Genomic DNA, 238,137 nt, shown 5'->3' on the forward strand with positions numbered 1-238,137 from the left:
TCTCAAATGTCCATTGATGGATGAACAGAAAAATAAGTTGTACATGTACAACATAAGTTGTACTAGGCTTCAAGTCTGCACAGTATGTTACTGTACTGTATGTTACTGAATACCGAGGGCAGTTGTAACACAATGGTAAGTATTTTTTATCTAAATATTAAAAAAAAGGTAAGAATAAAAGGTGTGACAGGAATGTTTCAAGAATAGAAACTTTTTCAGCTCCTTTATAATCTTGTGGGGCCATTGTCATATATGTGGTCCACTGTTGACTGAAATGCACAGGCTGCCCCTTACATCTGTTTATGTTAGCCAAAACATTGAATGATTGTGGTTTAAAATCAGGTACAACTGCCAGGTGTGGTAGCGCACACTGTAATCCCAGTGGCTCAGGACGTTGAGGCAAGAGGATCTTGAGTTCAAAGCCAGGCTCAGAAACTTAGTGAGGTCCTAAGCAATTTAGCAAGAGGCTGTCTCAAAATAAAAAATAAAAAGGGCTGGGGGTGTGGTTCAGTGGTAGCACCCCTGGGTTCTGTTTAATTGTTTGTAATTTTTTTTTTAAGAGAGTGAGAGAGAGAGAGAGAGAGAGAGAGAGAGAGAGAGAGAGAGAGAGAGAGAGAGAGAGAGAGAATTTTTAATATTTATTTTTTAGTTCTCGGCGGACACAACATCTTTGTTGGTATATGGTGCTGAGGATCGAACCCGGGCTGCACGCATGCCAGGCGAGCGCGCTACCACTTGAACCACATCCCCAGCCCTCTGTTCAATTGTTGACTCCAAAAAAAAAAAAAAAAAAAAAAGGTATGACTTTCTGGGAGTAGCAAAAGAGGAGTAACAGCTAAGGTCAAGCCTGCTCCAAAGAAAGAGGACACGCTTGCTTGAGTGGGTGAGGGCTTCAGGGTAGGAGTTTGTAAGGAAATTCTGCTAGGGAGATGAATAATTCTGCCCACACAGCAACAGGGTGCTGCAGGAGATAATCCTACTGTCCTAACCCAAAATCCTAGTGTTTGAAATATACATCAAGAAGAACACAGTCGAGAGGTGCCGAACAGGAATTCCAATCTCAGTTTCATCACTAACTTGCTCTGGACACTTAAGACATTCACTTGCTCAAAGCCTCAGTTTACTCATCTGAAAATCGGAGCAAAGTTTAATTTACCAAAAAGAAATGTTATGAGAATAAAATGAAGTAGAAGTGAAAATGCTTTGGCAATGTTCAAAATTCTGTGCAAGTGGAAGATATTAAGATACTCCCACTCTCCTAGTTTAAGTCTGAGAAAATCCCACTAAGCCATTAGAAACTGTATTATTCAATTTAGTAGCCCCTGACCACATTGGCTAATGAGTACTTAATATGTGATTGGTGCAACTGAAGTACTGAATTTTAAATTTTACTAAATTTTGATTAATTTTGAATTGAAAAACTATTACTCCTTTCAGTTGTTGGGAAAATTTTCGAATTTATTTGAAACAACCCAAATATGTAAATCCACTTTTTAAACTGTAAATTTTATGAAATCTAAATACATATCAAGTATTTCCAATAGGATTTGAATTGAAATTTACTGCAAGTGTAAAATACACTCTAGAGACTCAGGAGGCGCAGGCAGGAATCGCAAGTTCAAAGCTACCCTCATCAATTTAGCAAAGCCTTAATCAACCTAGCAAGACCCTGTCTTAAAATAAAAATTAAGGGCTGGGGTTGTAGCTCAGTGGCAGAGCGCTTACCTAATACATGTGAGGCACTGGGTTCCATCCTCGGCATCACATATAAATAAATAAAAAATAAAGATACATCAACAACTAAAAAATATTTTTTTAAAAAATAGAAAATTAAAATTGAGCTGGGGATATAGTTCAGTTGGTAGAGTGCTCACCTCACATGCACAAGGCCCTGGGTTCAATCCCCAGCACCACAAAAAAATAAATAAATAGAGAGACAGAGAAAAAAAATTAAAATAAAACACATGCCAGATTTCAAAGACACAGTTAAAAAAAGTGAAATGTCTTGTTAATAATATTTTATATTGTGTGATGAAATGATATTTTATCTTGTGTAAAATAAAATATATCATTTAAATCAATTTTATTTCTTTGCACTTCTCTTAAGGCATCTGCTAGAACATTTAAAATTCCAGTGTGGCTTTGCATCCTGTTTCTATAGGAGGGTACCACTCCTGAAGGCGACAGAGTGGGCAACCTTAGTTCCTTGTAGAAACTAGAGAGAGGAGAGGGATCACTGCAGAATCAGTTCTATGATTCCAGACAAAGTGTGCTGGTGCCATTTCCAGGATTCTTGAGAATCATGACAGAAATACAGAACAACATAGATGTCCTTGATGCCAACCCCCTGAGTGATTCTTCTCTGGGTTCAGGCAGGATACACTCCATCTTGAAACTTCGGACATTATCATGCCTTGGTAGACTGAGACCATAGTTGCTGTCTGGGTTTTGATTTGCAGACGACAGCATTTCAATGAGCAGAGATTTCAGGAGCAGCTAGAGGCTGCAAAGACTCTCAAAACCAGCATGAATTTATTTTTACCTTCTCTTTCAGAGTTTATGTTAGATCTAACGTGTGGTTGAAATTCACCCTCGGAGCATTTGCTCTTCTCTGGGTTTGATTCTTTTCCTCTAGAACAGCCGTGTTTTAGATACGATTTGCAAGCGGACTGCAGGACGATGCTATGAGAGGAAGTCTGGCCCATCCGAGCTGGCCCGCCCTGCCCAGCACATCTGGAAGTGTTTCAGTGGCTGCCTGACTCTGCCAGCAACGCCTGGGCTCCCAGCTGCTCGGCGCAGGAGAGGAAGAAACCCGAGCCACCCAAAGTCAACGCAAGCAAAGGGGGGGTGCGGGTAGGGGAGGGATGTTCTTTTGGAAACTTAATAGAGGCCTTGGGGCTCTCTAGCCCTTTGAGATTTCCAATGAGATCTTAGAAGCAACGGAAGCAGCGTGAAGGGCTGCAGCCCTGAGCCAGCCACGATTTGAATGCTCTGCCCCTCAGCACTAGAGACTGGACCAAGGAGCACAAAGTCCCACCTACCCTCACCATTAACCAGGTAAGTAGAGAGATTTAGGAGCAGCATTCTGTCTTTCCATTCTAACCTGGCCTGTCGGCAGTAGTCCTTTATTTTGCTACAGATTCAAAGAAGTAATTCAGAGGTGTCAGTCAGTCTGTCCACACAAACTTTGCCTTCAGGAGTCCCCCAGCTTGTCTTTGTAGCATTCCAATGGAAACTTTCTTTCTTCCTTTCTTCTTTCCTTCCTTCCTTCCTTTTATTCTCCTTTTTGCCATTGCTACAAATCCAAGATACTCCATGTGCAAGGTTTTCATATCCTGGACTGTGTTTGCAGACCTGATTTTGTTTCCCTTCTCTTCCCAAAAACTATTTGTCAGTAGAGATTAGCAGTTGAATAAGACACGGATAAATGCTGGCATTTAATGCAGGTATGTTTCTGAGCCACAAATGACTTAATTGAGTTGTGATTCATGTTTTTGGAATCTGTTCTAGAAAACTGTTCTGAGGGCTCCCATATTCAGTAAGAGAACTGGCAGCTGTGGAAATCTCTGTGAGTTTGTAGTGGGTGGAGTAGTCAGAGTATTCAGGTCGAAAGTGCTTAATATCCAGATAATGTCCTATATTCGCTTTATCAACAAGTATAGGGCTGGGGATGTGGCTCAAGCGGTAGTGCGCTCGCCTGGCATGCGTGCGGCCAGGATTCGATCCTCAGCACCACATACAAACAAAGATGTTGTGTCTGCCGATAACTAAAATAAATATTAAAAAAAAATTATCTCTCTAGCGACAAGTGTAATACATTAGATAAGCCCAGGAGAGCCTGATACATAGTTCATGACATAAGTTAAGAAGGGATAGTAAACAGTAAGATGAGAGGAAGAGAACACAACAATATATAACAGCTGGATGTGCTGTGGAGAAGATGGGTGGTCCTGTAGCTGTTTGGCTCTGGGCAGCCAAATGTCCAATGGCTTTGGTTGGTCGGTTGGTTTTGCCTTTTCCTTTGCCTGTGTTTTGGTGTTGCCTCTTGTACCATGCCCCTTTTGTATTATGTAATGAAATTCCAGTTCCGCCTCAAACACAGCTAGCAGTAGAGCTGTGTAGTCGTGAGGACACAGCTCTGGGTCAGGCACAGGACTGAGTCCATGGGCTGCCCCTTGTAAACTTTATAAGCCTGACTCTGGACAAATTAACTTGCTGTATTTATCTGTAAAATGGGAATTAAAAAAACCTCATCATATCGATAAAAGACATACTACAGGGTCTGCAAAGCAGTGAGCCCGCAGGACTGGTCAGCTTCTCTGCTGATGGCGATGACAGCAGTGATGACAGAAGTGACCACACTTCCTGCATTTGGTGACACTCTGGCAGGCTGGTCACCCAGGTGGCCTCTATCTTCACATGCCTCCCCGAGACTCTGCTTTCCTCCTTCCTGCCTTCGAGCTCCTCTTTCTCCTTGCCCACTCTGTCTTTGCCTCGTCTTGGTTTCTCCTCTTTCCTTGCTGAGAGAAAGACATGTTCATTAAACCTGGTCGTTTTCATTTCCAGCTCCCAAGGCACGTGCTTCTCTAAATGCTGCCTTCATTTCAGCATTTTCCAAAGAATGTTCTGGAGACCTGGTCCCATGGCCTATGTAGCCCTGCAAACTCTGTCACCTTCTGAGAAACCTCAGAGCATATAATCTCTTTAGAGGTCCTGAGAATTCCCACAGTGGACAACTCCGCTTGAGGACTTTCAGCACAGTGGCGCCTAGTGAGCCATTTTGTCACATAATGTCAGCGAACACTTCTCGGAGCACACTCTGGGATATCCTGTTCTGGCCATCCTTGTGTTCATTTTGGTCCCTTTTGGACTTCCTCCTTTACCACTCAAGAACACCCAAGGGGACACCTCACTCTGTTCCCTAGTGCTGTGGTGTGGCTGTAGTTTGTCCTTGAGAAGTTCATGTGCTGGAGGCCTGGTCCTTGATGTGTCAGGGCTGGGAGATGTGGCGCCCCTGAGAGGCAGGGAAGGAAGTAAGCACCAAGGAGGGGGACTGTAGATGCCCTGTCCCAGGAACACAAGCTCCAGATAGGGAGCCTGGAACTTGCACCTCTGTGAGCTCTTACCTCTAGCGGGAGGTGGTCATGGCATGGAGGGTGTGTCCTTGTCAGATGACCACCGAACGTAGGTATATTTAAGGCACTCAACACTACCTCTTAGCCTCCCCACCCCATGTCTTCCCTCCTCCTTTTTGATTCCCAGGTCCTTACCCATTCCTCCCTACCTGCAATGATCGATGTGATTAATCATCGTCTGTGGCCCTGTTAAATAAAATCTGGTGGTGGCCTAGGTTTCTCCTTCGTTTCCCAATCCTGAAAGCCTCTACCAGCTAATCAGAGTTGGCATGTAAAATAAGACTAACAGGTTCAGATTTTTTAAGTGTTTTTCTGAAGCATCCTTCCCATTTCGCCTCTTCTTCCAAGGCAGAGCTAATTTCCTAGCCACTGCCAGGTCTCAGACATTCTTTCCAGGTTTGGCCATGGGCCCAAACTCTCTGGCAACTCTCTGGCATCTGGTGAAACAGCTCCCTACACAAGGTCTTCAGGGACCCATATTTAACCGTACCAGCCTCTAAGTTCTCTAAGCTCTTCTCCTTTCCTCAGGGGCAGGCCCTCAGGCCTCCCTCTGCCTCTTTCCTCCCCTCTTTGAAGTCCAGGGCCTTGCCTCAGGAATGCCTCTCCATGGCTGTCAGGAGCTGACTTCCTGCTCCTCCTCTCCGGCTGTCCTGAAGATAGGCCTGTGCATGCACAGGGTTGATCATTTATTATCCAGGGAAACCGGCACGTGGCAGTCCCCCCACCGGGAGAGCTCACAGAGGTGCAAGTTCCAGGCTCCCTCTCTGGAGCCTCTGTTCCTGGGACAGGGCATCTACAGTCCCCCTCCTTGGTGCTTACTTCCTTAGTGAAGGAAGCGCTGACCCCTCTCTCCCTGGGGTTGAAGAGCAGAGCAACAAGAGCTTCTTCCTTTTTCTTTCTCCCTCCTATTTCTCATTCATTCAACAAGTAGTCACTGAGTTCCCGCCTCAGGACAGGATGAGTGGGTAAGCCACAGTCCCTGTCCTCAACCGTCTCATGGTCTGGTAGAGGAGACAGGCATGCCACAAGATTACAAAATGTGGTGCAGCTTGCAAGGGTAGAGTGGACATCAGCAGAGGGCCACCACCACCCGGGGGGCCACTGCGGGAAGCTTCCCTGAGGAGGAGGAGGAGCCTGAACGGAGTCTTTAAGGCACCACCAACAGTTTACTGGGGAAGTAGGCAGGAAAGGACATTCCAGGCAGAGTGTCTGCATGAAAACCACAGTCCAGAGGCAAGATGGGCGCAGTGTTGCGTTGGGGATAGAGGAGGGTAGAGAGTAATCCTGAAGCAGCTCAGCGTGACAGAGACATGGCATGGGGACCCACAGGTGTCACTGGAAGCTTGGACCTTAACCTTTTGTTAGTGGGTTCTAGCAAGTGGCTTTAAGCAGAAAAGACACTCAGAGTTGCGGAAGGGTCTTTTTAAGGCTAATTTTTAAATTTTATTTTTATATTTTAGTTGTAGATGGACACAATGCCTTTATTTTTATGTATTTATTTTTACATGGTGCTGAGGATCGAACCCAGTGCCTCACCCATGCTAGGCAAGGGCTCTACCACTGAGCCACAACCCCGGCCCTAAGGCTAAATTTAAGAATTGTCACATAATGGTATATATTAGTGGGGTACGGTATGATATTTCAGTACATGTGTACTATGTATAATGAACAGATCATGCTAATTAGTATATTCATCACCTCAAAGATTTACTATTTCTTGATGTTGAGAAGATTCAAAATCCTATTTCCCATTCTGAAATAAACAATTACCTGTTGTCAACCACAGTCACCCTCCTGTGCTGTAGAACATTAGAAGTTATCTCTTATACAACTGCACGCCTGTACCTGCTGGCCTTCCTCTCTCCCACTCCCCACAGCTGCGGTGTAAATCATTCAGTCCAATTCTATAAACAAGTGGCTTGCATTCTCCAAACCCATAATGTAGTGACAAATAAAAAGGCAGTGGGGTGGGGCTGACCAATAATGAACAACAGGGGCTAGGGCTGGGGCTCAATGGCAGGGCACTTACCTGGCACATATGAGGTGCTGGGTTCGATTCTCAGCACCACATAAAAATAAATCAACAAAATAAAGGTATTTGTCCATCTACAACTTAAAAAAATAATGAACAACAATATTGGGATAATGAGGGAAGTTGAATGGACAACTTATTGGTTGATGTTATCAATGTTACTTTTCTTAGGTGAGATCATGGCATTGTGATGATATAGGAAGATGTGTGTGTGTGTGTGTATGGTTTTTGTTGTTGTTGTTGTTTTAGGATGTCCTTCTTTATTTTTAATTAATGAATGTATTTATTTTTGGTACCAGGGACTGAACCCAGAGATGCTTTACCACTGAGCCACATCCCCAGCCCTTTTTATTTTTATTTAGAGACAGGGTCTCACTAATTTGCTTAGGGCCTTGCTAAATTGCTGAGTTGGCCTTGAACTTGAGATCCTCCTGCCTCAGCCTCCCAAGAAGCTGGGATTACAGGTGGGTGCCACTGTGCCCAACAGGATATTTTACTCTAAGGGGAGATCTGCTGAAGTATTTAGGGGTGAAGTGTTGTGATGTCTGCAACTGCAAGTACATAGCGAGAGCCGTGGAGTGAATACGACAGATTAGCAGATGATGAATGGGCTGCAGAGTACGTGGTGGGTGCTTATCTCAACTTTTCAATAGATTCAAAATGTTTCAAATGAAACTAAGAAAAGGAAAATCAAGCCAGAAGTCAAGCTGAATGTGTGTTTGAAATAAAAATAATAAAAAGGTGATCATTATTTTTTGATATAATTATCAAGCAACAACAACAAAAAAAGCTACTGAGACAGTTACGCCACTGATGACTCGGGGAAGAGGAGGGTGGGGGGACCTCTGGGCGGGAAGGCCAGGCGGGAGGTTCCTGCAGAGTCAGTGTTGTTCCTGCACCTGAGTGGCTTCTGTGTGGAGGGTTTTCATTTCCCTGGTGAACATACACGGTTCTCAGCAGCATCCTAAAGGAGTCGGCTGTACCTTCCTCTCTCTAGTCCATAAATATTTTTGAGGACCGATACTGCCAGGCACCTGTCTAGATGTTAGCAATTTGTCAATAAAAACAAAAACAAACTTTCCTGCCTCGGGGAGCTTATAATGTATCCTTTGGAGGGCGAACCATAAACCATAACAAAGAGGCAGAATGGCAGATGGCAGTAATTGCCAAGGAGCTGATACATGTGTGTGTGTGGATATATATCAAGCCACTTGAATATCCCAGGAGAACATTCTAGATGTAGGGAATGGCTAGTAGAAAGGCTGAGGTGAAGTCTGTCTGCCAAGGAAGCCAGTGATCATGGAGATCTTGTGGGAGGACATTGAGGGACTCAGCTCTGACCCCGAGACAGACAGGCAGGCCTCAGAGGGTTTGGCGCAGAGGCTCTGGCTCGTAGTTTCACAGGCTGACTGTTTTTTGGTTATGAAATCAACGGGAGGGAAACAGCCATGGAATAAGACAGTCAAAGAGTCCAAGGATGGTGGTCAGCCAGGGTCAGGACCTGAAGGTGGTGAAAATGGTGGATGTATTCTGCAGGAAGAACAGACAGCATTTATTACCAGTCCACACGTGGGGTAGGGAAGCAAGTGGGGCCAAGGATAGCACCAACTTTAGTTTTCGCTGGAACAATTAGTTCCATTAACTGGTTTGGGAGAGCTGGTTAGGGTGCCTGGTTGGGGGAGGCCTCATGAGCTCAGATTGGGACACATGGACGCCTTCAAGTGGATATGCCAAGTGACCCGTTGGACTTAGGAGTCTGGAATCCACATGGGGACAGAAACGTGGGAGTTGTTGGCATAGAAATGGTATTTAAAGCTGTGAAACAGGAGGAGATTTCCTCCGAAGAGAGTTCTCAGTAAAGGGCTGTATGCTGTATGCTCAGGAGGTAGGAGCAAAGGAGACAGTTGGCAAAAGAGACTGAGAGTGAGCTTCAGGAAGGCAGAGGAAACACCGGGTGTGGTGGCACTTACCTGTGATCCCAGCGGCTCGGGAGGCTGAGGCAAAAGGATCACAAGTTCAAGGCCAACCTCAGCAACTTCCCAAGACCTTATCAAAGCAAAACTTATAAAAAGGGCTAGGGATTTGGCTTAGGGTAAAGTTCCTGGTCCCCAAAACAAAAAGCCTCCTCCATCATTCCCTCTAGCTGTCCATGCCTGACTCCCTGTCAGTGTTCTGTCTGTTCTGAACTTGGCTCCTCTGTCACTGATACCACTGGTTATCGGTGACAAGTTCTACTTCTTCACATGTTTAAGTCTGAACATTAGAGAAGCATGCCAAGGCAAGGATATAAAGCAGGGTTTATTTAAAAAGGGGTAACAGACTTCTCCTGGGAGGGAGAAGGGGCCATAGCTGGCATCCTGGTATCTCGAGAAGCGGGGTGTTCTGCCCTTTTTGTAAGTCCTAGGCTTCCTTTGTTCTCCTGGCCTCTTCCCCTTATCATCACTCTCCTTCCAGCCTATGTGATAGGCTTAGAAATGCTGCATAGTGGGGTGGCCAACAGGTGGGAAACAGGTGGGCTGAAGGGGGAAGGGCAGGATGGAGCAGACCTGGACACATTAATTGACAACCTAATAGCTCCATGTAGGGAAGGCAATTCCTGGGACAAGGTACCTTAGCCACAGGTTGGAGCAGGGGCAGGTTCTTGATAAGGGTGGAGGAAGGGCTCTGAAAGAATTAACAGTTCAGTCCTTCAGGGGACAGTCTCCAACTTGCTGGACTCACTCAAAATTGGCCTCCTTGATCCAACCTGACTCAATTTACCTATCTATATTGACAGCCTAATTCTGACTTCACAAGTACCAAAAAAAAAAAAAAAAGACAAATTCACAGCAGCTTAAAAATGCATGGGTTTATTCTTCTCATATATCTGGAGGATGTGAGTATGGAAGGCATTGATTCTCCATTTGATGTCAGGGCTGGCTGTTCTCTGCAGCTCTTGCCCTCTCCCTCATAGTTACAAGATGGCTGCCTAGCTCCAGCATTTGTGGGCCCAGGCAAGGCAGGAAGAAGGAGGAATTGCCCCTTCATCCAGAAAGCAAAAGCATACCCAGTGTCCCTGCAGATTTTTACTTTAGTTCATCTGCAGATCTACATAATGTGGCTACTCCTAGCTGCAAAGGAGGTGAGTGAAGTCTGTATTTAGGTTTTTCTGCCTCTTGTGGAAATGGGCAAGGGAAAGAGGATGGGCACCTGCCAAGAATGAGAAATGCTGAAATGACTCAGATGCAGTCCCTGCTCTCAAGGGGCCAGCCTTCTCACGAGGAAGCACAGGCCTGAATGGAGTGGTTTGGATCAGTTCAGGAGAGATGGGAAGCCTTCCGGACCCCCCACCCCCACCCTCTCCTCAGCACTGGAATGAATGCCCTGGTCTCACTCTGCCAGGTCACCTCAGCATCCTGCTGTCATCCTGGGTCCTTCACCCAAGTGTGGACTCCCTAGGGACTGGCCTCTGAATCTGTGGTCCTGGTGTATTACTAGAGTCTCAATAAATACCTGTTGACTGAATGTATGAATAAATAGGTGAAAGGAATCACCCTAATTTCCTTCCTGTCCTGTGCTGGGCACTTAATCCCTCTCGGCATTTTCATCAATTAACTTCATATTTACATTCTCTCAGCAAAATCTCTAACTCTTCCCAGAAAATAGCCCTGGTTCCGCACCTCCTCCAGCCACACCCTACGTGCCTGCAGGGGATAAATGCACTGCTTAGGTTGAGGCTTTCTTAACCCAACCATTACCCAATCATTTCACAATCTATTCCTTCTTTCTTCCTTCCTTCCCTCCTTTCTTTTTGTACCAGGGATCGAATCCAGGGCACTTAACCACTGAGCCACATCCTAAGCCCTTTTTATTTTTTTGAGACAGGGCCTCACTAGGAGGCTGAGGCAGGCTCTGAACTTGCAATCCTCCTGCGTCAGCCTCCTGAGCTGCTGGAAATACCTTTACACTTCCTTGCATTTTTTCACACACTGAGCTTTTGGGGGACAACTCATATCTAAACATAAGAAAGTAGAATTGCTATGTAACATGTGGTAGCTCTATTTTTTGAGAAACTTCCATACTGTTTTCTAAAATCATTATACCAAGTGTTCCCTTTTCTCTACATGCTCCCTTTTTAACTTTTTGACTTTTTTCCCCCCTTCTTTGTGATGCTGGAGATTGAACCCAGGGCCTTGCATATAACAGGCAAGTGCTCTACCACTGAGCTACACTCCCAGCCTTTGGTTTTTGATAACAGTCATTCTATCAGGTGTGAAGTGGTATCTCGTGGTTTTGATTTGTGTGTCTCTGGTGATTCGTGATGTTGGGCATCTTTTCATATATACCTATTGGTCATTTGTATGTCTTCTTTTGAGAAGTTTCAGGACTTTTGCCCATTATTAAAATCAGGTTATTTATCAGGGGCAGTAGCACACACTTGTAATCTCAGCTCTGGAGGCTGAGGCAGGAGGATCACAAGTTTAAGGCCAGACTCAGCAATTTAGTGAGATTGCAAGCAACCTATGAGACCCTGTCTCAAAATAAAGAATAAAAATGGCTGTGGATGTGGCTCAGTGTTTAAGCGCCCTTGGGTTCAATCCCTGGTACAAAGAAAAAAAAAATCCGGTTATTTGGCTCTTTTTGCTATGGAGTTACATGAGATCCTTGTATATTTTGCAATCTTAATTTCTTATTGGACATATGGTTTGCAAACATCTTCTCCCATTAAATTTTATATCTTATATTTAAATGCTTGATCCATTTTGTATCTACTGTAAGAAAAAGATCTAGTCTTACCTTTTTTTGCCATCAGACATCCAGTTTTCCCAACCTCATTTATTGAAGAAACTATTTTCTCCCCATGGTGTTTTTTGGTACCTTTGTGGAAAATTAGTTGGCCATGTATGCCTGGGTTTATTTGTAGGATCTCTGTTCTGCTCCACTGATCTCCATGTCTGTTTTTATGCCGGTATCCTACTGCGTTGATTATATAGCTTTGTAATATTATTGGAAATCAGTAATATTTCTATTACTGTGAAAAATGGTGTTGAATTTTTTTTATTGTTGGTTGTTCAAAACATTACATAGTTCTTGATATATCATATTTCACACTTTGATTCAAGTGGGTTATGAACTCCCATTTTTACCCCGTATACAGATTGCAGAATCACATCAGGTACACTTCCATTGATTTACATATTGCCATACTAGTGTCTGTTGTATTCTGCTGCCTTTCCTATCCTCTACTATCCCCCCTCCCCTCCCCTCCCCTCCCCGCTTCTCTCTCTACCCCCTCTACTGTAATTCATTTCTCCCCCTTGTATTATTTTTCCCTTTCCCCTCACTTCCTCTTGTATGTAATTTTGTATAACCCTGAGGGTCTCCTTCCATTTCCATGCATTTTCCCTTCTCTCTCCCTTTCCCTCCCACCTCTCATCCCTGTTTAATGTTAATCTTCTTCTCATGCTCTTCGTCCCTACTCTGTTCTTAGTTACTCTCCTTATATCAAAGAAGACATTTGGCATTTGTGTTTTAGGGATTGGCTAGCTTCACTTAGCATAATCTGCTCTCATGCCATCCATTTCCCTCCAAATTCTATAATTTTGTCATTTTTTAATGCAGAGTAATACTCCATTGTGTATAAATGCCACATTTTTTTTTATCCATTTGTCTATTGAAGGGCATCTAGGTTGGTTCCACAGTCTTGCTATTGTGAATTGTGCTGCTATGAACATCGATGTAGCAATGTCCCTGTAGCATGCTCTTTTTAGGTCTTTAGGGAATAGATCGAGAAGGGGAATAGCTGGGTCAAATGGTGGTTCCACTCCCAGCTTTCCAAGAAATCTCCATACTGCTTTCCAAATTGGCTGCACCAATTTGCAGTCCCACCAACAATGAACAAGAGTACCCTTTTCCCCACATCCTCGCCAGCACTTGTTGTTGTTTGACTTCATAGTGGCTGCCAATCTTACTGGAGTGAGATGATATCTTAGGGTGGTTTTGATTTGCATTTCTCTGACTGCTAGAGATGGTGAGCATTTTTTCATGTATTTGTTGATTGATTGTATGTCCTCCTCTGAGAAGTGTCTGTTCAGGTCCTTGGCCCATTTGTTGATTGGGTTGTTTGTAATCTTATTGTCTAATTTTTTGAGTTCTTTGTATACTCTGGATATTAGGGCTCTGTCTGAAGTGTGAGGAGTAAAGATTTGTTCCCAGGATGTAGGCTCCCTATTTACCTCTCTTATTGTTTCTTTTGCTGAGAAAACACTTTTTAGTTTGAGTAAGTCCCATTTGTTGATTCTAGTTATTAACTCTTGTGCTATGGGTGTCCTATTGAGGAATTTGGAGCCCGACCCTACAGTATGTAGATCATAGCTAACTTTTTATTCTATCAGATGCCGTGTCTCTGATTTGATATCAAGCTCCTTGATCCATTTTGAGTTAACTTTTGTGCATGGTGAGAGAAAGGGATTCAGTTTCATTTTGTTGCATATGGATTTCCAGTTTTCCCAGCACCATTTGTTGAAGATGCTATCCTTCCTCCATTGCATGATTTTAGCTCCTTTATCAAATATAAGATAGTTGTAGTCTTGTGGATTGGTTTCTGTGTCCTCTACTCTGTACCATTGGTCCACCCGCCTGTTTTGGTACCAGTACCATGCTGTTTTTGTTACTATTGCTCTATAGTATAGTTTGAAGTCTGGTATCGCTATACTGCCTGATTCACACTTCCTGCTTAGCATTGTTTTTGCTATTCTGGGTCTTTTATTTTTCCATATGAATTTCATGATTGCTTTCTCTATTTCTACAAGAAATGCCATTGGGATTTTGATTGGCATTGCATTAAACCTATAGAGAACTTTTGGTAATATCGCCATTTTGATGATGTTACTTCTGCCTATCCATGAACAGCGTATATTTTTCCATCTTCGAAGATATTCTTCTATTTCTCTCTTTAGGGTTCTGTAGTTTTCATTGTATAAGTCTTTCACCTCTTTTGTTAGTTGATTCCCAAGTATTTTATTTTTTTGGAGGATATTGTGAATGGAGTGGTTGTCCTCATTTCCATTTCAGAGGATTTGTTGCTGATATACAGGAATGCCTTCGATTTATGCGTGTTGATTTTATATCCTGCCACTTTGCTGAATTCATTTATTAGCTCTAATAGTTTCTTTGCAGACCTATTTGGGTCTGCTAGGTATAGAATCATGTCATCTGCAAATAGTGATAATTTAAGTTCTTCTTTTTCTATTTTTATGCCTTTAATTTCTTTCGTCTGTCTAATTGCTCTGGCCAGTGTTTCCAGAACTATGTTGAACAGAAGTGGTGATAGAGGGCATCCCTGTCTTGTTCCAGATTTTAGAGGGAATGCCTTCAATTTTTCTCCATTCAGAATGATGCTAGCCTGAGGCTTAGCATAGAGAGCTTTTACAATGTTGAGGTATGTTCCTGTTATCCCTAGTTTTTCTAGAGTTTTGAACATGAAGCGATGCTGTACTTTGTCGAATGCTTTTTCTGTGTCTATCGAGATGATCATATGGTTCTTATCTTTAAGTCTATTGATGTGGTGAATAACATTTATTGATTTCCGTATATTGAACCAGCCTTGCATCCCAGGGATGAATCCTACTTGATCATGGTGCACAATTTTTTTTGATATGTTTTTGAATCCGATTCGCCAGAATTTTATTGAGGATTTTTGCATCTAGGTTCATTAGAGATATTGGTCTGTAGTTTTCTTTCTTTGAAGTGTCTTTGTCTGGTTTAGGAATCAGGGTGATGTTGGCCTCGTAGAATGAATTTGGAAGTTCTCCCTCTTTTTCTATTTCCTGAAATAGCTTGAAAAGTATTGGTATTAGTTCCTCTTTAAAGGTTTTGTAAAACTCTGCTGTATACCCAGTCGGTCCTGGGATTTTCTTACTTGGTAGTCTTTTGATGGTTTCTTCTATTTCCTCAATTGATATTGGTCTGTTTAGATTGTCTATATCCTCCTGACTCAATCTGGGCAGATCATATGACTTAAGAAATTTATCGATGCCTTCACTATCTTCTATTTTATTGGAGTATAAGGATTCAAAATAATTTCTGATTATCTTCTGTATTTCTGAAGTGTCTGTTATGATATTGCCTTTTTCATCCTGTATGCTAGTAATTTGAGTTCTCTCTCTTCTTCTCTTCGTTAGCATGGCTAAGGGTCTGTCGATTTTATTTATTTTTTCAAAGAACCAACTTTTAGTTTTGTCAATTTTTTCAATTGTTTCTTTTATTTCAATTTCATTAATTTCAGCTCTGATTTTAATTATTTCTTGCCTTCTACTTCTTTTGCTGTTGTTTTGCTCTTCTTTTTCTAGGATTTTGAGATGAAGTATGAGATCATTTATTTGTTGTTTTTTTCTTTTTTTTTAAGGAATGAACTCCAAGCAATGAATTTTCCTCTTAGAACTGCTTTCAATGTGTCCCATAGATTCCAATATGTTGTGTCTGTGTTTTCATTTATCTCTAAGAATTTTTTAATTTCCTCCTTGATGTCTTCTATAACCCATTGATCATTCAGTAACCTATTGTTCATTCTCCAAGTGATGCATAATTTTTCCTTCCTTCTTTTATCATTGATTTTCAGTTTCATTCCATTATGATCAGATAAGATGCATGGTATTATCTCTACTCCTTTATATTGTCTAAGAGTTGCCCTGTGACATAATATATGATCTATTTTTGAGAAGGATCCATGTGCTGCTGAGAAATAAGTGTAACTGCTTGATGTTGGGTGGTATATTCTATATATGTCAATTAAGTCTAGGTTATTAATTGTGTTATTGAGTTCTATAGTTTCCTTATTCAACTTTTGTTTGGAAGATCTGTCCAGTGGTGAGAGAGGTGTGTTGAAGTCTCCCATGATTATTGTATGGTGGTATATTAGACTCTTGAACTTGAGAAGAGTTTGTTTGATGAACATAGCTGCATCATTGTTTGGGGCATATATATTTATGATTGTTATGTCTTGTTGGTGTATGGTTCCCTTGAGCAGTATGTAGTGTCCCTCTTTATCCCTTTTGATTAACTTTGGCTTGAAATCTATTTTATTTGATATGAGTATGGACACTCCTGCTTGTTTCCGAAGTCCATATGAGTGATATGATTTTTCCCAACCTTTCACCTTCAGTCTATCTATGTCTTTTTCTATCAAATGCGTCTCCTGTAGGCAGCATATTGTTGGGTCTTGTTTCGTGATCCATTCTACTAGCCTGTGTCTCTTAATTGGTGAGTTTAAGCCATTAACATTTAGGGTTATTATTGAGATATGGGTTGTTCTTCCAGCCATATTTGTTTATTTATGTTACTAAACATGGTTTGTTTTCCTCTTTGATTATTTCCCCCCCTTTACTGTCCTACCTCCCCTGTTGGTTTTCATTGTTATTTTCCATTTCCTCTTCCTGTCATGTTTTGCCTAGGATGTTTTGAAGAGATAGTTTTCTAGCTGCAGATTCTTTTAACTTTTGTTTATCGTGGAAGGTTTTAATTTCATCTTCTATCCTGAAGCTTAATTTCGCTGGATACATGATTCTTGGTTGGAACCCATTTTCTTTCAGTGTTTGAAATATGTTATTCCAGGATCTTCTAGCTTTCAGAGTCTGTGTTGAGAGATCAGCTGTTATCCTGATTGGTTTACCCCTAAATGTAATCTGCTTCCTTTCTCTTGAAGCTTTTAAAATTCTCTCCTTATTCTGTATGTTGGGCATCTTCATTATAATGTGTCTAGGTGTAGATCTCTTATGATTTTGCACATTCAGCGTCCTGTAGGCTTCTAGGATTTGGGATTCTGTCTCATTCTTCAAGTCTGGGAAGTTTTCTCGTATTATTTCATTGAATAGATTGCTCATTCCTTTGGTTTGGACCTCTATACCTTCCTGTATCCCAATGACTCTTAAGTTTGGTCTCTTTATGTTATTTCTTGGATGTTCTGCTCATGGTTTCTTAACAGTCTTGCTGAGCTGTCTATGTTCTTTTCAAGTTGAAATACTTTGTCTTCATTGTCTGATGTTCTCTCTTCTATGTGTTCTACTCTGTCAGTAGTATTCTCAATTGAGTTTTTAAGTTGGTTTATTGCTTCCTGCATTTCTAGGATTACTGTTTGTTTTTTATTACCTCTATCTCCCTGTATAGTTGATCTTTTGCTTCTTGGATTTGTTTATGTAATTCATTGTCAAAGTGATCTTTCATTGTCTGATTTTGCTGTCTAATGTCTTCCTTGAGACTCCAGATCATCTGAAGCATGTATATTCTGAATTCTTTATCTGACATTCCGTCTGCTGCAGCTATTACCTCTTCTAAAGTTGAGTTGACCTGCATTGCTTGTGGTCCTTTCTTTCCTTGTCTTTTCATACTGCTCGTGTTTCTTTCTGCTTGGTGAAACTGTTGTGTTTTTGAAATTTTCCCCCTATATATTTATATTGCTCTTGTATAGTTGAAAAGTCTCCCTTGCAGGGGCGGGCGGCGGCTGTGCTCCTCCTCCAATTGGGGTGATCTGTCTACCACGCTGGCGGGCCGCTGGGTCTGTTCTGCCAGTCAGTCGCAGGTCTGCCTACCTTGCAGGCGCGAGCAGCGGCTCTGCTCTGCCCTTACTCCAATTGGAGTGACGTGTCTACCACGCCGGTGGGTTTCTGGGCCTGTTCCGGGCGCAGGAGGCAGCTCTGCTCTGCCCCTCTTCCAATTGGAGTGACGTGACTGCCACACTGGTGGGCCGCTGGGCCTGTCCCGGGCACAGGTGAAGGCTCTGCTCTGCCCCTACTCCAATTGGGGTGACGTGTCTACCACGCTGGCAGGCCACTGGGCCTGTTCCACTGGTCGGTCGCAGGTCTGCCTACCTTGCGGGCTCGGGCAGCGGCTCTGCTCTGCCCCTAGTCCAATTGGGGTGATGTGACTACCACGCCAGCAGGTTGTTGGGCCTATTCCGGATGTGAGCGGCAGCTCTGCTCGGCCCCTACTCCAAATGGGGTGACATGACTGCCACGCTGGTGGGTTCCTGGGCCTGTTCCGGGCGCGGGCGGCGGCTCTGCTCAGCCCCTACTCCAGTTGGGGTGACATGACTACCACGCCTGCAGGTCGCTGGGCCTTTTCTGGGCGCGGGCGACGGCTCTGCTCTGCCCCTCTGGCCAGATGACAAAGTGAGAGAGACTCGGGTGTATGTGACTCACTGTCTTTACCAGGAGACCAACTGTTTCTGTCGCCACTGGTATCGATGAAGTTATCTCCTCCACCACTTTCTGATGACCTCAGATCTCTGCCATGTTGGTATCCCATGCAAATGGCAGCATTTCGTTCCCTTTGCCGGGTGACCAAAGCAACGTGTGAGTCCTGACCGGCCCTCACAAGCCCCGTCTCAATCCTGTTGCCACTGTGTATGAAGGCTCGGTTGGTATTTACCTCCACAGTATTCAGCAGGACCCGGACCAAGAAGCAGTTTCTGCGGGTTCTTTAGCCCTGGGACCAAGCAGTTCCAGGAGCCACGGAATTCAGATGCTCCGGGCCTGGTGTATGTTCTGATAGGAGCAGGCTCCCAGAAGCAGTTTCCGCGGGTTCTTTAGCGCTGAGCCTGAGTAATTTGTCTTCGAGACGCAGGCGATTGGCAGCCTGAAATTACCTGTTCTATAGCTGAATGAGCTGCGATCAGTCGAAAACAGGGATGGTGACGTCAGCTCTCCAAAATGGTGGCCGCTGGTTTCGTCTGTGGTCTGACCGGTGTGGAGAACCGAATTGGACCGCTTCCTTCCCCTGTCTCAAACCCAGAATTCAGCACTGAGTACAGTGATTGCACAGCTGGCAGGAGCCCACAGAATCCGCAGCGCTGTATCTTTGCGTTGCTATCTCGTCGTTTCCCAGCGCGAGCCGCAGACTCTGGCTGCGGGGCGGTTTGCTGAATAAGCAGCGTGACTCTCCGTGTGGACAAATCGCTCGCGTTTGAGCCCCCGTAGCTGATCCTCGTGCAATGAAAATCCTTCCTCTAGGTTTTGGAGCACCCCAATTTTGGTGGAAATTCCTAACAAGATAGCTTTTAGCCGTTCTAACTCATCATTCTCCCGCACAGTGACGCGGTACACGGGGGTGATGCACTCCCTTCGCCGCCATCTTCCGGATCCATGGTGTTGAGTTTTGAGAGAGGTTGCATTGACGTTGTAGGGTGCTTTGCGTGGTACTGTACAGATGTTTCACCAACACCGAGAATCCTCATCCCAACCACTTTTTTGAAGACAAGAGTCCTATAATGGTGGTAGTCTGGCAGAACAGTCTGTTTCAGTCATAATGAGATAGAGATTCAGAGAAATGGAGAGCTTCCCTAAGGTCCCACGGTCATAATGAGGCTCCTGCTGTTTGCCAAGTACTGTTACCAGAACTTTCCACTCCCCATCACCCTTAGTCTTCAAAAAATATTATGATGATGCTCATTTTCTCCTACCTTTCATTTGGGAAAAAAATGTTTTAACTTATAGATAAATTGCAGAAAGTGATAACGAATGCTTATTTACCAGCTCGATCAATTATTAACATTTTATCACATTGACTTTCATCTTAATCTCTCTTTCTCCATCTATACATACAGGCCCCCACACTCCTGGGCCTCTTGATCCTTCACCCCTGAATACATATGTGTCACCTACTGTCAAGAATGAGTTCCTTCATGAGCACACCACAATTATCCTGTTATGCTCGAATTCGGGACCCCCAAAAGACCACCAGAGACCAAGATCGATGTAAACGGCAAAGAGGTGTTTATTGTGAGCTAGCTCGGTCCTCCACGCGCACACAGCAACTGGTGATGCTGAGGGGCCCTGAGCCCAGGGTTTGCAGCAGTTTTATACATTATTTGGAGAAGGCAGGGACCCCCACATACATCATAGCATCTCTTAGCAAATCATCACACACCACGGGAAAATCAAATAACAACTCTAGAACATGATTAGCACATTCACTGGTGGGAACAAGTTGGGTAGGGGTGATTGGTCAGTACAAAAGGAGTATTCATTTGAACTGATTGGTTTAAGCCAAGAGGGGTGTTCGTGCTGAACTACATGGTTTCCCAACATGTTATAAACCACCATAAACTACTGGGAGGGTCATCTGGCATCCCAGGTATTTCCCTGTCTCATGCTGATTGATGGCTGCTAGGGGGTTGCTATGGGTCCCCACCTAGCCTGACTGAGTCAGGGACACCTGGCGCAGCAGATCTCTCCTGTTATTTGTAGATAAACAACTTAGCAGGGTGGGAATGTGCCTAGGAGTGTTCTGTGGGTCTTTCCAAGGACAAAAGTGATGTCCCTTCCTTGGACAGGCTTTGCTCTGAGGTAGAGGCTGGTTTTTCAATCCACCAAGGAAATTCAACATCAACACTATCATCTTTTCCCTGATTTCCCTAATAATAGTCTATATAACTGATTTTAAATATTTGGTCCAGGATGCAGTCAGGGCTAAAGCATTTCATTTCATTGTCAAGTCTCTACAGAATTTTAGCTTTTTTTTTTTTCATGATATTGACATGTTCCAAGAGGCTGGGGCAGTTCTTCAGAATGAAGCACAATTAGAATTTACCTGTGATCTTATCCATGATAGAATCCAGTGGAATATCATTGGCAGGAACATACCAGTGCTCATCACATCTCAAGAGTCCTTTTGTCATGAGTAACTAATCTGTGGGGTGAGACTGGGAGACCACGTGTGTCCTGTTCCCCTGTCTCCTTTCACTCAATCACATTAGCATTCATTGAAGGTTGGCTTTTTAAATTTTCTTTCCCTGAATTAGCTATTAATATGGTGGTTGGAGAATGATATTATAGCCATTTAATAGGTGATGAATCTTAAGTTTCCAGGGGGAGGGGTCTTACGTATGGCAGAGTTAGAATTTGAAGCCAGGTGTGTCTGATTCCAAGGCCGCCCTCTAACCAAGCAGCACCCAGCCAGGTTGGAAAAGGAGATCTACTTGGCTCCAAAGCCCTCAGTAATTTTCTCTGACTTCCCAATCCAGGAGTTCTTAAGGAATTCAGAGAGTGTCACTCTCAGGGAGAAGATGCAATTGTAAATTGGAGGAGGGGGTGCAGTTCAGGTGTGCCTTTTTTTTTTTTTTTTTGTACCAGGGATTAAACTCAGGGGCATTCGATCACTGAGCCGCATTCCCAGCCCTATTTTGGATTTTATTTAGAAACAGGGTCTCACTGAGTTGCTTAGCACCTGGCTTTTGCTGAGGCTGGCTTTGAACTCTCCTGTCTCAGCCTCCTGAGCTGCTGGGATTTCAGGCCTACACCACTGAGCCCGGCCCAGGTGTGCCTTTTTTAAAGCAGGCTTCCGGTTGGAACTGCTTCTCCAGGGCTCCACTCCTTGCATCCCTAGCTTAGGATTTCCCACCAGTTGCTTCAGGAACTTCCCTCCTTGGCTGGTCACTGCTGTAATTAGCTATGCCATTACCAATTTCCTGAAGCCTTTTGTTTCACCTTGGAGAGAATTTCAGTGCTGATGACACGCTGATTAGGGAAAGATAAGCCCCTTACTTCACAATTCTCAGCCACTGGCCCCAACTGGGCAGGGGTGGGGGGCAGACCAGTCTTACCTGTGAAACGCCATGCTCCTGTGAGATCTGCTACCTGGAGCACAACTCACCTGCCTCCGGTTTGGCCAAATGGCCTTTCTACGGTTCTGAAACTCTCAGTGGTTTATGGATTTTGAAGTCAGGGGACCCTAATCGCTAGTCTTTGCTTTACCATTGACTAGCTGTGTGATTTTGAAAAAGTTGCCAAATCTCTCTGCACCACATTTCCTCATCTGAAAAACAAACATGATAATATATTCATCTGAAAGATGTTATAATAATTAAAGGAAGTAATATACCTAAATGGTCAGCCTAAGCCAGGTGCAAATTAGGTTTTTAGTAAATGGGAGCTATTTTTTAAATTTTATTTATTATTTTTGGTTCTACATGACAGTAAAGTGTATTTTAACTTATTATATGAAGTATAACTTCCCATTCTTGTAGTTGTGCATGATGAGGAGTTACACTGGTCATGAGTTCTTATATGAACGTGGAAAGTTATCTCTGACTCGTTCCACTCTCTTTCCTGTTACCTTCCCTCTCCCTTCCCTCCATTCCCTTTTGTCTAATCCAATGAACCTCTATTCCTGCCCCCACTCCCCATTGTGTGTTAGCATCTGCATATCAGAGAGAACATCTGGCCTTTGGTTTTGGGGATTGGCTTATTTCACTTAGCACAATATCCATTTACTGGCAAAGGAAATAGGAGCTTTTAATACTGAATTATCTGGCCCCCGTAAATATACATATATATACACATATACATATATGAATACCAGCTTGACCACAGCAAAAATGCTTGTAAGGGCTCCTGCTGGCAAGAAACCAAAACTCTATTCAAAGAAGTTTAAGGAAAAATGGGGAATTGATTGGCTTGGGTCGGTGGGATGCCCAGGGAGGGGCTCACCTCTGGGACTCAGAGTTTGCCATCCCCTAACTCTGTCTTCTTTCTACCCCGTGGTCCAGATGGTTACCTCCAGGGAGCTGGAGGGGGAGCCACGTGGCCAAAGGCCATTGGAAGCTTATATCTTCCCCCAAAGTTGGACAAACACATTTCACTGAAATCATAAAAGTACCTGAAACCTGATCTCAGAAAAACCTTAAGTAATGTGCTGTGTTGATCTGATTCTTTCCCAGGGTCTAGAAGGGAATGAAAAGGGCCACTCTCAAGGCACCTGGAGTTTCTGGGTGTGCAGGATGCACCCAGGGAAAATAAAAGCGAAACTGTAGCTGGTTGTTTAAAATACTTATCTAATGATTGAATTTCATTTTTTTCATTGAAAGTGCCCTGCTCCCCTGTGCTTGTCTAAATACCCATTGCTTCTCCAAATGAACATCTAAGATATTGTAATAACTGCATAGATAGAGAAATCATAAACTGGGAAAACCAGGAAGCAGAGTAATAAGTGACTCTGAGAACAGAGAGTTTGTTAACTTTCTCGACTTCGGAGCACAAATGAAATATTCCAAAATATAGCGAAAATTTATGACTATATTGCAAAGTGATGAAAGCAGAAGACTGGCACGGGGTTGGTACGTTAGATCAAAAAGATCCCTCGCAAGATATTCCCACCTAGCTCCTCTGCTTTGCTGGCCCAGAAGGCTAATGAAGCTTCTTGGAGAAAGTTAAAAAGCCATAAAGACAAAAGACCTCTTCCGGGCCCTTTGCAAGGCTTATTCCACCAGATGAACCATTTTTGAAGAGGTAGGCTGGACATTTAAGAAATATCGATTTTCTTTCCCTAATTCTAGATTCAGAACAGTAAAGGATGATGCCACACTTCACTCCATGTCTGGCTTTTAGAGAAGACATTGTCTGTAACCCTTGCTGCTGACTTTTGAGTTGCTTCCCTTTTAAACATAACTTTATTCTTCAATCCACAGGTTACAGTCTCATCCACGTGGATACCCATGGCTCTGTTACGAAAAAGTAAGATGATCGCTTTAAAAAAATTTATTGTTGTTGTTGTCGTTGTAGATGGACAGAATGCTTTTATTTTATTTATTTTTTTAAATTTTTATGTGGTGCTAAGGATCCAATCCAGTGCCTCACGCATGCTAGGCAAGCGCTCTGCCATTGAGCTACAGCCCCAGCCCAGATGATCGCTTTTGATACTAATGATTGGAGGAAGATATTCAGCTGGAGTGTTTTGATGTTGAGACTTGGCTAGCTTTTGTTCTCTACTCTCTTTTGAATCTGCTTTGATTCCTGTGGAAGGTTGTTAAGTGTTTTGGTCAGAAGTGGACCTATAACGAGCAGGGTCATGTATTTTTATAAAACCTGCTAATACAACTTCTCTTCTCATTCTAAATAAATATTCAATTGGGCATGCATCTCAAAGTCCCAGCTTCTCAAGAGGTTGAGGCAGGAGGATACCTTGAATCCATGAGTTTGAGACCAGCCTCAACATAGTGAGACCCTGTCTCAAAAATAATACCAATAAAAATAAATAAATACTCATGTTCATGTATAATTTAGCATGTGTAATTTTGTATTTTTGTTCTTAAAGAGTCACCTCAAATCTTCAAATGTATTAAAACCTGGATAAACCCCCGAGTTTAGACAAGTTGATGTGTGAATTTTGGGGGGGGGGACACACTAACCTAATCTTGTTACTCTCAAGGTAGAGTTGCCTGTTAGTATATGAAAACACAGGTCATCCAGTTAAACTTCAGATAAAAAAGGAATAACTTTTTAGTGTATGTATATCCCAAATGTTGCATGGGACACTCTTTACAAAAAAAAAAAATTCCCTTTTTTTTTTTTTTTTTTTGTAATCTGGCAAATGTCCTCATTGATAACAGCCATAGTTAGAAGGAATAGATGGTTGAAGATACTGGGCCACCTCTCCAAACCTGTGCAAATGAATATGGTCAGACTGAGAAACAGTAGAACTTTGCCCCTTCTGCTTTCCTATGGTTGTTTTAAACTGAGCCTCCTGTCTGGTTGTCCCTGGCTGAATCTGATGACCCAGAGAGAAGTGGGATCATTGAGCCTCAGAGTGTGGTTTTTCAAGGTATTGGGAAAGACTGTCCAACCTCCTTTTGTTAACAAATATGAAGACAAATGTCTTGGAGCCAGAAAATAAATCAATACGAGGCCAATAAATTAAGTATCTTGATGCAAAATAATGATAATACATAATAATTATGAAATCTTTATTGTGCCTGCATTGCCTCTGTTAGCTCTCAAAACCAGATTGTGAGATAATGCTTATTATTATAATCCCTACTTAGCAGACAAGTACATAGAGGCTCAGAAAGTTTAAGTAATATGTCTGAGGTCACACAGCCAGGAGGTGGGAAAAAAGGTTTGAGTCTGGCTTCAAATCCCCTCCCTTTCCTTTCTACCAACTTTCCCCATACTTCAGGGGTTTGTGTACCACAATGTCAATGCACTATCTTCTTAATTTTTTTCAATATCTGTGTTCTTTCTGTACTATGCATTACTTAGTATTTTCTTTAAGTTGACTCACATTTAAAATTTAAAAGTGTACTTTATAATAGAAAGCTTTTATTCTTATAGTAAGTTGAAAAAAGTTTTATACTATTATAAAATAAGGAAGGTGATTGTAGAAAATATATTTAATTAGAAGAATGACATTTAACTCTGGGAGTAGTTTTAGTTGTCCTCCTGTACATGGAATCAAACCGACTTTTCACACCGTGATTTAATGTTGCTCAATGCTATGGACATGAATCTTCTCGATCATTTCATGCATAATCAGTGGTATGTGTTCTATACTCAAGAAAATGCTGGAGCTGGGCCAGGTGGCATGTGCCACTGATTCCAGTAAATTGGGAGGGCAAGGCTGGAGGATCACAGGTTCCAGGCCAGCCTTAGCAACTTAGCAAGACCCTAAGCAATTTAGTGAGGGCCTGTCTCAAAATAAAAAATAAAAAGAGGGGCTGGGGTTGTGGCTCAGGGGCAAGTGCTTGCCTAGCATGTGTTAGGCACTGGGTTCAATTCTCAGCACCACATATAAATAAATAAATGTCCATCAATAGCTAATAAAATATTTTTAAAAATAAAGTAAAAAGGGTGGCAAATGTAGCTTCGTGGTAAAGCACCCCTGGGTTCAATCCCCAGTACACCCCTCCCTGCAAAAACAAAAAACAAAAAACAAAAACCCAAACCATGGTCCTAACTGCTCCACTTAGTAGGTCCCAAGAGCAAACATTGCAAATGGTGTGGAATCTGTCCTGGGGACTTAGACCTGGAAGAAGTACGGAAGTCTTCTAACGTTTTACCCAGGGTAAGAATTTTCTGCACAACATCCTTGACCTAGTGGAATTAATTGAAAAGCTGCTGTGTTAGAAGAGCTAAACGCAAGTACTTACAATCAGTCCTGGCACACAATAAGCATTATATAAATGTTGGCTACTATTTGAAACAAAATATTTGTGCAGGGAAAGTGGCTCCAGAGGCAGCACCCTGCAATGATTAAGTCCCCGACCTCTGCCAACAGACTGTCTGCCCTAGTGCTGGGTCTTCCTTACCTGGCTTCTGTGTGTCCCTGACAACTGTGTGCCAGGCCAGCTCTTTACCTCTGTGCCAGTTGTTCCAAGAAAGGTCCCAGGCCCCCTGAGTCTGTCCTGGAGGGCTTCTGCTCACGCTGCCATTCTGAGCCTCTCCACCTGATTTCAGCTGGCTGGGTTGGACTCTGACGTGGTGTCATTGTCATTTCAGTTAATCAAGTGCTGCTGTTCCTCCTGATTGTGACCCTATGTGGGATTCTGTACAAGAAAGTTCATAAGGGGACCGTGGTCAAGGCTGAAGCAGGTAAGCAGGCGTGCAATCCACCCAGATGGCTGCGGTTTGAGATGTTCCTTTAGGTCCTTTCCGTAGTTGGGTTTAGGGACATGTGATAACTTGGCCAGCTTCTAAGGACTTGAGTGTGGAGTAGCCACCCAAGGCCAACTACTCTCTGTGTCTTAGAATGATCAGTGCTGTTCAGATGGTGGCACATGTAAGATTCACATGGAGGGCTTGTTAAAACACACCACTGGGCCCCACCAAGAGGCTTAGAATGGCAGCTCTGAAGGGGCCCGAGAATTTGTGTTTCTGATAGAGTTTCTCCCGGTTGCTGCTGCTGCTGCTGCTCTTGATTCTTGGACCACTCTTGGAGTGGGCTGCTCTGCATCCCATCCCTTTGCAGTCTCTCACCATTTTGCCTGTGGAAGTTGCCCTTCCTTTCCTCTCTCTGCTGATCCATTTCCATTAGTGCCCAAACAGCCTCATGACTCTCAGGTCCCACTCCAGCTGCGATGAGAGCCCCGTATTCCTGCTCTGGGGTGGACTGCGTGAGATGGTACTTTCGCAACCCCAAACACCCACAGAATCAGCACCAAGAAGCATTGTTTGTGTTTACTGTATTTCCAATTAATTTACATTTTATATTAGGCAAATAAACACACTCATTTATGGAAAGCACAAAAGAGAAAAAAAATTACCTGCAACTCCATCAGTCAAAAGTAAATGCAGTTAGTGTTCCAGTGTGTGACATTCATGCCATTTTTTTTTTTTTTTTTAAGCCAGACATTTAGGGACTAGAGACACACCAGTGAACAAAACAGTGTTTCTGTTCCCAGTGAGTGGCCATCTCTTTCTGGTTATTTTTAAATTAAAAATTACTTTAAAATAATTTAAAACATGCAAAATCTGGTCCAAGTGAGCATCTGGAAAGAGAATGGCTTCCACACCAAGATGTCCATGTGGCTGTTCATGGGGTATTTTTCATAGTGGCCTCAAATTGGAAATGGTCTACAGGTGGCCCCTCTGGAGAGTGGATGAAGGGGACGTGGTCTCCACATAGCACAGAGCATTTTCGAAGCTAGAAAGGACCAAATTACGGATACATGCTAAAATGTGGATGAGCCTTAAAAACATTGTGAAAGAAGACAGACCCAGAAGCCCACACTTTGCATGATCCCACGTTTATGAAATTTCTAGAAAAGGCAGTTGAACAGCAAATTTCTAGAAAGCAGATGGATGTTGCCTAGAGCGGGTCTTGGGAGTGGGTGGGCGGCACACAGGCTCAGAACCTCTCCTAGGGCTGGAGGTGTTCCACAACTGGATGATGGTGATCATTGCACAGATTCACAGTTTTGCTAACAATCCTTGAACTGCACACTATTTACCATGGGTAAATTTTAAGGTCTCTGTATTGATTCGCTCAGACTGCCACAACAAAACACCACGGGGTGGGGGCGGGGAGATGGCCAAAAGAATACACATTTATTTTCCCACAGTTCTGGAGGATGGGAATCCAAGGTCAAGGTGCCAGCAGGTGAGTTTCTCCTGAGACCTCTCTCCCAGGCTTGCAGAGAGTCACATTCAAGAAGCCTAGGTCTAAATACAGTCACATCTCAAGTTACTGGGGGTCAGGACATTAACGTAAGAGCTTTGTAGGGACATGATTAGCCCATCACAGCGTCTAAAGTATACCTCCAAAAACTGTTTTAGAAGAGAGAAAAGAAGTCACACAAGGTCAGATGCCCTCCGAGCTTCTGGTTCTTTCTGTGTTCTTTCTTCCTTACACTTCACTCCCTGCTGGAACCAGGGCATACACTCAGCTCATCCTCTGGGTACGTCTTAGAACAGCTGTTCAAACAACTGTACGGAAATGCGTGTCCTGTTTGATTAATCAGTTGCGTACAATAAACAAAGTGTTGGGACCACAAGAGTGGATCTAATATCACATTTGATTCCATTCACTGTTAAAAAAGAATCTATCATTAAAACACAGTTCAAAAGAATGTAGTGTTAACATGGCAAGATGGCCATGGTATGTTACATGGGAAAAGCCAGTTGCAGAGGGTATAAAAAGTAGGATTCCATTGTGGTTTTAAAATAGTACATGTCTATAGTAATGAATTCTTTTTTTTTTTTTTTAAAGAGAGAGTGTGTGTGTGTGAGAGAGAGAGAGAGAGAGAGAGAGAGAGAGAATTTTTTTTTTAATATTTATTTTTTAGTTCTCGGTGAACACAACATCTTTGTTGGTATGTGGTGCTAAGGATTGAACCCAGACCCCACGCATGCCAGGCGAGCGCGCTACCGCTTGAGCCACATCCCCAGCCCCCTATAGTAATGAATTCTTGAGAATTTACACAAAGGAGGGCTTTGGGCACACACCACACTGGTGGCTAAGATCTACCTCTCCGATGGGAGTAGAGAGATCTGCAAAATCATCACAATTTACCAGATCCTCTTCCATTTGGACTGGAAGTTTTTAAAGAAGTATAATTTTGTAATTCAAAGAATGTTAATTCAAAGAACCAGTGTTATAAGTCAACATCTGGAGTCCCTGTGACGTCACATGCTGAAGGAAAGCAAGACACCCACATTCCGCATTCTGTCCAGGTAATTTCCTTGTGATTTAGCATGCTGATTACCTGAGCCTCACTCCCATCTTATTTGAGCCAGACAAGTTGATCTTTTTGGCAAAAAACCAATACTTTCTGATTGTGAGTTTTAGCATTGGGACAGCTGACGTTTCACTTCTAGAAATAAGCATGGTTTCCTAAGAGAGGTTTGTGGGAATGGACTAATTTCCAGGCCCTTCTATCATGGTTATGTTTTCTAGTTGCTCTGGGCACCCCATGGCTTCACAGTGCCAACTCTGAATGGGTTGGCTGAAGCACCAGTTTGTGGATACCATGGATCTAAATAGTGTAGCAGGCAATTCCCAAAGAAGCCACAAAGAAGGACACAAGCACCGAAGAACTTAAGAGTAGAGAAGCCTTCCCCACAGGTCTCCTATGTGCCTTCAACTTTTGTTCTGAAGGAGAAACTTTTTGGCAGCTAACAGGTTTGGGGGCTTAAATTGGCCCAGCTTCTCTGGCAGTAGCAGTGTGATGCCCTCTCTTTCTTCCTCCTACCTCCTACTGCCTGCTGCCTGCTGAAGGCCTCTGCCAGAGCCTGGCAGCCAGGCTCTGCCCCCGCTTTTCAACCCTTCCCTCTCTCTGCCCTAGGAATAGCCTGCAAACCATTCCTTAAGAGCCCTGTTCTCTAGGGTCAATCCATCCATTCAGTTCAGTTCAGCAAACTTTCCTTAAGCATTTCCAAGGTATGAGACTCGGTGGGGATAGTATGATGAGTTTACAGTCTAGTGGAGGAAACAGACACAAAGACTCATCAAGTGCAATGGGGTAGGTGCAGAAATAGAGATGCCTAATAAACTCATCCATCTGTCTATCCATCCAAAGTTTACTGAGGCTCTACCATGTGCTAGTCATTGGGATAGATGCAGAGGACCCAGAGATAAACAAGACAAGATCTCACTGCGTCAGTGTACTGAGCGCAGGCTATGAGTCGGATTGAGAAAAGTTATCAGAAGTAAAATAAACAGGGCTGGGGCTGGGGCTCAGTGGTAGAGCGCTTGCCTAGCATGTGTGAGGCACTGGGTTGGATCCCCTGCACCATATAAAAATTTTAAAAAATTTAAAAAAAGAAAGAAAATAAATAAATAAAAACAAAGTACACAAAAATAGGTAAAAAGTGGGGCCTGGTGGCTTGGTCAGCTAGATGGGTCTGACCTCTAACAGAGCAAGACTCACGCATTTATTTTATATGCATCAAAGGGATTTACTGTGAGAAAAACTTCTTCAAGGTAAACAAAAGTGAGGTCAAGGAAGAACTGGCTAATTGGGGCTTATCTACTTGCCCACATCTTTTCTCTCTCTGAGCCTCTGGTGCCTCAAAGCTATTGAGCATGTCCATCTTTCTTCCACCCCAAGGCAGCAAGCATCTGAATTCAAAGATATCATAAATTGCATGCCAGGCCTGGAATCTGCCCCATTAACAGCAAATGGGCATTTCTCTCAGCACCATCACACCAAAAGATTCCCAGAAGCCGTGTCTCCAATGTCCACGGCTATGGAGTTCAAAGCAATGATTTATTTGCCACTCCTGACAAGACACCTCCTCTGCCCTCAGAGAGCTCCTATATAATAGAAGAGAAAGGAAGGGTGTGCAACCAATTGTTAGATCCAATTATAAGCAAGGGCACATCAGGGACCTATCGAAGGGTGTACTGTCTGTAGGGCACTGTTACATGCTCCCAGAGTATCTGATGTCTATCCTGCTTCTGAAATTAATCTGCAGGAGCTAGCCATGCAGGAAAGAATGGGAAAAGCATCCTAGACAGGAAACGCGGCCCTTTGAAAGGCAGACCTGGGAGTTGCACATGGTTACTAGAATTAACTTAAATGAACATTATCAGCACTTGATCACATCGAGCTGCAAGGGAGTCTGGGAAAACACTCTCAGTGGTTGGCTTTGTGGCAACTACAGCTGAAACCACCTCTCCTAAGTGAAAGAGAGACTAGATCTTGGAGAACAGGGAGCTGTCTCTCCCACATTGTGCTGTCTTCCCCCAGGATGGTGGAACACTAAACTGCTCTACCATGAAATTCCTTCATGTTCCAAGGGCTGGTTTTGATGTTTCCAGATGATGACGCTGAGACTGCGGAGGACGTGGAAGAGGAGATCCCCGTGGTGATCTGTGCGGCAGCCGGGAGGATGGGCGCCACCATGGCTGCCATCAACAGCATCTACAGCAACACCGACGCCAACATCGTGTTCTACGTGGTCGGACTCCGCAACACTCTGACTCGAATACGGTGATCTGTGCAGTGTCTTTGGAGCATTTGTTCTACTTTCGTTTATTCTTTGTTTTCTTTCCTTAAATGGATTTCATTTCCTTTTTGGATTGACATGTATCCTTAGAATTAATGAGGGGATGCCCTAAGGTTTACCTGGTGAGCTGACAGGTGTGTTGTCTCCATGAGGAAAGGTCAGCAAAGCCTTGTGGATCTGGGAGGCAACCCAGTCTGCACCAGCGGGCTGTCTGGGGACTAAAGAACCCAGTCCTTCCATCGCTTGGGTGAAAATCTTTCTTTCACCGTGGTTTCTCTTTCCTTTGCTTTCTTTCTTTTATTTTTGGTGCTGGGGATTTAGCCCAGAGGTGCTTAACCACTGAGCCACATCCCCAGACCTTTTATATTTTGAGATGGGGTCTTGCTGTTGCTTAGGGCCTCGCTAAGTTGCTGTGGCTGGCTTTGAACTTGCCATCCTCCTGCCTCAGACTCCTGAGTCACTGGGATTACAGGTGTGTGTGCTTTCTTAACCTGAGAGAATATTAACATAACTGCTTCAATATAGTTCTGAGTCATCACTAATTATTTATGGGAGTGTGTGTATATGTGTGTGTATGTGTGTGTGTATATATACACACACACACATACACATACACATGTGCGCGCACGTGTATGTATGCATGTGTATATGTGGGTATGGTGTATTTTATGTGTGAGTGTATATATATATTTTGAGGGGCTGAGGATTGAACCCTCATGCATGCTAAACATACCTCTACCACTAATTCACATCTCCAGCCTTATAATTTTTAAACTACAAACTTATATACTTTTTATAATTTTACATAATTTTGAACTGATTTTTTTTCTTATCCTTTACCCTACTAAAAATAAATTGGAGTTAGAACTGGTGGAATTCGGGCTGGGGATATAGCTCAGTTGGTACAGTGCTTGCCTCACATGCATAAGACCCTGGGTTCAATCCCCAATACCACACACACACACACACACACACACACACAAAAGAACTGGTGGAATCCACCTTAACTCTGCTACTTGGTCATCAAGTGGCATCTCACTATGGTTTAATCTGATGTCCCCTTATACCTGGTTGAGAAATAAGGAAAGTGGTTAAGTAGTTTCCTCACACATTTCTCAGCCATTTGGAAGTTCATTCCAACTATCTTGCCTATTTTTCTGTTGTGTTGTTTATCTTTTTCTTGTGGACAGGACTGATTTTTATGGTTCACATTTTGCATATCTAAATTTTGTTCAAGTTTAATTTGCTGATCAATTTTTATTTAAAAAATATTTATTTTTCTGTTTACTTATTTTTGCAGTACTGGGGATTGAACTGAGGGGCACGCTACCACTCAGCTACCTCCCTAGCACTTCTTAGTTTTTATTTCAAGCCAGGGTCTCACCAAGTTGCTGAGGGTCTTGCTTAATTGCTGAGGCTGGTCTCAAACTTGTGATCCTCTTGCCTTAGCCTCCTGAGTAGCCAAAATTACAGGTGTGTACCATCATGCCTGGCTCTTTTTTTTTTTTTTTTTTTTAGAGAGAGAGAGAGAGAGAATTTTTTAATATTTATTTTTTTTTAGTTTTCGGCGGGCACAACATCTTTGTTTGTATGTGGTGCTGAGGATCGAATCCGGGCCGCACGCATGCCAGGCGAGTTCGCTACCACTTGAGCCACATCCCCAGCCCCATGCCTGGCTCTTGTCAATTTTAAACCAAGAACAAATGCTGTCCTATGTGACTTTCATTCCGAAAAGTTTTCTATGGAGATTATTTCTAAAAAGAACCTCACCATGAATTGAATAAAAGACAGAAATTCTATAAGATTGAGAAAATGCAAGGGGATAGAGTGAGGAGAGGAGGGGGACAAGAAGGGGGGCAGATGGAGAAGACTGAGAGTCATTGATAAAGGTAAATTCATATCATCCTTGGAGTCAAACCGTAGGATAAAAATGATGGGCCAGGTGCAGCGATGCACATTTGTATTACCAGTGGCTCTGGAGGCTGAAGCAGGAGGATCTCAAGTTCAAAACCAGCCTCAGCAATTTAAAGAGGACCTGAGCAACTCAGTGAGACCCTGTCTTTAAATAAAATACAAAAAAGGACTGGGGTTGTAGCTCACTAGTTAAGCACCCCTAGATTCAACCCCTGGTGCCAAATAAACCCCACAAAAACCTGAGGCAAGCCAGATGCAGTAGTGCATGCCTGTGATCCCAGGGATTCCAGAGATTGAGGTAGGAGGATCACAAGTTTGAGACTAGTCTCAGCAATTTTGTGAGACCCTGTCATGAAATAAAATGGGCTGTAGCTCAGTGGCAAAGTGCCCTTGGTTCAATCCCTGGTATTGCAAAACAAAAACAAAACCCAAAAATTACTTGATCACCCTGGACATGGTGGTGTACACCTGTGCACCTGTGGCCCAAGCTGCTCAGGAGACTGAGGCAGGAGCATCACTTGAGTCCAGGGGTTCAAGACAAGCCTGGGCAACACAGCAAGACCCTGGGTCGTTGGCTTCAGTCAAAGCTGAAGGTTCAGATTGTCCTACTTCATACCATCTTGGAACAGTTAACACTTTGGGTAAAGATAGTTCTGGCAACTGCAGATGACACTTCATGAGGAAGAATGAATATTTCTATTCTTTCAGGTTCCTGAAAATTTGCCTCAGGGGAGATATTGGTTATTACTATTTTGCTTCATTTCCTTTGCAGAAAGTTATGTAATTGAAAAAAAAAAAAAAGAAAGGAAAGAAAAGATGTGAAGCCAGACCAGATGGGGAAAAAAATCCAAAGGCTTTCTAAACTAAACTTCATTCAGTTTATACACAGTTTAAACTTTCTTAGGAGGCAATAGGCATATTGAGGAAAGATTTGAAATGTGTGCTAGAGGGTTTTTGTTGTTTCTTTAGAAAATGGATCGAAAATTCTAAACTGAGAGAAATAAACTTTAAAATTGTGGAATTCAACCCTGTGGTCCTCAAGGGGAAGATCAGACCAGACTCATCGAGGCCTGAGTTGCTCCAGCCTGTGAGTAGGAGTCGCGCATACTGGGGACAGTCCTGGGTGAGACCTTTGTTCAATCCAGAGCTGTAGTCACTGAGATGCACACGGGATAGTTTCAGGGCCTCCCTGTGTTAGAGCTCCACTAAATGCTGCCTATTTATAGTTCATAAATCACCTGCTCCAGGAAGGATTTAAGACTTACTACATAAACATAATGAAGCTAATGAAGAGAAATGAGGCATTAAAACAATGTCAGCTGCATTTTTGTGTGTGAGTATGTCTGTGGGGTAAGAGCTGCAGGTGGGGGGAGGCGGGGAGCAATAAGGCCAGGAAAATTCTCCCCAGCCATCGGCTGTATAGGAACTGTGCTTCTGCATTACATTTAGATCCGGGTATCCCACAGTTAAGGATCAGCTAAGATCATATTTTCAGGAGACACCAGCATTTTCCATAGTGCTGGAAATTAATAAAGTTAATAAATAATAATAATAAATTTTCGTTCAAGAGTGCTTATAAAAGGCTCTCTCCTGCATGAAGTGGGGGGTTTTGATGGCAGTTGTACAGACACTGCCACCACCTTCTACATGTGATTGTTACTTAAGTTCATCCCTGCAAATTTACTAAGTTCTGCTACTAGGTTCTGGGTCCACAGTAGGATCTGTCCCCAGTTCCACATCGTTACTGTTGGAGTGTGAGCTGAGTTGGGATGATTACTGGTGCTGTCACTAGTGAAGCTTTTAAACTCCCACCAACCCAGCCTTCTTTAACATTTTTTTCCTGGACCAAAGTCTAAAAGGTTGGGCTGGGGCTGTAGCTCAGAGTTAGAGCGCTTGCCTAGCATGCGTGAGGCACTGGGTTGGATCCTTAGCACCACATAAAAATCAAAAATAAAATAAAGGCATTCTGTCCATCTACAACTATAAAAATAAAAAATATTAAAAAATAGACTAAAGGGTTGAGCTTGCTGATGGAATGATACCTGTGCATGTGTGTCTGTAAGGCCAATTTAGTTGAGAGTTATCAACATGACTGAATGTAGAAGAAGGCAGGCAATTTGTGTCCTGGAAGATTGACTAGGGATCCTTAGTGACTTCCATTACAGCAGTTCAGAGAAAGTGGCAACGGCCTTGGCAACAGGGGTTTGGATCTAGGAGAGTCTGGTCTGCTGGCTCTGGCTTCAACCCTGGAGCCCAAATCAGAGAGTGGGACGACCCAGTGAGGCGTCCTAGTTGCCTGTTTCTTTTTCTGCTCCAGATGTAGAGCTAACCAAGGCCACGGTCGAAGCCAACTCTCCAGTGCCCCAGAAGACACGAGCCGCGAGCCTCTTCCTCACTATTGTTTCTCTTGTTTCAACAGCTGAACTTTGTGCGATTTTATCTCCCTCTGCTCATCCACCAACACGAGAAGGTCATCTACTTAGACGATGATGTGATTGTACAAGGTGTGCTCACTGGCTGCCCAGAACACTTGAGAGGAGCCGCCGATAAGTAGAACGACTCTCTTCCTTCTCCATGTAGCTAGTTACCCTCTTGATTTGGCATGTGCATTAAAGTTGTGAGGACAGCAGTGTTGACATCTTGCCATTCTGATTATTAAGTCTGTGGTAAATACCTTGTTGGCCTTTCCTGTCTCTGCTTCCCTAAAATGCACAGAAAAAAAGTCTCACTGATGACGTTCTTAGGAAGTAACTAAGTGGGGGTTGAATGTTGTGCTCTGTCCCTTAAACATACAAACAGGATAAGATAAATATATAATAAGAGTTATGTAGATCTATATCTCTTATCCTGTTTGTGTGTGTGTATACACACACACACACACACACACTTTTTTTGGGGGGAGGGTAACTGGTGATTGAATCCAGGGGTATTTATTCCCCGCCTTTTTATTTTGAGATGGGGTCTTCCAAAGTTAAGGGCCTTGCTAAGTTCTTGAGGTTGGCTTTGAACTTGTGATCCTCCTGCCTCAACCTTCCCAAACATTGGGATTACAAGCGTATGCCCTCAGTCAGGTAGGATAAGCATTGGGGTGGTAACTGTATACAGAAAGAGACTTGACCAATGCCAATCCAAACTTATCAAGTAGCTTTCTAAATAAGCATTATTCTTATTAAGCAAATAGTGAAGACACTTGGAATCTGGGATCCTGCACTGTTCCCCATGGCATATTCAGGAACTGTTTAGTTCTCTTTGCAGCCCTTAGACACGTGCTATAATGCTTTACTTGCTGGCATTTCCACATCCAGGTGACATCCAAGAATTGTATGATACCACCTTGGCCCTGGGCCACGCGGCAGCTTTCTCAGATGACTGCGATCTGCCCTCTGCTCAGGACATCGACAGACTTGTGGGGCTGCAGGTGAGCACCCTGTCTTGGAAGTCCTGCCTTTCCCCTTCTGCTCTGGCCCTCTCTCCTCCCCTCTGACTGGAACCTTCATGAAAGACCTGACAGCCAGTTAGGACTCCAGGAGGCAAGTTCTGTCCCAGGGATCCAAGTTCCAGGTCCACCTTCACCAACTCCAAACGAGTTACTTGAACTCGGCCAAGTCCCGCTTTCCTACATGCCACTGATCAACTATTTTGTTGTGTTTTTGTGAGTTGTGATGAAATAATGTGATGTCCACTGTCCAGCATGCAGTACGTGCACAGCAAGGACAGCTGTGGAGATGCTCATCACCACGCTCTGTGAGAGGCGGCGTCTCTGGTGAAGGAGCCTTGCTTGCTGCAACTTTGGTTCTGTTTTGGGAGTTTGCCTTTTGCTTCCTTCCTTCCAGTAGAGGAGACTATTGACTTTGTTGAGGGTAATGGCTTCCTTACGGGTTGAAATCAAGAAGTCTGAACCTGTAGATAATGCTAAAGCAACAACAGGGTTTTGAAATGCGAGGTGTTGTGGAGAGTTGAATGCTGTTTTTCAAAAAGAATTCTAGCAAATAATTTTGTGTGTGACCTTTAAGCCCCAGCTTTGTCAGAATCTTGATTCTGTCACTTGGCAGCTTCTGACTGGGGCACCGCACATGGCTCATTGCTCCTCCCATTGGTTAAGGAGAGGAAACAGTAGTACTTCCTGTGTAGAGCTGTTGTGAGGAAAAAATGAGTGAATAATGTAAAATCATTCTGTGCGGTTGGGGTAATGTGAACAAAGTTCTCAGAGCAGTGCCTGCCTGTAGAAGTGCTCAGGTATCTCCACATCTCCTGTGAAAGAGCACCTTGGGCTAGATTATGGGAGTCCCTGGGTAAAAGAATGGTTGCTGTCTCCTACTCCATTCACTCAGCAACTTATTGGGTGCTTGTGAACTGTCTTGACACTGTTTTAGGTCTTGGTGACACAATAAACAAACTAGCCTGCCTTTGTGTAGCTTTCACTCACGTGGGAGGAGACCGACAAGTGAAATGTTTCACAAAGGATCAGGGTAGAGGTGGGGTGGTTTTAAATTGTGTGATCAGGGGCTGGGGATGTGGCTCAAGCAGTAGCGCACTCGACTGGCATGCGTGCAGCCCGGGTTCAATCCTCAGCACCACATACAAAGATGTTGTGTCCGCCAATAACTAAAAAATAAATATTAAAATTCTCTCTCTCTTCCCTCTCTCTTTAAAAAAAAAAGAAATGGCATTAGGACTGGGTCATAGCTCAGTTAGTAGAGTGCTTGCCTCATGGGCACAAGGCCATGGTTTCAATCTCCAGCACCACAAATAATAAAGAAAGAAATGACATCAGCATAAAAAATAAATAAATAAATAAATAAATAAATAGTGTGATCAGGTAAGGCTCCACTGAGATGGTGTCGTTTGAACTTACATCTGACTTGAGAGAGGTATCTATGTGGTTATTTGGGGGGAAAAACCTTCCAGGAACAGCGGCACATGCAAATGTCCTGAGGCAAAGGTGTATCTGCTCTATTAAAGGTGGTCAGTGTGACAGAAGGCTCAAGAGGGAAAGTCACAAGTTGGAGAGGTAACCAAGGCCAGATGGTGTAGGATGTAGCAGGCCACATGAGAAACTGATTCTGTGTGTGTGGGAAGGTACTGGGGATCAAACTCGGGGCCTCACACATGCTAGGCAAGTGCTCTATCTCTGAGCTACACACACCCCCAGCTCTGACTGTTCCTCTGAGACAGGAAGCCACTGCAGAGGCTTTGAGATGAGTGAGAAGGCTTAACAGGGTGAAAGTAGGGATACTGATTAGGAGGAACTTAGAGAAATCCAGTGAAGAATAATCATGGCCAGGAATGGGAAGGTAGCAACATGAGAAGGGGGCAGCTTCTGGATATATTTTGATGGGACCAATAGTTTGCTGATAGATTTGGATGAGAAGATAATCAGGAGTCAGGGGTGATCTAAGTAGAAGTATGTGCTCCAGTGACTGGAAGGATAAAGATGCCACTGAGAGGCAGGTTTGGGGGTATTCAGGGACACACTGGATGGGGCTTGTCTATGGAGTCTGGAGGGAACGGTATAGGTGCTGGGACTGTGGCTTGGGGCAATCAGCAATCAGAGGTTAGAAAATGAAGGGAAACCAGCCAGGGAAAGTCAGACGTGGTCAGTAACACTGGAGGACACCAGGAGACAGCGTATAATGGCTTTGCTTTCTAGAAACAAGATTACTTGGTCAAAAGCATGCGTGTTCTGTTCCTCTGTAGAATACATACATGGGCTACCTGGACTACCGGAAGAAGACCATCAAGGACCTTGGCATCAGCCCTAGCACCTGCTCTTTCAATCCTGGCGTGATCGTTGCCAACATGACAGAGTGGAAGCACCAGCGAATCACCAAACAGCTGGAGAAGTGGATGCAAAAAAATGTGGAGTATGTGCCACTCTGCCCACCACCCTTCCTATGCCCGTGGAGAATGAGTCAAGTTAATTTTCTATGCATGCTCAGGGGTTAGAAGTATTTCATGGGCATCGTAAGGCAGATTTCTTACAGAGGCACTGTTGACAAAGAAAAGGGCAGAGATAAAACTCTTTCCTCAAATGATATAAATTAGAAGAATCCAATCCTGTGGAGAAAGGAGTCCCTCATACATTTTCCTAATAAGTTTAGGAACATGACTTGAATCTCATCCACTGACAAATCTTATTTTGGTTTCTCCTCCTTACAGGACTTGTTTTTAGGATTATTTTATAAAGCTAACATTGCTTTCTAAGGTTGACTTTTATAATTTACAACTTTTTATTATTAAGTTTTAAAACAGAGAAGGAGCCAAATGTTCCCTTGTATCCCATTTTTTAGGGAAAACCTCTACAGCAGCTCCCTGGGAGGAGGAGTGGCTACCTCACCAATGTTGATTGTGTTTCACGGGAAATACTCCACAATCAACCCTTTGTGGCACATAAGACATCTGGGTGAGTATTTTAGAAAAACATTGTAAAACCAGGTGCAGTCGTCCACACCTGTAATCCCAGCTTCTTTGGAGGCTAAGGATCACCAGCCTCAGCAACTTAGCAAGACCCTGTCTCAAAATAAAAAGACCCTGTAGCTCAGAGTGCTCACTGAGCTTGCAGCAGGCCCTGGTTCAATCCCCAGTGCCACAAAAAAAAAAAAAAAAAAAAAAAAGACTGTGGTGACTGTGGAAGCTGAGTGCCAGTCTCCTCTCAAGGATTCCATGCAGACTGCATATATGTCATTATTAGAATCCTCCCTGACTTTCCTGAGCATATGCAGATACATGAGAGCAATGCAGGGGAGTTAAGGGAACCAGCGACCCATCTGATGTCATTTATAATAATGCTGGGTTCACAGGTCAAACATGCATATTTCCATGTGCAGAAAAATGTCCTCAAATAGATCTATCAGCTATGCAGAGCTTCAATACATAAAGTTGTGATTTGTGAACAGAGACTATGAATTACATTTTGCAGAAGATGCAACTTATTCATAAGTAGGCAGAGACTTAATCTTCTCAAGGAAAAGAAGTCTCTTTTCTTGGTAAGATTCTGGAATCAGGCAGGGTTGGCAAAGTCAATCTACACAGTGATCATCTGAAAAAGGATCTGGTTTTTGGGGGCTGTGGGTGCAGAAGGCAATGATAACAGTATGGATAATAATAAGTTTGGATCTAAACCAAGTCTTAAGACTTGTAAAATTAATAAAACTTGTGGGAGGTCCTAGATTCAATGCCTGGCACCACAAAAATATGTAAATAATTTATATAACATATTTAGCTGGAAGCACTTTATCACCTAAACTGCATGCCCCTCAGCCCTTCAGTCATGGTGCAGAGAAGATGCTTTACTTAGTAGATACTTCACCTGTATGTGCCTCTTCCTGGATGAGCAGCTCCTGTGTGTGGACTCCAGAAGCTGGTCATTATTCCAGCTGTGCTACAATACACTGAAATAACTAGCTCGTCTCCTGCAGCTGCCATCACACCTAAGTTTACAAATAATATAAGCCAGGCTTTATTGTTAACATCATAAACCAGAATCACTGGCTACTCTCTCTACTCAATGGATTTTCATTTTATTAAAAAACAAATTGAATTTCTTTCATGGGAAAGAAATTTTAACATCACAGAGAAATTTTTATTTTGTTTTGTTACTAGAGATTGAACCTGGGATGCTTTACCACTGAGCTACATCTCTAGCCCTTTTTATTTTTTATTTTGAGAAGGCCTCAAACTTGCACTCTTCCTGCCCCAGCCTCCCAACTTGTTGGGATTACAGGTGTGCACCACTGCATCCAGCCCCACATAGGATATTTTAAAACATTATATTCGAATGATCTTAATATGCTTCAAGAGGAAGTATTCAAAAAATATTCTGAGCAATGGCAATATTAAGTTATCTTCATTGCATAATATCATGAACTTGTAATCAATTTTTAATATTATTCTCTAACAAGCCTATCATTTTCCTCTAAAAACAATAAAGGCTGGAATCCAGATGCCAGATATTCAGAGCATTTTCTGCAGGAAGCTAAATTACTCCATTGGAATGGAAGACATAAACCCTGGGACTTCCCCAGTGTTCACAATGACTTATGGGAAAGCTGGTTTGTTCCTGACCCTGCAGGGATATTTAAACTCAATCATAATAGCTGATGTAACCTAATATTCAAAATACTCCCCGTGTAACAATGTGGATATCCCTGGTAGCCTACTATAACTCTGTTGTTCTTTATGAACATATGTTTGATATGTAGAATCCACAACATAAGAAACAAAAACTACTGTGTGAAAATTGTATCTTAGACTACAGTGGCACTGACTGTCTTCTCTAAGTGGGAATTATAGAAGGCCAAATTATGCTGGAAAGAAACCCATGTAAGTACCAGCAATTTGCTTAACACTAAATGATAATTATATCAACAAATTAAAATAATTTCTAAATGTATTTTTCACATGCAGGTATTTTTTTAATAGAGTGCTAATCTTATCTTTTATAAAACAATTACATTTAAAATGGCTGTTAAATAAAATATTCACAGATTTTTATGATGTTCCTCACATATATTATTCTATGTGTTAATTATAATAGAAGATAAACTGATCTCAGGTTTAAAGGGGGGAAAGAATACCATTAAATCTTGCTTCAGAAAAGGCTTGTAACAAGAATAACCATTCTTAGTATTATTTATTGTAAAAACCATCACTTTCAAATGAATTTAAAAATCTTTCAATCTTATTTAATGAAAATGTCTCATACTGTCAGGTACAGGATATATCAACATTTACTACTCATCAGTCAAGTTTAATGAAAAACATGATTGTTTACTTGGAAAATCCTCAAACCCATTCTCTACTAGTCTGTCATAATTTAAAGGGTATTTTCTCCACTCAAATAAGGAACTCTATTGTAAAGCTACAATAGTTATGACCTGGTTACATGCTATAGACAGCCCCATGAAAAAATAATTCAGTTGCTCCTAATCCCTGATGCAAGGCACTTCAAAGCACCCGCACAAAATGTCCATGTAAACAGCAGTACAGTACATCATTTAAATAACATGAATGACTTCCACACAGCTTGACCTAGACTTAAGAAAAAATAAAATACATCATTGCCACAGCTAAAAAGCATGTTAAGACTCACAACAAGAATCTGTTTCTCTTATTATAAATAGAAGAACAGGCTATATAACATCCTGGGGGTAACAAAAAACCCTCAAAGATATTTAAAATATTGCAAAAACAGCATGCTCCCTGGGTACGTATAAAATCTGAATATTCAAGAGTGATTAGGAGTGAATACCCAGCCTTAACACTCACCAGACCCAAGAGTCTGGACTACTTGTAGCACCATGAAAAATGCATTGGAAAATCACAAAGGGACTTAATTCAAACCATTCTTTCAGGAGGTTCACTTAGTCCTGGTAATAAACAATGATGCACAGATTTTTTTTTTAATTATTGGCTTATTAGAGTTACCTAGCAAGAAAAATTTTATATGTTATTTATTTTAGTACATCTCATGTACACAAAGCACCAGTTTAAACAGGGTTATCCAATACCTCTAGCATCCTGTTGCTCAGCCTGAAACTTCATTTCTTATAACATTTCTGTTATACCCTTAAAACCAAGGAGGATAAAATTAGAAAGGTCATAAATACTGACAGAAAAATTTAGTTCCTGCCCTATCAAATTTCTGCCTCTCAAGTAAAATGTAGATGAATGACAAAATATAAAAGGCCTACTGCATTCTCTGGAACCTCCCAGCTCAGCAGAACAGGTCTGCCCACCAGGAGATAAACACAGGAGTTGTGGGGGCCAAAGGCAGGGCTCAATGCCTGTCAGGTCAGGCCAGGTCAGCCCTGCTACTGTGTGGTCATGCTGTTCTCCCACAAAGCAACTTTCCCACACACTCACCATTGGCGAGGGAACGAGGTCTGAGTGTGCACACAACTTGGGGAGCCCCAAGTCCAGCCTTTGTTACACCAAACTCCAGCAAATAAGGCTCCCCTGAGCACTAGCTTCCTGTGTGAAAAGCAATGCAGCTGCCTCTGTACCAGTGGTAACTCATTATTAGGATGCCCTTCTTAGGCATCAAGGGAGAATGGCATGCTAAGGTCTTGCACAGTTAAGAATCAAATACACATATTTGACAGTTGTATTTTAAAATTGCAGATCAAAAGCAACTTCTAGAAGAAAACTGATTTCTTCATAAATGAAATAAAGTATATAAAAAGCTGGAATGATGGTTAATTCACATACAAAAACTCATACAAAACCCCTACTTTTTTCCAAACTACTTAGGTTCATACAGTTGATTCTACCACACAACTGTTCTGTACTATAATTACACACTAAAGTAAAGTACTGAGAAAATACCTCAGCTAGCAAACCAAGGCTTGACTTCTTGACAACTGCATTAAACTGCAGCACGTAGGCAGAGCCCAGAATCACCACTCTTAAGCAGGGTTCCCTTCCCCCTGCTCCAGCGTTCCACAGTGATTATTAAAGGAAGGAATCTGGTCTGTAAACGTCTGGGTCATCCACTGCCCATTTGGAATGTCACTGAAAGCTGATTCTCCTCTTAACTCCGCACTGTCAGCTGCTAGAAGAAGGAGAGAATGTTAGTTTATTTCATATATAAGTTTTAAGTGAACAAGTGAAAAAACCTTAATAGTATAATGTAGATTTATTATTAAAACATTAATCAAGCTTCCTGAATATAATTTTAAGTTTCTTGTTTTACTGCAAAGTACAGGGCTAATAAATCCTCATTTCCCCCCTCATTTGTTAAAGAAGGAAAATGTAACTAGGTTGGCTTAGAGTTCATAACTTAAGAAAATGAGCTATAAAAATGTTTGCGTAGTTAAATATCAGATAATAATAAACTTGAATTATTGGTCACTATTTAATAAAATTTTATAGCCCCATTCCTAATCTTCAATAATTTACTCTCCACTCTATTAACTCCATCTATCCTGGATCCTGATAAAACCAAGTCTTTGAAAGGAGCACATAGTGGGTGGGGGGGACATACTTAGCCTGTCCTCAGAGAAGCTGCATGGCTCACTGTTGCCCAGATGCTCAGCGTAAGCACCTCCATACGCTGCTTCATAGCCTGGGTCATATTTTTCTTCCTTAACTGCCATCTTCTTTGCATCCTCTGTGAGGAAGGTAAAACAGGATTTAGAACTGCTTCAGTACAATTCTGAAAACACTTTTATTCTGAAATCATGAACAATTCTTTTTCTTGAGTGTTCACGTAAGCTGAGATATATCATTTGCTATAATCTTTACACTCTTTATAGCATATACTAAATGAACTTGTTAAGAACTGCAAAAACCTATAACACTTAATTTTGGGTACAGTGTTCCTTAGACCCTCAGTGTCTGGGAGTATTCAGAGTAGATGGAAAACCTTGGTAAAAGGAGATTTTAAGAGAGACTAGTGTCCATTATCAGGGCACTCTCACTGTGATAAACTATCTGTTTCGTCTGCTTTTAAATCCACAATACACCTTCTGTAATGTGCATACACATGAAATGAATGAAAGGAGTGAAAACAGTACTATACCTTGGGCAAGCTGTAGGTCAAACGTGTACTGCACCTCCTGAACGTCTGTGTTCCGTTCAATGCCTTTCAACTGGTCTCTTAAGTCCTTCAGCTTAATATAGTAATGGACTTTGTCCTGGGCTCGAGGAAACTGAGCACACCTTGCACTGGACGATGGCATAACATAGCAGAGCTAGAATCATAGAATTTTAGGTTTCAGAAATCCTACAATTCTGTTGAATCTACTCATACTGAGATTTAAAAATTTATCTTTATTGGGTTATAATAACTTGATTCTGGGGCTGGGGATGTGGCTCAAGCGGTAGCGCGCTCGCCTGGCATGCGTGCGGCCCGGGTTCGATCCTCAGCACCACATACAAACAAAGATGTTGTGTCCGCCAAATACTAAAAAATAAATGTTAAAATTCTCTCTCTCTCTCTCTCTCTCCCCCCCCTCTAGAAAAAAAAAAATAACTTGATTCTTAGCTACACAAAAATACATGTAAGATCAATAATAGTTGACAATAGACAAAATATAATGAGGCTCCCCCTCCATGCTCACCTATCAACTAACAATCTTTTACTTTTATTAGCAAACATATGGTTCACAATTCTAAAGGGACAAAAAGGCACAGCAGTACATGAAGTCTTCCTTCCCAAATCAAGTTGCTATCTACCTAATTCCCTCTGATAAAGGCAATCAGTATTGCCAGTTCCACAGGTGTCCACAAATCTACAATCAAAGGTGTCTACATACTTGTCTCCCTCATCCTTTTTAATAAACATACAAATGATAACACACTCTTGCCTCCCCTCCTGCACCTTGCTCTTCTCACTCAACGGCAGATCGCAGATTCCATATGTGATAACACATATGGAATATCCCTTTGTTTCTCATAGCCACCAGTAGTACTTTCATAACTGATTTAACCAGGGCCCAACTGTGGACGCGTGGCTCTTTCTACTCTTTTACTATTATGGTGGAAAACCTTGTACTAATTTAATTTGAAATATGTATAGGAATGTACCTGTTGGATAAATTTCTAGAAGTGGAATGGCTAGAGAAAGACATTTGTATTTATCATTTTTGTTGGTGGTGACAAGCCATCCTTTAAAGAGCATAATTCTTTCCCTTTCTCATATGTACATATATAGAGAGAAGGGCTGATGAATTATGAATATTTGTTGCACTTTTTTTTTTTTTTTGTACCAGGGATTGAGCTCAGGGGGACTTGACCACTGAGCCCCATTCCCAGTCCTATTTTGTATTTTATTTAGAGACAAGGTCTCACTGAGTTGCTTAGAGCCTTGCTTTTGATGAGGCTGGCTTTGAACTTGTGATCTTAGCCTTCCAAGCTGCTGGGATTACAGGCATGCGCCACCACACCCAGCTTGTTGCATGTTTTAAATTGGCCTCCATATCATGTACTACATAAAAAAAAAAAAAAAAAAAAAAGAGAGAGAATCACTACCAACATCAATAACTTAGTATTTAATAATAAGGAATTAATTTTAAAAGCTAAATGATCTCACAGCTTAATAAAAGAGCTAAAACTACTAATGAATATACAAATCAAGTTGCACTTCTGTGATTACATATATCCAAGACATGTACCTGAGGCTCATCTGGCATTTAACGAACACTATGTGGTACCATACATGTGCATACCACAGTGTACTTGCTTTTACAAGTAGATAAATGGGGGCCTCCATTTAAATAAAAACCAATGCTACAAACCTAACTCATCAATCATACTTAAAAAATTGAAAACAGAAGAAATTTAAAAAGAAGTTCAAATATGTAGGTGGCAGAAACTTTATTCAAAGTTCTCCACCAAAACCTGGCAGTACACCAGCTTCTCCACTATTTAAAATATTATATATACAATGTGTAGGTCTATGTCTTGGGTTGTTTTTTGAAAATTGTAAAAAAAACTACATTTAAGAAACAAATTTGGAACCAAAGGTCTGGAACAGCATGAGCTGGGCATGATGGCACATGCCTGTAATCCCAGTGGCTCAGGAGACTGAGGTAGAAGGATCGAGAGTTCAAAGCCAGCCTCAGCCACAGTGAGGCACTAAGCAACTCAGTGACATGCTGTTTCTAAATAAAATACAAAATAGGGCTGGGGATGTGGCTCAGTGGTCAAGTGCCCTGAGTTCAATCCCTGGTACCTCCACAAAGTGTTAAATTGCCTAGATGTTGTCTGGACTATACTATTTTTAAAAGTTTCTAAAATGAAGCTGGGATAAGATATATAAATGGAGTAATTACTTTCACTAATCAGGATGGTGTTTTATTTACACGTTTATTTCAAATCCAGTATAAGAGCTAAACCATTTGAATTTGATAAATAAATGCCATTAAATATGTTCTGAATGTAGTATGTAAGCCAATACCTCTCACTATTTTAGCCAAATAACAATCATTGAGATGTTTAGCTGATGAATGTTTCTCTTTCTAATGTAACTCCAAGGTAATGGAATTACTTTGTAACTATTAAATTGATATGTAGTTATTACTCAACAAAATACAGGGTGGCTTTTTCTTATAACATAAATTACAATGCAAAAGACAAATAAAAAGGGAAACTAGTTAGAAAAAAATTCACCTTTAGCTGATCTACAAATGCAAATTTTAAGGACTTACAGTTTCTGTATCTGGGATCTTATGGGGTTGAAGCCCAAATTCCAAGTTCTTAACCTTTACTCCAAAAACTTCTTTACTAAAAATTTCATAAATACCTAAAATAAAATACAAACATATTTACATTGTCCACAATGTTAGCACAGAAAAAAGATAAAATTTAAAAGTAAATCTTACATTTTCCATTAAACACCGCTATTCGTGGCTGATATTTCTGTAATTTCTGTACTAGAATACGTCCTCCTTCACGAAATTCTTTACTAAAATTGAATTAAAAAGTAGTAAAAGACATAAATATAACAATATTTAAAAGATGCCAACTTTAGTCAGCTTTCAACAAAAGATCACATCACATACTTGTTGGACTCAGCTTGAACTAGATCCATATGATGTCCCTGGATTATGTGAGGTCAAGGTTCCCACCCATAAAATAAATGTTATGTAATTACCTGGAAAGATCCTTGCTGCCTGGCGTCGTCCGTTCTACCATGTTGGTAAATCCAATACCATACTTCCCTGGTAAAGTGTGATCATCCATGTGATTGAGCTGCACCTCACTCAGCCCTGACATAAACAGACACTTCCCTGTGAAAAGAGGCTTTGCTTTATTTCTGTGAGCTAAAAGCTTTTGTCCAAAGAATTGATGTACTAGTTTACATTCTAGAAATCAAGAAAGAAAGAAAGATTTAGGATATTTTTAAAAGCATTGAGAAATTACTACAAGTTGGACACTATCCTAATTCCTTTACATGAGTTCAGTCTTCCTAATTCTTATAAGATGCCATTATCTCCTTCTCACAGGGGCTGAGGTAAGTAAATGCCAGTCCAAGAGTACATAGCTACATAACATAGGAAACTTTCTTTTTTCTATTTTCTTTTCCAATAACTGTTGATATCACTACCTGCCTCTGCAATAACTCATGGATAAGACATTCACAAAGAGACTAAAAGCACTCAAATACCTTGACAGTGGAGAGAGTCAAACTTTCTTAGAAAGACTTTTTGGGGGGGCAGTACTAGGAATTGAACCCAGAACTTTGCACATTCTAGGCAACTGCTCTCTCACTGAACTACATCTCCAGCCCCAGAATTTTTTTTAATGGAAATAATGTTTATCATTTCCATGAAGACATTATTATCATTTGCCATAATGTTTTTAATATTACTCAAATAATCAACTGGTATTTTCTGAGCACCCACTGTATTTATTATTCTAAAAAGGAGATTATTTACATATAAAGCCAATTTAGAGCAATACAGGAGTTAATTTGGTTTTAGGGCTGGGGATACAGCTCAGCTGATAGAGTACTGCTTGCCTCGTATGCAAAAAGCCCTGGGTTCAGTCCCTGGCATGTCACACACATACACAAAACAAACAAACAAAAAACCTTGGTTTTAAAGCTCTGTAAGTATGAGTGTCTTTATGACTATTTTGTAATACATGCAAAGTATCTGGAGAATGTCTCCAAGCGTAGCATTTCATAACAACTTGATTTCCAACAATCAATGGATTTTCTCTCTCCAAGGAAATAACATCAACAAAAATCTGGGAAAGTCCATGTTTTGTCTGCCACAAAGATGGCCTATTGTTACTGTAGATAATACTTAAAAAAAAAAAATTACCTTATAAAGAATAGGAAAAGGAGCTGGGGTTGTCGCTCAGTGTGGAGCACTTGCCTAGCATGGGCGAGGCACTGGGTTCGATCCTCAGCACCACATAAAAATAAATAAGTAAAATAAAGGTATTACAACTAAAAATACAGAATAGGAAGGGCCAGGTGCCCTGTAACCCCAGCAGCTTGGGCAGCTGAGAAAGGAGGATCGAAAGTTCAAAGTCATCCTCAGCAAAAGCAAGGCACTAAACAACTCAATGAGACCCTATCTCTAAATAAAATATAAAAAAGGGCTGGGGATGTGGCTCAGTGGATAAGTGCCCCGGGTCAATCCCCAGTACCAAAAAAAAAAAAAAAAAAAAAAAAAAAGAATAGGAAGGGGCTGAGGTTGTAGCTCAGTGGTGAAGCATTTGCCTCACATGCGTGGGTATTGGGTTTAATCCTCAGCACCATATAAATAAATAAAATAAAGGTATGTGTCCATCCATAACAACAACAACAAAAAATAGGAAAACTCACTATTTAAAAAAAGAGAAAGTATTAGCTAGGAATGCAGCTCGGTGGTAGGGCACAGATGCTGGGTTCAACCCCTACCACTGTATACACACACACACACACACACACACACACACACACACACACACACACACACTCTTTTTCATGCCCTCCCACTCTCCATTAACATCAAAGTGTTAACAGTGACAGCATTTCAGACCTTTGATTTTCAAATACACACACAGAGAAAACATTAAATATGAATGAATATTTACTCATATTCTTTCTTTTTAAGCACATTTTTTAAAAAAGAAAAAAACTCCTATTGATAAAGATACCTAATTTTAAAGTAAATTAATAAAAAAAGTAGCTACTTACAAAAATGGTTCCCAGGTCCAGGATAATGATGCCCTTTGTAAGCAGCCATTAGTCCTGGGTTGATGCCAATCTATAAAACAAAATAACTATACATTTTAGTCTTTTTAAAAATTTATGTTCTTTTTTAAATTAGTCCTGGGTTGATGCCAATCCATAAAACAAAATAACTATACATTTTAGTCTTTTTTAAAATTTATGTTCTTTTTTTAATTAATTAATTTATTTTTGCATTACAATTCTTAACACACTATTATACCATTTTAGTCTTAAAATAGTTCTGCTTAAGTATTGGTTTTTCTATGAAGCAGTTGTAGATAAAACTGAAATGATTAAAAATATAAATTTAATCCAGCATCATAAACAATACTTATGAATTTCTATTCTTAATCCAAAGACATTTCAAAGCAAAGAAAAATTTCCTTGTTGAGTTTTGCTGTTGTTTTTAAAGACCAACTTCATTCCCTCATGATCCTAGGCTACTCTGCTCCCTACGGCTGGGCTGACTTCAGTATTGGAAGAGAGAAGTCCTGGAGCAATCAATTAATCTAAGCCCATTTCAGCCACATCTCCCAATGACTTAACTTACTCCATGTCACCTACAGTTGTCCAAGCACTGAAGTTTCTTTCTTTCTTTTTATTAATTTTAAAAACTCTCGGGGCTAGGATTGTAGCTCAGTGGTAGAGTGCTCACCTAGAATGTGTGAGGTCCTGGGTTTGATCTCAGCACCACATAAAAATAAATAAATAAAATGAAGGGGGCTGGGGTTGTGGCTCAAGCGGTAGCGCGCTCGCCTGGCATGCGCGGGACGCTGGGTTTGATCCTCAGCACCTCATAAACATAAAATAAAGATATTGTGTCCACCGAAAACTAAAAAATAAATATTAAAAAATTTTCTCTCTCTCTAAATAAAATAAAATGAAGGTATTGTGCCCAACTACAACTAAAAAAAATATTAATTTTTTTAAAAAAAAACCTCTTTTCTTATTTTTTTAGCTGTAGATGGACACAATACCTTTATTTTACTTTGATGTGGTGCTGAGGATTGAATGCAGTGCCTTTCACATGGGAGGTGAGTACTCTTACCACTGAGCCATAACTCCAGCTCAAGCACTGAAGTTTTTATGGTCACCGACAAAAATACCAGTCAAAAGCAGTACTGTCATTGATGGAGGCTCGCAGGTATCACAGAACCAAACTGATTCACACGGGTCATGCCATTGGATTGTGACCCTCTGAGGGAGGTATTTTCACCTTTTTATCACCTGATGTTTTGGAAGGTTAAGGCTTTTTTAATCCAGACAGCCCCAAACTAGAGTCCACCCTCTTGAACAATCCCATGTAACACCACCTGGTTAAGGTGACACCATTTACCTCCAGAAGGATTCTTAAGAAATGGATCTTTTCAGCAAAACTCCATTTGTATGGATACGTGTTCGGTAAAGATAATCCACCAATTTGTTTATAAAATCAAATAAGGACAAAAATTCTTACAATCACAATGTCCAGATTGAAGGTCAAAATATCAGGGAGAGTCTTGGTCAAAAGTTCAGCTTCGGAAACACCATTAAAACGGTCCACTTTTCTTTTTACTTTAAATGCATCTGTAATCTTTTCTTGCTTTTCTTTTGATTTTGGGGACTTGCCAGACTTCTTGGACTCAGCAGGTTTTTTGGGTTCCTCCGGTTTTTTTGGTTCAGTTGTTCTGGCTTTTCTTTTCCTTCCTTTTGGAGCCTCTAAAAAACAATGATTTCCAAAATGTAGATGCAAAAAACTTTAACTTAGAAACTCTAGCAGTGTTCCCAGAAAAGCTACCCTATGAACACCCTTTTTATCTCCCCAAAACTATACCTATGCCTTTTATTTCCTTTGAACAATCTTCCCCCTCTTTCACCCTAGAAGTGGGATGGACATGCTCCCTCCACCGTGGCAATCATAGACAGACTTCCCATACCATCTTGCTTGGCATCTTGGCCTTCCCAGGGGCACAGAGTACCTGTGTACCATTCTAACAGAAATTATAAGAAGAAATTCATAAATAATGAAGTAAACAAGTACAAGAATAAGTTAACAAAAACAGGAATGTAGGCAAATGTTTTAACTCAGTTTCCCGATAGTAGAAAACCACAAATGGCTTGTTTTGGACTTTCTGGGGCCTATTCTGTTCCATACACAGGTGAAATTTGAGGTCTGAAGATAAACTCTCTGGGCTGCAGTATTTTCCAAAAGGAAAGATGAGGGTTTTTCTCAAGAGCTCTGAACTACTTTTTGGGCTGAATAACTTTTTGTTGTGGGGCTGCCCTAGACATTACAGAGTGTGTAATAGCACCCATGATGTCAGTAGCCCACTAGATATCAGTAGCAGCACCCTGCCAGACTTACAATCCAAAGTGTCTCCCAGCAATGCCAAATGTTCCAGGGACAAAATTACCATTAGCTGACCACTGATCTACAGTTACCAATAGGAAGCCCTAGTTCTCTTACCCTTAATTCTTGAACATTTTCCCAGTTTCTCAGGCTTCTTGTCCCCTTTTACTCCTAGCTGGCATTTCCCCAACCTGGCAAGGTGGTCTGTCTTCTGTCTTACACTGCTTCAGCCACTCCCTATTCCAAGGGATCCAAGGGTTAGGGATAGAGTTAGGGTTAGGGTTGTCACTGGCTTGTGGCAAGTCCTAATGTTGCCTGCCCAGAAGCACAGTAGGAAGTAGGAAGCAGCTCCAGCGCAGTGGAGTAGGTGTGGTCCTGGAACCAATAATCAAAACCATGGGCACACGTCCCACAAATACTGTTACACTAGAGAAAATCACCACCTCTTTCTACCCGACCTTCTCCAAAATCTTCTTGGTTCCTCTTCAAATAAAAAAGGAGATTGAACCCAGAGGCTGCTGCGCACTAGCAAGCACCCTTCCACTGAGCTACATCCCTACCCTTCTTTATTTTGAGACAGGGTCTCCCTAAGCTGCCAAGAGTAACCTCTGCCTTCCAAGTCGCTGGGATTATAGGTATGCACCACCCAGCCAAGCTCCTCTCCTAATGCTTTATCTTGGTGAATGGCATTTTCTTCAACCACCTGCCTACGTTGGAAGTTTGAGTGGTTGCTATGGTTTAAATAGAGGTTGATTTTATCCCCCAAAATTCATATACCGAAAGCTTGGTCCGGATAGCACTGTTGGGAAGTGATACAGATCCTTTATGAGGCAGGGCCTAGAAAGGTCCTTAGGTCAACTGGGGGAAGCCAGTGGAAGGGACTGTGGAACCCCGTCTCTAAGGCTTCCTGGTGCTTCATCCCACATGCACTCCTGCCACCGGGATAACTTCTGTGATGAGGCCTTCACAAGAGCTGAGCCGACACTGGTACCTGTCCTTGAACCTCCGGTGCTGTAAGCTAAATAAACCTTTCTTTATAAAGTACTCAGCTTCAAGTATATTGTTATAATACAAAATGGACTAAGTGTTACTCCAGACTCCTTACACACCCTCCCTCCCTACATGAAACCCATTAACCACGGCCAGGTAATTCTACTTTCTGAGGATTTTAATTCTCTTTCTTCACCCCTTCCAGTCTTCTTCTTTTCTCCCCCTGATTATTCAAACAGTTTCTAATCCTCTCCATGCCTCCAAGTCCTGCTTTATTCCATACCACCCAATCTTTTATATTCCAGACTGATTTTTAAAATACCAATCACTATAAGTCACTCCTTGCTCTACAGCTCCCTATCACCTTCAGGACAGAATAGACACTTCTTGTATAAAACACAAGCTTCAACTGCCCCCATCAGCCTTCTCTCACCAATTCCCTACTACACCCCAGACTCCAATGACAGAGAATCACAGTTTTTTTGCCTGTCATGCTTCTGCAGATCTGTGCCTTGGCACACACTCTCCCTTAGCCAGTTCTCTCCCCAACACTGTTGTACATGGGGATGAAGACCCTGCATCCTTGAAGATTCAGTGCTTCAAGGTAATTTCTCTGCTTTGAGCACTCTGAGCACTCCATCCCAGTTAGGTGCCAACCCTATCTGGTCTCAGAGCACCCACCCTGTGCCCTCCTTACCACCTTCTGTACTGAGGTGCAAAATCTATTTTTTTTTTTTTTTAGTTGTAGATGAACATACTGTATCTTTATGTGGTGTTGAAGATTGAACCCAGTAGATCACACATGCAAGGCAAGTGTTTTACCACTGAGCTATAGCCCCAGCCCACAAAACCTATTTTTATTACTTTCCTTTACAAGCCTGAGAAGCTAGAGAGCAGGATCCTTCTTCTTTATTCCCCAGAATCCATCATAGTACTTAATACTATTTATAATGTGGATTACATTTTCTAACACTAAAATAGAGCTAAAATTCATCATTAAGCCCTTTTTAAGTAAGTTGGCTGATCCAATATCAATTTTCTAAACTATTATGGTGAAAGCTACCTTGTACTGGTTCTTGAGCAGGTTCTGGGGCTGGAACTTCGCCTGGCATCTGCTGTTCCTTCATGACTGCCACATCAGGAGCTTCAGTCATCATTTGTTGGAATGGAAATGAATAAAATGCTTGAGCTTGCTCAAGGGAATAGCTGAAAGAACAATTAAGCAGAAATTAAGATAATGATAAAAGTACCTGAATGTAACTTTAAATACTCAGCTGTAAAAAAAAAAAAAAAAATCCTCAAAATCCAGATATTTTATAGTTAGACTGTAGTATTTAGAGCAGAGAATAGGGCAAGAGTGAGGGCTATTTCCCTAGGCACACATTCATCCAAACTTTACTGAATACTTAGTAACCAAATACATTAAAGGCTGTTTAGTGACAGATGTATCACCAATAAACTTACAAGCCTGTCAAGTCAGCCTGTTATTTTCTCTGAAATGAGATCATGAGAATTTTCTAGAATACAGAACTAAAAGGCCCTTCAACCCAGTTAGAAATGTGCATAAATACAACCACCTTTAGTATTTAATCATCTTGGCACAGAGATGCTCTCCAACCTAACTTAGGCTTTCTTTTGGTTTATTTGCCTGCTTTGTATTTCCTCATTAGATTTTTGTTGGTGTTGTTATTGTTGTTTGCCACTACTCAGGGACAAGGAATAGATTATTTTTTAAATATCTGTTTAATTTATAAAGTAAAAAATCTTTAAACTCTCTTCTGAAATTGACTTAAATTTAGTTCCAAGTAAAAGAACATAGGCCTTCAAAGAAAACAATTTCCAAACCTTTCTGTTGACCAAAAAACACCACTCCAAGCTGTTGCTATCAGCACAGAAAACACTGATGTATGAAACTCAAGCTAAGACCAATGCTGAATAATGCCATTAAATGTACAGGAAAATGAAAACCATTAGGAAATAAAATAGAAAAGTTATCATTTACTACATGGAGAGTCAAAGACATATTTTCTGTGGCAAAATGCTCTACTTGGCTTTTGTTTCTTTGTGTCATATGGAGAAGGAGAACAGAGCTCAGAAAGCAAAGGTTAAATAGGCTAACTCTATAGTATATAAATCCTATTGTAATAAAGTGGTTAAAAAAAAAAAAAGCAAACTAAAGCATTCTCTGGATAAGCTTAAATGACCTAGGGGGACCCAGGGTAACAGTCCATCAGTAGTGGTTCTGGCTAGAATGTACCAACAGGGGCCCAATTTCAATGGACAAAGCACTGGAAAGATGTTTTAACTTCAAGCCATCTTTGAGGGTAAATTGCTGGTGAAAAAGTTAAGAACTAATGGGAAAAATGCTAAGCTATATTTTTAAAATTTTTTTTGTTGTTGTGGATGAACATAATACTTTTACTTCTATTTATTTATTTTAAAATTTTTTATTAGTTATTGATGAATTTTTTAAAAATTTATTTGTATGTGATGCTGAGAATTGAACCCGGTATGTCACACATGCTAGGCAAGCACTCTACCACTAAGCCACAACCACAGCCCCTAAACTGTATTTTAAGGGTTTTATTTCTTTAAAAACACTGTTCTCAAACCATACAAAAAATGAAAACAACACAATGATTCAATAAACTATAGTATAGGGGGTGGGGTTATAGCTCAGCGCTCGAGTAGCATGTGTAAGGCCCTGGGTTCGATCCTCAGCACCACATAAAAATAAATAAATAAAGATATTGTACCAACTACAAAAACGAAAAAATTTAAAAATAAAATAAACTATAGTATAATAATTTCAGGAAATACTCTGCAGCTGGGCTAGGGGTGCAATTCAGTGGCAAAACTTGCCTAGAAGGCAAAAGGCCCTGGCTTTAATCTCTAGCAAACAAACAAAAACCTGTGCAGCTACTAAAAATTAAACTTACTGATATTATCTAAAGCTCAGAAAAAGTTTAGCAACTATTTTAAAGTAGAAAATAATACAAAATAATTCTGTAAACTAAAGTTGCACTTAGGGAAAACTTTGGAGACAGGGACTAGAATTTAAAATGTTAAAATGAACAGAAGTGAAGTACTTAGACCATGCTTAGCACAAAGTGTCTTCTTTTCCACATTTTTAATACTACTAGTAGGGCTTCCAATAAATTGTTAAAACATTAATTTAGTGCTTATTATTTAAATATTCTAATGCGTTGGACGTGGCTAGGTTAGACTGAGGTATATCGAGTAAGAGAAAGTTCTAATACAATGAACTTCAATTGTTTTATTTATTTATTTATTTATTTTTGAGATAGTCTTACTAAATTGCAGAGGCTGTCTTTGAACTTTAGATCCTCCTGCCTCAGCCTCCCCAGTAGCTTAGATTATGGGCATGTGTCGAGTCCTCAGCTAGATCTTCAACTTTTGATTGTGACCTCCGTAGTTTTAAGAAATGCTAATATACTTTAAGCTGAATGTATACAAAAAAAGACATGTGGCCATGAGATACATTGTGTGTGTGTATATATGTGTGTGTGTGTGTATATATATATAAAATATTGTATAATTTATGTATTCATTTATTTATTTACTTTTTGTAGTGCTGGGGATTGAACCTAGGGCCTTAGGCATACTAGGAAAGCACTCTACCATTGAGCTACAATGAGTTACAATCCCAGCCCCACATGGTCACAATAAACATGTGAACAAAAGAATGTACAATGCTGGGCACAGGGCTGTAATTGCAGCTACCTGGGAGGCTGAGGCAAGAGGACAGCAAATTCAAGGCCACAATAGGCAATTTAACAAGACTCTCTAAGACAAAGTAAAAAATGTTCAGGGGTAAAGCACTTGCATAGCATATGCAAGGCCCTGGATTTAATCCCCAGTAGCTCATTAAAAAAAAAAAAAAAAATCAGTGCAAGAGATCTGTTAGTCTGCTATATGGTTAAGAGGTAACTTACCTATCACTCTGGCCCTGTTTCTTGCTACCACTCTGAGAGGCTCAGAGACAGATTCCATTTTGCGCTTTTGACAAAAAATACTAACTTTAAGTACATGAATTAAGAAGACATCCTTCATATTATAAAAGGATTCTTTTTTAAAAAAAATATTTATTTTTTAGTTTTAGATGGACACAATATCTTCATTTTACTTTTATGCGGTGTTGAGGACGGAATCCAGTGCCTCACGTGTGCTAGGCGAGCACTCCATCACTTGAGCCACAACCCCAGCCCTAAAAGGATTCTTTATTTAAAAAAAAAAAAAAAGTTTAAAATGTGATTCCCTTAGTATAGTTAGTGTACATTAAATATCAGGTATTTTGGGGCTCAGAAACTGAAAATTAAATTCTAGAAATCATTGTTGGCAATAAAAAAGTAAAAAAGCAGAAAGAAAAATAACCCATACTTTCTCATTAGAGACATGCACAGTTTTTTAAAGTAACCCAGCAATTTATCTATAATAAAGAAGCATTCCTTGACCTTTTAAAAAATGATCAGTGACACATTACAATAAGTTAAATTAGAACAGAAAAACAACGAAGTTATGGAAAATAGGATGTGTCCTTTCTGAGCTAATATATTATCTTTGAGCATTAAATTTGGCCTGCTCATTTCAGATGGCCACAACAGAAGAAAGGGGATAACAGCAGTCTTTACCACTTGGCAGCAGAAGGCATGACATCTACATAAGAACTTCCATGAATCTGAATGCCAGTAATGCAAAAGCATTCTGGATAACTTAATTTCCTATTATCTAATAACAGCTAAATCAGTTTCAACGCTATGTGAAAATATTTCCTAAACATATTTATTATATTTACATATGATAATAGCCACTTCATAATTCAGAATACTGCAGTGTTGCTAAACAATCTCTCCAGGAGAGGGACCTCAACACAGAGTGCGTAGTCACCTCTCCATGTCTTCAGCTTCCCTTCCCTACCATGAAGACAAGGGGCTGGATTTAGAGATTTCTCTAATATGGGGAACATGGAGGAAATAGGCCTGAATCTGTCTAGATCAGAAGACTCCCAAGACCTTTGATTTCTATGACCCTGACACCCAGGAGTGTGATCAATGTTTTCACTTCCCTTTGTTCACTTTTCTCCTTCATCATCTGCTTGTCCCTACAACTGTTCTGCATTACCTGCTCCCCACCTCCCATTCCTGCAGCTTACCCCTTCTTCTCTCCCAGCCTCCATCTACAATACCCTCTTTTGTTGAATTACAGTGCTGGCAAGGCGGGTTTTCACAGCCATCTGATACTGATGAACTGTGTACTTTCTGTTAGTCTTTCTTAACACCATGTTTACACATACTCACACACACACGCACATGTGCATGCACACACACATCCTTTCGGGAATTGATTAATAATTGCCTGGTTTATTCAAATTTACTGTATTTCAAAAAACTAAATCTTTAAAGTTTTCTCCAACTTAATCTTATTATTCAGTTACTTTACACTATTTTAAGGATCTGTTTTCTATATACATTATATCATCTTTTTTTTTAATTTATTTTTTATTTGTAGTTGGACAAAATACCCTCATTTTATTTATTTATTTTTCTGTGGTACTGAGGATGGAACCCAGTGCTACCCACATGCTAGGCAAGTGCTCTACCATTAAGCTACAACCCCACCCACATTCTATCATCTTTATTTATTTAATATCTTTTTTTTTTAAAATGCGGTGCTGAGGACCAAACCCAGGGCCTCATATGTACAAGGCAGACACATGTAAGCCACAACCCCAGCCCCTTATCATCTTTATTTAAGTAAGTATATATAATACTCTATACTCACCAAAGAGTTATCAGTGCTAAATAACTCAAATGGTCAACTACAGGGGACTACCTGAGAACTATGATGGAATACCACCGTAACTACTCCAAGAGTGCACCTCACAGTACTAGGTGGAAGAATGTGTATTCACTATGTGCACAGTCTACTAAAAACTGTGAGTACAAAGATTTAGGATAAGTCAGATACTGGTTCATTTAACCATTCCTTGTATAGGATGGTTTCAAGTTTCTTCATAATGTAGTTAAGTTATTCTTTGGTGCTCAGGATCAAACCAAATAACTCAGATACAGCCTCACTGTGCAAGGCGACCAACTTCCTCACTCTGAAGACAGACTACAAAACCCCTTACATTGGTTTTACTGGTGCTCATTTTAAATCCACAAAGAATTTACTATTGATGAAAATGGCCCTTACAGCGTTTCTCCTTCACTGCATACTTTTCTGCACCAGAATACAAGCTGTGCCTCCTTTTGTAAATGATGAGTCACTCTTCCAGGCAGTCAGGATTTACCTGAACTCTGATTCAACCTATCAATTCTATAAACCCCTCCCAGAGTTGGGTTGCTCATAATCGGGATGTCATCAGCACCACAAAGTTGTTAAGATGTGAAAGAACAGAGCTGGCAGTAGTTATCAGTACGAATCTCTGCTTAGTCTGCTCTTAATTCTTTCAGCAGTAAACCAGTTTTTCATTTTACTGAACTATCATCAGTCGATCTTCATCTTAAGAAGTGTTACAGCACAAGCGCTAGCTAGGGAGGCAGACTCTGAAGTTAGACCACCCAGATTTAAACTGTGACTCTGCCAGTTACTAGCTTGCAGACAGTTTTCTTACTCTCTAACCCCAGTGTCCACACCTGTAAAATGACAATAGTACCTAACTCATTGATTATGGGGGTTAAATTAGTTAGCATTTATAAAACACAACAGTGCTTGGTGTGTAGATTTGCTGTAATAAATATTGTTTTCTAGTATAGGTCTTATTTCTTTTTGAATTTATACTGTAGCCTGATGGCCACTAGTTCCTTCTAAAAATGTTCAGTAACCACTGATAATACAAAAACTTTGTTCAGGATCAATGTCAATGAAAGGCCCACTCCACCCCTGGAAGAAACAGGGACTCATGTATTTTTCCCCCCATGCTTCAGATTTCCTATTGGCTACAGTTCTCAATGACGGCTGTAATCTGGTCTTTCTCCTGAAATACCGTTCATCTAGGCAAGGACACAAGATTTCTACTGGCAGTTAAAAGTTCTCTTAATGGCTCTCATTGATTCTGAGCTTTAAAATTTCATAGACATTTATTTGCCATTTCCAGCCTGACAATCACTTCCTTAACATAGGAGATGAAAAATCAAAAACAGAATGATGTATTTATATCTTCCGCCATTTACTAACACTATGCCAGTGGGCTGGTGTTAACAGTTTGGATCTGAAATGTTCTCCCAAAAAGTTCATGTGTTGAATGAAGGCTTAATTCCCAAAGTAGCAGTGTTTAGTGGGGCTTTGGAATATAACCAGATCATGAAGGCTCTGATCTCATCAGTGGATTAAGCCATTGTTGGATTAATTTTAAAGAGTGGTGGAAACATTAGGCGGCTGAGTAGTAAACCTTCAGGGGTGTGCCCTTAAGAGCTATACCTTATCCCTGGCTCCTTCCTTCTCCCTTGCTTTCTCACTCTCTGCTTCCCAGCCATGAGCTGGGCAGCTCTGCTCCACCATGTGTTCCCCAACATATTCAACCTCAGCACAGGCCTAGAAGTAATAGAGCCAGACAACCCTGGACTGAAAATAAATTTTTCCTCTTATGTCGTTTGTCCCAGGTATTCTCTCATGGTGATGGAACACTTACTAACACAGCTGGGCAGAAAGCCCAAAACTTTTTTGTCCTTCTGGTTGTCCACATCTAACTAAAATAGTCCTTCCTAGTCTCATTATTGATTCTAGAAAATATGATTTCATTCTTGGATTAATCTTACCTATCTATATTTTTAGAAGTCCAAGTCATTCTTTTCCAGTTCTGATTTTTCATCTTTGGTAAATGTCCTTTTCATGCTTAAGGTCACTGGACACATACTAGTCCTCTTATATAATTCCTCCTCTTTCCTTTTAATTAACTAGAATGTGCTTTTTTTTTTTTTTTTAAAAGACACCTGAGTTATTCACTTTCCCTTTTGAAAACAGTCTGTATCCATGGGATTTTTTTTTTTTTTTTTTTTTTTACTGTTTTGAAATGAATCTTCCAAAATAAAAAGTAAACTTATTATAACCTTAATCAGCTTACCTGGAATTTGAATCATTACAGAATCCCTAAAGACAAATACTTTATAGCATTATAGTTTTCCATATTTCCTGAAGGTGAAAGCTTTCCAAGTCAAAGTAAAAAATGGCTGACAGCCCCATGAAGCTAAGATAATGTAAACTAGAATTTTGAGCTAAACTATATACTGAGTTCAATTATTTTGCTGTATACTGAATAAGGTTTTATAACAAGAAATTCACTGGATGGTGGGCTTTGCCCAGGCTTCAGTTTTGTTCTGAAGTAAGATCACAAAGGTGAGAGATTTCCACAAGGTCTGGTGAATTCTCCTATGTTTAAAGCAGTCTAGGAGAGCAGCTGAGTGCTTTATTATAGGATTTTATTATGCACAAAGTAAAAATGAAGTCCACAATTTTATCTACGTTTATCTATTTTCCTAAACTTTAAAACAACGTATTTTGGTCACTCAGGTATGCCCCTTCCACATAACCTCAATTTTCAGCTTGCCAGAACAAGATTCCAGAGATGTCCTTACAAGGCCTACAGAAGTGTCATGTCTTGCTTAAGTCCAGTCCCCATTAACCACTGAGAGTCAAAATAATTCTTCATCAGGTCCAATAGTATTTTACTGCACTGCAAATCACTGCTCTTGATCATTTTAAAATACTCTTGACACCTTATTTATTAGTTTTCTGTCAAACCTTCAAATCTCTAGATCTATACTTTTGCAAAACTAAGATCGTCCCAAGATCACTGGAAAACTCAAAGACAATTTTTAAACTGAGTTCCTGGTAGTTCTGTAAGTATCCCCCTAGCAGCATTATCTATCCTCTGACCCTCAACGTGGCTTTTAGCAGACTCTGGGGAGGAAGTTAATAAATCAACCAACTTTTAACAAGAAATCTAGACCTGGACCATCCACACTCTGTCTTTACAACGCTCGCCTTGGCCTCAGGGGATGAAAGGAAACGTCCCGATGAACCGCGAGGAACCCACAGTTACCAGAGACCAGAGAGGTGCTAATGCATTTTAGAGTCTACTGCGAGGGGGGCCGGCGGGCGCGCACCGCGCACGCGCGGCCCCGGCCTTTGTGCTGGGCCGCGGCCGGCACATACCCCTGCGTGCGCGCTCCCGCCGACCGAGGGGCGCCGGGATGGGGGGTGGCGTTCGCCGGCTTTACCTGCCCGTGTTTTCCGCTTCCATGCTCCGCGGCCGCTCGCGCGAGCGGCGTCTCCTGCCGGGCCAAGGGACAGCTGGTCTCTGGGAATGGCGGCACGCGCACGACGACACCAGCGCCTGGAACCCGATTACTGGCGGGACCGGACAGCGGCTGGCCTCGTCGCCTCCCCGAGCTTCCACATCACCCCCCCCTCCAGGAGCCCCCCTCCAGGCCGCACTTCCTCGAAGCGGGGACCTGCGCTCGGTGGCCGTCACGTGACTGGAGCTGGCCCAATCCTATGCCCTCTCCCTGGGCTTCCCGGCGCCCCCGCGTGGCCTGTCGGGAAGAGTGGGGGACCGTAGGAAGGCGGGGCACCGCAGGACGGCGGGCGTCTTCGCCGTGACGTCAGCTTTTGTCCGCCCTGGATGTCCTGGGGTGGGCGCAGGCGTGGAGAGGGGATGACGTCCTCCAGGCGCTGTGTGGGCAGGACGACTGTACGTGCGGGCGTTGTCCAGCTAACACCCCGAGTTTGATGGCGGCAGAAAACTTGCGGACGTGGCTCAGCGGTAGAGCGCTCGCCCAGCTGCCCGGGGCTGGGTTCCATCGCCAGCACCGGCAGCAACGCCAGCACCGCTGCAAAACAACACGAAACGGTCATCCGGAAAACGTGGGAGTGGAGGCCACTCTAGGACTTGAGCCTCAGTTTCCTAATGTGTAAAAGGAGCGTCATCCTATAGCTGCTTTGTAAAGTGTAAAGCTCTACATAAACCATTCTCTGCTTCACTTCGGAAGATGTGAAAATAACGTCATTAGAGACTAACCCCACTTTTATTGCTCAGTGGTTCTGACAGTTGGTTTTGTCTCATTCATTCTCAACTTCACTGCAGAGACTTCACTAGGTTACTACTCTTAATAGAGATGTTTTCCTGTCCCTTGCTAGAGCATAGTGGATACACGACTATTTTCTTTACTCAGTCTGTGCCACGGTAACTTCAAAACCTGAGTGGCTTGCAGCGGCAAAAGTTTATTTCTCACTTGCGTGACATGTGACCTGGGACATGTTATTTCAAATGACACACACATGACGGGAGACAGGAAGCACTCAGATCAGCAAACTTTTCTTTATTCAGTATTCAGTGGAGGAGTCAATTGGTGTAAGCCTGGCATGGCTCATTTTCGGGGCCAAAAATGTCACCTGGCTAAAGCTAGGGTCTGGGTTATATAGGCTTCATTTAGGGTGGGAAAGGAGGGTAGTTCCTGGGTTGTGTTGGGGTCCCACTGATACATTAGGGTGGGACAGGAATGTGAATAAGGAATTTCCTGGGGCTTATTTGTATTGGAGTTTGGTGCCAGTCAGGTGCTAGTTCTTTTTGGGTTCCTTCTCTGGCTGAGGCCCGGGATTACTGTCTTTTATTTATTTTTATGTGGTGCAGAGCCTCAAACCTAGAGCGCTGTGGCTGTGTAGTGGTCTACTGCGGAGTCACAACCCCAGCCCCTCCAGGGCCTGGGATTTTAAATGACAAAAGCTTAGGGAGAATGACCTTGGACTTATTTTCCATATCCTTCACATTGGGCTTGGCAGTAGCTTCTAGGAGCCAAGAAAAGCTGGGTCATGCCAGATCCATTCTTTTTTTTTTTTTTTAGTTGTAGGGACTGGGGTTGTGGCTCAGTGGTAGAACCCTTGCCTCAGATGTGTAGATGTGTGAGGCCCTGGTTGGATCCTCAGCACCACATATGAATAAACAAAGTGAAAAATCCATTGGTAACTAAAAAATATTAAAAAAAGACTTTGGATTTTAAAAATATCTTTTTTAGTTATATATGGACACAATACCTTTATTTTATTTATTTTTATGTGGTGCTGAGGATTGAACCCAGTGCCTCACACATGCTAGGCAAGTGCTCTACCACTAAGCTACAATCCCAGCCCTCTGCCAGGTCCATTTAAGACAAGGGGCCTTTGCTCAGTCCTGTATGCAAAATGATTTTTATGGGAGGAACTTCTGGGAAGCAAGACATTGATCCTGAAAAGAGTGAAGGGATTGCAGCCTAGTGGCTTCTGTCCCATCAGTGCCTCTCTCTTACCCACCTGAATCAGAGCATGGAGGACAAGCTTCCTCTGCTTATGAGCCTGGTCCATCAAGGCTTCAGAAAGCCCGAGAGATGGTACTGTCCTCTCTACCCAAAAAGCCTGGACTTCAGAAACTTGCAACAAACTGCAGGCCAGCTCAGCTTGCTTTGTCTGCCTTTCTCTTCTTGGAATGCCTGCTCTCCCTTTCAGAAATCTACTGGGCTTTTTTCTCCTTGGCTAATGTTACACCTGTCAGTTACATCTTATTGACAAGATTTGCTACTGGATGGGATTTTCAAACTGCAGGTTTTTCATCCACAGGTGGGTTCCAGTGTTGGGTTCCAGTGTCCCTACTGAATATAGGGGCCTTGGAGACCAGTCACTCACAACAACAAGCAGAATGGGTATTAAAAACAGCAGTTATCGTTGCTGGAGTTGTAGCTCAGTGGCAGAGCACTTGCCTAGCACATGTGAGGCACTGGGTTCCATCCCCAGAACCATATAAAAAAAAATAACAAATTAAATAAAGGCATTAAAAAAAACCCAGCAGTTATGGGGCAGAGGTTGTGGCTCAGTGGTACAACGCATGCATAGCATGTGCAGGGCCACATAAAAGCACCACATAAAAATAAAATAAAGGTATTGTGCCCAACAAAAATAAAATATTTAAATTTAAAAAACCCCAGCAGTTAAAACAGTTATGTCAGAATAATAATGGTGATGATTTCAACAGGTAATGTTTACTGTCTGTTTAATATGTACAGTACATGGACTGCTCTAAGTGTTTTGCTTGTATTAATTGCCTTAAACCTCAGGAGAACCCTATGAGCCAAATGTTGTTATATTAATCCATTTGGGCTACCATAACAAAACACCATAAACCGAGTGGCTTATAAACAACAGAAATTTATTTCTTGGGCTGGGGCTGTAGCTCAGAGGCAGAGTGCCTGCCTCTCACGTGTGGGTTCCATCCTCAGCACCACATAGAAATAAATAAATAAAGATATTGTGTCCATCTACAACTAAGAAGAAAGAAATTTATTTCTCATCATTTCAGAGGTTGAGAAATCCAAGATCCAGGCTCCAGTAGATAGATTCAGATTATGGTAAGGGCCCACTTTCTGGTTCAGAGATGGTAAATTTTGGCTTTGTCCTTATATTGATGAATAGAAGAAGCAGCTCTCTGGGCTTTTAAATTTTTAGTTTAATTTAATTTTATTTCATTTTTACAAGGGCTCTGCCTTCTCGATCTATTCACCTCCCAAAGACCTCATCTAATACTGATATTGGTGATTAGGTTTTAACATTTGATTTTTTTGGGGAAGAAGATGTGAATATTCTATCCATTATGCAGTTCCAATCCATAGGTTTCTTACTGAAGATTTCCCTCCTGCTCCAGGGAGTTCAGTGTTTTGTTCTGTTCATGCCTTCAACTGATTGGATAAAGCCAACCCACATTATGGAGGGAGGGCAATTTGCTTTATTCAAAGTGTACCCTTTTAAATGTTAAACTCATCTAAAAGAAACCTCACAGAATACCCCATGTTTGGGTGTCATGGTCCAACCAAACTGACACACAAAATTAACCATCACAGTTAGCTATTGTTATAATGTGTACTTTACAAAAGGGTTCTATCCTCAGCACCACATATGAATAAATAAAGGTGTGTATATATATATGGATGGATACAAACATACATACATATATACTACAGCTACTAAGTATTGAGTCAAGATTATTGCCAGGGCTTTCTGGCTCCAGAGTGTAGCCTTTAGGGTATTCCTGTGAGCTTCAGCAGAGAGTTTGAGGAAGCAGAAGGACACCTAGCCAAAGGATTTTCAAAGCAAAAGAGCTGGTCTGTAAATAGTGAGTATGCCTTTAGAACAATAAATGCTAGTATTAGAATAAAAGAAAGTCCTTAAATCATCAACAACTTCAGCTTTTTCCTTAATAAATGAAAGAACAAAGATAAAATTAAACCCAAAATGAGCAAAATAAAGGAAATAATAAATATTGAGTGTAAACCAGTGAAATGGAAATAACAATAGAGGAAAAAAATCAGTGCCACCAAAGCTTGAACTTTAAGAAAATCAATAAAATTGATAAACCTCTACACAGGCTTAACAACAACAACAACAACAACAACAAAACACAAAAAAGATGCTATAAAGATGAAGTGATAAAATTACAGACTTAATTAAGCAAGGGAGAGCTGGGCACAGTGGCACATGCCTGTAATCCCAGCAGCCTAGGAGGCTGAGGCAAGAGGATCTCAAGTTCAAAATCAGCCTCAGCAACTTAGTGAGTCCCTGAGCAACTTAGCAAGACTGTCTTAAAATAAAAAATGCAAAGGGCTGGGGATGTGGCTTAGCGATTAAGCACCCATGGGTTAAGTTCTCATGGGTTTAATCCTTGGTGCTCCAAAACCAAACCAAAATAAAACAGAAAAATCTTCCCCCAAAGAAAACTCCAGGCTCATCTGGACTCACTAGTGAAGTACATCAGACATTCAGGGAAGAAATAAACCAGTCCAGTCAAGTTCTTGCAGAATACTGAAGAGGAAGGAATATTTTCCAATTCATGTGAGGAGGCCAACGTTACTCTGTTACCAAAAGTAGAAAAAAAATACTACAAAACAACAACAACAATAAAACTACAGGCCTGGTGTGGTGGTGCACACTTGTAATCCCACCAGCAGCAGCTTGGTAGGCTGAGAAAGGAGAACCTTGAGTTCAAAGCCAGCTGCAGGGACTTAGCAAGGCCCTAATCAAGGCCTCAAGAGCCTGTCTCTAGAAATATAAAAAAGGTCTAGGGGGATGTAGCTCTGGGGATGTAGCTCAGTTGGTAGAGTTCTTGCCTTGCATGCACCAGGCCCTGGGTTCAATCCCCAGCACCACAAAAAAAAAAAAAAAAAAGATAGAGACGTCGCTCAGTGGTTAAGTACTTCTAGTTTCAATCCTCAGTACCAAAAAGAAAAGAGGAAAAAGAAAAATCTAAGACCAATATCTGTCATGAAAATAAATGTAAAATTCTGAACAAAATTTAGAAAACTGAATCAATGTATAAAAAAGATCATAACCAAGTAGAATTTATATGAATAATACAAGATTGATTTAACATTTGAAAATCAATCTGTATAATTCATCATTAATAAACTATAAAAAGGGTAATAATCTGCATAGATGCAGATTCAGCATTTGAATTCATTTCTAATAAAAACAAACATTCATTTCTAATAAAAACAAATTTCATCAGGCTAGAAAAAGAGGAAACTTGCTGGGGAACTTCCTCAAGATTGATAAATTACATCTATAAAAAATACTATAATCAGGGTTGGGGTTGTGGTTCAGTGGTGGAGTGCTTGCCTAGCATGTGTGAGGTACTGGATTCAATTCTCAGCTCTGCACATAAATAAAGGTCCATTGAGAACTAAAAAATATTTTTAAAATACTGTATTCATAGTTCTCATAATGGTTTACATAGAAAATACTAAGGATTCCAGGATTCTACAAAAAAAGTAATATAATTAATAAGTACAATTAGCAAGACTGCAAGATAAAGCATTAACATAAGAAAAATCAATTGTATTCTATATATTAATAACAATTAGAAAATATACCATTCATATTACATCCAAGAAAGATGCACAAGGATATATATATTATGCCAGTCATTCTTTTCTTTTTTTTTTTTTTTAAAGAATGAATTAAGAAATGCACGGAATTTTTTTTTTAAGAGAGAGTGAGAGAGAATTTTTTTAATATTTATTTTTTAGTTCTCGGCGGACACAACATCTTTGCTTGTATGTGGTGCTGAGGATCGAACCCAGGCCGTACGCATGCCAGGCGAGCGCACTACTACTTGAGCCACATCCCCAGCCCAGTCATTCTTTTCTTAGGTAAGTATCTAAAAGAAATGGAAGCAAAGGTTTACAAGTCTTCTTCCTCATATACTTTACTGTTCATAGCAGCTTTATTTCTGAGACCAGTCTTGAAAATCAGGCTCAGGTACCTGTTCCCCTAGTGTTGAGGATTAAACACCTGAGAAACACTGAGGCAAACATAGAAAGCAAATCTTATTTAAAATACAGAACAAAGAAGGGTGGGGGATGGCAGGAGGGAGTAGACCCCAAGGGAGAGAACTAGGGACTCAGAGCTGATGCCTATGGGAGGGAGTGTGTCTTGCCCCTTTATAGATTTTAGGTTTCTGTTTTTCAAGCCCTCTTCTCTTACCTTGCCTGCTGTGACCAAAAGCAGGAAAACAGCTGCCCAGAGGGTAATCACTTTTTTGGAAAGTGGATCCTTCCCCGTCTGCTGGAGGTGTTAGCAACGGATGGATGAGGAAGGCTATCTATCCATGTCCTTTTTTTGATAATCAGCTACCTGTCATTTGCCCTGGCTCCATTTCTATTAACTGAATAACTGGAAACCAAAAGGTCCTATATTGCTGAGTATATTTACACCAATTGTATAAATATTCTCAGCAATAAAAAGGAAGGAACTACTGACACATACAACAACGTGGAAGAGTCTCAACCCTGCTGACTGAAATAAGGTAGATAAAAAAATAGTGTATGATGTTTGACTCCATTTATATACTATTCTAGAAGGTGCAAACCAATCTGGTGACAGAAAGCTGATCAGAGAATGAAGCAGTGTGGCACAGGTGAAGCCAGAATCAGGCAGTCAGTACTGATAGGCAAAAAAAAAAAAAAAAAAAAAACTGAGTCAGGTTGAATCATGGAGGCCAATTTTGAGTGAGTCCAGCAAGTCAGAGACTATCCTCTGAAGGATTGAAATGTTAATTATTTCAGAGCTCTACTTCCACCCTTATCAAAAACCTGCCCCTGCTCCAGCCTGTGGCCAGGGTAACTTGTCTCAGGCATTGCCCCTCTCTAGAGGGAGTCATAGCTTGTTAATTAATGTGTCCCGGGCTGCTGGGGCTGCTCGGTCTTACACTTCCCCTTTCAGCCCACCTGTTTTCCGCCTTTTGGCCACCCCACTGTGCAGCATTTCCTGGGCCTAGTCACATAGGCAGGAAGGAGAGGGACAAGGGGAAAGGGCCAGAGAACAAAGGATGTTTAAGACATAAAAAGGGCAGAACACCTTGCTTCTTGGGATACCAGGATACTAGCTATAGCCCCCTTCTCCCTCTCAGAAGTCTATGTTACCCCTTTTAAAATAAACCCTGTTTTATATGATTGCCTCTGAGCTTCTCTAATGTTCAAACTTCAGCATGTGAGGAAACAGAACTCCTCACCAATAACTCGCGGTATCATAGGGAGGGATAAGAAAGAGTCAAGAAACTTTTTTTTTTTTTTTTTTGGTACCGGGCATTGAACCATTAAGCCACATCGTCAGCATATATATATATATATATATATATATATATATTTAGACACAGGGTCTGAATTGCTTAGGGCCTCGTTAGGTTGCTGAAGATGGCTTTGAACCGGCGATCCTGCCTCAACCTCCGGAGCGGATGGGAACAAGCTTTTGAGGGTGATGGATGTTTATGTGGATTGTTGGAATGGCTTCATGTATGTATACGTGGCAAACCGCAACAATAGTATCGTTTAAAATAACTGATACCGAAAATTCACCTCCATAATATTGTTTAAAAATAAATGAGTGTATCAGCCCTGCGCTGGTGGTGCACACCTGTAATCTCAGTGGCTCTGGAGGCTGAGGCAGGAGCCTCAGCAAAAGCGAAGGGCTAAGCAACTCAGTGAGACCCTGTCTCTAAATCAAATACAAAATGGGGCTGGGGATGTGGCTTAGTTGTCGAGTGCCCCAGAGTTCAACCTCCAGTACCAAATAAATAAATAAGTGCGTGGGTCACAATTCATGTTATACACACCTTAATCCTGCAGAATTCATTCTCGCGATTTTTGGTTGACAAAAATCAGTCCACACAACAATTTTAAAATGCATGGATTGGGTAACATGGACTTCAGGTTTCTCATTTCCCAACAGTTGTCTGGGCGTGGCTCTATCTCAGGTATTAAAGGACCAGAAACAAGGACCGTGAGCGCTTTTAACTCCGCAGGGACCTTACGTAAGAGCACGCGATCGCTCAGTGCTTGAAACTCCAACCCTCCTTAAAAGCAGTAAAAGCGCGCAATTCCCCTTATGCGAAAGGACCTGAGACACCACATAAGCCGGGGAAATCCAACTTCCATAACCCTGATGCGGTACTAGGAGACCCGGCTAGAAAAGGTGTGGAAGTTAAGATACAGGACATTAGTTCTCCCCCAACTTCCGCCGGAACCATGCATGTGCGCAGGCGCCCACAGTGCCCTCGCTTTCTCGTCCGGCAGGGTACCCATTACATTTTAGGTCCGGACAGCCTGAGGTCAGCTCCGGCTCCAGGACGCACTTCCGCCCTCACTCGGCTGGGCTGCCCCGCGCCTAAGCAATTCGCGGTAAAGTCTCTGCTGGGGCGTGTCCTCAGGGGAGTGGGGTGTGCGGTCTGCGTTTCCCCCTCAGAGGCTGACGGGGCGCGAAAGCTACCTGGTATCAGCCTTCCACTTGCTGTGCAAGCGCCGTCTTTGCGTTCTGCTGGCCCAGCACCTCTCGTTGATAAGGTTGAAGGCTGGGTTTGGGCCTGGAACCAGTGTTAGTCCGCTGGGCGACCTCGAGTTGTGACCGAGACGCTGGACGGAGAGAGTCCGAGAGTTTTGGCTCCGCCCCTTCCGTGCACAGTCCCTGTCCCGCTGGTTTCCGGGCTAACCCGGGCGCCGCGGCCCGCACGATGTAGACCTGAGCCGACGGCCTTCTAACGCTGCCTCTCCCCTCCCCGTGCAGCCCTCGGACCATGCCCGCGGGCGTGCCCATGACCACTTACCTGAAAATGTTCGCGGCTAGCCTCCTGGCCATGTTCGCGGGGGCCGAAGTGGTGCACAGGTACTACCGGCCTGACCTGGTGAGTGGCGGAGGGGCCCTCTTTCCCCCTTGCTGGACCACTCCATGCTCCTCACAGCAGCAAAAAGGACCTTAAGCGAAACTAGGATCCCACCTGCCCCAAGCCTAAAACCCTATGATGGCTTCCAGCTGACCCTAGAGCTATGCATGGCCAGTGAGGTCACGTTGTGGTCCACAGTGTGGTCCCTACCACTACAGGCCATTCCTCCCTGTTCCCTCTGTTGCAGCCACACTGACTTCCATGCTCCTCCTCCAATGCACCCACCCTATCCCTACCACAGAGCCTTTTTTTCCTCTCTGATGCTTTTCTTCCAAATCTTGGTGTGATTTCTTTTTCCTTCAAACTTAGATCTTATACCAGCCCCTTGGAAGGCTGAGGCAGGAGAATCGCGAGGCCCTAAGCAACTCAGCGAGATCCTGTCTCTAAATTATAAAGGTGGGCTGGGGATGGGGCTCAGTGATTAAAGGCTCCTGAGTTCAATAACAACATCTACAATAAAATCTGAAGATCTTTGCTTATCCCCTCCAGCAATGAGTTCTTTTGGCCAGCTCTGGCAGGATTCTTTCCTCCTGTGCTATTCCACTCAGTCCTTTGTTTCCATAGAGCACTTGTTGCAATTTGCAGTTATTTATTCCTTTGTCCGTTTTCTTGTCGTTGCTTGTTCCACTAGAATGTAAATTCTCCAAAGGAACTGTCCATCTGGTTCTCTTTTGAGAGCTTGGAATGTAGCTGATGACCAGCAAAATTTTGTAGAATGAAGAATAAGTGAATATAGGCATACAAAAGAGGGAGAAGTATAACTTAATGGTAATAAGCATTCATTGAGTTAGGAACAGGGAACTAAAGGTGATTTTCAGGCATTAAGATCTTGGGAAGATGGGGATGAGAAAGAATAGTGCAAATAATTAAAGAGTGTCCAAGTGTTATACCATAGGCACATTGCAGTGGTTTGCAGCAGTGTACTGAGCTTAGACTCTGCCCATACAGGTAACACAGAACCAACCCTGTGTAGTGCAGTGAATTCATTTCACTTAGTTGTCAGTATAATTTCTGAGGTGTTGATCCCAGTTTTCAAATGAGGAAACTTAGGTTTGGAAAAGTGAGGTGATTTCCCAAGGTCATGGCTTAATGAGGCATTGATTTAAAGACATGAGGCCTAAGATTTGTGTTTGGTGTTTCTTTTTTGATCCTGTTTATAAAATAATATAGCCCCCTTGTAAAATCTTCCAGTGGAAGTGAGTCAAGTGTGAAGATCCCCAGTTTATAATGCCCTTTCTTCTGTCTACTCTCCATTTCTCCTTTTTTGATTGGTGTATACACACGTGCACACACACACAGTTTATGGAGTGTTTTTCTCCACATAAATAGGAGTTAATGTATGTATTTCTCAGCTTGCTTGTTTCGGTTAACATCTATGTGAATAGTTACATAATAATCTTTATTCTTTTTATCCTTTGTATAGTTTGTTTTGGGGTGCTGGGATCAACTCTGGGGCTTCACACATGTGAGCAAGTGCTCTACCACTGAGCTCCACAATCAGCCAACTATCATGTATTAGTGTTTTATAATATAGATATTCCTACATGACTTGCTCAGTCCCTGGTTGACATTTAGGTGGTGTATACTTTTCAGACAAACAGTGCTGCAGTAGCTCTTATCTCTTCAGACTGCTTCTAAGAGTTCTAACTGCAACATCAAGGGCACTTAGTGGAGACAGAAAGTGGTAAGAACTTTCCACAGAAATGCAGTTTAGTCTTTAGCTTATGCAGAAATATCCATCAGCAACTCTTATAAAGGAAGGAATGCTTAGAATTTGACACTGGGAAATTAACTTTTGATTACCCATCTCATTATAATTGGAAATGTGCAGGGGCTGTTGCCAGCAGCTACCTGTACTTTGAGAGGAGGCTTTGAGCTGCTCTTCCCAAAGTACAGGGACACTCTTTAGAAGGAGCATACTGAAGGGGCACCCCAGTCTGTCTGGCTAGTAGTATTGGCAGTAGGGTACCGCTGTAGGACCTGAAGCCAGGCTGGCTGGCTGTGTTTAGGATGCTTTATGCTTTTCTAACATTTAAGGTATTCATGTTCTTTCCCTATAATTTTGGAATTGTTCAGTCTGACAATTTAGTTAGAGTTAAAAAATTTTAGTTAGAGTTCAAAACAGAGAAGATCTTGATGGCTTGCTGCCTACGGCTTCTTCTCAGGGTTGTCTTAAGGGAGAACTTTTAAGCATGCTTTGTTCTGATTGGCCAGCACGGCTTGTCACAATAGCGAAGAAGTGACTCTACTAGTTGTTGAGGTTGAAACCTGTTCAGATGGAAACTTGATTCCTATCTCTCACTGTACTCTTCAACACATCTCATTGGATTAATCTGAAAAATACATCCACCACTGACCACTTCTCACCACCTCCAATACTACTCCCCTGTTCAAGCCGTCTCTTTCCTCAGTTATTGTGGTAGCTTCCTCACCATCTTCTGCCTTCCATTCTTGCTTTCCTTTTCCTACAGTCTCAACAAAGCTACCATTGTCATCTTTTTTTACACTTGAGTTAGGTCATGTCCCTCTTTTTTTTTTTAAAGGTTAACTTTTAAAAATTTTTAAATTTTAATTGCTTTTATTTTTTTTAAATACATGACAGCAGAATGCATCACAATTCTTATTACACATATAGAACAATTTTTCATATCTATATATAAAGTAGGTTGACTCCCAATTCATGTCTTCATACGTGTACTTTTTTTATTATTAGTTGTTCAAAACATTACATAGCTCTTGACATATCATATTTCATACATTTGATTCAAGTGGGTTATGAACTCCCATTTTACCCCATATACAGATTGCAGAATCACATCGGTTATACATCCACGTTTTTACATACTGCCATACTAGTGTCTATTGTATTCTGCCTTTCCTATCCTCTAGTATCCCCCCTCCCCTCCCCCATACATGTACTTTGGATAATGATGTCCATCACATTCCACGATCATTGCTAACCCCCTGCTCCCTCCCTTTCCCTCCCACCCCTTTGCCCTATCTATAATTCGTCTATTCCTCCCATGCTCCCTCTCTGTACCACACTATGAGTCAATCACCTTATATCAGAGAAAACATTTGCCATTTGTATTTTTGGGATTGGCTAACTTCATTTAGCATTATCTTCTCCAACGCCATCCATTTACCTACAAATGCCATGATTGTATTCTCTTTTAATGCTGAGTAATATTCCATTTTGTGTATATGCCACATTTTTAATCCATTCATCTACTGAAGGGCATCTAGGTTGGTTCCACAGTTTAGCTATTGTTAATTGTGCTGCTATAAACATTGATGTGGCTGTGTCCCTGTAATATGCTGTTTTTAAGTCCTTTGGGTATAGACTGAAGAGAGGGATAGCTGGGTCAAATGGTGGTTTCATTCCCAGTTTTCCAAGGAATCTCCATACTGCTTTCCATATTGGCTGCACCAATTTGCAGTCCCCCCAGCAATGTATGAGTGTGCCTTTTCCCCACATCCTCGCCAACACTTATTGTTGTTTGTCTTCATAATAGCTGCCATTCTGACTGGAGTCAGATGGTATCTTAGAATAGTTTTGATTTGCATTTCTCTAATTGCTAGAGATGATGAACATTTTTTCATATATTTGTTGAATATCCTTTTCTGAGAAGTGTCTATTCATGTCCTTGGCCCATTTGTTGATTGGGTTATTTGTTTTTTTGGTATTTAGCTTTTTGAGTTCGTATATACCATAGAGATTAGTGCTCTATCAGATGTGTGAGGGGGGTCATGTCACTCTTAAAAACTTTCCCATCTGAGTGAAAACTACTGGGGTCTCCCCTTTCCCCCCCCTGCCCTGTCTCCTCCTGTGTTGAACACTTTGTAGCTATTCTGACATCCTTGCTTTTTGTCCAAAATGAAAGCACACTCCTGTCTTAAGCCGTCTGCATTTGTGGTTTCATCCTCCTGAAACAGATAACTGCAGGGCTGCTTTCCTCTTCTTCCTCCATGTCTTTGTTCAACAGTCACCTTCTTGGGGCTGGGGATATAGCTCAGTTGGTAGAGTGCTTGCCTTGCATGCATGCACAAGGCCCTGAATTCAGTCCCCAGCACCCCTCCACACACACACAGAGAAAAAAAAAGTCACCTTCTTTGCCAATAAGCAAATGAAAAGATGTTCAACATCATTAGCTATCACAGAAATGCAAATCAAAACCACAATGAGAGACCACTTCATAACCACTAAAACTAAATGAACAGTAACAGGTGTCATCAAGGATGTGGAGACATTGGAACCTATGTGCGCTACTGGTGGGAATGTAAATTGGGGTCGGTGCTAAGGAGTTTAAAGATGATGAAAATGTTCTCCAATTTATTGTGATGGACTCACAACTCTGTAAATATACTGCACTAAAAACTATTTTGAATTATACACTTCGTGTGTGTTGCTAGGGATTGAACACAGGGCTTCATATATGATCGGTAAGTGCTCTACCACTGAGCTACACCCAAGCCCTGAATTATGCACTTTTTTTTTTTTTAAAGAGAGAGAGAATTTTAATATTTATTTTTTAGTTTTCGGCAGACACAACATCTTTGTTTGTATGTAGTGCTGAGGATCGAACCCGGGCGCGCTACCGCTTGAGCCACATCCCCAGCCCGGAATTATGCACTTTAAATGGGAGAATGTGTGGTATATAAATTACATCTCAATATAGTTATTACCAAAACAAATAGTCACCTTCTCATGCTTTTCTTGACCTTTCTCCAAGACAGGGATTCTATGTATTTTTTGTTCTTTGTTTTATGCATTGCACAAAATGACACTTAATATTTTTGAGTAAATGAATTAATCCCTAATGGCTGTTTCCTGGGCCAGGTATACGTGGAGAATCAGTAAATACTGTAGGAATGAATCTCCAAATATGGAAAGTTTTACTCAGACTGAGTTTATCAATTGAAATTGATATAAACTGTTTCTCTGTGACTCCTTTAGTATTTAAGATATTGCCGGGGTGATAGAATCATAAATATAGGGCTAGAAAGAAATTTAGATCAACCAGAGGTTCTCTTAAAGTTTTATTATTGAGTAGCAAGCAGGGAACTTTTGATTTTACTCATTAGTTTAAAAATCTTTCAAGTCATGTTGAATTGACAGTCTAAGAAAGCATTGGCATATATGTTTTCTGTTTTGTTTTGTAGACCATACCTGATATTCCACCAAAGCCTGGAGAACTCAAAACCGAGCTTTTGGGACTGAAAGAGAGAGAGCGCATTAAGCATGAACCTCAAATTTCTCAGCAATAGAAATTTCAAAATACAACTGTGCTAAGAACTCTGAGAATAATGTCTTAAATATGTATTTTTTTAATTTATTGAGTCAAACTACTTGTCCTTAAGTACCTACCAATGCCAACTTCAGAAAGAGGTACTCAGTAAATATTGACTGATATGGTAACATTTTTTGTATTTGACCAGACTCTATTGTAAACTGCCAAAGTATACATCATCAGCTTCTTGAGTATGGTTTAGAAGATACTGAACCTTGAATATAATTATGCCTTAATTATAATGGCAGGACATGCTGGTTTGTTTATAAATTCTGGGTTTGTTTTTCTGAATAAGCTTCACTGCAGTGGTAAAATGGGAAATTTAAAGTAAATATAATAAAAGCGATATTGGGAATGAATGCTTATGGAGTCTAAGTTAATTAACAGTTTCTAAATATTGGAAAGTACCATTTTTCGAATTTGTCAGTAGTTCAAAATTGACACAGATGCACTAAAATTGGTTAGGAATCACAGTCTTATTTTTATTAATGTTAATACTATTTTATTACAGTATTATTACTTTATAGTTTTATTACTATTATATAATTATTACACTGTATCCTGTATTTCAGTTCTTACAGGTATTTGACATCTGTAATGATGGGACAAAATGGCTTAATTGTGTATGTAACAAAATTTGTAATATTTGTGATGGTCTTTCATAAGGTTCTTAACCCCCAATTGAGAAACCAAATTAAAATTTAAAAATAACTGGAAAACTTAAATGAGCATTATTATGGGTTGAATTGTTCCCAGAACAATTGTTGCAGTCTTAGTCCTAGAACCTGTCAATGTGGCCTTGTTTAAAACTAATACAACCAAATTAAGGTGAGAGCCTAATCTGATACTACTGTTGCCTTCATAAGAGGAAAATACCATGTAAAGACAGACACAGGGAGGACACTGCACGAGAGACAGTGAGTGATGTGCAGCAAGCCAAGGACCACCAGGATTAAAGGCCACCACCACTAGGAAGAGGGATTATAGAGCATGTCCCTGCAAATGACACCTGAATTTGAAATTTGTGGCCTCCAGAACTGAGAGAATAGTTTGTTGTTTTAAGGTACTTAGAGGTACCTTGCTAGATATGTCAGCCCTAATAGATTAATACAAATATTTCAATCTAGGGGCTGGGGATGTGGCTCAGGTGGTAGCATGCTCGCCTGGCATGTGTGCGGCTGGGTTTGATCCTCAGCACCACATACAAAGATGTTGTCTGCTGATAATTAAAATTCTCTTCTTTTTTTTAAAAAAATATTTCAATCTCTGAGTCTATAATATAGAGAACAAAATTTATAGACCAGTTGGCTTTTGTTCAGGACTATTTTTCAGAATTCTTCCTTTGTCTCCTTCCTAGCCAGTGAGCAAGTTGCTCCATGACATGGATCTCTCTGGTCAGTGATGAGGTCCTCCAGCACTAGGTTGCATCAATTGGAGTGGCTTTGTGCAAAGCTGCATGTTACATCATTTCTCTCTTATCCATCCAAAGGAGTGCCTTAATAACATCCAGTATATTGAACTGTCTCAGTGCCTACTGGAGAATGAATTTGATGGGGTATAGTTGGGTAGTAGAGCCTAGCATATGCAGGCCTTGAGTCCCATTGCTAGCACTGGGGAAAAGCAAGCCATCTCACTTATTCCTTAATGTAAACTTAAAACCAACTACCTATTTTTACCAAGAACTAAGGGAATATGATGCCTTCTCTGCTTCCTGTTGAACTAGTAGTAATCTAGAATTTATAACTGTAGGATTCTGAGTAGCAAGTGTTAGATGTCACTCATTTAATACAATCAGATGGCTTTGAGTATAACATTTATTAAAAATGGTAATTCACAGTGGAAATAAACATCACAAGGACACTGTCTTATTTTGCCACGTTCTTCTATGATTAAGCTGCCCTTTCATTTCTTGTAAGAAAGGAAGGGCCTATTTTTAAAAAAGGTGCACATTAGCCAGGAACAGTGAGTGCATGTCTACAATCCCAGTGATGTAGGAGGCAGAGGCCAGGAAAACCACAGAGGCCCTGGGTTTAATTATCCAGTTATCAAAACAAATAAACAAAAAACAAACAAAAAAAAAACCCAAACAAACCAATCCACCAAAACACAAGAGTCAGATGATAATTCTATACTATGCATTATGAAAATACAGGCAAAATGGTATTTGGGATTTTTTATTTTTATACACATGACAAGATTTTACACCAAGAATAGTCAGTTAAATAGTACAAATTTACATTCATGAGGAATGTTAAAAAAAATTCAACTAAAAAACCCACTTCTTCCTGTGACCCACAATCCCAACATTTTACAGTGCAGGGGAGAAGGGGGCTGGGGAGCGTCCAAAACAAGTCTCTCCCCCCCAAAAAATGACTTAAATTTCACATTCTCTCTCCACACAGGATCCAATGGTGAGAGTATAATTTACAATTCGTCTTTTTCAGCTGTAGATTGCTGTGAAAACAAAAACAATAAAATGTTAAAAGCTAACAAAATCCCCAGTTTACAGAAAGGCCTTTCTTAAGACTGGCTGGAAAAAATGAAAGTGAGGGCATTCTTATAGAAAAAATTTGCTCAAGAACTTCAATTTGATATCACTATCAGACCTTTCTAAGCAGATGTCTGTTAACACCCTTGCTCTAGTTGTAGCCCTAACTTGGTCTCAACTAGAATTTAGTGAGAGCTAAAGGTGCAACCCCACTCTTGCTGACATACCTTTGTGGTTTCTTGTTCTTCTTCTTCTGTTCCTGCGTCCAATTCTTCTTCATCTTCGTCCTGCTCTGTGTCTTCGGCTGTGTCTTCAGCTGTGTCTTCAGGCTCTTCTTCTGGTTCTTCTTCCACCTAAGGACAACATCCATGAGCCCATCAATACCTTGGATCTAGTTTCATTTTGCTTTAATGTGTAAGATCACTCCTATTATTCAGAACCACAGAGTAAACCCCTTAACTAGAGTTAACAGTCAAACTAAAAAGGAGGACAGGCAAAAAGAAAAGGATATAAAAGAGGGGTTTTGCATCATTTACAGCATAATGCCTGAACTATGGGGATGTCAAACAATTATTTCAAAAAACAAATAATTTCAAAAAGTAGAAATATGGTTTGGGGTTGTGGCTCAGCAGTAGAGCACTCCCTAGCACACGCGAGGCTCTGGGATGAATCCTCAGCACCACATAAAAGTTAATAAAGGTATTTAACTACAACCAAAAAATAAATATTTAACAAAAAATTAAAAAAGTAGAACTCTGGCAAGCTTTTCAGAGCTACCATTATTTTTTAAAGAAAGTTCCAACTTCCCAACCATATTTTCCATCTTTTTTTTTAATATATATATTTTTAGGTGCTGACAGACCTTTATTAATTAATTTATTTATATGTGGTGCTGAGAATCAAACCAGTGCCTCACACATACTGGGCAAGCACTTTACCATGGGGCTACACCACAGCCCCAGCTACCTCCCTTAATCATGCAAAGGCCCCTGCTTTTGGTGGTATTAGGGTTCAAAGGGTGTTGTTTTTTTTTTTTTTTTTTTTTGAGATAGTCTTGCTAAGTTGCCAAAGCTGGCCTTGAACCTTAGTCTTCCAAGTAGCTGGGATTATCAGGGATGGACACTACTGGTGCAGGAGCCTACTCTTAGAAGAAAACCTACGTGGATGGGCCCTGTAGTGTACACCTGATACCATGTCACCAGAAAAAGGATTGGGGATTCGGAGGTCAATCTGGGATACAAAAACAAAACAAACACACAAAACAACAACAACAAAACGCAACCAACTTATGTGGGATGGTTGGTGATACAAACCTTTGCTTCAGGGTCAATGTTTAAACTGAGGCGAAGCATTCTTTCTATTCTATCTCCATATGCTTTAGTGTCTGGCAGAAGGTATCCTGACCGAAGAGTTGCCGTTTCAAACAAAACCACAGCAAGATCTAAAACCGTCTTGTCATCTTCATCTTCCTGAGATGGAAGAAGTTGCACTTGATTAAGGTTTTCAGATTTAAGACAACAAAGAGGATGAGTGCAACATTACTCACTTTAACTCGGCGAAGCATGTCTCTGATCAGTGGATGTCTGGGATTAATTTCAAATGTTTTCTTCTGACTGGCATAGTAACTGTGAAGGGACAAAATGAACATTAATAAAACATCAAATTTTAGGGTTCCTACATTTCTTTTACCCTAACCTTGATAATTACAGAGAATAAGTATTGGAAAAAATAAAAATGTCTTTATATTACTCCCTTTTAAAGGCAGATATGCATGGCTAAAAAAAGTGAAATAAAAGGAAGCTAATTTGGGAGCTGGGATTGTGGCTCAGCAGCAGAGCGCTTGCCTCACACAGATCCTCAGCACCACATAAAAAAGGAAGCTATTTTATATTTAGTGAAGAGTCCCAAGTACCTAAAGCAGTGCTGAGTGGGTGACCTGATTTAATGTCTACATATTCCCTTAGTCTTACTACTGTAATTGAAGCACTGCCTCCCAAGTTCTGAGTGCCACTTGAATGACACTTTCTTCACAATGCCTTCATCTACATGGTTCCAAAACCAATCTAAGACAGGGAAGAAACCACATCTATCCCTACCCCTGATATAATTGTTACCTATGTAAGGCTTAGGTTGTGCTTTGATCTGTCATCCTGACTAGTCTCAATGTCTCAAAGACAGAAGATTTGTCTACTTCTGACTCACATACACAGGCACAGTAAGTTCAATTGTTTGTTAAATGGAAGGCAACTTCCTGTTAATTAAACATTTACTGGAAAAGACATAAATAATTAATTATTATATGTTGATGAGCCATCATGCCAAGTATGACTTCATATAACCTAATGCAAAAGTAAAAATATGTACAACAGATTAAGAAAATCTCCATTTGTTTGTAAAACATTATGCAAAAAATGCGTGAGTTAAATGCCTTTTCTTTACCAATCCAAGGGGGAATCCCTTTGCAAACCTTTTGTCTACCTAATACACAGGTAGTGGAGGACACTCAACGTTAGATTCTGTATACAAGCAGGTGTTTGGACAAAATCTAGCATGCTGGCAGGGCTCTCCCTCCCCAGGGTGCTTACTTGGTGGAGATGTCCTTGCCCGTCTGATATGCCTGGGCTTTCATGATCCTCTCCATGTTGCCAGACCATCCATACTGGCTGGCCACAAGAGCGCACGGAGACTCTGTCAGGCGCTGTGATACCACAGCTTTTTCAATCTTAGGGTGAGAAACAAAAGTTGGATATCAGGTATGGCCACTTAGAAATTGTATTTCAACTTCCTAAGATTTTGTCACTTAAAATCATGAATAGGGGTAGATCATAAAATAAATTTTCATTCAGTTTAGGAACTCTTCAGGGATGCTCTTATTTAATAAACTGAATTTTTCAGTCAGAAAAACTTAAAACACCAAACCCCACCCAACTCCCTACAGGGAATTGAAGCTAGGGAGGCTGTACCACTGAGCTACATCCCCAGTTCTTTTTATTTTGAGGCCTGGTCTCGCTAAGTTGCTCAGGCAGGTGCCACTGGGCATGGCAACACCAACTTTTAAAGCATATAAAACAAATTTACTTGTAAAACTTAAGTTATTATAATAGTAATATTAAACTATAGAAAAGTTTTAAGTTCTTCCTCCCAAGAATGTAATCAATAATTTATTTCTTAAATATGGGTGCTAAAATTTCAATTTATAATTTTCAAAAGAATACCTTGTCCTTAAGGGCTTTATCTTTCATCCAGTTGAGCAGAGGCTCAAATTCCTTCTCAGTTGCTTCTCGACTCTCCTTAGTTTTCTCACTTTCATCAAATTTCACTCCCTCCTTGGCAACATTCTGAAACCTCTTCCCATCAAACTCAGGAAGGGCCTGAATACAATATTCATCCACAGGTTCTGTGAGGTAAATGACTTCATAGCCCTTTTTCAGAAGTCGCTCAACAAACGGAGAAGATTCGGCCTATAAAATTAAGGGAATTAATGAAAATCTTCCAAGTTTGGCCTTGGCATAATCATCTGTCCTACTAGCTAACTTATATAGCATTAGTAGAGCCATCTGAAAACTGATTATTATTAAGAAGTGACTATCCTGTCAATGACAGACCAGTCCTGAGAACTACTATAGTCACAAAATTAATTTGTCCTTTTTTCCCCCCTCAAGAGTTGGCTCTAAATCCTCAGTTTCCCACCAAGATCCCCAAGGGCTGTACATGTATACTTCACCTTACCTCTTTTCTGCTGGACCCAGCCATGAAGTAGATTTTGTCCTGTTTCTCCTTCATTCGTTCCACATACTGGTCTAGACTAGTAATATCAGTTGGATGATGAGACGACTGGAATCTAAGAAGTTTAGCAAGACGTGTTCGATTAGAGTGGTCTTCAATCACACCAAGCTTGATGTTGGTACCAAATTCTTTCCAAAAAGTATCATTGTATTTCTCATCAGCAATCTTCTTGATCATGTCTAGCGTTTTACGGACAAGCTTCTTCCTGATCACCTAAACAAAATTCAAGGGTAATAGATTAGAAGACTCCATCTCAAAATCTTTTTTGAGAATGTAAGGGTCCAGGGGAGCAATAGTGAAAGATACAAAGACATGCACCATCACTGCTGTTGAAGGGGTGGGGATTGGAAGAACACTTGTACACCAGACTGAGCTGAAATTAGGCTCAGTGTAAATAATCATATTGTGGATCTGTTCTTTTCACTTTTTGTTTTGGTACCAGGAATCAAACCCAAGGTTGCTTAGGCTACATCCTCAGCTTTTTATTTTGATAGGGTCTCACTACATTGCTTAGGGCCTTGCCAAGTTGCTGAGGCTGGCCCTGAACATGCAATCCTCCTGCCCCAGCCTTCCAAATCAATGGGGATTACAGATGTGTGCCACCATTCCAAAACACATTGTGCCTTCAATGTTGATATTCTCATTTTAGAACTGATGCTAAGTTGCTAAGGCTGGCAACTAATCCTCTTGCCTCAGCCTCCTGAGTTGCTAGATTACAGACATGTGCAAATGATGTACTAAAATTCTTTTTAGAATCTTAAACAAAGTGAATACATGGGATATTTCCAAATATTTTAAACAGAAAACTAGAAAGTCTTCTAATTATAAAATTACTGGGGGAAAAGATTTAATGAAAGGCTTGATAAATTAAGTGGTATGTGATAAAGCTTATTATGATAAATTTGTTCATTGTGGAACAGGTAGTAGGTACATACAGATATTCACTGCACAATTTTATTGTTTTTTCCATTTGTTTGAAATCTTATTATTAAATGTTAGGGAGAGGACTGGAGTTGTGGCTTAGGGGCAGAGCATTTGCCTTGCATGGGTGAGGTACTGGGTTCAATCCTCAGTACCACATAAAAATAAAGATATTGTGTCCATCTACGACTAAAAAAAAAAGGGTTAGGGTTAGGGAGAAAGAAATCAGATTCTTAAGATCTGATAATCCCAGAGTGATAGTTCTTTTGAATGGTCAAGGATTAGATTCAAAATCTGTTTGCTTCACTAATTGAGTCTGTCTTCGGAACCCAATCCAAAAGCAAAATGGCCAGTCTCTGTAGAGCCCTCACCTTAAGCAGTTTATGTTGCTGAAGAGTCTCACGGGAAACATTCAAGGGGAGATCATCTGAATCCACCTGCAGGATGGCAAAATAAAGTTCTGTGAGCAGTAAAACACTGGAATAAAAGCAACGCCAAACTTTCCCCAAAACTCAAGACAGAGAAAACAACATGGCTAGACCCCCCCACTCCAGCATCCCCTGCCTCCAATCTTTAGATACTCACAACACCCTTGACAAAATTAAGGTACTTAGGCATCATATCATGGAAGTCATCTGTGATGAACACCCGACGCACATACAGCTAAGCAGAGAGAAGAGAACAGTTACTTTCTAGAAATCACACCTTCAAAATTTAAATGCAGCTTATACTACACTAAAGACTCACCTTAATGTAATCGCTCTTTTTTGATCCATATTCATCAAATAGACCACGTGGAGCAGATGTGGGCACAAATAAAATTGATTTGAAGGTAACTTCCCCCTCAGCAGTAAAGTGGATATAAGCCATGGGGTCATCACTTTCCTAAGGAAGGTTGGAATTCAGTCATTCAAGAGGCACAGGAAAAAGAAGTGCAAAGGCTAAGCAATAGCAGGGAAGGAACATCAGCACCCAGTCTAAATGACAGATTTATATAAACCACTTCATGAAAAAGTACAAGGACAGATTTCCTCCATGAAATTTGGTCTCCAGCAATGCATATAAAGAGGGACATAAATACCAATAGTCACAAATTCTCTGGGTCTTTTTTATGCATTACGGAACCCATATTAGTTTTCTGGGTATGTTAAAATTGATTTCACGTGTCCTAATTTTTAAATATGGCTTCTAAATATTTTAAAAATCACACATGGCTAACATTGTCTAATACAGTTGCCCAAGTAATACATGCAATGCACTTTCAAGTTCATGGAAATCATGGAATCAGACCAAGGGTTAAAACCTACAGGATGTGGAATAAAGAGAAAAGAACAAATACCATCACAGAACACAAGTTTTATATATCCATGCTAAGTCCTTTAACATACTGTATTAGTTGTTCAAAATGCTATCTGGAGAAACATTAACTTAAAACAGTCAAACATAAATCAACCCTAATTTTGGATTCTCAAGAGTTAAAAAATACATAATATACAGGATTAAGGAGGAAATAACTTTTAGTCCCAAAACTATTTTAAAACATTCTTCATTTACTATCTCTTCCATGGGTTCCTCCACATGGTCACATATCATATTCAGTTACACTAATATGGTAATGTTTTATCTGCTCATTATTCTAACATAATATTTACCTTTGAAAATGATTTGTAGAAAGCTTTGTATTCATCATCTTCTACTTCTTTGGATGGTCGCTGCCATATTGGTTTGATATCATTCATAAGTTCCCAATCCCACACTGTTTTTTCAACCTGAAGTTAACAGTATTTGGTTAGTTTAGTTAACCCAGTTGGAACCATTAACTTCAGTGAGTTTCAAAAGAATAAAGCACCAGAGGATACCTGTTATCTGGCATGGTTTCTGGCCCTGGATCAAATACTTAAAAAGCAAAGTCCCCCAACCCAAGTTTATCTAATATATAAAATACAAAAAGGCAACTGGCTAACATGGTAACTAATAAAAGCCAATTAACTGCTGGGTGTTAAGGCAAGAGGATGGCAAGTTTGAGGCCAGGCTAGACAACTTAGCTAGACCTTGTCACAATAAATAAAAAGGAAGGGGGTGTAGTTTAGTGGTCAAGTACCACGAGGTTCAATCCCTAGTCCCATCCCCCTCACCCCCCACACACACACCACAAACCCAACAGGTTAAAATGTCATTTTTTTGAGAATTTGCTTGCTTAGCACATGCAAGACCCCCAGCACCACCAAGAAAGAAAGCAAGACAGCCAGCTAATATTTTACACTAGGGATCCCTCAACAACTACCACCAATACTTCTACTTTGCTAAGAAAAAACAAAACAAACAAAAAAACATCACCACCACCACCATCACCAACAACAACAAAACTCTACTTTTTAATTCCAATATAAAAGAACAAGAAGATGCAGAAAGTTTTTTTAGGAATTTAAAATTCAGAATACATAAGCCAGCAGTCCTAGTAAGTATAGAGAAGTCAGAAATTCTCTTAATAAAGATGACCCGTGTTTGATACTTAAAACCTAGGACAATACACATAACATGCCAATAAACTGCGTTTTAAAGCTCGGGTCACCTGGAAAAAGGAGAGCTCTAAAAACTGAAGCTTCTCTCAAATTAGCCTGGACTCACATGGATTTGCAGGCTAAGCAATTTTTAAGCTGGGGGAGGAACCGGACCTACTTTTTTAGTTTTTGGTTTCTTCTCTTCATCCTCTTCTTCTACTGCAGCTTCATCATCAGATTCTTCTTTTTCTTCTTTGGCTGCTTCTTCTTCTTCCATGGGTTCTTCCACAGTTTCAGTCTGTTAAAGTTAAAAGTACAATTATGGTTAAACTCATGCATTCAAGAACTCTGGTTTTATAAAATGAAACATTACATTATAGCTCAACTAAGTAAACCCCAGTAGTATCGATCCTTGACTTAAAGAACCACATTTAACTTTCACTGTTACATGTTAAACATTTAAATATAAGCCAAGATAATAAGTTTCACTGATTAGATTTACCTTGCTGCTCCATACATAAATGGGAAAATTGATAAACTGAGAATATTTTTTGACGAGATTTTTAATTGTATCCAATTCAAGGTAATCAGATGCTTCTTCTTTTAAGACAAGGCTGCAAGGAAAATAACCCATTTAGACATATTCAAGATTTACAAAATTTGATTATAAACTTCTCTAAATATCTTGTTAATTGTAATAGCTGACAGTTCTATGTAATCCAAGATGTCCCCATTATTCACGTTAAGAACTGTCCATCACCAACAGGGCTCGTGAGCTAAATATACCACGTGTGGACATACTACAGGTCAGAATCTTCCCTTAAGTAGAAAATATTTTAGCATAAAACAAAAATGTTGGGTTTCTTTTTTCAAGGCGATAAAGCATGAATGAAACATTCTGTAGAAAAATGGAATTACATGCATTCTTGTGGCTCTTACTGTTTTTCTAGAAATTAATAATTATTATAAATAATGATTCCTAATAAAAACATGATTCCTTAAAAAACTAGCAATTAGTTGCCGTAATGGACAGCAAATGTCGGAACATTTCCACTATGACTGGGCAGTGTTAGTTTACTGTAGCACTGCCCACTCTTCTGTAAAATCTCTCCTCCACCTACAAGTCATAACACATTCCCAAAGAAGCAGATAGCTCATATCGATGTTTGTGCTCCCAGTTAAGTAAGGGAAATGGTATATTCATGTTATCCCTGTTTCAGAAAGCTTATTATAGTTTAGTGGCAACTGCCAATAAGTAGAGGACATGAGAGTTTAGCAAGGCAACTAGGTAGGTCTCTGATCTCAGGGTACATGTCCTAGTGACATGGGGGAGATAAGAAGTTCTATTTTGGATACAGCTAGAGGCTGATGGTTTGACAATTTAGGTAAGGTGTTAAAAGGCAAGTAGATACATGAGCATAGAGCCTAAATCTAGGCAAGGGGTTGGCCAACTATAGCTGGCACCCATAAAATCCACCCACACATCTTCATATATTTTGTATTACTGTCTTTAAGCCAAAATGGCAGAGTTGTGATGAACCTTATAGCCTACAAGCAGAAAATAATTATTAGTTGGCTTTTTATAAGAAAGTCTACTGACTCCTCATCTACACTAATAATATGGATTTAAGAAAATCTAAGGCCAGGGCAGAAGATAAAACTGTATGAGGAACTCAGGGATGAGGAGGAAAGGGTGGAAATTTAAGAATGAGATTATTAACATTCAAGAAAGAAGGGGCTAGGAATATAACTCAGTTGGTAGAGTGCTTGCCTTGCATGCACAAGGCCCTGGGTTCAATCCCAGCACCACCAAAAGGAAAAAAAAAAAAAATACGCAAAAAAAATTTTTGAAAAGACAAGTATGGTTATGAAGACTACAAACTCACTAGAGTGTTTGAAACTAAATAAACAATGTCAATTTATAAAAAAAACCTGATTTCACTGGATTTAGCATCAAAGTTCACTAATGACATATTTCAATAGGAAAGGTGGATAAAAATCAAAACAGTGGGCTGGACTGAGGTGTAGACAGGACAGAAGATCAAGTAAGGCAAAGGCAAGTACTGTCAGCCTTTCATATCCATGGGTTTCACATCAATAGATTCAACCCACCACAAATCAAAAATGTTACGTTACTGCTGACTTGTTTCACGCAGTCAGGCCTATGAAGGTTAACTATGGCTGCCTCTGTACCAAAATGTCAATTTTTGCCTTGTCTTTATTCCCTAAACAAAACAGAATAACTATTTTACATATATTTACATCATATTAGGTACTATAAATAATCTAGAGATGGTTTAAAGAATATGGGAGGATATATGTAAATCATATGCAAATACTTATGACTTTATATAAGGATTTGAGCATCTGTGAATTTCAGTATCCATGGGGGTCCTGGAACCAATCCCCAGCAGAAAACTGTAGAGGGGGAGAGGGCGTGTGCCAGAAAGTAAAGGGAGCCCACGACACTATCTGCCTGCCTCTCCTTCTTCCACAAGTATTTGAACATTCACATGTTGCGGGGAAAGTAACCTAGAGGGAAAATCCTGACTTTAATTTAAAAAAATGGGGAAGAAATTTATGCTTAGTCTTTGGGAGCAGCTTTAGGAAAAGAAAAGTGTGTAACACCTCTCCATGTAGTAGGAAGAACAAAAGTAATTTTATCAAACATAAATTTCATGATCTCATTTAATTCTCACAAATCTCTCAGAATGGTACAGCAGTAGCTAATTTAGTGCCAAGAACAGAAGTAGAACTTGACTGAACTGCCTGGTACTTCTGTTTTATCAGTTAACTATAAGAGGAAGTCACATAGTGAGGTAGGATCTTCATCTTGTCATTTCCTTGACTTCTTTTTCTTCTTCCTTTCGCCTTTCTACAAGTTCCTCAATGTGCCCAGCCCTTTTCCCACCCTCAAATATTATATTCAAATTATGAGAGTTGTTCAAATTCCTCATTTAATAAGCAAGGAATTTAGGGCCCACAAAAAACCACTTGCCCAGAGAACCAGAACTGGAGACTCAAGATTCTCACTCTGATTATTAATTCTTATTAGGAATCAGTAATACTCACGTGATTGTTGTTCCCCGTCCTAGAGTATTTCCTCGTGGGTCAGCAATTACAGAAAATTCATTGGAGTCAGACTCCCAGATGTGCTGGGTATCATTGTTATGTTTTGATGTGACAATAACCTTATCTGCTACAAGGAAGGCAGAATAGAAACCAACACCAAACTGGCCAATCAATTCAGAAGTTGACTGGCTATCTTCTTGTGCTTCAGTCATTTTGTTTAAAAATTCACTTGTCCCAGATTTGGCTATGGTACCAAGGTTTTTAACCAACTCTTCTCTGGTCATTCCTACACCAGTGTCTGTGACATGTAGTAGGTTTTTCTCCTTGTCACACTAAAAGCAAGACAAGAACCAGATAGTTACCCTCAAAGGAAAAAAATTTATAGAAAAATAAATTTTATGTTTTGCCTATTTCTTTGATAGGAAACAAAACACAGACTCTATACTTGAATGATTCCTATATTAGGAATCTGTGGTGATCATTCATGTTCTTCAATAAACACCCCTGGCTCTGTCTCCACAAAAATGGTAGGATTTTATTTCCTTCCATTTTTGAGTGAGGCCATGTGATTAGTTCTGGCTAGTGAGTTGCAAGTGGGAGCCTAGTGGTAGCTTTCAGGTTCTTTAATTGGTCTGCGACCCTCTGAGCTCTGTGTCATGGCAACCAGCTACACTCCAGATGGCTGCTCAATCAGCCTGAGTCCTAGTGGGAGGATGAGGTAGAGTAAAAGCCTATGTAGCCTATGGAATGATTTAAGCCAGAAGTCAGCATATTTTTCAGTTAAAGGACCAGACATAAATATTTTTTAGGCTTTGTAAATCACAGGTCCCTGTCACAATGATTACTGCCAATGTAGATGAAAGCAGTCATTGATACAAATGGATACAGTTGTGTTCTCATAAAACTTTTTTAAATAAAAATAGGCAAACAGATTTGGCCCACATCCTCGTTTGCTGACTTCTGAGTTAAACAACTGAAACTAGGGGGTTACTTGTCACTGTAGACTAAGGTTGCCTTTCTTGACCAATAGGGCTTTCCTTTCTCAAAGGATTCAAGAGAAAAAGATTATCTATGCTTACCTTAATTTTGACAGTTAATTCCTCATTTCCAGAAAGCGCATTTTCATCAGTTAGTGATATTAGCCTTATCTTATCTAAAGCATCAGAAGCATTGGAAATCAGTTCTCTCAGGAAAATCTAAAGTCAGATTTAATACACTTAGATTAGCTTCAAGATACAACAAGAAGTTGAATTTCACGTGAAACATACTTTATTTCTCCTTTGTATCCTTGAAAAAGCACTCTAAACTTTTTAATGATATACAGATGGTTTTATTCATTGGTAAAAGGACTGTAGCAACTATAACATACCCAAACTGGTTAAGAGTAGTAACTTTATTCTCCTACTAGTGATTTTCAGGTATGCAACACACAAAAGCTTACGTTTGTGTGAATGCCCTTAAGACTCAAGTATTTAGCAGACCATGAACACATCAGAAGGAAAAATATCCAGTGCTGTGCTCCCCCCCCCCCCGCAAATATTGGTAGCAATTCTTGTACGTATTGGGTCAACTTGGTCAACTACCTACTTGGAATTACTATGTACTTAAATTTACTATGAAAAGAAACAAATATGCCACTGTACAGAGACAAGACTATCCTAACTACATGTTGCTTACCTCTTTATTTTTATATAATGAATTGATGATAAGTTTCATCATCCTGTTAACTTCAGCTTGGAAGGCAAACTTTTCAGATTTCTCTCTAAGTTCTCTTATTTGTGATGCATTTAATCCATCCAACTGTATAGCTTCTTCCTCTCTAAGAAAATCAGATAAACAAATACTTAGTTGCCTTCAAAAATATAGCCGGTGATGAGAACACAATTGGCCGCTTAAGATTGTCTTGCAGGTTAAAAGGGAAAAATATAAATTTTTATGAAACATCTTTTATATTGTAGGTCCTTATTATGTTATCCCAGTAGGTTACCTTTAACATTGAGCTGGGTATTCTCAGTTCTTAAAATTGCCAGAAAAATAAAAACACAACCTTCTTTTACTAAAAAACCAAATTCATACTCATGTGTGGTCCATAGTAAGGACTTCAAAAAATTTTCACTGAGTCCTAAAAGGCCAAAATTTAAAACATTGCTCAAATGACAGAAATTCTGTTTTTTAAATTACTAATACATAAGGAATCTAAATGAAGGTCTAAATAAAGTCTAAATGAAGGTCGTTTCTAAGGTCTTAGAAAATTTATTAACTAATATTCTGAAATAGGTATCAACATAGTTTTCAAAGGAATTCACTCCATTTTTGTTTTTCTTTTTCAAGTATTTGAACACAGAATGTTATACTTAATCTGCATCTTTGAAGAAACCAAAGCAGCTACTGGATCCCACAACCTTCATGGGGCTTATGTATATAGTTGCAAATGAACACAGACCTCTGTACTACTTCATCATCTGTCCTTGAGCCTTCTCTGCTTTTGCCCAGGTCCTCTTCCACTGTACCATCCACATCGACTTCATCGTCAGCTCTAACTGACCCTGAAGAAAGATTGAACATCGGAAAACTCTTCAACATTGTTGCTTCCTTTGCTTCGCAGAATATGCTCAAACAGGGCAAGGGTAGGTGTTGCAAAATCCAGTGGGTAAATGTAGGAGGTGGGGATGGAAGAAAGGATCTACTTAAGTCAGCACATTTCTTATTTAAGTTGAGATGCTGAAGTCCCCCAGTAGAATCTGAAACACGGAGGCGGCCATCTCTTCCAAACAGCGTCCTTCCGATTCTTTATAAATAACGTTTGGCAGAGTGATACCAGGCCCCATCTACACCCACACGTGTTGCGCACAGCCGAGACAAGGCCTCCAACTGACCAAATCAAAACTTGGGCCTTTCTTTTCATGGGTCAGAATACAAACCGAATTTGTGCAACTTCTGGCTCGGGAAAATGAAATTGGGCCCAGGGTGCTGAGAAGGGGAAGAACCAAGCTGGAGCAAAACTGAATTAAACACCCAGACATTGCCATTCCGCTGGCGACAGGCCCCACGCTCCGGAGACCGGCCTCTAAGAACCGAAACGCGCTCGCGGGGAGTCCGCAAGGCTGGGGGAAGGGGTCCTCCAGAGCGGACAGGCAAAGGTTGCAGCGGCCGACAAAAGTCCTCGGGGAGGGGCATCCGCAATGCTCCCCGGGGAACAAGAGCCCGAGAGAGAGGCCCCACCCCGGTAGCTGAGACCTCCGTGCGCGCTACTATGAGATCTGCAGGGGATTTAAATCAACCTATTCGATTTCTTTTCTTTCCAGAGGAAGAAGAAAGTAAAGGTAATCCCCTGAGCCTCTTTCGAGGAAAGGCAATGGCCCGTGTGGCCCGCCGCAGGCCCTAATATCCCCATTCCTGGTCCAACGCCCCCAGAACCTTCGAGAAGCGGCCGAGCTGGAGGAGGGGGGGGTGTCCTGTCCCCTCAGATCACTCACCGAAGGTCAGGAGGATGCAGCAGAGGCCCAGCACCCACAGGGCCTTCATGGCGCGTGGCTGGTGAGTCTCAAGTCTCTTTTGACCGCAGGAGCCGCCTCCGCCCCCCCCACCCCGGAGCTCAGATCCTCACACCTCTAGCCGCGCGGTCCGCCCACTACACCCTATGCAGGTCGGGCCGCTTTTCACCCCGGCTTCTCGCGGGCGGGGGACGGGAAACACGAATCTACCAATCGCGCCGCACCACGCACCCTCTGTACCCAATCGGTACGCGTGGTGGGGACCAGAGTCCACCAATCGGAGCTGTCCAGGTGCGGTGTCCGATGCCCGAAGCGTGGCTCCTTCCGATTGGTCTCCCGTAGCAGCTTTTGTCCAATCAAATGGCTCCGCGGGCCCTCACACGCAGGACCACCCCTTTGCCTGGGAAGACTTGGCCTCTGAGGGAAGCCGTCCAATGAACGTAGCTCGCAACGCGTCCATCCTCTTCGAGGGGTCGCGATGGAACCACTTCCGGATCCTAGAGAGCGTTTATTCCGTGACCAGGGGGAACGGTAGCCATGGCAACGCGCTTTTTTACGTTTCTCCCATCAGGAGTCACGGAGCGAGCCCTTTCAGGCCGACGTTCGCAGCCAGCTTTGTATCTGGCAGTGCTTCTCGGAAAAGAAAAACACGTGAGGCACTGAAAATCCTCCGGAACGCTTTTGGATTGGGGTGGTGAGAAACCACAGCTCCCGGCGTGCAACATACTAGGCCTACGCTGTTTTGAATGCTGGGAATCGTAGTCTTTGGCCTCTGGGCCAACTGCGTAGTTTGGCCCTTTCACGTTCTCCCGGCGTCTCTTTGCGGGAACTCTGTCCTCCGTGTTTTAGGATTTATACCTCGTTCTGACTGCAGCAGATATCTGTGGTTACTCCAAGGCTCCAGCGTACACAGCTTTCAAAAGGTCGCCGCGCCTTGGCCAAGGCCACCCTGTGTTCTGGGGGTGGGCCCCAGTCTGGGTTCAGCCTTTGACTCGGGAACACGCGTTTCCGAATCTGGCATTTAGCGCGTTATGTAGACAGCTGGAGCCTTCACTCCTCTGTGCACTCAGTGACCGGAATCCTCAAGCCCTTGGTTTGCAGAAGTGGGTGATGGGATCCCCCTTCCCCGAGGGAAATCTCTAACAACTTTGATGCCTTTGACTCCCCCACAATGTGCAAAAGGGGCCAGCCACCTGGCGGTCCTAAAGCCCCTGCTGTAAGTCAGGTGGTGGAGAGCGTGGTGGTAAAGTCCGTTCTAGCACAGAAAAGGAAAGGACACACCTGCAGATATTTGAAAGCAAAACCTGCGGTGCTGCAAATGAGAACAGAATTGTCGCTTTGTAACTTCATAGAAATACCCTGTCCGCCTTCTGGAAGGCACATAAAACACCAGGTGTCTTTCCTGTGAGGGAAGTCCCTCACACCAAGCTAGTGCCTGTGGACAGAAGTCTCTTTAACGGTGTTTTTACCCACTCCCCACCGTCATCAGCGCCTCTTCTCCAAAATACACGCCCCTATTGCTCCCTCCAGCAACGTGGAACTTCGGAATTTTGTTTTCAGATAACCAACTGAATTCCTGACCACAAACTTTTAGGTGACAATAGGTCATTGTCTTTTTACAACTTTCCGTATTTAGGCTTGCCAATCTTGATTTTGTGGTTGATGGTTTTCATATTGTGGTGATGCCTTATTTACATCTGCCCAATTTACCTCCATTTGTTGTTAGTAAGCAGAGGGTAACTTGCAAAGCACGTCTCTGCTTCTGTGCTTACATTTTTGTTATTGAGAGGATATTAGGGTGATGATTACATCAAGAAATCTGAATTAGTTTTGTATATTTTAACCCTTTTTTGCTTCTTTTTAGAAAAAGATGAGTCCCATCACTTTTCTGCATTTGATAGCTCAACTTCTTAATCTTTTTCTCTATCTTATTTATTAACAAATAAGCCATCAGTTCTGAAACTGTGAATGCCATCTTAACTGGTCACTGGTGGGTAGTTTGTGCTGCACCTGGGGGAACTGAGAGTGAGAAGTGCCTTCCAAAATAGAGCTGCTGCTTGTGGGAAGAAGTTTTTGCAGATGATGATGAGAATTCCTGAGGTAGGCAGAGCACAAAACATTAGGCTGACTCAGCTGTGCTCTTTAAAGACAAAAAAATCTCTGACAGATCACCCTGTAAAAGAAGTGGACAGTTTCCTGGATTCCTAGTCTTGCTGTCCCTGGCAACCCCCTTCTCTTCACCTCTTTTGACTTTTAAAGTGTCACTGATCCCTAATTCCTATTTTGGCCTATCTCCCCTAGAACTGCACTCCCAGGTAGTTTGTAACCTTTCAATCTGATTCTCTTGCTTCCCAATTTTAGTTTTTCCCTTTGACACTGTATTTCCATGGATGCTGCTACTGGAAATGACTACTTTGTTGTTATGCTGCTTTTGAATGCTACTAGGTAGCACCCTGCCTTGCAGTTAACTTGGAAGGAAAAACCAGATAGGCAAAGGAATGTAGTTAGGGGCAATGAATGGCTGTCCTAGTAGGCAGGTGTAGTTCAGCAGTGTAAAGTCAGGGAGAATACAGGAGACCAAGGCAGGAAAGCAGGTGGCATCAAGGAGCATTGAAGAATGGGGTGGGTTGGTTGGTTGGTTTCTTCCTTTGTTCTTTCACTTACTAATTCAGCAAATGTTAAGGACCTGGTATTTGCCAGGTATTAGGCTGGGGGCTGGAAATACATAGATGAGCAGTATATATACGATCTCTGTACTGAACTTCAGCTAATATTAACAATGGAGTTGCATCGTAAATGCAAATATCTTGTTTAAACTCAAGTACAAAAGAATGCCAGGCAAGGTAATATCAACAAACTTTTGGGGCTGATAAAAATACCCTTAATCTTGATATTGGTGGTGGTTAAGACTATCGAAGTATATACTTTATTTATTTATTTATTTTTAAAGACAGAGACAGAATTTTTTTTTAATATTTATTTTTTAGTTTTCGGCGCACACAACATCTTTGCTTGTGTGTGGTGCTGAGGATCGAACCCAGGCCGCATGCATGCCAGGCGAGCGCGCTTCCGCTTGAGCCACATCCCCAGCCCTCAAAGTATATACTTTAAAAGGATGATTTTTTAAAATAAAAAATATGAACAAATGAGTATAACAAAAGAGAGAATCCAAAAATAAGGGTTTTAATTTAATAAGTGACAAAATGAGATTTAAGGGACTAAAGATAGTTTACTTCATGAATGATGCTAGCCTTGACTGGTTATCCATCTTAAATATTTATTGAGATGGATATTTTCAATAAAAATATTTTTAAGTGTACAGTTCGATGGTTTCTCATTTAAAGAATACAACAGCAACTGTCATTTTATACAACAAAAACACTTAAAAACCATTTTAGTAAGAATCATGAACCAGATAGGGATGTCCATTATTATCAGTATTGTCCCATACTCTTTAGAAGGGTCCTATAGTAAGAAAATAAGTTGATATAAATTTTAGAAAAGTTGAAGTTCTTCATTTTGAAAGTCTTTCTATCTGGTGACAGAACTGTATATCCCAGAAACTCTAGCTTTTTAAAAATGTTGAGAATGAATATGAGAAACTGGTATATTACTGACTTGAAGATAAATCTATTAAAATCAGTAGTCTTGGGGCTGGGCTTATAGCTCAGTTGGTAGAGTGCTTGCCTCATATGCATAAGGCCCTGGGTTCAATCCCCATCACCACACACACATACACACACACACACACACACACACACACACACACATAAACACACTCACAAATCAGTAGTCTTGTTCTAATTTGCAAATAACACAGAAATGGAAATTTTAAAATTTTTCATATAAGAGGCAAAACATAAAATATATAGGAATAATAAAGACTTAGTTTGAATACAAAGAAAACAATAGAATATCAAAGAATATAAAATAAAGGAACTTGGGTCAAGTTCCATAACCTATGTATTATCTATGGCTGTGTAGCAGATTATATGGAAGCTTGCAGCTTAGAACCATACACATTAATTGTCTCACACGGTGTCTGTATGTCAGGAATCTAGGAATACTTAGCTGGTACTTCTGGCTCAGTTTCTCAGGAGCTTGCAGTCAAGATGTTGGCTAAGGCAGAAGTCATCATCTAGAGGCTTGACAAGGGCTGGATCCAAGACCCAGAACCCTGCAGGAGCTCTGACGACTCATAACCAAGCTCAGAAATCACAGGTGATCATTTTTGCAATAAGTCTACTCAGGGAGAGGGTGTGAGTACTGGCAGTCAGAGATCACTGGGGTTGATTTGAAGGTCAGCTGCTACCACACCCTAATTGCAGAGAAAGCTGGAAAAGGTTGGACATGGCCCTGGGTTCAGCTTCCCTCGAGAGACGGGCTCAGAATCATAAGTTGGGAATTTCTCCAAATATAGGAAGAATGGGAAGAGACTTTAGATACAGTCCAGTCAAAAAAAAAAAAAAAAAAAAAAGATCAATGTCTAACCACATTTGAATATACAAACAAATGAGTACAACAAAAAAGAGAACCAAAAATAAGTTGTTTCAATTTAGTATGTGACAAGAATGAGACTTCAATTCAGGGGAAAAGATAGTTTATTTCATAAGTGATGCTAGCCTTGACTGGTTATCCATCTCCAATATTTAATATTTTCTTTGCAATTCTAAAATTTAAATTAACAATGATAACTTGATTCAGAAATATGTTGGAAGGATATTTCTTAATGAGAAGTTCAGCCTGGCAGTGTTAGAAGAGGAATTTAAAAAAAAAGTTTACAAGATACTTATTATTTAAGGCCTGCTATTACTGCTGCAAAAATTAATGTTGGAGTCAGACCCCAAGACAGGATTTAAGTAACTGCAAAATCCACACTCAGCCTCTGAAAGTGTACCTCACAACATGGAGGTGCCACAGTGATGTCTTGCTGCCATCAGGTAGATGAGAGCATAAATAGCATTGACTTCCCTAGTGCAGAAGTAGAATCCTTTGGGCTGGGGTTGTGGCTCAGCAGTAGATCACTTGCCTAGCACGTATGAGGCCCTGGGTTCAATCTTCAGCACTACATAAAAATAAATAAGTAAAATAAAGATATTGTGTCCGACTAAAACTAAAAAATAAATACTTTTTTTTTTTTTTTTAAAGAAGTAGGGTTGAGGATGTGGCTCAAGTGGTAGTGTGCTCGCCTAGCACAGGTGGGACCCAGGTTCCATCCTCAGTACCATATAAAAATAAAAGGCATTGTGTTGTGTCCATCTACACTTAAAAAAATAAATATTAAAAAAAGATATTGTGTCCACCTAAAACTAAAAAATATATATTTAAAAAAAAAGTAGAATCCTTTCAATTCTGTGTCAATCTTTCTTAGTATACCAAGAGAAAGTCAGTTTGGTACAAGTTTGTCTTTAGTATCTCTCCAAAAGTTAATTTTCCTTTTCAATAAAAAGAGAACTAGAATTTAATCACATTGGTTTTAATGCATATGATCAATGCTATATGATAAGGATTTTCCATTTAGTAACAAAAAATTTCTAGTAACATTTTTTCGGTTTAAATTATTATAAAGAAATATAAAAAGTCATGCCCTACTTTTTGTTTCTTCTGTCTACTAAAAAACAATTGTTTTCTTCATTTAGGTCTTTTTGCTTTTAATGTTTTTCAGTTAATCACTCTCCCTGCCCTGCAAAAATTGGAAAGACTATCAGCAGTTGTGAAGCAGGATATAGAGATAATAGTTTTTTAATTTTAGATTTTAATTATGTAGTAATCGATTACAGAAGCAATTTTGCCATAATCTCACCATTTTAAAATAGCTGCTATGTTTGTTATTCTGAACTTTTCTTTCTTGTGTGCATTCACTTTAATAATAGGAGTAAATATTGTTTCTTCCTAGACAGTGTCTTAAACATTGTGTATTTAGTAGCTTAACTTCTACCACTCTGATATAATGTTATCTCTATTTTACAGATGAGGAAACTGAAGCACAGTGAATTTAAGAAAATTTCTGTAAGGACTTGAATCCAAAGAATTGGGTCTTCTGAGCTTGGACCTTTGGCCTTTATACTGTGCTTTTCCCATCTTTAGTAATATTATATTAACACTGTTATTGTTATGGTCTAGTATTATTCCTTTCCATAAAATACTTATTTATAAGCATTTTACCTTTGCTGTGTGGTCTCAGATTTTTAAAGAATCAAGTTTACTTTGGCAGAATTTAAGTGTTCAAGTCATAAGCTTTGATGAATGTCTATCCCTGTGTCACCACCACTATAATTAAGATATGGAACATTTCCATTGGCCCAAAGGAATCACCTGTGCCTCTTCCTATTTATTTCCTCCCCAAATCTGCAACAGGTGACAAATGAGTGACTTTCTGTCACCATTCTAATTTGTTTTACTTCCTCTTTGACCTATGAGTTATCATTATGCTATGTCACTTGTCTGTGCCTTGTCCCAAAGTTTTTTTTAATGAATAATGATATAATAATTACTATATAATTTTAATATTTATAACAGAGTCCCACCAGGCTACTTTGTTGGTGAATTTGAATAGTAATAGTATATCAGTTTCTATCCCCCCTCCTTTTTTTTTGATGAGGTCTCACTGTGTTGCCGAGCCTGGCCTAGAACACCCACCTAGGATCAAGTGATCCTCCTGCCTCAGCCTCCCAAGGAGCTGGGACTACAGCTGTGTGCCCCCACTGCACGTGGCTCCAGCCTTTTCCATTGATTTTATCTATCTCTTCACATTTAGAGGGTATTTCTTCTAAGTAACAGATATTAGAGTCTTTGCTTTTTTTTTTAATCTTATCTGTCTTATCTGACAATCTCTTTAAGTTGTACTTATTTATGTATGATTTAATTAATTATTTTATTGCATTTAAGTCTGCCATCTTGTTATTTGATTCCTGAAATTTGTCCCAGCAGTTTTTTTTGAAGTATTTTTAGTTATAGATAGACACCATACCTTTATTTTATTCATTTTTCTTTACATGGTGCTGAGGATCAAACCCAGTACCTCACCCACTAGGCTACACCCCAGCCCCTAGCTGAGTTTTATTGTTTTGTTTTGTTCTCTTTTTCTTCGTTTTTTGGTACTGATTATTTCCAATTTATCTCTGCTATTGGCTCATTGGTTATGTCCCTTCTTAGGGCGTTTATTAGTCACCCCAGGGTTTGCAATGTGCATCTTTCATTTACTGCTGTCTCTCGTTCTATATTGTACCATCTTGTGTGTAGTACAGGAACCTTAGACAAGCCCTCCTCAAGCCTGTTCTCGTGCTCTGTGCTTCTTGCCTTTTACCTCTATGTGTGTCATAACCCCACAGTGTACTATGCCTGTTTCTTTTTTCTTCAACTGTCAGTTATTTTTGGAGTGATCAATATAAGAAAAATGTCTTTCATTTTTACCATTTCAGAACTCTTTATTATTTTTGGCAAATCCAAGTTTCTGTCGGCATCACATCCTGCTCTATTGAGCCTCCTTTAGCATTTATCATAGCCCATGCCTGCTGGCAGTCACTCCTGTGTGTCTGAAAAAGTCCTAGTTTCCCTTCATTTATTTTTGATAGGACTCTGGGTTGGACATTTTTTCCTCTTTTAGTGTTGTACTTTAAATAAATTGCTCCTATCTTAGAGCTTGTGTAGTCTTATAATAAATCCTCTGTAATTTTTTGTGTGATGTTGTCTAGGTATTTTATTTTCCTCTTTTTATTTTTTGAGTGTTCATATTGCTCAAGTTTACCTGAGATACTTGGGTTGGTGGCTTGATGTCTTTCATTATTTTGGGGAAATTCTTAACTGTTTTTCTTCAAATAGGTGTGCTCACTGATTCTTTCTTCTACTGTATTTAGTCTTTAAATAAGGTTAATGAAGGAATTCTTTATCTCTGACATGTTTTTTTCTTTCTGGTATATCCTTTTTTGTGTGTGTGGAAGTAATACTGGGAATTGGAGTGCTCTAGTACTGAGCTATATCCCAGCACTTTTTATTTTTTTATTTTGTGACAGGGCCTCTAAGTTTCTGAGACTGGCCTTGAACTTGGAATCCCCCTGACTCAGCCTGGTGAGCCGCTGACCTTATAGGCATGTGCCACAGTGCCTGGCTAGTATTTCCATTTTATTCTCTTTCATAGTTTCCATCTTTTTACTAAACATTTACATCTATTTATGCATATGTTACATCTTTTTCATAGATTTTTAAAAACCTTTTAATCATAGCTACTCAAAACTTGTCTGAAAGGTTCAACATCTGGATCATGTCTGAGTATGGTTCTGTGGATCGATATATCTATTGAATATGGATATATTTTTTTTTTTCTGTACTGGGATTGAACTAGGGCGCCATATGTGCTGTGGAAGTGCTCTACCACTGAGCAATATTCCCAGTTTTTAAAATATTATTTTGAGACAGGATTTTGCTAAGGTGCTAACTATGATCCTCCTGCCTCAGCTTCCCAAGTAGCTGGGGTTACGTGCATGTGCCATCCTACTTGGCACTGATGGATTTGTTTTCTTATAGCATATTTATATGTCCATGATTTTTAAATTAAAATCTAGATATTATATTAGAACTAGTTGAGGCTCAGTGTTAGTTTGGATATGAGGTGTCTCTCAAAAGCTGGTGTTAATGCAGGAATATTCAGAGGTGCAGAGATTAGATTACGAGAACGTAACCAAATTGGTCCATCCTAGTTTGGCTGTACTAAGTGGGTGGTAATTGTGGGCAGGTGGGGCATGGCTGGAGGAGATGTCCCTGGGGATATGTCCTGGAGGGGCACAACTTCCCAGTGGTTGCTTCCCCCCCCCCCCCCCCCCCCCCCCCCCCCCCCGCGTTCTCTGCTTCCTCCCTGCCATGAGTGGAGTAGCTTCCTTCTGCTGGGCCCTCCTGCCCTGATGTTCTGCCTCCCCTTGGGTCGAGAGCAATGGAGTTAGTCCACTATGGACTGAATCTCCAAAATTGTGAGCCCAAAATAAACTTCCTCCTGTAAGTTGTTCTTGTCTGGTATTTTGGTCACAGCAATGAAAAGGTGACTAATACAGTAAGATAGATTATAATTAATCCCTGGGTCTTGTTTTGATCAATCTGTGAGTGTGAGTTGAGTCAATGCTGTTAGGATTGATCCGGTTTAGCTTTCATTGTCCTGTTGAGACCTTCCATGCAGCTGAGGCCTCAGATTCCTCTAGTGCTGAGCTGCTGCCACCTTTTTGTAGGGAAACAGCGTTTTTTTTTTTTGTTTGTTTGGTTGTTTTTTTCTGAGAGCTGCAGTCAGCTCTTTGCTTCCAGCTCTCCCCAGGTTCACCTTGCCCAGTCCCCGCTCTGAGCTCCTGGTCTTCCTCCTGCTCTGGTAGACTGCTGTTTGGGGTTACTTGGTGCTGACTCCACCAGCTGGAGGGGGCGCTCACTATTGTCTTTGGCCTCTCCGGGTGAGACTGGCGGGAGTACTTTGGCGCTGGGGGGAAGGCTCTTTTCAGGGTTTCTGCCCTCCTCCCCCAGGTATCCCAACTCTGTGTGTTCTCCTGCCGCTCTGGGAGGCGTGTTAAATCTCTTGGCCTCAGCACCGTGTTCTGAGCTCTAGATGGTTTCCTGCTTCTCCCCAAGGGTTAGAGGACTTTTCCCCTCTCTCTTTCCCCAGTTGCAGTTGGCAGTGGTTCCAGAAACTGTGCTCTTCTCCCATTGGCTTATGCTTTGTGTAAGGAGGGTCTGGGGATGTGAGCAGGGTTCTTGCTGTTCCACAGCACCTGCCAATCACTTCCTATGGGCCTGGTGCTTCCTCTGGTCTCCTATCTTGTCCTTAGTTTTTTTTAATCTCATGGGACAGAGCCTGTGAGCTTCCCTACATATGGACTCCTATTATACCACACCCTTGGACTAGCCCACTCTTGGTCTTTAATTCCTAGAAATTAAAATTTTTTTGTTGATGTTTTCTTACTTGATTTTACGGTAGCTTTTCTCCTATGCTCCACCACCAGTTTGTGTCCCATCTGTCCTTGAAGGGACCTGTCCCTCTTTTGATTCCAAGTTACTTGTTTACCTTAGGACCTCAGGCCTCTGATCAGCTCAAGAAAATTTTTAATTTTATAGTTGTTCTGGGTTTTTCTCATTATTGGGGTGGTTGGAGCAATCTTTTGGATTTCTACATCCCAAGAAAAAAAGGAAACACCTCAGAGGCTTTTGGTATACTTTATTATTTCCCCAGTTAGGATGAAGATCTCTGAGACCTGCAGATCTGGGGTGTAGCTGTGGGCCCCCAGGAGGGAAGCACGGAAGTTTGTCTTGCTTTCCTGCGGGAATCTACCAAGGCCTTCTCAACAGAATCTCCCAGAGTCTATAAATATCTAGAATTTTCAGGGTTTAAGCCTTTGTGTATGGGACGGACAAGATGAAGCCTGGCTCTTTATGCACTGCTGAGGCCAAGGGCCTGTTAAGAGTTTTCCATTATCAGCCTGGATCCATAGAAGTCCCTAGATAGCATGGCTTTGTTTTGTCTTGCTGTTTTATAGATTTTTTAAAATCACTGCTTTTTGGGACTGGGGTTGTGGCTCAGTGGTAGAGTGCTTGCCTCACATGTATGAATCACTGGGTTCAATTCTCAGCACTGCATATAAATACATGAATAAAATAAAGGTCCATCAACACTAAAAAATAAAAAAAAAATCACTGCTTTTTATAGGCCTCAATTGTAGTGTTCTTTTGCATGATTTTATATTTATTCTGCCTAGAATTGAGCTTTGTAGAATCCATGGGTGCACAGTTTTCATAATGTTCGGCATTTTTTTTAGCAGTTGTTTCTTCAAGTATTGTTTTTCTGTCCTTTCCTCTTTCTCCCCTCCTTCTGGGTCTCCAAGTTGAGAACCACTTGATATTGCCCCTCATTATTGAGGCTTTACTTGGTTTCTTTTGGTATTTTTGTTTGGTATGTGAAATGTACTTCAGTTTACATATTTTTTGTTCTTATGTTTTCAAGTTCACTGATTTTTTTTCTTCTGATAAATTTTTTTCTTGGTAATGAGAATGTAACCTAGGGTGCCTTTCACTGAACTGCATCCCCAGCCCTTTTTTAGTTTTAATTTTATTATTATTATTATTAAATTTGAGAGGAGGTCGTCTCAATAAGCTGTTTAGGGACTCACTGAATTCCTGAGGCTAGCTTTGAACTTATGATCTTCCTGCCTTGGCCTCCCAAAGAGCTAGGATCACTGGTATGTACCACCATGGCAGAAGGTGACGTTTTGCAAGGGCCAATAACCTATCTCTAGTTTCCTATGATAGTGAGAGGTCTATTAATAAAACCCCATGATGTTTATTCTGTCATCTTTTAGAGCTTTTTTGGTAAAATGGTGTAAGATTGTGTTTTAAAATTATTTTTTTTTCTGAATTGTCACCTATTTATTATAATATTGCTCATAGGATAGGATTTTCTGCCCCATTTCCAAAAAATGAGTTTATGGATTTTCATGACAGAGTCTTATCTCTGTCATATGGTGGCATTATCATGTTCATGTTCTGGAGTCAGGCTGAGCTGGGTTAAGATCCTGGCTCTCCATTTCTACCTGAATGACTTTGGACCTGTTGCTTATCCTGCTTGAACTTTTGTTTCTTCATCTATAAAGTAGGAATGCTGTTATTTTCTGTCATAGGATTGTTGAGACAATTCAATGCAAAAGGGTTAATGCTTTTTTTTTTTTTTTTTGATACCTGGGATTGAACGAGGGGCACTCAACCACATCCCCACCCCTATTTTGTATTTTATTTAGAGACAGAGTTTCACTGAGTTGCTTAGCGCCTCCCTGTTGCTGAGGCTGGCTTTGAACTTGTGATCCTCATGTATCAGTCTCCCAAGCCCCTAGGATTACAGGCATATGCCACTGTGCCTGGCTAGGGTTAATACTTTTTTTTTTTTTTAAGTTGTAGATGGACACAATACCTTTTTTTTTTTTTTCCGTTTTCTTTTAATTTTTATGTGGTGCCTGGGATCAAACCCAGTGCCTCACACATGCTAGGCAAGTGCTCTAGCACTGAGCCACAACCCCAGCCCTAGGGTTAACATTTTTAAAAACAGTACTGTGCTTTTTAAAAAATTGCCAAATGCTTGTGACATCATGTGTTCTTTCACAAGTAAAAACAACAAACATAACCAGAAAAGCAACATTTGGTATGGAAATGAGTTATACCAAGGAAAAGCTTATAAAACCAGGTAGTTTTCTTTATCTTTTTTTTTTTTTTAAACATCTTGCAAGCATAATGATGTTGTTAGAGGCTGTGTGTTTTTCCATTAACTCAGTGGAATTAAATTCTAGCCCATGTAGGTGAATGGAATGTTGTGTGAGCCTGTAAAATTTAAGATTTAAAAAAAAAAAAATCACGGGTCCTGGAGTCAGACTTCCTCTCAGCTGCCAGCCACATTGTTGGTCTTGATACTTTTGATTTGTTTTTCCTGTGCTGACCTCAACTTTATACCTGTTTTCGTTCTTGCTTCTGGTCACAGTGGTGAATCTTCCTTGATTTATTCTGCCCCTTAACACATTAGGCTCCTTTTCTGGACTTCTCTTCCTTTAACATATGGGGCAAAAGTAGCAGTTAGGTGAAGAACCCCTGGGGAGGTGAATGGGAGACTGGGGGAGGGAGGTCTGTGTCAGCATCCTCTCATCTTGTTGTGCTCAGTTCTTTAGTAAGAGCTTTCGGGGAAGTGGGGAGATAGGAGCTACTTGGAACTCTAAAATGAAATGTTTTTTCTTTTTCAGTCCTAACAATCAAGATTTTTTTTCCTGACCTTCAAATGGTGGGCATCTCTCATCCTCAAATGATGATCCTCACGAACTACCTTGAGGAAAGATTGCCATCTGTTCCTAGCAAACATCATTAGGAGAAAGATCTAAGAGCAGTGAGGGCTGGAGGCCGCCCCAGGATGAAAACCGTCATGATTTGAATGTGATATCTTCCCCAAGCAAAGGAAAATGAACCAGAAGGCAAATGAGAATGTAGAAAGAGTTGCCCAATTCAATGTAAAGCCCCAGACACCCATTCGGCCTTACATCTGCTCCACTCTGAATGATTTTCAAGAAGAGAGGAACTTTTTGGCAACCAACATCTTCCCTCAGCTTAATGAACTCTGCAATTCCCGGGGTACATACTTCAAACCTGTGGACCTGAGGTGGTCAGTCTTGAAGGCCCAGAAGTCCTTGCCGGCCAACTTGTATCGACAGGGTTGCTGTCTCCTCTCCCAGCAGCTGAAGCTCTGTCTTGATTATGTGAACAGCTGCTTTCCCTTCTTCATCTGCATGTTGGGTCAGACCTATGGGGACTTCTTTCCTGACCACTCACCTTTCATGTTCTCCAAAGCAAAAGACCTATCAAATTTATCCAAAGCAGAGCAGAATCTTTATGTTGCTGCAAAAAATGGTTATCCTTGGGTCCTAGAGACTCCCAACTGCAGCCTGACGGAGTTTGAGATCATCCAGGCAGCATTTCGGAACCAGTCACAATTTCAATATTTTTATTTCAGGACCAGGACCACGCTGCTGAAGATATTAAGTGGGGAAGAGGAGGAGAGTCTGTCCTCAGGTGCTCTGGTGAATGAAGAGGAAAAATTGAAGATTGGAAGACTTAAGGCCAAGATCATTAGTAAAGGGCTTCCCATCAGATTTTATAAAGATCTCCAAGAGTTGGGGGAACTGGTTTTCAAGGACTGGTCGTTTGTGATAGAAAAACTTAACCCAATCACTTTAATGATCAAAAATATAGGTGAGTGAATGTGATTAACACAGGTTAATGTTTTGTATGTCTTCCTAGGAAAAAATTTTTTAAATGATTGAAAACATTCCTTAAGCATTTAATATTATCCATTTTATGCAATATATATTTTTTTCATTTTTTAAAAAATATTTTTTAATTATACATGGGTACAATATCTTTATTTTGTTTATTGATTTTTGTGTGGTGCTGAAGATTCAACCCAGTGTCTCACATGTGTGAGGCAAATGTTCTGTGACTGAGCTATAACCCCAGCCCTATTTTTTCATTTTGAAGATTTTTGAAACTGAAAATGGGAGCTAATGATGGGTCATGGAAGAATAGTTAGGAAGTTAAAGAGCTCAGAGAAGACCCAGAATATCTGGCAGTTAATGTGTAGATCTAGAGCAGAGGTTCTTGACTATTGCCAATTTTGTCCCCTCCCTGCCAGACATTTGATCTTATCTGGAAACATTTTTGGTGGTCCTAATTGGGGGAGAGATACTGGCCTCTAGTAGGTGGAGGCAAGGGGTGCTAACCATTCTTCAGTGCACAGGACAGCCCTCCAGAATAAATATGTATCCAGTCTACAATGTCAACAATGTGAACGTGGAGAAACCCTGAGCCAAAGGGAAGAGAGCTTTCATTAGTTGGTGATTTGTGTATATAATCACATTTCATCCTTCAAGTTTAGCTCTGCAAGGCAGGAATAATAATTCTGGTTTTGCAGAGGAGCAAATGAAAGCTACTATGTATATTGGTCAAATGACTTACCCATATCACATAAATGACCAATCCAAGATTTGAACCCACATCTCTCTGATTCTAAGATCCATGCCTGTTCTTCTTTATCTATACTCTTCAGAGTGTAATCCATGAACTGTCAACCCTGGGAGATTGTTAGAAATGCAGAATCTCAGGTACCATTTTAGGTCTACTGAATTAAAATTTGCATTTTAACATGATGACCAGGAGATTGTATGGGTGCTAAAGTTTGATGAAGCACTACCTCATATCAGATTGCTTCTAAATGAAATGATTAACTTTATTTTATTTTTTTCAAACAATGCCTTTATTTTTATGTGGTGCTGAGGATCAAACCCGGGTCCCGCCTGTGCTAGGCGAGCGCTCTACCACTGAGCCACAATCTTGGCCCCTGATTAACTTTATTTTTGAAAATGGTGTCTTGAGAACATGTGCCAAGATAGAACAGGAAGAGCAATGTCAAGGTATAGCAGAGAATCTGCATCTAGAGAAACCTCAGGAGGGATATGAGACACCCTTAAAATAACACTAAAAATAGAATTTTTATATGCATGTGTGTTTTGGGGGGAGGCGAGAAGATGACCTGTGTCTTTTATCAGATTCTCAAAATCTCAAAAGATTCTGTGACCCCAAAAGGTTATGATTTACTGATGTAAGGGCCTAATTAATGTGGGGAGGTAAAGTGGTGGTAGATGGTACATCCTCAAATGTTTTTGGGGATCAGGCAGGCAACAGTCCTTATCATATGAGCAGATGGATGGGAGGTAAGTCATAGAATATTGGCCCACATAGGTCGTTCAAATTCAGTGCTGGGGGTGGTGTTGAAATCTCACCCTTGGGCTGGGGCTGTAGCTCAGCGGCAAAGTGCTCACCTAGCATGTGCGAGGCCCTGGGTTCGATCCTCAGCACCACATAAAGATAAATAACTAATGATATTTGTGCAACTACAACTAAAAAATAAATATTAAAAAAAAAAAAGAAAAGAAATCTCACCCTTGGTAACCAGGTGAGTCTGCCTATAAGCCAAATCATTCTGGACCCTGGGGGAAAAACACTGTTATCAGTCACAAGGCTTTTGGTTGCAAGAGACTCCAACTAGCACCAACAAAAAGGGACCTTATAACTAATATAATTGCAAAGCCCAGGATTCAGTCTGGTTCTGCTCAGGCTTCAACTAGTGGCTCAGATGATGTCACTAGGCTCTGATCTTTTGGTTTCTCATCCTGGCTCTGTTGTTCTGATGTTGGCTCAATTCCTTGGCTTCTCCCTCATAGAAGGAAGATGACTGTAGCACTCCAGGTTCAAGTTCAGCAGAATTGGCTCAATTCCTAGCACTGAGCCATTCTTGGCCTAACCTGGGCCATGTGCTTGTATTTAATTCAATCATGGGTGCCAAGAAAATGTGATACTCTGATAGTTAATCCTGGATCATAGACTGCCTCTGGAATGCACGTGGAGTCGTGAACTTAATAACATGAATTGAGATTTGGGATGGTGGATCTAGTGCTGTTACTGAAACTAGTGTAGAGTCAGTGAATATTGGGCAGCCTAAAGATATCTTAAATATTTACTATAGGTGTGAAGTTTTTAGAATCTGACTCCAGGCATGTCCTTAGAATCCTGGATTTTTCAGTTCCAAGCTGTGTGAGTTTGAGAAAATTACTTAATACTGGTAAGCCTTATTTTATGAAATAGATGGATAAGAGTCTGCTCATGAGTAATGCACATGTGAAACACCTAAAAACAGTGCCTGACTCATTAGTCACAGAGTAAATAGCCAATAAGAGTGAATAACCAAATGGATTCCAGAACAACATGGACATCTGGCTGAAGTCTGTAATGGTAATAGTATTTTACCCATCATAATCTGGATCACATCCAATGATTAATATTCACTAATTCATACAAGAAGAATCAAGCCTTTCTGTGTACTTAGGTTAAGTTCATCTTATTTCTCCATAGTATCATAGTATTCGTTTTTTTTTTTTTTTTTCTTTTTTGTACCAGGGATTGATCTCGGGCACTCGACCACTGAGTCACATCCCTAGCCCCCATTTTGTATTTTATTTAGAGACAGCGTCTCACTGGGTTGCTTAGTGCCTCGCTTTTGCTGAGGATGGCTTTGATCTTATTGAAAAGTTAGCTTGTTTTTAAAGCTTTTTTTTTAAAGAGAGAGTGAGAGAGGGAGAGAGAGAGAGAGAGAGAATTTTAATATTTTATTTTTTAGTTATCGGCAGACACAACATCTTTGTTTGTATGTGGTGCTGAGGATCGAACCCGGGCTGCACGCATGCCAGGCGAGCGCGCTACCACTTGAGCCACATCCCCAGCCCCAGCTTGTTTTATATTTTATTCTTGAAGGGTTGTATGTGGGCTAAATATCTAAATTAGAAGGTACACAATGGGTGGATTATGAAAAAATTCTCTGAAAGGAAGTGCTAAATTCTCTTTTGGATCTATGATACCCTTTAAATTATTTAGGTAGCCTCCAAAATCTCACAGTCTAAAGCTAGGATAGCAATAAACCATTAGTACAGTTAGTAGTTATAAGGCAATGTAGAGCTATCAGTTTATACTCTTGATTCTTAGAGATACTTGATCTTCAAGATACCTCACTTTAGTGGGTGAGGTTCAAGTTCAACTCAGTCATCCCAAATTCTATTAAAAATTTTGAAACATGAAGCTGTCCTATAGTCTTCAGGTCTGTCCTGGCACTAACCTGAACCACAGGACAGACAAGTTAATAAGGAGTGGGTGGGTATCTTAGAAACCTACCAGACTATTTTATGTTTTTTCCCCCTATATGTACATTGATAATAGCCTTCACCCTCCAGAGACAGGAGAGCATTTTAGCAACCCAGAACCCCCCTGACTTGAATTAGGCAGTGGTTTTGGAATTACAGTAAATAGGAACTCAAGGGACCCAGACATCATCCAATCGTCTGACTCTACATCTTATTAGAGTTTAAGGGACCTACCTGCCCAATGGCAGAGCTGCAGCTGTACCCATGGGTGTCATCTGTTTTAGGGCATCTTGCCCTAGAAATACACTGCACTCCTATAAGCTTTGCCATGTGTAGACACACAGACATACCCCTGTTGTTTTCTTTCATTAACATTCAGAATGGGCTGTGAAATATGGCACCACCATGGAAAGAAGGTGATCTAGATACAGAGAGCAAATTCCTTATTGGGCATTTATAGAAAGCATGTGCAATTGAAAATGTAAAACTACAATTCTAAGATCTTAAAACTTATTTCTTTAATTATAAAGACTACAGGCACAGCTTAGAATGTTTCTATCATGAAGAGTTTATTGAGAAGTGCAAGCAAGCGTTTGTTTCTTCCAAGGAGTCAAACAGGATCTTTGAAATCTTGGAACAATTTGTCTTAAAGGATGAGGGACTTGACTTAAAAAATGCAGCAGCAGATTCTAATTTAGTCTCTGTTCTCAGGTAAGATGTCAAGAAATCCAAATCCTTCTTTATGGGGTTCAAGCAAAACAGCCTGGCTTTGGTAAATGTGATTCCTCCAAATTTAGAGTGTCCACTCCCACTTCCCCCATTCTGTGGACATTCCATCCTACAAGAGAGACCCCAGAAAGGCTAACCCTGGGTTAGATGTCCTTATCAGGTACCCCCTGCTTTTGCAAAGCTTTTCTGGTTTTTCGCATACTTTCTTCCAGTGTCCTTAAGAAGATGATAAACTGCTGGAGGGCAGAGCACCTACCTTCTTTTCTCTCTCATACATCAAAATTGATCTAAGTAATTCTAAGAACAATGAAATGGCTTTAAGGAGAAGAAACTAAAATGGAGAATATGTATATTGCATTTGTATAGTAGTATGTAATTTAGGGCTTCCATGTGTATCATTATTATATTTAGATTCAGATATTCACCAGAACTTATCAAAATGATATGGGACATATCATTATTTATGTTTATGTGTAAGGAATCAAGTTATCGTTCCCCATGTATGCAGTCCTTCATTGGTTTATCCAATGTCTTCTATAGTCAGACCTGCATGTCTTTTTCCACTCTGGGTGGTGACACACCTTTGCCATCCATAGGCATTGTGAAGCTGAGGCAATGTAAGAAAATTGGCATTGTCTATGAGTCCCTCGGGGTCTATTCCTAGAAAGCAGGGAGGTTCCTAGGATAGTCTTCTGTTTTCATCCTCCTCCTCCGGCTCTTAGCACAGGTCTCATTTTATCTGTACACTTTTTATGGTTTGAAATAAGCCCACAGTAGCTGGGATGGTGAGGGGCTCTCTGCCATCACCCTCCCAGGCTCAGCTGCACACCACTGAAGTCCATTCAGAGCTACCAACATTTTTGTGTTTCTGGGAACTCATGCCAAGAGGAAGTGACTTATTACACCAAAAGGAAGTGACTTATTTGATTTAATATTACATCATAATATTCAATCACTATTTTTTTTAAAAAATAATTTTTTTAGTTGTATTTGGACACAATACCTTTATTTTATTTATTTTTATGTGGTGCTGAGGATTGAACCCAGGGCCTCACCCATGCTAGTTAAGCGCTGCACCACTGAGCCACACTATTTTTTTAAAATCTTTCTTTAGTTATACATGGACATAATACCTTTATTTTGTTTATTTATTTTTATGTGGTGCTGAGGATCAAACCCAGTGCCGCACATGTATAAGGCAAGCGCTCTGCCACTGAGCTACAATCCCAGTCCTCAATCAGTATTTTTAAGACTACAGGAAAAGCACATAGGTTATGTGTGTGTGTGGTTTTTTTTTTTTTTTTAATGTTTAGCTTTTAGTTGGACACAATATTATTTATTTATTTATTTATTTTTATGTGGTGCTGAGGATCGAACCCAGGGCCTTGCATGTGCTAGGTGAGCACTCTACCACTGAGCCACAACCCCAACCCCGTTATGTGTTTTAAATGTGAAGCTTGAAGAGACAAATCTGTAGAAATAGTTGGCTAAGTGACTGCCGGGGGATGAGGGTAGTGAAGGAAATGGAGGATGATCGTTAATGGGTGTAGAGGTTCTGGAATTAAAGAGTGACATATTTGTGAATATATAAAATCACTGAAATGTTCACTTTAAAACAAGGAATTTTTTGGTTTGTGGATTATTTATCAGTTTATAATTTTAAGCATTTTAGTGTGGATGAGAAATCTAGTAAATTTTTATTGCAAATGAACAACTTAAATTGTTGGGCCCAACAAGATACAGCAATTAAATAAGTCCTTTTAGATTAGTTATGTGAAAACATGCAGAGCTTTTGCTTGCTTTGCCATTCAGGAACAATATTCCATTCTGTATGTTCCTGAATAGTGTGTAAGGGTCAATAGAAGAGGAGTGTGGTTTTATTCACTTGTCAAAGCAGTGTCTTCATTGACAACCAGATAGACCAACAGAGTTCTCATTTTGAAAAGGAGCCACAGATTGTTTTGCAGTGTTTTCATTTTTCTTGAGAAGTAGTGATTAAGACCCTAGCTGTAGGTATGCAGATGCATCAGATTTGCATTTCTTGTTAGTTGATTGTTACCTGCTCTGTGCCAAGCAACAGAAAATCTTTGCCCCCATTGAGGTTCGCATTGTGGACCCAGGCAACGGAACATAACAGATATGCAAAACATGTAGCATACTAGATGCCTTCTAGGAAATGTTGAAGAGAAATGGGCCACCTGGTTGGCTGAGGGAAGCCCTCAGTGACAAGGCTAGTCACTAAATATCCAATAGTGAATCAAATAATCCTGGGAATGGTCCTCTTCATGGTACTCCTGTTAGCACAAAAGAACCAAGCTGGATTCAAACTTCATGGATTATTTCAGCCTTCAGGAATGGAGTTTCCTGCAGGAATGGGATGATGAAAATTTGATGGCTCATTTTCCACTTTCCTGGTGGAAAATGAGCCACCAAACAAAGGCGGGAATGGGTTTATGTAGGTTATATTGAGAGGTGACTTAATTAATGAGTGTGTCAGCTTGGACACTCAGGAATTTGAGGTCTATTTTACTGGGCCAAATGGGAGGGAGTCTGGGGTCAGCACTCCGTCTCTGGGATTCATCTTACTGGACTGATGGAGGTCCTGAGGTCAATGGTTGGTATCTATAAAGGATTTATTTAGGGAAAGATTAATGCTTTTGCCTCTTCCAGAGACTGCCTTTCTAGGTTTGATGAACACCTCTTCCCCAGGGTTTGTTTTATCATCAGGAAAGAGTATACTGGGAAAGGATCAATGCTGTCAATGTCTGGCTTTCTATATCACTCCCCTTTTCTCAGGCCTCACTATTTTGGGAGTTTGTCATTTTCCATATCTAATAACTCCCATCAATGAAAAAAATCACTAGACACATACTTATTGAATCATAATTGTAAGGAACAACACTAGAATCTCTATGTTGTGATAATCATGGACCTGAGAATCTTCTGCATATCCAGAAGATTTTCACTAGAAAATAAAGCAACAAAACAAGTTTTATTATGCTTCTGTCAGTTCAAAGATAAAATATTTGTGTAGTACAACTAGCTAACATCCCCTGGTGGAGAAGCAGGCTACTTCTCAGAGCATCACTAACGATGATGATAATTGAGTTGAATTTCTGATTTTGTGATCATCGGGATTTATAGGAATTCTTGGTGTATGAGTGCTTCAGTTTTTATTCTCTTCTGATATAGTGATGTACCAAGAACTAGCCTGGTGATAGGGGAATGAGCAGGCAGGCATGAGGGCAGTGGACTGGGGCTGTAGCCTTGGGCTCCTTGGTGTAACCTTGAGTTCACACTGGACAACCCTAGGATATGTGTGGCTACAAAGGCCTTCCAAAGTTACTGTCTCTCTACTGTTATCTGAAAGGGCAGGCTAGATCAGGAACCTCGGAACAAGAGTGAGGTACCAAAAGAGGGTTTATTGGGGGCGCTCCTAGGCAAGGTTCACCCGTCCATGAAAGGGTGAGGGCCGGGGAAGTGGTGGGTAGGAAAGGCAAGAACAGTGCTAATAAGGGAAGCTGGAGGTGGGAAGGCCTAGGCCATCTAAATCGCAGCTACCCACAGCAGGTTGGCTGAGCCGGGTTTAGGGGCATCGTGTCTGTTGCTGGTTGGTCAGAGCTGATGTGAGTTGATAGGGCGATTGCTTCAGCCGTGGGAACCGGTGGTGGTTGGGGTCTGTTGCCATGTCAGCTTCTGAATGGCCATTTCGCATCTCCTCAGCCAGGTGGAAAGTCCCTGGCCACAGTTGCCATGAAAGGGGAGGGGGAAGGGAAGGCTGCCCACCCAACATCTACTCCCCTAATTTTACATAGGTCAAAGCCAAAGCCCAGAGGATGAAAGACTTCTTTGAAACCAGCTGAGGCTAACATTCTTATCTCTTGGAGTCAAATGTCTACAGAAGATGTCTTTCCTCCTCTATTCCTTGGTGAATCTTCTTGACTACATTTTACCTCTTTATTTTTCAGAATAAATTCTCTTCCAGCTTTCAAGTCTATTTTGCTCTTGTCTGGAGAACGTGGTTGCGGGAAGTCCACCCTGATTGCCAACTTCGTGAATTATTTCAAAAACAAATATCCGAGCATATCGATCATCCCTCATTTTGTGGGAAGCACCTGTGAAAGCAGTGACATCGTGTCCGTGATCCACTACTTCATCACAGAGCTACAGCACAAGAACCACAGTAATAGAATCAGACTCCCAATGTTCATTCAGAAAATGCCTCTTCTGCTCATGTGCCTGGTGTTCCCTTGTTCTACTGTAAACCCCACATTATCCCACCCATGTATCTACCCGCCTCTTCCCTCATAGCCTCCTTATCTCTCGCTCTCTGCTCCCTCCCCCTCCCTTCCCTCCCTAAATGTTTATTGAGTTCCTTTGTGTGCCAGGCACTACTGTGAAGAAAGTGGACCAGAGCCCTTACCCCATGGAGTTCTCAGGTTACCAGGGAGGGATTAGGACAAAGAATTAACTGAGTAACTAAATAAAAGATGTAGAAGTTAGAAGTATTTAGTAAGAGAAAGCAAAAAAAAAAAAAAAAATAGGCAGCCTGTGTGTGTGTGGAGTCTCTCAGAGAATAGGATAAAAGAACATTTACATAAACACTAGAAGAGAGAGGAGGGAGCCATGGGTACTCTTCCTGGAGTAGCTTTGCACAGGCTCCTAGGTGGACATGCCTGTCAACCACTGTTCTTCCTGTTCAATTTCAGTAACCGTGTGCTGAGCATCTTTATTTATTCATTCATTCATTACAGAGTATTTACTGGTTTTCTGTTCTGTACAAGACGTTTTTTTGGGTTTTGGGAATATAGGAGTAAATCAGGTGAACAAGGTCATGGCTCCCAGGGATATAATGTTCCAGTTGGGAAAGGCAGATATCAAGTAAATGAATAACCTATCAAATATGATTAATGCCATGCCGAATGATGTGATGAGGGGACAGGGTGGCTCCTGAGCAGGAAGGCGTGCTGTGTCTCTGTGGTGGGGTAGCTCCAGCTGCTGTATCAGCTGAGTCCCATTGCAGCGGCTTCTCAAATGGAAGGTTATTTCTTATTCATGTAACAGTCTAGTTTGTGGCTCCTGGTTAGATAACAAGTAGCTTTCTTCTATGTGGTGATTTGAGGACACAGTTTTCTTCCCATCTAGAAGCTGTGTCACCCCAGAGCCTCAGAGTCCTTTGCTTTTTGCTAAAGGTAAAAGGGAACGTGTAGGATAGGAGACCTGTTCCCTCAAGTGTCAACCTGGAAGAAATATGTATCAGCTCTACCTCGGGTCTTCTGGCAACAGCTTGGCCAGTGAGGAATCAAGAAGGTAGAAAAAGCAGATCCCTCCCTACAGAAGGGGCAGCATGAAGCTTGAGGGACAGGTAGCCATCTCCTCTGCCACACTCTCTGGGGACAGCTCATTGACAAGAAGGAGCCAGCCAGGTGGAGACCAGGAGAAAGAACATTCCAGGTGGAGTGAAAAACTAAGCTAATACTACGGTGTCTAAGCCGGAAACACAGTTGCTGATTTAGAGAGGGAAAGTGGCTAGGGTGGCCAGAAAGCCACGGGACCCGCAAGGCCTCTGTCAGGTGAAGCAGGGGTGAGGTCAGCTGCTGCACCTCGGGGTTTGTAGGCCAGAATGTTAGATGCGGATTCTGTTCAGTAAAATGAGAGGCGAGTGGGGGAATTTGAGTGGGGAAATGACATGATTTCATTGTGTGGAAGATGGATGCAGGGAGCAGGCGTGGAGGCGGGAGGCTGTTGGAGCTGTTGCAAGAGCGCGCTAGCTGGGCCAGGGCAGTGGAGGTGGAGGCGTGGGCTCCTGTGCTGAGGAGTGGGCTGGAGGACTGAAGGAAAGAGGAACTGCAAGTAACTCCCATCTCTCCGCCTTAGGAGACTAGACGGATGGCAGAGCTATTGACTGGGAGGGAAGCAGGTTTGAGGCAAGTCACGTTCTGCTTGGGAGGTACAAGGTATGCCCCCCCCCCCAACCTTGATGGCAATTATGTGGGGTCATGGTGATGCCTCGTTCTGTTCTGGGAGCAGATGAGGAGCCTGACTACCTACATTTAAGCCCTGTTCCACTGCTTCCTGGCTTGTGGCCCTAGGTGAGTTATTGTAAAACCTCTGGCTCAGTTTCCCTATTTGTAATAAGTGGATGATAAAAAAGAACTTGTGCCTTGCTCAGAGGTGAGAGGGTTAACTAAGATCAAGTGTGAGTGATCCAGAGGCTTAGCTCAGTGCTGGTCGTTCCCCTGGGAAACGTGGGTACCAGCTCTTCCTCCTCGTAGGTACTGTGTGCACTCACGTCTGCATGTGTCTGACTTTGCCTATTCATGCAGGAGCTTCTGGGTCCTGAGTGAATATGTGGGTGCCACAGGGTGAGTCTGGATGGGTGTGTATCATCTTTGTCTGAGGGTCACGTATTTGGGTCTCTTTCTATGCATGTAGTAGGTGTGTCTGAGTGAGTAGGGTGGATTGGGTGGCTCAGTTTCCTACCGTTGGGTGGGCATGTAAATGAGTAAAGTAGCAGCAGGTTTGTCTGTTTGTAAGGCCACTGATCCTATTCTGGTGTGTCCCCAGGGTGCTTGATCTGGCTAGGCTGGTGATGTAAACTCAGTGGAACACACCCAATTATAATTTCATTCCCAAAGTGAATTGCTGTTTTAATGGGTGTGTTGTGGGATACTGGAATTGGGAGCTCCCAATTAAACCAGCTGTTATCTTTCAAGCAAGCAGACAACAGTAGAATAAATTCAGGAATAGCCCATGAATACTGACGCCTCCTCTCCCCTAAAGAACACCTTCCTCATTAATGGTGGGAGGCCCAGGGGAGGGGCTGTGCTTCTGGATGACTTGTTAATTATAGCTGGGTGATCTTAACAGTTTACTTAAGCTCTCTGTGTCCTAATTTCCCTTCCTCCTCCTCTTCCTACTCCTCCCCCTTCCCCTTTTATCTCTCTTTCCCCTCCAATACCTCCTAATTGAACCCAGGGGTGCTCTACCACTGAGCTGCATCCCCAGCCCTTTTTAAAATTTTTATTTTGAGACAGAGTTTCCCTAAATTGCTGAGCCTGGCCTCAAATTGTGCTCCTCCTGCCTTAGCTTCCTGAATCCCTGGGATTACAGATGTGTGCCACCATGCCTGGCCTTGATTTCTTATTTGTAAATTGAGAATGGGATCAATAATACCTACTTCTTAAGTCTGTGTGAGGATAAAAGATAATACATGTAAAGAATTAAAAATGGTGTGGATATTTGAAGCTCATCTTTCCAAGTTTGAAAAAAAAACAATTAAAAATGGCACACTGCTGCCATTATTATTTTTGATGATGATGTTATTATTCCTTATTGGGCTAGAGAAAGAAGCAGAGTGTAAGTCACTCCTGCTCATTAGCTAGCTTAGGGAGGGGAAGGACTGCAGTTCAAGCTGCCATTGTGCAAAGCCCACAGAGGCTGTGGAGGTGAAGGTGACACCAGCCCCAGGGCATTAGCATGACTCCTTTTCTAAGAAGCCTGGGTGAGGTGGGTGTGGGTGCAGGAGGAGGAGCTGCTGCCAAGATGCACACAGCTGACCTGGGAGGACAGGCACAGGCAGGCAGCACCTGTAGATCCTTTGCAATGTGCAGTTTATTGTGACCTAGCTCAGCTATTGTGACTGCAGCGCCTGTGTGGGCTGCGATCTGACTCTGGGGGCACATGCCTGATGCCCACATTTCTGCTCCATCAGCCCCAACCCCTGCTTGCCAGGATGTGGCTGAGGAGAGCTGCCTGGAGCCTCCTGTGCCAGCTGTCACGCCTCTTACCTATCTTGCAGCAGCAAGTGTACCTTCTGTGACACGCTTTGCAGAGGTCACAAGGGAATCATTGCCTTTCTTACTTATGCATTTCTTGCTACGGCTCTCCATGGAACCTGATGGCAGTCCTGGGAAAAGAAGACTGAAGACTTTCTGAGCACCAGGGCTTTATCAGCATCTCATTCATGCCCTCAGCAAGCCACGGTGGCATTAGCATCCCAGCCTGGGGGACTGAGGTCTGAGTGTCAGGGTGATGCGGCTCCAGGTGGGCAGAGAGGGAGTTCAAGCTCCAGTTTCTGCTGAGCCGTAACTGCCCAGTCCTCACCACTGTGCCACCTGGACTCCTTGAGGCACCAGAGGAAAAAATCTCCCTCTTTTGGATTCTTTCTCCTGGGTCCTCTCCCAGTGCCAGCTTTCATCAGAGTCTGTGCCCAAGTCACTGAAGTGCAGTGGGTAGAAATCCTTGGCAGGGCTTGCCAAGCTTTGTGCCCTGGGCTGCACTAACTTCTCAGCCTCTCCTCTTGCCCTTTGCCCCACCAGTTGGTTTCCTGGGAGCAAATCAGACTTTTCTGGCCTCCACATCTTTGTCCCTTCCCTTCCCTCCTCCTGAAAAGCCCCTCCCTTCCCCAGATTAGTGGAATTCTTCTCTTCCTTTATTGCCTTATTTAAGAGGGCAAGAGGGCAAATAAGTGCCTCTCCCCCACACCCCAGCACTGGCCAGATAGCCAAGGTAGCCCTGGTCCCTTTGTGTTTTAATTTCCTTCCAAAGACTGTGAGCTCACCCTCCTTGGTCCCTCAGGTGATTTCCAGATGGTTCTATCATTATATGTCCTATTGTTTGTCTTGCTCTGTTTGTTGATCGAGTCTATTTTATTGGCCATTGTCATGCTCAGTGCCTGGCGTAGACATAGAAGGGTCTCAATAAATACATGTCGAATGATGAGAAAACACCATTAAAAAGTGAACAAATTGGTCAGTTGGTAAGTCAGCAAGTGGATGTTTTAACATTTCACATATTACCATTTAAATTAGGCAACAACAGGCCATTGTCATTTAGGAGGAACAGATTGGTCCTGCCAAAAAAAGTACCAGAACTGCTTAGGATCATTTTTCAGTAGTAGTGATGCTGACTTTATTTTCAAAATCATTTTGAGGAAAACTAGTTGAAAAATCACCCAAATGTGATTTAAAATGCTTATATTTATGTTAGCCAGGCCTGGGGGTACATGTCTGCAGTCAGTCCTAGCTACTTGGGAGGCTGAGGTGGGAAGATCACTTGAGCGCATGAGTTTGAGAGCAGCCTGGGCAACAAAGTAAGACCCAATCTCAAAAAATAAAACAAAACAACCATATGTGCTTTCCTTCTATGCAAAGATAAATCCACAAGCATCATCTTTGAGTATTTTTTTTTTGCTTAGGATTATTATTATTATTGCTGATTATTAGTAGTGCTGTTATGCTTTATGATTATTAGGCTGTGTGTATTTTTTGAGGTTCTCTCATGTCTGTCTTGCAACTTAACCTCTATGCCAGTTTTGTTCCACACCCTGGTGGGCCCTCTTGCGAGTGCTAGATGTACCAAGAAATGGTGATCACACATAGCTTGAAAGCAGACTGCAGCATGAGAAAAGTGTTTTGAAATCTCCTGGTGATCTGTAAGTTCAGGTCCCTTCGCCTGTCTAAGCCTCAGTTTTCTCATCTTGAGAAGGGGGCTTCAGAACTAGATGAATTCCAAGAACTCCTTCTACTCTAAAATCCTATCATCTAAGTTCTATAATCCTAACAGTGTGCATAATTTTAAAGATTAAAAAAATGCTCAAAGGATGAAGCAGCAAAATTAACTTCTACCTCCCTTCCTTTCTTATTTGTCCATCATGTCGTACTGGGTACAGAACCCAGGGCCTTGCACATGCTAGGCAAATGCTCTACCATTGAGCTACACCCTTACTCCTTTTAATTTTTATTTTGAAACAGGTCTTGCTAAGTTTCCCAGGCTGTCTTTGAACTTGAAGTCCTCCTGCTTTAGTCTCCCAAGACACTGGGTTTACAGGCATGTGCCACATGTCCACCTTCCCTCTTCCCTTTCTTGAAAAACAACATTTTTTTTTTTTTGTGATATAAGCTCAAACCCTATCTGTTCTGATGCCTTTTCCTCTTTATGTCACCCAGTCGTATATATTTCAAGTAATTTTATGGTCATTTTATGATATAAAAATCTTTTTACAAATGAATACAACTTTCTACTGTAACAAATATAGAGAGAATAATTTATTAGAAAACAATATATATCTTACTATGTAAATTGCTCATATATGGTTCCAATAGAAGGCAGCTCCTCTGTATGGAAAATCGCCCTGAAAGCAATAAATGTCATTCTGTGCATGGTGACTGACAGGGGTGTACTGTATATAAGACTCAAACATCATGGGCAATATTGTCAGGTTGTCATTTTCCAAAAAAAAAAAAAAATGCTTTGTATTAACAGATAAAATGGAGTTGGTTTCTGGGTTAGGTGATTGCAAAGGTTTTTTCCCCCCTTAGGTGACTGACTGACAAAACATTGAAAGTCAGGTAGATCTGGAGGCAAAGCTTCATTGTGTGTGATGCCCATGTCTTGATTCCTGCCTGTGGAGAGCTGCTGCTCTAAACAGCTTCTACTTTTCAAATACTCATACCCTCCTATCTTTAGGCTTTTGCCTGCGCCTTGTTTTGATGATGTGTTCTTCCTTCATTTCCACCTGTGAATTCCCCAGTGTTCAACTTTTCTTCATTGTATTGATTCTGTATCCAAATCCAGGAGACTTCAGACTCCTATTCTGCCTTAAAATTTGGCTATCTGTGTTCAGAACCCATTCCTACTTTTCCTTAAGTCCTTTATCTTTTTTTAATTGCTTTTATTTTTGAAATACATGACAGCAGAATGCATCACAATTCTTATTACACATATAGAATACAATTTTTCATATCTCTGTTTGTATATAAAGTATGTTCACACTAATTCATGTCTTCATACATGTACTTTGGATAATGATGTCCATCACATTCCACCATCATTGCTAACCCCTGCCCCTTCCCTTTCCCTCCTTTGATTTTGTTTTTTGGGCCATTTTATTTCCCCATGTCATATAGCACAGAACCTTCACCTAATAGGCAACTAATAAATGTTTATTAAACATAATTTCAGTGACTAACAGAATCTTAATGCATCTGAAAAACTAATTAATTAATTCTGGAACTTGATTTTATAGTCCCCAAGATGCCTAAATTTCTATGGAAAATATTACTTTTGAAAAATAAAGGCAAGGTAGAAGTTGTATGAATTAAACTACTTTTAAAATATTAGGTGACTGATTATAATTTGGGGTTACTGCTACTAGGTCACTTAATCACTGTCTGAAAGTTAGTCTTCTCAAATGACTTCTTTTGCTTTTTGCTGGTTCATATCTTAGTTCTTTCTGGCAATTTTCATAATTCAAGGTATGGGGTTCAGAATTTAGGATTGGTTTCATTAGGTTTAAGTGGGCTAGGACCAAAAAGATGAGGCAGTGGGAAGGAGATATTGTATACATGCATTGCTGGAAGAGCCCAGGGTGGTGGCCGTGTCCCTTAAACAGATACCCTGTGCATGATCTCTCTCTTCCCCTCTGACTCTTTATAACATGATCTATTTTCGCATTTTGAAAAATGAGAGCAGTTGCTTTGAATCATACAAAAATATTTGTATATAAAATCCTAAAAAATGTATTGGGGACATCTGGTGGTAAATATCATTCCCCCGTGGAGGTGAATCTTTTGAAGCTAACACGTGCATATGTGTATCAGCTGTACAGCTGTGAGAAGCTCTCATTTTTCCTGCTCTCTTCTACCTCCCCAGCCTATTTACATATTTTAGCAATGATGGAAATATTTTCACCTAACTTGAAAATTCTTTATTGCAGATATGCAGCCTGAAATGGATTTTCTTAATGAAGATTCAAACATTTTGTCCTTTTCACTTCTTGTAGAAGTGTTCATTGCCTCCATCAGTTTAAAGCCATGTATACTTGTGCTAGATGGAATTGAAGAATTGATTGGTATTTATGGGATTTCAGGTCAGAAGGTAATATCTTTTTAAAAGAATCCCCTATTTTATTACTGTTTTATAAAAAGAAACCCCCATTACTTAGGACATGAACAGTTCAGGATTGGCTAATATGAATACTTCTGGTGGGCTTGGGACACAGGGGGTTGCCCCTAGTTGTCTGGTACCTGGCTCTTTGTTGATTTGGGACAGAGGAAGTAGGGGTTGTGGAAGCTAGCTAAGAAGGAGGGTTGAACGCTAGGCACAGTGGTGCAGGCCTGTAATCCCAGCGACTCCAGAGGCTGAGGCATGAGGATCACAGGTTGAAAGCCAGCCTCAGCAAAAGAGGTGCTAAGAAACTCAGTGAGACCCTGTCTGTAAGTAAAATACAAAATAGGGCTGGGGATGTGGCTCAGTTGTCAAATGTCCCTGAGTTCAATTCCTAGTACCAAAAAAAAAAAAAAAAAAAAAAAAAAAGGAGGGTTGGGCCCACCCTTGGATCTGTGGTCTGCATATGAAAGGTATGTTCCAGATAAGCTGTATACTACCCTGTGGAAGTAGCTGGCTTTGAGAAAGACAGTGTCTCCCTGGGTCTGAAAGACCTTGAAAAATGTGAGAACATCCTAAAATGTGGCACAATCAGTACCCAAAGCACACTCAGCCCCATGCCAGGCTCTGGGGGAAGCACATAATATGTGATAGATCCTATTACTAGGCAAAGGAGTGGGAAAGGCTGTTAATGGAATCAAGAAAAGATCCCAAATAAAGCCATTTTGCACGAGTGACAATTCTTCAGCTTCACACATGTCTTTTCCAATTGAATCGTTCACGTACTCTCTCAGGGCTCCTCTAGTCACTGTAGGTCAATTTTTAGAGGTGTGTGATTTTATTTAGTTGCTTGTTTATAAGAACTGTTTTTAGGGTTCACTTTTGCACTATCAAATTCTTAACAAGTAGGCAAATCAGTCAAGTATAGTTGTATTGAGGGTGCCTTGGTATTTTATTACCACCAACTTGTTTACTATTTACGATTAATAACTCTAATGTCAACCTTACCCTATGTTACTCTGTGTACTTTCAAGCTTTACATCTCTCTGACTCTCTCCATCAGGCCAAAGATTTCTCCTGGCTGCCCCACTCTCTCCCTCCTCATTGCAAGTTCATCCTGAGCACTGTCTCCTCCAGCCTGTCCTGCAAGTTGCTATGTGCCCGGGCAGACGTGAAGATTGTGGAACTCACCAGCGTTGGAGATGAAGACACAAGGCTCAGCATCTTCAGACAGCACCTATTCACCCCAGGCCAAGACCCCTCCCTACATAGCAGACTCGCTTTGAAGAAAAAACCAAGCCTGAGTCCTTTGAAACTCACAGTCCTGGCCAATGAGCTGAAAGAATGTAGAATCTACCGCAGTGAGCTTCAGTGTCTCAAGGAGTACCTGGAGGTGGCCTCTCTGCAGGAGTTCTGGGAGTTGATTCTGAAACGCTGGACTGAAGACTATAGTTGGACTATTAAACAAAAAAAGGCAAAACCAGACAATGGGACTTCAGAAGAAGGTAGGCCTGGCTAGTGTAGACAGCTTGGTGGGTGTTCATGGGGAGAAAGCTGTGAGGCAAGCGCCACCTCTGGGGTGAGTCTAGGCATGGCGTTGGCGAGGAAAATACAGGAGGCCCAGTTAAACTTGAATTTCAGACCCATAAAAAATAATCTTTTAGTAGAAGTATGTCCCAGATATTTCATGGGGCATATTTATACTAAACATTAATTGGATTATAGATAAGCTGCAAATAATTCTCAGTTTCTAAGTATATTACAAATATATTACACTTGTATAGGGCATACTTACACTAAAATTAGTTTGTTGTTTATCTGAAATTCAAATTTAAATAGGCATCTGGTATTTTTATTGCTAAATTTGGCAACTCTTATCTAGTTATAATTCTCTATTATAATTCTGAGTTAAAAGTCTCAGTTTATAGCCCATATAGAAGTTGTATGGAGTATACTTGTACTAAAAATTAGTTGGTTGTTTATCTGAAATTCAAATTTAAATAGAAATCTAGTATTTTTATCACTAAGTTTGGCAACTCTATCTAGTGAGCATCGTGTTGTCAGTAAGGAGAATTTAGCTACAAATTTCAGTCAAACTTTTCAGGGGTCTGAGAAATATAATTTGATTATTTCTATAACTCAGTTTAACCTCTCTTGATTACATCGTCCTATTTATGGCACAAACCTAATCTAGTCAATTCAGATTAATTTTATCAATTTCATTTGTTTTTAGTCAATTCAGGATTATGTTTTTCAGTCAGGCGAGGATTTGTGGGCTTCCTGTGGCTCTGTTAGGTTGAACTGATATCTGAGGGCCATGAGTGTCCTTGGTTGTCATCTGTCCCTGCAGTCTTCTGCCAAGGTGGCCACAGTCCCAGATGACCCACAGACATTGCTGTATTTCCATTTTGGGCTTGGCTGGCTGTTCCCATCTGCTCTAGGATTGTTCTAGCTTTGCTGTCCCCTGCTCACAGGGAGGGCCCCCCTCCTCAGACCTGGTACACACCCTTTTTGAGTCTTGTTTTGGTCTCTGATCCTCTCCTATACCTTTTAAAGTTCCACAAAGATCTCTTCTTCCTATATAGGAAAAATGTCCTTGTTAGACCATCCTGTAGTTGAATCTGTCTTTTGTGTTAACAGTTTATTCCAACAGTTTGTCAGGAATTTGTTTGATGATATTCAACAATCAGGCTCTTGAGGATCAGTTTATTCTCTCAAGCCATTGTCTCTGTTGTGGGCTTCAAAAGTCTATTGTGAAACTTGTTTCCTCTCTTTGTTTCTGCTATAACAGGCTTCTCTTCAGGGCAATGAACTTAAAATGGAGCAGGGTGGAGGAGGTGGGGGTGTAGAGAGAAGCGGAAATGTTTGGAATGAAGGACACATTGATGAGTACTGTAATATATGTCTTGTCACATTTTTCACCTTGGAGTCTGCATTTCTATAAAGAGAAATGATTTCTTGTTGTTTTTTCCCTTTCCCATCTCCAAGGAGGGAGAAACAAGATCATTGTGCCCCTGGAAGTCACTCAAGCCAAATGGCCCATGCTGTGCTACCCTGAATCCCCAGGATTGGGTAGGAAAGTCCAGGTCTCTTCCCCTGAGGGAATGCTCTGTCCCCAGCATTGTGCAGCAACTCCCTCTGAGCTGCGCCACAGGAACCAAAGAGCTGGACCAAGCTGGGCCAACCGCGGGAAGCTTCTGCGGTAGGGGCTGACCTGCTCTGCCTTCACTTGAAGACTGAAATTTGGGCTCATTCCTCAGTCCTAGCATAGGAAATGCATTCAGAATGGTGGACCATATTGCCATGTTTCCCAGAGGGCTGATCTCCTTATAGTTGGTAGATCATAAAGGCAGCAGGGAATCCACCCAGAGGATAAAAATGTAAGGTCAGTGGGTAATGAAGGGCTGCCTCAAGGGGTGCCTGGGAACAGGTGGCAGGAGGGCAGTCTTACAGCAAAGCCACCTCCACCCACGGGGCAAATTCGCCTTGGCGAAGACTACTCGCAGAAAAGCTCCGTGTGATGATTGGCAGGCTTGCCAGTTCACATCACAGCTCAGGGTGTGTTAGTTGGGACGAATAAATGATAACTTAATGGGTAACAGTATGGGCTCTAGAGCCAGACTGTCTGGGTCCAAATTCCTGTTACTTTTGTGTCACCTTGGGGAAGTTATTTAACTTGTCTGGACTCCATTTTTCTCATTTATTAAACAATGGCCTTTCCAGTATTTACCTACAGAGTGAGTGAAAGAAAGAAGTTGAATAATCATAAAACATTTAGGCATGGTGGTACACACCTGTAATCCCAGTGACTTGGGAGCCTGAGGCAGGAAGATCAAAAGTTTGAGGCCAGCCTCAGCAACTGAACTTGGCCCTAAGCAATCTAGTGAGATCCTGTCTCAAAATAAAAAATAAAAGGGTCTGGGGATGTAGCTTAATGGTAAAGTGCTCCTGAGTTCAGTGCCCAGAACAACAACAAAGTTTAGCCTGCTGCACGGCTGGTGCTTGCTCTGACTTGTCGTCCTTGTCATTGTGTTGTCCGCACAGGGCTGGATGGCTGGGTGGCCGATGCTCTGTGCTTACTGTGCATCTCGAATTGTGGCATGGCTGAGGATGAGCTACTCCAGGTTTTGGACACACTGGGCTACAGGAATAATTACAAAGTGACCACAGTGCACTGGGCTGCTTTCCGCAATGCCACTAAACAGTGGGTCCAGGAGAAGCCGAATGGTGTCCTCTACTTCCGACACCAGTCCTTGCGAAGTGCTGTGGAGAGCAAGCTGCTTGGTAAGGCTGAATCTGTGAAAATACCTGCTGGTTAAAAGGAAGTAGGAGATGCATCCAAGAGAAAGCTTGTAGTGGGCTTTCTCAATTGGAAATGGAGGCCATAAAAATGCATGACAATGATTATATACATTCTCTGAGACTTGACTCTGGCCAGATGCCCCAGGTTTTTTTCTGGCAGATAGTAAACTTCTGGAGGCAGGCAGTCCTGGGCTACTCTGTTGGCTTCAGAGAGTCACTGGGACCCACCTCCTTATGTATCCCTGATTCACTACATTGGCTTATATTCTCAAGATCACCTTGTGCTCATGGCCGCTGGAGCACCAGCCATCACATTACAAACAATAGGAAGGACAAAGAGAGAAAGAAGCTTATAAGAAGCTTTCCTATAAGTTTCACACGGACATTTCCACTATGCCTCTTTAACCTAGAACTTGATTACTTGGCCACATCTGGACATGAGGGAAGCTGGGGATTCAACTGGTGCACTGCTGTCCTAAACCAAGGCAAGGTTCTTTCACTAACAAAAAATGAGGGAAATAGATATAGGTAGGAATTAGCCTCTGTCCTAACTCTAAAACCAAATTCTTATCCCTTCTGAAAAGAACTGCAGGTCTGCATCCAAGAAACTGCCAATCACATACACACTGGCTTAGAAGCAGAGCCCTGGGTGAGACTTTCCCAGAACTTCAAGTCTGACAACTTGAAAAATCTTTAAATCTCAGCCTCTGGGAGGATTCCAAGCCCTGTGCAAATTTCTTCTAACTATATTCTTTTTTACTTACATTTAAAAACATATTTATTTTTTAGTTATAGGTGGATAATGTATCCACTTTACTTTTATGTGGTACTGAGGAAGGAACCCAGTGCCTCACTCATGCCAAGTGAGTGCTCTATCTCTGGAGCCACAATCCCAGCCCTTTACTTACATTTTTAAGATATAAATTCTATTTTCTATCTCATCTGCCTCATATTGCAGTCACTTCTGCCAGTACTCCAGCTCTGTGATGCAGAGCAGAGGGCAGGCCTAGCAATGAGGTTGCTCTTAGATTCGTGGCAATTCTTCCACCCTTTGCTGTATGGTGGTTTCTTCTCAGTGCCGTTACTATACCAGGCACTTCAGTACTTCACCTCACTTATTTCTCATGCAACCAGAACATCCCCAGATGAGGCTCAGCCCTGACAATGGTACTTCCCACCAGCTGGAAAGTCCCCTCCTGTTCCAGGTGTCCCTAGGAGTCCACCAGCCGTGGCTCCTGTGCATCTGCTGGCTGCTGTGGTCTCTTCTGATTCCCCTTGTGCATGTGGGTGCCTCACAACTGCCCGCCCCCGGGGCAGAGGACACTGTAAAAAATGAACAGACCACACGACAAGAGTCCCGCCCCTTTTTTTATCCCAAAGCAAGCAGATCTCGAGGTGCCCGAGTAGACCTTTGGGTGAGTGACTCCTGGGAGGTTTGAGCACCACTGATGCCTTTCTCTCCAGAAACCTGCCTTTCTCAGGCTCTTAGGGAACTCTTCCTGGAAAGAGCCTCTTCCATTTCTTCTTGTAACCTTGTACCTCATAAGAGCTCCCCAAAATCCCGTCTGTGAAGTCCATTTTTTTCTGCCGCTTTTGAGTGGAGGGAATCAATATGTCATAATGGTTGACAGTGGGATCCTGATGCCAGATTAGTGGTGAGACCTGGCATTCTTGCTTGCCAGTTGGGTGACCTTGGCCACCCTGTGTCCCACGTTTCACATTTACCAAATACATGTATCTATCTCATAGGATTTTTACTTGTAAGCATTCAATGAATTAATTCACGTAAAATACTTAGAACAGTGCCTGATCCATAGTAAATTCTTTTTAAAATTAGATCATTATAATTATACATAGTAGTTGGATTCATTTTGACAAAATCATACATGCAAGGAATTTGATTCAAGCCCCTGTATCTTCATTTTCCTCCCCTCTTCCCTGCCCCTGTTCTCCCTCCTCTACTGATCTTTCTTTCGCTCTTTCTTCAATTTATTTTTGATTGGTACTTTCTTCATACACATAACGGTGATACTCCCTTTGGTACATTTATAGATGCATATAACATGATTTTGTTAAATTCATTCTATATTTTTTCTTCTTTTCCTTCCTTCCTGCCTCTTGTTCTCCTCCTATTTCACTGATCTTCCTTATATATTTATGATACCCAAACCCCCTTCCATAGTAAATTTTTAAGAAATATTAGCCACTATGACCTCCTCTTCATAACTGTCTTCCTATGGCCTCCTCATCTCGAATTCGGTGGGTCTGAAGATGATTCTGCTACATTAGACAACTCCAAGCACATTTGACTCCCCTGGGACCATTCCAGCTACACTCAGCAGGTGTTTGCTGAATGAATATACGACTGTCCCTGGCTGCCTACGTGTTGAGGCCTGCTGTATATCTGGAGGAGCACTAAATTCAGAAACTAAATCCTGCTTCTCTAGTTACTGGTCATGTGCTAATCACTTGGTCTCTCTGATTTTTAAGTCACTTTATTTGTCATAGGTGGATTCATATTCATATCTTCCTCATGAGAATGTTGTAAAAAGATAAAATTAAATGTAGTGTTTTTTTTATTAAAATGTTTTTTTAAATTTATTTATTCTAATTAGGGATTTTATGAAAATATTTTCCACTTTTAAATTTTTTTAAATTTCTTTTTTAAAAAATATATTTAAAATTCTTTTGGTAGTTGTAGATGCACAGGATGCTTTTTATTTTATTTGTTTTTGTGGTACTGAGGATTGAACCCAGTGCCTCACCCATGCTAGGCAAACACTCTGCCACTAAGCTGCAGCCTTAGCCCTAAAATTTCTTTTGTGTATGCTAAACATGTGCTCTGCCACTGAGCTATACCCCCATCCCCAAATTTTAGGCATTGTATTTAACACTACAAATCTTTAACTTATGGTAATATTTGTCCCACTTCTTTTTTTTTCTTTCACCCCCCACCCCCACCCCACTTTCCCAATTTACAACCTACAGAATGCCTTTGCCTTACACAGCAGGAGAGGGCCACTTCTGTCCTATGACCATGGGAACAGGTACAGGTGGCTCACACCTTTTCTCCTGTGCTTAGCCCTCCAGCTTCTGATTCTACTGCAGACATTTGTGGATCTCTTAAGCACTTTGCCACCTGAGCATATCTGCACACCTTAGACCAAAAGGAACAGAGTCTTCCAGGGTGACCTGGACATCTTTCAATGGAAATGCAGAATGGTTACTTAAACTTTGTTATTGTCCTTATCGAAGAGCTGGGCTTGGTGTGCCATCTGGCCACGTGTTCTACTCATCTTGCAAACAAAGATGTCAAGCAGAAAATGTAAAAATATGTCTGGGCTGGGGCTTAGTGGTAGAATTACCTGGCTCACATGAGGTCTTGGGTTCTATCCCCAGCACCAACAAAGCAGAACAGTAAAAAACTCTTTTGTTAGTTTTCAGGGATAGCTACCCTAATTTAATTAAAGTCCTGTTTTTGAGAAGCTTATCTCTGGGCATTATAGGTTATCATAACTTTTTCTTTGGAAATGAAGATATAATAGTCCTGGCTCTAACAACAAATTTGCCATTTATTTGCTCTGCTACTCTTTGGCTTACATGAGATCCAGGTAATGGATTAATGCATACCTTTGAATGTTTGAAAGTGCTTATTTAATCAGTAATCGTGGTGTATATTTAAAACAGAAAAGTAGGTTGCAAATATTTCCTTTGGGGAGAGGGAAAACCTAACATAAAAAGTCAACATGCTCACCAATGATCATAACTATGAATAATTCTTGCAGAAATTCAGACTGATGTAGAAGATCTTTTTTTTTTTCAAGCTACCTTGAATTTTATTTGGTAATTATGGCCACAGAGCTGTCATGTTTTTGTTACACTATGACATATACAAAAAATTCAGAAGCATTAAACTATAATTGATTTTAAAATAGGTATAACCACGCCTGTCAGGGAGAGCAGTCCAAATGCTTGTCAGAACCCAATGAATCTCAAGAAAACACATTTTCACCTAGTCTTGGTCAGATACTTCCAGCAACAGAACACTTTTTGGAGAGTGTTTCAAGAATTGCCATGGCATATGAAAATGAGCGGATGCTTGGGGGCGTTGTGTAGCTTTCTCACAAACCCAAGGTGAGTCTTGCCAGTCTTAGTCTTTATGTTTACGCACATTTGGCTTTTCTGTTTTAATGTTGTTTAGATACCTATGGTTCCCTTGAGCAGGATGCATTCATTTATTCATTCAACTGCCCACTTGTTCATCTGGATGGGACCACCATCTGGCATCAGCTTCTGGGGTTGATGGGTCCCCTGGGTTGCTCCAGTCTGTCTGTCTGGCTTGCTCTGCAGAAGGCTCTTTTCCCCTTTCACTCCCTGTCCATCCTCTCCAGTTAACTGGCATTCCAGAGAACTGGACAGGATTTGGAAAGGGATAAGGATGGGCTGAGCTCTCCTGCAAGATCCTCCTTCTTTTCCCTATACATTTCATCTCCCCTTCCCTCCCCCTTCTCCCTTATTTGTCTTTTTATTTAATTTTTTATTGTAGATGGACACAATACCTTTATTTTATTTGTTTTTATATGGTGCCGGGGATCAAACCCAGCGCCTCTCGCATGCTAGGCAAGTGCTCTACCACTGAAATACAACCCCAGTGCCCCCTTTTTTGTCTTTTTAAACATCTACTGAGCACCCATTCTGCCTCCTACACTGCCCTGGGGTGTAGTGAGTAAGCTGCAGCCCCACGCCTTCTGTACTGTCCATCCAGTAGGGGGAAGATGTGGATTCAGTCACTATACATAGGGGCAAATATTTTACTTGAAAATGACACAGTGAAGAGTATAAGCAGGAAAGATGGAGGACCCTTTGCCTGGTGGGTAGAGCCAGGGAGCCTTCCTGGAGGAGGGGACCTCCTGGACAAATAATTGGCTTTGACTATTGATAACCAAAAGGCTCATTTATCTGGTGACCAAAGTCATGTAAGTTAAGTTGTTTTTGACTAGATTAATGATATGTGGTAAACACAAGAGCTTCCTTCAAGGCATAGAATACTAAAGTGATTCATATCCATACATTGTGTCACAAGTATCACAGATTTTATATCAAAAATCCAAAGCTCAAGCTTCTGGACAAGGCTGTATCTCATTCACTACTGGAATGTTTTATCAGAAGCTGGATACAATACTTCCAGGGCCTATTTGATGTCAGTGGCCAGTATTAAAGCAGATCAGTGCCATAAAGTGAAGAGGAGACAAACCCTCTCAGGTATAGTACCAATGTTTCCGTAGTCCATTTTGCTGGGATATAGAGTAGTCAAAAGTTACTATTCTCCTATTTCCTCACATCATTTTTGTCAATTCATTAGGCCTGATTATTCGCAATGTAAGCCAACAATTTCTGAAGAAGAAAATTTCCAAAGGAAATCAGGAAAAAGGATGAATTTGAAATAGCTTTTCTTTCTCTTCTTTTCCGGGGGTTTATTATTAACAGTGTTTTCTCTCTCTACTTCCTCATAACTTCAACCACACCCCTAATGCCTGTCTTCATTATCTGTATTTCCGACCTTGACCTCCTTTTGGAGTTCCAGAGTCCATCCCCATTTCATGATATGGCATTTGTTTTACTTTATTTTTTGTGGCACTGGAGATTGAACCCAGGGACTTGCACAAGCTAGGCCAGTGCTCTACCACGGGGCTACACCCCCTCAAACTAATATTATTGCTTCATCAGCAGCTTTCCTGGGTGATCAGTGGATGCTTCAAATTAAATAGGTGCAAACCTAGATTAGTTCCCCTCCAATTTGTTCCACATTCCCTCTGCCTACTGATGGCAGCTTTAAATTAACAGTCTCCATTACTCAGCACTAACTGTACTATCGAGGGTGGTCTCAATCCAAATTGGACCACTATTCTTTGACTTTGTACTTGAGTCTTGGGTTGAAGAGGCTGGGCTTCGAACTTGCTGTCCTCTGACCTCAGCTTCCAGAGTTACTGGGATTACAAATGTGTGCCACCACACACAGCAGATGTGTGTGTAATATTTTTTTAATTGTCAACAGGCCTTTATTTTATTTATTTACATGCGGTGCTGAGACTCAAACCCAGAGCCTCACACATGCTAGTCAAGCGCTCTGCCACTGAACCACAACCCCAGCCCCAGATGTGGTTTTAAAAGGTCACTTTGGATGTTGTAAAAAGGTTGAAATAGAAAAGGGACAAGCATGGCTTCAGTGGTAATAACCTAGGTAGGAGACAATGCTGGCTTAGACCAGGGTAGCCATGGGGACACAGAGGAAGGTTTGGGCACAGAATTCACAGGACTTGTTCACAATTGGGTACAGAAGTCAAAGAAGATGCCAGTGATTCTGACTTGAAGGACTGGGTAGATTACCATTGTTGACCAAACAGGAAACACTCTTGAAGGAGCTGTTCAGGGAACAAAAGCCATGTTGAGTGTGGAGTGACTGTAGAAAGCCAGGCAGGGGTATTCACTGGGCTTCAAGAAAGAGCAGTGGCAGAGAGAAATGCCTACTTTAATACCTGGATCATGGAATGAGATCATGAAGGAGAGGCCAGAAAGAGGCAGGTGTAGCAAGAGAAGAGAAGGCAGAATTAGAGAGGTAGGAGGAAAACCAGGTTTTAGAGCAAGAACTTTCCCAAAGTAAAGATGGGTGATCACATTAATTAAATGTCTAATATTCCATTTTGAATTATTTTCTGCCAAGTTGAAATCCTACAAAATACTCTACCTTCTTAGTAAGAGTGTCTTACAATCAAGTGTTTTGGAGGAAAGGGGTGGAGATGGGAGCAGGAGTTAAGGGCCCGGACAATCATCAGAGAAGAGGGAAAGGCAGGAAATGGGTGCAGAACAGAAATTCCTTTTCCCCAAATGCACCAGGGGGAAAAAGGGGCTCCAGGAGAGAAAGCCAGATCCCAGTGTTGGTTGGAGGGGCTTTCCAAGAGGCAGCTCCACAGCTGAAAGAGCTGCATTTCGTAGGATCTGTAGGACTGTCCCCTGGACCACAGAGCCTGGCTTTCCTCCCTGTGTGGGAAATGAAGAATCATTGTCCTTTTGGGGGGCTCATTCTTCATTCTCCCCTTCTGTTGTTCTAAGAGATAAGCAGGATACTTAAACTTTTGACCCCTGCCTGCTTCAAGAAAACGCCTTTTAAAAAATCCAAGTTTTCCAAGGGTGCGATGAGTTGGAGGGAGGGGAGTGGTAGGCGGTGTCTGGTGGCCTGGTGGTGTTGCTGGGGGCTGGAGGGAGTGAGAACCCCGCTGTTGTAGTTCTCCCTCAGGCCGTGGAGTTTGGCTCTCCCTGGTGGCTGGAGGTGAATTATAAGCCCAACTTTTAGATTGACTGGAAACAATGTGCCTTTGGAGTCTGGCACTCACTTCTCAGCGGCTTCTAGACCCATTACTCAGTGGCGGGGTTTGCTCCTTCTTGAGGGACGCATCCTGCAAAGTTGCGTGTCTGATGGATGACCAAGGGGAAGGGCTTTGAAACTAGAGGGCAACTTCAAGACTTGGTTTATTGTCTATAGATTTTCTGTGGCATGATGCTCTTGTTTTGGCCGAGGGCCCTGGGTGACACTGAAATGAAGAAAATCCATTTCTAACTGCAGCTGCTTTTTTTGGACAGTGCCAAAGACAGGAAGAGACAGACTAAGAATAGATGTGGCATGTGCAAGCGAGTGACAGAGGTTCTTGGAGGCAGGATGCCCCATGGTGGAAAGAAGGATGCATCCCAGCGTTAGAAATAACGAGATGCCGCAGGTGCTGCAAAAAATCAAACACGTTCTCAAAACTGGGTGGGCGAGACAGAGCAGAGGGCTTGCAAAGCACCTGGTTAGAGGTACCTAAGGCGCTGGCTTAGGTACCTCACTGAACTCAGCGCTGCCCTTCACTCTGATTGGAGGAGTTCTGGTTACAATCCCCGCGATTGGCTAATTTTAGAATTGGGGTGGGTAAAAGGGAAGGGCTACAATTTTGAAAAGGACCCTCCAGACTTTCGGTTTCTCCCACCAGCATGGGTCCATCTGGGCAGATGGTTGGCTGTCCGCCAGTGGCAGCTGTGGTAGGTGGGGAGCAATCATCTTATTAAGGGGGGAGCTTTCTAATGAGGACAAAGGGTAAATACATGATAGGTCTTGTCAGAAGGTTGCAGTGAAAAGAAAAACAGTTTTTCATGATTAGTGTATAAAACATGGCCTCTTTACCTTTAGAAGCCTGTAAATATTTTTGATTTATTGGACAAAATAGTTGACTAAAATTTAAATAGTGCTACAGGAAAAAAAAAAAGAGCAAATGACTCAATTTGCAATGAATAGAAAATATGAAATATCTGAGAATAAATTTAACAAGAAATGTAGAGGATCTTTATTTTATTTTTTAAAAGCTTCAAAATTATAGAAAATAGGACTACAGTATGGAGGGAGATATTCCATTTTCTTGGATGGGCCAACTCATGTAAAGCTATCAATTCTTCCCCAATTTTGACATAAAGAATTCTAAGTGAAATCTCAATGGATTCAAGTATTTGTAAATTCTCAGAATGATTGCAGAAGTTGTTGAAGAAATTATATGTGAGAGAAGAGTGAAATAATTAGGGTACTTTGAATGTCAGGTTATTTGAATGTATTATGCAGCTATAATAATTTTAAAAATATCATCATGAACAAAATGAGACCGCTCTGTGGAACAACATAGATGCTCAGATGCTCAGGTATAGGTAGAACTCAGGAAGTGAGAGAACCTTCTCATAATCTGTTTCTATTTATGGAAAGAAATAGCGCTGGAAAAGTAGTACAATGGTAATGGTTAGTTATTGGGTAAAAAGCTTACCTTTCTGAAACATCACACTAAAATAATTTCCAGAAAGGATTAGTTAAATGTAAGAAAATGAAACTATATTTAAAAATTACAAGAAAATATAGGTAAGCCTAAGCAAGAACGCAACAGAATAAATCATGAAGGAGAACATAATTGACAAATCTATCTAATCAGACACATAAAATTTTTGTACGTGAAAGAAAGCAAAACACCACCAATAAGACAACTTAGAAAATCAGAAATACATATAGAAAGCAAGTGAGCAGCTAGGAAAAATATTTATAACGTATAATATTTATAACATATAACAATAGGTAAAAGATTGATATTTCTAAGATGCAGAGTTAATGTGTAAGAAACTGTCAACCATCTTCCAAAGGGGCGGTTATCATTTTGCATTTTTTTTTAAGAGAAAGAGAATTTTTTAATATTTTTTTTTTTTTAGTTTTTGGTGGACACAACATCTTTATTTGATTTTTATGTGGTGCCATGATTTTATTCTCTTTTAATGCTGAGTAATATTCCATTGTGTATATATACCACAGTTTCTTCATCCATTTATCTCTGAAGGGCATCTAGGTTAGTTCCATAATTTCGCTATTGTGAATTGAGCTGTTATAAACATTAATGCAGCTGTGTCCCTGTAGTATACTATTTTTAAGTCCTATGAGTATAGACTGAGGAGTGGGATAGCTGGGTCAAATGATAGTTCCATTCCAAGTTTCCAAGGAATCTCCATACTGCTTTCCAGATTGGCTGCACCAATTTGCAGTCCTACCAGCAATATAAGAGTGTGCCTTTCCCCCACATCCTCATCAACACTTATTGTTGCTTGTATTCTTAATAACTGCCATTCTGACTGGAGTGAGATGAGTAGTAGTTTTTTTTTAAATAATTTTTTAATTGTAGATGGACACAATACCTTTATTTTATTTATTTTTATGTAGTGCTGAGGATTGAACCCAGTGCCTCATAGATATGAGGCAAGTGCTCTTCTACTGAGTCACAATCCCAGCCCCTTAGAGTTATTTTGATTTGCATTTCTCTTATTGTTGAACATTTTTTCATATATTTGTTGACCAATTATATATATTCTTCTAAGAAGTGTTTGTTCAGTTCCTTAGCCCATTTAATGATTGGGTTATTTGTTTTTTGTTGTAAAGTTTTTTGAGTTCTTTATGCTGAAGATAGTACTCTATCTGACATGTGTGTGGTAAAAAATTGCTCCTATTCTCTAGGCTCTCTATTCATCTCACTGTTTCTTTTGCTAAGAAGAAGCTTTTTAGTTTGAATCCATCCCATTTATTGATTCTTGATTTTATTTCTTGTGCTTTAGGAGTCTTGTTGAGGAAGTAGGGGCCCAATCCGACATAATGAAGATTTGGGCCTATTTTTTCTTCTATTAGACGTGAGGTCTCTGGTCTAATTCCTAGGTCCTTGAACCACTTTGAGTTGAGTTTTGTGCATGGTGAAAGATAGGGGTTTAATTTAATTTTGCTGCATATGGATTTCCAGTTTCCCCAGTACCATTTGTTGAAGAGGCTATCTTTTCTCCAATATGTTTTTGGTACCTTTATCATCTAGTATGATATAACTGTATTTATGTGGGTTTGTCTCTGTGTCCTCTATTCTGTACCATTGGTCTACAAGTCTGATTTGGTGCCAATACTATGCCATTTTATTACTATAGGTTTGTAGTATAATTTATTGGGATGCCACCTACTTCACTCTTCCTGCTAAGGATTGCTTACCTATTCTGGGTCTCTTATTTTTCCAGATGAGTTTTACGATTGCTTTTTCTATTTCTATGAGAAATGTCATTGGGATTTTGATTGTAATTACATTAAATCTGTAAGGTGCTTTTGATAGTATGGACATTTAAAAAAATTTTTCTTAGTTGTCAGTGGACTTTTATTTTATTTATTTATATGTGATGCTGAGAATCGAACCTAGTTCTCATACATGCTAGGCAGGTAGGTGCTCTACCACTGAGCCAAAACCCCAGCCCAGTATGGCCAATTTGACAATATTAATTCTGCCTATCCAAGAACAGGGAAGATCTTTCCATCTTCTAAGGTCTTCTTTAATTTCTTTCTTTAGTGTTCTGTAGCTTTTATTGCAGAGGTATTTTACCTCTTTTGTTAAGTTGATTCCCAAGAATTTTTTAGTTCTTGAGGCTGTTTTCCTAATTTCTCTTTCAGAAGATTTGTCATTGATGTACAGAAATGCATTTGATTTATGGGTGTTGATTTTATATCCTGCTACTTTGCTGAATTCATTTATTAGTTCTAGAAGTTTTCTGGTGGAATTTTTCAAATCCTCTAGGTATAGAATCATGTCATTGGCAAATAGTGATAGTTTCAGTTCTTCTTTTCTTATTTGTATCCCTTTAATTTCTTTCATCTGGCTAATTCCTCTGGTTAGAGTTTCAAGAACTGTGTTAAATAGGAGTGGTGAAAGAGGGCATCCCTGTCTTGTTCCAATATTTAGAGGGAATGCTTTTAATTTTTCTCCATTTAGAATGATGTTGTCCTTGGGCTTAGCATAGATACCTTTTACAATGTTGAGATATGTTCCTATTATCCCTAGTTTTTTTAGTGTTTTGAACATGAAGTGTTACTGTATTTTGTCAAATGCTTTTTTCTGCATCTATTGAGATGATCATATGATTATTATCTTTATTTAACTATTGATGTGATGAATTACATTTATTAATTTCCATATATTGAACCAAACTTGCATCCCTGGGATGAACCCCACTTGATCATGGTGCACTATCTTTTTAATATTTTTTTGTATTTGATTTGCCAGAATTTTATTGAGAATTTTTGCATCTATGTTCATTAGAGATATTGGTCTGAAATTTTCTTTCCTTGATGTGTCTTTGTCTGGTTTTGGAATCAGTGTGACATTAGCATCATAGAATGAGTTTGGAATTGTTCTCTCTTTTTCTATTTCATGGAATAATTTGAGGAATATTGGTATTAGTTCTTCTTTGAAGGTCTTATAGAACTCAGCTGTGAATCTGACTGGTCCTGGAATTTTGTTTTGATGGTATCTTCTATTTCATTGCTTGAAATTGGTCTGTTTAACTTGTGTATAACATCCTGATTCTGTTTGGGTAAATCATATGACTCTAGAAATTTGTTGATGTCTTCAATATTTTCTATTTTATTAGAGTACAAATTTTCAAAATAGTTTCTAATTATTCTTCTGCATTCTGTATTGTCTATCATTACATTCCCTTTTTAGTAATTTGAGTTTTTTCTTTCCTTCTCTTTGTTAATGTTGCTAAGAGTTTATCAATTTTATTTATTTTTTTAAGAATCAACTTTTGTTTTGTTATTTTTTTCATTTATTTATTTTGTTTCAATTTCATTGATTTCAGCTCTGATTTTAATTATTTCTTGTCTTTTACTACTTTTGGTGTTGATTTGTTCTATTTCTAGGGCCTTGAGATGTAATGTTGGTCATTTATTTGTTGACTTTTTCTTCTTTTAAGGAGGAAAACTCCAAGAAATGAACTTTCCTCTTAGTACTGCCTTCATGGTGTCCCAGAGATTTTGATATGTTGTATCAGTGTTCTCATTTATCTCTAAGAATTTTTTTCTTTTAATATATTTTTTTTAGTTGTAGTTGGACACAATACCTTTATTTTATTTTTAATTTTTATGTGGCACTGAGGATTGAACCCATCACCTCTCACGTGCTAGGTGAGCATTCTACTGCTGAGCCACAACCCTAGCCCCCTAATGCTGTAACCAGGCTGGGCACAGAATCACAAGCCACTCAAGCAGGAACAAAACTTTATTTTTAAAAAGGCTGCCAATGCCCCGTGCGCGCCCGCCTAGCAAGCTGGTCCACACACATGTGTGCGTCTACCGGAACCGGGGGCCCGGACCTCCCCCGAATTCCCACCTACTATCCTTCCCCAACCAATGGGAACTCTCCCGGAGTCCCGTAACATGAGTCCCATAGCAGGCCGAGGTGAACAGCAGGAGTCCAATTTCCATATGAATGTAAATCTTAACATAATCATATCATCTCAATGGCTAGCTGGCAGTCACCTTAACCAAAGGTGCCATGCATCATAATACTTTGCTGTGGCTCCTAGCACCCTAAGAATTTTTAAATCTCTTCTCTGATGTTTTCTGCAATCCATTGTTCATTCAATAACATATTATTTAGTCTCCAGGTGTTGGAGTAACTTCTATTTTTCATTTTATCATTGATTTTTAATTTTATTCCATTATGATCTAAATAGAATGCAGGGTAGTATTTTTATTTTTTATTTTTTTGTATTTGCTAAGAGTTGGCTTTGTGGCATAATTTATGGTCTGTTTTAGAGAAAGATCCAGGTGTTGCTGAGAAGAAAGTGTATTTACTTATTGATAAATGAAATATTCTATATATGTTAAGTCTAAATTACTGATTGTATTTTTGATTTCTATAGTATCTTTCTTTAGGTTTTGTTTGGGAGACCTATCCAGTGATGAAAGAGGTGTGTTAAAGTCACCCAGTACTATTATATTGTGGTCTATTTGACTCTTGAAATTGAGAAGAGTTTGTTTGATGAATATAGATGCTCTATTGTTTGGGGCATATGTATTTATAATTGTTATGTCTTGTTGATGTACGCTTCTCTTAAGCAGTAGGAAATGACCCTCTTTATCCCCTTTGACTAACTTTGGTTTGAAGTCTACTTTATTTGATATGAGGATGGAAACCCCTGCTTGTTTATGCAGTCCATGTGAGTGGTACGTTTTTTCCCAACCTTTCACCTTCAGTCTATGGATGTCTTTTCCTATGAGATGAGTCTCTTGTAGGCAGCATATTGTTGGGTCTTTTAAAAAAATCCAATCTGCCAAGCTGGGCTTGTGGCTCAGTGGTAGAGGGGTTGCCTAGCACACATGTAAAAAGTAAATGAATAATAAAGCTATGGGAAAAAAAGTTACCTCACTAAAAAAATCTAATCTGCCAGTCTTTGTCGTTTGGTGAGTTTAGGCCATTAACATTCAGGGTTATTATTGAGACATGGTTTGTATTCCCAGTAATTTTTGGTTTTTAACTTGACTTGGTTTCTCCTTTGATTGATTTTTCCTTTAGTGTAATACCTCCCTTTGATGACTTTCATTGTTTTTCATTTCCTCCACATAGAATATTTTGCTAAGGATGTTCTGTAGTGCAGGCTTTCTCATTGTAAATTCTTTTTTTTTTTTTTAACATTTATTTTTTATTTTTTCTTAGTTCTCGGCGGACACAACATCTTTGTTGGTATGTGGTGCTGCTGAGGATCGAACCCGGGCTGCACGCATGCTAGGCGAGCGCGCTACCGCTTGAGCCACATCCCCAGCCCCTCATTGTAAATTCTTTTAACTTCTTTTTTTCTTTTTTTTTTTAAAGAGAGAGGGAGAGAGAGCGAGAGTTTTAATATTTATTTTTTAGTATTCGACGGACACAACATCTTTGTTTTGCATGTGGTGCTGATGATAGAACCCGGGCCGCACACATGCCAGGCAAGCGCGCTACCGCTTGAGCCACATCCCCAGTCCTCTTTTAACTTCTTAAACTTTTGTTTATCATGGAAGGTTCTTATTTCATTATCAAATCTGAAGCTTAATTTTTCTGGATATAAGATTCTTGGTTGGCATCCATTTCCTTTCAGAACTTGGTATATGCTTTTCCAAGATTTTCTAGCTTTGAGGGTCTGGGTTGAGAAATCTTAAGAGATCCTAACTGATTTTCCCCTATATGTAATCTGATTACTTTCTCTTGTGGCTTTTAACATTCTTTCCTTGTTCTGTATGCTGGGCATTTTCATTATAATATGCCCTGGTGTAGCTGTATTGTGATTTTCTACATTTGGTGTCCTGTAAGCCTCTTGTATATGATTTTCCAATTCATTCTTCAGATTTGGGCAATTTTCTGATATCATTTCATTGAATAGATTGTTCATTCCTTTGGTTTGTAACTCTATGCCTTCCTCTGTCCCAGTAATTCTTAAGTTTGGTCTCTTCATGTTAGCCCATAATCTTTGGATGTTCTACTCATGGTTTCTTACTATCTTTACTATGTAGTCAACAGTGAAGATTATTTTATTTTATATTAGATTCTTTTATTAGATTATATATTTTCAAGATTATATATTTTTGTCTTCATTGTCTGAGGTTTTGTCTGTTAGAGATGCTTTCTATTGAGTTTTGAATTTGGTTTATTGATTCCTGCATTTAAGGATTTCTGTTTTTTCTTTTTCTTTCAGAATCTCTTTATTGAAGTAATCTTTTGCTTCCTGTATCTACTTATGTAGTTCTTTATCAAAATGATCTTTTGCTGCCTGTGTTTTCTCTCTTATATCATCCACTAATTCACAAAACATTTTAATTATGTACATCCTGAATGCCTCCTCTGACATTTCTTCTGCTATGCTGCCCATGGATCTAATAATGTATCTTGGTTTGTTTGGGGCACTTTCTTCCCTTGTTTTTTCATGTTGTTCATGTGTCTTCCCTTCTATCAGTGTGGATGAGGTGTTATAGTTTTTACCCTATTGACTTATAGTGTCCCTGAAGGGTTCCAATACCCCTTCTTTAAGGGGGAAATCAATATAAACAAATCCCAATACAAACCATGTACAGCTTTAAACTAAATAACTCTATTAAGACGTTTACAGTTTTGCCACAATAGACAGAAATGGTGAGTTCAATTATTATCTACAGTATAAATAGTAGGTTTGCAAAAGGGTCTACAGTTTCTTTTTTTAAAAAAATATTTATTTTTTAGTTGTAGTTGGACACAATACCTTTATTTGTTTGCTTATTTTTTTATGTGATGCTGAGGATTGAACCCAGGGCCTCACATGTGCCAGGTGAGCATTCTACTACTGAGTCACGACCCCGGCCTGGGGTCTACAGTTTCTGATGGTGGACAAAGAGAGAACTGGGGGTGGACTGTAGGATGAGATGTTAAGGAGGTAGGAGGTGAGGATATAGAGTTATTGGATCTTAGGAAGAGTGAGGAAGGAATCGAAAAATGTTGGCTAGTAGCAGGAGAAAAGAGGGAAAGAGATTTTGGGGAGTCAAGTAAGTAGGAAGACAATAGAGTACAAAAAACAAACAAACATAAAAATTAAGAAAAAAAAATGTAAAAATTAAAAAGAATATACAACACAACTGTAACATACTATTCAGAAATCCCAGTCCTCAGTAGCCTAATGCATGGAAAGTACTTGGTTTCACAAATGTTGGGGATATGAGGGTGGGAAAAGAGAGAGAGAGAAAAAAAGATAAAGAAAAAAGAAAGAAAAAAAGAAAAAAATCTCAAAGGAAGATTAAAGGATTGTTTTGTTGGAGTTTAGTATCTTTCCTGCTCCCCTTATCATCCAGTAGGTGGGGTTGTCTGTGGTTTGCTGGTATCCCTACCTCAGGATGGTGAAGGCTATTAGGGTGGAGGGTTTGTCTTGGGGATGGAGCTGGAGGTGGGGTATAGCACTTGCTGGTCCCCCATGGGAGACTGCACCCCAGGGATCTCCTTTGGGTCCCGCTTGTGTGATGTGGGCACCTGGTCTTATCCCCTTATATTGCCTGCAGACCTCACAATCTTGGTCTCCAATTTAGTCTCTAAACTGTGTCCCACTCACCCCTCCCTTTCTACTTCCCAATCAGGAACCTCTCTCTCATGAATCTGTGGGCTGTGCTCTGGGGGCTGTGCACCTGCTGTGCGGAGAGCTGTTTTGTATCAGGCAGTTCAGGGCCAGGCTTTGGGAGCTACAGAGTGGCCACATAGCTATAAGTGCTGAGCTGGGTTAGTGGCTGCAGGGAGAGTGGAGAGTTGGGGGCTATGGGTACCTTGATATTGCTTCTAGGCTTCAACTGGTGTCCCAAGCTGGGAGTTGCCCCAAATAAAGTCAATGATGGAGGTAGCGAGGATAACCCAAGATGGCAACAAAGGTGTCCCAAGATGGAGGTGGCTGCTTTCAGAGATGGGATGTAGGGTCAGCCCAGCAATGGCATTGGGTGGTGTGTTTGGAGATGAAACTCAGTGGCATGTAGCGTTGCTCTGTGTCACGTAGCTGTCTCCAGACCCTGTCTGGTGTCCCCAGGAGCAGGCTACCATGTGGAAGGGACTGTGGCAGTGGTTGCAGATTCCCAAGATGGAGGCAACTAGGGGAGCCCCACGTTGGTAGTTGGGAGTCTACAAGGGAGTGGTAGCTGGGGGGTCCTGCACAGACACTGATGCTGGGGGTCCTGCTCAGTATGGCTACCAGGGTCCTGCATGGGCGAGCAGCTGGGATTCCTGCATGGGAGCAGCTGTCAGGTGTCCTCTAATAACTTGCAGAGAAATAGTATTCCCACTGCTTGAATCCCAGGTCACAGAGCGACAAGTAATGCAGCCTCCATTGATTCCCCCATCTTGGATCCCCCTCTTTGGGATTTTCTATAGATAATTATATATACCACTTGTGAGCAAAGTCTGTTTTTATTTTTAAATATTTTTTAGTTGTTGATGGACCTTTATTTATTTATTTTTAAAAATAATTTGTATGTAGTGCTGAGAATCGAACCCAGTGCCCCATGCACGTCACCACTGAGCCACAACCCCAGCCCACAAAGTCTGTTTTTATTTTTTTTTCCTTCTCAATATGTATATCTTTTATTTCCTTTTCTTGTCTTATGGCAGTAGCTGGAATTCCTAGTGCAATGTCGAATAAGAGTGGTGAGTGAGAATATCCCAGCTTCAACTTTTCACTGACGCCACTCTGGTGAGCCCATCATTGTTATCATCTCTACCTGTCCTAGTGTAACAACCCCATTACTGGACTTCCTACTTTAGCTTTTGTTCCTAAAGTCCATTGTCTACGAGGTAGTCAGAATGAAAATTTAAGAAAGTAAACCTGATCATCTCATTTCCCAGATTAGGACCACTCCAATGGCTTGCTATAGCATTTAAAATAAAACTCTTCAGCCTACCCTAATGCCTAATATACTTGGGCCCCTCTATGCCTGGGGAGCATTATCTTATAGGATTCATCCTCTTGACCTCTTCAGTCAGACACACTGGCCTTCTTTCTGTCCTTAAAGTATTTCTGCCTTTGGACTTTAGTCCAAGCTGTTCCCTATGCCAAGAATGTTCTTTCTATTGATAATTGTGGTGCCAGTTCTTTTTGGTTATGCAGATCTCAGCTGAAGAGTTACTTCCTCAATGAATGCTATATTCAGTCATTCTTTATCGTGTTAATTTGTTTTAATTCTCTGCATAGCTTTTTCTGCTACCTGATATTTCTTTTCTTTTAATTGTCTAACTCTGCTTTCTGTCCCCTGTTCCAGACCTTCCACCCACCAGAATATGAGTTCTTGGGAACAGGATCCTGCCTGTCTTGTCTATTGTTACATCCCAACACAGAGTCAGTACCTACTTTGCCTCCATTCTTCTCTTGACCCAAACACCCTTGCTCTCTCTGCTCTTCTGTCTCCTCCTTTCAGTTCTCTTGGCTCCCTACTCTTTGCTGTTCTGGAATCTTTGCATATTTTGTTCTGCAACCTTTTTGCCTCAGAATCTCCTATTCTTTATTTAACTTTCAGTTCAATGTCACTTATATAGAGAAACCTCCTTACATTTGTATCATCACCTCTTTTATGGTTATATTCATAGTTTTAATTTTATATTCATTTATAAGATTACTGGATGAACTGCCTCCCTTATTATTCTGACAGCCCAAGAGTCAGGGACTAGGTCTGATTGAGCTCATCTTTTGTCTCTGTACTCAGGACAGTGCCTGGTTCTTGGAAGTTGCTCATAAGTGGCTACTGGCATCACGGATTCATTAAAAATAAAAATACTACACTTAATTGGTTCTAAGATGTAGGTTTAACAACATTTCTGAAATAGGGATGCATCTTGTAGTTGCTGGCATCTGAGAATGGATTAAAAAAATAGTATAAAATTTAAACAAATATATTAGGATATTTTATCTTAATAGTAATCAAAGAAATGCAAGTTAAAACAACAGTGGGATACTATTTATCAGGTGTCACATTGTAAATGATTTTTTTTTTGCAATGATTAAAAAAAAAACCCATAATAATACTGGCACAGATGTGAGAAAATAGGTCTTTTACATGCTATAGGTAAGAGTTTATATTGGGCCACTCTTTCTGGAGAGATTTGGCAATATGTATTCAAAGCCTTAAAAATATTAATATCCTGTGGCTTTTATTTTGAAAAAATATTCTAAAGAAAAAAACTTGGATGTTTGAGAAGATTTTGCCAATATTTTCCATTATATAATGTTTTATGATAGTGAGAAATTGACTCACTAATGGTAATCCATAAAATGGAATACAATCTGGTTATAAATATGTGTATTCTTAAAGAATATTTAAGAGCTGGGGCTGTGGCTCAGTGGTAGAGTGCTTGCATAGCATGTGTGAGGCACTGGGTTCGATTCTCAGCACCACATATAAATAAATAAAGTTCCATCAACAACTAAAAAATCTTAAAAAATATTTAATATATGGAAAAATGTTCCTACTATGTTTTTAGTCGACTAAACTCCATGAGAGCAGGAGCCATGTAGATTGTACTTGATATACATTCAACATCTTGCACAGGACTGATATTTTGTTGAATAAGAAAGTAACAACGAAGTGTATGATGTGTGTGGCATGAGTAGGATGACCCAAATTTTAATTCTAGAAAAGTGTGTGTGTGTGTGCCCAATCAGCCATGTATTAGTAGAGATTATCTTTGGTGCAGTTATGCATAGTCTTTGTTATTCTTTGTACTTTTCTATATTTTCTATAATATACACATATTAATTTTACAACAAGAAAACTGTTTTCTCATCAATGCTAACTCTATTGGTGCCAAGAGAGTGAATCTGAGGGTGTGGTCACACATGGTGGAGGCAGGGTTCATGAATGAAGGTTTCTCAGAGCAAGTGAGGTGAGTTAGTTGAATACCAGAAGCAGTGACGGATAGTACACATTCCAACCTGAGCCCTCGACAGGAATCTGGAACTAATAATCCTCCTGGGATGTGCAAACGCTCTGTGCTGGGCAGAAGCCCATCCCTCCATTCTTCCTCCAGATACCCTTGTTTGCCTGCTCTGAGCAGCTGCTTATGGCTCTGAGGTATCCTTGTCTCCTGATCCCTTTGGTTCCATTCCTGCCTCCAGCCCTTTTACTTGCATGATCACTTTGGACAAAGGTCTTAAACCTTGGTGTTCAGCTTTCTCTCTCCCTTGGCTCTGTTTTTGTTTTTTTGCCATCTGACCCAAACACCCTTGCTCCCAGCCTCCCTGCAGTGCTGAGGGTGGCAGCCTTGCTTGGAGGCTAGACTGCACACAGTAGGTTCTTAATGCATGCTTATTTTATACATGACTGTGATCCACAGAAACGTGGGCAAAGAGAAAGAGGAGAGTCCACATGTTGTGGTGGCCTCTGGTAGGGGCAAGAGGGCAGAAGAGCACCAGGGATTGTTTGTGACCAACAGTGTAGAACCAAACATTTCAAGTGCAACCAACGAGGAAATGTAGATAGGAGAATATCTGAAAAGAGAAATTCTAAAAATGACAACTTTGTAATACCATGTGCTTAATTGGATCTTTAAGCTAAAAAATTCGATATATTTTCACTTCTGTATGAAGAATAACTTCTCTCCCTGCCTGCCTCCCTCTTTTTCTCCCTCCCTCTCCCTCCCTAATTTTGTTCTTTTAACATTTTCTTTCTGTTGAGGCCAGCAATTCAAGCTAGTTGCAACAGAGGGCAGAATTGTGTAACAAATGTGAGCATCATTTTCTTTTTACCTGAAAATCACTGTAAAACACAATAATAGTGCATGGATTGAACTACATAAGCACTCATGGCCCTTTAATTTTCAAAATTTACCAAGGTTATTTAATAGTATTTTCATTATTTTTTATGTCATAGTCTAAAGTACTTGGTAATATATGTAAATCTTAATAAAAGCAAAGTGCAGATCTCTCAAACAAGAAACTAACTCTGGCTAGTTCTTAGATGAGGATTAAGCCTCAGGTGTGGGTTACTTCCTGTGCTTTAGGGTCATTGACTTTTCATTCTAGTGCTGGAATGGAAGCTTTCTAATGTCACTGCCACTGACAAATGCCGACTGATGTTCTGCATTGGGAGTTTTTTGAAACTTATGGGCAAGATCAGAGAAGCAAAAGAGCTGTTCTTGAGTACTGAGGACATGTTAATGCAGGTAAAGTGCAAAAACCAGAAACCTTCAAACCTCATTCTTTTTGTGTTAGATATTTTCAGATATTTACCTTTGTTCCTTCTTAACTTAGTCTATAAACAGAGGAATTCATTAATTTGTTCATCAGTGAGGAAGCTGTGATTTTAATGCATGCCCCATACTGGACATTAATAATGATCACTAAAGAGAATAGGAGTCATTAGGGCTGGGGACATAGCTGAGTTGGTAGAGTGCTTGCCTCCCACATACAAGTTTGATCTCCAGCACCACTACCAAAAAAAAAAAAAAAAGGAGTCATTAAAGGAGTGAATGCAAATAGGTGTCACTTGGGAGGAAAAAAAGAAGTGTTTGTAAAATTTGAAAAGTGAATTGTAGTGGTAGGTTGAAATGAATTAATAAAAAATTGGCTAAAGACTTGGCTGTAACTTTCATGAAGGCCTGTGATACTGCTCAGCAGTAGAGCACTTGCCCACCATGTACAAAGGCCCATGTTAGGTGATTGATTTGCTTTTTCTAAAAAATGAACTTTTGACTTTACTGAATGTAATGGAAGCTTCACTCATAATTGTTATTATGTTTTAGATGACACTTAATTGCCCTTTTAATAATAGTTATGAATTTCACTGTTTTCAATAGATTTTTGAAGACTAAGGGCAGAATAATCTGAAACAAAACATTTTGTTTGAAAACACCTTCACAATTTCCTGAGACTTTACCCCTACCTCCATTAATATATAGACAGAAGGAATGCCATCTAGCGGGATTTATAAAACTCAAAATTGCAACACCCTTTATGGCACAGACAATGTTATTTATCAATTTTTGTATCTCCATGGTATATTATGCCCCATGGGTGCTTAATAAAACAAATGTAACAAACCAATCAATAAATCCATTTGAATGTGCAAATTCCTCTGTGTCCTTAGAAAGTAGCCCAAAGTAGTGAATAGAGCATGGGCCATTTTCAGACTGACCCAGATTTAAAACCCAGCGTTGCCACCTCCTGCTTGTATGACCTTGGTAAGAATTCTAACCTCTGCCCCAGTGAGTTCTCATCTGGGGGGTTCTAATATCTTATCTCATGGGGCTATTAACAGGATCAAGTAAGGAAGTGCACAACACCCTTTCCACAGTGTCTGGTGCACAGTGAGATATTGATTACTGGTGGCTGGTTTGTCCCTACTCCTTGGGGTTATAAAGTAACAGGCGTGGCCTTGGAAGTAAGAGGTTTTGACTAAAGGTCATTCAACTCTCTTCCATCATTTAGGGAGCAGCACAGCAGGGATTCTGTGCTTCCCATTATGACCATGGGATCCCCCACCCCAATTCTTTGCCCCCATGGGGAGGTGCACGTTTCCTACTGCTGACAGGTGTCTGTCTGGCACCAGTTATTTTACTAGGTAACCACTGAACGCCTGTCTGCAGTTATTCCCTGTGCACGCTTCGTTCATTCACTTGCTAACATTCGCTCAGGGCCTTGCCTAGCCTGAGCACTGGCAGGAGGTGGGGTGACGGCAGTGAGCAAGACAGCTGGTTTCTGCCCTCGTGGAGCTCCTAGTCCAGCTGGACTTCGCTGCGGGCATCTGCAGCGGTTCAGCAATGAAGCCCGACTGTGGAATGGTGAAGGGTGAGGCGCTTGGAGGAGGCATGCTGACAGACTTGGTTGCTTCCGAGGGCTCCTGCAGGCGTCCATCTTATGATTTATTCTTAATATTTGCAACCATAAAATAAGAACAATAATAACAATAAAAATATTTTTATTCTCAATATTTTGCCACAGTTGCTTGGGACGAGTCACCACAGAGACTATTAAAAGGAGTTCTTTAGGCTCTAAAGATAATTTCTAAAAGTTTGTAATTATTTTGGGCAGTAACATCTTTTTTGAAATATGTGCCTGACTTTCTTGGGCTGAAAGATCCTGTTATTTGTGATGTATTCATTCTGTATTGTACAGCTTTTGTAATTTCTTTTTTAAAAATATTTATCTTTTAGTTTTAGGTGGGCACAATACCTTTATTTTTTATTTTTATGTGGTGCTGAGGATGGAACCCAGTGTCTCATGCATTCTAGGTGATCGCTCCACCACTGAGCCCCAGCCCAGCCCCTTGTAATATCTTCAGATAAGATAGTTTTAAATTTTAATGCAACTGGAGGCAGTTTTGTCCCCTAGGGAACATTTGGTAATGCTGAAGACACTTTTGGTTGCCACAACTTGCGGGAGAAGTGCTCCTGGCATCTGCTGGGTAGAGGGGGGATGCTGTAGTGCACAGGACAACCCCACAGCACAGGGTCACCCTGCCCCAAATGCCAATGTTCGCAGGTTGAAAAACTCTGAATTAGAAGGCTTGTTTGTTAGACAGTGGGTCTCATTTGCCTCCTCCCTAGTTTTCGCAGGAGGTACACCAGGTACCAGAGGATCCATTTGTGAACGGCTTCTGATTCTGCATCAGAGACTTGACTTCTTAAGAAACGTACAGAGCGGTGTTTTGGAGTCCAGCAGGCCTGGGAGGACCCCTGCCCTCCTTCTAGGTAGCCATGGGGCTGAGGCATGTGTTCACCTCACTGAGTTCTGGTCTCCCTACCTGTAAAGAGGAGAAATAAGCGCTCCCTTCCAGGGAGGTCGTGCCCGGCGAGAGCTTGGCTCAGCTAGCACTGTCGAAACGGTGGCACCGTCACTGGCCACCAGCACCTGTGTCCTGAACGCCCAAGAAGCACGGAGCCCAAGGCTTGGTCGTGGAGTCTCTGCCCTTAAGGAACAGTCTGGAGTGGGAAGAGGGGAAGAAAAGCCAAGGATTCATAACGAGGAAGCGGACACTGAGGCCACACCCAACATGTCCAGTCGCTCGAGTGGCAGCGTGGGCACTGGGACCCGGAGGTGGGAGGACCACTGTGGCCTGGTAAGGGCTTGTGACAGGGCTTCTGCCTCCCTGTCGGACTCATTAGAAACACGTCTGTGATGTGCAGAGGAATCAAACGCCCAGAATTGGAGCTTCATGGGTGGAGGGAATCTGAAGGAGCAGCCGGTGCCGGGAAGGTGATGATTGCACCCAAGCGGAGCAGTCAGCCAGCTGAGGCCACGGAGCACTGGAATCTGGAGAGAGACGAGGCGACATCTGCAAAAGCCAAAACCACCAGAGGAAGCCAGGGCCCCAAGCAATATTGGGAACGGGTGGGGGAACTGCTGATATTCGGAGGGAGAAAAGTAAATGAACCTGTGAAGAAGGCAAAGATTGGGAAAGAGTCAGGATGTCGTAGTTTTCCCCCAAACCAAGGGGGGAGTGGCTAACGGCATCAAATGCCCGCTAGAGGTCTGGGCAACTAAGCACGGAAAGAAGGCCCAGAGGTCTGGTGCGTGGGGGCCAGTGACCGCCACTGAGGAGGCAGGGCATGTGGGAGGAGCAAGAGGCAGGGCTTTAGGAGGTGGGGGTGGTAATTAAACAGAGAAGATGCACATAGGCAGGCTTGTTTGAAAAGTTTGTTGGTGAAAGGAGAAAGTCGAAAAGTTAGGAGAATATGAGGTTCAGGTCAAGTTTGATCCAGGGTATATGTGTTTACGTGGAGCAGGAAATAAACAGAGGCAGATTAGAGATGCTGGCAGAGACCCTGTGAGAGGGCTGGAGGGAAGGACACAGAACTCAGGGGCAGGGCAGGTCCTTGGGAAGGGAGTTGGGCTCCACTAACTCTGAAATAGGTGTGAGGGAAGAAAATGAGTCAAAACTCTGCTAGTTAAAAATTTAAAAGAAAGGTAAAAGAGGTATAGAAAAGAGACTATAATTCCCCAACATTGTTCTGCCTTTTATTAAAGTAATGTGCCCTCTCAGAAAATGGCTGTGTAGAAGAAAACTGCATTTCCCAGGTCTCCTTAGAAACCAATGTTTTGGCCAATGAGATGTAAATGGAAGTTTCTGAAGTGAAGGTGTTCCTGGTTCTGCCCCTGTCTTAGCTGGAAGGCTCTGACAAAGATTCTGTAGTCTGGTGGCTTAAACAAAGGCTTGTTTCTCTTGGTTCTGGAGGCTGGTGGACCCAAGATCAAGGTTCCAGCAGAGTTGGTGTCTGCATCCTGGTCCAGGCACTGCCATCTTTTGCTGTGTCTGCATAGAGGAAAGGAATGAGAGAGGTCCCTGGGGCCTCTTTTACAAGGGCACTAATCCCATTTGTGAGGGCTCCACCCTCCTGACCTGATCACTTCACAAATATCCCACCTCCTAACTCCATCACATTGAGATTAGGGTTTCAACATATGAATTTAGAAGGGACACATTCAGTTTTTAATAACTTTCCTTCTTTCTGCTGATTGAATTGTGAATATGATTTGAAGTCAGAGCAACCATTTTACATCAGGTGGTATCCTTGAGAATGGAAGTCAGGCAAGGGCACAGGATGAGATAAAAATAGCTGAACTCTGACTTTGTAGAATGTGTGCAGCCCTGGGCCACCTAGATCCTGACTCTTGTATAAGAGAAATTAAGCTATTGTTAATTTGGGGTTCTTTGTTATTCATAGTCATCCTAATCTTACCCAATATTTGAATTCAGTCTCTTAGCAATATTTGAGCTCAGAAAAGTCAGAATGGAGGACACCTTTGAAGTGGAGGATTGGAAGGATGAGCAGCAAAGATAAGGTCTAGAATAGATGCTGAGAATTCTAAATATATTCCCAAGGGGTGTGCAAAAGAACCACAGGCACATACCACACCAGACTCCTATACCACACCAGGCTCCTATACCATACCAGACTCCTATACCAAACCAGACTCCAAATCCAGGGAAATCAGTATCTCAGAGCACATGTAAACTATTTTCAAGACAACTGTCCAAAAGCTTTGTTTCAGAAGATCAGTTAAGGGCTAGGATTGTGGGTCAGAGGAAGAGTGCCCACCTAGCATTGCCTGAGGCACTGAGTTTGATCCTCAGCAACACATAAAAATAAAATAAAGGTATTATATCCACCTATAACTAAAAAAATTCTAAAACAAAGGTCATTTAACACAGAGGGGCACTTTTAATATGTGCAGGAGAATAGAAACACTTATTCTTTCAACTTATAACAGGAGCCCGGCTCAGTCAATACTCTCCTAGGCTATCATTGTGGTACAATATAAAGTATTAAGTGGCCAACAACATTGCAATGCCATCCATTCTATGGTGCTTTATTAGTTACTGAACACTTCCTATATAATCTTATTATATTATCCTGTATAATGCATTTTTGAAAACTTATTATTAACAGTAAAATAACTCATCACTAACTCTGATTTCTTGGATTGGACATTTAAAAAAAACTTTAGCCAATTAGTATATTCTTACGCATTGATAAGTTGTTGGTTGAGAAGTGATTTAAGTTAATGAAGTTGAATACCCTGAAATAAATATTCTAGACCAGTAAGGAGAATTTAATACAAGTTTCTAAAAAAACATGTCAGACATAAAGTCACCAGCTCCCTGGTGGTGTTTGTATTTCAAGCAACATTCTAGATATTCATTAGAATCTTGATACTACCTCCCTTGGAACACTTATTATATGTGAGACATTGCCAGGTTATTACTCAAAAATTTTATTACTATTAACTGCCAAAGAATGTTTACTGAACCCATGAGATCAGTTGTCCAAAATGCATTTTTAATTTGCATTGTCTCCCAATAAAATTTTATAAATACCTAAAATTCCCTGAGAAATGATATAATACAGGTTTTTATGGCATGAGCCTTTCCTGGGCAGGTGTCCAGCTGCGGTGTCTGTCCTAATAGTGGGTTCCTTCAGGAGCTGCTGGTTCCCTTTCTCCTTTTCTACAGAGCCAGTCCACAAGAGAAATGCTTCTCAAAGCTCAGAATGCCATTGGAGAACTGTATGTTGAAATCGGGAACACCCAGGAAGGGTTCAAGTATTTCCAGAAGGCGTGGTCAAACCTGCAGTGCTTGCCACTCAGTGACTTCAAAGACAACCGGAACTTGATGAAGCAGAAAGGTATATAGACACCTACAGAGGGAATTACCCCTGTATTCTAGAGTTCAGTTCCTCCCGGGCCACTCCCATCCATAGGAAAAGGGAAATGGATCATGGACTTCATGATCCATTTTTTGGAAAGGCTTCCAAGTACATGAGGTTTGAACATGAAGTGTTTCCTTTCCTTTTTTGTGGGGTGGTCACCCATACTGAGAATTGAACTTGGAGGCACTAAACCACTGAGCCACATCCCCAGCCCTATTTTGTATTTTGTATTTAGAGACAGGGTCTCACTGAGTTGCTTAGTGCCTCTGTGTTACTGAGGCTGGCTTTGAACTCGTGATCCTCCTGCCTCAGCCTCCAAAGCCACTGGGATTACAGGCATACTCCACCATGTCCGTTGTGCCTTAAGCTTTTGGGAGTCACAGTTTTCGTGTTTCTAAGGTGGGATTAAAAAAAAGCACCTATATAAAATTTCTTATAATTGTGAGACCAAGAAAGTTTCCAGGCTGTAAAGCACCCAGAATGCTGCATGGCACATGCTGAAGTCCTCACTGATCGTTTTATTCTCTGGTATTTGATTCCTGAGGCCACTGTGGTGCCACTGATGTAACAGAGACAAAGGATGTTTACGAACCCAGGCACAAGTTAAGCATCCATAAGCCAAAAACACAAAATTTGACATGCTGTAAAATTGGAAACTTTTTGAGAGTCAACGTGATGCTCAAAAAGTTTTAGGCTTTGGAGCAGATTAGATTTTGGATTTTGGGGTTAGGGATGCTCAACCATGTAAAGGCTGCAAATATTCCCATATCCCAAAATCTGAAACTCTTTTGGTCCCACACATTTTTGACAAGAAATACTGAGCCTGTATTAAACAATTTTGACCCTCTGAATCACAGTCAGACGAAGGACTCTCAACTTGTTCATACTGCCATGGCTATCGCATTTAGCTTTTGTTGCATAGCAAACCACCCCAGAACTTGGTGGCTTAAAACAACATTTGGTTTTGCCCACGTGTCTCTGGGTCACATGAGTGATTCTGCTGGTGCTGGATGGGCTCAGCAGATTTAATTTTAGATTGAAGAATATAAAATTGGGGCTGGGGATGTGGCTCAAGTGGTAGAGCGCTGGCTTGGCATGTGCGAGGCACTGGGTTCGATCCTCAGCACCACATAAAAATAAATATATTGTATTCACCTAAAACCAACAAACAAAAATATTTTTAAAAAATTAAAAAAATCTAAAATCCAAAATCTTGGTAAGTTGCTTAGGGCCTTGCTAAGTTGCTGAGGCTGGCTTCAAACTCACAAACTCCTGCCTCAGCCTCCCAAACTGCTGGGATTACAAGTTGTGCCACCATACTCTGCTTGATTTCTATTTTGTGATGACTCTTGCTCCTGTATAGAAAAGAGGTTTCCTAGTGTGTGAGAATGGACACAGGAGGGCTGGGGTGGTAGCTCAGTAGTAGAGCACTTTCCTAGTGCATTCAAAGCGCTGAGTCCAATCCTCAGCACCACATAAAAATAAAATAAATAAATGAAATAAAGGTATTGTATCCAACTACAACTGAAAAAAAATGTTAAAAAAAAAAAGAATGGATACCAGGAGACCAGTTATGTGGCTCTCCTACTCTCATGTGCAATCCACAAGGTCCAGGGTGGGGGCGTAGGAAGGGGTGTGATAGGCGGTACTTCTTGGTGCCTGAGTGGTATCCTGTGGAATCCTGCAGTAATCCTGCTGAAGTCTGACTTCCGGAGCACAGGGAGTTAACTCTGCCTCTGGCAATGCCTTCTCAGAATTCCACTGTCTCAGTTTGCTAAAGCTACTGTAACAATGTGTCACAGGCTGGAAGGCTTAAAGAGAAGATACTTTTTTCTGACAGTTCTGGAGCTAGAAGTCCAAGGTCAAGGTGTCAGCAGGGTTGATTTCCCCTGAGACTCTCTCTTTGACTTGCAGGTGGCCACCAGCTCCCTGTCTCCTTCACATGGTCTTCTGCATATGTGTCATCCTCTGCCCTTATTATAAGGATACTACTCATTTTTGGATTGAAGCCCACCCTATAACCTCATTTTATTCTTAATTCTTTAAAGAAACTCTATGTAAATATAGTCACATTCTGAGGTATTAAGAATTGGACTTCAACATACAGGTTTTGGGAATAAAATTCAGCTCAAACAGTTACTGTATTTTCCTTATTCACATAACAAAATATAGTTTAGAAGATAACTTGCTACTTTTTAAAAGTATGTACTATTGTCAAAATATATAATTCAATAAAGGAGCAAAATTGTCAGCCTTCTTAACAGAATGTGTGCCCACGGCAGAGGGTATCTAGGTACAGCCTGCTGCGTATTAATTGGGTTTGTGGGAAATATTTGTGTACTTCTTATCATCAGGCTGCATTACTTCACTGCATCTTATTGGAAGACTGTGCCGACTGCCTTCTGTCAAACTCCATTACCAAGGGGATGACCTGCCTAGTCTATAACTGTACTCTCACTCTATTGCTGACCTGTTCATTTGCAAAACAGACTCAGTCTTTGGTTTCAATCTGTCATCCTTGGTCCTATAACTGATACGCACATTCGAATGGCTTATGAAAACCAGCCCCATGCTACATGGGTGAGTAGTTGATTTATCAAGGAAAAACCTGGCTGATGGCACTGATGAAGAAATGTTAAATGCTAGACCTTTTGGCATCTTAACTCTTTTGTTGAAAAAAACCCACAGGGATCAAACTCTTTATTGACGTGTATTCCCTGCAGTCAGAGTGCTGAACAACCTGGCCAAGTGGGCATCTGAGGAGTACCTAAAAGAAAACCATGTGTTGGAATACGCCACTGAGGTTTCCAAGCTGGTGGACAACATCCCCCATGATCAAGCTACCATGAAATACACCGAAGGTGTCCTCATGTAAACAGGCATTTCAGTTTTTGTTTTGTTTTGTTTTCTGGATTAGTGTTCAATCTTCTGATTAATGTACTTAACCCACACCTATGAATCCATTTCCTACCTAACTGATTTGGCTAAGAAATGCTGACTTTTAGCATTTGCATTCTTTAGCTTAAAATGGTTTTCAACCAGGGAATTATTTGGGCCCTACCCCCTTCGCTAGTGACATTCGTCGTAATGTCTAGAGACATTTCTGGCTGTCATGACTGTGGGGGAGGGGTTGTTGGCATCTAGTGGGTAGAGGCCAGGTTGCTGCTAACCATCCTACAGTGCCCAGGACAGCCCCCAACTAGGGATTACCCAGCCCAAATGTCAGCAGTGCTGAATTTGAAAATAGTTTCTTTTTTCTTAAATTTTTAAAATTTGTTTTAATTAGCTATTCATAACAATAGAACGCACTTTGATACATCATATATAAAGGAGTATAATTTCTCATTCTTCTGGTTATACATGATATAGAATCCCATTGGTCATAGTTATATATGTACAAAAGGTAATAATGTTTGTTTCTTTCTACTATCTTCCTACCCCCACACCCCCTCCCCTCCCTTCACTCCCCCTACCTAACCTAAAGTAACCCTATTTTCCCTGCCCCCCCACTGTGAATTAGCATACGTGTATCAGAGAAAACGTTCCGCCTATGGTTTTTTGGAATTGGTTTATTTTTCTTTGTATGATATTCTCCAGCTCCATCCATTTACCAACAAATGCCATAATTTCATTCTTCTTTAAGGCTGAGTAACACACACACACACACACACACACACACACACACACACACATATCACATGAAAATAGTTTATAAAGATATTGCTGGGATGTAGCTCAGTGGTATAGTACTTGCCCAGCATGCACAAGGCCGTGGGTTCAGTCCCTAACATGCACATACAATGTTCTTATAAATGATGTTGCCATTCCTGAACCTCTATTATTATGAAGTGGTCTTTTTTTTTTTTTTGTATTTTCTAGGATTGGTTTTTGTATAAAATAAAGGATATCTATGAGAAATATTTTTGATAGTGCAATGAATATAGCCAACATTTATCATGCTTAGTAAGTTCCACACATGTATTTTATTTTCAGGTTGGTTGATGGAAACACTTATCTTGCAAAAATGAAGTTTCAAGAGTGCTTACGTATCAGGAGAAGTTTGTTTGGAGAGAAAAACATGCTAGTTGGAGAAATTATGGAAATTTTAGCAGATTTACTGTTTTTTTTACTAACAGATAATGAAAAGTAAGTTTTTATGAAATGTTTCGAGAAATGTGTCTCCTGCCTACCCCCACCAAAAAAAAAAAAAAAAAAAAATCCACCAGTGTGTGGGGGGGTCTGGGGTTGCCCATCGGGTGTCTCACTCCTTTGTCTCTGGTCCTAGGCTTCACTCTGCTGAGCCTTCTGTTCTGCTCAGTCAGGACACTGATCATCAGGCATTCAAAGGGAGGTTTGGGCCCAGAAGTGGCATAGAGGTTTTGGGGTAGGGAAGGGACAGAGGAGTTTGATGTTGTCGTTATGAGTGGTTCCCAACTCATCACTTGCAGGCCTGTGAGGGAGCTGTCCTTACCTCAGGGTCTCTGTGCGGGCCTCAGCCATGGCCACTGTGTGTGGGCTCTCACTGGCCTGCGACTTCTTAAGACCAAGGCCAGAGCTTGAGGTGTCTCAGGCCATGCTCACTGTGGCTCCTCCTCGCTTGGGAAGCCCTCTTGAGTTTTTGTGAGGTGGCACTTTCCTTAGCTCCCCACATATCTCAGTTTAAAAGAGGGCGGTGGGCATTACCCTCCAGCTGTGATTAGTGTCCACATCTGCCAGGTCCAACAGCTTCTCCCAACAGCTTGGTGTGGAGAAGGTTCTTTTTGAAGCACAGGGAGCCAGGCTCGGGCTTCACTCTGCCCAGCACTGCCTTCCACAGTAAATGCAGCTGACGGAAGGGCAGGGGGCTGGAGGCTAAGTGGTGGCATTGCTAAGCTTTGTTTTGGGGTGCTCGCTTTCTGTGGCCTGGCTTGCTTTCCCATATCAGTTTTCCACATCCCCTGAGGTCGTTTTCCTCTCACTCTTCACCAACAGGTGACTTTTCTTGGTTTTGCTCCCAGGAAGAATGTCACATTGGTATCCCTAACACTTGAGTGAAGGTCAGCCCTACTCTTTCTAAAGAGTGGCCCAAGAAGGGAGGCTCAGAGGGGAAAGTAGCAGGCGCTGCGTGGCAGTGGGAGATGGTGGGACCGGGCCTGTTGGCGGGGTTCAAATTTTGTTTCTGCCACTTAGTAACAGTGAGAAACTAGACAGGAACATCTTGGTGTCTCATCCACTTCCTTGTTAGTAAAATGACTAGTAACGGAATCTTCCCAGGATCATTGAGGATTAGGAGATCCCATGTGAAAAGAGCTGTCAGAATTCCTGGCACATACTAAAAAAGTTCAATACCCTGAGTGATTAGTATGATTATTTTGCTCCCCAGCGGGTGTTTGCTGGAGCATTTGGCATTGCCTGACCTCCTCTTATTCATCATCACACCAACACTGGGAGCAGAGACAGGACTTTCTTTAGAGAAGCACAGAGCTTGCTATAGAGACATTGCCTTGTAAAAGAAAAATCTAAACACACAGAATGCTGGCTGGGTCCTCTTCTGCCCAGGAGACCCCACCACAGATCCAGAGCTGGTGGGGCATGACCCATGAGACGTTGAATCCTGCTGGACTATGCCCCAGGGGTGGCCTGCATGCTGGGGACCTGACCGTACATGGATGCCTTCTTCCTGGGCCTTACTATTAGTGGCCCACCTTCCCAAACAATGGAGAAATCTTTTCCCTTGTTTAAGTTGTCCTCAGGTGACTACTATGGTTAAGAGTCAGAGACATTTTGCTGTGTGACCTTAATCATCTCTCAAACACGTGTAGATCCTTTGCCCTGGTGACCAGAGGCCCTTGAGACACCTCTGATGTTCTAGCAAACGATCCACGGGATGCTCAGGGCTTTGTAGATTGGTGGTGGTGGGGAATAGGCAGATGAGGTCAAACTGAAAAGTCAAAAAATTCATTAAGAATTTAACGACAGAGAGGAAGGAACAGAGTGTATTCAGAGGAACAGTGAACAGAGACCGTGGTGGAATAAGTACCAGCTCTTTCTCTGCTGTTCAGCCGTTTGTCAGCAGCTATTTCCTGCCAGTGAGCACTGGTGCTTACTTCCTCACTTCCCAGTCACTGTCCTTGGTCATGCCGCCCCACCACACGCCCTTTGCCTACTAGTCCACTCATAAAAATCATCGCCAACCGAGTGCCCCTGTGCTTTTCATCTGGTTGTTGTTCTTCTCTTTTGGTTTTCAGGTTTTCATCTGGGCCCAAAATACTTGACCCAAACAATTTAGAGAAGGAAACGTTGATTTCGGCTCATGGTTCCAGAGGTTTAGTCCATGCTTGACTGAGTCCCTCTCTCTGGGCCCAGTGTGAGGCAGAACATCCTGGGTGAGGGGTGAGGTGAGGGGAGGAGGGCGGCTCTATTCATGGCAGCTAGAAAGCAGAGAGGGAGGGGCAGCGGCCACAGGGAAGATTCCAACCTGCCCAGGGCATGCCCCTAGTGACCCAGCTCCTCCTGCAGGTACTACCCAGTTGGTCCACTCAAACTAGGTTAATTGGGCTGTTGGGTTAGAGCTCTCAGAACCTGATCATTTTACCTCTGAAGGTTCCTACCTCAACACAGGGGGACACCTCATACTCGAATCATCAGTGTCTGCCCTTTCCCTTCCTGCAGCTGTCCTCTCCTGGCTTCTGAGCGCCCTCCCTCATGGCCATCCTTTCTCTGATGGTGCTTCTCTGCCATGTTCGGGGTTCCTCCTCCTCTCCCTTCCTCTTGTGCCAATGTCAGCCTTCTCTTGAGCTCGGTTCCGAGGCTCTGTGCTTATTCAGTCTCAGCACCTTGACCTCACACATGCTGAGGGCTTCAGCATCACTCCATAAGGGGATGGCTTGTTGTCACCACCTCTCAGGTCTTTGTCATTGGTGACAGATGGGCCTTCATCTGTAGATTGGATCTCTCCAGTGGAGTATTCCCTGGGCACTCAGGACTGGACATGTCCCTCTTGCTCCCTGTTCCTCCTGTCTGTGCAAACACAGTGGCATCATCTTAATGATGTTTTAATTGGTCACCATGCTAAACACTTTTGTCACTACCACTGCGGCCAATCTAGCAGGTTCTGGCAAGGAGCAGAGGGGGATAAAACAGATAAAGACTCACGGACTCAGATTTGAAGATAAAGCTGGGGTCAGGTGGAGGGCTGCTCTCTGATGGAGAAGCATCATTTATTTATATACACGTCTTTATTTATATACACGTCTCAGATTAAAATCAGATTAAAGACTATGTAAGAATTATTCTTTGTGTTCATGAAAGTTAGAGAGATAGCAACATTATACAGCTTATTCTGCAGATACATTCTACAGTTGCAATGTGTAATATTAGGAGCTTTGTGAAGCTCTCAAGAAAGTCCATTGTTTGAAGTTACTGTTATGTGGGCAGGTCCAGGAGCAGCAGAGCTGGTGAAACACTGTGGTTGTCTAGCAAGAAAGTTCCTATAGGGCTGGGGATATAGCTCAGTCCGTAAAGTGTTTGCTCTGCATGCACACCGCCCTGGGTTCGATCCCCAGCACAAAAAAAAAAAAAAAAAAAAAAAAAAAAAGAAAGAAATTTTCTTTATTTCCAGGCTGTGTGCCTGTGATCAAGGTCAAGAACTTCCTCATGAAGGGCATTACCACAGCAGCTAGGCATCCTGTACCTTTACCCAGAAACTTTCCCAAGCACCAAGCATGCCACAGCCATGAGGTCATCAGAGACCCTGATCTCAGACGCTGCTCTCCACACACTTTACCTACATTTTCTCATTTAATCCTCACAACAACTCTCATCTCATTTTGAGCATGGGAAGGCTGAGGCTTAGGAGGGCAAGATATTTGCCCAACTTTTAAGGAGTGGAGCCACCATTAGCCCCTGATAGGTCTCAGTGAAGAGCCTCTGGGCCTGGACCCTGAGGCCCATCACCACATCTGCATGATGTCAAAGCTTGAACCCTGGTCACTCTGCAGCAGTATAGAGGCCCCAACAGCCCAGCATCAGCACCACCAGGTCCAATGCAGGTTCAAGACTGTTGCTTAATAAGTGTCCCTTCGTATCCATGGCCACTGTGAGAGCCCAGACCTTCAGGGTCCTTCCTCTGGACTAACTGGTCTCATGGTCATTAATCTCACCTGCTTCAGTTTAGCCTCAACACTTCTACCCAGGTGAATTTTCTGAAATGTAATTTTTTTTTTAAACCAGGAATGCAGAGAGTACTTAACCACTCAGTCACATCCCCAGCCCTTTTTACTTTTTATTTTGAGACAGTCTTCCTAAGTTGCTTGGGGCCTTGCTCAGTTACTGAGGCTGGCCTCTAATGTTGGATCCTCTTGCCTCAGCCTCCTGAGCTGCTGGGATTACAGGTGTTCACCACCATGCAGGTCCTACAATGTAAATTTCATCTTCTCCTCTTAATGAAAACCCTTCCATGTAAGTGTCAAAGCCTTAGGTTTGCACTAGAAGAGTCTTTCATGAGTGGACCCCTGCTTCCCTCTCCAGGCTCCCCTATACCTAGCGCATCTCCGAAGGCAAGGATTAGCCTTCCAGGAGCAGCACCGGGGAACGCTGAATGGGGTGGGAACAAATGCCATGTTTCTTCAGTGTAAACCTTGAATTCAATTTCTGTTTTCTAGACTCCAAAGGAAGCAAGTAATCGAATATTATAAACAAGTGATAAAAATAAAGGAAAACGCAGACGCTTTGGCCAACTCCTCACTTGTCAGGAAGCAGCTAAGCATCAGCCTCAGTGATACCTTGTGTAAATTAGGTAATTGCTCCCATCTACTTCTTGTATAAGCAGACGAATTTCCTCTCTATTCCATCTGCATACTTGGCTTGTTTTAAAAATGTCTTGCTGGGTGTGGTGACACGCATCTGTAACCCAGCACCTCATGAGGCTGAGGCAGGGACATTGCAAGTTCAAGGCCAGTCTGGGCAATTTAACTCAACATAAAAAGTTAAAATAAAAAGGGCTGAGGCTGTGGTGGAGTGCCCCTGGGTTAATCCCCAGGGCTGTAATGATGATGATGACAAATAACAACGTCCTCATTTTTGAAGCAACTCCTGTTCCTTATGCTTTCAACTTCTGTTGCTACCTACTTACCTTCCTGTAATCCCAGTGGCTCAGGAGGCTGAGGCAGGAGGATTGCGAGTTCAAAGCCAGCCTCAGCAAAAGTGAGGTGCTAAGCAGCTCAGTGAGACCCTGTCTCTAAATATAAAACTGGGATGGGGCTGGGGTTGTAGCTCAGTGGTAGAGTGCTTGCCTTGCACGTGTGAGACCCTGGGTTCAATCCTCAGCACCACATAAAAATAAACAAATAAAAATAAAGTTTTTTTTTTTTTTTTTTTTTTTTTTTAAAAAGGGCTGGAATGTGGCTCAGTGGTTGAGTGCCTCTGAGTTCGATCCCTGATACCCTCCCCTGGAAAAAAAATTGTTTCCGTGCCATTTCTCATTCTTTCATAGACTGAGCATTATGCTGGAACACACCTCTCTTCTATCAATTTAAAAAATGGCTTTTCACAGAGGCCCTACCTTCAATTTTAGATGTAGGACTTTACGCTTACTCATACCTAGCCCAGTGGTTTGAAGTAACTTTCTGGTTAAAGATAAAAATTAAGGGCTGGGGATGTGTCTCAAGTGTTAGTGCGCTCGCCTAGCATGCGTGAAGCATTGGGTTTGACTCTCAGCACCACATTAAACAAAAAAATAAAGATGTTGTGTCCACCTAAAACTAAAAAATAAATATTAAAAAAAGATAAAAACTTAAAATGAGGCCTGGGTGTAGCTCATGGGTAGAGCACCTGCCTAGCATGTGGGAGGCCCTGGATTCTATCTCCAGTAACACAAAACCAAACCAAAACAAACCTAAAATGAAATCAAAGTTCAAAATTTTGGATTTCAGTCTTACTGTTAGGAGTAATAGAAGAAGGGGCTCTTCCCTGCTAACCTCAGCGTTCACTGGAGTAAGCTGACACAGGGAGAGGAAATAGGAAAAAACAAAAAAGATTCATCAACTTCCTAATATGGAAAAGGGGGGCGTCATAGGAGTGTGGATGACCCTCTTGTTCAACACAGTTCAGAAACTTAACTACTCTCTTTCCTCTAGGGGGAGGGCAGGATGGTGCAAATTTTAGGAGAACAGTCAATTATTTTTTGTGATACTCAGTGGGCTTGGAGAACACAGTGACCTGGGGCAGAGAGCACTGGGCCCAGAGAACAGACAATGGATTATGCTGTTTCTCAATGGGACAGAAAAAGAGGACAATGGTGTGGGATCCAATCCTGTCAGGTGCATCGGCCGACTTCAGTCTTCCTTCCTGGGATGTGAGTAGTTAAGGGAAGCTCTTGGGCCAGAGGTAATCTGTGTCTTCTTTGGCCAGTCAGGACTTTAAGCAGATAAGGGGACTTCGCAGAAAGCCTTGCCTTGTGTTTGGGGGTTGTGAGGGAGAAGCAGGACAAGGCCAGAGGGACCTTGACAGCCTGCTTCTTCAGCGGTCCCAGCTGAGGGAAGCGGAACTTGTTTCCATGTTAGGGCAGCCTTTGAGCATTGCTGTGCAGGGACCCCGAGAGAGGGACCTTCCTTCTCGGACACTGCCAGGCATTGGAGTGCCAGACCTCACCTTCAGCTGCCTGCGTTCCTATTTGGCCCTGTAGCCTATGAGCTTGTTTTGCAAATAGTGACCATTCTGTGGCTTCTGTCATTTTGCCTGGAGTGTGGCTGTCAACCTGGGGAATGGGGAGAGTGGAGAGTTGACGGGAGATGGCAAACAGGGCCAGGACAGGAGCTGAGACAGCCTCATCCAGCTGGAAGTGGGTGGGCAGCCAGGAGGTGGTCAGGGCTGAGGCCCACGGGCAGAGCTTTTCATCCTGTCCTGGACTGAGTGGGTTACTGTGTGTCCATGGGCAGCTGGGCAGGGCCGTGCCCTGACTTGCTGGTTGCTAGCCTTGGGTAGCTTCCCTTATTTCAGTATGCTCCTCAGGGAATCTCATCTTATGTAAATGCCACAGCTAGAAACATTTTGAGACATTGTCAGGGGTCCTGATGTCTGCTTACCACTGGGCACAATTTATATTTTAACCTGAACAAGCGATTTTCAAATTAGTGGAAATTTTGCCCCCAATACAAAAGTCTAGAGAAACTTCATTTTTGTAGTGGGGTGGGGGATGGGAGTGCTACTGTCATGCAGAGGATGGAGGCCTGGGAGACCTCTGAACATTTCCCAATGCCCTGGGCACCCCCACCACAAAATAGAACTAGTCCTAAGTGTCAGCAGTGCCCGGCTGAAAAACCTAGTCTAAACCAGCCACTTCCTCCAGCCTGTGTGCTCATCGTTTGTTTGGGTTTCACCCGAGTCACTTACTGAAGAGGAAAAAGGACTAAAATACTTGCTATCTGCAGTGAAAGAATATTTTCAGTGCCTAGATTTAGGAATGCGTGAGCATGCATGGACACGCACAAACTGTTCTTCCAAAAGGTTTCCAGGCTGAGCGCGTGAGCATTTTATTTACAAACAGAAAAAGTAGATGCAAAAATAGAGAAAATTTATGGAAAAAGACCTAGTTTATTCTGGTTGCTTCATATACTGTTACATAACAGTTTTGGTTTCTAGTCTATGATGGAAGATGGAAGTAGAACACTGTTCACTTACTTTCAGAGAAGACACATCTGTAATAGTAGCAATTGCAGTGATTCTATGACTTCTTAAGTCTTTAGAAAAAGTCTCAAATTTACCAAGTGCAGTGGTGCATGCCTGTAATCCCAGGAACTTCAGAGGCTAAGGAAGGAGGATTGCAAATTTGAGGCCAGCAAGGGCAATTTAGCAAGACTCTGTCTCAAAAATAAGAAAGTTAAAAAAAAAAAAAAAGGTGGAGAATGTAGCTCAGAGGTAGAGCACCCTTGGATTCAGTCCCCAGTATCACCAAGGGGGCAAAGAAATTCAGATTTGTGGTCAGTTTTCAACAGGGCCATTTATTTATTTAGTGACGCTGGGGATTGAACCCAGGGCCTTACATGTGCTGAAGTGCTCTATCACTGAGCTCCATTCCCTAGTTCCAATCAAGTATTTTTTTGAAAGGAGTCATTTCTTGCTACCATTTGGCAGTGGTGTGTTCCTTTCTTGCCGCCTTTTCTCCTACTGTTGAAGTTGATTGGTTTGATGTAAGATGCACTTGCAGGAACACTGTAAATGATTAACGGCCATTAGTGGGAGGGTCTTGTGCTTTTTGCTTTATGTAGTGACGATAAGGTCAGACTAGTATCTTCATTGCATGATGACACCAGTGTTGGGAAGGAAAGTGGACTGTTTTTTCTTCTTCTTTTGGTACTGGGGATTGAACCCACTAAATCCCCAGTCCTTTTTATTTTGAGTTGGAGTCTCACCAAGTTGGTTAGGCTGGCCTTGAACTTTTGATCCTCTAGTCTCAGCCTCCTGATTTGCTGGGAACTCGGGTGTGTACCATATGCCCAGATATAAAAGGTATTTTTAACTTTCCTGCCTTTTATGGAAATTTCCTATCTAAATGGAAACGGGCCTGAGTGAACTCCATAAAAGAAGAAGTAAACCAGAACCTCCTGTGGTTGGGCCTTCTGATCATCCATCATTTTAAAAGAAGTTCTGTAGACCCTGGTAAAACTGTTCCTGAACATGATTCATCAGAGCAGTTCTCTTTGGAAGTCAAGGGCTATGCTAACGGGGGAGGGGAAGGACTGGGGGCAGGGGATTATAGTCTGAATCCTGCAAACCTTTATTTAAACTTTTATTTTGTACACTGTAATGCATGACAGAATTATAAGGTTCTATTATTTTACCTGACTAGTTTGTAGATTGGGGTACTTTGGGAGAATGATTCACCCCATAAAGGAAAAAAACACCCTGCCTTCCTCCTTGAAGCACAGAGGGGAGCCCCCGCCCCACGTGGATGTGGATGGCAGCTCCATTGCTAGTCAGTGTTTGCATCCAACTTGTGACTTTGGATGTGGGAGGGAGGGCTTTGTCACCTTTGTTATCTTGTCACCCTTGTGGGGCAGATCATCCTTGGGTGCTCTGCAGGGCATCTACCTGTCATTTTTGAAGTGTTCCCTGGGTCCCCCAGAGTGACATTTGTGAATGTTGTGTGGCCTATATTTTAATTCCAATTATCTCAAACATATCCTTTAAATTTGGTGAAAGTCTGTTGTCTTTTTTGGACGCAGTGACAGATGGAAAACAAGGCTCCCCACTTAGGGTCTGTACCAAGTGTTCTGTAGGAGAACGCCTGCCTTCGAGCAGTTTATCGTTTTGTTATGAGGCGAGACAAACGTATTACAAAAAATAAAGCACACTAAGGACTTAAAGCATTGTTTGGTTGGAGAGGTCAGAAGTGGGTTTTGGAGCCAGGTGCAGTGACTTGCCTGTACTCCCAGGGATTCAGGAGGCTGAGGCAGGAGGATTGCAAATTCAAGACCAATCTCAGCAATTTAGCAAGGTTCTAAGGACTTAGCAAGACCCTGTCTCAAAATAAAACATTAAAAAAGTGTTGGGGATATGAGTCCGTGGTTAAGTGACTCTGGGTTCAATCCCTGGTACCAGAAAAGAATAGAAAATCAGAAGTGGGTTTTGATTTTAGATTGGCCATAAATAGTTGTGTGAACCTCTGGCAAGTTCCAACCTTTCTGGCCCAAGGATGCCAGTCTCTGGGTCCCAATCTGTAAAATGAGGATACTGAGTTATTTAAGTAACTCAATCTCCATCAGAGTTACTACTCTATGTTTAAATATAAAGAAGACAGTCCGATAGGGCAGGAGGCTTTTCAAGGATCATCTCTTGAGAGGGGCCCTTAAGGAAGTGGAGGGTATAAGTTGTCAGAGAAAAGGCAACACTTGTATGTGGGGGACTGCTGGGCCCTGAGGGGAATAGACAAGCCCTGAAGGAGACATCCAGAGCCATCAGGACGGGTGTTGGGGGAGCAGGAAGAGAAGAAGCAGGAGCACAGGCAGTTTGGGGGGGCGAGTCCAGGTGGTGTGCCCACTGAAGGGGTACAGACGGGAGGAGTGGGACTATGAGGTTGTAGGTATAATTCTGTAGACTGGACCTACTGTGATTTTACTCCCTATCCTTTCTTTTAAAAGCAATTTAACCCTGCCTGGCTTATGTCAAGAGGCCATGCTACATTCCTCAGCAAATAGCCTGCTATCTGCAGGAAAAATGCAGGCCTGCCCATAGGAACTCAAGTCATCCCAAAGAGGGCACTGTTGTGACCTTTATATAGTCCTAAAAATCCCAGGGCCCAGGGAGAAGATAATTGCAAGCAAAGTCCACCAGTCATAAAATCTATAAGAGCAAGAACTGGTCAGCATAGGCCAAGATGACCCAAAGTGACCTTGGATTTTCTTTTTAAATATTTTTTAGTTGTCAATGGGCATTTATTTATGTATTTATGTATTTATTTATTTATACGTGGTGCTGAGAATTGAACCTAGTGCCTCACACATGTTAGGCCAGTACTCTACCACTGAGTCACAGCCCCAGCCTGAACTTGGATCTTTAGTATGTCATGAAAACAGTAAAATCTCCCCTCCATGGGGTAAGACCATGTGCAATGGAGACTTGAAAGTCTGATGCAATCCTGCTGCCAAAAGTCAAAATCGAGATCTAGACCTGGGCAGGACTCTCTGGAAACTTCCCTGGGATTCCCAGTAAAAGTGGAGGGCAGAGGGGAATGCTGTCCCTTTCCTCTCTGGAAGGATCCATTCTCTGCCTCTCTCCTTTAGAGCGTCCCCCTTTCCCTTTTCCTATCCCTTCTAATAAACTCCTGCTTGATACTCTGTGTGACTTGGACAAAATCCTTGCAGGGTTGTAAGGACTGGCGCCTGAGAACCTGCTTACTTGAGTTCGACTTAAGTTCTGCAGTCTGTCTTGCTCCGCAGCAGAAGGAATCTTGTCCTATGGGCAAGTGGAGAGGAGGCTGAAGAAGGCTGGGGCCGGTGATCCTCTCATGGCTCCTTTTGTTTAGGATATTGTTTTGGAAACTCTTCAAATTATTTTGAGCTCATCAAGGCTACCTTGTCTGTCTACTCGCCACAGGGAAGAATTCCCTGTCCATCTTATGTAACTTCACTGCCATCTTTTTTATCCCCCTACACACTTTATTTTCTTTCTTGCTTTTTTATCTTCTTTTCCTTCCTTCCTTCCTTCCTTTCTTTTCTTTCTTTCCTCTTCCCCTCCCCTTCCCCTCTGGTCTTTTTTAAAACTGGGGATTAAAACCAGAGGTACTTTTACCACTGAGCCATATCCCTGGCCCTTGATATTTTTTCATTTTGAGATGGGGTCTTGCCTATTGCTTAGGGCCTCACTAAATTGTTGAGGTTGGCCTTGAACTTGCAAAACTTCTGCCTCAGCCTCAAGTTGCTGGGATTACAGGCATGTGCCACTGTGCCCAGCACCCTTTCTCTTCTCTTATCTAACTTTGTTTTTCTTCATAGTACTTCACATAGTAAATTACAACCTAAAATTAGATATTTATATGATGATGATGATGATGATGATGATGATGATGATGATGATCTGCTGATTTATATTCTCCATCATGGTATACTTGGGTTTTAGGACAGGAGCTGTCACATAGTAGGTGCTCAATGAACATTTGCTGAGGGAATGAATGATAGAGGAAATGCTTAGCTAATTCTGATTTGCCTTCTCATTTTGGTAAAGCAAGTATAATTATTAAGGACATTTGAAAGTTAATATCTTTTCTTGTACTCTTATAGAATTTACTCAATCATTCATTAATTCATTCAACAAATATTTGCTTCATCTTTTAGGTGATAGTCTATTTTAGTTGCTGTAGAGATGGCAGCAAAAAGGACAGATAGAAACCAACATTGCCTTTGTTGGGTTCATGTTAGGGGAGACGACTGTTAGACAACTAAATACAAAATTGCTTAACTGCGATTGTAGCAAGTGTTGTTTTGGAGATGATAGTTGGAACACTAAATATACAATGGCTTAAGTGCAGTTGGGACAGTTCCATCATGAGAAAACACAAGTGCTCTCAGGAAACCTTCATGTCTTTGGTGGAGGGGGACAGGTGGGGGATGCTTCTCAGGAAGCATTGCTAAAAAACTGAATGTGTAGGATGAGGCATTGCCAAGGCCAATGTCTCGGCTTGGCACCAGAATCACGAGCCACCACACACCTTTGTAGGTTCAAACAGCAATTCTTTATTCCTGCTCTCACACCGCCTCCACACAGGTCCAGGGACAATCGCGTTCTGCCGTCTGCCGCACAATTCACCTACTCCACGAGGCTATCTCCAAATCCCATTTTAATCTCACAAGAACTCAACGGGAACAAGCAGCAGGAACACCCTAATCCCAGCAATAATCTTCAACCTCCAACTTCCCTAAAACCCATTATCTTAAACTAGCAACGCCTTAAACTCAAGGAGCCGGTTACTTCCTCAAACCTGATCAGCTCTAAACCCGGATCCGCCTTGGTCCTTGAGCAAGGTCACCTTATTAAAGCATGCATGCAATGTCCCATCGAATGTCCTCTAAGCAGCATGGGGTACGCTTGGCAAGGAAATTTCGATGCGTCATTCCTACTTGGTAATGGCCCTCAGCAAGGCATTGCTCACCAGGTAAAAGTAGGGCGGAGGGAAGAGTCCTCCAGGCAGCAGAAACTGAACTTTCAAGACTGGAAGGAGCTGAAGAGGCCTGTGCACTTGGAGTGCTGGAGCAATGTGGTGGTGGGCAGCTGGGGAGTATGGGAGAGGAGTGGGGTGGATCCCAGGCCTCCTGGACCAGGCAGGATTTGGACTGTTATCATAGGAGTGACTGAAAACCAATGCAAGGCTTTTGCAGAACAGATGGAAACCCAGAGTTGTTCCCCCAGCATGGACTTCACATTGCCAATACAGTAGTCCAAGTGATCTTGGGAACCCAGAGGCATGAAGGAGCGTGAGGGACACTTCAACACTGATTTTCTGTGTCTTTCCATGGTGTGTGTTTTGAGTTCTCTGCAGACTGAATTCCCAGGGGCAGGCAGGTGTCTTATCACTTATTCTTCCTATCCCCAAAGCCTTGGAATAGTGCGAGCTGCTCCGTCAACGCAGGCAGGCTAAGGCAGCGGGTGAAGCAGGCGCCTCTTTGGGATTCTTATTGCTTTCCTTGGGCTGCCCAGCAGGAACCTGGCTCCAGGCCCCTAGAACCCAAGGAAACGGCACAAACAGTACTTTTAGCCTGTGGAAAAGAGGATCCGAGTTGATTTTCCAGATTTAATTTTAGATTACAAATTAACAATGATATTTGTTAGCTTGAATGTCCTGGCACTTTCTCTTAGTCTTTTATTAGTACGGTTGATCAACAAGTAAGATACAGCATACTTCCACTGAGAACAGTGGGCTTCAAGGAATTTTTGAGAGTTAAGATTTTAAATTGTAACACATGATTTTTATGCAGGAGATTATAATAAGCATGTATTAAAATGGAGGGTTTGTAAGAGAGTAACAAATTCTAAATTTCGGCACTTATTCTTTTTTTTCTTTTCTTTTGGTACTGGGGATTGAACTCAAGAGCACTCGACCACTGAGCACATCCCCAGCCCTATTTTGTATTTTATTTATAGACAGGGTCTCACTGAGTTGCTTAGTGCCTTGCTTTTTGCTGAGGCTGGCTTTGAACTCATCATCCTCCTGCCTCAGCCTCCTGAATTTTGGCATTTATTCTTTTTTTTTTTTTAAAGAGAGAGTGAGAGAGGAGAAAGAGAGAGAGAGAGAATTTTTAATATTTATTTTTTAGTTCTCGGTGGACACAACATCTTTGTTGGTATATGGTGCTGAGGATCGAACCCGAGCCGCACGCATGCCAGTTGAGCTTGCTACTGCTTGAGCCACATCCCCAGCCCCGGCATCTCTCTCTCTCTCCCTCCCTCCCTCCCTCCCTCCCTCTCTCTCTCTTTCTCTCTCTCTCTCTCTCTCTCTCTCTCTTCCAAAATTTTATTGGCACTGAAATAGAACATGGGTTGAGCATTTTTGTTTTATTTTTTTTAATGAGCTCTCTTTTTGTTTAGCATATCCTTCATAACTCATCCCCTCACAACTTTGATCCAGTTCCCAGTAGAAACCTTGACATAATAAAACTGTTAATCCTGGTGATTTTGGTAGGAATCCTGACTTGAAAAGAGGGCTTTTGTGATTTATGTTCCATGCTATCCCTGGCACAGAGCAATCTTACTGCTTCCCTTCTTTGATAAGTGTTTTAAATCTGCCTATTGAGAAACGATTTTAGGGGGGGAAAAGGACAGAAATGTGGCTTTTCACATGCTGTTCTGTCACGCAGAGTGTTCTGAACTGAATTGTTTATTTTGGATGAAGCATGGTAGATGAACATTATGTTACTTCCCTGTCCTTGGAATTCTTTTAAAAAAGAAATGCCAACCATCTCAGTCAAGTTTAAAAGGAGGAAATTAAACAAAGGCACCGGTGGGTGACTCTCACTGGGGTGAGTCAGTCCCTTTTCATCATTTAATTTAAAAATGCTTAACTCAGCCAGAACCCTCTTTTCTATAGCAGTTGGTCCCTCAATCACAAAGTAAGTAAGTAATAAAGACAAAACTTACAATTTAATTTTAACTTAGATATAAATGCCCCCCCCCCCCCCGCCTTTAAATGTCAAATCAATTCTCTTTTTTAAGGTGGGCCCTCTGGAATTAGACATCATCTTTTTCAAAACACATTACTCACAATTTCTAGTTCTGGTTGCTGCAGAGTGAGAACAATTGTGAAGCATCTATGCGCAGGATCCTTCCACAATGCTGCTTTATTTCCCCTCAATCTTTTATGGTTGTCTTGCCCACTCATATTTAAATAAAATTGTTTTTGCAGCTCATGGCATTGAGTCTTTCCAAAATATTTAGTCTGATTTTTCAGAAAAAACAACTCCTTTCACTTCATATGCATATCTTATTAGTATTTTACTTAATTTAATTGCCTAATTAGACTAATGTGCCCAGCTGACTCTGGGTCATCTAGAATCCAGCTGTTGGGAACAGGTGTATAAGTAGCAAAAAGCTTAGCAGCTCAGGGTGAGGGAGAGTATGTTTTAAAAGAGGAAGCAGAGGGCCCTAATTAATTAAGCAAGCCAGTTTACTCCGACAACAGAGCTTCCTTTTACTTGTTATGTAGGCTCAGTCCTTTTCAATGTGTTGTAAGTTTGTAAATTCTATTTATAGCAGAAAAATGTCAAATAGCCCTCAAAAGCTTAGATAACTTTTAACACGGGAAAGGGACTCTAGAGATCACACCGACTTAATTTGAAGTTGAGGAAATAGCAGATATAGACTATATGACTTACCCCAGGATATTTGATCAGAGAATTTTGTGAATTTGAAATTATATGGCTCACAATGACCATGTGATATCCTCAAACCTCAAAACTACTCAGTTGGAGAATTAGGGTGTGGGATCCAGTCCTCTGAGTCCAAATCCCAAGCCTTTACCACCATCTGTGAGCTGTTGAAGTCTGGCAACTCATTGGGGAGACAGGCACATAAAGATGGCTGTGATCCAATGGGCTGTGCACTGTGACAGACACTGGCGAGGGCGTGGGGAAGCACATGAGGGGCATCAGGAAGACCTTCCAGATAGTGACTTGACTGTGAGTCCTGACTAGTGCCTGATGAAGGTCAAGAAGAGTGTTTTAACCAAGAAGGGTCAGGATGAACAAAGGCAAGGAAAAATGAATCAGGTAATAAGAAATGGGGAGGTTTGCAGGTGACATTGGAGGAATCAGGGAAGCCTAGGGCATGGAAAATCTTGTCTACCATGCTCCAGGGGTTGACAGGGGAGCTGCTAGAGGACTCTGAGAACAGATTTTCAAGAGAGTTAGAGACCATCTCTCGTATTCCCATCTACAACTCAAATTTCAGGGGATTTTTATTTTGAAAAATTTAAACCTATTGAAAGGTTTTAAGACTGATTAAACAAACAAAAACTCCACTATATAACCTTCACCTATATTCACCATTTTTTTTTTTTTGTACCAGGGATTGAACTCAGGGGCACTTGACCACTGAGCCACATCCCCAGCCCTATTTTGTATTTATTTAGAGACAGGGTCTCACTGAGTTGCTTAGCACCTCACTTTTGCTGAGGCTGGCTTTGACCTCATGATTCTCCTGTCTCAGCCTCCCAAACTGCTGGGATTACAGGCTTGCATCACTGTGCCTGGCTTCACCAGTTTGTTAACATTTTGCTACATTTGCATTTTTAAAATACACACACACACACACACACACACACACACACACACACACAGTTCCCCCCACACATCTGAAAGTTTCAAGCATAACACTTTTATCTCTACATACTTTAGCATGTGTCTTCTGGGTACAAAGACATTCCCCTACATAACCATGATATAATAATCAAATCCAGGAAATCTGACTACTACATAAGGCTTTTATCTACTCTATAGTCCATATCCATATTTCCCATGTATCCTAGTACTGTCCTTTATAGCTGCTTACTTTTTTTAAAAAATATTTAGTTGTAGATGAACACACAGTATATTTATTTTTATGGGATGCTGAGGATCAAAGCCGGTACCTCACACATGCTAGGCAAATGCTTTACCACTGAGCTACAACCCAGCCCCCATAACTGCTTACTTTTTGATACAGAATTATATATATTTGCTGGGGAGGAAGAAACCCACAGCCTTGTGCATGCTAGGCAAGTGCTCTATCATTGAGCCATATCACCAGCTTCTTATTACATCTTTATGATTAGAACCAGGTTAAATGGTTTTGGCAGAATATTACCACAGGTAACATTCCAATTCTACCTTCTATAAATTTTTTGAAATCTTTTCAAAAATTAAAAAAATTCTAATATTCTTATTTTTATATATCCAGCAGGTTATTTATTGACAAGTGACTCTTGTCATCATGTCATGATTGAGGCAATAGGCTATTTGTACAGGTCACTTGATTTAAGGGAGACCTATCTGGGACCTTCTCATTCATCCATCCATGGAATCATGCAGTGAGTTTGTTTCACATTTCAAAAATAAATATACTTCTGATTATTAACATTATGTAGTGACCTCTTGACAACTTTTGATCTTTTGCAGCCTTCTGAAGGAAATTGAGCGGACCCGCAGTAGGAAATTTTGGCCTCTAGGCATGTTACAGCAATCTCCTGAGAGTTCTAAGAATGGCTCCTTATTATGGGAACACCTGCTTAAATTAGACTACCACAGTGCTCAGAGTTCTAATACAGTAAGCTCCGTGATGTGCATCAATGCAGCTAAGTTAACAAGGGCTAAGAGCTTGCAGTTAGCACCACATCAGATTTCGGATAAATCAAAGTATGCTATAAGGAAAAAGATCTCCAGTCCCATTATTTGTATTTCTGCTGGGAAAAAGACCCAAGAGAAGGCACAGAATAATGTTGAAATATGGGATAGCCCAAGAAAGGAAGCATCAAAGAAAAAGAAAGATTATTCCATAGAGGTTTTACCTTCGGGTAAAAAGAGTGGCTTAGTAAAGCTTTCAAAGCAGAGGATTTTGTCTGATGAAAGTATGAGTGGTGCAGGCCATGTCACTACAATTTACCATTCTCCCCTACTAGGGCCATTTACCACAAATGATTCCTGGCACTCCATATCTGAGCTCATATCAGAAAAGTGGCTTTTTCATAATCCAGATTACAACTGGACTCCTCCAAAGAGTATTTTGAAGAGAAAATCTCAAGCAGAAACAAAATCGTTGAAGAACTCAACTAATAAGGAATAAAAACAAACCAAAACAAAACATTGTGGGTTCTTTGTGTAATCTTTTCCCACTTAAGTACTTTTTTTTTTTTAATACCTTTGTTTTATTTATTTATTTTTATGTGGTACTGAGGATTGAACCCAGGGCCTCACACATGCAAGGCAAGTGCTTTACCACTGAGCCACAACCCCAGCCCCTTAAGTACTTTTAATATATATTTTCTTCTAAGACACTTAGGAGTAATAATAATCAAGGCCTAGAGATTTGATTTTTTTAAACCCCTTGAAATATTTTAACTAATTTTAACTGAAAGAACAGTTTTTAAGTGATTTATATTTTTATGGTATTGATCTCATATTGATCTCACAGGGTTCCATATCTAAAAATATAGAAGCAATGTTATTAAAGTTCTAATTGTGTTATTTTTACATTGCTATAGTTTACTCATTGTGAATTTATGGATTTTTCATCTAAACAAAATTTGTAATTGCTATCATCATACCTTTTTATTAAACATAAGAAAAGTATTCCAGTTTATACATTAAAAACAGAGTTTAAAATACTGAGCCCATGGATTTGTTATATTTATTTTGAGCATTTTATTCGCCTCCATTTTATCAGTGATTTGTAAAACATTAACCAGTAACTGGTCCCTTCACTCCTATCAAACAAATAAAACCTACCTACAGAGTTAGGAAGCATCTGGAAGGGGGCTTAGCTTTGTGACTTTAGGCAATTTATTTTACCTCTTTTAGCTTCTGTTTGATTATTTGTAAAATGAAATTATGGCACATATTCCTCAAGATTACTGAGGGGACTGCATGCGAGAAGGCAGAGAACATCTTCGGTTAATGGCAGTTATTATTGTCACTAACTCCTTAGAGGTTTTACCTTTTTCCATGAAACATCTCCCCATTCCTTCAACCCTCTTGTGAGCATACACTAAGACCTTGGTTTTTCTTAAACTGTGCCCCACCTATTTCACATATGGTAGTACCGTCTCCCTGGCAGAGTGCCAGCCTTGTTTTATCTCCCCTTCCCCCAGCCCCTAGCTTCTGGCTTAGTGGTCACACGGGTAGCTTGGGAAATCCAGGGAAGTCCAGGGCGACACAGGTCTGTTCTGCAGGAGCAGAGTCTTGAGTCAGCCCACGTAGATACGTGCCTGATGGGGAGGTTACGGTTTATTGGGCTTCTGTGGAACCACAAGGCACTGAACAGGTGCAGCTAAGCCCAGAAGCAGAGCAGGCATTAGGATGTAGGCGTGGGCTGGAGCTGGATGATGTGTCCAGAGGACCTCTCTAAGTGTAAATCTAGGGTGAGGCACCGGCCTTCCAGGCCAAGCATCCTCAGGGCCATGGGGTGCCCTTCAAACGTAGGGATTTAAGGGGCTGGAATGTGTGGGGCCTCTGGCCAGCCACCCCTTAAAGGGCGGGCCTGGATGGATCCAAGCTGGGAATGAGGGCTTGTCCTCGGTGGCCTCCACGATATAGGGGAGGTCTAGACTTCAGAGGCCAAGAAGGCGGAGGAAGGTCACCTTCAGGACAGGGACAGAACAGATGGGGGTGGGGGTTACACTATCCGCATAGCTAGATTTGGGAGACCTCCACAGAAGGCAGGAAGGAGGTGCAGTGGAGCGCGGCGAGCAGCACTAGGGTCCTATCTCGTGGCCCTTTCATGTGGCCTCCACACCACTGCACGGCCACCTCCACACGCCGCAGGGTCAGGAAGGCTGGGCGCAGAGCCGGGGCAGCTGCGGTCGCGCCCCGCCCCTGACTCCGCCCCGCCCCCCGAGGTCCCCCGCCCGCGGCCGCCGGAGGGCGGGGCCGCGCCGCCACGTGCTTCCACGTAGGGAGCTGCCCGCCCCGGGGCCGAGCGCCGACCCAGGCTGGTCCCGCCGCGCCACTTGCAGCGCGGCAGCCTCAAGCATGACCACTGCGGCGGCGGCGGCGGCGGTGGCCCGCGGGGCCGGGGTGAGGGCGGCGGCCGTGGCGGCCCTGTGGGGCGGTGGCGGCGGGACTGCGGCCGGAAGGCGGCCGCGCTCGGGCCCCGCTCGGCCCTTGTGCACCGCGCCCGGGACCGCCCCGGACATGAAGCGCTACCTGTGGGAGCGCTACCAGGAGGCGAAGAGGAGCACGGACGGTGAGTGCGGCGGCGCCCCGCTTCCCAGCAGCTCGGGGAACCTCCCCGCCCGCCGCTGGGAATCGGGGCAGCTCGCACGCGGCGGCTCCCGCCGCTGACCTCCTGGGCATCGTGATCCTCGTACTCCCACACGTACCCGGCTGCGGGCAGCATCGTCTCTGCCCAGCGGCTTCGGGAACGTGGAAAAATGCCACTCCAGAAACTTCGCAACTCTTCCCTTTCTGTCGGGAGAGATGTTTTGTATTTTTCTTGGGATTTTTAGCTAGGAATCTGCATCGGTAGCCCTTTGGGCTGCCCGGTGGAGTCCACGGGCATCCGCTGGGGGACAGCCACCCCTCTCCACACCGCTGGGTATTGTTATTGAGCAGCAGTGACAGTGGCAGCAGCCCGAGCCTGGCCGGCGCCGGGCGGCCCTGGAGCGGGGCTGCGGGCAGGTGGCAGGATCCGGAGGCTGATCGCTTTCCTCCTGCGGGGGCGGGGCGGGGGGTGGGGGGGAGGGGATGGTCTGTCTGACCTGGGAGGGTCGGGTCGGGTTATCTACTAACCTCATTGAGGAAGGGGAGTGGATGAGCGCTTTGTGGCCAGGTGAACGTGGAGTGAGCTTGAGTTGTTACTAAGGGAAACGGTGAGCGCAAGAAAAGGGGACCAGAGTGCCAGGCGTGGAGGTCGATTGAGGTGCCCACATCCCATCTGTAGATGGGAAAGGCGAATCTCACGTTTAAGGCGCCAGGCCAAGGTGATGCTTTGACCAAGGGTCTGACTCAGTCCCTAAACCACTGCCTGTCTCCTACGCTGCGCTGATTTCCAGTAGCCGCTGGCCACTTGGAAACTGGTTTAAAGGACCAGTGATAATCCACCTGCGTTGTTGTTTTCAGGGAAGATTCCGAATTGATATTATATATTGATTATTTGAGGGGCGACAGTGGAGGTGGCACAAAAGAACATTTTATGGTATCATATATTCCATCTTTTGGCCAGAAGTCAGTTTAGGGAAATAAAACCCATTTGGAATAATTTTCAGAGTGAATTTGAAGTAGTTAATGAAGATTTTTAAAGTTTCCTTTTGCCAAATTTTGCTTTGGCTTTGAAGCTGTAGTATGGTGTGATGGAAAGAGGACTCACTTTGGGGACATTGGGAATTACAGCTCTTAGAGATGAAAGAAATATAGAATATCATCCAGCCCAGCTTTGAGATAGGCAAGATTTTTTTTTAATTGGAGTTTTTATGGAAATAACATGTAGTTTTAAGAGTTAATACAAAGAGATCTGGCATACCCTTCACCTGGTTTCTTCCAATGGTAACATTCTATAAAAGGACAGTACAGCATCATAGGGAGTATATACTGATAGCTCACAGGTTATTCTTACTAGTGTGTGTGAGTAATAGTTTGTCACAGGTAGGTTTTTGTCTCCACCATCACAATCAAGGTACAGAACAGTTCATAAGAATCCTTTATATTGTCTTCCCTCCTGATGCTGCCTTGTCCCCAGCCCCTGGATATTTACTGTTCTCCATTTCTGTTTTTGTCACTTGAAAAAGTTCACTTAGATGGAATCAGAGTATGTAATCTTTTGGGACTGATTGCCCCCCTCCCCTCAATATAATCCCCACAATTTTTTTTTTGTACCAGGGATTGAATATAGGGGTCCTTAACCACTGAGTCACATCCCCAGCCCTATTTTGTATTTTATTTAGAGACAGGATCTGGCCGAGTTGCTTAGCGCCTCGCTTTTGCTGAGGCTGACTTTGAACTCGCCATCCTCCTGCCTTAGCCTCCCAGCTGCAGGGATTACAGGCGTGCTCTGCTAGCCTGGCAGTCCCCTCAGTTTTATCCAGGCGTTTGTATGAACTGTGGCAATGACACACTCCTTGTTAGTGCTGAATAGTAGTTCATGCTATGTGTGTACCATAGGTTAACCATTTGTTTAAGCACAATAAACTGTTTAACCATAGTTTGCTCGTCGAAAGGACACCTGACTTGCCCCCAGTCTGTGGCAGTATAAATAAAGCAATTGTAAATATAAATATAATTGTAAATATAAATTGTAAATATCATGTAGGGTTTTTTGTGTGAACGTACATTTTTCATTTCTCTAAGTGCCCAAGAGTACAATTGCTGGGTTGAATAATAATTGCATCTTTAGTTTTTATAAGAACAAAGTTAGCTGCTTGCTGCCTGTGAGAACTGAAGAGGTCATGAAGCTTCGGTTTCTTCATCTGTGCTCGGGTTCTGGTGAGGAATAAATTAGTCCATCTGAGAAGGGTGTTCAGAATAGTGCCTGCAGCTGAAGCATTGGATGATAAAGATGAGCATGGGACCAGAGTTTGGGCTCTGTGTGATGATCCACGGGGGTGTTGGAGGGTGATAGCCTGAGTACTCTCTTCCCTAACAGTAGTTTCCTCAGCTGCAGTAGGGAGGTTGCAGGAGGCGGGGTTTAGCTTGGGCTTGGCTCTCATCAGGTGCTCAGTGGAGAGTAGCTATTATTATTAAATATCTATTGGTCACAGATACAGATGGAGGTGGGTAATTTAGCTCTGGGTTCTAGTCTCCTTTGGCTCTGTGACCTTGAACCAGTCATTTAACCTCTCTTGGCTTTGGTTTCTCTGTAAAACAAGGCCACTGGATGAACACTAAGTTTCTTCAAGTGTTGCAGGTGTGTTATGATGTACCCCATTCTCTCTTCAGGCCTCCAGCACCTGCACACAGGGCCATGAACTTGACTTTTCCTTCTTTGTGCTGTCTGGGGCTGTACCATTCCTAGCCTCCTCCAGCTGAAGTCTGCGTGAACCTACCTGCCCGGCTTGAGTCCATTCACTTACCATTTATTTAGCAGCCAGCAGTGGGTTTAAAGGCTGTTGATTTCCAGATGGGCGAGTCAGAGGGCCCCAGTGGCTGAGTACCTTCCTGGGCCCAGTGGTAGACCAGTGTTGGAAGGATGGTGAGTCTGTCAACAGATTGAGTGACAGCCAGGGGCCTAGGTAGGGCCTGTGTCCTTCGAGATGCAGGGAATGCTTCCCTCTTCCCGAAGCTGACCCTTGACTTGTGTCTTCAAGGAAGAAGAGGTCAGAAGGCATACTGATATTCATATCAAAATTCATATAGAAACATAGCAATTCTCCCCCCCACCCCAAGTTACAAGAAGACAAAACAGTTTTATTTTCTTCCTTATTCTGACAATAGAAATTTATTTTCTCACTCTCTTTCTGGCCATCCCATCTCTTCCCCTAAGCCACAGCCCGTTCAGGTGTCTTCCTTTGGAGGGTTTCCAGAAGGAAGCCGGGCAGGCGAGGGCCACTTTTTTCTTTTTTGTTTTAACCCCTTCTCTCCCATTCTCCCGTTTACCCATTTAAAAAATTCTTTTAAAATAACTTTATTTTTTTAGATTGTTCTGGATTTACAGATAAAATGTCTGGCTTCTGTAAACCCTGCGCCCACTTCCCCTGTTGACTGTCTCTCACTTTACTGAGGTGTGTGTGTTTGTGATCACTGCCAATATCGATACATCACCCATAGCTGATTCTGATTTTCTGTTTTTACTTGAGTGTCCTTTTTCTGTTCTAGGATCCCTTCCAGGACAGCACACTTCATTTAGTTGTCATGTCTCCTTTGGCTCTTTGGACAAGTTAAGGACCTTTACAGTTTTAAGGAGAATTGGTCACACACTGTAAAAAGTCCCTCAATTGGAATTTCTTCTAATTTTTTTCTTTTTCTTTTTTTTTCTTTTTTGGGACTAGAGATTGAACCCAGTGACACTCTACCACAGAGCCGCATTCCCAGGCCTTTTTATTTTGAGACAAGGTCTCACTGAGCTGCCCAGGCTGGCCTTGAACTTGAGTTTCTCCTGCCTCAGCCTCCCAAGTAGCTGGAATTACAGGCAGTGTGCCACCATGCCTGGCTCCTGATGATTTTACCTTGAGACTTTCCTAAGTACCATGTTTATGTAGTTAAAGATGTTTATGCATATTTTCAGACTCAGCCCAAAAGAAGGGTTCTTTGTATTTTAGGAGAGGAAATTGCTTTTTAGCCTCTAGCAAAAGTGGTATATGCTTCACTAGGACAGTGGTTTTCAGTGGCACTGGGTCCAGTTTTGTGACCCTCCTCACCCCAGAGGATTTTTTAAAAATATTTTTTTAATTGTAGGTGGACATAATACATTTATTTATTTATTTATCTATCTATCTATCTATCTATTTATTTATTTAATGTGGTGCTGAGGATTGAACCCAGTGCCTTACACATGCCAGATGAATGCTCTACCACTGAGCTCCCCCCCCCCCCCCCCCCCCGAGGATATTTGATGATGTCTGGAGACCTGGGGACCTTTTAATTTGTCACAACTGAGGGAGGGCTGTGGTCTGCTGCCAGCCTCTGGTGGGTCGAGACCAGGGAAGCTGCTGAATATCCTCTGTGTGTAGGAGAAAGTTCCATAACAGATTTGTCTCCAAGTGTCAGTTTATCTCCAAATGTCATTTGGCTCCAAATGTCAACAGTGCCAAGGTTGAAGAACCCTGTTCTAAAGTGCAAGTTCTAAGAAATTGCTGGGTGCCTAAAATTTAAAGGGCTGAGTATGTTATGTTCTCTTACGCTCCATGTGTGGTGATGGTCATCGTCTTCCTCCTCCTCTTCCTCTGTCTCCTCCTCCTCCTCTTCACTATCACCAGCATCACCACCACCACCACCGGGGATTGAACCCATGGGCCCTCCACCACCAAGCCACATCACCAACCCTTTTTAGTTTTTAATTTGAGACAGGGTCTCACTAGGTTGCTGAGGCTGCCCTTGAACTTGCAGTCCTCCTGCTTCAGCCTTCTGAGTCACTGGGATTACAGATGTGTGCAACTGCACTGGCATGTATATGTATTCTTGTAGTGTAATCCCTGCCTTCCGTGTGTGCTCATCAGATACCTAGCCTGGCTGGGTACGTACAGAATGAAGCATCCCTGCTTCTCCAAGAGGGACTGCTCCAGTTTTATATTTGGATAATTTTTTTTTTTTAATTTTAGAAATAACCTCAGAGTCTGGGCTCTTTAGAATATTTGGCTAATTGCCCAAGGCCATGGCATGTATTAAGCTATGGGAAAAAGTCTGGCAATTAGTGTAGAGTTTTGGCTTTTTTAAGTGTTGAAGGGGGCTGAAGGGTTTCAAAGTTCTGGGTTGAGAGTGTTTAATATTCAGTAAAAAATGTGTATCTAGTGAGGACACAGTGATAAAAAGGCATCATATATAAAATAATCATGACACGCAGGGGTAATAGGCATATAAACATAATAAAAAATGGTAGTAAGCATAAATTTCTCAAGAACTGCAGTGAGTTAAAAAGTTACTCTTGGGATAATTTGAAAATCCAAGCATTTTTTTCACAGATTGTATTCTACCATCTTCTGAGAAATGTAGTTAAAGAAATGCAGAAGCTATACACTAAAATTCCTTTATAGTTGGTCTTCTCAGCACCAGCTTTAGTATAGTGACTCTTCAAGAGGGAGAATATAGATCAGTTTAATCATGGAGCCATTTTTTTGGAGGCACTGACTCTATTTTGAGGTTCTAAAGAATATACTTGGGAAGTTTTAATGCATCGACAAGAATGTATGGTAATAATGCTGAAAGTTTCAACCAGAAATGTGCTTCTGTGCCACAGGATAATGGAGTCAGCACCCTTTGAGAATCTGGAGAAGCTGTGTGTGCTATCTCTAGAATAGACACATTTGCACTATCACACATCACACTTCCATGCACACACTGTTTTGCCCATGATTTCAGGGGGACCTGGAGCATTTCTTTTTCCTGGTGTTCCACGTCTCCTGTGGGCCCTCCGTTAGGCTGGAAGGATGAAGGACAGAGTTGCTGGCATGCTTGTGCAGGAAGAATTTGGCTGGAGACAGTCTTCGAGATTAAAAATTTGCACCTAATATCAAGAAGCCTGCTCAGGCAGAATATCAATCCATCTTTGACCTGACTGGCTGCCGAGGGTCATGGTTTTCTGAAACTGTTGTGGAGATGGCAGGGGGATTACTAGTTGAGATTTAGAATTCATTTTCTTCTGTACACTATCCAGGATTTATGCCCTAGTGAAAGAGGAATCCAACGGAGGTAAAATGTAAAAAGGAGATTCAATGATATTTTTGTTGTCACCCTTTGAAGCAAAGAAGAATTTTTAAAAAATCGAATGGTTCTCCAACTTGGTGACACATTGGGATAAGCTTGTTTAAAAATGAAGATTCCAAGACCCTGACCCTGGCAATCTGCTTCATAGGGTTCAGGGCAGGGCCCAGGAATCTGTGTTTTTATAAGCTGGATTTAGAAACTAATTCTTTATTGAACTCTTAAAAATATCCTCTTCCCATTAAAAGTCCTCTTTAGAACTTTGCCTTCTAGCAGTATGGTAAGCTAGCTAGCCCCAGAACCTTTTTATATGCTGAAAAAAATCCAAAGGACCTTTTTTTAAGTGTCTAACTGAACTTTGAGATGGTGGAGAGTAATTTTAGGGATTAACAATGAAGAGGGGGGCTGAAGTCAGAATGGTGAGCAGGCCAGTGAGCTACTGGCCTGGGCGTTGTGCTGGGCTTTCCCGGGTCTGCTTCTGGCAGGGAAGACTCGCCTTGGGCTCACTCACACATACTGTTTGAGATGCTCTTGTAAATTTGGTGCCTGCAGTAAAGTGTTTCCTTCCCTGCAGGGAGACAATAGGGACCTTTGTCTCTCTTGACTTTTTTCCTGTGTGTGATGTTTGTTGAAGTCTCCCATAGGTTGGAGATTGAATTTATTGTGCTGGTAGGGTGTTATAGTTTGGATAAGAGGGTGTCCCCCTGAAAGTTCCCATGTCTATGCAGGAATGTTCCGAGATGAGATAATCAGATTTGAGATCTGTAAATGAATCAGTTCATCCAAGTTTGAATGGACTAACTGGATGGTAACTGCCGGCAGGTGGGCTGAGGCTGGAAAAGGTGGGGTGCATCTTCCACGTGTTCCCTTTCCCTTTTCTCCCTCGGCTTCCTGACTACCTTGAGTAGAGCGGCTCTCCTCCACTGCTCTCTTACGCCATGACAGCTGCCCACCTTGGGCTCAGAGCAGTGGAGTCCACTGGCCATGGGCTGAGACCTCTGAAACCGCTGCCCAAATTAAACTTTTCTTCCTCTAGGTGGTTCTTGTCAGATATTTTGGTCACAGCAACAAAAAGCTGACTTAAAACATTTGGTTTAGTAACCCCAAACTGAGAATTTAACTAGAAGTGAATGATAGTGACCTGGGACTCCTGGTGGAAACCAACACCAACTCCCTGGATGATGGAAACTCACGTGCCCAGGATTCTCAAGACTGACCAGAAATGAGCTCACCACCCAAAATTTAAAAATGCACAGATAACCAGATTAAGTGAGAATCAAGTGGATTAGCAAACAGCAGAATTAGTATGAGTAAGTCTTCAGAAATTTGGGTTATTAGGTAAAGATTATATATAGTGGCATCTGATAATGTTTAAAACTTTGGAGAAATAAAAGGTGAGATTGAAAATAGAATCAGGAATTATGAGAACTACTAAAATTATCAGGCAGATTTTAAGAAAAAATCAAATAGAATCTCTAAAATTTTTAATTTTTGAAATAAAAAAAAAATCAGTGGAATGATTTTTTTTTAAAATTTAATTTATGGTATTGGGAATTGAACTTGTGACTTAACACATGCTAGACAATTATTCTACCATGGAGCTACTTTCCCAGCCCAGTGGAATGATTTTAACTAGGAGATTAGATAAAGGTGATGAAAGAATGAATTGAAAGATAAATCTGAGAAAGTTGCCCAGCATTTAACAGTCAAAGAGATAGATATTAGGAAAGCAGTTTACTGAATAATAGAATGAGATGAGTAATGTGTAATTGGAGTTCCAGCAAAAGATAGAGAGGAAAATGGCAGAGGAGTAATTTCTTTTTTTAAAAAATTTGTTTTAATTAGTTACATATGACAGTACAATGATCTTGACATATCATACATTTGAATCAGATGAGGTATGATTTCTCATTTTTCTGAGTGTACAGGTTGCAGAATCACATTGGTCATGCAGTCACGTATATACAGAGAGGAGTAATTTCTAAGACTTTTCTAGAACTAATGAAAGAATCCTCCGATTTTAGGAAACACAGCACATCTCAAACAGGGTTAATAAGGAGTAATATATTAAAAAAACAAAGAGAATATCCTAGAAGCAGCCAGAAAGACGGATCCAAAAGCGCAGTAGTTAAATATAGACCATGAAGCCAGAATGTCTGGGTTCAAATTCTGACTTTATAATTTACAACTATGTGACTTCCATGGGCCTCAATTTTCTCCTTTGTAAAATGGGGATAATAATATTATCTGTTCTCTAGGATTGTTAGATTTAAATGCATTAATATATGTAGAGTTCTTAAAATAGTGCCTGGCATATAGTGAACCCAGTGTAAGTGTCAACGGCTGTTATGACTGCTGCAAAGGAGTAGGAGACTACTGATAGCAGACTTGTGAACAGCCATAGTGGAAACTTCAAGACAGGAAATTACTTCTAAGTGTTGAGAGAAAAATGTCAAATTTAGTATTGTGTGCCCATCTAACTCATCATTTGAGAATGAGAGGAAATTTTTAGATAAAACCTAAAGTTTGCTACCAAAAGAAATCAATAAAGCAACTTCTGAAGGATGCACAGGTTGAACATCTCTAACCTGAAGATCCCAAATCTGAAATGCTCCAAAATCTGAAACTTGTTGAGCTTGAACATGAAGCTGCAAGTGGAAAATTCCATACCTGATTTCACGCAGTGGGTCACAGTCAAAACTCCTGCATACTACAAATAATGAATTAAAGTATCTTCAACTGTAGTGTGTGAGGTGTACCTGAAACGTAAGTGGATTTCATGTTTAGGCTTATGTCCCATCCCCAAGACATTCATTATGATGTGTGTGTTTACATTCTAAAATCTGAAAATGTCCTGGTCCCAAGTATTTCAGATAAGGGATTCTCAGTAGAGGTTATCCCAGATCAGCATGTAAGATGCAAAAGAAAATGGAGAAGAAAGAAATTGGTAGATATGAAATAAATCTAAACAAATGTGGAGAACGAAGAAATTGTTAGATATGGAATAAAATCTAAACAAATGTTGACAACACAGAGAAATCAGGCCCAAACAGGGCAGATAAAAGGAACAACAGAAGCAAGAAGTAGCACAAAATATCCCAGGGAAATAATTGAAGATCTCAGTAATCATGGTAAGCTTAGATGAAGATGGACTGACAGAGCAGATACAGGAAACCAAGTCCAGCTGGATGCTGCTTATAAGAAGTACATCCTAGAACAAAGAGGTAGAAAGGTTGGGATTAATAGAATGGGAAAATGCCAATCAAAGGGAACCAGTGAGTTAACAGTATCCGACAACTATTGAAATGGTATTAGAAAAAGGAAATACTGTTAACTACAGGAAGCAGGAAGCTTTGCAAACTACAGTTCATGGGCTAGTTCTAGCCTGCTGTCTCTGTTTGCATATGCAGCTTTTTTTGGAACTATAGCTACTCTCTCTCTCTCTCTCTCTCTCTCTCTCTCTCTCTCTCTCTAACTATAGCTACTTCTCTCTCTTTCTCTCTCTCTCTCTCTCTCTCTCTCTCTTTCTCTGGCAAGGGGGACTGTCTTTGTGCAGATATGAGACTTGAGTAGTGCAGCAGAGATTGTCTGACCCGCAGAGCCTAAAATGTTTATTAACTGGCCCCTTTTAGAAAACTTATGCTAATTTCTGAACTAGATCTGCATACACACACCCCGGCAACAAACAGCATAAGTCTCACAGAAATAATGTCAAGTTAAAAAAAAAAGCAAGTGGCAGACTTATACCCGTTATAAAAGGTTTAAAAACACACAAAAATACTGTAAATTCCTCGTTGGGATATGTATGTGCATTGTGAGGTTCTATAAAGTAAAGCAGGAGAGTGGGAGACAACGAAGTGAGGGTTGTTGGGAGGTTGAGACAGGAGACTGATTATTCACTATTGAGCTACTCAAAATTGAAGGCCAACTCAAGAAACGAGAAACATTCCCTAAAAAAACCCATCCATCGGCCACTGGCTCTCTTAACTATCTTAACTGTAGCATGCACTTAAAAAATATAGTAAAATATGATCATTTTTCTTTGCAGCATGTTTTTTTGGGTAGTGGGGGTGGGGTACTAGGAATTGAAGCCAGGGATACCCCACCACAAAGCTACATCCCTAGCCATTTTTATTTTTTGTTCTGAAACAGGGTCTTGCTTAGGGCCTCACTGACTTGCAAAGGCTGGTTTTGAACTTGCAATCCTCCTGCCTCAGCCTCCCGAGTTGCTGGGATGACAGGCATGTGCCGGAGAAGCACTTTTGGATGATGCATGGCAGGCCCGTGAGCCCTGGAGGAAAGAGAGCTTTCTCCAGTGCTTCCTGGAGGGGTTTGTTTTGTAGCTGGATGGTGGGGCCCGGATGTTCTTATTACCTTTGTACCTTTCTTTCTGTCTTACAAATAGCATGATGTGCTCTCTAAGAGTGGTCCTTTCTTTAGGCAGAGGGCCTTGGCGATCCTTGGCCATAAGGAAAAGTAGCATCAAGGACTTAAGGGTGGGACATACCGCATGCTAATCGTCACGTTTTGCAGGTAGGAAAGAAATGGCTGCCATAGGAGAGAACCTGGCACCTGGAGAGGGCCGTGGGTCACAGAGTCTAGTCCCCTGCTCAAAGAAGAAACTCCTTTGCCCACAGCCCTGGTTGGTGGCCGTCTGGGACCTGCGAGTTTGTCACGTGATCACAAGGCTGCCAGCTTCATTCGTGTGGCCGAGTGGTTCAGAATTCCCTTTTGTGTATGTTAACGGTGGCTTAAATGTGAAGATGGCAGCCACGCCTCATCAGTGACCCTTTGACTTCATGACTGTGGCGCTTCAGCTTGGCATTCAGTCTAGATTGTCCCTGTCCCCTGGAAAGCCAGCCCTTTGGTCCTGACCGCAGGGAGTCAGTGGTCTGACTGGTTCAGGGTGGAGGGAGGCCATCGCCTCTGCCCTGGTGAGCAGGAGCACCCCCCTCCTATTAGAACACCCGGGAGGTCAGTGCTGGGCGGGTTCCTGTCAAGGTTGTGGTCAGCTAAATCCTGACTCCGCTTCCTGAATTGAGAAGGTGTCTTTGAGAGAAAGAAAAACAGAGAAGAAAACATAAAAAGCTTTATGATTTCCCACATGTTAAAAGACATGCATTTGGCTGGGTGGAGAGCAGCAGGGCGTCCTGCAGTGTGTCGGGCGTTGGCCAGCGCCTGGAAGAAGCCGGCCATGCTCGGTGTGTTCACAGCCAGGTGTTGCAGAGGTCTGGTAGGGAAGGGGAGGGGGTAGCTGATGCATCAGGTTGGGTTTTATAGAAAAATTTTCTAGTTTAATGAGTTGATTCTTAACTTTGAGAAACATCTTTTTTAGTTTCCTAGGGTTTTTTTTTTTTTTTCCTCCCCTTGATACTGGGGATTGAAGCCAGTGGTGCTTTTTATTTTTTATTTTGGGACAATAGTCTTGCTAAGTTGCTAGGGCTTCTGAGGCTGGCCTTGAACTTGTGATACTCCTGCCTCAGCCTCCTAAGCTGCTGGGGTTATAGGTGTGTGTCACCATGCCCAGTTTAACAAATATTTTTGACTACCATCTGTGTTCTGGTTACTTACTGAATAACAGCAAGTAGGCACACCTAAGGTGGCAGTTTTCAACCCTTTTGCCCTCAGTATTTTTTTATACACTAGTAAGTCTTAAAGATCCCAGAGGTTTTGTTCATATAGATTATATTGATGACTGTATTTAGAAATTAAAGCAGAAATTTAAACAGTACGTACATATTAATTTATTTAAAAGAATAATGTTAAGTCTGTGACCTCTTAAACATAAATGGTTTACTTTTTATGAAACATGACTGCTTTCCAGAATAAAACAAGTGTGGGTGAACGTCGTGGTTTTGCACGTTGCTGTGGTGTTTGGATTAACAGAAGGGATCCGGGCTCTGGGTTGATTCTGCATTCAGTCTGTTTTACGAGAAGTCCCCGGGCCTGGGAAGCTCCGCGGTGTGCTGAGAGGGAAGCAGGCAGACGTCTGTGTTAGATTCTTATTGCTCTGGTAACAAGTTACCACAAATTGAGTGACTTAGATCAACAAAAATGTATTGGCCTTAAGTTCCGGGCGGGTCTCCCTGGCTGAAGTCAAGGTCCTGGCTGGGCGACCTTCCCTTCTGGGAGAAGGCTTCCTTGCCCTTTTCAGCTTCCAGAGGCTCCAGTGTTCCCCGCAGCCCCTCTCATTGTCAAAGCCAGCCGGGGCTGGAGTCTTCCTCAGTCTCCTCTCCAGCCTGAGTCCTCTGCCTTTTCTTTTTTTTCCCCCGGTATCAGGGATCAGACTCAGGGGCACCCAGCCACAGAGCCACATCCCAGCCCTGTCTTGTATTCCATTTAGAGACAGGGTCTCCTGAGTTGCTCAGCGCCTCGCCCTGGCTGAGGCTGGCTTTGAACTCAGTTCTCCTGTCTCAGCTTCCCGAGCTGCTGGGGTTACAGGTGCCTGGCGAGTCCTCTGCCTTTTCCGCAATTAAGGACCCTTGTGGTGGCAGCTGGCCCACCTGGTAGTCAGGGCGCTGTCTCCGGGCTAAAGGCAGCAGACCCACAGCCTCAGTTCCTCTGCTGTCACAGTAAGGAAGTCCCAGGTGTCAGGGAGGAGGGTGGAGGACTTTGGGGAGCCGCTGCTGGGCCTGCTGGGTTAGAGATCCCCTGGAAGAGAGGGCGGTTCCTGGGTCATGCCAATCACTGTTGACCCAGGAAAAGTACTTGTTGAGTGGGAGGAGCAGGGAGGGCCTGAGGAGAAGGGGCTGAACGCTTGAGGGGGGGGTTGTGCGTGTTGTCAAGGTCAGTCGCTGTGTGACTTGGGCCCTGTGACTGTTCCTCTCAGCCTCATCTCCCTCATCTGCAGGTGGGGACAGCAGTGTTTACTCATGGAACTCCAGTGGTGGTCATTGAAGCGACAACCAAGAAGTCCCCAGTGGTGGCATGGGGAGGCGCTGGCATTTGTCCCTTTTCTGCTTCCTGCGCCCTCCAGTGAGACATTCTCCAAAGGTTGCCACGCGCCTGCTCTTCAGATGGGGCTCAGTTTTCTTTCTCTCTAAGAACATTTTCTGTTGAAGCTAAATAAAGGTTCCTTTCTTTGGAACAGTTGTTTTCTTATTAATGATGTAAGATTAGGTTGTCATTAAGCCATTATTATATTTATTTTTATTATTTATATTTTTTTAATATTTATTTTTTAGGTGTAGATGGACACAACACAATGCCTTTTTTTTTAATGTGGTGCTGAGGATCGAACCCGGGTCTCGCCTGTGCTAGGCGAGCACTGCACCACCGAGCCACAATCCCAGCCCCTCATTATTATATTTAATCTTCAAGTGCAGTTGTATATGGTTTTATTTTTTAAAAAATTTTTTTAGATGTCGATGGACCTGTGTTTTACTCACTTATGTATATATTTATTTATATGCTGAGAATCGAGCCCAGTGCCTCACACATGCTAGCGAAGTGCTCTACCACTGAGTCACCACCCCAGCCCAGTATGTGGTTTTATTTTTGGAACTTTAGCGTGATGGGTTTCAGGGGAGTAGTGAGAATTACAGGTGTTACTTGAAAGGTAATAAGGTGTAATTTTAACTTGCGGTGGGAGTAGTATAAATGTCATGTGCATTATTAATTTTTCAGATGACTAATTCTTGTCATGATTGCTTTTCTCTGGAGATGGTGCAAAATATGTACCCTCCTGGAAAAATGAAAAATTCTTTTTAAATTTATAGAAGCAATAAATAAACAACTACTGAATCACTTCCTCCTCCTGGGGCGCCGCTGGCCCTTTGTGGAATTTCTCTCTCCCGTCAGTGGGGTATTTTTGTTGATCTCTGGGCCTGTGATTTGCTCATCTCAGAGCCCGTGCTTCATGATTTATTTGTAATCCCGGTGTGGAGCCCTGTGCATTGTCTCCTGACAGTGTGTCTGATGGGTGGGAATTGAAAACACACTGAGAGTTCAGTTAAGTGGGAAAACCAGGTTATAAAATACTACGTGCTGCATGATCCTATTTATATAAAATTCCAGAAGGTGCAAACAAATCTGATCAAGATCAGTAGTAGCTTGGGGGTTGTCAGGGGCAGAAGGAAGGAGGGCTAAGATTTAAGGGGGGGTGAGAAGATGTCAGGGGGGCTCACGGTCTTGTTGCCATGCGGGCTTCTCGGGCATATATGTTAGATATCGTACCTCATCAGACGGGACGCTTTGTGTGCAGTTTCTTCCACCTCATTTGTATCCCTGGCTCTAAAATTAGAACAAATAAGGGAAAAATTCTTTAGTCTGGCTTGAGGCAGGTGCCCAGCCCAGGAGGAGGGCCCTAGGAGGGTGCCTCCTGAGTAAGCTGTGGCTGGTGGGGCAGGTCCCAGGAGAACCTGGATTGGGTGTGTGTCGAGGTGGGAAAGGCCATTTCTAGAAAGGGTCGAGGAATGCTGGGCAGGTGGCCTTGTAAATGTTCACCTTTATTATGAAAAGGAAAAAAAATCTTGATACTTTGTTTAATCTTGGCGTCTATTATTGGATGACTATAGAAGCAGAAACAGTTTTTCTCTTATTATGGAGCATTTTAATTGGCACATAATTGTACATATTTCTGGGATACAGTGTGATATTTGGATTCAAGTATACAAAATGCAGTGATCAAATTAGGTTAGTCCATATATCACTTCAAAAAATTTGTATTTCTTTGTGATGAGAACAGTCAAAATCCTTTCTATTTTGAAATATCCATTGTCAGAGCCAGCGGTTGGCACATGCTGGGCAAGTGCTCTACCCCTGAGCTACATTCCCAGCCCTTTTAAATTTTATTTTGAGACAGGGTCTCACTCAGTTGTCTAGGCTGGCCTCAAACCTGCAATCCTCCTGCCCCAGCCTCTCAGGTTGCTGGAATTATAGATGTGTGCCACTGTGCCCAACTTTCCAGTCAATTATTGTTAACTGTAGTCACCCTACTGTGCAATGGAGCACTAGAATGCATGCCTCTTACCTGTGTTTCTGCACCGATTAACCCACCTTTCCTTATCCCTCCTCCCTAAAAATGTTTTATGACCTGATGGTTATTGGAACAACTGGAGATAATTTAAAAAGAAGTTTCTGCTAAAAATATTTTAATTTAAATCTCTATATCAGCCACAGCCTTCAATGCCCCACTGTCTATTCAACTCTGTATCTCTTACTGTAACTAATCATTAGCAGAAAGGATATTAAGTAGACACAGCTGTGACCAGTAGCCCTTGTTGGCACTAGGCAGAACACACGGAAGCATACACAAATGCAAACGTGCATAGTGTTCCCTGACACAACAATAAGGATGAATTCACAGTTTTCAGACAAGCATTAATTGCGGAACCGACTGCAGCCTGGGCCTGAGCCTGGCCCGACCCTTGGGAGCTGGAGCATGGTTAAATTGCTAAAGGAGATTTTTTTTTTTTTTTTTTGTCATTTTCACTGACAGTTACAGATGTGAAGTTTAAAGTTTTGAACTTTGGGTGTTGGACCTTGAGTTCGCTCTGAGTGGAGACGGTGCTGGAGAGAGCTTGCTGTTCAGCTCAGAAACAAGAAGTACCGGTTCTCGTTTTTATGTTTTCTGTCTGTTTGTATCCTTTGAAAGGACATTTTGAAACCTTGCTGTTTTCAAGATGCATGTAATAAAAGACTTTGAACCCGTGTTAAGTAAATATGAAGTAATAAAATATTTGGAAGATGTATGAGTAATTTGTGAAATTTGTGAATGTCGTGAAATATAAACAGAAGTTGAAAGTCATTATGAGCCGCTGGAGTGACTCGGTGGCCCCTCGAGCGCTAGAGGACCTGTGGAAAGCTTGGTGTGGTGTGTGGGTCAGTGGGGACGTCCCTGGAGTTCTCTGGGGAGAGTTGTCTGTCTTCCTCTCCGCCCTCCTTCCGCCTTCTCTTCTGTAGTCTCTTCTCTAGGAAAACAGCTTGAAGCCTACTTTTACCCAAAGTAAAAATCACAGCTACGTACACAAGACGGTTATTCAGAAAGTTAGATCGTAACTTTAAAGAAGGAAAAATGTCACCTTCACATATCTGGGATCGTAGTTTGCGTTAAAAAGTGGAGCCCTGGGGTTTTCCTGGGATTTGGGCTTCTGTGTTTGATACCTTCTTAACACGTTGTGGATTCTGAGCTCCAGCATCCGAGGTGAGCTTGTTGCGCCCCACTTTCTGCATTATTAGTAACACTGTATGAAAGTCTTCATCTGTACATCGCTGTCCACGTCTCTGGATAGTTCCCTAGATACTCTTGGAAGGAGGGTTACGGGGTCAGGTGGGGTGGATATTTTTGAGACTCTAGGTGCCTAATGCCAAGCTGCTTTCCGGAAGGTGTGCCCTGCCCTGATTTATACCCTTCCTGGGCAGGAGCCAGGCGCCCAGCTCCTGCACGCTGCCACTCTGGGTCCTGTCATCAGGAGGAACCCCAAAGGACACACAGGAGGGAGCAGCAGGAGGGCGTCCTCGTTCTGTAGCCAAGGGGCACACGTGTGCTGGGAAAAGCGTGCACAGGAGATAGTGGGGCCATTTGTGAGGCCACTTTTCAGAGCTGGCTTCTGTAACTGAAGCTGCTTAATTTGCTTGTTTTTTTTTTTTTTTTTTTTTTTTTTTTAACAGGGTTGAGCGTTGGGGCTGGGGTTGTGGCTCAGTAGTAGAGCGCTCACCTGGCACATGTGAGGCACTGGGTTTGATCCTCAGCACCACATAAAAATAAATGAAATAAAGATGTGTCCATCTACAACTAAGAATATTTTAAAAAGTGGTTGAACGTTTATTAGCCACTTAATTTTTTTTGTATGTATATTAATGATATTAATCCTTTGTTGCTGCTTCTTTTATTTTTTGTCAAATAGATCCTTTCCTCCAAATGGCTGTTTTTGATGCTTTTGGATTCACAGGTTTAAAATTTTTACATGAGAGATCTGTCAGTACTTTTCACAATTTATTCTGTTACCATTTTTGATATTAGAAAGTTAGTTTTTATTCAGAGATAGTTATCTATATTTTTTCTTTTAGTACCAGGGATTGAGCCCAGGGGTGCTTAACCACTGAGCAACACTCCCAACTCTTACCTGCTTTTTAAAAATATTTTTTAGGTGTAGAAAGACACATGATATTTTTATTTTTATGTGGTGCTAAGGATCGAACCCAGTGCCTTACACATGTGAGGCAAACACTTTACCACAAAGCTACAGCCCCAGGCCCCCCCAACCCATGCTCAGCCCTTTTTAATATTTTATTTAGAGACAGGGTCTTGCTGAGTTTCTGAGGCTGGTTTTGAACTCCCGATCTTCCTGCCAAAGCCTCCTGAGTCTCTGGGATTAACAGGTGTGTGCCACTGTGCCCGGCTATTTTTTTCTGCCTTTTGATGTTACTCTTTCTTACTCTTTGGTTCACATGTGTTTGTTTTGTGGCACGTGGGAGGGAAAATCCCGCGTGGCAGTCTTTCCATGTAGCTGGCCAGTGTTTAGGTACAGAATGTGAGACTTTGGGGCAGGTTTGACTCCAGTTGGTACCAGTGACAGAATGTGTTGGAGATCACCCATCTTGTTGAAAATAGGGCACATGAAGAATTTAGGGTTGCAGATACGGATTAAAGTATAAATGGGGACTGCCCTTTGATGCCACACTATAAAGTTGAAATGTGTGGTCAGTTAGAATTTTGTGTGGCTAAGCATTCTTAAAATGAACTTAGGATTCCTTTGACTGCTAGCAGTAGGAAACACAATTCAAATGGATTTAACTTGAGCAAAATAAATTAAAAAGAAGAGCTGGGTATGGTGGTGTGGGCCTATAACCACAGCAACTTGGGAGGCAGAGGCTCACAAGTTTGAGGCCAGCTTCAGCAACTTGGTGAGACCCTGCCTTCAAATAAAAAAGGCTGGGGATGTAGCTCAGTGGTTAAGCACCCTTGATTCAATCCCTGGTTACTGTGCCTCCCTGCCCCGCAAAAAAATAAAAAAAGAAATTTTTATGGGCTCAGATTTTTGAAAAATTCAGAAGAAGTACTCACTCCATGCATGACTTGATCCCAGAGTTCAGATGATGTCACAGGGTGGTTTCCCTCTGTCTCTTGGCCTTTCTCTCTTTTCTGTTGGTATCTTTTTCAGACTTTTGGTAGTGGCCACTCACAGCTCCAGATTTATGTCCTTTTAGGTCCAAATTTGGAAGAAGAGTATTTCATCCTTGAAATCCCTTGTAGATCCAGAAATTGACTTGATGGACTCTGTGACTTGGGCTGCCAGGAGAATCTGAGGATGATTGCTGTGGGGGTCCTCAGCCTGCTCCAGGCTAATCAGTGTTGGTAAGGGAATGCTAGGCCTGGGCCGCCTGCTGTCCTCCTGGTGGCAGGAATGGAACCAAACTGAGACCATCTATTACAGGGGTTAGAGGCCTTCCCAAAGGAATTCAGGGTATTGGAGGAATGGAAGGCAAGAGTCAGGTTAGGCTGGGTTATGCAGCAGTGACAAGCAACACCACATCTCAGTGGCTTACTACAGACAGCTGTAACCAGAGTTCACTTGTCACTCATGGTAAGACTTCAGAGGGTTCTGGCAACTCTTCCAGGGCAGCCAGCCTCTGTGGCTTAGCCTTCTAAGCTTCTTCATCTTGTAGTTTCCATATCACATGTGCTCATGTGCTGCTTAGGCAGTGACACTTGTTACTCATCACTTCAGCCATGATTCGTTGGCCAGAGCTAGGTGTGGGAAGGTGGGAAGGTGGGGAGAGGGAGGGAGATTAGCCATCCTCCCCACGTGCTTGGAAAGAGGAGCCTGTGGGACAGAGTGAGCCTGAGATGGATGGAGCAGCCCCACTGGGTGAGCACAAGCAACCAGGGCCCACAGCACTGCTTATCACAGGCAGCCTAAGTTTGTCACCACATCCTTTAAACCTTCCTTTGACACTTCCTGGGATAATGCCCTGAGGAAGTAATGCATCTGGTCAGCTTGGGAGCTTTCCAGGCTGTGCCCCAAGGACAAATGAGAGCTGTCCTTCTGAAGACATTAGGAATCTCCCTTGTCACGACTCTGGCCATGAGTTTCTGTTGGCACTGTCCCCAAACACTGTTCTGTGACAGATGGTGCTGGGCTTAAGGGAGAGTCATTTAGTATTCCTGAACGTTAAGGAGGTTACTGGCAAAAGCTGTATTTCCCAAGCTCAGGTCTCTGCACAGTTTAATTTTCTTTGAATTGGGGGAAGATGTCTGACTTTTGTGCCTGAGTTCTGAATTCATCCATTTCCTCTTCCTATCAGTAGAATTCAGGCAAAGAATGGTATTCTGAGGCTTCCCTTAAAACACAAAACAGGGGGCTGGGGCTGTAGCTCAGTGGTAGAGCACTTGCCTCGCAGGTGTGAGATCCTGGGTTTGATCCTCAGCACCATATAAAAATAAATAAATAAATATTGTGTCCATCTATAACTAAAAAAATTTAAGAAAAAGCAAAATAGAAAAATGGTATAGCTACTATTAAAAAAACAATATGTCAGCTCTTCAGAAACATTAAAAATAGAATTACCACATGATCCAGCAGTTCCACCTCCGGGTGTATATCCAAAAGGACGGAAAATGGGCCCTAAGTGGGCACTTGCACACACCTGTTCATGGTAGCGTTGTTCACATGGTCACAAGGTAGCAGCGACCCTGTGTCCATCGGTGGATGAATGGATGAGCAAAACATGGCAGGCACTGTAGCGGAGTGTTATTCGGCTTCAGGAGGAACTGCCCGCACCCCTTCACTGAACCTGGACGGTGTCACGCAGAGGGACGGACAGATGCAGTGTGGCTCCGGGTCTGCTGGTGAGGCCAGGTTCACAGACAGGAGAAGGGTGGCAGTGGGGAGAACCAGGGAGAGTCGCTCTTTGGTGGGTACGAAGGTTCAGTTTTGCAAGATGAGGAGAGTTCTGGAGGTGGCTGGTGGTGACAGTGGCACAACACGCTGAATGGACCTAATGTCACTGAAGGTAACTTAAGGTTGCCAGCGTAAGAATGTGTATTTTGCCACAATATTAAAAATACCCCAAACTCTAATCAAGACAGAAAACATGAGAGTTTTGCCTGTAGGCATGGCCTCCCGGTCGGCGTGGCTCTTGGAACTGAGTTTTGGTTGGACCTTGCCGCTTCTCTGTACCAATGATGTAACCTTGTTGTCACCATCCATCACACACAAAAGGAATTTGCTTTCTAAATTTGAACACACCCTGGATTCTCCTTCGGGCAGGTGCGGGGCTGGCCAGTCGGGGCCTTTGCTCCTCGCTTTGAGGTTTAGAGCTAGCTTCTCTTCTCGGCAGTGGTGGCGTTGGCCTCGTCACTAATCACGTTCGCTCCCAGCTCTGGGTTGGTGGTGGTGGCCGGTGTGCCGAGCTCCAGCATCTGCTGGTGCTCTTCGTTCCTGTCTTAGGGATGACACAGTAAGCCCAGTCCTAGGGTGTGGTGTCCACCTGAGGGACACTGCCTCAGCCTTCCTTGCCAGCGGGGAGTCCCCTGCAGCCTCCAGGGACATGCCGGCCATGGGGACTTTCCAGGGCGTTGGCCTTTCCTTGAGACCTCTGCATAGTCTTCTCAGGGGGTAGGAACGCAGATCCGCTTTCTTGCCAACACCGTTTCTAAATATAAACGTTAATTAAGACAGGCTGTTAGAACTTCCCTTGCAAAGGTTGTTCACGACAGAGGAGCTTTTGGTCACTCTGTAAGTGATCCTGCGTCACTGCATCATATATCATATGGATGCTGCTGTGTGGTCACATTCAGAAAATAGCACGGTCTGCGGCGCCTGTGGATTACGTAAGGCAGAGGATCGTCATCGTTGGCGCGGAGGAGCTGGGGCTGCCTGGTGTTCCCTGTCCTGAGGCTGGTCCTTGGGCACTGCCTGCCTCCAGGTCTGCCACACTATCAGTCTCTTTGCTTCCTCAGGTCTGTGTTCTTTGCAAATGAAGACAAAAAACAAAAGCCAAGGTTATTGTCTCATGGCTCTGGACAAAAAAAAACTGATGGAGAAATGGCATCGTCCGTGAATATGGACTGGGTTTTCAGTCGACCCAGTCACTGTAGATTGTCAGCATGCGTGAAACTAAGTTGTGCATTTATACATTTACCCTCTGTGGTCCAGAAATTCTGTGGGGGCACATGAAAGCCTGGCTTCAAGTAGGTGTCATGGGGTCAGGAATAGGCTTCTGAGGACAAACCCCCTGAAGTTTTTGCAGAGCCTGCATTTTTGTAGGGAGAGGATTCCATAGCTCCTGTTAAGGTTTTCAAAGGTATCCTTGTCCCTAAGCTTTTAAGGAGCCTTGTGAAATGCTCAGGATATCTCACTACGGTGGGACCGTGTGCCCCATGATTGGGACCTTGGGGTCTGATTGAGGCTGTCACTGGGAGAGAGCAGTGCATACAGAGGATCCCAAGTGGCTCTTTAGAGCAGATGTAGAAACCGTGGCCATTCAGAGAAAGACATGAGCAGAAAGGAAAGGGGAAGCTCAGAACTGATGGGCTGTCGTGGGGCACCGTGACCTACATCTGTAATCCCAGTGACTCGGGAGGCTGAGGTAGGAGCATTGCAAGTTCAAGGCCAGCTTCAGCCTCTCAGCAAAACCCTGTCTAAAAATAAAAAATAAAAAGGGCTGGGGATTTGGCTCAGTGGTAAGGTGCCCCTGGGTTCAGTCCCCAGTACTGAAAACAAACAAAACCCCGAGAGGTGATGGGCAGACTCCATTTTAGTTTAGAATTAATGCACCCTTCACAGGGCTGCTGGGTTCCCTGGCACCTCGGGAGGGAGCCAAGAACGGAGATTCTGGAGCCAGACTTGCCAGGTTCAGATTCCAGGTCTGCCGCTTGGTGGTGCATGGTAGGTACCTTTTCAACACCAGCCATTTGTCGGGCACAGGGGAACATGCCTGTGGTCCCAGCGACTGAGGCAGGAGGATCAAATGAGCTGAGGAGTTCGGGCCAGCCCAGGCAACATACTGAGACCTCATTTCAAAATGACATCAGCTGTTCTGCTGGAGCTGGGTGTTGTCCTTAGGAATGCAGGGAGTAGGGAGGCACTGCTCTATGTTTATGTGTCTGTGAGAGCTGTTTGGTCCTTGCCGCCAAAAAGGCTCTTGCCTTTAACATTTGTTTACTTAAGAGCCATTTCAAGCAGATTTTCACATAATAAAAGGTGAAAGAATACTGTCACATATCCTTTAGCAAAATGGGACTTTGTTTTTGTTACAAAGTAAACACATGAAATTCGTCCTCTTCATTGAGTACCTACCTGTTCAATGATTTCCTGGGTAAGAATATCACATTTCCTTTTTTTTTTTTTTTTTTGCTAATATATCGTTCAGTCTTTGATCCTAACTACACAGAGGACGTGCTCCTGGGAACCTCACGGTCTGAGATTTCACCTACGTGGTCAATTTTGTCATCACCCCTGAACTTGAAAACTGCTCTCTGCCTCCCTGAAGTCACATGTGACTTTTATCATAACTATGAAATGGCTCCTGGCTCAGCCCACTTGCTGCTGCTTTTAAATTTCATTTCATTTCGTTTTTTTGCTGTTTTTTGTTGGGAACAATTACAAATCCTCCATGGAACCTATGAACATGACTGCAAAGACTTCTTTTATACCCTCTTGAAAACGAAGCCGTGAGCGCTGAAGGATGATGTCATGGTGCTGGCTTACCTCACTGTTGCACGTCTTAAGGGTCATCTGTCATTTTCCCGTTTCGTGTGTGTGTGTGTGTGTGTGTGTGTGAGTGGGGGCACTAGGATCGAACCCAGGCCCAAGCATGTCCACTCAAACATTGAGCTACACCCCATGCTGGCGTCTCAGATTTTTAAAAGGGTCCATTGAACTCAGGGAAATAACAAGGTAGAATGAATTCTTGGAAGATCTCCAAGAAGAAATCAAAGTCACAATCTAGCAATTCCCACAAATAGGTAGAATTGCTACAGAAAGAAACTAATTGGACGGGTGGGCCCTGCTGTTAGCCCACCCTGCTGTTAGCCGGGGCAGTCATGCTTCCAGTAAACCAGGGGAAGGAGGTGATCTGAAAGGCAGGCACAGGTGGACACAGTGCTCTTTGCTAGGTTATGATTACTAACTAGGAAAGAAGATAAGTGTGTGACACAGTCATAGGGTAGTTACGGCCCAGCAGTGTGCCAAGGTCTCATAGTAGTTCAGAGTTTATGAGAATAGAGTCATGGTGAACATTAAGTTTAGAGAGTATAATACCATTGTGTAGCATGAGATCAGCTGTGTGAAAATATATCAAAATATCGGTAGCAACTGCATAAAATATCCCCCCCACCATGGTGAGATATGTAATTTTTAAATGTCATTATCTCTACTTATATCTTCTGCGGTCTATAACTAGCCTGTGAGTTTTTAGACACAGCAAATGTTTTTTGTGATGTTGAAGTCAGTGTTTTTTTTTTTTTTTTTCCAAAAATGCTTTCATTGTGATGTAATGGTGACCCTCTGTCAATTCACCCGTTTTGCTGGGTTTTGATGCATTCCTAAGAAGTGTTCTTTCCTCATAGAACTGGTTCCTTCGATTATGAGCAACTTGCTGAACCCAGATGCCATTTTCTCCAACAATGAAATGAGCCTGTCGGACATCGAGATCTACGGCTTCGATTACGATTACACCCTGGTGTTCTACTCCAAGCACCTCCACACGCTGATATTTAATGCCGCTCGGGACCTTCTCATCAACGAACACCGGGTGAGGTCACAGGGACTTTTCAGTCTCCTTTCTCTTTTTTCCCTTAGATATTTGGAGAGCAAACAGCCTTGAGTGGATATGCCCCAGGTCTAGTGCTTAGAAGTAGTTTAGTAAATTTTTCTGAATAAATGTGTAGCTGTCCTTTCGTCCCAGACTTCCAAGTGACCTTATCTAGAAGATAGTTGTATTAAAACAAACAAACAAAAAGTTCTGATGTCTCTTTGGAAAGGAGCGAGTGTCAGTTGGGTCACAGCTGTGGCTGTTTGCACCTTGCTGTCACGAGGCATGGCTTTTGCCAGTGCTTGGGAGGAGGCAGCCTGTTAAGTTCTGGCTGACTCCTCAGCAGTGGGCGAGGTTCACCTCCATGCTGGTTTGAATTGCTTTCTTAGGTGAAGAATGCCGTCTGATGCACAGTATTTTGAGAGCTTTTAATGAGAAGAAAACGTTCTTCTTCCTAGTCTGGTGTGGGGATGCTTCCACAGTGGGGAAGAGAAACCTTGCAGAGCTGGTCAAGGCCAGTCCTCTTTGAGAAGCCCCCACGTCCTCCTGAGAAGTGTGGCCAGAATCTTCTTGGACTGGAGTGTGTAGCTCTGGGGTTTCCCTCTCATTCTGTCAAGTTCTCCCACAGGTTGAACAAGTCTGCCTTTGTCGGGCTTTCACCATCCATCTCTCCTTTCCCCTCCCTCCCTCCCTCCTTCCCTTCTTTCCAACATTCCATAAATCTTTGTTCCACCTCCTCTGAGCCCTGCCCTGCCTTAGACGCCCAGAGGGTAATGATGAGTAGGACCCAGCTGGCCCATGGGGAGTGGGTCACACACATGAACCTGGTGGAGGCCTGTGGACACCTAGACGGAGCCGAGGCCGAGGGGAGGGGGGATGCTTCCTGTGCCTCAGGGAGTGGAGAAACCAGAGGCGGGTGCTCTGGCCCTGTTTGCAGGCAGAGGTGGGCTGTGGTGGGAGGAGTGGGTGGGCCTGGGTAGCCTACGAACCCGGGTCACAAGAATGGATGTTTACATGGACCGAGCACAGTGGCCTGGGTGTGACGAAGACCAGCCATTAACCTGCCAAGACTTCTCTCTCCCCAGGTGACTCTGGTGTTGTTTCAGCCGTGCTCATTGGCCCTCTTCCCTTTTCACTGTCCTGGTGCTCTCTTTGTGCGCGCTCTGGTGTGTCCCGCTCACAGGCGGAGCCCTGGTCTGCGGGTGTGGCTGGGGGGCGGTTTGAAGCATGGAACCAGCCTCCCTGCTCCCTGCTCCCGATGCCTGGCTCCTGCTAGTGCAGCCCAGGTCCCGTTAGTTTTGGATCCTGACCATTCGGCCAGTATATTTGGGTATCAGCGGATTTAAGCCTAATCCAAAGTGCAGAAATGGCATTGGGCAAAAGTAACCATTCCTTTTCGCATCAAGTCAGCTGCAGTTTTCTTTAGTTCTGGCCACTTTGACAACTGGGTTTCTCCATTTGTTCAAGAGCTTCTCGTCCATCTGAACTGTGGTCTTCTCCCAGGAGCGTGAGGACAGAAGCAGAATAACTAGGTGGTTTGGCCCTGGTTTCTGGCTGTGCCTTCCACCATCTGTCCCCACCCCCGGAGGTGGAGCCGAAGGGCACTGCATGGGTGCTGGCGTTTGGTTGGCCTTGATGCCGTTTGTGAAATGCAGGGCGTTACCCTGACAGTTCTGTTCATTGATTGTCCGCTGAGGGCTGGAAGTGTCCAGGTTCCTGAGAGTGACCGCTGGCTGCATATCCTGCTGTCATCACTCACTTCCTTCATAATCCTGATCCACTCACCCAATTTCTTTGGACTTAGTTTCCTCCTCTGTAAAATTCCCCACAGTGTGACTGTGAAAATTAAATGAGTTAATGTATGTAAAGTGCCTGGCACAGAAAAGTCCACGAAGTGCCCGCTGTTACTGATAATATTATTTTGACGCTGCCTGGCACAAACAGGTTGTCTCTGTATACATTAGAGAAGATTCTGACTCAGATTTGAGCTACTGTCTCAAAACCACAGGTCAGTGAGAGGCAGAACCAGAATTCAAACTCGGGTCTGTCCGTTTCTGGGCAACTTATGTGCTCTCTACTGTTTGCTGCCCCTTAAGGGGTTAATGACACCTGTGTACCCTGTGGGTTTTTGTTCAGATGAAACTAAAATATTCATGATAATAAAAAATTTATGAAGATAAAACATTTATGCAGTTTGGGGGGAAGAGAGATGAAATAGATGGATAATATAAAAGGTGGAGTTGTGATTGAAAAGCCTCTAGATTGAAGATCATTGAAGTTTCATTCTCATGATGTCTGTTGCTTTGACAAAAAGAATGATATAGTACTAATTATATCAGGCATATTAATAGAGCCAATTATGCTTATGCAGATTTGGTCTTGCTCTGATTAAGCAAAATAATTCTTCTAAGACACAGTGCGCGGGTGCCATTCTGCTGCCAGCGCTGAGGCACGGCGTGTGCTTGCCGAGGTGGAGACATCTGCTTTTGAGACACGGTGACAGAACAGTAGATTTGTAATTTAGCATCTTTCCAAAAAGCAAATGTAAAAAAGTTCCAGCTTCTTTGTAATTATCCTGTTTTCTTCTTTGGGGGGGAACAAGAACAGATTTTTATAAAAAATGGAAATCAAAAAATTGGGTCATCGCTGTGCCTGCATTTTCGTTTCCTAGGTCCACCAAGGAACCGGGGGTGCGAGAAGGGCTCTCGATTTTGTCTCTCCAGTGCACACCTCGTGAGCATCGTCTTCTCACTAGTGGGCACCTGTGGTCACCTGCTTGTTCACATGCAGAGTCTAATGTCCCCTCTGGCTCCTTGTGCTCTGTGTTCCATGTCAGATCTCTCCTTAAAATGAACAAACTTTTAGCTTCAGGACAGTCTTTGGTTTATGGAAAAGTTGCAAAGATAAGACCGAGTTCCTGTGGACGTACCCCGTGTGTACCCAGGTTCCCTGATGGCAACGTTTTATGTCACTGTGGTACGTCGTCCCAGCTGGAGAGTCCATGTTGATGAGCTGAAGTCCCTGCTTTATTCACGCTTCCTCAGTCTTTACGCAGCGTCCTTTTCCTGCCCCGGACCCTGGGAGGACCCTGCATTGCAGTTGGCCGTCTCCTTAGGCCCTTCTGGGCTCTGCAGTTCCTCTGACGCCCCTTGTGTGGCCTCTCGGGTTTGTCCCAGGTTTTCCTCATGATTAAACTGGGCTGTGGGGACGGGGAGGAAGACCGCGGGGTGGAGTGGGGTACCATGTTCATCACATGCTGTTGACTTGGGGGGTTGACCCAGTCCCCGCTGAGGAGCTTCTGTCATGTTACAGTTGCCCCCACTTTGTCCCTTTCCCCACTGGGCTGTCGGGGAGGAAGTCACTGCACAGCTACGGCTCCTTTTACTCCTTCGTAAAGTCCTCGCGTGTGTCCTCACGCCTCTCCTCCCCTCCTGTGCGGCTGCCGCTCCGGCACAGGGGCCTCCTGCCTGGCTTCTCTGCTTCTCTGTCACCTGTGTCCCACCGCCAGAGTGAGCCTTCAGACCTGGTCACGCCACCCCTGCACTTGGTCCCCTCCAGCCCCCCCATCACCTTGCAGTGCCTGCCTCTCGCTCTGCTCCACGACACCAGCCTTGTGCTGCCATCTGGAATGCCCGTCCTGCCCCCTGACAGCCTGAGGTTGGCTCCTCATTCCCAGTGGGTCTGTGACCCTCATACTGCACGTTCTTTATAGTAGGAATCACTCTGAGGCCTTGTGTGTGTGTGAGTGTGTGTGTGTGTGTGTGTGTGTGTGAGTGTGTGTGTGTGTGCTCTATGACCTGCCTCCCCACAGCAGGGTGGACTTTCTTAGGGACAGACACTGTCATTTTGTTGGCTGTGGCGTTCCCAGGCTTTGGCACAGTTCTGGATTCCTGGGCTTGATGTTACTGTTTACCGTTGTTCCCAGGAGAGCTGTGTGTGTGTGTGTGTGTGTGTGTGTGTGTGTGTGTATGTGTGTGTGTGTGTGTGCAAGGGGCTGATTGTGAGAGTGTTTTTGAAGTGACCGGTTGTATGAGGAAATGACAACACAGGAGCAGGAGCAGAGCCTAGAAATTACCCTCTTCGTTTTGCAGACATGGGGAGAAGAGGATACACCTTAAGGGCTGCTGGAGGGCAGCGGAGGCGGGAGAGTGGTCTTCCCCGCCTGCCGGTCGCAGCCCTCGGAGGTAGCTCCCTTTTCCTGAGCACTTGCTCTGTGCCAGGCTCTGCCCTGACTCCCCACAGGCGTTTCTGGATGTGAACTTCTGCACTTCCACAGCTCATGCTGTCTTGACTCTGTAGGTGAGAAAACCAGGAGAGGACTCTGCCCAAGGTCACCTGCTAGCACATGGTGGCCCAGGATTTGGTGCCTCCTCTCAGCCTGTGTTCCCTTGAAGACCTTGTCCTGTCGGAGCTGCGTCTCTCAGTTCTCGAGGTTGCTGACAGTTATTGTCTTTGGACTATTTGAAAACTGTCTATTAGGAGGGGCTCCCCAAGAATCACCCAGTGAGCGGAGAGGCTGGGGCAACAGGAGCCTGTGAGGGGCCATGCCCAGCCGGGGCACCCAGAGAAGCGTTGTTCAAAGACAGTGCCACCAGACACGTCAGCAGGGGTGGTGTCCTGGCTCAGCTCAATCCTTCTCTTTGCGGCCGGGAGTCCTTCCAGCAGCTCGGTGAGCCCTCAGAGCTGGCTGGCTCTGCTCTCACCAGGAAGTGATGAGTGTCCAGTGGAGAAGCCTGGACCGGGTTCAGAATTGATTAGGTGGAGGTGAGGGGTGGACATGGGTGTGGCTTGGCCCCAGGTGGCCCTGGGCAAGTTCTTTGACTCTGATCCTGGGATTCTTCACCAGGAGGTCAGGCAGGGGCGTCTGCCTCCTTCCTGCTGGTGTGGCAAGGCGTGGAGTCAGGGTGTCTGGTCTGTGTGCGCCACAGCAGATGCTCAGCCTGGGCTTGTCTTCCCGCGACATTTTAAATGCATCTTTCCTGTCTGACCTTTCTCCTTCATCACTCGCCAGGTTGGAAGGAGGTTTCAGAGGTGCCGAGGTCCTTTGGCTTCCCTTTGATAAGCAGAACTGTGTCACCAGGACTGGGTTCAGCGTGGGCCACGTCTGTCCATAAAGGTGCAGATCCAGACACGGTGTTCAGAATCCTTGGAAACGCCCACCTGTGGAAATATCAGTTTGGTAGTTTCTTGGCACAAGTGGTAGGCGTTAGATAAATGAGCCCAAATGTGACATTTGAGTCAGTCTTCTTGGAGCTTGACTGACTTAAAAATATGCCTCATGTGTTCAGCCTGGTGGTACCAGGAAATGTTCTCACACACATGTGACCCTGGCCGTGAACAGGTGGCCGTGTGGCCACAGAAAGGTTTCCTGGGAGTTCCGATGGTTGTCCAGGTTTTTACTCCTACAGTTTACATCCTGATGGGAGAGTGGGGCGACTTCTCTGTGCCTGAGGGCCTAGGGACTATGGGAGAGTGAGTGGGGCGGAGGCTGAACCTGACTCCCTGCCCTGCTGCTGGGTGGCCTGGGCAGGGTTTCATGGTGTCTCTGATGTCCCCTCTGTAAGACGGTGTGGCAGGATCCGCTGTGGCAGCAGCCGCAGACACGGGCCTGGGGTCCGGTTTTCACCCGTAGCTGCTGTTCTAGTTCTGAGATCTGCAAACGGACTAAAGGACTGGGGTGCCTGGTATGGCAGAGGCGGCGGCCAGCATCTTTCCATGGAACGAGGAGTCACTTCATAACTAGGAAACACCTGGGGAGTGGGCTGCTTTCAGAGGTCCTGTGTGTTCTGAGACACGGGTGAGCAGGAGCCGCGTGCTGAGCAAGGGGCCCCCTGGTGCAGGTACAGGGAGGGGCTGCACCGCCAGCTCTGGGTTCTCCAGCCGAGAGGTTGGCCGCAGCTGACCGTCCAGAGGTCAGCGATGGAAGCTGAGTGGAGGGTCCCCTCGGAAAGGTCTCATCTGTGTCTCTGCCTGCAACCGGGTGGTGGGGCCATGAGGTTTCCTGGTGACAGGAGCTGAACGGAGGCAGACGGTGTGTTTGAGGGGACATTCCAGGGGACATTCCAGTTCCCCCACCTCGGCAGCCATACACGCAAGGGGAGGAGGTGGTGGGGCAGGGAGAAGCAGATGAGTTTCAGGGGCCTTAGAGATCTGGGAGTCTGGTGGCAGAGGACAGGGCAAGTGGGGACAGAGTTAACTTGAGAGAAGATGAAGGAGGGGGATGAAGCTTGATCCCTGCTTGGACAGATAGATAGCGTGCTGGGCAGGACCCAGGGCTCTGCGTGTGGCAGGAGGCACAGAGGAGCAAGCTGTGATTCGTCCCTCTGACCCGCCTTCCTGCCAGAGTGCCCCGCCATCTTTGTACAAGGCCTGATCTGGACGTGACCCTGAAGGCAGAACCTTGTTAGCTGAAACATGTTCCTTTCTTCCTCACAGTATCCCGTGGAAATCAGGAAATACGAGTACGACCCCAACTTCGCCATCCGCGGACTGCATTACGACGTGCAGCGGGTAGGTGGCATTTCCCGCTTCCTGCAGGGTCTCCGTCTTTGCGAAGAAAATGGTCCTTAGTGAGGCGGTGCTCTTGGGGCCGTTCTTTGCTGAGAGATAAATCAGCTTTAAATCATGTTCACTGAGGCTGCGGATCAAGGTGATGCAGACATACTTGGGTAAGATCCTTCTGAAGTGACTGTCGTGGAGGAGCTTGCCCGCCGTTGCGGTGGGAGTGCGGCTTGGTTCCAGTAGACATTTTTTGGTGTTTGGAGGAGCCAGCTGCTGTATTTATTTGTCTTTTTTCTTTTGCTGATAAGCCATTTCCTTAGAAAGGAAAAGCCAGCCTTTGAGAATCTGCCTCCTTGCACGGCGTCCTGATGTGGGGAGGAGTCATGAGAACACCCGGGCTGCTCATTGCATGTGCAAATTGGTGCACGTTGTTTACACGTGCGTGTGTTTTTATTTTTAAAGGCAGTGTTGATGAAGATTGATGCTTTTCATTACATCCAGCTGGGGACTGTCTACAGGTAAGAGCACCAGGAGATAAATGTCGTTCATCCACAGCGGCCGAGTGGCTTGGGTTTCAGGGCCCCGTGACTGCAGTGACAGGAGGGCCGTGGGGTGTGTGTGATGGTTCGTTCATTCACTCTTGTTCCAGAAAATTTGTCAAGACCGCATGCTGGATGCTGAGGGTTTGGCCCATTAGGCTGCTCTCCAGGAGCTGGGGGTCTGGGTGGAACCTCAGGAGTGAACCACTGTACCCCAGAGTGCAGGGCGCATGGCGGAAATGCACTCGGGCCACTAGGGGGAGTCCTCTAGGGGGAGTCCTCTAGGGGGAGTCCTCTGGGGAATGTGCGGGAGGAGAGGCTTTGGGGGCAGAGGCTGGGAGCTGAGGGAGAGTCCTGGCGAGGGCTTTGGAGGGAGTGGGCTGTTGGGGAGAGGGGATAGTATTCCTGGGACCATGGTTTGATATTAAGATGCCCCTCCCAGAGGTAGACACTGATTCGGAAAGTGAAACATGCATGTAGGTTGTAGCATTAGAGCTTCATAGGGACAGTAGCAGCCCTGTGTCCTCCCCTCCCCACCAGGCGCTGGTGTTTTCCCTCACTATTTGTAGATGACTGAAGGTTGTGGACATTGTCCATGTGGAGTTAGAGAAGGACCTTGCCTCCTGGTTCCCTGCCCCCTCCTTTTCCAGTCTCATCCTTTGACCCTCACTAAGCGCTGGATTGCTACACCAGTCCTTGTTTACATTGGGACACTGCAGGTCTTGTTTTGTTCCCTCTTGAGCCAAGTCGTGTTCTCTGATTATTTTCTTCTTGTACCATGTATGGTTTCTCTTATGAGACTTAAGAACCTCATTTTTATTTGGTTTTATGCATAGATGTTCCCACTTTTTCAAGTGTCCTCTCTCATGTCAAGCATGTGTTGAACATAATCTGTTGCTTGCTTAGTGTTTCCTTCCTTCCTTTCCCTCCTTTCTCCCTCTTGCTCTGACCCATTCAGTTACTTTCCTAGGACTTCCCTTTGCCACTTCCCCCTTTTTTAGTTTCCATTTGTTCCTCTTTCTGCCTTGACTCCCTCATTTTGCTGGAGTACATCCTGCAGTAGCTTCCTGGCACCTCCTAGTGACACCTTTCTGGAGCTCTGGGGGGAGGGGTGAATCATTTTGTCAGTGTCCCCTTGAGCGCCTCTGCCCTCATGGTTGGTAGTTCAGGTACCTCCTTCACATCCACTGTTTGTTTTCCAGTGTTGAAATGTCGAATCTGTTGACATCTTTGCTCTCATTTTCTTGGGCTTTTTTTTTTTTTTTTTTTTGTCATTTCAATAGTGTTTCAGGAGGAAGACGTGGTGGTGGTTGGTGGTAATGACAATAGTGTTGCTAACATTAAATAATGGCTAACAAATATCGAGTCTTGCTGTGAATAGGCACTGTTTTAAAATAAGGTGTGTGTGTGTGTGTGTGTGTGTGTGTGTGTGTGTGTGTGTGTTGTGCCTAGGATTGAACCACAGCTTTATACATGCAAGGGAAGCACCCTAACCCTGAGCTACATCCCCAGCCCAAAACAAGGGCTTAATTTGAGGAAACCCGTTTGATCTTGAGAATAACCTCATGTGGTAGGCACTATCCTTAGTCTGAGAGATGTTAAGAACCTTTCCCAAGGTTACAGCAAAAAAATGTCTTGACTGGAATTCAGACCTAAACCTTGTGACTGCCGAGTCTGCTCTTGGCTGCCATGCTGTGTGGCCTTGTGTGAAGACCCCTCAGAGCAACCCTGTCTTTACTTTCGATTGTGAATCTCCTTTAAGCTGTACTATTAAAAATAACCTTTTCATTTATTTTATAAATAATATTGTTATACTTGTATATTTTTGTGTATTTCTCTCATTATTTTCTTAGAAGTAAAATTGCTGCGCGAATGTAGTCATTTTAAGGCTTTTGAAATGGCTTAATTGACCTACAGAAAGATGGTACCACGCTTAGCAAACTTTGAAGTTTAAAGTTGTTCCCTCACGTGAAATATTCCCATTTTAACTTCTCATTCTTGAAAACACTGAACATTTACACATTAATTCCTAGACTCCTCTGCTAATAGCTCCCGATGTTTGTCCCAAATTATACAGCAGCGGTGTGGGGGGGAGGGGGGGAGGAAGGTAAGGCCAGGTCCGTGGTTGTGAAAATCCCCACCAGATCTTTTGACTTGGAGCCTCCGTCTCTGTTTCTGTGTCAGCCTCCTGGTTTAGACACGCACCCTTCTCTCCTGGGCGATTGTACTTTTCTGCAGGGCAGTGCTTTCCTATGCCAGCTGTTTTTCATATAGTTGTCCATTTAGCCTTTTTGGTAATACCACTGTCCAGGAGGCTGCCACGTCATTCCCACTTACAGAATGAAGACAGTGAACCCCAAAGAGAGGAAATGACTTCTCCAGTAATTCCCCTGAGATAGCTAAGCTCATTCTTGGTCTTATGGGATTAAGAAATCAGGAATTAAAAATTAGTCCAGTCTCCATGACTGTGAATCAGCACAGCAGGAGCTGGGATGTTGGCAGGTCACCTCAGCCTTCAAAGGCTTGATAGTCACAGAGATACCAAGAAGCCAGGCCAGGAAAAATAAGGTCATTAAAACCAAACCCATGCATGAGGCACTGGGTTCGATCCTCAGCACCACGTACAAAAATAAATAAATGAAGTTATAAACAAAAGAACAAAAAAAACCCAAACTCAGCCGGGAGCAGTGGCACACACCTGTAACCCTGGTGGCTTGGGAGGCTGAGACAGGAGGATGGCAAGTTCAAAGCCAGCCTCAGCAAAAGCAAGGTGCTAAGCCACTCAGTGAGACCCTGTCTCTAAATAAAATATAAAAAAGGGCTGGGATGGGGCTCAATGATCCAGTGCCCCTGAGTTCAATCCCTGGTACACCCCCTACTCCCCCGCCAAAAAAAACCCCAAACCCAGTGAGGCCAGGCAGTGATCTTTCCTGCTCCAAAACCCAATCAGGAGGTTTCCCAGATGAAAAAGAGCAAACTCCATCAGGTGGGAGAGGCAGATGTGTGTAGGACAGTCACATAGTCACGGGATGCCCCACAGCAACCCCTGCTGTATCAGCACAATGATGACCGCAGCCCTGCGCAGAGCCCCGCCCCCTCGCAGGGGAAGAGGAGTTCAGGCGCCCCTGCAGCTCTGCCTCCAGGTACCACCTGCAGGAAGACCTGGCCCTGGTGCCTGCAGAGGCCAGGAAAAGCCGCTGCCTTCCTCCTTAGAGTCAGAGTCGGTGTTTGTCCCCTGCCTGGCGCCTTCCTCGTGCTGCAGCCTAAGAGTAAAAGGCCTGTTCCTGTGCCGCTTGACACCCCAGGGGTTTAGGGAGCTGGGATTTGCACCCGGGCAGATGTGTTCACATCTGTGCTTCCTCATCGCCTGGCGTGGGGCTGGGGGAGGGGCTTTTCGTTTTGATTTCACTGGTTTGGGCCACAGGGTTCCAGCATGGCTAAGCGGTCCCCACGCGCGATCTGCTCCAGCGGGCTGTCTGCAGGGGCTCAGCTGACTGCAGCCCGCGATTTCACCACTTCTCCTGAGCTGACTGGTGGTCACTTGGACTCAAGGATGCTGCCTGTTGCCACACACACGTGGCACCTCGTGGCCCCGACAGTGTCTCCGCCCTGGGTGAAGTCTCAGCGGTGGGCGGAGGGTTGGGGTTCGCCGCTTTCCTGCCCGCTCTCTAAGGCACCATCTGGCTTTTCCAGAGGCCTCAGCGTGGTCCCCGATGAGGAAGTCATTGAAATGTACGAGGGGTCCCACGTGCCCCTGGAGCAGATGAGTGACTTCTACGGAAAGGTAACAGGCACCGTCTTCGGGAAGCCGCGGTCTTTCCTGGGCAGGTGGCCTCCAAGGGCTCCCCGTTGCCCCTGTGGAGCTGGCAGGGGACCTGAGGGGGTGTGTGGATCTGCCAAGTGGAGGGAGGCTGGGGAGGGCGCCACCCCAGCTTCCCCCGTGGCTTCCCCCGTGGTTCCCCCGTGGTTCTCCTTAACTGCGCTCTCCCCACCTGGGAGGCTCCACCCGCCCCACCTCCAGGCATGTCCCTGCTTTCTGGAGTGAACCATGGGCTGTTGGCGCAGCAGCAGTGGCCACCCCGCACCTGTCACACTGTCAGCTGCCCACCATCTGTCCCCAGCGGGAAACCTCTGCCGCTCTGACTTCTGGGGTCCTCTTTCCTGAGTCGAGCAGGAAGTTGGACTGAGCGCACGAGAGGGTGGGGCGGGCAGGGTGGTGGGGCTGGGAGAGGCAGCCATGGACTGCCATGGACGTCCTCCTTGTGCCCAGCGTGAGACACCGCTATGAAGGATAGGGAGCAAGGCAGACACTCTGATTGCTGGGACCGCCTCCTTTTTGTGACGAGGACTCTCAGGTGGACACGAGGTTGTCACCGAGGAGCCTTTCGGAGGTGGGCCCCTCTTCTAACTCGTCCCCCTCTGCAGAGCTCCCACGGCCACACCATGAAGCAGTTCATGGACATCTTCTCCCTCCCGGAGATGACCCTGCTGTCCTGTGTGAACGAGCACTTTCTGAAGAACAACATCGACTACGAGCCTGTGCACCTGTACAAGGACGTCAAGGTGTGTGGAGAAGCCTCGCTCTCAGCCTGAGGAGGCCGCAGGCGGTGGCCCGTCTGTTTGCTGGGATTGCTTTTGTTTATAGTTTACAAGACATTGATAAAGATCTGCTGCATCAGGGAAGTGGAGACCAGGTTTTTGTTAAAGCAAGACGGGCCTCACATTGACGTCTGGGTTTCTGGTCCTTTCTGACCAAAAGGCCAGGGCACCCAGCCACAGGGGCAGCCTGGACCTGTGCCCTCTGAGCCTGGAGCCCAAAGACCTGCTATTCACACTCTGTACTGTGGGTCTGGGCTGCTGAAGTGATGGGGGCGTTTTAAAGTTTTATTCTTTTTATTGATTGATTGATTGATTGATTGACTGTAGTTGTTGTGGATGGACAACATGCCTTGATTTTGTGTATTTTTATGTGGTGCTGAGGATCGAACCCAGTGCTTCATAAGTGCTAGGCAAGTCTCTGTCACTGAGCTATAGCCCCAGCCCTAAAGTTTTATTCTTAAATTGATAGTTTATAATTGTACATTTTTGTGGGTTGCACACTGTACCCCATAAAGATGCACAGTTCTGGGGGGTGTGAGAGATTGGATAAAAGGGTGTTTCCTCCCTCTTGCCCACTGAAGTTCCATATGGCTGTCTGAGGTCCTACCGAAGCCCTGCAGGAATCCAGGAGAGGGGGGCATAGGGACATAGATAGGAATCTTTACATGCATCTGTACATGTGATTTATAGATTTACATATTTTAATTTATGTTGATAATTACATTTACACACATTCACTGAGCCTTGTGAACTTTATCAATACTTAAAATCTTTATTTAATATACATTTATAATGTAAACTTATGCATATGCATGTAGCATGTGTTTTACTAATCACTTAATTTTGAGGTGGGGTCTCACTGTGTTGTCCTGCTGGTCTGAAACTCCTAGCGATCCTCCCTCCTCAGCCTTCCAAGTAGCTGGGATGCCCGCCACCACATTGGGCCTAAGATATTTGTATTTAAAAGACACATACTTACTCACAAAAATATTTTAATTCTGTGTTTATGACTAATTTAAAGTTTTGAGACTTTATTTTGAATTGCACAGACTGCCTCTTCCAGGCAAACCTTTTGAAAACTGCATTGGAAATCGCTTCTGTCATCTCAGAAGCTTCCTTTTCTTCCCAAGGAACCACCAGCCATAAATGCACTAAGTTTGGATTTGGTTTAGGGCCTGGATTGCCGGGCTTATAAAGGCAGAAGTTAACACCAGTGCTGTTACACTTGGACTGTCACCCCGGCTGGCCCAGTCCCACTTTCACTGATTCAAAATATGTCTTTGGACAGGATTCAATTCGGGATGTTCACATCAAAGGGATAATGTACAGAGCAATCGAAGCAGACATTGGTATGTACTTGGCAGGGCCCACGTGTTGTGTTACTGGGTAGGCATTTTACTTTGCATGCCAGGGTCTGCGCAGGGGCTGCATGCACCTTTCTGAGTGCCAAATAAGGACTCTGACCCCCAGCTTGACCTCATTCTGACTCAAAAGTAGGAGGCAGGGTCTGTGTGACTGATGCACTGGGCATTCGTACCCCACCCTGAACCAAGCTTCCTTAAGACTTTTATTCCCCACCGTGGCTGGGACAGTCCTGGGCCCATGTGCCCCATTTAGTAAGTGTTTGCAGATAGGCTGATTTCATGCCGACTCTGAGTGTGAATTTTTCTCTTGCTCTTAGAAAAATACATTTGCTATGCTGAGCAGACCCGTGCAGTGTTGGCCAAACTGGCTGATCATGGCAAGAAGATGTTTCTCATCACCAACAGTCCCAGTAGCTTTGTGTAAGTTTTTCTGTTTCCTTCCTTGCTTCTGGCTTATTTCTTACATATACCATTTCTGTCTTTTTTAATATTTGTTTTTTAGTTATAGATGGATACAAAAAACTTTATTTTATTTTTATGTGGTGCGGAGGATTAAACCTGGTGCTTCATGTGTGCTAGGCAAGTGCTCTACCGCTGAGCCCCAGCCCTAGCCCGATGCCATTTATTTTAGTAGTTGGAAAGAAATAGTTGCAAAAGTAGTTCATCTTCTGATGTTCAACTAACCTGGCCGACTTATTCTTCTAGGGACAAAGGGATGAGGTATATTGTTGGGAAAGACTGGAGGGATCTGTTCGATGTGGTCATAGTTCAGGCTGAGAAACCAAACTTCTTCAATGATAAGCGGAGGTGAGTGATCGTCTTCCCTGGGGACTCAATTTTATTCCATTGCTGTTGTAAATGGATGTGTAGTGACAAAATCCTGAGCATATGAGACGATAGCTTGTAGCCCTTCCAGCAAAGTGATCTAGGGAGGTGGGATTAGCACTCGGCAGGCAGCTTTGTGCTGAGATGGTTCCTGTTTGGCTTGTGCTTCATCAGGGCTGTGAACCCAGTTTTAAGAAAATGATAACAGTGCTGAAAAAAGTCAAACTTTATGTCACATAGTAAACTAGATCTTTGGGTACAAATGCATTGTGAAGCATAAGAAAACTATGGGGCAGGTATCTTTTTAAATTGTGTTTGGATCTTGCAAAACTTCTGTGACATAGGCTTTGTATCAAATGGAGTAAATCTCTACCATGTCTTAGTGTGTCTTCCTGCCACAGCAGACTTAGAAATGGCGGAGTGGGGATGTTTTGGGTTATGACAGTGACTGGGGAGTGCTATTGCTATTTAGTGGGTAGAAGTCAGGGGTATTAAAATATCTTTTAACCAGGAATAGACTAGTTGCCCTGCTAAATGTCCATGTTGTTGGGAATTCCTACATTAGGGTTTTAAAAATGACCCTAATGTGTTTGTGTGATGGCCTAATTTTGAAACACTTTACCTACCTTTGTGTAGTCCGTGGCTGGTGACCAGCAGCGTCTGCCAGGTGTTAGAAGGCGTTCCCACACGGGGACTTGCAGTTAGTACTGGATTCGCTGCATTCTCCTCGTGATGCCAAGTTCCAGTTGTTTGAGTGTCACTGTGACTCCCAGAGGAAAAGGGAAAAAACCCAAAACCACACGTAGAGACTGAAAACCGTGGGGCAGGAGTTGAGAATGAAGGAAAAACTAGAGTGTGATCAGACGGACATCAGCGCGGGCTTGCTGCTTGGCCACTGATAGAATGCTGTCACCAGGCCTGGGGCATAGCTGCAGCTCCGTGGTGGAGCACTTGCCAGGCATGCAGGAGGCCCAGGGTTCACTACCAGCACCACAGACGCAACAAGAACACTCCTGCATTCCTCCCTAGATTCCTGCTGTGGTCAGGAGAAGGCGGCTCTCCCTTGGCCAGGAACCTCCCCTCTTCTCTGTTATTCATTCAGTGGAGGGCTGGGGTCCTGGGCTATTCCTGGAGGTGAGGGGTGTCCATAGAGTACTCCCCTCCCTTTGGTGCAGCATTTATTTATTTTGCCTTTGTTCTGAATGCCTGGAATAAATGCTAAGTGACCCTCCATCTAATCCATCCTTTCATAATATTGAGAAGTCAGAAACTGGTAACCTAGACTTCCAACAGTAGGGGATGGTAGTTTGAATAATTCAGAGCATCCACGTTGAGGGGATGTTAGGCACTCGTTAAAATTGATGTATTTAGAACTGGGCTTGGTAGTGTGCACCTCTAGTCCCGGCTGTTGGGGAGGCCAAAGCAGGAGAATTACAAGCACAAGGCCAGCCTGGGCAACCTAGAGAGACCCCGTTCCCAAAACAAACACACACATAACTAGGGAAAAGAAAGAAGTGGGCATGTTTTATTACTGTAAAAAATGATGTACTTAAGAATATGTCATCACGAGAGAAATTGCTCACACTATTAAAGAAAAAGAGATGTAAATCAGTGTGCACAAAGTGACCTTGAGCTTCATTTTATGTTCATAAAAACAGGGAAAACAGGTGCGGTGATACATGCCAGTAAGCCCAGCTACTCAGGAGGTTGAGGCAGGAGGACTGCAGGTTTGAAGCAACTTTGAGAGACCCTCTCTCAAAAGGGTGGGGATGTAGCTCTGGGGAAGGGTGCTTGTCCACATATATAAGGCCTTGGGTTTAATCCCCAGTGTTAACAGAAAGAAAAAAAAAGGAAACTGATTGTATGTAAAGACTAAAAGACATACTGACATATTGGCATGTGAGTGTTTCTACCTGGGTACTGGCCTGAGGGTCACTTCCCTTTTCTGCATTTTCCAGATTTTCTTATAGTGAGTTTTTCTTTTAATTGGGAAAATAATCTCAATAAGTGTTACTTTAAAAAAAAATAAATAAATAAATAAAAGAAAGGTGGACAGGCACCCAAGTCCTGAGGGTGCCAGTCTCAGGGATGAGGCCTTATTTCTGTGGTCCATTTTCCATCATAAAATAGTACTTCTGGTCCTTCAACTTGTTTTCTATCCAGAGTGACTCAATTTAGTGGATAAATGTACTAAGGCAATATTTCCACAAACTTTTTTTTTTTTGGTGTGTGAAACAGGTTTTCTGCATGACCAAATAAATTTGGGAAATCTTTAGAAAGTATATTTAGACTTGTTTCAGAGCTATCAGTAACTTTTTTAAGAGGGACATAGGCAGTGTGTAGTGTTTCCTGGATTTATCTGACCCTGGTACCTTTTTTTTCCTTTCTGAATCACCTTAGGTGGATGGTGGTTCGCATGGTCTGGGGCAGGGATTGTGGTGGAGTTTTGGGCTCAGGGATGTGTCAGGTGCATCAAGGGAGCTGCTTCCTGTCATCAGGAAGTGTCTGAAGTATCTCCGGGAGCAGGTGGCCTGAACTGTAATCACATGTAATGTTTCCCATTTCTGTTGTTAGACCTTTCCGAAAGGTGAATGAGAAAGGTGTCTTACTCTGGGATAGAATCCACAAGTTGCAGAAAGGCCAGATTTACAAGCAGGTATCTCTTGATCAGTTTGTCGTCTGTGTTGCTTTGCTTTGTGGCCAGCGGTCATGATAATCAATGGCTGACGTTTACTGAGGCTTGCCGTGTGCCTGGCACAGTTCGATCCCTTGAATTGACTGCTGATTAACTGGGTGGTAAAATTTAGGCTGAAGTCAATATATTTTCAAAATGCTATTATCTAAATTAACTCAAAGTTGAATTGTTTTTAAAAACAAACTTTAAAGCATTACACGGCACATAAAATTTAAGATGCCAGTGGTAAACCTTGGAGGTTTCTTGTTAAGGAGCATTAATCATGGCATATTACTAACCCAAATTGATAATTATTTCCTGATGAGATACGTTTTTCTGTACAGTCTCAACGTATTTTGGTGACATATAAGGCTTTCAAGGGTTTGAATGAATGATTGACTGGCTGACCCAATGTTATTATGTTATTGAAGTTATTTTTTTTCCTTACATACTGATACGTTCTTGGTGAGTATGCAGCAACCTTCCAGATTTGACAATAAGTATATTTTCCAGGCCTTGAAAAAATTAGATTTAGTGTAGTCATTTCACTTCTAGGAAGTTAGCCTAAGAAAATTAAGACGTACACCATGAAACTTTGCCATAAGAGTGTTTATTATGAAGTAACTTACAAAATTGATAATGGTGTAAGCGTTCAACATCAGGGCACTGGTAAAAGGAGTCAAGGTGTTTCACAGCTATTGTAATCACATTGAGATTAATATTTATTGATTTGGGGCTGGAGTTGTAGCTCAGTGATAGAGCACTTACCTAGTATGCGTGAGACACTGGTTTCAATCCTCAGTACCACGTAAAAATAAATAAATAAAATAAAGATATCATGTCCATCTACAACTAAAAATATTTTTTGATTTGGAAAGTTGATCATAGCATGTTAAATATGAAAATATAGCATGTTGAATACAGGGCTGGGGATATGGCTTACGTGTAGAGTGGTTGCCTCCCATGTGTGAGGCCCTGGGTTTGATCTCCAGTACTGAGAGAGAAAAAGAAAGATAGTTACAAAGTGATGTTTACAATATGAAGACTTGAAAAATGCATTTAGTATAGAAGTCCAAAGATTTTTTTCTAAGAAGGTGCTTTTATGTTTTGATATTTCAAATAAACTATAAAAGCAAAACCAATTTTTTAGATATTTAAAAAATATTTGGGACCATGTATGTCATATGATGTACTGTCTGTTTTTCTCTTATTGCAGGGCAATTTGTATGAATTTTTGAAGCTCACTGGGTGGAGAGGCTCCAGAGTGCTGTATTTCGGGGACCACATATACAGTGACCTGGCGGTGAGCAGCACCTTTTCTCCTCAATTTGTTGGGGGACAGGTGTATCAGTCCCATTTCTTTTTTGTTTAGAAGGTCATTTTAATTCTTTCCTAAGAACCTGGAGTAGGCCACATTTTTTTAAATGTCTGCCTTTTACAGAACAGGATGGTTCCGAATTGTGCAAAGGATAAATTCTTATGAGGACAATTGAAAATGTGTGCAAAGAGTTGATCAGAAAAATATTCCCATTTAAATAAATATAAGAAATGAATGCCCTTGTTAACTTTTCTTTTTTATCAGTACATCATGAAACATTAAAGATGGAGCATAAAAGCTCGAAAGCCTCAGTCCAACTCTGGCCAGCCAGTCACTCCCAGGAAACAGCCACCCTGTGTCACCGAGGCTTTTCTTGACCCTGGGTGTGATGGCAGTTAGGGTTTAGCCTACACTGGGAACAAGTCTGGGTTGTTGTATTGGCTGCCATCCTTGGTTCCTTGTGGAACGAGGTTTTCTTGGTTGAGCGATGGCAGGTCTCTCCTTGCATGATTCCCAGAGCTCAAAGGCAAGTGGGAAACGTGAGGGTCGTGGCCCCTGCCACCTCCACTGTTGCTATGTCTGGATGTTTTGGCCTTCAGGTTGAGCCTCTCCCTGGCCACATGGGTTCCCCCCCTCTCCCTGCCAGACCCTGGTTAATGATTCCACTCCCTGTGTTTCTGCAGGCGCTGTGATTCACAGCAATTATTTCCAGAACAGAAACTTTCTTAGGGTGGAATCGTCAAAGCTTGGGGCCAAATTGGTTTAATTAAGTGTAATTCATTGAATGCAACTTGGTTAAAAACTAACCATTGCAATTAAAAAGTAATTTAAATGAATGCTTCTTGTGTCTGGCAAAGGTAATGAAATGTTTGGGTTCGGTTGAGACTGATGTTGCCTTTCTGTGATCGCTGTGATTAGGATTTGACCCTGAAGCATGGCTGGCGGACTGGTGCAATCATCCCCGAGTTAAGGTCGGAGCTCAAAATCATGAACACGGAGCAGTACATTCAGACCATGACCTGGCTGCAGACCTTGACTGGCTTGTTGGAGCAGATGCAGGTTGGGATGTTTGTTCCCCCCTCACTTTTTCCTTTAAGCTTCTGGCTTATCTGCTGGTCCTGCTTATTTTCTGTTTAATTGTGGTTATAAAGTATGAGGTTTAAGCTGTCCTCAGTAGGCTGTGGAATAACTTCTGGAGTTATTTTGCTGCTGAGGCAATTTGTCATTTTCCCTAAAGAGACCATTAAAAAAAAAAAAAAGTGCAGTCATTTGGAGAGTGTTTGCAGAGCCTGCACAAATGCAGGTATTTATGATCCTCTGTCAGTGGAAATGGGGCCCTTACTTTCACCCTGAGTCACACCAGGGCTGTCCTGTGGGGTGCTGATTTGAGCAGCTCTGCTAGTGCTGGGTTTCAGTCTTTCCTCTTCCGTCAGCCTGCTGGGGGACTTCTCTATCCTGGGCCTCGGTTTCCCTGTGTGTAAGGGGAAGCGTCCTGTGGAATGTGCACTTCAGTCTAAGTTTGCTGGAAAGTGTCACAAAACCAGAGTCGAGATCTCTGGGTCCAGCCTCAGTCTGATTTTGAAGAAAATACGCATGGTTTGCTTTCCTTCTGGAGTTTGGTGGCAGTTAACTTCTTTCTGTAAATTATGTGGTCCAGTTTGGGACAGTTAGAGAGGAATGTCCTTTTTATTGGTCACATACTGGCCTGTGGGAGCCGCTCCTCTGTTGCAACTGCGACCCCCTTCTCTGGGCCTGTCCCCCTCCTACACTCACCCAGGCAGCTCACTTTCTCCCTGGTCCGGCTGGCCTGGGCTGCTGTCCTCCTGGCAGGGTGGAGGTAGCCAGGACTCTGCAGTGTCAAGAGTACTGATGGTTAATCTGCATGCCAGCCATTGTGCTGAGAGCTTGCCCTGTGCACCGAGCTGACTCTTGGAGATTACAGGGCACAGATGCCCGCTGTCTTGGCTGACACTTCAGCTCTGGCACAGCCTGTTTAGCCCATTGGTGGCTTTGGAAATGGGCGAAGAACTGCCTCGCTGCCCTAATTGGCAGCCCGTGTTGAGGTGGCTGGGCACTGAGCTCAGACAGAGCCGTGGGGAGAGGCAGGCCAGGTCCTCTCGCAGGCCACATGTTCCAAAGCGTGAGCCCCTGCACGTCCGCCAGGCTGGTTTCCAGTGTTCCCTGTCTGTCCTGGTCCTTGGCTCTTCTCTGGTGAGGCTTTATTTTGCTGCTTCTACCGTGTTTGCCTGTGATATGATTTTCTAAACACATAAGACGCCGATTCTGGGCTAATGTAGCCGAGAGTTTGCATGTCACACAGCAGCAGTTGTTTCTTCTTGTGTGCCAGCCACACCTTGAGTGCTTGCTGTATACACGATGCTCACTTAATAAAGTTGTCTCCTGCAGGTGGGTGCAGATTTTCCATTTCAGAATAGGAAACCTGGGTTTCAAGAGGTTAGTGACATGTCCAAGGTCCTAAATGACAGAGCAAGCCTTGAACCCAGACCTTGGGATGCCCATATCCGGGCCCTTGAGCATCATCCTAGTGCCTGCTGGTTCAGGGGTCTCAGGTGGAGCCAGAGGCCTTACCTTGTCTTATTTGCAGTTTATCTTTCTGTGGGTTTTAGTTTAACTGTAGTCAACTTGGTTCTGAAAATATTAAATGGAAAATTCCAGAGATAATTCACAAATTTTAAAATAACTTTTATTACGTTGTTGTTATTGTTCTGTTATTAGTTACTATTATTAATCTCTGCCTAATTTTATAAGATAGACTTTGTCATAGGTATGTATACAGAGGAAAAACAGCAGACTCTGGGCTTGGTGTTACCCCAGTTCAGACATCCCCTGAGGGTTGAGTGCAGGGGTGTTTGTGTGTGTGTGACCTCGCCTTAGTTGGAGTCTAGTGACAGCAGCTGCTGGTCAGATATGCAAACAACCTGCGTGTGGATGACTTCACTGCTTTGGGAACAGTCTTTGTTTTGTTTTCCTCTCTGACCTGTAAAAACAAGTTTGACAGTTAAGAGTGTAACTCAGGGGCTGGGGATGTGGCTCAAGCAGTAGCGCGCTCGCCTGGCATGTGCGGGGCGCTGGGTTTGATCCTCAGCACCACATAAAAAAATAAAAAATAAAAAAGATATTGTGTCCACTGAAAACTAAAAAATAAATATTAAAAAAATTCTCTCTCTCTCAAAAAAAGAAAAAAACGAGTGTGACTCAGAGAAAGGAGGTGTTGGAGATGTTTCTGGGACTTGGAGGATCAGTTATACAAGGCACAGGGTTAGGGAGTAGGAAAAGGGAATGAGCCTTATGGTGCACCCCGTTTCACAGGAGAGAAAGCCGAGGCCGAGATATGAGTGACTTCCAGCATCACAGAATCAGTGGTGGGCACCGGGCCCTGCTGACTGTAGCAGGTCTTCTCTGCGCTGGGCACTTGGGCCTTGTGTTCATTTCACCCTCGTGACTTCCAGAGTTCAGAGAGCGTCACTTGCGTTTTATAGATGAAGAATCTGAGCACAGAGGAAAAACACCTTGCTCAGGCCTGCGGTGGCACTGGCCTGGGCTTGGGTGCCCTGGTCTCTGCCTCCGCGCTGCGCCACCTCGGGCTCTGACGCTTTGTATGATGTTGGGTCAGCGGCACCAGGTTAGAGGAGTATGGCTGATAATTTTAAATATCCCAGAAAGTGTCCATCCTAACTGTCCTCCCTGTCCCCCCACTGTCCCCGCTTCCTCAGGGTTCACCTGGAAAGGTAGACATTTTTCCACTGGTCCTGTGGCTCATTTCTAGAACTCTTCATTATTTAGGAAGAGAAAAAAATTTTCTTTTGGGGCAGGGGTAATAGTATCATTTGGAGCCTAGTCTGATAATTTAAATAGAAGCATGATTTTTGCTTTCTAAACAGTGACTTTAAAGAATCATGTTGCTAGCTAGCCTTGCAGTGCACTCCACAGTGGCCACAGTTAGTGGTGGTGGGGCTGGTCACTGGTGGGGCTGGTGACTGGTGGGGCTGGTCACTGGGGGGGCTGGCCAGTGGGGGGGCTGGCTGGGGTTAGCAAACTTCTGCAGAGGGCCCAATGGTAGATGTTCAGGGCTGTGTGGGCTATGGATTCTGTCACGGCTGCTCAGCTTTCCTAACAGAAGCAGCCATGGACCGTGTGTGAGTGAGCAGTTGTAGCTTGTCCTGCTGAACTCCGGCGGACACTGAAATATGAATTCATTTACTTTCATGTATCATGGAATTATTCTCCTTTTGCCCCCCGCATCTGTCCCCCTCCAAGCCTATTTGTAGGCTCCTGAGTGAGCACAGACCCCCAGAGCCAGTGTCCCTGCTGTGGTGTGCTGCCCTGGCCTCAGCTTTCCGGATCCTTCCTCCATTGCGTTTCCCTTCGGCAGCCTTGGGGCAGAAGTTGGAGAGGATCCATCCTCATCCTTGGCTACCCTCCAGATTCAGGACCATAGGGACCCAGGGGTGGGAGTCTGAGTGGGGTGCACCACCCACTCCATGGCTGGGAGAGCCGGGTTAGAGAGCGTGCCTTGAGCTTGGGAGATTTGCGCTGGCTCTTCTATTGGCAGAGCTGCCTCGGGCGGGTTCCCCGAGGGTCAGGAGTGGAGAGAACTCCCCCGGCCTCTAGCAGGCAGCTGGCTTGAGAAGGGAGAGCAAGTAGGTTGACTTAAGTCGTCCTCCTCCCTGTCGCCAGGCAGTGAATGTGCCCTCCTGCAGGGGCGCCACTCTCTTAGTCCATGGTGGCTCAAAGCAGAAGCATTTATGTGCCACTGTCCTGGAGACTGGGATCTGAGGTCCAGGAGCCAGCAGGGCTCTTGTCTGGGTGGGCCCAGCGTTGCATGGTGCCGTGCATGGCTGGAAGGTGGCTGAGAGCTCTCTTGGGGTCGTTTTTATAAGGGCACTCTTCGCATTCGAGGCTCAGCCCTCATCATTTTGTCACCTCCCCATACCGTCCCACTGGAGGCTGGGATTTCTGCTTAGGGATCTCAGAGGGCCATCAGCACCCTGGGCCATGACGCGCCGAGGGCGGGCCTGGGAGCTCCTTCCCGCTAGTGTGAGCAGTGGGCGCCCAATTCACGGGGCAGGAGGTGGGTGTGGGCAGAGGAGAGGTGGGGAGTCCCTATTCTCTGTGGCCTCACGTTGTGTTGGCCTGGTCTGCCCCATGGGGGCCTCCATTCCCATCCTCTTGTGTCTTCGGAGTCCCGCCGGGCAGAGGTGCAGGAGGAACTCGCGTTCACACATGTGAAGGTCCCTGTGGCGCCTGAGATTTTACTTCTTCCGATTTGGTCTGAATCCTGGATGTCCTGGAACCCGGTTCTGGAGTAAGTAGCTTGTTGCTATCAAATGTGAAAGCTAATTCAAAATGCCCTCACAGAACCTGCTTCAAAACTCCCAGCAAGGAGAGGCCGGCGGCCTGTGCTCCTGGCACCCAGCCGGTGGGTTTCCTTTCTTTCTTTTATTTTTTTTAGATATCAGTGGACCCTTATTTTATTCATTTAGTTATATGTGGTGCTGAGGATCGAACCCAGTGCCTCACGCCTGCAGGCAAGTGCTCTGCTGCTGAGCCCCAGCCCCAGCCCCAGCCCCAGCCCCAGTGGGTTTTCAGATGGAAGCTGCTTCCGGTGGGGTAGCCCCTGACATTTGCAAGAAGCCCAGCTTCCAAGCCCAGGCGAGACAGCTTTGTGTGAGTGCGGACTCTGCCTGGCGGCTGCGGGTGTCACCCTGGTGGGCCAGGCAGATGTGACAAGCACAGGCTCCCACGTGAGAAGCAGATGGTCTGCCCATTTGGCCTTTCCCTCTGAGCTCTGAGGTTACCCTGCGGTCAGGGATCCCAGTGAGCTCCACCTGTCCCCTGCGATCATATGTGCCTCCGACTCCGCCCTCCCTGTTCCCTTCAGTCACAAGAACGTTGGAGGGAGACTTGTGAGATTCCACTGGGAGGTTGTGGGCAGCTGTCATTTTCTTTTTGTCTTTGACTCACATTTTGGCCGACCAGAAAGTCTCCTGCTCTTCTGTCATTCACGTTGAGATGTGTCATCTTGTTGCCCTTTGCCTCTACAGATTTAAACATCTAATAAGGTGATGTAACATTAAAGAAAAAAACCAGAACCATTTATGGTCCTCCTGCCTTTGCACAAATTTTTAAAAAATTCTGTGTTAATTTCTAGCACATATTTTCACATACTTGTAATTAGTGGATGTACCGTTGTGCACACTGTTTCAACTTAACTGCTGTGATATGATGTACATGCATGTAATATATGAAGTAGCTAGTATGTGGGAAGTGTATGTTAATATACATAATAATTAGATGTAATGGGTATGTCGCCCATGTGGGTTTACACATATATTTTTACATGGACATACATGCATTACTTTTATACAAGCCTTTAATTACAATTGAATATCTTCATAATATTCCCCTCTTAATTTGCTAAATCAGGTTTCTAATGATGGATATTTAAAACTCTCTGTGCTCTGTATGTGTATGTGTGTGTGTGTGTGTGCGCATCTGTGTTAATTTTATAAGTGAAGAAGGCAGGGTTTCAGTTGGAGAATCTGAAAATGTATTACTTCACCCAAGTACCAGCCTCTTTTTTTTTAATTTAAAAAAATATTTATTTTTTAGTTATAGGTGGACACCATATCTTTATTTTTATGTGGTGCCGAGGATCAAACCCAGTGCTTCACGCATGCTAGGCAAGTGCTCTACCACTTGAGCCACAACCCCAGCCCAAGTACCTGCCTCTTAAAGAAATATAATTCTTCCAAGAGCTTTCCATCAAAAAATTCTGATGAGTTTGTTTGAAACCCAAACTATCATAATAACTGGCTTGTGTCCTGCAGGTTCACAGAGATGCTGAGTCGCAGCTGGTCTTGGAGGAGTGGAAAAAGGAGAGGAAGGAGATGAGGTGAGAGTGGCTTATTTTGAAGATGGTGACCTGTTCTGGGTGTGCTCAGCCCACATGTTCTCCCAAGGCCATCCGAGGCATGATCGTGAAACATCCACGGTATGCTCCCAGGTGTAGATGTGGCTTCCCAGGACTCCAGGATCAGCTATCTGCTGTCGGTGACAGTGGCATTTCTTATAGGCCAGCGGTAACCTCCATTTTTCCCCTGCCCTTGCAGGGTCATGGGAGAAGGGGACTCTTCCTTCTCCTTCCCCCTCCCCGCCTCCTTGACTGTTCCATCTGGGCTGTTGGTGGCCCTGTGTTGCCAAAGCCGGTAGCATGTGTGGCTGTTAGGGCTGTGATGGGGGAGGGCTCTGAGCCCCAGTGAGATCTTAGGGCTCCTACACCTGGGTGTGTGTTCGTACCTATGGCTCTTGCAGGAATATGCACATAGTCAGTCATCAGAATGTTTCCTGAAGCCCCTCTGCTGTCAGAAAAGTTTGGCAGGTCTGTGTCCTAGTGGACAGTTCGCAGAGGGGCCCTGTTGACAGTCGTGCTCCTTGCGAAGGGTGCTTTGTATGTGGACGCTCTTGGCAGGAATGTTGAAGAACCTGGCCCTCCTCAGGCCCTGGGTCCAGTCTAAGGTCTGGGAAAGTGGCTGCTGCTGGATTCTAGCCTCTGAGCAGTGGGCAGCCTGGCTCCAGGGGGAGTCCGTGAGCGCAGTGGGAGAGGTGTGGAGAGGGGACAGTGTCCATGCCTCAGGCTCTGTGGGAGCCAGGGTGGTAGTGCACGCTGTCCCGCTGACGCTCCTCCTCCCGCAGGCTGTTGGCCAGCTAGGGCTTGCTCTGACAGGATTTCCTTTAGCATAAAGTGTCATGAGAGGAAGATGGGGGGCAAGGCTTGGAGCAGAGGGACTTCAGGTTTCTTACCCTGAAGGCCAGGCCTGGGTCACATTCCGTGGGGCATTCACTTCTAGGAACCTCAGGTAACTAGACAAAGGGACCATTGACTTTGAGTATTTAATATCTTCACATTTCAACGAGATTCTTCAGGAAACGTTGGAAAACCATCTAGGTTGTTCCGCCCACAGAGACCCAGGTGGGTTCTTTTAATGTTCTGCTGTTTGGTGGTTATTGCATCTGTCATCGACAAGTGATGGCAGGCAGGTGACACCACTGCTGGCTTTAGTCACACAGTTGTGTAAACAGTATACTGTTTGCTGTATTTAACTAATTTATCAACATTCCATTTTTCTGGAATATTCTGTAAGGTTTCCAGCCACAAGATGGTGAGCATGTCCTTGTGTGTGATTTAGACACAAATGCACAGAGTGGCAGAGGGGCCACTGTAGGGATTTGGGACCTTCTGTGGAGCTGTGACCTTGACCATGCAAACTGCTGTGGGCTGGGCTGGGCTGGGCTGGGAGGAGGCCCTGAGGTTGAAGCTGTTTCTCCTTCCTAGGCTGCAGTAATTGGGAAGTGTCGGATGGACGGATGGTTTAATTGAATGGAAGTCAGGATTGTTCTAACTTCAAGTCCTGTCGTTTTTTTTTTTTTTTTTATTAAGAGATTTTGATTTTAATAATTTAAAAACCTTTCTCTGCTGCTCTGTTTCCGTTTTTATTTGTTTGTTTATTTTTGCTTTAGGGAGATGACCAAGAGCTTCTTCAACGCCCAGTTCGGAAGCCTGTTCCGCACAGACCAGAACCCCACCTACTTCCTGAGGCGCCTGTCGCGGTTCGCGGACATCTACATGGCGTCTCTGAGCTGCCTCTTGAACTATGATGTCAGCCACACCTTCTACCCCAGGAGGACTCCCCTGCAGCACGAGCTGCCCGCGTGGTCCGACAGGGTCACCACCTCCAGGGCGCCCCTCCTGCAGTAGGCGCAGGCCAAGTAACTCTGGCCCCCTGGGGAAGGGGCCAGAAGCAGCCCGGCCCCCACCGTGTCCACTGGATGGGGTGGACTCTGGGTGGGCCCAGTGGCTTTCTGAAGAGACACGATAGGCTTTTGATGTGTTTTGCACCTTAAGGACAGGACTCCCCAGGCTGAGAGGAGCCTGCCGCCCACTGGTGCGCCTCCCTTCTCTCGGGGCCTGGGCGTAGCTTGGTACTGGAAATCCCACTCCGCCTTGTTCTCCAGGACCTGGAACTGACCTGGGTTAGGTGAGACCACTCGTGCCAGCAGGTCCTTTAGACGCTGCTCTGGCTCTTGCACCGCTTACCTTGGGGGCTGCAGGGCCTGAGGATGCATGGAGATACCCCGTCGGCAGCAGGCAGACACTTCAGTAGCTGCTCCTGGCAGTACCGCTGTGAGTGGCAGAAGGTCCCTGAATGGCAGGATGCCCCGGTCTCTGGTCCTGAGGCTCTGGCGGGCCTTCCTGTGGTGTATAGCGTCCAAGAGAACCCAGCCTCCTGGAAGGACTTAGAGGAGAAGGAACAAGAACACTGTCCTCATTGTGTGCTGCTGTGACCCAGCCCAGGCCAGGCAAGGACATCTGGTACAACAGGAGATGGGAATGAGGGCGAGGGCACTGCTCTGGCTATGGTCACCTTCCAGTTGGCCGCACCTCTGCCTACTGTCCAATGAGGCTGTGAGACATCCGTGGGGCAGAAGAACCCAGCCTTTGTGGGAGGTTCCCCCAGACCCACAGGAAGCCCAGAAACACCGCCCCGAGCCCTGGTCTCTTGCACTTACTAAAGGAAAGAAACGGAAACAAGACAAGACCCTTGTGCTGAAGTCCTATACCACAGCACCCCCAGGCTAAGCTGGAATCTTGTTAGATCATGTTTCCAGAAACTGTCCTGCTCTGCGGGGGGGCAGACAAGGTGGCTTCCTCTCTCGACAGCAACCACATGGGAGAGGTGCCGCTTTGGCAGAGGAGGAGGAAGAGGCCTCCCCCAGCCACCTCCAGCCCTTGCTTAGTTCTGGTTCCTGCCCCGTTTGAGTGGCTCCGGGAGTTCAGGTGGTTTCCTTTTGGTGGTTCAGGTGGGACAAGATGAGAGACATCGAAGTTAGTAGGAAGACCTGGGTCCTGAGCTGTTCTCATTTCTAAGACTGAAGCAAATGGCTACGTTCTTCTCCTTACTTCCTCCCTCTGGAGGGGAGAACGCTTTATTAATCTGTCATCGTAGCATCTTTCTCTGAGCACCTCAGGGCTGTGCTGTTTTTATTGCAGATGCTTCTGGCCGGTGGTCTTGTCTAGTCTTGCTGGGATTCATCCTGGGATCTTGCTCTTTAAATCTGGAGAATGGGCAGGAACCTGGGGGGCCTGTGGAGAGCACTTGCTCATTTAGCACGTTTATGTAGGAATCGTACCCGGCTGTTGAACACCCGCCTGGCATTGCACGGGCTTCTGCCAACATGCAGGAGTCCAGTGAGTTACGTGGCACCCTCTGGCTCTGCTCATTGTGATGCGGTTTGACTTTGGTATTTGGTTGTTTAACTGTCCTGGTGGAGGTGATGCTTTAGACCCAGGTAGGCTTCTTTTCCTTCTGTGTTGTAGGATGAACACTGCAGGGCATAGTCGTCTGACCCTCTTTTGGGACAGTGGGCGTGTTGTTGGTGTCACCCAGGTGTTTCACCACCAGTGTTTTGGAGACTGGCTTTTAAGGCAGCAAGTGATGCTCAGAACTGCTCAGTTAGGGGTCCCAAAAGGATGGGCTGGTGCTTTCTCTTGGCTTTTGATTTCTGCTTTGGAGAAGCAGAAGAGGACACAGGGGTGGCTGAGAAGCATCCGTGGCTTATGGATGAGGTGCCAGGTAACAGGGTGTTTTGTTTACTCAAGAGTGAAGTAGAACTTTTTTAAAAAATGTGCTCTCTTTTGAATATCTGGGCTAGGTGACCTAAGCCTTGGGGCAGGGGACATTTTCTGGGAATGAATAATGAATTTTACAGATTATTCCCCGGGAGGAGGGTTTTCATTTCAGGGCCATGAGCCTGGCAGCCCAGAGATCTGCCAGGTAGCAGAGGCCTGGCATCCCTTGTACCAGGGCCACCAGACGAGGGCCTGGCACACTCAGCAGCGCAGCTGTGGGGAGCAGGGCCTGGGCATTTTCCTGCTTCTTCCTCCTCCAGCTCAGTCAGGGCAGGCTTTAGCCTGTCACCATCACAACTCAGCTGGGACCTGGCCCGCTGCACCATGCGGCTTGTTCTTCCCCGTTTGTTCTGTGGTGTGTGTGCTGATGGAAGCGTGAGGGCATCAGAAGTGACTGTTCTCCGCCACTTAGGAGAATCAATTTGTAAAGCAAACTATAAAATTAGTTTGAGCATTTAAACAGTTACTGTTGTTAACCTTGCTTAGGTTGATTTTCTAAGAATTATGAGAACAAAAATTCACAGTCCAGGGCCATCCACACCAGCTGTGACAGTCCGGCAAGGCTCGTGGCACCCATAGCAGGTGCTTGGGGAAGGCACAGCACTGAGGGTTTTCTCCAGAATTTTTGCTTTTATAGAGGAAACCTGACTTTAAAAATATTTTAAGTTTTTGGCTTACAGCTCCCACTTTCTCCTACCATCCCTCCCTGTCCCTCTCCCCTCTCCTTCCTTCTCTCCTCCCCTCCCCTTCTTCCCTGTCATATTTGACTCTTGGGCTCTATTTTCTGCTCTCACCATTAATTCCACGTAACACGTACCACCTGCTGTGGATTCCCGCCTCTCAGGCGGAATCACTGGTCGCTTTGAGTAGTACATCAGCCCTCTTAATTATTGCAAAGGAGAAGCGAGAAGCAATCTTGCCTCCTACTAATTTGGCTTTTCCTCTGTCCTCCTCGCAGTAGGATTTCAAGCGGCAGAGAGTGCTAAATATTGGCATTGAATTCTATTTAGCCCAATGCTCGTTGGCTGCCAGAGGCCCAGACGGGACCCCGTATCTAGAATACTCTTAAGACTAAATTTGTCCAGATGTAGGGTTGTCTGATTATTCAACTGCCTGTTTTCCCTCTTAATAATATTGATTTCCTTTTGTACCACACTTTTTTTCCTTTAGTATGTGGGAGCTGGATTCAAAGTTGAACTAACCTTTGACACCACTGTTGGCTTAAGGGAAGGGAAGGGGGGAGGGGAGGGGAGGGGAGGGGAATGAAGTTCCTCTAATAAGGGTCAGAGAATTTTCCCTTAAAGGGCCAGGCAGGTACAGCTTTGCTCCTGTAGACATGGGCATGGCATGGACATGGCATGGCATGGGCATGGGGGCTCTACCAAAACAGGCTGTGGGCTGGATTTGGCCCTGGGCTGTGGTTTGCCATCCCCCACTAATGGATTGTGTTGGTTTCAAGGGTGACATTCCCCTCTTGAGAGGTGCAGATGAATAACCTAATTTTGGGTGCAGGTCTGGAAAGACGTTCCCTGGGTAGGTAGGTGTGCCAAGTTCCCGTCTGAGCTGCTTCCTGGGCCTGTTTCCTGGCTGCTCGGTGGTCAGATGTGATGTTTCCAGCACATATCAAGATTGCTCTGAGATACCTCTCGTTGTTTGTTATTGTGCTTCTTGGGTGCTGGGCTGTGCTGCCCAGGTGACCTTTCTGAACTGAGGGACTTAGTTCCCCAATGGCGGGGTGAGCTGTTGGCTGGCTGCTCACAGCTGTGAGACCTCTGGGAATTTCCCTTGCCTCACCTCAGATCACGGCCCCTTCCTGGGGGCCTCTGGACTGCTGCACGTGGAGGCACAGAGGCCTGGCCTCCTCAACCCGGGACAACCCTGTAGATCCCCCCAGCTCCACCCCTCTCTGCTGGTCAGTCAGGCCTGCATCTATGGCAACCCCTCCACCCCTTCCCACAGATCCTGCATGCAGCGCCCACCTCCAGGGCACCCACCTGGGACAGTGCTTCTGTACTTAGTAGTACAAGCTTCAACTCCAACTTAGGAGCCTTTTCTAATTGTTTAATGGAATGACAAACTGTGCCTATAACAGTAACAGGCATAAGAAATGCAAATTAGGTAACTATTTATTCTCAATGTGAATTTGCTATTTATTCTGAATGTCGATTTTATGTGTTAGTGACATTGAACTCAACGTCAAATAAAAGTTTGAATTGTATCGCCTGGTGTGTTGCTCAGTCATGGCTCCTCTGTACTGATGCTGACAAAGCCGTATGAGATTCTCGTGAATCCACAGCATTGTTTTCTCTTCTTGTCGGGGGAGGGTGCCAGGGACTCAGCTCAGGGGCACTGGACCACTGAGCCACAACCCCAGCCCTATTTTGTATTTTATTTGGAGACAGGGTCTCACTGAGTTGCTTAGTGCCTCACTTCACTGAGGCTGGCTTTGAACCCTGGATCCTCCTGTCTCAGCCTTCCGAGCCGCGGGGATTACAGGCGTGTGCCACTGTACGCAGCTCACAGTACTGTTTTCTAAACATGCCTTTTGTATGAGATTTGAGATAATCTCTAGTAAAAGAAATAGAAGAATTTTTTAAAAATTAATTTATTCTGATCAGTTATACATGATAGCAGAATGCTCTTTGATTCAAATAGAAGAATTTTTGTAGTTAAAAAAATATTCTTGGGCTGGGAATGTGGCTCAGTGGTAGAATGGTAGAGTGCTTCCCTGTGAGGGCCTGGGTTCCAGCCTCAGCTCTGCGTGTGCATGCACACCACTGCCCCGCCACCATGGATCCCTACAGGGCTGTCCCTGAGAGAAGATCAAACTTAGCTTATACCTCTGGAGCTTGAAGGCTGTTCATACAAACTGGATGTGAGCGCAGCCTGGGGTGGGGCAGGAGGCTCCCCTTCTGGCCCCCAAGGAACTGCTTCCTCCAGAAGGAGCAGGAGCTGGGGGTCCACGTGCCTGTTGTAGTCAAACACTAGGAACAGTGGAAGACAGTTTTCAGGAAAAGAAATAGGGATCAGGAGCTCGCATTAGGAAGTCAGTTCACTTATGCATTTTGGGTAAATTTGAAGATACTTTTTATGCTTTTTAAATGTGTATGTATGTGTGGGTTTAACATCTTAAAATTCTGATCAGCTGTCCCTCTGCTTGACAGGGGGCTTCTTTTCTTTTCCTGGAATTGGGAGAGGACTCTGGGGCTTCCCGAGCCTTGGACTTGGCTCAGCAGAAACCCCAGTGATGGGGAGTAAAGTTGTTGGGGTTGTGAAGGCGACAGATCTGCTCATGCCAGCCTTTCCCTCCACCCAGGTGTGCACTGTGTTCCTGGGGACAGTTTGGAGATATATGGCAAGTAGGCTGGAGGATGCTCAGTTGTCACAGTGAGGGGAGGGCATTCTGGTTTTTCAGGGTGAGATCTGGGCATTTTGAATTGACCTAAACTTTGCACATGGTACCAAGAGCCCAGTACAGTGAAAAGCTGCCCCTGCCCACACATCCTTCAGGGTCTTGCCGAATTCCGGGCATGGGGAAGCCTCTCTGTGTCTCTAATAGCCTGTTTCTAAGCTTAGACCCTTATTATGTTTTACTGTAACCAGAAAGAATTTTTTGACATGACTTTGACATACTGAATTTTCTAGGGATGCAGCAATATATCAATCACCGAGGATTTTAGCTTTGCCATATTCAAAACCTTGTAAAGAATTATGCACCATTTCAGAAAAGCCCCCTCGCCCCCCCAACAGTGCCACTCTTGAATTGATAGTTACACACACACCTGTTAGCCTGCATTTGTGGTAGTCATTTTAATGAGATCCTGCAGATGCACATCTGTAAGAGTAGACTTACCGTCTTAGTCCATTCAGGCTGCTATAACAAAATACCGTGGGTTGGTGGCTTATGAACAGTGTATTACAGTTGCAGAGACGGGGAAGTCAAGGTGGAGGTACTGGCAGAGTTGGTATCTGGTGAGGCCTGTCTCCTGGTTAACAGATGGTGGAGGGCCGAGGGAGCTAATCCTATCACGAGGATTCGCCCTCCCGACTCAATCACTTCCCGAGGGCCTATTTTCCCATGACCATGGGATTAGGATATCAAAATGAATTTTGGGGGAGACAAAGCATCCAGACCATTGCACTGAATTAACCCCTATTTAAAAATGCCAATTGTAAAAATGTCATTATTTAAGTGAAATAGTGTCACCTCTCAAATGTGAACTTAATTTAAGCAATTATAATATCTTCATTATCTTCTTTTAATGGAACTGAACCTGAGATGAGAACTTACCAATCAAGTATTTATTACTGTATTATAAGTTACTTTGTTTGGGGACAGTATATTAACTAAAGGAACATTGTTGTGTATGATGGTAGGCAGTGTTCTCTGTGGGTCTGGGTGTGTAGTACTAAGGCAGAGGGTGCTGTGGGGAAAAAAAAACACTGCAGTTTTGGAGACATGGCCTCTCGTGTGTGCAAGAGGCCACCGCACAAGGATTCCTGGGGGCTTTGATGAGGCTCAGCCCACTGCCACCAAATCTCCTGCGTTCTTCTCCAAAGCAGAGCCCCCAGGCACGGGAAGTAGAGGCAAATTATCACCCTGATCACACTCTCACATGCCTTTTCCTCTAAGTTAGAATAGTGATTCAAAAGCCAACAGCTCTTAGTTAATGTGCCAGAGTTTCTTTGTAAGTGGTTGGCTGAGGTTGTTTTCCCCTCATTGCTACTAGAGCCAGAAGAGACTTTGGGTAGAGGCTCACAGGTTTATCCCATATCCCACATGATAGTTCCCTGGACATCAGCTCCAGCCCCTGGGGACACCATCAGCTGTCGGCTTGTTAGGCCCACCCACCCCGTGCCCAGGGGCCACCAGCCCTGCTCTAGCAAGGGAGGCTGGGCCTCGAGAGCAGGATTTGCCCTGCTGCATCCCTAGTGTGGGTCCCAGTGACCCCTCACTTTTTGAAGCTCCATCGACTGTGCAGAACTTTCCCCAGGACTTACTCTGCCTAGCACCGTTCTGGGAACTGGACACAGCAGTGGAGACCCACAGAGGGCACATTGGAGCTGAATGATCTGGCCCAGGACTCCAGGTTGTGGAGAGTGAGGAGGATGGAATCGGTTAACACCCGTGGACTCGGCCCCCATTGGATGGGCTGCTGGGCGGCGGGGCGTATGCCCCATGAGCTCCGGAGCGCTGGAGAGGGAGCGGCCAGCTTCAGAAGGAGCTGACCTGGCGGCCCCTCTGGGCTCAGCCAGCCTGGGTGACCCATTCCTCTGCCTGTGCCAGTTGCCCATGCCCTTTCCTGACCCCGGGGGGGACTTGTGTGTGGGTGAAGGGCAGTGCCGGGAGGGGATCGTCCTCTCTTCTGAGCCAGCTCTGTGAGCAGGTGCCTTTCCTGAGTGGTCCACTGTGTGGGTGTGATGAGGACAGTGAGGCCAGTTGATCTGTCCCCTCAGAAGCCACAGTGGGAAGATGCTCTCTTCAGTGGGGTCATTGGTCCCCTGAATGAACCCGCCCTGAAGCCCCCATTTCTGAGCCTTCTCGTTACACAAACCAGTACAACCCCTTGTGTTGAGAGGCGGAGTCCTCCTCAGTGCCCTGGCGGTGTCTGCAGGCAGTTGGCCTTCGGTCTCAACACCCGGGCCAGGATGATTTTAGTGAGGAAGCCTGTAGTTAAACCTATTCTTTTTAAAAACTTTTAATTTGTTCTTTTAGTTATACATGCCAGTAAATGTATTAGACCCATTCTGATTTTTAAGTCTCAGATGTCTCCAAAGAAAATATACTGTGCACTCGTACACACACACACACACACACACACACACACACACACAAATCTCTTAATTACTGAGAAATGGACACCGATAATAGGAACTGGGGACAATAACAAGAAAATATGTAGATCTGTGTGGCAAGCCAGCCACGGGCTGTGTGTGTGTGAACTAGGAGCTTGAGTACATGAGTGGATGGCACTGATGATACCCTCTGTTTGGGCAGGTGACATATGTGTCCTTCCTGGTCCCTCTGCCTATGATCTCCACACAGCACCTGAGATGGGCATGGCCTTCCAAGATGTCAGTCAATCAGCAAGACATCACGAAGTTAGACTCAACCCCCTGAAACTAGACCCCCTCACTGGGTTAGAACTTTCTCAAGTTTCTTTCCCTCAATAAAAAGGGGCTTCAGAACATTGTCCTCTTTTTTGTCTGCCTCCCTTGTGGAAACTGGAGAATCCCAAGAAAAATGTTTTTCTCTTTGTCAGTGTGGTTATTTCGTGCCAGTCCAGTTCACTTGGAGTGACCCTGAATGACTCAGTCGTGTGACACGACAGGTCTGGACTGCATGAATAAGGTTCGGCAGGAGCTCTCTCTATAAGCCCAAGGCTTGGCTGCTTGCTGGTATAGTTTACCTTAGATCAAGATGCAGCCTGATGCTAAAATCTCATTAGCTTTCATTGCTGTGACAAAATACCTGGGAAAATCAACTTAATGGAAGGAAGGGTTTCTTTTGGATCTCCATTTCAGAGGTTTCCGTGTGTGGGTGGTTGGCCCTGTTATTCTGGGCCATGGTGGGAGCATGTGGAAGAGGACGGTTCAGCTTATGGTGGCCAGGGAGCAATGAGAGAGAAGGTGGCTCCTTCTTTAAGGGCATGTCCCCAGTGACCTCACTTCCACCAGGCCCCACCTCCCAGAGCGTCCCCTACTTCCCGGTGGCTGACACGTAAGCCTCTGAGGCACATCCAGATCCAAACATCTCCTAGGCTGTTTTCCTGGTTCTCTCCGATGGCCCTGCCCCGCCTGCTGTTCCCCATGACGTGCCGGCTCGGGGCGTCGGCCTGGGCCATGCTGTCCACCAGGGCCCATGGCAGAAGGACTTGGGCTTCCTTTAGACACTTTAAGTGAAGCGAGTTGTTTCTAGTTGGCGACTTTATCCCTCAGGGGTGCTAAGGGAAGTTTGGTGAGTTTTCTATCCCGAGTTTCAATAAAATGGTGCAGACTGCATGAGGTCTTAGATAACATGGAGAGGTTATGTGGGGTCTTCCTCTAGGGTGAGGAGAAATGACCCAAAATGTCACCAGTGTTGAAATCTAGGGCTGATATCCATAGATAGGAGCCATGTGGGCACTGGGCCAGGGCCTGTGGGAGGAAGGAGAGCTCCAGGCCTAGGGAGAAGGACCCCAGCTCCTCCACCCTGTTCCTTGTCATACTGTCACCCGCAGCAGCTCACTGGTTTCTCTGGGCCTTAACTTCTCATTTATAGAAGCGTGTGTTTGGACTCGTATTTTTCAATCTCGCCCCCCATCCCTGGACCTTTACCCTGCCCCCAATCATCTCAAGAACCTTGGCATGATGTCCTCAGGTTCACCCATGCTTTTGTATATAGCGGCACTTCTTTTCCGTTTAGGGCTGAGTAGTATTCCATCTTGTAGGTGTACCACAATTTGGTCACCCATCATCAGATGACAGACATTGGGTTGTATCCACTTTGGGGCTGTTAGGAAAGTGCTACTATGAGTGTGTATATGTGAGTTTTTTGTGGGGACCTGCTTTCATTTCTCAGGTAGATACAAAGGAATGGGATTTCATGTGGGGGTTCCAGTGTCTCCACATCCTCACCAACACTTGTTACTTTC

General features: G+C 43.0%; 6 protein-coding genes across 9 annotated transcripts; 4 read left to right on the forward strand and 2 right to left on the reverse strand.

Moving 5' to 3' along the window:
- The first annotated feature begins 2,568 nt into the window (after positions 1-2,568).
- On the forward strand, positions 2,569-48,007 carry Glt8d2 (glycosyltransferase 8 domain containing 2). The gene is made up of 10 exons (XM_005322344.4): positions 2,569-3,057; positions 23,606-23,651; positions 26,412-26,504; positions 31,174-31,345; positions 34,245-34,362; positions 35,695-35,779; positions 36,581-36,693; positions 38,973-39,139; positions 39,566-39,678; positions 41,206-48,007. Exons 2-10 carry the CDS (start codon positions 23,633-23,635, stop codon positions 41,373-41,375), a joined length of 1,050 nt encoding a protein of 349 aa, XP_005322401.1. The 5' UTR covers positions 2,569-3,057; positions 23,606-23,632; the 3' UTR covers positions 41,376-48,007.
- Tdg (thymine DNA glycosylase) lies at positions 41,938-71,233 on the reverse strand. Of its 3 annotated transcripts, none has more exons than XM_013357316.4 (10): positions 71,069-71,233; positions 54,327-54,469; positions 51,401-51,642; positions 49,909-49,978; positions 47,872-48,007; positions 47,600-47,682; positions 47,426-47,520; positions 44,797-44,968; positions 44,260-44,385; positions 41,938-43,827 (listed from the first exon to the last, which is right to left on the reverse strand). In XM_013357316.4, exons 2-10 carry the CDS (start codon positions 54,418-54,420, stop codon positions 43,682-43,684), a joined length of 1,164 nt encoding a protein of 387 aa, XP_013212770.2. In that variant the 5' UTR covers positions 54,421-54,469; positions 71,069-71,233; the 3' UTR covers positions 41,938-43,681. The 3 variants fall into 3 exon arrangements, with proteins under 3 accessions (XP_013212770.2, XP_005322402.2, XP_013212769.2); XM_005322345.4 differs by lacking the exon at positions 71,069-71,233 and adding an exon at positions 62,506-62,767 and having other exon boundaries at positions 41,938-43,824; XM_013357315.4 differs by lacking the exon at positions 71,069-71,233 and adding an exon at positions 62,506-62,766.
- Positions 70,826-77,529, forward strand: Uqcc6 (ubiquinol-cytochrome c reductase complex assembly factor 6). Its single transcript, XM_005322346.5, has 3 exons — positions 70,826-70,980; positions 71,363-71,480; positions 76,683-77,529. Exons 2-3 carry the CDS (start codon positions 71,373-71,375, stop codon positions 76,785-76,787), a joined length of 213 nt encoding a protein of 70 aa, XP_005322403.1. The 5' UTR covers positions 70,826-70,980; positions 71,363-71,372; the 3' UTR covers positions 76,788-77,529.
- Positions 77,530-78,968: 1,439 nt separating this feature from the next.
- Hsp90b1 (heat shock protein 90 beta family member 1) lies at positions 78,969-93,224 on the reverse strand. Its single transcript, XM_005322347.5, has 18 exons — positions 93,055-93,224; positions 92,022-92,124; positions 91,256-91,397; positions 90,658-90,774; positions 89,579-89,910; positions 87,009-87,120; positions 86,685-86,804; positions 85,658-85,774; positions 84,753-84,890; positions 84,591-84,668; positions 84,377-84,442; positions 83,028-83,297; positions 82,514-82,759; positions 81,884-82,020; positions 80,845-80,923; positions 80,612-80,767; positions 79,526-79,651; positions 78,969-79,264 (listed from the first exon to the last, which is right to left on the reverse strand). Exons 1-18 carry the CDS (start codon positions 93,101-93,103, stop codon positions 79,235-79,237), a joined length of 2,418 nt encoding a protein of 805 aa, XP_005322404.2. The 5' UTR covers positions 93,104-93,224; the 3' UTR covers positions 78,969-79,234.
- Positions 93,225-93,268: 44 nt separating this feature from the next.
- On the forward strand, positions 93,269-176,068 carry LOC101973794 (putative tetratricopeptide repeat protein 41). Its single transcript, XM_040279063.2, has 16 exons — positions 93,269-93,995; positions 105,819-106,818; positions 110,846-111,026; positions 115,013-115,227; positions 122,764-122,924; positions 123,997-124,438; positions 126,978-127,217; positions 131,171-131,369; positions 132,319-132,497; positions 148,143-148,282; positions 154,072-154,243; positions 156,991-157,138; positions 158,261-158,413; positions 162,910-163,043; positions 175,169-175,298; positions 175,387-176,068. Exons 2-16 carry the CDS (start codon positions 106,032-106,034, stop codon positions 176,048-176,050), a joined length of 3,945 nt encoding a protein of 1,314 aa, XP_040134997.2. The 5' UTR covers positions 93,269-93,995; positions 105,819-106,031; the 3' UTR covers positions 176,051-176,068.
- Positions 176,069-177,879: 1,811 nt separating this feature from the next.
- Nt5dc3 (5'-nucleotidase domain containing 3) lies at positions 177,880-232,721 on the forward strand. Of its 2 annotated transcripts, none has more exons than XM_078052922.1 (14): positions 177,880-177,999; positions 201,788-201,972; positions 208,408-208,482; positions 208,936-208,991; positions 212,706-212,796; positions 213,438-213,575; positions 214,900-214,960; positions 215,293-215,395; positions 215,681-215,782; positions 218,375-218,456; positions 219,691-219,777; positions 220,711-220,851; positions 226,644-226,708; positions 228,334-232,721. In XM_078052922.1, the coding sequence occupies exons 2-14, from the start codon at positions 201,805-201,807 to the stop codon at positions 228,569-228,571; spliced, it is 1,407 nt and encodes a 468-aa protein (XP_077909048.1). In that variant the 5' UTR covers positions 177,880-177,999; positions 201,788-201,804; the 3' UTR covers positions 228,572-232,721. The 2 variants fall into 2 exon arrangements, with proteins under 2 accessions (XP_077909048.1, XP_077909047.1); XM_078052921.1 differs by lacking the exon at positions 177,880-177,999 and adding an exon at positions 178,006-178,168.
- The last annotated feature ends 5,416 nt before the right edge of the window (positions 232,722-238,137 follow it).

This window comes from Ictidomys tridecemlineatus, chromosome 6, assembly GCF_052094955.1.
Source record: "Ictidomys tridecemlineatus isolate mIctTri1 chromosome 6, mIctTri1.hap1, whole genome shotgun sequence".
NCBI lineage: Eukaryota > Metazoa > Chordata > Mammalia > Rodentia > Sciuridae > Ictidomys > Ictidomys tridecemlineatus.

Excerpts from the sequence above, each read along its gene's own strand:
- Glt8d2 (XM_005322344.4), top strand. Across the intron at positions 36,694-38,972 it reads ACAGACTTGTGGGGCTGCAG|AATACATACATGGGCTACCT; the intron begins GTGAGCACCCTG and ends GTTCCTCTGTAG. Across the intron at positions 39,679-41,205 it reads GTGGCACATAAGACATCTGG|GCTGGAATCCAGATGCCAGA; the intron begins GTGAGTATTTTA and ends AAAACAATAAAG.
- Tdg (XM_013357315.4), bottom strand. The coding sequence starts at position 62,528 with ATGGAAGCGGAAAACACGGGCAG. Across the intron at positions 47,521-47,599 it reads AGCGGTGTTTAATGGAAAAT|GTATTTATGAAATTTTTAGT; the intron begins GTAAGATTTACT and ends ATTTTATTTTAG. Across the intron at positions 43,828-44,259 it reads CTTCTCTGAGGACAGGCTAA|CAGCTGACAGTGCGGAGTTA; the intron begins GTATGTCCCCCC and ends TCCTTCTTCTAG.
- Uqcc6 (XM_005322346.5), top strand. The coding sequence starts at position 71,373 with ATGCCCGCGGGCGTGCCCATGACCACTTACCTGAAAATGTTCGCGGCT. Across the intron at positions 71,481-76,682 it reads GGTACTACCGGCCTGACCTG|ACCATACCTGATATTCCACC; the intron begins GTGAGTGGCGGA and ends TTTGTTTTGTAG.
- Hsp90b1 (XM_005322347.5), bottom strand. The coding sequence starts at position 93,103 with ATGAAGGCCCTGTGGGTGCTGGGCCTCTGCTGCATCCTCCTGACCTTC. Across the intron at positions 92,125-93,054 it reads CTGCATCCTCCTGACCTTCG|GGTCAGTTAGAGCTGACGAT; the intron begins GTGAGTGATCTG and ends ATCTTTCTTCAG. Across the intron at positions 84,669-84,752 it reads AAAAGAGCGATTACATTAAG|CTGTATGTGCGTCGGGTGTT; the intron begins GTGAGTCTTTAG and ends CTCTCTGCTTAG.
- LOC101973794 (XM_040279063.2), top strand. The coding sequence starts at position 106,032 with ATGAACCAGAAGGCAAATGAGAATGTAGAAAGAGTTGCCCAATTCAAT. Across the intron at positions 127,218-131,170 it reads TGTGGAGAGCAAGCTGCTTG|GTATAACCACGCCTGTCAGG; the intron begins GTAAGGCTGAAT and ends ATTTTAAAATAG. Across the intron at positions 158,414-162,909 it reads TTACTAACAGATAATGAAAA|ACTCCAAAGGAAGCAAGTAA; the intron begins GTAAGTTTTTAT and ends TCTGTTTTCTAG.
- Nt5dc3 (XM_078052921.1), top strand. The coding sequence starts at position 178,117 with ATGAAGCGCTACCTGTGGGAGCGCTACCAGGAGGCGAAGAGGAGCACG. Across the intron at positions 208,992-212,705 it reads CAGCTGGGGACTGTCTACAG|AGGCCTCAGCGTGGTCCCCG; the intron begins GTAAGAGCACCA and ends TGGCTTTTCCAG. Across the intron at positions 220,852-226,643 it reads GCTTGTTGGAGCAGATGCAG|GTTCACAGAGATGCTGAGTC; the intron begins GTTGGGATGTTT and ends TGTGTCCTGCAG.